General features: G+C 35.9%; 3 protein-coding genes and 1 pseudogene across 7 annotated transcripts; 2 read left to right on the top strand and 2 right to left on the bottom strand.

Moving 5' to 3' along the window:
• Positions 1-26,309: 26,309 nt before the first annotated feature.
• Positions 26,310-145,249, bottom strand: XRCC5 (X-ray repair cross complementing 5). Its single transcript, XM_051983585.1, has 21 exons — positions 145,139-145,249; positions 137,095-137,208; positions 136,338-136,521; positions 133,391-133,439; positions 131,015-131,137; positions 125,394-125,585; positions 122,188-122,302; positions 118,237-118,375; positions 115,968-116,080; positions 110,932-110,994; positions 110,523-110,660; positions 105,538-105,628; positions 102,972-103,105; positions 95,569-95,765; positions 90,057-90,150; positions 87,400-87,469; positions 48,664-48,773; positions 47,809-47,905; positions 46,257-46,324; positions 27,594-27,665; positions 26,310-26,742 (listed from the first exon to the last, which is right to left on the bottom strand). The coding sequence occupies exons 1-21, from the start codon at positions 145,157-145,159 to the stop codon at positions 26,728-26,730; spliced, it is 2,199 nt and encodes a 732-aa protein (XP_051839545.1). The 5' UTR covers positions 145,160-145,249; the 3' UTR covers positions 26,310-26,727.
• Positions 145,250-168,422: 23,173 nt separating this feature from the next.
• PECR (peroxisomal trans-2-enoyl-CoA reductase) lies at positions 168,423-275,938 on the top strand. 5 transcript variants are annotated; one of them, XM_051983589.1, is made up of 9 exons: positions 168,423-168,499; positions 217,874-218,000; positions 219,821-219,954; positions 223,032-223,197; positions 224,321-224,402; positions 230,411-230,507; positions 231,308-231,418; positions 232,855-232,966; positions 235,362-235,955. In XM_051983589.1, exons 2-9 carry the CDS (start codon positions 217,877-217,879, stop codon positions 235,451-235,453), a joined length of 918 nt encoding a protein of 305 aa, XP_051839549.1. In that variant the 5' UTR covers positions 168,423-168,499; positions 217,874-217,876; the 3' UTR covers positions 235,454-235,955. The 5 variants fall into 5 exon arrangements, with proteins under 5 accessions (XP_051839549.1, XP_051839551.1, XP_051839550.1 ...); XM_051983591.1 differs by lacking the exons at positions 168,423-168,499; positions 235,362-235,955 and adding an exon at positions 242,350-242,627 and having other exon boundaries at positions 216,787-218,000; XM_051983590.1 differs by lacking the exons at positions 168,423-168,499; positions 219,821-219,954; positions 223,032-223,197; ... (3 more) ...; positions 232,855-232,966; positions 235,362-235,955 and adding exons at positions 265,543-265,676; positions 267,378-267,543; positions 268,533-268,614; ... (2 more) ...; positions 272,987-273,098; positions 275,486-275,938 and having other exon boundaries at positions 217,751-218,000.
• TMEM169 (transmembrane protein 169) lies at positions 243,248-260,889 on the bottom strand. Its single transcript, XM_051983592.1, has 3 exons — positions 260,794-260,889; positions 248,538-248,934; positions 243,248-245,385 (listed from the first exon to the last, which is right to left on the bottom strand). Exons 2-3 carry the CDS (start codon positions 248,809-248,811, stop codon positions 244,763-244,765), a joined length of 897 nt encoding a protein of 298 aa, XP_051839552.1. The 5' UTR covers positions 248,812-248,934; positions 260,794-260,889; the 3' UTR covers positions 243,248-244,762.
• LOC127558576 (uncharacterized) lies at positions 270,227-270,378 on the top strand (annotated as a pseudogene).
• Positions 275,939-288,358: the final 12,420 nt, after the last annotated feature.

A 288,358-nucleotide genomic window follows, 5' to 3' on the forward strand; every position in this document is an offset into this window, starting at 1 on the left:
CAACTCCTGAGAGCCATTTGGCCCTGGAGGTGGGTGATAGCTCCCAGCTTGGGGACATGACAGTTGGAGAGGTTCACCAAAGATTCCTGGTGACCTCTGCCAAATGCCTAAAGCTACCCCCAGGCACTAATCCTGGCTCTCAAGCCTGCCAGACATCACTTGATAAAGCCAGTCAGAAAGAGAGTAACAATATGGAGCTCCTGACAATAGTCAAGGTCAGAGTCTCTTTCAGGGAAGCTATTCTAGTGTAACAGAAAGAACATCAGTCTTGGAGCAGCAAGACTTGGGTTCAGTCCTGGCTCTGAACTTGTTTAGTGGCATGACTCAAGTTTCAAGTTCTTATTTTTCTGAGTCTCAGGAACCTCCTCTGTAAAATGGGGATAATAACATCTTAGAAGATTATTTGGAGGAAGATATAGTAAAGTACTGTAAAAAAATGAGCTGTTATTATGAATGTAGGCTCTTTTGGGGGCCTCTACTGTGACCCAGTCATACAGGAAACCAGCAAGGGGTGCACAGCTTGTGTCTCCCAGCACAAATTGTTGCTGCCTTCCAGTTTCAGATATATATAACTGGCCATTACATGTTATCTCTTCCATTGGAATATGAGTTCCTTGAAGTCAGGACCAATCATTGTCTTTGTGTGCCCAGTGATGACCACAGTACTCATCCTATACTCAGTCATATTCAATCAGCACAAGGTGATCCCCTTTCTACCAATGAGGACTGTGACCTCCATAAGTAGCTTAATCATCCAGAAGCCTTCTGATTATGCTCTACTCAAATAACACTGGATTTGAAGCATTCTTTTTTAAAATTTAATTAAATGTTTTATTAATGCTCTTTATAAATATTGTCATTTCCCAATGGCTGTCCACCCTTCTCAGTGGCTGAATCCTCTGCAAAAAGGGAATCGAGACCAGTAAAACATAGCCAAACACCGATACTGATTGTATGCCTGATTCTACAGTTTCAGCCCCACAGCCCACCATGAGAGGAAAAAAGTATGTGTCACATTGACTGGAATCCAAAGCTTTGCTAGTTTGATAAAAATCTGCCAAACCCTGCACTCTACTAGGATTATCCCTGTTCAATTGTGTCTGACTCTTTGTGACCCATGTGAGTTTTTTGCTGCTGCTGCTATTTATTGTCTTTGGCAAGGTATAGGAGTAGTTTGCCACTTTCTTCTCTAGGTCATTTTATAGATATGGAAGCTGAGACAAACAGGGTTAAATGATCAGAAACTAGTTTCTGATGCCAGATTTGAACTTGGAAAGGAGTCTTTCTGACTTCAGACCTGGCACTCTATCCAAAGTACCACTTAGCTGCTCTACTGGCATAGCCTTTGAAAACTCAAAGTCACCATGATAAGGAAACCAGAGGAGGACATCAGTAGAGAATTATGTAAGAAAGGATAGAAAGAATGGATGAGAAAAAAAGAAAAATATCCATTGCCTTTAACTGTCTGAACCAATTAACCATCCCCTAAGACCCAAAGTGGTCCATGGTAAATAAAAACACAATGTATTTGTGTCTGTCTGGTCTGGTCTGAGGGTAACTACACAGAGGGAATACAGTCCACTTTTGCCTCATTCGTTTTACAGATCCAGATGGGTCTTGCCTCATTGGCTTTCACTGCTGATTGAGTGAGGCTCATTTGTCTGTTTGTCATAGGTTGCTATGTTTCCTTCATTCCTGTTCATCCTTCACTTGGGTTCTAGCATGTAGTGCCATGATAGTCACAATGGCAGGGTGACAATTTGAACCAGTGGCAGGTGGAAACCAGAGGGGAACCAGCCATATCTGATTCCCTTGGCTCCTCTGTCTGCCTCCTGAATGGCTTTGTGTGGTGGGAGAGGAGAAACAAAGAGTAAACACAGTTTTGTTAATAAACACTGTTGATTGAACAGAACACAACCACACAGTGTGATTTTTGGTCCCAACAACTTCCTTCTTTTTGTGCCCTTGAGACCAATTCTCAGGGGAATGGCTTCAAGATCCACTATTAGTAGTCTCTCCCAATTTGATCATTTATTTTCCCCAATTTTTCCTGTCCTTTATCAATTTGAAATGACTCCCTATCAATTCCATCCCTTCCATTGTTCTACTCTCCATTTTATTTTATTTTATTTTTTAGATTCAGTCTCCCCATCACACAGACTAGAAGTACAATAACCATTCAAGGGCTCCATTCCAATACTAATGAGTACTAAAGCTTTAACCTGCTCTTTCTTTTGGAGCTTGACAGATTTGCCCCTCTTGTATAGCTGAGACCCCTGCTCCAGGGAAGTCACCATATTGATGCCAGTGTTTCTGTTTATACCCAGTTGGTTTTAGCTCCACCATAACTCAGAACTCTTACACTCAAGTGATCCACCAGCCTCAGCCTCCCCAAGTTGCAAGGACTACAGGCATATATCATCACACTCAGGTCTCTTCACCTGCAAAATTCTATTTCATGTTCTTTCTGATGCCTTTCTAGACCAGTGACAGGTGGCTCTGATCATGCTTATGCTTTCAAAAATCACTAGCAATGTACAGTACAATAGTACTGTATGTTGTTGTAAATTATGTATTCCATTGTTGTTATTCTATGTTTAATATATTTGTTGTGGTTGTTGCTATTGTTGTTTGGTTGTTTTCAATCATGTTTGACTCTTTATGATTCCATTTGATATTTTCTTGGTGCAAATACTGGAATGGCTTGCCATTTGCTTCTCTTCATTTTACAGATGAAGTAACTGAGGCAAATAGGCAAATGACTTGTCCAGAGTCACTAGTTAGTAAGTGTCTGAGGCCAGATTTGAACTCAGGAAGATGAATCTTGGGCCACCTAGTTATCTATGTATCAAAATTCTGTAACAGTGAAAGAATTGTAAAATGATTTGAGATATTTGGAATAAAAAGATTCATCATTATCTCTAAAACTGATCAACAATGATCACTACCACTACCACAATTCTTTGCTTCTTTTTCTGGGCTCTGCATTATAACTCCACCTCATAATTAGTTGCCTTTGTGTTGTTTTTACACTCCTCTTTTTTCTTCTCCTCCTCTCTCACACTTTCCATCTGTTTTATTTTTTAATCCATATATACACATATTCATGAGATTATGTAACTATCTCACAATTCTAAATAATCAGCTCCAAATGTATTGTTCCAAGTTCTTTTCTTAGCTAAGCATACCATTCCCTGGCCATTTGTTCTCTCTCTCTCTCTCTCTTGTCTCTCTCTCTCTCTCTTTCTCTCTCTCTCTCTGTCTTGTCTGTCTCTGTCTCTCTCTGTCTCTCTCTGTCTCTCTCTCTCTGTGTCTCTCTGTTTCAGTCTCTCTGTCTCTCTCTCCTTGTATTTTGGTGGAATTGGAATGAGTAAAGTAACTTGAAAAGTAATAACTGGCAGTCTCTTTAGATCAATTATATTAATGAATTTGGAGATTTCCAAAGAGTCATTGCCAATTATCTGGCTTTTTTTTCTAATACCATTATCATGATCATGAAGGCACCCAAAGGCCCTTTTATTTTTAAGATGGGGCAGATATTATTCAAAAGACAGTTGTATTGCTTTTGTGTCTGAATTCAAGGGCCTTTCATACAATGGCCACACATTAAACCTATGATGAGTTTGAGACGGGACAGAGGGGAGGAAGAAGGAGTCTTAATTTAAGGGTCAAGGGTAAAATAAGGCCTTCAGGAAGGAAGGAAGATCTACCACAAGACCACAGATCAAAGGGTTTAGAACTGAATGGGATCTAAGAGATCAAGTTCTAGTTTAATCTTTTCATTTTATTGACAAGAAAATTGAGGTCCAGATAAATGAAACACCTTGTTCATATTCTTATGGGTTGAAAACAGCAGGACAGGATTGGAGTCCGGCTCCTCAGACTCCACATCTCATATCTTGCCATGATCTTATCCAAAATGGAGTTTCTGTGACCTTATGATTCATTCTCAAGTGACTGTCTACTACATTACATTTTCCTACTATAAAATAAACATAAATCCTATTAATTGATTCTTGTGGAACATGATTTCCTTTTATATAATTAATCCAGATAATTATTAGCACTTAAAGAACAGCCTGTGCCCATGGCAAATAGAAATCACTTGGAGTTTAAAGGAAATCAGAGATACCTTAAGCCAGAGATGACTTAAAGGAAATATTATCAATTGGCTTTTCTTTTCCCATTATTCTTTGTCTCAAAGTATTATGGTATGGAACAAGGATTAGGAGGCAGGAGACCTGGGTTAAGCCCTAGAGTTACCACTTACTAGCTGTGTGACCTTGGATGAGTTAAATGGGCTCTCTGGACACTGGGCAGCTAGGTGGCTGGGCCTGAAGTCAGGAAGAATCACCTTCCTGGGTTCAAATCTAATCTCAGACACTTACTATGACCCTGTGCAAGCCACTTACCACTGTTTACCTTCGTTTACTAATCTGTAAAATGAGCTGGAGAAGGAAATGGCAAACCACTCCAGCACCTTTGCCAAGAAAACCCCAAATAGGGTTGCAAAGAATCTGAAATGACTAAATAACAACTCAGGACATCACTTTTCCTTCCTTGCTTTATATTTCACCAGAGAGATCCCTCTTCAACACTGCCCCTCATCTCATGTCACTCACAAGATTTCTGCTATCTCCTCCTTTATTGTTCTCTCACATAAAAAGCAGTTTTTTCTCCTTGCCAAGGGCAAACTCCTCTATGTACACAAGTGACCCCACTGCATCCCATTTTCTTCAGCAAATTGCCCCCTCTGTCATCCTCACTTCACTTATTTTCAATCTTTCCCTGTGAAATAATGGATGCTTCCCTACAGCCCAGTGTTTTCCCCATCCTCACAATCCCCCCCTTGAGCCAAACAATTCTGCGAGCTTATTGTGCTATATCTCTTTTTCATTGAGAGCCAAGAGTCCCTCTACAATAGGTACTTCTACTTCCTTTCCTCTCCTCTTAATGTCTTGTAGTTTGGCTTCTGACCTCCTCTTTAAACTGAAACTGCTTTCTCCAAAGTCACTGTGGATCTCATAATTGCCATATTTAATGGCCTTTACTCAGTCTTCTCCTTCTTGATCTCGTTGCAGTGTTTAACAGTGTTGATCATTGTCTTCTTCTTGATTTTTTCTCCTTAGGTTTTTGTAATTCTTCTGATCTGCTGGAACTTTAGCCAAGATATGCCCACTAATTGTAGGTGTCCTTCAAGGCTTTGTCTTGGTCCTTTTCTCTTTCACACCATGTTATTTGGGAATCTCATCCACTCCCATGATTCCTCTTAACTCTCAGATTTGCTTGTCCAGCCCTACCCTCTCTCTTGATGATCTTTTCCACATCTCTAACAGTCTATTGGATATCTTGAATTGAATGTCTTGTAGCTATCTTAAACGCAATATGTTCAAAACGAAACTTATTATCTTTTCCCCCAAACCCTCCCCACTCCCAAATGTTCCCATTGCTGTCCAAGGTACCACTATCCTCTCAGTTACCTAGACTAACAACCTTAGGGTTTCCTCAATAACTCCCACTTTCTCCCTCCCCATATTCAATCAGTTGCCAATTTTTTTTCTACTTTCATACTATCTCCCATCTATGACTCCTTCTCTTCTCTTACAGAGCAACCTCTCTGGTACAAGACTTTATCATCTCATAAACAAAATATTGCAATACCTTTTAGTCTGCTCTCCTTGCCTCGACTTTCACGTTCAGCTCCATTCTCCACTCAGCTGTCAAAATGATCATCCTAAAGTGAAGGTCTGACCATATCCTCATTCAATCAACTACAGGGCCTCCTGTCAAATTCAAGATTAAATATAGAATTGTCTTTTTGGCTTTTAAAGCCCTTCATGAGCTGGCTTTTTCCTACCTTCGCATTCTCCTTACATCTCACTCCTCTCCACATATTCGGAGATTCAGTGGCCGCTGGTTACTCCATCTCTCAACTTCCCGAATATTCACTAGTTGTCCCCTGTTCCTGGAAATCTCTCCCTCCTTATTTCTTCCTCCTGGATTCTCTGACTTCCTACACTTATCACCTAAAGTCCCATTTTTTGGTAAAATGTCTTTTCAAGTTTTCTTGAATCTTAGTGCCTTCCATTTGAAACTACTGCCAATTTATCTTATATACATCTTATTTGTACAGGTTTTTTTGGGCATGTTTTTTCCCCAGTAGACTGAGTTTCTTGAGAGTGGAGATTTTTTTTGTTGTTGTTGTTTTATTTTTTTAAAACCATCTTTGCATTCCCAGCACTTAGCATAGTGCCTGACACAAGCTAATCACTTAATAGATACTAGTTGATAGACTGGCTAATAGTAAAATGGAGAATTGAATAAGATAATGACTGTGAAAATGCATTGAAACTTTGAACGCAATGCAAGAATTATTCTTTTCAGAAGGAAGATGTCCAAAGCAAAACTGATTTGAAAAGGTCAAAACAACGAGGAGTAGAGGCCTTTTGGGCCTTGAGTAAACCCTTCTGGGATGCTTCTATTTTCATGCTCTATAATAACTATTCTCAATCTACAACTAGTAGGTGAGATTGTTGAGGCAGTTTCAGTGGCCTTTGAAAGATTGTGATGTGCCAGAGAAGGAAGGAAGGAAAGAAGGAAGGAAGGAAGGAAGGAAGGAAGGAAGGAAGGAAGGAAGGAAGGAAGGAAGGAAGGAAGGAAGAGAAGGAAAGAAAGGAAAGGAGGGAGGAAAGAACTTGTCAGGGTTACAAGAGAATACTGCGCTTTACTGCTAGGTCCAGATGAATACAAATAAATTCCCCAAAGTAATCTCATTATTTGAATTTGTGTTGCCTGTTTTAATTGAGCTTGAGTCACTTCCTATAGTTTATCTAATTATAACTTCAACTAGTTTAAATTCCAATTCATGAGATCACTTCAAGGAACCTTCACACTAATTGGGAGTTAGACTTACCTATATTTTAGTCAGTCATTTGATAGTCTTTCATAGAGAAATGCACTTTATTTAGATCAACAATGCAAAAAAATGGAATAGTGGTCACTAAACTCTACATAAGGATCTCTGGAGGCCACATGTTGATTTGAAAACCATATATTAGCATTATCTATATCCTGTTGTATTTCTATATATTTTGTTCACTATTTTCCAATTAACATTTTCATCTGGTTCCAAAGCCCTGGAGAGTATTGTGGCTGCCAGCATGTTGAACACCTCTGCTTCAGATAAAAATACATGTAAGTGATTCAGTGCTGGTTGAATGGCTCAAGTAGTAATTGATGGCAGGTAAGCTTGAAAGGTTAATAGTCCAGTACCCCAGAAATCTGTGCTTGGCCCAATGCCATTTAATTCTTCTCAGTGACCTGGACTGACAATGAGATCTAAGAAGGTCTCAAAAGGAAAGAATGTCTGGGAAAATCTAATAAAATGAAATTTAAGAGTGATGAAAACATCATACAGTTTGGTTACAATTTTTTTTTTTTTTTTAACAAAAGCAGTACATGGGAAAGATAGCCAGATGGCATTTTGTTTGAAAAAGACCTTGGGGTTTTAGTGGACGGAAAGCTCAGTATAAATCAACTGGATGAGACAGCAGCCAAGAAGCTAACGACACGGCAGGCTGTGTTAAGAGGAACATAGTGTCCGTGATTAGGGAGGTGACTGCCCTGCTATACTTTGTGCTGGCCAGAATACACATGCAGGATTGTTTTCAGTTTGGGGCATCACATTTTAGGAAGGACTTCCATAGCATCCTGAAGGGCAACCAGGATGGTGAATGACACTGTAATCATGCCATCTGGGGATCAGCTGAAGGGTCTCTTTGGCTTAAAAAAGAACAGATGTAGGTGGGATGGAGTGTTTGTTTTCAATATCTCAAGGGGAATTATGGGGAAGAGGAAGTAATGGGAAGAAGTTGTGGTAATAATGGATAAAAATTGCTTAGGTTTGAAGGTAAGGGAAAAAACTTCCAGACAAATTGAGGTTAAATGACTTACTAAAGATTCGTATTAAAGGGAAGAGAAGGATTTGAACCCACAAGCTATTTCTCTAAATATTCCACTACCCAACCAGGAAGTGGATTTAAATCCAGGTCTCTTCTGGTTTCAAGGTAAGTAAGTAGTAAAGCTAGCCTTTGAAGCAAGTCTCCTGTCTCCACATTCAGTGTTCTCTCAGTGAGGGCACATTATTGCCTGACCAGGGAGTTTCTCCATTCTGCGTCCCTGGCCTCCAGGAGTCTATGAGCATCCCCGGGTTGCTGTCCTGCTTCCAGAGCACATCCTTCCCATTTTCTGACTCTTTCAACCATTTGTGCAGGCATAAATTCCACATCAAAGACTCTGTGCTAACAGTTCCTTTCCCTGTGCTTCTCAGCAGCAAAGGGACCTCTCAGACTGGATCTATGGCAAGCCTAAAAGCAGCATCCCCAGAGATTTCTCTAAAGCTGAAAGTGTCCTGGGCTTTGGCAGCAGGACCAACAGCCTAGGCAACTTCCCACTGAGGGAGATGGATAATAAATGAGTTCATTACCCTGGCTGCTGGGGCCCAAGACAGCCCATCTGCTGCCGTGATTAATTAAAACTTTGACTGACGATGGAGATGCCATCTCAGAGCCGGAAAGCAATTAATCGGTGGCATCTTCCAGCCAGCCATGTCGGATGGATCCTAGCAAGACAGATGCCAGGAAGGAGAGAGCATCCTTTCCTTCCATGTCGGTCGTGTCTTCCAAATTCACAGCCCTGTCAACTTCCTCTGGGAAGTTTACCCTAATTTAGTGGGCAGGTTGATAAGGCTTATCCCCTCAAATCTATTGAATGAATGAAAAAGCATCGGTAAGCACATTATCATGTGGCTATGGACTTATGTACTGACATCTAATTTATGGGTTTTTAAAAAATCTGTTTCCGGATGAATGACTGAATAAGTCTCAGGAAGATGGTGTTTTGTCAATCAATCAATCAATCAATTGATAATCACTTATTCAGAAGCAAAGACAGCCCCCAATCTCAAGAAGCTTATAATTCTAATAAGGAAGGCAACATACACAAAGGAGTGATTTTAAGGAGTTACTTTGGTCTAAAATGTCTTAAGGCTCATCAATGGGGTCACAGAGGAATAGGCTGACACACCCCTTCCATGAACAATGGCAGAATTGATTTTATGATGGGCCCAGAACTGGAGAGGAGGGGTGTGGATGTGTATGTGTGTTGGAAGGTGGTTATGCATGCAGTGGCAAGGCTGCTACTGAGGAGGAGAGTGAGGAGAAGTAGAAAAATAAAGTGAAATATGACTGAAATTTGTTGCAGCAATAGGTAGTTGCTGGTCTGGGCAACAGAACCTTTAGGACTGAAATTCTGGAAGTCAAAGGATTGAAACTTCCAATTTCTGGTTTTTTATTTATTCAGACAGGCTGCTATTTATAAAGAAGAATCTTGGAAAGTAGAGAGTGAAATAAGATGTTACATGCTTCACCCGTGCTATTCTTCATTGCGGAACTGGTATTTGGAAGGAAAGAAGTCAAGTCTTGAATCCAGAGCTTAGGGTCTTTCCTCCCAACAAAAGACAAAGTGATTAAAAGTTAGCAGGAACCTGATCATATCCTCTGGACTAATAGTATTTAAGGGAGCAGATAGACAAGCTCCTAGCCTGACACACACCCCATTTCTGCCCCAACTTTCTGCTTCTCCCTTTTGGAAGAAAAGAAGGTCTTCCTTGGAGAATAGTAGGAGAGAAGCAGCTAGGGATGTCTATTCTGCCTCCTGTTGAGCCCCACAACAAACAGCCTTCTCCTAGTCACAAGTGGGTCCTTCTCTACATGGGGTTCACTCTTGCTATATACATGATCCTCAATATTCTGACTCCCCCCCCACATCCCTCTCCCCGCAACCCTTCCTAGCCCAGTTCTAAAATATACTACTGAATCTTTGTTCACATTGAAGTGAGGCGAGGTGGAATTAAATAGGAGTGTGGGAAGTGGAAGATGGATAAAGAATATTTGTTAAATAGATCAAAACTGGATTTCTCTTAGGCTTGGGGGTGAGGGAGCCTAAGGGGTTTAATGGACATTTGGATGCTTAATATTTCTGCTCTATGCAACCTCATGGCTTAGGTAAGAGCAAGGGTTTAGGTTTGAGGATTTATAGAAAAATGGTCCTCAGAAGCTGGTACAATGGTGAATTTTATTATGATGATGTGTGCTTTTGCACATGTGTTCACAGACACAAACAAACACACATTGTGGCTATACAGAGACTTGGCTGAGCAAGGCCAGGGTCATTTATATGAGAGAGATGTGTACAATGGCAAAGTCTCGGGGGGGGGAGGGGGCAAAGACTTCAAGAAGAAGGTGGAATTGGAAGACCGTTAGTCTGCGGTGACCTGGGCTCTGTGGCCAACTTAGGGAGGACTCCATTTCTGAAATTCAATGCAGTTTGGGAAACTGCTTGCAGGATAGAGAAAAGTGACTTATAAGAGAGGGGAAGCTGGGGGTTCAGGCAAAGCAAAGGAATGGGGCACAGGAGTTTGGAGCAGATCTTCCATCTACCCCAAATGTTTAAAGAATTGCATTATGGGGTTAACTTGTATTTCCTTTAGGGACTGATTGAGACTGTTGGCAAAACCCTTTTTGGCTACAATTTCCCTCATTTTCCTCCTAACTTCCTCATTGGGTTATTGTGGGAACATGGGGAATATGGACTCTCAGAACTCTTCAGGGAAGAAATGATTTATGTCAGTGCAGGTATCAGTGTAACTGGGTGAAAGATTGAGAGGCTCCCGAGGACCATGAATGTGCCCGTTCAGAGTCGCGGGCAGGGAGGGCCAGAGGCGGCTCTCATGCTTCAGAGAAGTTAAATGATGAATCCCCATAACACACATAATCTGGTTCCATGACAGGCCTGAGTCCAAATACAACCTATAGCATTTATTAGCTGTGAAACTGTGTCCAGGTCCCCAACAATAAACCCTGTAAAACAAGGAGGATAATTTCAGGATTACTTAATTCACTGTGCTGTTGTGAAAATCTAATGAGATAATGGATATAAAATGGTTTGCAAACCTTCAGAAGCTACATTTCCCGGCTTTTGTTTTTACTATTGGTAAATGGCAGAGCTGGGATGAGAATCAGGTGGTTCAACCTTTCAAGCGCTCTCCCTCATTCCACACTACAAAAGGGGTAGCAGGCAGAAGAGGGGACTAGACACAGCAGGACAAAGCCAAGTAAAAAGACTTAAAATACAGGGAGAAGATCATATCAATCAATCAATTAATCAATAGGTTTGCAAAAGCACATATTAAATTGGTGATGATTTGGGGTTTCCAGTCCAATTGATAATGTGGTTCTGTAGATCAGGAGTTTCATTTGAAGATCTAGAAATCATTTGCAGAGAGATGATAATTGAATCTATGGGAACTGATTAAGTCATCAATAGAGAGAACATAGAATTAAGAGGTTCCAGGAATATGCTTTGGGGTATGGTATGTCCGAAGTCATACCAAGCAGCTCAGCACCCCATTGCTTCCCATTTATACTGTATAGAACCTCTTCCAACAGGTGCACAGCAGCCCTAATTTTCTAACACATCACAGACACACACACAAATCCACTTATCTCCCCATCACTCCTGACACCTTGACTGTCCTCTGCATGGGCAGTCTTTCCTCTCAACCAAGGCTGTTTATGAGCAGTGATAAAGCCTTTATCAGAACATTGATCAAGATTACTCATAAAAGGCATCTAACCTTGACACTGCCAGGGGAGCTGGAGACTAGAAGGTTAAAAAAAAGAGGGGGAAATAATGGGAAAGGCTATAATCATCAAAAGGAAGGAGTCAGAGGGAGAAACTCATTTAGGTGTCCTGGATAGGGGGGGAAGATTTCAAAGCATGAATAACCAGGTTTCCTCCCATTTGGGATTAAGTGGCTTTTTAATCTCTTTCATTACCAAGAATTTCCTATTTCCTATTGACCATGCTCCCAACATTCCTAGACAGGATCAGTGAGTTGCCTTTTTACTGATGAGAAAATTTAAGAGAATTTAAGTGATTAGCCTTTGGTCACAGTGCAAATGAGAGAAGGGAATGAATTCAGATATTGTAGAGAAAGAATGGCCAAGATTTTGAAATTGATTCAATATAAGGAGTGAGGGAGAGGAGACTCCAAAACTAAGGATGATTCTGAAAGGATGAAAGGTGGCCAGGACAGCAGTGTCCTTGACAGACATAGGGAAAAACATAGGTTTGAGAGGGAGAGAATGAGTTCTGTTTTGCACATTCTTCTCCATATTGAATTCTGTTTTCTTCCAAACTTTCTCCATAATCCTAACTCTAAATTTTATCAGCTTCTTTTTATGTGTTAATTTCTGTTTTCTTCCAAACTTTCTCCATAATTCTAACTCTAAATCTTATCAGCTTCTTTTTATGGTTAATTTTTGTTTTCTTCCAAACTTACTTCTAATTCTAACTCTAAATCTTATCAGCTTCTTTTTATGTGTTAATTTCTGTTTTCTTCATTCTCCATAATCCTAACTCTAAATCTTATCAGCTTCTTTTTGTGTTAATTTCCGTTTTCTTCCAAACTTTCTCCATAATCCTAACTCTAAATCTTATCAGCTTCTTTTTATGTGCTAATTTGTTTTCTTCCAAACTTTCTCCATAATCCTAACTCTAAATTTTATCAGCTTCTTTTTATGTGTTAATTTCTTTTTTCTTCCAAACTTTCTCCATAATTCTAACTCTAAATCTTATCAGCTTCTTTTTATGGTTAATTTTTGTTTTCTTCCAAACTTACTCCTAATTCTAACTCTAAATCTTATCAGCTTCTTTTTATGTGTTAATTTCTGTTTTCTTCATTCTCCATAATCCTAACTCTAAATCTTATCAGCTTCTTTTTGTGTTAATTTCTGTTTTCTTCCAAACTTTCTCCATAATCCTAACTCTAAATCTTATCAGCTTCTTTTTGTGTTAATTTCTGTTTTCTTCCAAACTTTCTCCATAATCCTAACTCTAAATCTTATCAGCTTCTTTTTATGTGTTAATTTCTGTTTTCTTCCAAACTTTCTCCATAATCCTAACTCTAAATCTTATCAGCTTCTTTTTATGGTTAATTTTTGTTTTCTTCCAAACTTACTCCTAATTCTAACTCTAAATCTTATCAGCTTCTTTTTATGTGCTAATTTGTTTTCTTCCAAACTTTCTCCATAATCCCCATTCTAAATCTTATCAGCTTCTTTTTATGTGTTAATTTCTGTTTTCTTCCAAACTTTCTCCACAATCCTAAATCTAAATCTTATCAGCTTCTTTTTATGTGTTAATTTCTGTTTTCTTCATTCTCCTTAATCCTAACTCTAAATCTTATCAGCTTCTTTTTGTGTTAATTTCTGTTTTCTTCCAAACTTTCTCCATAATCCTAACTCTAAATCTTATCAGCTTCTTTTTATGTGCTAATTTGTTTTCTTCCAAACTTTCTCCATAATCCCCATTCTAAATCTTATCAGCTTCTTTTTATGTGTTAATTTCTGTTTTCTTCCAAACTTTCTCCACAATCCTAAATCTAAATCGTATCAGCTTCTTTTTGTGTTAATTTCTTCCAATAGAATGTAAGCTCTAGAAGGCCAAGGACTGTATTTTTTAATATTTGTATTTACAGTCCCAGCATTTAGCATAGTGACTTGCACATATTAAGTAAATATTTAATAAATCCTTGTTGATATTGATTGGCACATTGAATATAAGATGCCACTGGGGCATCCAGTTCAACATATCCAACAAACAATTAGTGATGGGGGACTAAATTTGAAAAACTAAACTCTGGGATTTGTGCTTCTTTATCACCAGTTTACTCCTTTAAAATTCCATTTCTTAATTAAGGTCTCTAGTCACAGAAAGCCCAGAATGTCAGATTTTAATGTGTATTTGGATAGGAATTGTAATGCCAGAGAAACTGAGCAAAATAGTGATTTAGAGAACAATTTAATAGATTGGATCCATGTTTGGTCCCAGGGCTGAAGGAGACTATTGTCTCAAAGAATTCAGCCCTGAATGTTGGATACAAGATTCTTTTATAGGGTTACAAGACCGATGACATAATGGGGGAGGTACCTGGATGGGGATGACATAATGCCTCCATTATGTACAGGAAGGTACTGGAGAGGCTCCTGATATGCTAATGATGTCTAAAATGGATAGACCTTTATCCCATCAAACATTAAGAGGGACTAAGTATAGTCTAAGGTCTAAGATATAAGACCTTTATCCTATCAAACATTAAGAGGAAAAGGTTATAACCTGAGGCAAAGTAACTAAATAGGACAATTGGGAAACTGGGTCAGGACATTAAAAGAGAACTGTGGCACAACATTCTACACTCTCTCTCTCCTAACTCTTCAAATCTTTGAATTACCTTCCTCTAGAAGGTCTTAGCACCCTAATTTTGACAAACCCTATGTGAAGTAAATAGACCAAATACAAATCAGAATAAAGCTAGAACAATGCAAGGACTTAAGGCAAGGTCAAGTCTCTCCCTGATAACCCCAGAGTTAATCAGCAATACACAAAGCTCCTTATTTCAATCATGTCAGGTCCTCTGCAGTTGGGGAGCATATGGACAGTTTACTGGTAGTTAGATCTGTGGTCATTTGTGCATGACTCAGCCTCTGCTTACAGAGCAACAGGGCTCAAGACAGTTGTGCTGCCCATTCAGAGGGGCAACCTACTCCAGGGGAGAAGGGGGAGGCCTGGAGTAGCTCTGCCTGTCCCTGCCCAGAGGAACAGAGAGGGATGCAGAAAGCATCGGATTTCTAAGCAGATTATGCACAGTTAGACCAAGGCAGTCAAACCCCAAACTTTTAGAGGCCTGATATCAAAACTGCAAGGTCCTTTTAAATATGCTGAAATACTAATCAAGGACCTGGGATAACAGGAGTGGAGAAACAGATCAGAGAGACTGCCAGCCCCAAGACAGGTATCTGATTTCTGGTTGTTTCTAAAAAATAATCCCCAAAACTGAATTGCCAGGGCAATTCCAACAGAATAAGGGGTTCCAAGGTTAAAGCATAACCAGCAAATCATAGTCCAGTAAATTTAAGCAAGAAGTAAAAAATGAAAAGGACTGTTTAAAGGACTTCCAATGAAATCTGAACTAGTAAGATAGGGGATGGGGCAGAAGCACCTAAGAAAACACACCAGTTTCCCAATTTCCTATTTCTTTCTCCCTTTTTTTTTTCTCATGAAAAGGAATTATCAAATAACCATCCCACATATAAATCATATACATATACATATACATAACAGACTAAAAATCCTTCAAACATAACAGCAATAGTTACACACGTTTAACAATTTCCATTCCAAGTCTTAAACACAGTAATACAGTTAAAATTCTAACAATTCAATCACTTTCCCACTCCTCCATATCAGTCCAAATTACATCAGGAGAAGGGGCGATGGTTTTCTCAAAAGCTGCTTCCTGCTGAAGATGGGCGAAGATGCTCAGTCCAGGGAAGGGGATGGTATGGCGGGCTGACAATCAAAGCTTGATCTAAGTCCCAGAAGCAAATCAATACATCTGTAATTTGACCAAATCTAGAAACAAAAACAAATCTAACAAAGAAAAGTTAGAACATTCTGGGATAGAAAGACTGGTCCACAAGGCTACAAGATGTGGCCTCTCATTAGTTATAAAACTTAAAAAAACCCTGAATATCCAGACACAATATCTAGTAACTGATAGATGACCAGACTAAATACTTATCTGCTCAAGTATTTAGGGTATAATGATCAAGAACCAGGTATATTGTATAACTAGATTGGAAATAGCAATAATTGGATTGCATTAACAGTTTCTTATTAACCATTGCTCTGATTATAGAAATCAATTACAGGAGGAAAAAATGCAGTGACATATTAACTACAAACCCAAGAAATTTTACCTCCAATAACAAATCAGATTAACCAAAGTTTTGGACAAATCCTAAACAGATATTTACCGTAACTTTATATTTATACAAATCAGTTTGCTCCTTTTAGCCAAAACCAGGTGGCTACAACCTGATTTAAAAAAATGTCTGGAACGGTTTGGGGGAGTGGAGGTGGAAGAGGATTTCACATGGCTGTCCTTCCCCCCACTCCACCTCCAAAGAGGCAGGAGGGGAGGTGAACTAACCTGCACTCCAGGCTAACTAGATGCTCCAGGCCTGAAGCTCTGGTTTCTTTATCTGTAAAATGAGGGGATGCCTTCCAACTCTCAATCCTATGATCACAACTCACTTAACTCCATTTGTTTCCTCATCTATAACAGAGAGAACAATGCTTTACTCTTTTGAAGCCAATGGTGAGGAGCTAAACTTGGGCTTGTCTAAGAATAGCTTCTCCTCCCCAAAGCCCTTATGTCAGCAAAGGGTGCTAGGACTGGCCAAGAAGCTGAGCGTCTGATATTTGTGGTCATTTGCTGCAATCCAAAACTAAATATATGCAAGTTTTGAATTATCCATTAGCTCCATTTTCCAAAGCTGGCTCTTCTTACACTTTGTTCCTCGGTGCTTATGGGGCAATCCAGCCACACTGGCCCAACTGAAATTGCTTGAACATGACTCTTCGTTTTCTTTGCCATCTTTTTTGCACTGGTTCCTCTCCCAAACCCTCTTACTTCTTTCCTTCTTTCTAGTCTCAGCATCTTCTACAGAAGAGAGTCCTTGAGAGGACTGGGTTTTTGTTTGTTTGCTTGTTTTTTTCTTTGTATTGCCAGTGTTTAGCACAGAGCTTTATTTTGTCCAATAAATGTTTGTTGATTGACAATCCAGCAGTTGGAATATGTCACATGCATACATATGCCAAAATGATACAATAATTTTAACAGAATAATAAAACAAGCAAAGTGCTGTGTGAACTTCAAGGAAGGAAAATTCCCTAAAGAAAATTAGGAGGAGGGAGCATCTGAGTTGACTCTTAAAGGTAAAATTTCTCTTACCAGAGACAGCAAAGGGGATAAGTGGGAGGGGGAATGTGAGTGACCCACCTAGGGTTACACAGCTGTTAAGTGTTTGAGATGAGATCAGAACTTGGGTCCTGAGTCCAGTGTCACCGTTGGCACTATTCTTTACCACACTATTTTCATTTCAAAGGGTAGAGAAACAGAAGAATGCCACACACATTGGATAAAGGACCGCGTGGATTTGGGATTGGAGGAGGCCTGAAACCACCCAGCCCAATGCCTTCATTTTTACAAATGAGAAAACTGGCCCAGAGAATACTCCCTTCCTACCTCTCTCGATGATCAAGTAAATATCAGTTATTACATTTAATTTACATGATAGGGACTTTTCGTTAGTGAAGATAAATCTTACCCCTGAAACCACAGGAATTAGGACATTTTTTGCTATGTTTTTAAATCTCAAAGATATACATAGATGAGGAACCGAGGCACAAATGCCCCATTGGCAAAAGATAATTCACAGACTTTTAATAAAAATAAATAAAAGGAATGCATTTCACAATCTCTCTGTCTCTGTCTTTGTTTCTTTTCTGTCTCTCTTCTCCTCAGCTGACTTAGAAAAAAACCAACAGTCTTTTATAGGAAAAATTACAGGTCAAGAGGCTTCTAAGAATTATAGGCCATCTTTCAGTATCTACCCCATTGCTTCTAGGCAGGATTGCTCCAGAACAAATGAGGGAGATTCACAGAAAGGGTGGGAGACTTGGAAGATTTCTTGTTCTTAAACATGTCTTGGGAATGAGATTCCATAGCAATGACTAGACAGAGAACAGAAATGCAAAGAAATAAAGGGGTTATCATAATATTACTTACAGAACACAGCATCTCATAAAAGAAATTACAAAAGATGGTATAACCCAAAGAAAATAGATGGGAATGCTTGGTTTTACTTTAAAAAATTTCCCTATGGCCTAATTTTTCCTTAATTTAAACTCATATCATTTAGAAGTGAACAATGATAAAAATGTCTCATTCCCACCTCCTTTGTGACTTGCTGGAACTCTCTGCTCTGGATCAGCCCCTCTTGTTTCTGAGAAGGGCATCTACCGATGACTTACGTGGCAGACGGAAGCTGGGAGGTGGGGGGCTCTTTGTGATCTAATGGAACTGAGTTTGTTTTACTTGAGTTTGACTGGTGTTAAGTATTGAACACAGGAAGTCCCAGGCTGCGGGTCAATGTAAACGAGAACAATATTCTCACCACTCAGTGACTTAGAAATTCATCAGTACGCAAGGAGGGGATGCTTACATTGTGCTGAGCTTTCCTTTGATCAAGACTAAATCTGCCTCATTTCCACCTCCTGTTTCCTGAAGGAAAACTCAAGTCCCACCTTTCACAAGGAGCCTTTCCTCTCAGTTATCTCCATTTTATCCTGTGGGTATCTTCTTTGTACACAGCGGTTTGCATGCTATCCCCCCACTAGACCAGCAGCTCCTTGAGAGCCCATTTTTGTTTTTTTGCCCAAGGTTCAGCACCATCCCTGGTACATCTTAGGTGCTTAATAAATGCACAATGATTCACACCAGTCATATTCTGCTCCTAATCCTGCCCTCCTGTGTCAAGCAGAATACAAACCAGCTTTTCAGGTCTTTGAACACAGCTCTCATGTCCTCACCACAGCATCTCTTTTTCAGGATGAACACAAGCAGCTCCCTCAATAAACAGATCCTTGCACGGCAGAATCTCAAGGGCATTCACCGCACTGGTTACCTTCGCATCATGGCCATTCTTCGGCTTGTCGACTAAACCTGGCACCCCAGATGTGGGCGGACCTGTTTAGAACGTCACAGAACTATCCCATCCCGTGTTGTAGCCATCATGCCATTCAAAGAAAGGAGATCATTAGGGATCTGTGTCTGTTGTGTTGTATTGTTTGACACATATTGAGACTGAAGACCTAAAAGTTTCCAAATTTTTAATGAAACAACTATCAAAGAGGAACTGGTTGCCAAAGTATCAATAATGGAAAATGGGGAGGAAAATGACCTGTCAGTCAATCATCAAACATTTATCAAGTGCTTACTATATGCAAGACACTGTAGTTCCTGGTCTACTGGGGCAAGTAATGTGCTCACAACTCTATAGGGTTTAAATATAGGATAAACTGAAGAATTAACAAAAGGAGGCATGAGAATTAAGAGGGACTGGGAAGGGCTTCTTATATAAGGGGAGAATTTATCTAGGATTTTGTGACAAGAGAAGTGAAAAGGAGACTCAGTGGCCTGAAGCCCAGAAATCCTTTTTTACAAATTCTGTCTTAGCTGTGAGACCTTGAACAAGTGACTTAACTTTTGCCTCAGTTTACTCCTCCATAAAATGGAGGTAACAATAGCTAACTTTCCAGGATTGTTGTTAAGAATTAGATGAAATAAATGTATATGAAGCAATTTATAAACTTTTTTTTTTACCCGAGGCATTTGGGATTAAGTGACTTGCCCAGGGTCGCACAGCCAGGAAGTGTTAAGTGTCCAGGGCCAGATTTGAACTCAGGTCCTCCTGACTTCAGGGCTGATGCTCTTATCCACTACCCCAACTAGCTGCCCCCAATTTATATATCTTTAAGAACTACATATAAATATTAGCCATGATGAGGATGTTGACAAGCTAAAGCTACAGGCCAAATTTAATGAGAAACCATGTATTAGATTCAGGTCCTGGGTCTGAGATTTCATTCATAGAGAGAGCTCAGCAGAACAGCACCTTTTATTTTATTTATTATTTTGCAACTTACAGCCTCACAGAGTTGACTCAAACATTGAAAATTTAACTACTTAGAATCACAGAGGTGAGATCTATGTGACAAGAACTGAGAACTCAAACTTAAGTTTTCTAAGGCCAACTGTACCCATTATATCACATGTAGCCTGCAAAATTAAACTGAACAATGACAAAATTTGATTTTTATTTAAATCAACATTAAATGTACAACGTAAGGGAGGTATGATGAGACAACTGTGAAAAAAACATAGATATTTTGGTCATCAGCAAGATCACAGAATCTCAAAGTTAAAAGGACCATCTAGTGAAATGGTACTTGAATAAAATTCTTCTCCATGACATACCCAAGTCACTATCCTCCAGTTTTTGCTTAAAGATCTTCAATAAAAGGACAACATAATCCAATTCTGGATAGTCCTAATGATTACCAAGCTTTTCCTTTTGTCAGCCTAAATTTGCCTGTTTCCATCTTCCACGTATTACTTCCACTTCTGGAGCTTTAAACACTTGAAGGTATTTAATTTGCCATTCACATCTTCTCTTCTCCATTCAAAACATCAGTTCTTTCAGCCAGTTCTCATATATAACATGATCTTAAAACTCTCTTCATCTTCATCTTGGTGGCAACCTCTGGAAGCTTTCAGCATTCTGATGGAAGTGTATTGATTAGAGCACAGACCAGTGGAATATCCCTAATAGTGGACACCAGGCCTTTATTAATGCAGCCAAAAATTATATTATCTTTTCTGATAAACACAGATATTTAATGGTTGTGCTACCCTGTGCAAGTCTTGTCTGTTTGTCCGTCTCAGTTTCTACAACTATAGAATGGCATGTACTTCTCAGGATTGTTGTGAGGATCAGTCCTATAAGGCGCTTAGCAGAGTGCCTGACACACATAAGTGATGGACAAATCCTTCCTTCCCTCCCTTCTTCCTTCCATGTGGTCTGCCCTGGTAAAATATATGGATATTTGAGAGCAAGGACTATTACATTTTTCTTTGTGTCTCCAGTACCTGTCAAATAGCAGGCACTTAACAAAATGGCTAATTGCTTTATCTGAATCAGTGATAAGACTGTTGACCTTCAGAAGGTCAAGCACAAGTTCCTGATAGACTCCACTGACTTCCCTTTGGGTCTGGCCATTCCAAAGACTCAGAATTCACCTATCTGCATTCTTGTCTGGGTTTCAGCTTTTCCAGAACAGAATATAAAAAACTTTGTTATATCTTGGTAAAATGTAGACCACGGGTCCTCAAACTTTTTAAATAGGGGGCCAGTTCACTGTCCCTCAGACTGTTGGAGGGCCGGACTATAGTAAAAACAAAAACTTTGTTTTGTGGGCCTTTAAATAAAGAAACTTCATAGCCCTGGGTGAGGGGGATAAACGTCCTCAGCTGCCGCATCTGGCCCGTGGGTCGTAGTTTGAGGACCCCTGAATTCTAAATGAACCCTGTCAGAAAAGGAAATGAGCAGTATCTGGAGCACCTGTTCATGAAACCACATGAACTCTCAGTTTACACTAAGTGAATTGTATTGTCTGGGATATTCTAATCTAAATCTAATAACTTCCAAATTTTGTCTGTTATTTGCTCAGATAAACAGGCTAACAATTTACAATCTGTAACAATCCTTTGTGTACTTAGTATTTGATGGGAAGTTATTTGGATACAGGTTTGGGCCACCCCTCCCTTTTCAAAGGATGTTTGAATCTTAAAATGCCTTCTTCTCTGGATGTTAACAAAAAACTCGCTGGTCCAAAAAGGGATGAGAAATAAAACAAGTCTGATCACAAATTACAAAAGCATTTATTGCCTGAGAAAAACTTACAAGGGACCAGACAGGAAGAGTTCTCAGCTGCTCAAAGGAATGTGGAAAATGGTGAGATATCAGTAATTTTTAGCTTTCAAGCTTTCAGGTAAAGAAGAAGACATCTGTAGGTACAGTAAGTCAGGAAGTAAGATATTTAAAAGTTCCAAGAAATGTCTTGTTTGCAGCTGCTGCTCAAGGCTAATTCTGAAGTATCTCCAACTTTAGCTAGAGTCCATTTGCAAAGGATCACTGGCATGTCAAGCAGTCTTGGGCTTCTGAAGTCCTTCTGAGTGGCTGGTGTTTGTGTTACTTCCGTATCTCCTCCCCTGTAAACATGGGAAGCTCTGACATACTGACAGTCATTACAAAGCCATGTTTGCAATGTTCATTACTAATGCATTTAATTGTATAATTTTGTTAGGACTCAAAGTCAAGGTCACTGGCCTATAGTTGGTAGATTACATTATATTCTACTTTTTGAGAATGGTGTCATCTGCCTTTTTTCAATTTAATGGAAAATAGACATTGTTCCCATTCTCAAGATTACTGACGGTGGCTCAGTAATTGCATATAAATGGCAGTTACTTCAGTATCAAACAGTATTATTCACAGGATCGTAACACAGCGTTAGAAGGGTTCTCAGAAACCCCCTTTCTAACCCACTCATTTTACAGAGGAGGATACTGAGGCACAAGATTAAATGATTTATCCAAGATCACAAAAGTAGTAAACATAAGATGTGGTATTTGAAACCGGATCCTTGAACCAATTATACTTTTTCTCATTGGTTAGTGGGATATAATATCCCATCTATCCTGAAAAGCAGTCCTAAAACTTTTGATCCTCCTCTTTTTTTTAGATTGATTTAAAAGCAAAATGCAAAAAAACAAAAACAAACAAAAAACTCAATCCTTTTTGCTGAGTTTTTGTTGAAAGCCTATCTGAACCAACAGTGGCTCCTTCCAAACATATCCAAGATAACAGATTATCCATTTTGAGATAACCAACATCTCTTAATGATATTACTATATATCACTCTTAGATTATGACAACTGGACTGTGACATACCTTTATGTTTATTCTCTATTAGCTGTCCTTGCCTTTAGTCAGCACATGTTCGAGTCAGGGTTCAAATTCTACTTTCTTTTAATTAGTCAGTGCCTTGTTTTTATTGTTATGCACCTTGAAGATGGAAATGCTATTGATCTATGAATTCCTACTATAAACGTGGGGTTAAGTGATGGACTGTTTATATTATTATTATGCTTGTAACCAGGGTCAAGCCTAGATTTGCTTCATAAGGTTCTCCTCATTGGTGGAAAGAATGAGAGGGGATATATTCTTCCTTCTAGAGAAGAGACACATGGTTCCAGATCTACTTTGGGGAGACGTCCAGAGAAGGAAAACAGATTTTGGAAGATAAACACTTAGAAGAAAGCTGGTTTGCTCTGATTTCCAGCCTATTTCCCAAGACACTTCAGGGAATTTCCTCTGGTTATTATTGGGGATTCTCTTGTTTGAGTGGAGACATCTCACTCCCAGTGGAAGAGCTCATTGCTTAGTTATTACATTCCATCTATCCTGAAAAGTAGTCCTTTTTGTTGTTTGTTGTATTCTAATCTAATTTTAATAATTTTTTATTGTTATTATGCTATATGCTTGGATAAATAGGTTTGCCAACTATTCACAATTTGTGCTGGTCTTTTGCTAGCATTTTACGGGAAGTTGTGAGGTTTGGGGTATCCATTCCTCTTTCAAGGATGTAGACCAGGAAAGTATTTTAAACTTCAGGAAACTAAATAAATCATTTCTTATAGACTAGCAAAACTGGGGATGGGTAGGGTGTTTATTCATCTAAGGACAGTAGAATTAGCTAGTCTCATAGCCCTTCTAGTCCTATCCAGGAGACAATCAAAATCTCTCTTGAAGAAGGTGAACAAGATTACTGTGATGGCTATCAGAATTTTTCCATGAACCCCATTTAGACAAATCTATGTGGATACACACATAACCTATATGGGTAACACATACTTACTACATAGTTATTATTTTTTTACTGTAAACTGCATGTGACAACAGCTTTGGGGGATACACTTTCCCAAATATAAATTTTTGGATTAAATATTATAATCCTTTTTTTGGCTTGTATTTTGTTATCTTTGAAGCACTGCCTTATAAATTTGCATGTCAAAGTAAAACACTTCTCTCCACCCATTCTTCCAACTTGCTTTGTTCTGTTCTATCCCTCCAAGATAACAGTGGCTCCTTCCAAGCACATTCTTACTATTCTTTTTAGGATCCAAGATACTCTACTAGTACTTACTATATTTCGAGATAACCAACATCTCCTAATACCATTACTATTTATCACCCTTAGGGCCCCTCATAGGCCCTCCTCCAAACAGGTGCCTACCCTTGAAGCCAGTCACAAGGACACACAAGCTGAGGTGCCTGGAAGTGCTGAGCAGTTAAAAGGCACACGTGGCTTCCAGGATCAGGGCTGAAGGCCCCCGGCAGTTTCCACTCTAAGTTGAAAGTTATATCACTCCTGAAGACCTGCTGCACTCTCCCCACAGACACAGGCCCTGTGCTGGCTCAGGACCAGAATATTCACGGCTTCAAGTGTGCCCCTGACCTGGAAGTACCGAAGGACCAGGAGCCTGCTATTCACCCCAAATCCAGGCCGCTATATAGTTCATTCAAAGTGCGCTGCAATATTCGGAGGTTTTGCTGTCACCTGTTAGTATCTCAGGGGCAAGGATTATAGCTCTGTTTGTTCAGAAGGCATCAGTTGTCTTGTTGAGGAATGGGCAGGACTCTTCAGCCTTTGGTATTAGCTTGAGGGTCCCAGGACATACATGTAGATACATCTCTATGGTGCCTGTGTGGCTTGGTCAAGTGATTTCACCTTTCAATGCCCCACAGCTTTCTAAGACTGGAAGATGAGAAGTAGGAGCTGACTTCTATTGAGAGAAAGGGTTTCCTCACTAGGGAACTACAGCAGTGAAACCTTGAGTCTGGTCAAAAAAAGGAAGGGGGAAAAAGTCTCTCTTGGCTGCTGAATTCCCTGTGCATCCTCACTGCTGTCTAGACAAGCTCCTACCCCTTTTTTATCTCATCAGAATTGTTTCTTTGTCTTTGGTATTTATTTGTTGAGCACTTCCTATTCCCTCCTGAGCTGACTTCCTCTGTAGAATTTAGGCTATGGTTTCCTACCTTGTTTTTCTCAGAAACCTTTGAAGTTAACCATTTAAAAGTCTGGTGTGCGTGTCAATCCATAACTGACTTCCCTTATTTTACCCCTCACAAAGCCTAAGATGGAATGGTCAGTTTCTTAAGGTTCTGTTCCAGTTCCTATCTCCCAAATTTAACATTCCACACAAGTCATTCAGTGCCTGTCATTGCGTTCCTCCTCAGCATCTTTTTATTCTTTCAAGAATCATGTCATGTTATCACTCCTATATAGAACCTTTTGTATTCCCTGAGATGTCAGCATGTTTTTTTTCTAATGTATCTTATATTTACTTATCTATTTACATGTTGTAATTCCAAAAGAATATAAGTCCTTTTGCTTCTAGCACATAAATGGAGCTTAATAAATGTTTCATTTAATTTGACGGCTTATTCCATTTGGAAATTTATTGTGTTGCAAAAGAAAGTGAGCATCTGTGTGCTTACAGGAATTATATTTGCTAAGTCTCACCTTTGCTCTTCTGTTTGTAGGAAATTTTTCAGATTTCATAAAAATACAAACATGCAGCAGGAAATATATAAATCTGTAAGACAATGGCATCTTTTTCTTGGTATTTATTTCACAATTGTAAATCATGTGCCAAGAATGGAAGATGCAAGATGACCTAGAGGTCCAAATGACACCACTTCTTCCCTTCAATGTCAAAAGTCCATGACATCCCCTTTTGGTATGTACCTTTGCATTTCTCAGCACTGAAGGATTCTGCTACATAGCTTTAATAATTAGTTGTAACCCAAAGGAGGAGTTCAACTGTGCCATCGTGTGTGATTTGTGCGTTAAGGTCACAGAGCAAATGGCAGTGATAAACATTTGGGAGAAGGTGATGAACAGGATGGCACAGCACTAAAAGTCCAGGGACCTGAGGATGGAGGTGTCAGGACTGATGGAGAGAGTAGGAAAAGTGAGTATGAAGAATGACTACTCTGTCATCCTCTTGGTCTCAGGAAAGGCTGGTTTCCCCAGAGACATAGAAGTAGAATCCCAGCAGGAGGGAAAGGAATGATGAGAACCTGAAAGAACAACAGATTTTCTGTTTGTCTTGTGCAGTCTACTATCACTTTGGTTGACCACATTTAGAAATAAAAAAGGACCTCAGTAATTACAGGAGTGACTACAATGGAATAAATGCTGAACTTGGAGGCCAAAGACTTGAGCTTGGGGGTGCGGGAGAGGGGAGTCAGGTTCGTACACATATGAGTGACCGCAGGAAGCCAGTCATATTCCTGGAAAGCTTTAGATCAAGGACATGAACTCTTCTGACTCCTTAAAAAGCAAGGCTTTTTTGTCTGCTTACTCACTCAAGAAAGGAACTCTTTTGTCTTCATTGAAAAAGCTCATTAGTGATGAGCTGAGATCCATGGGAGGGGCAGGAACCAGTGTTTCATGATTCTAGCACCCGCTGCCAGGAGACGAAGCAAGCACTCATGCTTTTCTAGCCCAGAATCCCACTCAGTAGGAAAAAGAACCTCTTCAGTGACCATTGTACACAGTGACTCATCTTGGACGATAGTTCTTCCTGTAGCTATCTCCCCACCAAAGCTCACCGAAGGTCCCATGTGCCTTAGGTCAGAAACACTAGTAGCAAAGGAAAAAAATGACTTTATTTTGGTTGTTTTCACAACAATGATATATGTACAGCTCTGGTGTTCAAGAATGAAATTTATGCACTTGGAATTAACAGAATATTTGAGAAATGTTCCAATATCAGTAGCAATGATAAAGATGAGAACACTGAAAAGAGAATTGTCATTGTCTCTCTTTGTATCCATATATCAGGTACATTTTTCTGTAGCTTAAGAAAATAACTCACTGACTCAAAGAAAATATCAATATACAAATTGATGTTCAACATCTGGAACTCATGGGTTCCTGTCAGAACTGCAGATTTCCTGGAATGGCTTGCTTGTAACCCACCCTGCAAGAGCCTCTGTGGAATCTTCCTCAGTCCCTGCAGCCACCACAATGTCCTTCTTCTCTCATGTTCTTAAGTTCTTCCACAGCTTACATCATGTCCAGCTAAAAAAATAAATAAAGAGGAAGCATTTGCAAACAAGCCAGGCCACCATTCTACAAACAAGGGAGGTACTGGAAAGGGAAAGGAATGCCAGACAGGAACAGTTTCAAGAAAACAGACACACAAATCTACAAACAATGCATATGCACACACAGTCTACTGAAATCTTAAATAACTGCACATCTGTGGGAGACTTTTGTGGTGGAATCACTTCAGTAGAAAACCCAGAGAGAAAAGTGCTTCTCATGATGAAAACTGAAATCACAATATGCAGACTTCAGCAGGTGGCTATTACTAAAGATTTAAAGGAAGGAACTTTTGGGTGGGAAAGCTAGTGACGCAGTCATGAACATATTAGTGCTTTCACAGCCACCAACAATGGAGTATAAGAAAGTCCGGAAACCTATAAATTCCTATGAGTCTTGTTTGTCTGTACTGGGTTGAGTGAGAACAGTAAAAAATTAAGCTTTTAAAAATGTCTTTTATTTGTAAACCCACACAAATTGCTATGTGTATATTTCATTTTTAGTTAAGTGCAATTTCAGTAAATGATCCCATTTTGTTATCAAAGAAATAGTCTCCCTGGCTCTCTTTTAGCCCTTCAAAAGGGAGGATTAATCTTTGTGAACAACACAATTGAAACCACAGAACCCAGCACTTGCCATTATGAAATTACCTATCTGATTAAATTTATAATGGACCTCAGTAACTCATGTAGGGGGATTCTACTGTGTAGGAATTTGAAATTCTTTCAAATGTAAAGAATAAGTTTCACAAGCTGCTTCCCAGGCTGAATTCACAGCTGAGGCAATTTCAGTCACACAATCAGCCAATCTCTGTTCCCAATACTTACTAAATCATCCACATCTCCTCCTTCTTCAGCCGCATCCATGATTTCAGCTGCTTTCTCCTTTGGGATTAGGAACTGTGGATATAAAGTCAATTAAATTATTGGAGTGTTTCTCTCTCTCTCTGGCTCTACAGGAGAGTTCTACTTCTTTTTATATATTTAAGACTATCTACTCTAATAGCATTTTCCTTTTAAAGGCTCCAGAAGAGGAATGACATGATCTTGACCTCTCTCTTCTCTTGTAATTGAGGATTCTGAAAAAAGGTTATCTGGGATTCAGCAGCGTGCATTAAGGAAAAGGAGTCTTTTGGAGAAAAGATTCAAAAATGATCAAAAGAACTTGTTAAATCAGTCAACAATATTTACTGAGAAGCTATAGGTTCAGAGAACCCCCACTTAGGCTCTGAATAAACTTGTTTCTGAAGGCCTTATAAATTTCTCTCCTCTGACACTGTCAATCTCCTGGTGCAGGTACTCATCACTTCCCAACCAGACTATTGCAACAGCTTGCTGGTGGTTTAGCCTGCCTCAAGTCTCTCCCCATTCCAATCTATATTCCAATGATCTTAAGTACTACTCTGACCATGTTGAATCCAATCAAGTACCTTCCTATTAGCTTAGGGATCAAATATAAAACCCTTTATTTGCTTTTTAAAGCCCTTCATAACATAGCTCTTTCCTATCTTTCCCATGGTCTTAGATCTTATCTCCCTCCACTTTGTGATCCAGAGACATGGACCTCCTTACTGTTCTTTGTATTGACATCCATTTGTTGACTTCTTGCATTTTCACTGGCTTTCTTCATACCTAGGATGCTCTCTTTCCTCATTTCGAACTCCTAGTTTCCATCAAGTGTCAGCTAAGTCCCATCATCTGCAAGAAATCTTTCCCAGTTCTCTTTAATCTTAGTGTCATTCCCCTCTATTGATAATCTCCAATTTAGCTTGTGTATAGTTTTGTTTGTACAGAGTTGAATCCACAGTATTTTCCTCATTAGAGCATGAAATTTTGAGAATAGGGATTTCTTTTTGCCTCTTTTTGAATCCCCAATTCTGATATAGTGCCTGGAAAGTAGAAGTATATAACAAATGCTATGGATTTTTGACTTGTTTATGAAAAACTATATAAAAAAATGGGCAATTAGAGCAAATAAGACTTTTACAGAACAAAATATAGATAAAGGTCCATGAATGCTGGAGGTATGTGATGGTGTAGAGTGTTTGGAGATTCTAAAAGTGAATGAAATGGAGCCAACAGCTTTGACTTTGGGAATGGGATAGTCAATATAATCTGACAGTGTCTCTCCAGCTCCATATATATGATTCTGTGATCCTTCAAAAGGCAGGAAGTCATTGGCAGTTGGATAATGTCCTGGTCTGGAGCTTTCCAATCTACATTGTACTGGCAAAGTGGCCATCATAATAGGATGTTGGAGGACAGACAGGGTAACTTCTTGGGCAAACGTTTTTGACTTAGACATTCTCCTGACTGTATGATTCTGAGAAGGGATCTGAAGACGTTACCAGATTGTCTCTGGGACATCAACCAGGCACACCTGAAGACAGAGGTTCAGGGACAGCCCAGGTCACAGGACTTACAAAGGGGAGTAATTGGCTGGGGCCACAGTAGTGACAAGACCACCTTTGCTCTGTATTCATCCTCTATCTTATGGTACGAAAAGCTATGTTTCATTATCCACACTGCCACAATCCTAGAAGATGATCTAGTAGCAGAATGAATAGTCAATTCTAAATAATTTAACAAGTGGAAAAGTACTGGTATCTTCAGCAGTGGCTTTTTTTCCCCCATCTAAAAGGAAAGGGGCAGAGGAAGAAAGTCCTCATATTCTTGTGACTCATTCTCTCAATGACAGTATATACAGAAAATTAATTTAGTGAGACTGCCTCCCCCATCCAGGCCTTTTCTTACATAGTTGCCTCCACACAAAATGGAGGAAAAAAAAAAAAAGATTTCATGTCAATCCTAGCTTTCTTGTTCTGCCGTAGATGCCTATCTCTCCCTCTTTCAAAAGGTTTCTGTACTTTATACAAATTGAGAGCGGAATAAAAATGTTTCCACTGCTTTCTAGCATCAAAATGATACCAACTGGTCACATGGATCTTTTTGTCTGTTTTTATTAAGACAGTGGCTCCCAAACTTGTTTTGCTTTGACTCTTAAAATTAGATACAACTGAGGTTTTGCAATCCTAAAGTATTTAAAAAAAAAAACAAACAAACCTAAAAGAATAGTAAATATCAGGAGTTTTTGTCAATGGCAAAACCAAAACCAAAATCAAGCCTTTAGGCAGTTCTGTGCTCTAGCATCTTCTAAGCTCCTTGGCTATACAATTCTGCCACCCTTCTTCCATCTCCCATCCTGTTTCTTCTATTCTCTGTGTTTTCTGGAGTCCAGAAAAAAAGTAGAGATGACATTCTGGTACCCAAGGAGCTGGGGTATCTGATGTAATATAGGGATGCTGTTGCTAGGGGAAGGGGGAGTAGAAGGAATTATTAGCTCTGTCAGTATTGCCACTGTGCCCATGGAGATACTGGTCCCAAAGTGAGCCTTTCTTTCTGCCAGCCACCAACTTCTCTCCATTAACAAGTCTGGCTGCTAGGTGAGGGAATGATTGTTTCAGGAAGAAACTGTGACAGTATTGACACCAATATGGGTGCTGACTTGAAATTGGGAATCAGTGGTACTGATGGGATTAAGAATATCATACCTACTTATTATTTCCTCGACTTCTTCTAGTTGAGGAAATAATAAGTAGGTTTGATATTCTTAATCCCATTTAAAACTGTGATTAGGATTTCCCAAAGGTCTCAACCAGGCAAATGAAATGAGAGTGAAATATTCATTTGCATACAGTTTATATACCTGACTGTGTGATCTGCTCTGTAATTTTCAAATTAGCATTTTTATTTACACTCTAATTTCATCACTTTTAAGGCCACATGATTTTCTGTTCTTTCTCTCTCATTCAGTACCATTAACTGACATCAGAAATGTTTAGCTAAAAGGAGAAAACAATCACTGGCAAAAACCCCTGCTGGGCCATAAATGTATGACTTATGTGCCCCACTTCAGTTCAGACATTTGGTTTCAGAATCATTATTTTCCTGACTAAATTATAAATTTCACAAGAGTAGGTTGTGTATCTAATATTTCCCTTATAACTTTCTTATCATTTAGGTGCTAGGCACACAGTAAGGACATTAAAAGTACTTATAGATGATTAATCTGAAAATTTCATAGGTTTTGTGACACTGCTAACTTTTTAAAGCTCCATTTCCCAGTCATTTCCCAACTACCAAAGCAAACCTCAAAATGAAATTAAAGACTGGATTAGAAGATAAGTTTGCTTGTTCAGGATGACCACTATATACAAAATCAAATATTGGAGCCTGAGCTAATTTTCCAGGGAGAAGCACACAGTTGCAAACAGAAAGTTTCATTTCCATCAAGCACCGAACATCTGCAATTGATTTTCCTGACAAGATCCACTTTGCATTTCTGCGTAAGCAAATTATGTCTAAAAGCTAAGTTGCCATCCATTATCCTTCCCAAAGCCTCTGGCAAAGCAGATATCTTCAACTTATCATTCCCCATCCTCCAAGCTCTTAACTGCAAGTAATTTCCAGTCTGCACAGTGATGGGGAGGATACAGCTCTAGCAGAGAATATAGTGATGGGCCTGTTTTCTCAACAAAAGAAACAGATAATCTGCACACAGTACAATGGAGTGAAAGTCAACTCTCATTTCTGGTCATTCTCTTTGTAATATACTTGGAACATAAAAAATTTGCAGAGGACCTACTCCTATTTTTGGAGATCACCTCTCTGGCGCCACTCCCTTTCCCCAAAATACTGTCTTGTTATCAAAAAAAAAGATTTGGTTTCCTCCTCTGAAGATCTTAAAAAAAAAAAAAGTAGACGGCTACCTTTCAAACATGGTTGGAATGAAATCTTATCCAGATTGAAGGCAGAGGAATGAAGCAGAAAATCTAAGTCACCATCCTGTCCTAAGATTCTCTAAAATTGGAAAACATGAACTGACCTTGGTTTGCTCCTCAGACAGCTGCTATTGGAAGCATGGCTCCAGTAGGAAGTTATTATGGGCTAACATGTAGATGTATCAAAGTGTCCTGAAGGACAATGTGTTTACATGCAGGCTGCTTGTGCTCAGCACTGGACAGGGTTTTTATCCATGCCCTCTGTAGGTCATCGTCTTACAAGAGAGGGAGAGTAGTAAGGAGAGAAGCTAACTATTCATCTGTGATTTCCGAGGCTCAGAAAGTTGCCCGTGGCATACAAGCACACACAAACCCTGTGCTGCTGACTCTGCTTACTGGTGCATCTGGGGAAAGAGGGTGGATTACCCCAGAGATCATGGCAGTCACTAGATAGGAGCTGCAGCCTTCTCAGGCTTCCAATGTCCATCTTAATCAACCCTGCTGCTCATTACAGGGTCTTGAATAGATAAAAGAGATGAATAACCCAGAAGTGGCCAAGGCTCCTAGTGCTCAAGAAAACAACACAAGTAGGAGCATCAGTGCTGTTGCTTACTATTTCTTTGGTCTGAGGTGTTTTTTTTTTTTTTTTACCACTGCAATTCTAATAAGTGAGCTGGGAGAAAGTTGCCATCAGTTCCTCTCTGGTCAGGACTATTTTCAAGGTGAGGCCTTAGGGATTAAAATGGGAAGCAAATATTGGGAGTTAGTCTAGAGGTTCAGTTCTGTGTCTGTCCCTTTTCCTCTGCTGCCCTAGATGGGTTTCCACTACCTTTTCCCTTGCCTGAGCTCCATGTCCCCATTCACTTTCTTCAAAGCTCCCTAGTTTTTAATCCTTTTCTGAAATGAATTCTTTTTACTTATTTATTTCTCATTCAAAAGATAATAAGGTTTAGAACAAGAAGGGATCTGAGAAATCCTCTAGTCCAATGTTCACATTTTAGGGGTGATAAAACTGGGGTTCAGAGAGCTCAGACAGCATGAGGGGTACCTCTGACCAACATGAGCTTGAAAGGCTCTCCCACAAGTTGGGCACAAATAGTCCATAAGAATTTTTGAAAGGAGTTTTGAAAGGAGTACAGGATGTTCAGGAAAGGGTGCAGGTATTCAGGGAAGACTGTTCTGTCAGGTGGGAGGGTTCTGAGCCCTCTCGGTGCTGCTTTCCATCTCTGGCATAATCTGATTCACTTGACACTCGCTTAGGGCTCCAAGAAGCCATACCATGTGCAGTGGGCAAGCTCTAATAGGCCATTTTGGTGGAGTGTAACCAGGGTGGAGTCTGTCGGGGAAGGATCTACTTCAAGACAGTAAAGACCCTGCCTCAGCCGAATGAGGCAACAGAGGCAGGCACTGTGGCGCACTTGGGAGTTGGGTCAGAGAGCCAGGAGCCCAAGGTCATCTGCACCAGAACTGTTCTCCTGAATTGTGTCTGGGCTTCGGCATTTAATCTCCAATTGCGTCAGCAAAAAAAAGAAAAAAAAATTAAGGGATAAGAAATTGGGATGTCCAGGGAGAAGAGGAAAGGAAGAGGAGAAATGGGTAAATCATTGCACAAAGAGCTTTTACAATGGAAGGGGAAATGAGGGAAAGGTGGCAAGTAGCACTCAAACTGTAATCTCAATAGGAACAACACACTCAGTTGGATATAGGACAGTGAACCTCACAACTTTGTGCAAGCCTGCCTTACTTCAATCCAACTCAGGCATGAGTCAAAAGATACCTCCTGTGTCACTTTACCACATTTAAAAAAATACCAATTTAAGAATTATTGTACTATTTGAAAGCCATTATTTAAAAAACCCAGCCTAGACATCATCATTCAAGAAACTGTCAAAGAAAATTTCCTTGATATCCTAGAACCGGAAGGCAAAACAGAAATTGAAAGGATCTATCAATTACTTCCTGAAAGAGATCTCAAAATGAAAACTCCAGGTCAAGGAGAAAAATACTGCAAGCAGCCAGAAAAAAAAATTAAAATATTGGGGACCTAGAGTCAGGATAATGAAAGTTTTAACATTATCAATATTAAAGAGGCAGAAGGCTTCAAAGAGGATATTCCAGAAGGCAAAGGAACTAAGATTTACAAAAAACAAACAAACAAACAAACAAAAACTACCAGCAAAACTAAGTATAATACTTCAGGGGAAAAAAATTAACATTTAATGAAACAGAGGACTTTTAAGTATTCCTGATGAAAAGAACAGAACAGAAATAAGAAAGAGCAGAATGTGCAAACACAAAACTCAAGAGAAGCATAAAAAGGTAAGCAAGAAAGCAATCATAATGGACTTAGAAATGATTAAATTGTTTATATTATATTCCTATATGGAGGAATGATCATTCTAAGAACTTTTTTTGTTATTAGGGCAGTTAGACAATGTATACATTGATACAAGGCAATGGTGTGAATTGACTATAATGGGATAATCTCAAAAAAATTAAGGGATGTGGGACAGCTAAGTGGCGCAATGGATAGAGCACCAGCCCTAAAGTCAGGAGAACCTGAGTTCAAATCTAATCTCAGACACTTAACACGTCCCAGCTGTGTGACCCTGGGCAAGTCATTTAATCTCCAATTGCGTCAGCAAAAAAAAGAAAAAAAAAATTAAGGGATAAGAAATTGGGATGTCCATGGAGAAGAGGAAAGGAAGAGGAGAAATGGGTAAATCATTGCACAAAGAGCTTTTACAATGGAAGGGGAAATGAGGGAAAGGTGACAAGTAGCACTCAAACTGTAATCTCAATAGGAACAACACACTCAGTTGGATATAGGAATTTTGCATAAAAGATTGACAAAAAGTCAAAACAGACTTTTAAGGAAGGACACAATACAAAGAAAGATAGGAAAAAAAGTAAGAGTGGAAGAAAATACAGTAATCATAATTGTGAATCTGAGGGCTGAACTCACCTATAAAGTGGAAGTGGATAGAAAGGACTAAAAACCAAAAACCAAAAACAAAAGGCAGAGAAGGATAACAATCAAGATCTCGGACAAAGCAACAGCAAAAATAGATGTAATTAAAAGAAATAAGCAGGGAAACTAAAATCTATTACACATAGTAAATCAATATTAATATCAATTGTCAATATATCAATATTAAACATATATGGAACAAATGATATTGCATCCAAGAAGATAAAACAGACAATAAAATTATACTACTGGAGGACAGCAACGGTCTCTTTTATCCCAGGAATGGAAAAATAAAAGGACTTTTAATGACTTTTAGGTATTTGTGACAAAAGCAGCAGAAGTTAATGAAAAATTAGACATACAAGATGCAGGAGAAAAATAAATCATTAAAAACTGATGATAAGGGATTGAAATAAGTTCAAATTATTTGCTTTTTATTTTTGAAATATTATCAATACTCTTGTGACTGTCATCATTATTTGGGTACTTTGAAAGAAAGGCTTGGGCTGAGCTGTGCATGATCAAGTGACTAAAATATATAACTATGTACAGAGACGTTAAAAGGAGTAATTATATAAAAACAGGATAAAAAGAAAAACGGATACAGAAGAAACCAGTAAAGGGGAGAGGGAGCAATGCTGGAATCTTACTTTTATTGGGAATGAGTTAAAGAGGAAACAATATTTATTTATATTTAGAAGGGTATAAGTCTTCTAAATTCATAAAGAAATAGGAAGGCAAAGGGATAGGGTGACAAAGAGGATAAGGGGAGGACTGTTGGAGAGATTGGTAAGTTAAGTAATAGTAGGACAAAGTAGTAGGTAGAAGTAAAGCAGAGGAGTGAGGAGGACTAGGGCAAACAGGTGAGAAAGACAGTGAGGAAAAACAGGGAGGAAAATACACATGTTAATATAGTTTAGAATGTGAATATGATGAGTTTACCCATAAAATGGAAATATTTAGCAGATTAGAAATGTGAATTCAACAATACGTTGTAACGTATTCAGGAAACACCATAAAATTGGGAGATACACACAAAGATAAAATAAAGGGAAGAAGTAGAATTTATTATGTTAAAAAAAAAAAAGAGAATAGAAGTAATCATGGATCTTAGACAAAGTTAAAGCTAAAATAGATTACTGAAAAGAGAAAAATAGGGAAACTACATTATATGTTAAGCAATTATTACTCAACATTGTTTTTGACTATCTGAAATCACTAGAAGGTATAAAATATTTGAGAGTATACCTGTCAAAAACTAAATGAACATAAACATAAAACAATTTGTATACAAATAAAAGTCAGATCTAAACAACAGAAGTAACATTTATTGTTCATGGGTAGAAAAAGCCAGTACAATTTTTAAAAAAATGACAAATTTATCTAACCAGACTGTTTATTTGATGCCATTCCAATTACATTATTAAAAAGTTCATTTGAAAGAGCAAAAGATCAGGGATTTCAAAGAAACTGGGGGAAAAGATATAAAAGATTAAAGCAGCATCATTCCTTAAACTATATTATAATGTGAAAGTACTGCTGAAGTATAAAAAAGAATAATTATGATTATTTTAAATTAAAAATTTCTTGTATAAATCAACACAACCAAGAATAGAAGGGATGCAAAAACCCGGAAAAAACTATATCTCAGATAGAATGTGACTGAATTTGAATATTGCTGTAAGAAATGATGAGTTGGTTGATTTAAAAAAAACTTAGACGACTTCCGGCCAAGATGGCGGAGAGGAGGCACACAGCTGTGTAAGCTCCGTGTTTTTCTCTCAGAATCCATTTCATTACAAACCTCTGCATTAATGCTTGACTGAAAAAAAGCCCACAAATAGTTACCAAGAGAAGCCATCCTTGAGATTCGCCAGGAAAGGTCTGTTTTTGCTCGAGGGCGGGATGGTTTTAGATCGGGCGCAGGCTTTGGGCAGGCAGGCAGCAGCAGCGAGAGCAAGGAAGGCTGCTCAGAGCTGAGCAGACCAGAGAGGGAGTGGGGCGTGATTGCAGCATTCTTTGCTACAGGATTGGATACTTTGCCCTGGCAGAGAAGCTAAAAACACCGGGGCGAAGAATACAACCCGGAACAGCTGGAGTCTCTCAGGACCTGGCCGCCACCCCCCCACCCCTCCCGCCCCAGTGTCTCAGCAAGCTGTCCTGTTAGGGCCTCACTGCTGCTCCCCGAAGTCTGTAAAGGAAGCTCAGTAATATCACCCAGCCTCTCCCCCAAAGAAAGACTCCAGTTTTTTCTTTTTTTCTTTGCTAGTTTGTCTTTGATTCTTAGACAAAATGAGCAAAAAATTGAAGAGGACTTTAACCCTTGACAGCTTCTATACAGATAGAGAGCAGATTCTAAACCCTGAGGAGATTAAAAACAGACTGTCTCCAGGTGAATCCCCAAAGGAGGAGATCGTCTGTTCCTCAGCACAGATGAACCTCATAGAAGAAATTAAAAAGGATCTCACGAGGGAGCTAGAAGAAAAATGGGAAAAGGAGAGGGAGGCTTGGCAAGAGAGTCTGGAGAAGTCATCCCATTCATTTAAAGACAGGGTAGATAAAGAAATAAAATCCTTGAAAAATAGGATTAGTGAACTGGAAACAGAAAATAGCTCTCTAAAAAACAACATTAGCGAAATGGAAAAAAAATTCCATAGAACAAAAGAACTCAATTGGACAATTAGAAAAAGATATTAAAAAAGTGAGTGAAGAAAATACTTCATTGAAAATTAGGGTCGAACAAATGGAATTGAATGACTCGAGGAGACAAGAAGAATCAGTCAAGCAAATCCAAAAAAATCAAACAATGGAAAAGAATGTGAAATACCTTCTGGGGAAGACAACAGACCTGGAAAACAGATCCAGGAGAGACAACCTGAGAATCATTGGACTTCCAGAAAAGTATGATGAAAAAAAGAGCCTGGACACTATTTTCCAGGAAATTATCAAAGAGAACTGCCCAGAAGTCATAGAAACAGAGTGTAAAATAGACATTGAAAGAATTCATCGATCCCCTACTGAAAGGGATCCTAAAATCAAAACACCAAGAAATATAGTGGCCAAATGCCAGAACCCTCAGATGAAGGAAAAAATACTGCAAGCGGCTAGAAAAACCCAATTCAAGTATCAAGGAGCCACAATAAGGATCACCCAGGATCTAGCAGCACCCACATTAAAAGATCGAAGGGCCTGGAATATGGTATTCTGAAAGGCTAAGGAACTTGGTATGCAACCAAAAATAACTTACCCAGCGAGAATGAGCATCTTTTTCCAGGGAAGAAGATGGACATTCAACAAAGTAAGCGAATTTCACCTATTTTTGATGAAAAAGCCAGAACTTAACAAAAAGTTTGATCTACAAATATAGAACTCAAGAGAAATCTAAAAAGGTAAAGATTAATCTTGGGAACTATATTTCGGCTATAAAGATGTATAAAGAATACATGTATACCTTGTTCTAGAAACTAGATGTGGAAAGGACATTGTACCAGAAAAAGGGTAAAGTGGGGGTAGTACATCTCATGAAGAGACAAAGGAAACCTATTATATCTGAAAGAAATAATGGAGGGGGATGAATATAGTGGGAATCTTACTGCCTTTAGAATTGGCTTTAAGAGAAAAATTTTAGACATATTCAATCTATGGTGAAACTTCTCCCACCTCATTGAAAAGTGAGAAGGGAAAAGTGAAAAGGGAAGGAATAAGCTAAGTGGAAGGGAATACGGAAACTGGGAGGGAAAGGGGTGATAGGGGGAGGAACTCTAAGGCAGGGAGAGGGATACTAAAAAGGGAGGGCTATGAGAAGCAAGTGGTGCTCACAAGCTTAATACTGGGAAGGGGGGTAAGGGGAAAAGAAGGGAGAAAAGCATAAACAGGAGTTAACAAGATGGCAAGTAATACAGAATTGGTCATTGTAACCATAAATGTGAACGGGGTAAATTCCCCCATAAAGAGGAAGCAGTTAGCAGAATGGATTAAAAGCCAGAATCCTACAATATGTTGTTTACAGGAAACACACCCGAAGCGGGGAGATACATGCAGGTTAAAGGTAAAAGGTTGGAGCAAAATCTACTATGCTTCAGGTGAAGTCAAAAAAGCAGGGGTAGCCATCCTGATCTCAGATCAAGCTAAAGCAAAAATTGATCTAATTAAAAGAGATAAGGAAGGGCACTATATCTTGCTAAAGGGTAGCATGGATAATGAAGCAATATCTATATTAAACATATATGCACCAAGTGGTGTAGCATCTAAATTCTTAAAAGAGAAATTAAGAGAGCTGCAAGAAGAAATAGACAGCAAATCTATAATAGTGGGAGATCTCAACCTTGCACTCTCAGAATTAGATAAATCAAACCACAAAATAAATAAGAAAGAAGTCAAAGAGGTAAATAGAATACTAGAAAAGTTAGATATGATAGATCTCTGGAGAAAATGTAATGGAGACAGAAAGGAATACACTTTCTTTTCAGCAGTTCATGGAACTTATACAAAAATTGACCATATATTAGGACATAAAAACCTCAAACTCAAATGCAGTAAGGCAGAAATGGTAAATGCATCCTTTTCAGACCACGATGCAATGAAAATTACATTCAACAATTAAAAAAACTTAGACTTAGAAAGATGCTATTTACTTTCAAAGAAAGAGAAGATGAGCAAAAAAATGCAAAATATGGTTTTACAAATATATGCATGACTGTATATGTTCATGTTTATGTATTAATACGTATATAGATGTGTGTGTGTGTGTGTGTGTGTAGTCTTTTTTAGAGTGAAGAGAGAACAGAGAGGAGGGAAAAAAATAAAGTAAAAAGTATACAGCAGAGACCAAAAGGAAATCTACAACAAAACAAAGTTGGATAATTTTGAAAACAATGTGTAATATTTATTACATAGTCTTTCTGAAATTGAAATTTATTATTTTATATTGTAATTCTCTGATGTTCTGCTGTGTATATGGTAATTTTATTTTTTTCTCATTTTGTAGTGAAGGTTTCTTGTTTTGTTTGTGAGGCAATTAGGGTTAAATGACTTGCCCAAGGTCACACAATGAGTATACAATTTTAAGGCTAGAATTTGAACTTAGATCTCTCTGATTCCAGGGCAAATCCTCTATTCATGCTCTCACCTAGATAATCCTTTGTATTTAAGTTTAATATAACTTTGAAAATTTACCAAAAATAAATAAATAAATAAATAAATAAAAAGGGTGAATGCACCACCAATGAAGATGAAATTAAAGCAACTATAAGGAGCTAATACCAATAAATCAAACAATCTAAGTGAAAAGGATGACTGTTTCTAAAAATATAAATTGCCCAGATTAACTGGAGGAAATAGAATACTTAAAACTGTTTTTGATAAGACTACCAGCAAAACTGAGCTTATCAATAACAAAACCAAGAAAAACATCCTATGATTATCTAAATAGATGCAAAAATAGCTTATGATAAAATACAACATTCATTTCTATTAAAAACACTAGAAATGGAGTTTTTCTTAAAATGGTAAGTAGTAACTATTTATCTAAAACTCTCATCAGCATTATCTATAATGGGGAACAACTTGAAGCCTTTTCAATAAGATCACAGGTAAAACAATGATGTCCATTACTCATTATTGTGTTTAAATACTGTACTAAAAATGCTAATTTTAGCAATAAGAGAAAAATACAAATCATTCTCCATTTGATAAATGGTCAAAGGATACAAAAAGGCAGTTTTCAAACACAGAAATCAAAACTATCGAGTCATATGAAAAAACGCTCTAAATTACTACTGATTAGAGAAATAAAAATTAAAAAAACTCTGAGGTACCAACTTAAACCTATCAGATGAGAAAAAAAGAAAATGATAAATGTTGGAGGGAATATGAGAAAACAGGGATACTAATGCACTGTTGGTAAAATTGTGAAGTGGTCTGAACATTCTTTAGTACAATTTGAAACTATGCCCAATGAACTAGAAAACTGTATATCCTTTGATCCAGAAATCCCACTGCTAGATCTATATTCCAAAAACGTCAAAAAGGTAAAAAAGGCAAGAGATGGGCAAGAAATAGGATATAATATGTAAAAAAATATTTATAGCTGCTCTTACTGTGGTGATCTGGGAATGGCAAACAAGCCATGAAATATGGAATAAAATTGAAATGATGAGCAAGATAGTTTCAAAAAAAAACCTGGGAAGACTTATATGAATTGATGCAAATGAGAAGAACCAGAAAAACATTGCACACAGCAACAGCAATACTGCATAATGACAGCTCTGAATGATTTAGCTAATATCAGAAATGCAATGATCCAAGACAATTCCAAAGGACTTGGATGAAAAATGCTTTCCTCCTTCAGAAGAAGAATGAATAGAACCTGAATGCATAAAGAAGCATAATTTTTTTAACTTTATTTTTCTTGCTTTTTCTTTGGACAACATGACTAATATAGAAATGTTTTATATGATTTCACATGCATAAATGATGTCATATTTCTTGCCTTCTTGATGAGTGGGAAAGAATTGAGAACCCAAAATTAAAAAAAAAAAAAAGCTAAAATTAAATAATACATCTTTAAAAATTATACATATAAGAAATATAAGAAAAAATGTTAGAGTCACTCCAAAAGGGAACATGAATCTTAACAATACATTTTGGGTTGTTGGAGCTGGGATTTTGATATAGGTACAGATGAGACTAGAAAATTATTGAGGTCACTTCCAACTCTGATTATGAGAAGTCTAAACTGCATTCTTTGCAATTTTTATCCACAGCTTCTAGTGTTGACCTCTAGGGTGAGGCAGATTGTGGCAGTCTTTTGTAAACTTGGAGGTAGTTATCATGTAACCTTCAGTTATTCTTTTCTCCAGGCTAAACATCCATAGTTCCTTCAAATGATCTTTATATGACATGAATGCTATGACTGTCACAGTCACTTTCCTACAATTTGCCAATGCCTTTTCAAATATATGGCACCCAGAACTGAAAATGTAATATTTCTGATGTGATACAATCCAAGTTGGATACTCACTCACAGGTGACACCAAGGCTATTATCTGATTCTATTTCTCTTAAGAATTTCCAAGTAAAAATTCAATGAAAATTGGGAGGATTCTGGGAAGATGGTAAAGGAGATGAAGAAAATTCTAAGCTCTCCAATTTCCCCCACAACTGAGATAAAATAGCAGTTTAGGACAAAGGTGGAGCTGTCAGAAACAAGAGTTAAGGCAGAACAGTAGGCCTCCTGGAACAAACAAGATCTGAAGAAAGATAGTAAGACTGAGATTTGGCCCAAGTAAAAAAAAAAGCATAAAAACGTCCAGCCTAAATCCTCTAAACCAGTAAGTGGCAAGCCTTAGGGCTAGCTGGGTTGCAAGGTAGACTCAGCCCCAGCCCCAAGAATTTTCACCTCCCAGACAGTATAGGGAGTCTGAAACAGGAAGACTGAAGGAACCTATGCTGATAAGGGATTTCAGATGCAGCTGTGGTACCTGAGATATAGTCTTGAGCAAGAAGGAGCCAGCACACACCTGGGCAGGAACACAATTGACAGTGAGCACTCATAGGAGGTCAGAGCTCTTGGTTTCAGGTTCCAGGCCAGAGGGAAAAACTGAAGGCGACTCTAAGGTTGAAAGCACCATCCTCTATCCAGTAGCACTAGATTACACCAACAATCGGCTAGAACTTTTTTTTTTTAATGATCAGGCAAAGGAGAAAGAACCCAACTATAGAGAGGTGCTATGGGGATTGGGAAGACCTTGTTTCATGTGCAGAGAACACTGAAGCACAAAAAAGCCTTTCCTAGTGAAAGAATAGCACCCAATGATCACCTGCCCCAAAAAAATTCATGGGAGAATTCAAAAAAGACTTTAAAGGAAATTATCCTTTAGTGTTAGAACAGGAGGGGAAAATACAAATAAAAAAAATCTACTGATCACCACCTAAAAGAGATCAGATCATACGAGGAAAACTTACAAGAACATCATAGTCAAATTCTGAAATCCTTAGGTCAAGAAGAAAATGTTATAAGCAGTAAGAAAAAAAATTTCAAATACAGTGGCACCAATGAGAATCACATAAGACCTAGCAGCAATTACATTAAAAGACAATTATATGTACTGAAGAGAAAAAGAACTAGGGTTGCAGCTAAAAATATCACATCTAGAAAAATTAAGTATAATTCTAAATGGGAGGAGAAAAAAAAAAAAAAAGGATTTTCAATGAATTGTCAGACTTTCAGGATTTTGTTGCAGAAAGACCTGAACTTATTAGAAAGTTTGATATATAAGATTCAAGAGAAATATAAGGTAACCATCAAAGACTAATTTCAAGGGACTCAGTAAGTACAAACTGTTTATACCTTATATAAAGAAATGTAAACTGTATGTCTACTAATGTCATTAGTAATTGAGTAGTCCAAAAGAAGATCGGGGTATAGCTGGTTATGATGTGATTCTAAAAAGCAATACCGTGTAGAAAAAGATAAAAAAAGAATAATTATGTTACAGAAATGAAATGCAAGAGGAAGAAATGACATAGAGGAATTAGATGGGGGAGGAGGGCTGATAGTTCTGGAATCCTACTCTCTGGAAATGGGTTAAAGAGGGACCTTCTCTGTCTGTCTATCTATCTATATCTCTCTATTTATGGTATAAAAGCCTTCTAAATTTAAAAAGAAATAAGAAGGGGAGGGAATAGGATAAGAGGAAGAGTATAGAAGGGTGTTCAGAATAACAAGAATGGGATAAAGAGGGAGGGAAAGAATCGGGGGAGGTAGATTAAAGGGGGGGGGGTAGATGAAGTAATAACAAGGCAAGGAAGCAAATAGAAGTAAAGTAGAGGAGTCAGCAGGGATAGAAACAATAATAATAATGACCAGAAGTACAATTTATAAGAAAAAAGTGGGGAATAATAGCTTATCTCAACAAAGTTAAAACTAAAATAGATTTAATCAAAAAAGAAAGCTAGGAGAAAACTACACTATGTGTCAGCCATATTAATCAATATATTTTAGGCTATTTAAAATAATTAAATAATAAAAGGCTGGAATATTGCTGTGATATAGGAAATGATGAATTGGTGGATTTAGAAAAAATATGGAGATTTGGACTTATAAAGGATGATGTTATACACACTTTGAGAAACAGAGGACCAACAAGCATAGTATGGCTTTAGATGTTTGTGTGTATATATGTACATGATTACAGATATCTACATACATGCATGTGTATATTCTCTTTTTTCTCCTGAAGAGAGATTCACTTGCCCTAGAGCTTCCTGATCTCTCAGGAGCTTGAAGAGGGAGTGAAGAAACAATACCCAAACCATAGCACTCTGAAGACTGACACTTTTTGGGATTACCACAGTACCCAACTGGGAACATTATTTTCTAAAAGTAGATATGTAAACATTAAAAGGAAAAAAGAATAAGGTCAAAAAGTGAACAACAGAGAACAAAAGAAAAACTGTACAGAAGCAAAAAAAAAAAAGGTAGCTCTGAACATAATGTGTAGCATTTATATTTAGATTTTCCCGAAATGGAAATTTATCCATTCGTATTTTGAATCTTCTCTTATGTTCAGCTGTGTACGTGGTATTTTTTTTCTTTTTTTAAGTTTTAAATAAATTTTTAAAAATTCAATGCAAATTAATAAATGAACTTTTCTGAATAGCAAGTGCTGATGAAATCTTAAACAATACAATAGATGACAATAAAAATATGGCTAAAAGACTAAATTTATTAATAAACTGTGACCATAATAAAAAATAAATAAGAAAGTGTATTTTTAAAAATGTAATTTCTTGAGTCTCAGAAAATCAGATGGGAAACGGCAAACTTAAAAGAAATACTAAGAAATGAGTCAACATGTCAGAGCAGTTTATCAGAACATGATCTTATCTCTCTGCCCATGATATAAAATATTTACTTTTCATTAATGAAGGGAGTCAGTTCCCTCTTTGGATGGTGCATACATGCCAAGTTATAATTTAACTTTTTTTTAAATTAAAAAAGAATCTCTTGGGATAAGTATATCCCTTAAATTGCCAATACTTAAAAGTAAGAATTTGATAAACTGTTTTTTCAATTAAAGCAAACAATCAAGAAGAAGTTAAGTTAATTGTGAGGATGATCCTACAATCTGTGTAATCATTTTCCTTTAATTGATTATTTGGGAAATGACCAAACTCAACACTTACTTTAAAGGGAATAAAAATGATTATTTTGGGTGTCTGGCCAAAAATAATTTTATTTTTAAAAATTTGACTTTGAAGATAACCTGAGGAGGGATGCATCTCCTTCAAAAGTCTAGGGAGCTGGCCTTCATAAACCAAAGTCTCACTGACAATTCTATTTATTAGTTCCCTTTCATGGTACCTCACCTAAAACTTCCTAAAATCAACAGATTAAGTTTTCATAACCAGTTAACTGTTAAAAACAAGGATAAAGTTTCTTGGAGAAAAGACATTACGATAGTAATAATAAACATTTCTATTTTCTCTTTCACTAATAAAGAATTCTCAGATACCCTAAAGATAAGACATGCTTGAATGGAGAGAAATCAATTAGAATTATAGATAAATATACGCAATGAGGTATAGTGGAAAGGTTAATGGTCTGGGAGTCAGGACACCTGAATTCTAGTTTTGACTTTCCTTTTAATTGTTTTTGTAACTTTGGGTAATTCATTAAAACTCTCAAATTATTCCTTACTACAATGTAATAAATCCCTGAGAGCAAATATTTTTTTAAACAAGTACAATTCTGAAAGCTATACAACAATGAGAAACCCATGGGAATGCCCATGCTAAAAGGAGATCCAGACTTCTCTTTCTTAAGACATGGTCTATAGCTTGTCTTGCTTCTAAAAGTCCTCAAAGTACCCAGTCAAGGAGTCTTGCCACAGGAGGAGGACTAACTGAATGACTGATCCTCAGGCAGCTCTCAATGCTCTCTCCATAGAGGATTTTAGGAAGTTCTCTCTCCCATTTGTAAGCTCCATTAAAAACAGATGTCACCTCTATTCTTTAAATGTATCCTGATTACACTGTCTTAGTTGTCAAATAGGTTAGTTTTGTTGAAATGGTATTTTTCCCTCTTAATTTCCTGTTATGGGCAAGATATATTTTAAAAAAAGAAAGAGATATAAAACAAAAGATAACAGTAAAAATTTTTAAAAGTACAACAAAGCATAAAAAGCAGAGTACAAACACACTGCTTGGCAAACTGTAGCCCCTCATTATCTTACTGACTCTTTCTTACCCAGGAACATGTTTGCCAAGTGCCAGTATTAATTAGTTATACAATCTTCTACTGAGCGGGGGAGGGGGCATACTGCAAATAGCTCCTGAAGGAGGTTAGTCACAACTGATTGGGAGGGGGAAGAGTACTTAAAAGCAGTCATAGCACTAGGGGAGAGAAAATAGGTTTCACCATGAGACTTTGTGGTTTATTTGCAAGAGATTAAACAGTTTAAGTGACTTTTGGCAGTCATGGCTAAGGTGTCAGTTGGCAGGCCACAGTCTGGTCACACTAGCCTCTTCTCATTCAACAATATTAAAGAGTTTTAAGAAACAATCCTGAGGTATGGGAACCTAAACCACAGGAAGCTTGTGAGCATCTACTGGATGAATGAAGGAAAAAATGCTAATTAGGCATTCTAAGATTTTGTTTAGTTAAGAAAACCCCTTCTTTTGAACACTGCTCCCTACAATCACCCAGCAACCACAGATACAGTGATCTACCAATACCTTTTTGGCTTCCTCAGTTGTCACAGAGCTTCTTGGAGATTCATCTTTTGTGATCAGAGTAATCCCATCTTAAAAAAAAAAAAAGTCACATGGTAAAGTCCCAGGAGTTACAACAAACTAATTCTGTCCCTTATCCAATCCTCTCCCAGACTTGGAACTATAATTTTTAATAATACATATAATAATAACAACAATAATAATACCAAGGGATTGTGCAAAATCCACAATAGGAAAACCCTTTGAGCAGGGGTATGTATTTTGCATAGTGCTTTGCAAACAGCATATGCCTAGAAATCTTGATTATTATTATATTAGCATGTTGTAAAAAAGGCAGAAGGAAAATACCAACGTCACACATAAACTATTCCAGCACAGTAAAAAAATGACTTAGTTTGGTGAGATCAATTCAAATGGAGAAGACCTTTCCTCTCTACCCTTAATCCTTCCAAGATTCTCTTCTTTCTCAAGTGACTAAAGTAGGAGATACTTGTACAATTACATAATGGTTTAACCTATTTGCTCCTAAAAATGGTAATGGTAATGTGTTTTATCTCAAGAGAATGGCTGCTCTCAGAAGATCAAGGGATCAAATAGTTTTTACAAAATTTTGTCCTGAACTCAACATGCTTTCTAAGCATATGACAACTATCTAATGTATCTAGGGTCTGAAAAGACCTAGATGATGTGAATTAAGCAAAATGAGATAATATTCATATTATCAAATGAGATCATATTTTTAAGCTCTTTTCAAACCTTAAAATGCTATATAAAAGCTAGCTACAATTATTATAGGTATCTAGGTAGCACAGATATAGCTGGAAATCCAGACACAGGAAGATTATATTTCAAATCTAGTCTCAATTCATTTACTAGCTGTGGGATCCTAGGTAGTTAAATTTCTCTTCATCTATCTCTCTCATTATGACCATTCACTTATTTATACTTTTGCTTCCCAATGTAGAAGTTAAAAGAATTGAAAAATTAATTGTCAGAGAAATAGCTGCCCGTATGATGAAGTTCTATTTCAAAAGGATATATTCAACTACCTCCACAAATAAGTTGCCCAAAAAGGATAAAGTCAAAAATAATTTCCAATTCTTATTATGAATGAATGACTATTCTAGCCAATATCAGCAACTTTCAAAACATATATTTTCAGTGAATAAACATTGCAACTGGGATCTGAAAAAAATGAGGATAGGTCTAAAGGAAATCAGATAATGGGGCTGAAAGTGAATTTCATGTTAGACCTAAGAGAGAACACCTTTTTCTTACTAACTCAGAAAAGTTTTAGGAGTTTATTTATACAAAGCTTCATAATTTTCTTAATTAGCACAGTCTTTAAAAATATTGGAATGAAGTTATTTTAGCTTGACGTTAATTAAATGGGTGTTTCTTCTGATAATTTGGCAGCTTTGGCTGTACTTAAGTACATTTCTTAAGTCTAAATAAGAAGCCAACAGATCACTACGTAATATGACCCATTCAGTTGATCACTTAAGTTTAAGACAATAACCTATCTAGCTGGAGGAAACAAAAAATGCCACTTTACCTTGAACAACAATATTCCAGAAATCATTTAGAGCTTTATCTTCCACTCTGTCTCGAAGGGCTTGTAAGAAATTGTTAAAATTCTGTTCTTCTGACAACTTTAGTGGGGAAAGACAAAGAAAAAATAAACACAAAATATTCCTGGTTTTTTCAGATCTTTCCCTGTTATTTTCTACTACTGTACTGAGATTTTTGGCTTCTGAATCTGCTTTATTCTATACTGGGCTTAGCCCAGTTTTTTTTTCTCATGTTTTTTGATTGTACAATTTTCTCAGATATCTAAACAAAAGCAAAAAACAAGGCCAATTTAATGGATATTATATTTTTGCCTTGTCTGAAGATCTGATTTCTTGTATTAGATTATTTTCCTTCTTGGGAAGAGAAGAGGAACAAAAGGCAAAAACTTTTTTTATATCAGTTTTTCTCAGTAATAATCCTGGGCCTGCACAACCCCCTCTTGTTTTCAAACTTCATTCTGTGTCTTCTCTTCTATCCAGTCACAAAATATAGTTCCTTTTTTTTTTTTTTTTACAAAATACAGTTCCTTTTTTACAATTGAGACTATCTTCAGAGCTTGAAATGGGCACATCCTTAGGAAGAGCATATGATAATATATATAAATGCTTTAACCATTCCTTCTGTCCTTTCCTTTGAAAGTGACATTGCAATGTCAATGAATTCTCTATTCACTGGTCCTATTCTACAGTCACCAGTGATGAAAAGGGGGATTGATTATTTCCAAAGTCAAGCATATTTCACTGATATTTAGGCTGTTCTAGATTTCTACTCTTTAATGCTGTCCCTGGTTATGGAAAGGTCTGGATCCCAGCCAAGAGGAAGAAAACATTTCTGATACCTGAATGGCTTCCTCTCTAAATGCTTTGATGCAGTCAAGGCTCTTCATATAGTATTGTAGTCCTTTGGTCTCCAAAAATTGGTCAATATGGTGTATCAACTGGCAGCTTACTGAAAGATAAGGGAAAAAAAGTGGTCATTTCCCTATGTTCATGTTACATTTTAGATCTTTCAATTATGTGTGTGTGTGTGTGTGTGTGTGTGTGTGTGTGTGTGTGTGTGTGTGTGTATCCTTTTAGGGATAGGTTATATGTAAAATTAATTCCTAAGAAAACAGTATCTTACATATAGACTCCTCATCACTATACATAATACTGACTAATATTTAATGCTTAGGATGGATCTGATTATAGTTAATTGTTTATTTTTAGTACAGAAATCTCAGCATCATTAATTTTTACTAGGACCATTTTAGAACTTAGTGGTCGGCTGAGCTATTCAAGGTTGCATTTTTATATTAACTCATAAGACAAAATTATGATGTAAGAAGTCTGATTAAATCCAGAACTGAATTTTCTTTGATAACATGTACTAAAACCATTTAGGCAATGCTTCCTTCTTGCATTATTCATTAATTAAATATGATTACTTCGTATATTTATAGATGCTATTGGTTAAATCACACTCAGGCTGGCCTATATAATCTGTATGATGTTGTTCTATACTTCATGAACCCTAGACTTTCAATAATAATAATAATAAAAAAGTGAATATAAGCCAACTGATGACAAGCCGTGACAACCATCCTGGGAAGGCTTCAAAGATGCTCTAATTTGCAAGGAGTCAATGGCTGAAAAACGGACTCTAGAGTGAGGCTGCCAAACAAGTAATAAATTAGACTTTAAATGAATAAATAGGAATGCAGATACAGAAAAACCACCAGGATTCTTGACTGGACGAGTAGACTTTTACTCTGAAATAATCTTTCTTCATTTATCCCTACAGATGCTTTCTTTGCTGTTTGGTAATTAATGCTCAATGACCAATATTCCAAGATGAACAGCTGTCCAAATCACTTACTCAACTTTGAACTTTTGTGATTATGAAGGGACACTGACATTGTCAGATGACACACTTAATAAAACTTAATCAATACACTGCCAACAATGGCTTGTACACTGATCTATGTCTTCTGAAAAACAAAATCCAATTCCAAACACTTTTTTAAGGCCCCTTGAATATACGTGAAAAGGCAAATTTTATTTCTAGCACATCAACAGTATATAGAGAAAAACATTCTAGTAAACCGTTACCTTTTTTACACAAGCCAGGTGATTATGCTTTTCATTATAAACTAGTTGAGGGATCAATGAAAAGCATTTGCCTATGACTTCAAAAACTTAATCAATTCATTCTGCAGTTTTAAATTAATATCTATCTTCAATTCTAAAGAAAGAATGCATGTTCAGATGAATCCCTTTTAGTAAGGTAACCAAGGAGCACATCCTTGATTAGTAAGCAGAACAGAAAACCATCACTGAAACGCTCCAATTGGCTAAGGTTATCTCTCTTCTTCAGCATGAAAAGACCAAGTAATGAAAATATTTGCTATCTCCTCCACCAGCTACACATGAGAGTATTCTCTCATATGCTTTGATATTTAGCTCATTCAAAACTAGAAAATCTGACACAACTAAGAAATAGAAGAGTTCAGAGAATGTTACATTGAGACTTAGGGTCCCTGGCTTCTCTTATAGTGGTATGGAGAGATTTCCTACTTTGAGAAACTGTGATACAAATACAAGTCATATTATAAAATATAAAACTGCTTCTAAGAGATATTTAACCCAACAGCTACCAAGCTACCCTGGGACCTAATAAAGAAAGCTCATTTTCTTAAAGTAAGAAAACCAGATTCACCCCCCACCTCCCCGGCAATATTTTCAGATAAAAATCTTTGCGGTCTCTTTTGGATTCAAATTTTTTCACATGGAGATAGTATGCATTGCTATTTTTCATATCTACTTACTGGATTTATATTAATTTTTCTTCTATAGCTTTCAGAAAAGTAGTGAGATAAACTTGTTTTTAATTTTAGATGTCAGAACAATAAAAAGCACTGGATTCCATTCCATTAGGAATACTCAGTTAGATAGTTTGAAGATTAGGCTCCAATAGTCTCTAGAGACCATGTTTTGATCTGCTGAATATAATGAACCATTATGACACATAAGAAGATCTGTGATGGATGAAATTTTGACACATCAAAATTATCAGAAATAAAGAGAAGAGATTTCTCTTCAACAGTTTGGTGGCATTTCACTATCAGTTCTAATAAAGGTACAAGAAAACAGATGGTGGCCAAAAATAATATTCAGCTTTAGCTGGCTTATGTTTTTTGCTTTTTTTCATATGAAGAGTCATTCATCATTAGTGTATTTCCCTTGGCTTTCATTTATATCACAGGCCTAGGGAACAATCCCTGTCAGTCTGCACACCCAGTGAATCCCAACTACAATTATATCTCACTATAATGGACTTCAAAATTAGCCAGTGATTCAATAATTCCCTTTAGGAGTTAATACAGAAAAATGATCTGTGGAATAGCTATCAATCTCAGGGCACTAAGTTAGCTGAAGTGCCATCATTTATCTTAAGGAGTCTCTTAGAAAATATCTGGTCTGCAATTTTCCATTTTTCTTCTCTGCATTAGGCATTAATTCACTATCCTGAATAAGTATAGATGCTGATATACAAAATTAGCCCTGAGACACAGATGCCATGAGTGTGAAGCTTAAAAATGTTTATGCCGCTCTCAGAGGCAACAAGTAACATGACAAGTGGAAAATCTTTATTGTTTCTCTTTAAACTAGTTTCTCTCAAAGGCAAGCACATTCTGTTTACTTTCCCCTGAGAGATAACCATGATACTAGGAAAAAGTCCTATTAAGATAGGGGCACTCCACCACACACCCCTAGATAGGTGCACACATAATGTACGCTGTGCGCCTATCTGCTTCTGCGCCTTTGCCTGGCTTTTTAAACAAAACTATACCTCTATCCTAAGCAAACAATGTGTTTTTAATGGAATAAGGAAAAGTCATTTATTAGGTGATTCTCCTGTCTGCAGGGTCACTACACTTGCCATACATCATGGCCTATCCAAAGCATCTTGGGCCGCATCCCTGAATCCCAGCACATACAAGATAGCCAAGTTCACTCCTTCAGCCTCAGAGCTGAAAGCTTAATTTTTGTGTTTACAAAGTATGCACAGTGCAGAGAGCTGAACAACGGACAGTCCCATCATTTTTAATTGTTAAGGAAAATAAATTTTTGCTTTAAATAATATTACTTAAATGTCTTTTTTAAGCTACTTCTTTTTTTGTCAGCTACGTCTATTACTACCAATACTGTTGTTATTGTTAGAGAAGAAATGGAAACAAGATGTCTGTAATCAAAACAAGCAAATTATCCACTTGAAAAACAACAGGTAGCTAATTGTCTGATGCCTATTAACAAAGCCTGATCATAGAAGCGTTTTTCCTGTTCTGGTACTATGAACAGAAATGATAAGATTCTAATATATTCATATGTTTCAGAATAATTAATATACTTAGACACTGTATTATGCACAAAGAGGTATTTTACAGAATGGCTTAGGTCTGAATTAACTTCATAAAAAGATTTCTCTTAAAAGTCAGAAATTACTAATGTTTGAGGAGAATTTCTTCTCTTTTAAGTGTATTTAACAAACATTTATTAAATGTTTGCTATGTGCAAGTTATGAAGTCCTTAACTTTTAAGAATGGACAGTCTATTGAAAGAAAAATACCTAAACCAAGAAAGCTAAAACAGAAAAAAAAAAAAAAAAAATCAGAGACCAATTTCCTTAATGAATATTGATGCAAAAATTTTGAACAAAATGTAAGCAAGGCAATTACACAACATTATCACAAGGATTATACACTATGAGTAGGTGAAATTTATAGCAGAAATGCAGATTCAATATTAGAAAAGCCATCAACATAATTGACTGTATCAATAAGAAAACCAAAAGAAATCATGATTATCTGAATAGAAGCCGAGAAAGCTGTTGACAAAATACAGCACCATTCCTATTTAAAAACACTAAGAAAAATTCTTATTAAAAACATGAATAAAGATAGCATTCCTTAAAATGAAAAGCAGTATCTATCTAAAACCATCAGCAAGCATCTGTAATGAGAATAAGCTAGCCTTTCCAATAAGATCAAGGATGAAGCAAGGATGCTCATCATCATCACTATTATTTAATATAATACTAGAAATGTTAGCAGGAATTAGAACGAATTAGAATAGGCAATGAGGAAACAAAACTATCAATCTTTGCATATGATATGTTATAATACTAGACAATCTTAAAGAATCAACTAAAAATTTACTTGAAATAACTACCAACTTTAGCAAAGATGCAGGATAAAAAATAAACTCAATAAATCAGCAGCATTTTTTATATGATCAACAAAGCCCAGCAGCAAGAGAAAGAAAGAGAAATTCCATTTAAAACAAATAAAAATATAAAATACCTGTAAGTCTTTCTGCCAAAATAAATCCAGGAACTTTAAGAACAAAACTACAAAATACTTTACACACAAATAGTCACATCTAAACAATTTGAAAAATATAGATTGCTCATAGGTAGGCAGAGCCAACATAATAAAAATGAAAAAAATTGTCTAAAATAATTTACTTATTCAGTGCCATACTAATCCAACTACCAAAAAACTAACTGCTAGAGCTAGATAAAATAAAATTCATCTTGAAGAACAAAAGATCAAGAACATAGAGGGAATTAATGAAAAAAATACAAAAGAAGAAGGCTTAGCAATATCAGAACTCAAATTATATGAACTTCTCAAACATCTTATACCAAGATAAGGTCGAAATGGGTTCATGATTTAGACATAAAGAGCAATGCTATAAGCACATTAGGAGAAATAGGGAACGTCTATGTATTAGATCTGTGCAAGGACCTTATGGACAAAGAAAAAGAATATTATGAAATGCAAAAATAGATAATTTTGGTTACATTAAATTAAAAACTTCTTGCACAAACAAAACCAATGTATCCAAAAATTAGAAAGGGAAGCAGAAAGCTAGGGGAAATTTTTTACATCTAGTGTTTCTGATAAAGGTCTCATTTCTGAAATCTATAGAAAAATGACTCAAATGTATAAGAATATAAGCCATTCACCAGGTGAAAAATAGTCAAAGGATATGAACAGATAATTTTCAGATGAAGAAATTAAAGTCATTTCTAGCCATATGAAAAAATGCTTCAAATTACAAATGACAAGGAAAATACAAATTAAGCCAACTCTGAGGTATCACTTCACTCGTCTCAGATTAGCTAAGAAGACAGGAAAAAAATCATGATAAATGTTGGAGGGGATGTGAGAAAACTGCGACACTGAAGCATTGTTGGTGGAGTTGTCAAATGATCCAAGTATTCTGAGAGCCATATGGAACTATGTCCAAATAGCTATCAAACTGTGCACATCTTTTGTTTCAGCAGTGTCTTTACTGGGTCTATATCCCAAAAAGATCATAAAAGGGGAAAGGACCCATGTGTGCAAAAATGTTTGCAATGGCTGTTTTTGTAGTGGCAAGAAACTGGAAACTGCCCATTAGTTGGAGAAGGGTTGAATATATTAATGCCATATAAACTTTATGGAATATTATTGTTCTTTAAGAAATGATCAGCAGGATGATTTCAGAAAGTCCTGGAGAGACTTCCATGAACTGATGCTAAATGAAATGAGCAGAACCAGGAGATCATTATATATAGCAACAACAAGATTATGTATCAATTCTGATGGACATGGCTCTTTTCAACAATGAGATGATTGAGACCACTTCCAATGCTCTTGTGATGAAGAGAGCCATCTGCACATAGAAAGAGGACTGTGGGAACTGAATGTGAATGACAACATCGCATTTTTCATTTTTTTTTGTTTTCATTGTTTGCTTTCATTTTGTTTTCTCATTTTTTCCCCCTTTTTGATCTGATTTTTCTTGTGCAGCAAGATAATTGCATAAATATGTATACATATATTGAATTTAACATATATTTTAACATGTTTAACACATATTAGATTACTTGCCATCTAGGGAAGGAGGGAAAAATTTGGAACACAAGGTTTTGCAAGGGTCGATGTGGAAAAATTATCTGTGTATATGTATTGAAAATAAAAACTTTAATAATAATAAAAAAAATTATGTGATGATCAACTCTGATGGAGTTTGTTCTTTTCAACAATGAGATGATTAAGGCAATTCCAGTAGACTTGTGATGGAAAGAGCCATCTGCATAGAGAGCGAATTATGAAAACTGAATATGGATCAATGCATAATATTTTCTCCCTTTTTTTGGTTGTTGTTTGCTTGTTTTTTTCTCCCCTCATTTTTTTCTCTCTTTGATCTGATTTTTTGTGCACAGCACAACGAATATGGAAATATACTTACAAGAATTGTATACATTTAATTTTATATTAGATTGCTTGCTGTCTAGGGGAGGGGGAAAGGGAGAAAAATATGGAACACAAGCTTTTGTAAAAGTAAAAGTTGAAAAATAACTTTGTATGTATTTGGAAAAATAAAAATTATTTTTAAAAAATAGGGGAAAAAGAGAGAGATTGAAGCCAAATCATAAAGGATTTTTAAAAGCCTAACAGAGGAATTGGTAGTTATCCTATAGTAGTTTATCCTACAGGCAAGAAAGAGCCACTGAAGTTTCTTGTGCAAAGGTTTGAAAGGCTCATTTAGAAATATCAGGAGCTATAAGATAAATAAAAGTGGGAGTCAAGATTATCTGTACTTTCTCTGCCCTTATTAACGAGCTCAGATTATTCAGTCAGAAAGTCATATAGAGACCCTATAAACAATTGTGAAATCTTCATCAGCTACTTTTTCCTTAAGGAAGGCATTTTCACTAATATTCTTTTCCTATACAATACTGGATCTTATGGAAGATATAAGTATCACTTACATAGTCACTTCAGCTGCAGTGCTTATTTTGAAAGTGTAAATTTGTTGTAATATGAGTAATATATTAGGGAACAATTGGAACACAAAACATTTCACTATTCAGAATACAGAAAACCATTTAACTTCACAATTACTCACAAGTGGCAGTCACCTTTCTAATGCACATTCCTACTAGCAAACTCTAGGTCTTTTTCATAAATTGCCATATTTATCAGGTATCCTCCAGTGCAATATGAGTTATGGGCAGAGGATGACGGGGGTACACACAAGAACACTTTACACCCATCCCCGCTTCAGTTGATGCTATTGCCCTCTCTATCCCAGAGCTGCTGCCACCTGAGGCCATGATCTTGCCTGTAACCACTGGCTCTCCCAGGCTAGAGTTCTAATGAAGCAGCTGCCAGGTCTTGGAACCCACCACAATTTATTGTAGTATTTATTTATTTATTAGCCATTTAATATGCCTGTTTCAATGGCATTTCCTGAGATTTTTATTAGGTTCTTACAATTTTTGGTGTGTCAGTGATGAAACTTTTGAAAGTCATGCCCCAATTTCATTCTCCACATAAACCTAGTGGTTTTTATCACATGATTTTGCATTAGTGAAGCAATTGTTAGAACTGATTGTATGCATTTTTATCAATACATTTCTCTTTCCTGAAGTTCCAAAAGAGAAAATACAGCGCATTACCTTGATACTCGTTAATTGGTTGCAGAAATTGGTTGAGTGGTAAAAACACCAAGTACCAAACAGATTTTTCCCATAAGAAGTAGATTTCCAGTCTGAAACCTAACCATCCTTCCCCAATCAAAGGGGCAAGTGGGGCTTTCAGCTTCAGAGAAAGAAGCCAGCCCCCAGTTGGGTATCTCCTTTCTTGACCCAATTCATTTTCTGAGAGTAACCACAAACTTTATCCTCTTCCCCCATCCCACACCATCCAAGCTTCCTTTGGAGGGCAGGGGGGACAGGGGCCTAGAGATTAAAGTTGTAGCCCTGCACCCTCCACTACAGGGCTCTGATCACTGTCCAGGGCTCAAGGCTCAAGGCTGCTCCTGTGGCTTTTCCTTCTGCTGAGCACATCAGCCACTCTGTGTACCTTCAGCTCTTTTGTTTTGGGAATCAGGAGACTACACTGCAGCCCCATCATCTCGCAGAGACTGCCCTGGGACCTGCTCTCAATGAGCATAACCTCAGGATCATGGACTCCAATCTACGAGGAGCAGCTCATGGTCAAGGACAATGGTGGGGATACAGTAGCTGGGCAGTGCACCTGGCCAACCTCACACTCTATTGCTCAACCAAGTGCAACAAGTACCAAGTAAGTGTCAAGGGCCGAAGCTTTTTTCCCCTCATAAAAAATGCATCGAACACCAAATCTGACAGGTTTTGAAGCAGATGAGTGCCGAGGTACCACTATATTCACAAACTGACAGTGACAGCACAATTGGGTAGAACATACATGAAAATAAGTTCCAGAGAGGCTTCTGAGAACCAAGCTACATTAAGTAAGCCCTCCAGATGCCGGCTCCCCAAGACAATGGCAGGCACAGAGGCCTATCTTCTAAATCTCCCTTCTACATCCATTCCATTTATTCATCCAACAGGCATACATTAAGCACTATTCAAAAACCAGGCACTGTATGGGAAAAATAGGCAGATAGATCTATCCAAAATATAAAGAAAGTGAAACTTAACAATTTTCTGGAGGACTCTAGTGACTGACTGAAATGATTTACATAATGAAATGATTTACATGTGATTTACATATTAGGTACTGGATCTAAGGCCCAAAGGAAGTTTCAGGGAAGTAGTGAGGAAGAAATACATTCCAAGCATGGGGGAAAGACTCTTCCAAAGTTCTGAAGTGGGAGATGGAGTAATATGACTTTGGAATAGCAAGTAGGCTAGGTAAGCTGGAATGAAGAGTACATGAAGAGTTATACATAATGTGCCTGGAAGTTAGCCAGGGATAAGAAGGTGAAGAGCTTTAAAATGCTAAACAGAGAAGTGGATAACTTATCTTGGAGACAAGTGGGAACTTCTTGAGTGGGGAAGCAACATCATATGGCAATTAAGTGGAGAATAGACTAACAAGGGCAGAGGCTGAAAGCAGGGAGACCAATTCAGAGGCCAATGCAATAGTCCAGAGAAGAGATGATGAAGGCCTGGACCAGGCTGGTAGCTGGGCAAATGGTGAGGAGACAGATAGGAGAAATGTCTCAAAGGAGAATCAACAAAGCTTGATAACTCAATGTGAGGCCAGAGTAGAGAGCAGAGTCAAGGATGACCCTGGGGGTGTGGACAAAAGCTACTAAAAGGATGATGGTACCTCCAACACAAATAAGGAAAGGGAGCACTGGGAGGAAGGGAAAATAACTATTGTTGTCCTTTGTTCTCGAAAAGGAACAAAATGACAACATTGTGTGAGAGATGAGTTAGTTGTCCAACCATGGCTGCTCAGACCAATATGAGCTCAATGTTCTGCTGTAGGTTGGACGCAAATAGTCCCTACAGGTCATCCAGTTTCAAATTACCAAACAGGCAGTCAGTGAAGAGAGACAGGGGCTCAGGAGAGCTAGAGAGAAAGTTATAGAGATCTGGAAGTCTTCTCTGTAGAGATGAACTCATGGGAACTGATGACATCATTGAGCAAGAGTTTGCAGAAAGGAGGACACAGGTCTTCAAAAACAAAACAAAACAAAATGTATTCTCATTATAGAATACTAAGGACAGAGAAAAGAACTAAATGCTAGAAAAAGCCATGAGCTTTATTATACATAAGAATGCTGTTCACACCCCTTGCCTTCCCTTATTAGCTTCAACCTGACAGGCAAATAGATATATAAATACCCAGCCCTCATCTTTATAAACATTCTGCTGAACTGTGGGGCTAAATCTTTCTCATGTACCAGCTTAATGCCACCTCCTCCCCCTTTAGAGAGGGGCAATGTCAGAGGTTATAAGGCAGATGGAGCAGAATAGAACGATAATATGCACAGTTAGTGGCATAGGAAAGGGAACCAAGGCAGGTAGAGTCCTGACCACCTCAGCAGTACAGAAACACTCACAGTTTTGTTTATTATTATTACCATTATCATTATTTCTTCTTACCAATAACTAACAAAGTCAATTAAAACCTTACCATTTAAGCTCCACAAGTTAAGTCACAGTCCATTTTTTTCATGCTTAACGATTTTCTCATTAAATGCTGTAATTTCTTACAAATTGCACTAATAAAAGCAAGTCCTGCTGGGTGTTTTCCCCTCTTTTAAATGCTGCCTTTTCATTGATGTGTTAAATTAAAACCCCAGGCACTAACAGAAGAGTAGAAGCAAAATCTTTATTGTCAGAGCCCATTCCTGCACACTATGAGTTCTCCCCCACTTTATTTTGTAGTCTGATTTTACTGTTTATCCAATTTTGAAGCCATCGGAGAGATGATATTGTGGGTCACTTCTTTAGTTGGTCCAAAGCATAACTTGGAGCTTAATCTAAGAAGAGACACAAGCTTTGTTCAGGTAACCCACTGGTCAGTGAGTTCACCTTTTTAGAAGCAGTTTTTCTCCTGAGATACCACAATTTCTCATTTGAAAGCCTCTGGGCACAACAGCATATCTACCCTCAGAAGAGTTGGCAAACCTTCATATACAACTCAGAGGAAGTGCTATAAAACAATGCTTTCCTAATTTTTTCCCCCACTAATTCATTCTATCAAATGTCAAAGAACAAAACACACAGAATTTGAAGCTCATCTGTTTATTAGTTAATATTTGATGAGTGTACTGGAATTGCATCCCAAAAGGATCATAAAGGAGGGAAAAGGACCCACATGTGCAAAAATGTTTGTAGCAACTTTTTTTTGTAATGGCAAAGAATTGGAAAAGGAGTGGATACTCATTAACTGGAGAATGGCTAAACAAGTTGTGGTATATGACGATAATGGAATATTACTGTTCTATAAGAAATGATGAGCAAGCTGATTTCAGAAATGCCTGGGAAGACTTACATGAACTGATACTGAGTGAAATGAGCAGAATCTGGAGAACAAGATTATGTGATGATCAACTATAACAGACTTAGCTCTTCTCAGTAATGCAATGATCAACAACCCCAACAGATTTGGCATGTAAAAATTGCATCCAGAGAAATTATGGAGATTGAATATGGATCAAAGCATAATATTTTCACCAATTTTTTTTGGTTTTTTCCTTCTCGTGTTTTTTTCCTTTTTTGTTCTGATTTTTCTAGCACAAGATGACGAATATGGAAATATGTTTAGAAAGAATGCACACATTTAACCTATATCAGGTTGCTTGCTGTCTTGGGGAGGGGGAAGAGGGGTGAGGAGAGAGAGGGAGAAAAATTTGGAACTCAAAATTTTACAGAAATGAATGTTGAAAACAATATCATTACATATATCTGGAAAAAAAATAAAAAAAACATGTCGAGGAAAAAAAATTTAATGAATATACGGCAGCCCAGCAAGAACATTAACTCTCTGATTTGACCAATCTTTATCTCCATAGAAGAAGAATTAAATTGCAGACCACTATAGTTGCATTAAACTTCAGTAGCTATGGGAAAACTTAAAAAAAACAAACAAAAACCAACCAAACAAAAACAAAACAATCTTTACTAAGTAAGATACTAATTTCTCTGACTAGTTTGTGTGAAGCTTGCTCGGACATGAGACGAGACAATAACCTTTCAAGATAACTTCTATTCATAGAATTACAAATCACAATCACCGAAAAGAGAAACAGAAATGAAAGATACCTAAACATCTACAAGAAATTTCATATGGAAAATGGTAGGAAAACAAAATGAAAGATGGCATCAAAAAAATAGCACAATAAGTACACTTATTTTACCTCTATCATTGATCATGTTAGAATAGACATTATCAAACCAGGCGAAAAGAAAAAACTAGTACCACCAAGTAGCTTTTAATAACAGTGTGTTTGGAATAAAACATTCTGGAGTATGCTCCTAACTTGACAATAGAATCCAATTAAAAGTTGGTAATTGAATGGAATTAAAATTCATGTATCACTTGAAGAGATACTAGTGAGTGATGAGTCAGATTTCTCACTCAGGAGGGAACCAGGGTACTGGCTGAATGTGCTTTTGCAAATGTTAGAAGGGGAGAGAGAACACATTCAATGTCTCTAATGCAACAAGAGTGTTCTTCAATATTAAAAGGAAATAATAGTTACAGAGATTCTGAAAAAACTTTCATTCACAACTCATTCAACATTAAGTGTCTACTATTTATAGGAAACTGTACTGTGTGCACACTAGAAATACAAAAACCAAAACAAATTCTTTCCTTAAAGAAGCTTATCTTCTATAGGAGGTGAGGCATATAAGCAACTAAATACTATTCCTCCTCCTTCTACCACTACTACTACTACTGCTGTAGCTCTTAGCTGCTAACATTAACATGTACTTTAATAATTAAGAAACAATGATATTTTAAATAATAATATCATATAACATGTGCTTTAAGGATGGCGAAATGCTTTATGTTATGTTACATTTTAAAAAATATGCCCAATTACATGTAAAAACAAATTTTAATTTTTTCTTTTTTTTTAAATTTTGAGTTCCAACTTATATTCTTCCTTCCTTCCCTTAGACAATCTGATATAGGTTATACATGTACAATCATGTAAAACATTTCCATTTTGTACAAGATGACTTGAACAAGAAAAAAAAAGAAAATGAAAAATAGTATGTTTCAATCTATATTCAGACAACATCAGTTCTTCTAGAAGCAGACAGCATTTTTCATTATGAATCATTTGATATTATCTTGGATCATTGCACTACTGAGAATTCACAATTCATACAATGTGTATAATGTTCTCCTGATTCTGTTCGCTTCACTTGGCATCAGTTCATGTAAGTCTTTCCAGATTTTTCTGAAATCAGCCTGCTCATCATTTCTTATAGAACAATAATATTCCATTACATTCATATACCACAAATCATTCAGCCACTTCCCAATTGATGAGTATTCCTTTGAGTTCTAATTTTTAACTACTACAAAAAGAGCTACTATAAATTTTTTTGTACAAATAGATTTTTTCCCCCAGAAACACACCCCTATCCTTTTTTTTTTTTTTAATCTCTTTGGGATACAGATCTAAAAGTAGTATTGCTGTATCAAAAGGTACATATGTTTTATAGCTCTTTGGCATAATTACAAATAGCTGAATCAGTTCACAGTTCCATCAACAATGCCTTATGTGTCCCAGTTTTCCCATATTCCCTTCAACATTTATTATTTTTCCTTCTTGTCATAGTAATCAATCTGATTGGTATGAGGTGGTACTTCAGAGTTGTTCTAATTTACATTTCCCGTGAACATATATTTTTGTATTTGACCAAAAAGCAGATTTTGAGGAAAGAAAAGCACTAACTCTTAGGATAATCTGTCAGGGATTCTCAGAGACAATGTCACTTGGGTTAAGCTTTGATAAAATTTCTGATTTCAAAAAAGTGGAACAAGAAGTGAAAGCATTTCAAGTATGAGGGTGAAGGACAATCTACAAAATCAGGAGGCAGAATAAAGATTAAGTATAGGGAACATCAAAGCTTGACCAGAATGTAGAGTTCATTAAGGAAAATAAGATACAAAACAAGATTGGAGAAAAGATTTATCCTAGAGTTAATGGGCTGCCATTACAGATTTTTGAATGGGGGAATAACATGTTTTAGGAAGATTAGTAGCCATGTAAAAGACACACTGAAGAGAGGAAAAACCAGAAGCAGGGAAACCAAACAGGAAGCTGTGGTAGTTATTCAGATAAGAGATGATGAGGGCCTGAACCAAAATAAAAACGTGGGTTTGGAAGAAAGAATTAATAAAATATGAAATAAATGGATGTGAAAAACAGCTGAAGGAGAAGAGTCAAAGATGGCTCTAATTTTTCCTTAATTCTGGTTTCTTCCATGATGCCTATAAACATACCCAAATCCCCACCATTCTTAAAAAAAACTAAGTAGATCCTACCAATCTATGTCTACCTCCCTTTCACAATGAAACTCCTAGAAAAGACTGTCTATACTCATTGCCTTTACTTCCTCTACTTTTCCTTCACTTACTTCTTAGCCCTTTGAAAACTAACATCTGAGTTACCATTCCAATGGAAACTCTTTCTAACGTTACCAGCGATTTCTCAGTTGTCACATCTGATGGTCTTTTCTCAATCCCTGTCTTTCCTGAGCTTTCTGCAGTATTTGACACTAACCTCCTAATTACACTCTCTCCCTGGGGTTTTGTGATACTTAGTCTTTTTGTCCAAACTTGTGTGACTGCTCCTTCTTATGAGTCAAAAGCCAATAATACATTTGGTATAGACTTATTGAGAATACCCTACCAAGATTCTGTATTAAGCATCTATTATGTGCCAGGAACCACACCAAGCAATGGGGATATAAAGAAAAGCAAAGACAGGACCCTGCTCTCAAGCTGCTCACAATCTAATAACAGAGACAACATGCAAACAATAATGTTCAGATAAATTAGAAATCAAAAGAGGGAAGGCACCAGCATTACAAGGGATCAGAAAGAACTTCCTGTAAAAGGTGGTATTTTAGTTGGGACTTGAAGGAAGCCAGGAGGTGGAGGAGAGGAGAGAGAGCATTCTAAGTGTGAAGACAGCCAGTAAAAATGCCTGGAGTTAGATATGTCCTTTTTGAGGAAGAGCAAAGAAGACTGTGGAGGTAAGGGGGCAGGGAAAGGGAGAGAGGAGGGGAGGAGGGAGGGAAAGGAGGAAGGAGGAAGGGAGAGAAGGAAGAGAGGAGGAAAAAAAGGAGAGAGGGAGGGAGAGGGAGAGGAAGAAGGGAAAGAGAGGAGGAGAGAGAGAGAGTGGGGAGAAGAGGTGAGGAGAAAGGGAGAGGGAAGGAGGGAAGGAAAGAGAGGGAAAGAGAAGGGGAGAGAGGGGAAGGGAAAGAAGGAGAAAAGTAAAAAGGGATGGAGGGAGGAAGGAAAGGAGAAAAGAAGAGGGAAAGATAGGAAGGGAGAGGGGAGGAGGGAGAGAGAGACAGGGGGGAAGAGAGAGAGGGAGGAAGGAAGAGAGGGAGGGAGGGAGAAAAGGACAAAGGGAGGAAGGGAGAGAGGGAGAAAAATGTGTTTGATCCCAGAAATGAGTAGGAACCATCTTAGTTTACCAAATGGGGTGGAAAAGGGGTGGGGATGAGGGAAAAGGGGAGAGAAAGGTGTTATGGTTACTTTTGTGCCTTGACAGCCAAGGTAGAAGATGGAATGGAGTCTGCAAGGATGAGGCAAGCCAACTAATCAGATGGATATTGCAATAATCTAAGTCAAAAGTAATGATGCACCAAGGTAGTAGCAGTGTCAAGAAGGATATGTAATCTTGGCAATAGATTGGATAACAAGAATAAGAGTTAATAGCAATGGATGACACAAGTTATGCACCTGGTTGACTGAAAGAATTAATCAAGAAGTTACAACAAAGGAAGGTTGAAGGAGAAGGAAAATGAGTTTGGCTTTTGACATACTGAGTTTAAGTTGTCTACAGGACATCCAGTTCAAGATGCCCAATAGGCAGCAGAGATCAGCAGAGATGTTAAGGCTGGATAAGTAAGTCTGAGAATCATCAGTAGAGAGATGATAATTGAATTTATGCTGATGAGAGCACCAAGTGAAACAGGATAGAGGAAAAATAGAAAAGAGTCCCAGACAGAAGTATGGCCTCAAATTTTTTTTTTTTTTGGGGGGGGGATATAAAATATGAAGCAAGGTTTTTTAGCAGAGATTAATGGGAAGGAAAGGTTATAGGGAATTTGAGGAGGAATAAAAAGATCTAAAAGAGTTGCTATGGTGAGAGGGATGGTATATTAATTAAAAAGGTATAAAAGCAATGTCTGGAAGCAATGAGGACCCAGGTAAGGTTTTGTAAAATTAATTTGTAATGGGCGTAGACAGCATGGTATCTTGATTTTTTCCACCTTTGTTCAATTTCACATTTGCAGCAGCAAAGGCTGTGGACAGCGGGAATGAGCCAAAGCTGAGGCTTGGCAGGGCAAGGGCAGCATGAGAGTTAAGAGAAGACAGGATAGCTGAACGAACTGTTCGCCAAGGGGTCAAAATGAGGAAGGAAGAAGAATATAGATGGTGCCAAAATAATGGCTTAGTCAAGACTTGAGAAATCAAGAAACTGGAGGTTACGATGTGGACAAAGAACAGGGTTTGGAGGTTGTGAGGCAAGGGGGAGGGGAAAAATGAAAATAGACTATAATTAGATGAGAGGAATTTTAAAGCACAAAAAAAAGGCAGCAGTGGAACATCTGTGGGTAAGGTCAAATTCAAGTTATAACCATCTTTGTGTGTAGCTGAAGTAGGGTAGAAGAGATCATGGGAAATGAGTACGTTGAGCAACTGTGAGGTCAGGATAGTTGAGGGAGTGTTAATATATATGGTGGCAAGTTTCCTACTATGAGGGCTGAAATGAGGAAGGAAAAACTCCAAGCAAAGTACCAAACTTGTTAAGGGAAGTGCCCTGGAGGACGGAAGTCAACAATTACCAGAATTTTGAATGGGAGATAGATATGGAATGAGTGAATCTGAGGAGGAGAGGTTACTGAAGATGGTGGTAGAGGAAAGAACTGGAAGGAATAATGGGAGCTAGGAGAATTCCAACTCTTTACCTCACCCAAATTGGGGGAGGGTGTGTGTGAAAAATACAGCCAGTGCTTGGGAAAACAGAGAAGTTTGATCTTCAGCTGGAAGCAGGTCTCTTTAAGAACCAGAAAAGATGTAGAAAAGGAAAAAGAAATAAGATGAAAGCAAGTTTGGTGCTCTACAACTTTTAGTCATTTCTTGGTTTGTCCTTCATAATCTGTCTTGACTACAGACACCTCTATGTCAGCATCTATGTTACAGGGTTGTTGTGAGGATCAAATGAGATAGCATGTGCAAAGCACTCAGCACAGCAGCTGGCACATAGCCAGTACCACATTAATGCCTCCCATCCCCCCCCCCCTTGAAACATCTCAAATTCAAAATGCCCAAAACAAAACTCTTACCTGCCCAAATCAGACTACTTGAAACTTCTACTTCAGATGAAATCTTCCTTCTGGACACTCACAAGCTTGCAACCTCAATGTCCTGACTGAACACTAACTTCACACACTCAATCAGCTGCTAAACTGTGTAGTAGTTTCTAATTCTACATCTATCTTCACATCTGTGTGCAACTCTCCAACCATAGGCAACCCCACCCAGATTCAGGCCCTCTTCAACTCACTTTTTCTATGATTACCACATCCCAGGAAGACCTCCCAGCAAGGTCTCCCCAGTTTGTGTCATTCCCCTTTCCAATTCTCCTCCTACATATCTACCAAAATGGTCTGATGGTGTCACTGCCTTACTCAGCTACTTGCAGGAATTCTCCATAGTCTACTGGATAAAATATAAGCTTCTAGACTTGGCATTTCTGATGGTGACCAGATGACTTTTCTAGCCTCAGAATGCATCTCTCCCCCCTTTCCTCCCCCATTTTCCATACTCTCTTATTTAGCTACTTTCCTTGATGATCTTCTAATGCAACATTCCATCTTTGATCTCAGCACCGTTGTTCAAGTGGCCTTCCACGCCTCGGATGCCCTTATCTCCTCACTTTCCCTTCAAGAATCCATGTTATCACATTCTACAGGCAACCTTTCCTCATCCCTTAAGCTGCCAGTTTTCTCCAAACTAGTCTCACTTAGTTTTGTATATAGTTTATACTTTTTCACATACGTACGTTTCCCCAATTTCCAAATATAACTATTATGACGGTAAAGACTATTTCATGTCTGTCTGGGTCTCCCCAGTGCCTAGTGAATATATTCACATAGTAAATATCCAAAAGATGCTTGTGTACTACTAATCATTGGTAGTGCCCTGTAACCCATCAACTGGAGAAGTCTAGAGATTTAGGATGAAAGATATTGAATTATGTTTTGGATATGCTGAGTTTGAAATCACCATAGGATAGACATTTGGTAATATGTGATTTGATTCTAAAAAGAGATGAAGACTGGATAAAAAGATTTGGGAGTCATTTTTGAAAGATAATCATTGAACCTATGTAACACTCAAAGGACTCAAATCCCGTTTCTTTCCTATTTTCCTTATTCTTCTCTAGATTTCTTAAATTCTCCATGGAAGTAGACTCAAGGCAAAAGTAAAAAGCACAAAAGGTGAATTTATCCTTTTCTGCTTGAATTAAACACAATGGTTCCTAAGAACTGGGGAAGTAAAAAGTTGAACATAATTTATGAATTTGGGTCTCACTTCATTCCTAGAGCCCTGCACATAAGGATAATACCTTGTAATCATAAAGGTTAGGAAGCAATGAAGATAAGAGAATGAGAAAACTGGAATTTACTGGAACTCAGTGATGATGATGGGTCAATAATATTAATTACACCTGGATACTGGGTCAAGAAGGCCAAATATATTACAGACATATTTACTATAAGTAATTCTCTAGAGAAAGAGGGGGTGAAGCAGACAGTTCATGGATTCTTTTTCTGCTGCCATTACTAAATGAGTGGAAAGAGTTTAAGTAGTAAGGAGTAAGTTTCTTGAGGATAATATTGATATATCTTCTGCACCTCCCAAAGTGCATTACATCGTTAGACACATTATTGTTACTTACTAAATATTTACTGAACTGAAGGCAAATGGAGTCAGGGTGGCACAGGGTGAAAAAAACAAAGGAAAGGTTTTATTCTGTTTTCAGCTTACTCACTGTTCAGTCTTTTTCTCCTATTTATTTATAGAGCCTAGACACTGACAGTCAAATTGCAAGTTTTTGAGCCAGGTAGTATGACTTCATGAAGGAAGGAGCAAAGGGACTCGGGAGATTAAGGGATATTTCAGGAGATAAAGAAATATACTCCAACAAAAATCAAAGATGAAGATTCTTTGGAATGCAGTGAACAACCCATTAAATTATAACAGCTAATCTGCTTATGAAATCCATCTTGAAATGGACTCTGAAATATAAGCTTATATTCAAGCATTCTGTTCTAGTTGAATTCAAGGCAAAAAAAAAAGAAAAAAGATTTAGTTCAGACACTGAAAATCAAAAAAAAAATCAAAAAAAATCAAAAGACTGGGAACTCAGACAAAAGCCTAGTGCTGTCCCAATCAGGCCTGGATCCAGAAGATGGGACCCTCAAGAGATGGCCTTGTGCACTGCGCTCTAGCTTCAGATAGATTAACAGACAAAATGCCACCAGGAGAACAGATCTGTCACTCAGTCACTCCATGATGCTGTTAAAGCTTAAGGCTTCACTAAGACTTTTGGGACACCCTATATCTCCATGTTTACATTTATCTCAACATCTATTGATCTGCTGTTGACTTATTTCCGCTCACATAGCTATCACTTCAGTCACTTCAATTCAAGCTCTTATCACCTCCTTCTTGGAATATTGTAACAGACGGCTAATTGACCTATCTGCATCAAATCACTTCTCTACTCCAGTCTCCATGCAGATGCCAGAGTGATTTTCTTAAAGTGCACTTCAGAACATGTCACTACCCACTCGGAGAACTCCAGTGCAGTTAGACATTTAAGATTCTTCACAATCTGGCCCTCACATCTACAGACTTTTTATATATTACTCCTTTCCATGGATTCAGTGGCCTAGCCTTCCTAGTTTTCTCACTTCCTCTTCACATATGTGTTTTTGTACTGGCTGATAGTCATGCTTGGAAGGCTCCCCTTCTTCATCTCTGCATCTCTGATACAGTTTTCTTCCTGATATACAGCTTAAAAGTCATCTTCAGCAGGAGGTCTTTCTATCCTCCCTACCTTCTTCCCCTACAAGAAATGTACTACACTTCATGATGAGAAGAATGGTTTCAGAAAAACCTAGGAAAACTTCCATGCAAAGTGAAGCAAGCAGAATCCTAAAGTCATACACAATTAATTGTAATAATTCTTTTCTGAGCAACTGTGAAATATATAGCTACTTTAATCAAAGCAATGATACAAGACAATTCCAAAGGATCCATTATGAAAAAATGTGTCAGAGAGAATTCTGACTGCAAACTGATATATACTCTTTTTGGCTTTTTTTTCTGTTTTATTTCTTTTTATCTGTGTTTTCTTTGCAACATGGCTACTTTACAAATGTGTTCTGCATGGTTTCATGAATATAATTAAATGTTAAATTGTTTGCCTCTAAAAGGAGGGGAGAAAGCTGGAAAGGAAGGATTTGGGTACAACATTTTTTTAAAATGACTGTTAAAAATTTTTTTACATGTAACTGGGAAATATTTAACAAAACAAATTTTAAAAGGAAGAAATGGGTCTATTATAAAGGCTAGACTTAGAATATTTGCCCTTAACTATGCTCAAAAAGTTATCAAAGTGTGCATACCCTTTGATCCAGCAGTGCTACTACTGGGCTTATATCCCAAAGAGATCATAAAGAAGGGAAAAGGATCTGTATGTGCACGAATGTTTGTGGCAGCTCTCTTTGTAGTGGCCAGAAAGTGGAAACTGAGTAGAAGCCCATCAATTGGAGAATGGCTGAATAAATTGTGGTATATGAATATTATGGAATATTATTGTTCAGTAAGAAATGACCAACAGGATGATTTCAGAAAGGCCTGGAGAAACTTACACGAACTGATGCTGAGTGAAACGAGCAGGGCCTGGAGATCATTATATACTTCAACAACAACACTATATGATGATCAATTCTGATGGACTTGGCCATCTTCAGCAATGAGATGAACAAACCAGTTCCAATGGAGCAGTGATGAACCGAACCAGCTATGTACGCCCAGTGAAAGAACTCTGGGAGATGATTAAGAACCATTATATTGAATTCTTAATCCCTATATTTTTGCCTGCCTGCATTTTGGATTTCCTTCACAGGCTAATTGTACAATATTTTAGAGTCCGATTCTTCTTGTATAGCAAAATAACGGTTTGGTCATGTATACTTATTGTGTATCTAATTTATACTTTAATATCTTTAACATCTACTGGTCATCCTGCCATCCGGTGGAGTGGGGGGGAGGAGGAGGAGAAGGAGGGGAAAAATTGGAACAAAAGATTTGGCAATTGTCAATGCTGTAAAATTACCCATACATATAACTTGTAAATAAAAAGAAAAAAAAAGATTATTTGCCCTTTCTTCCCTTTCCAGTTTTTTCATACCTTTTTTCCACATTCTGCAATTCAATGCCCACTGGTTTCCTTCTTATTCCTTACACATGACATTTTCTCCTGAGTCCCTATATTTTCACAGGCTGTTCCTCATGCCTAGAATTCTCTTCCTCCTTGTCTCTGTCAGCTTCCTTCACGTCTCAACTAAAATTCTATTTTCTATAATTCTATCTTTCTTAGAGGTTCTTAATTTTTGTGCCTTTTTTTTTTTTAAATCATTTCTAATTTAGCTTGTATATACTGTTTCCTCTCCATTAGACTACGAACTTCTTGAAAGCAGAGACTGGTTTTTGCCTTTATTTGTTTGTGCAGCTAGTTTAGCACAGTGCCTGGCACATAGTGGGAATTTAATAAATTCTTGTTGACTTCTCAAAAGTACACTTAATATCCAATATAATAATAAAGGAGTTTTGTAATGAATAATTTAAAAATATGTAATAAAATCCCATGAAACTAATGCCAAATCATGTAAAAGAAGTGAATAAAACAAAGCAAAGATGTATTACACATTAAGTTTTTTCTATAATGTAAAACTATTTAAGGTTTATTGTATATCAGTAAATTTAATTACTTTCTCTTGTCTTCAATCAGCACACTACTCTAACTACAGAAATCAATGAACATTTAATACTTACAATGTAAATGATTACTGTGCTTTTGTCTGTTTATCTCTAGTGAGTAGCACTAACCAAATTCTTTCTGGTTGTTTGCAGTCTACTCTCCACATGTACCACTTTAGGAAGTAACCACTAAGAGAGTAGAACATGTAAATTCAAAATAGATCCTAACCCAGATATCTTCACTGAGCCCTTCCCTATGATCATAGGACTCCAAAAAGTAGAAGACCCCATAGCTTGTGACCCAGGGTTAGCTTCTGCTTTCCTAAACTTATAAGGTTAAGAACTCCCTTTCTCTGTTAGTTGCTCATCCTACCATTCCCCAGCTCAATTTTTCTCTGCTCTCCCTTTACATGTGGAACTCATAGTGGATCATTTATAACTTCCCTTCATCAAGCTTGCTTTTTTTTTTTTTTTTTTTTTTTTTTGGAATGCTTCTTGGACTCATGAAAACCTAGCATTCTCCAGAAGACAATCTCTAGATACCTTTTTATTATTGTTAGTTGCTTATTCCCACATGTCTCTTGACACAGTGGACCAGAAGGAAAAGTTAGCATACTTATGGCTTCTCACTATTTTATAGGCTCTCTGCCACTACCACTTAAGAACCCCTCCTACTCTGGGATTTAGCACCAGAATTCAAAATAATTTTGAAACAGACCCCTTTGACAGTGTAGTGAAGAAGTCTATGGACTCTCTCAGAATAATACTTTTAAGTTCATAGTATGAATTGCAAAGAAAACCTATGATTCTGACACATTAAAAATAAAGTTCACGGACCCCAGATAAAAAGTCTTTTAGCCATATGACTGATCTACTGGCCCACTCACAATGCTAGAGAAAAACCATAAAAATATGCTGACTAGGTCCATTCCCAATTTGTGCTACATGGCTGCAAGGCAATCCTTTCACACCTTCCTAATTAACACACTTTCTCCAGCCTCAGACCCTAGGCAAGCCACTTAACCCCACTCTAGTGGGCTGTTCCAAATCTTTTAATACCAAAACTCCCATGGTTCCCTTGGCTCCCACTTGGTTCAGCTTCTCAGCTGAGAACTTTGCCTCATATTAAAACAAACAAGAAAAAAAAAAAAAAAAACTAGGGATGTTTGCCAAGAGTTTCCTCTTGTCCCCTTTTCATCTCACAACACCCAGGTTACCTTTTGCCACTATCCATTCCATTGTGTCTCACAAGGAAGAGCCCTAAGGCAAACTCCTCTATATGCATAGGTGATCTGATTTCATTCTATTTTCTCCTGCAGAAAATTCCCTTTTCTATTGTTCTTACTTTTCCACCTATCTTCAATCACTCCTTAATTCTGCTTCCTTATTGCCTACAAACATACCCGTGTCTCTCTCATCCTCAAAAAACTCTCTTTATCCCACCATCCCTGTGAACTATCATCCCCTATCTCTCCTACTTTTTGTAGCTGCACTCATTAAAAAGACCGTCTTCAAAAAGTTTTTTCTTTTCCTCTCACTCTAACTTTTATTCTGGCTCCTGACCTCATCATTCAACAAAAACTATTCTTTCCAAAGCTATTAATGGTCTCTCTTTCAAAAAAATTTTTGTTTGAGAGGCAACTGGGTTTAAGAGGCTTGCCCAGGGTCACACAGCCAGTGAGTGTCTGAGGCAGCATTTGAACTCAGGCCCTCATGACTTCAGGGCCGAACTCTCTGCACTTCATTATCTGGCTGCCCCTTAATGATCTTCTCATTGCCAAATGTAAGAGTTTTTTCTCAGCCTTCCTGGCCCCCTGTGGCCAGGACTACTCTCTTTTTGTCTCTCCTACGAGAGACTCCTTCCCTGGACCTCCTCCCAGGTCCTGCCCTGGAAACACAGCCTCCCAGAGCTCTGCCCTGGGCCCACTTCTCTCCCTCCTCCCATGTTGACCCATCTCCTCCTTCAGCCCTCCCCCTGCTGCTGACATTCAGTTTCACGCTTACAATTGCCTGTTAGACATCCCAGCCTGGATATCCCACAGACTTCCTGAACTCAACTTGACTAAAACTGAACTTAGAATCTTTCTCCCTAAAGCCCTCCTTTAATGCTTTCCTATTGAGGATTGCACTTTTCCCAGTTCAATCCTCAACTCAGGACCATCTCTTCCCTTCACTACCCATTGCCTTGCCAAAGCCCATTAATTTTTATCTTCACCACCGGCCTGCCACTCCAGCCCGGCCTCCACTCCACTGTCCAAAGGACCTTCTTAAAACATAGGTCTGGCTACATTACCTTCTCTCCTCCCCCTTCTCAGCCCATGGGTCCCTAGCATCTCAGGATTAGATGTAAAATCCTGTTTGGTGTTCAAAAGCCCTTCATGCCACATCTGCCCCTCCCCCCAGTCTCTTATCTTACACCCCCACCCCCATCAGTGATACTGGTCTCCAGACTGGAGGCATTTTTATTGGCTACCCCTCAGGCCTGGAAGGCTTTCTCCTTTTCATCTGTGCTTCCTAGTTTCCATGAAACCCAGCTAAAATCTCAACTTTCTACAGAAAGTTTTTTCCAATCTACTCTAACACTATACCTTCCTTCTGCTGTATATCTTGTGTATAGTTTGTCTACACATAATTATTTGCATGCAGTCTAGTATACTGTGAGTTCCTTGAAAACACAGACCATCTTTTATATTTTTGTAACCCCAGTACATACTCAGTGCAGTGCCTGGCATATTTATTGACTTACTGACTCCAGTTTTCCTTCTTTTCTCAGGGAATTCAATATTTGGTTCATAGTTTCTCTCCTCCATCTATATCCTTAAACTTGGAAAATTCAATATATAAGATAATATCTCCTCCCTGGATAGAAATTTCTTGTTCATTGTCCTCTTCAATTCCTGAGACATCCACAGGAATGGCCATACTACTTAAGATCTAGCCATTAACTTGGATGGAGCCACTTCCATTATGCTGACCTTTACAATTCTCATTGTAATCTATCCTTACATCTTTCCCTATGCTGCACTCCAGACCCTAAATCTAGGCCCTACAACCTCCAGTTCCTTTATCATTCCTGTTCTAACTATACTATAGTTATGCAATGCAACTATATGATGACCTCTGCCTTTGACACCTTAGCTACACTACAGTAATATTTTTGCAAATGAAATTTAACAAAAGGATAAGCCAAGGAACATTTTTCTGAGCAAGATTATTATTTGTTAGCAGGGGCACTACCGGCCCATAAAGCAGGTTGATGGCTTGCCTCAGTGTCCAGTCAGAGATTTGTATCTAAAGATAGAACTCATTTTTAAAAAGCATAGAATAAAGGAAACAACAAAAATCTTATCACCGGTTATGGAACTAGCACCATCAAGGATCATATTTAGTTACATTAAGGAAGACAGGAACACACAAGTGGAAAGATTACTTCGTCTCAAAGGAATGCTTTATAAATGTAAGAGGTCCAACTGCATCCTGAGGTCACTGACTATGAACTAGGAGATACAGACTCATAGTTGCCTGAGAACTAGATAAAACTATCTTTAATTGGTGAAGAGGCTAAAGATGGGACAAGGTCAATTTGTGCCCGAGAATAACAGACAAACGCATAAAATTTCCTTAGGAGCTGAAGTCATGAGAGAAGAAAAGGATTCCTTCCTTGGTCAGGAATAATTTGCATGTGGTATTGAGATAACAATTCCCTTCATTTAAGAGTTTTTCTTTCATTAAAAGTCATTGTGGAAAAGCTTAAACTTTTACATCTAATTCTGAGAGAGTGGCTGACTTGCACTCACAAGCTTCTTCACTTAAAGAGATTGTAGTTTGTTATATAGAATGGTTGTAGAACAGAATCAACTACAGAGTGAAATAAAATATAAAACAGGATCAACCATATAGAATAAAATCTCTTACAGAGTAAAACCAAACAGAAAATATATGAGCAATGCCTACTTTTGACAACGTCCTGCCAATTCTCATCTCTGGATCATCTTTCCCACCTGACTTTCTCACAAGCAGCTGAATAACACAGTGCCAAATGGATCCATGTCATCTAATCTTAGTGGAATCTTCACTGCTGCAGGACACTCCTTGTGGTCTTCTCTGAGTGACTATGTCATTCCCAAAACAGCTCTTTCAAACCTCAAGGCCCCTCACTTCCCAAATGGAACATTCAAATCGATAAAGTTGACTCCCTCATCTTCCCTCAAAACCCCTCTTAACTATTCATCCATTCCTTCCTTCCTTACTCTTGTCTCTGAGGAAAAAAGGTAACCCCACTTTTTGGGGAGGAAAAAAGGCCAAACTGAAGAGAAGCCAATATAGCATGGAAAAGGCAGGGATTCAGCTGAGCTCTCCTCCAAACAACTTTAAATAATACTTCAAAACAAATTTTGGAGTGACAGAAACCACAAAAGGACAGATTAAACCATATAGGTCAGGAGGAAAGGTCTGCTGTACCAGGTAAGAATAGTACAGTCTATGCCTACAGCACACCAGCAATAGGTCTTGGGGTAACTGAATCAGTGATAGCAGTGATGGTTCTCTCAGCCCACACATAGAAAAGGGGCCAAAAAGAGACTATAGGGGTCCTTTTCCTATTGCACTGACCCTATTTAGATCTAGATTACAATCCTGGGACCAGCATGAGGAGCAGCACACTAGAACTTGGAACTCTGGTCACAGTTGCAGGATGGAAGAGTGCAGATGGTCAAAGACCAGAGCATAGGCTCTATATTTACTATAGAATAGTAAATACATCTCTTCCTAGATCCCAGCTTCTTAAACTGTGGATCATGACAATTTTATGGGGTCTTATAATTGAGTATGGGGCCCACAAAATTGTGATGATTTATTATTAGTAAATTTTTGTTTTAAATGCCTATTTTATATACATATATACCTGGGGTCAGGTAAAAATTTCTTGGATTAAGAGGTATTGAAAGTGGAAAAAATTTAAGAAGCCCTTCCCTAGAGCATATCACCTTAGAATAAGTGGAAATATACAGGTCCCCAGAATTATTTCTAAAAGGGAAACAGTCCCACTTTAGTATGGTTAAGAATTAAGAATCTTGATGATAGAAAGTTACTATGGTGACTGGGAAGATCAAAACACAAACTCAGAAGACAACAAAGTAAAAATGCTACATTCAAAGTCTCAAAGAAGAATAGTCTCAGGCCATGGAAGAATTTAAAAAGGATTTAAAAAACCAAGTAAGAAGGGTAGAGGAAAAACTGGAAAGAACAAAAAAATCATTGAAAAAACTTCAATAGCTTGGTAGAAAGGAACAATAATGAAGAAAACAGTATCTTTTTAAAAACCAAACACCTACTTATGCTCTACAGTTCAGTCTTTCTCATCTCTTTCAAGAGCTTGATCCACTTATTAACCCTCTCCTATGACTCATTCTTTTATGTCTCATAGTTAGCCTTTTCTTACTGGCTCTTTCCTGAATGTCTATAAAAAAAGTAAAGGCCTTTTCTCATTTCTCAATGTCCTGAATCTCTCTGAAGCTTCTGATTTTGCTAACCAAACCTCCTCCAGATATTCTCATCCTTGGCTTTTATGCCAGCTGGTTCTCCTCCAACTAGTCTCACTCTTCAGTCTCCTTTGTTGGATTATTCTATTCCTGTAGTATGGTGGTCCATAGGGTTCTAACTTGGGCTCTCACTTCTCCACCTACATTCTTTACCAATGAAAGCTCATTAGCTGCAAAGAGTTCCAATCTTATTTCTCTCCATGTTATTCCTACATCTATATTCAACCCTAATGTCTCTCTGAATTCTAGTCCTGCATCAATAACTGCACACTGGACAACTCATTGGCATTTCAAGCTCAAAATGTCCAAAACGGGACTCAATATCTTCCACCAACTCACTACTTCTCGACTTTTGTTGAGGATATTATCATCCTTCTAGTCACCCAAATTAATCATCTCAATCGCTCTAATTCTATTCCTTCCCCTCTATATCTAACCAGTTGCCAAATTATGCTTTTTAAAACTCTTTTCTCTGGCCAATACAGAATTTATTATCTACTCAGAAGGATCTGTGATTATTTCCTCATTTAGGAAGTATTTACTTATCTTCTTGCTCTGGATAATACTGAGTGCAACCAATTTAAATGTGCTCATTCTATGCAATTCTTGCTCATGTTCTCTCCAAAGTTTAACACATTGAGTCCAACCAATGTACTAATGATCTTTCTTATTTTCAACACTGTAAGAGAACCAGTGGAGAATTATGTCCATCCCATAATCTTGCCATGTGACTAGGCCATCTTTTCTTCCCGTTATAAATATAAATGAAGATAGTGTGTGTCCAGGAATAAATCACTGAGTATGTTTCCTCATCTGTAAAATTGGGATATTAAGTACACTATATCCAACTCATAGGGCTGTTATTGTGAAGAAAACCCTCCGTGAATTTAAATTCTATAGAGGAGTAATAATATGAATATATGTCACTCATCCCTTTGCAATAGACTCATCTCCATCTTAAAAGTCTATAGAAACCCAGAAACTGGCTCAACCTCTTGAACCTAATCTCAAAAGAATTTTTAGAAAATACTCAGAACCAAGAAAATAATATTTACAATAATCATAATCTAAATGGAAAGAATAATGGCACACCAAAAAGTCAAAAGTAAATAAAATTATAAAAGATCAAATGGGATCTGAATGAAGAAATATGAAGATACCCTCAACCTACTCCTTCATCAAGGTGGGAGGTCCAAAGGTACCACACAGAGCACATGTTTTCAGACTTTTTCAATTTTTGATTAGTTATGCTTACTCTTTTTTCCTCTTTAAAAAATACTGTCACATTAGATGGCTCACAGGGAGGAAGAGAATGAAGGATATGAGAAATAGTATGGTAATATAAGGAATAGAAAATATTAATAAAAATTTATTTTTTAAAATAGGTAAAAAGATTGAAAGCCCCAAAGAATTTTTACATGTGGGTATTATGTATTGATATTTACCATATTAGATATTAGAATACCTCATTATTATTATGAAAATAATTCTGACATTTTAGAACTCTCCTTCCTTCCTGAAAAGTCTCATAGACCTCTCCAGGAATACTTAGATCACACTTTGAGAAGCAATATTAGAGACAAGACTAGAATTTAGAACTGGTTTGTATAATTTAAGAGGGATTACCAGAGATCACAAATTTATCATGTCCAAAAAGGAACTCATATTTCCCCCCAAACCTCCGTCTCCTCCAATCTCCCAATTTCTGTTGATGGCTCCATCATCCTGCCAGTCATCCAGGTTCACATCTTTGGAGGTTTCCCTCTCCTTTAATCCACATATCTAATTAGTTTAAAAGTTCTGTTTTTTATCCCTTCACAACAAATTTCATCCCTCTCCTCTTTCTCTCCATTTATACTCTATCCTAGTTCTGACCTTCACCAAGTTTAACCCCGAATACTGCAGCAGCTACCTAATTTTCTGCTTGTGACATTCTGTCACTTTTATTTGTCCTGCATATAGTTGCTAAACTAACAATTTTAATAGAGATAAGACTATATTGTCTCCAATTTCATTGTTTCTAGGATAAAATGTAATCTCAAATTTTCCATTTAAAGTCCTTCACAATGTAGATCCCACCTACCTTTCCAATTTTATTTCATATTACCTTACACACACACACACACACACACACACACTCTTTTTTCAAAACAAATTGGCCCAGAGCTATTTGCTATATACAAAATTTCACCTTTCATCTCTATAACTTTGCACAAATGTTTTCTACTACCTGGAATACATTCTCTCCTCGATTTTATTCTGTGGAATCACTCTTTTCACTTACACAGCCCTCGTGCCATATGTTGTAGGAGGGCTTTCCTAACCTCCCAGTTGTTTATCTCTCCCTCTTGAAATTCCTTTGCATATATTTGGTACTTACCTACTTTTACACAGGTTTGGTTTTGTTTTATAAATTTTTGAAGAAATGAAATGAAATTAATTGATGTGGATAATAAAAAGATGGTATTCACAAAAAAGCTACAAAGTGGGTAAAAAAACTAATAAGGAGATACTAGACAGACTTAAAGAACTTTTAAAATTCTATGGATGAAAATTTTAATATATGCCTTTAAAAAAAGTCTACTATATATGAATATTATGGAATATTATTGTTTAGTAAGAAATGACCAGCAGGAGGATTTCAGAAAGGTCTGGAGAGACTTACATGAACTGATGCTGAGTGAAATGAGCAGGACCAGAAAATCATTATATACTTCAACAACAATATTATATGATGATCAATTCTGATGGACATGGTCATCTTCAGTAATGAGATGAACCAAATCAGTTCCAATAGAGCAGTAATGAACTGAACCAGCTACACCTAGCGAAAGAACTCTGGGAGATGACTATGAACCATTACATAGAATTCCCAATCCCTCTATTTTTGTCCACCTGCATTTTTGATTTCCTTCACAGGCTAATAGTACACTATTTCAAAATCCAATTCTTTTTGTACAGCAAAATAACTGTTAGGACATATATGCTTTAACATACTTAACATGTATTGGTCAACCTGCCATTGGGGGGAGGGGGAAAGGAGGGAAGGAGGGGAAAAATTGGAACAAAAGATTCGGCAATTGTCAATGCTGTAAAATTATCTATGCATATAACTTGTAAATAAAAAACTATAATAAAAAAAAAAAACAGATTGAGAACAGGGGAAAAAAAAAGTCTACCATGTAGTAGATGTGAACAAAGAGGAATTTAATATAAAGCACTGTGTATGGAATGTAGACTACCTATAAAGAGTTATTTAACACTAAAGAAATCACCCCAGATATTTATAAAGTCACTATAAGAAATGTAAGAGAACTCTCCAAAGTCTAGGGTTATGTGATTTAATATCTTTATTGGATTATAAAAAGCAGATCATAATGTGCCAAAGGACTTTGACCTGACTACTAATAAAAATTTACAATTTTAATGCTGGTAATAAGTTAAAGTTAATTTAGAGATTAGTGACAGATCATTTGTGGAATAGCATTTATACAAAGCATCATGGTACTATTGCCATATTATGGCTTTTTATTTCTTACTCCCATCATATTTGTAATCCTTTTGTTTTATCTTTGTGCGACATATACTTCCTTTGTTATGTTTACTGTTTGTTTCAAAATCTTGAGAATAGAAATATTATTTCTGGATCTAGGCAGATAGCTCAAATGAAGTTGGGAAGGCTAAAGATTCATCTAACTTGGTTTGGATCACCAACTTATCTAAAAACTTATAAAGTTAAGATGATATAGAATTCTCAATTGACTTAGGTTCCACTATCTGGCTATAGGAGGAAGAATAGTATAACTCTGAGATAATTCAATGTAAGATCTTTGATAGGAATTTCCTTTCTCCAAGCCTGAAATAAATAAACACAGCTCCATCCCATCTCTGCCAAAGAAGGATATGTTGTAGACAATATACAAAAATATATAACAAAAGAACAAAAAAATGGAATGGTTACTATTCCATGTATTTCTAAAAAGCAATAACATCCATTTGATTCTTCAAATGGAAATTCTTCAAAATACTCAAGAATTTTTTAATAACACAAATTGTCACAAGAATTCAAATTAATTCTAATTGCTCACTATAATTATATTTGCAAATTTAGGTATTCTTGAAATTATCCTATATTTTTCCATATGTGATAAACCTGTTATCTGGTAACATAAATAGGCTTTCTTTGAAGCAGAGATTTCTGAAAAGAATGTAATCTTTGCAACACAGGACACCTACAGATTTGTACCTAAGTTTATTAAAAAAAAATATATAAACAAACAAATAAAAAAACCATATCCTAGATGCCTTTATTTTTTGTGTTCGAGTAATAGGCCTATGCTGCTTAATCACGAAAAGTAGAAAATAACTACCAGAGAAAATAAGCACTGAAGACTCTCTTATTGATTTGCCTATGATGGAGAGTAGGGTGAATATGCTGAATTATTATAGTCTAAAGACCTCTATAACCCAAAAAGCTTAGCTTCCAATCTTTCATTTGACACAGAAACAAGTATGGTATGTCCCAGAAACCATTTCTGGAGAAACAAAAATTTTCCATGAAAAGAAAGAAGAAAGAGATTTTCTGTTAAAAGAATAAGAAAGTAAACTTTTTTTTTTTTAAACCATTCCTGCTGTGATCCAAAAGGAAAATACTGCTAGAACAGGAAGATTAGAGAAGAAATTAAAGTCTCTGCATAAAGAACTAGATTGTGACTCCAAATTCCTATAATGTAAGTACGGGAACAATAGGTTCAAATGCTCCAAGTAGAATCTCATGACCCTGTAAGAAATAAGGAAATTGGAATTTTCTAGGCTCATGTAGATTTTGTATACTTTTTTCAGTCGTGACCTATTCTTCATGACCCTAGATTGGAGTATTTTGCCGTTTTCTTCTTCAGCTTATTTTAGGATGAGGATACTGAGACAAACAGGGTTAAGTGACTTACCCATGGTCACACAGTTAGTAAGGATTTGAGGCCAGATTTGAACTGAAGATTCGTCTTCTCAACTCTAGGGCTGGCACTTTATCCCCTACACCATTTAGCTGCCCTATGGACAAATAACTAAAAGGCAGCCTTTAAACTCATATACTTATCAAGCTTATGACCCTCCCAGTGGGGTTCCCAAATTGTCTGAATGGAACTTCAAAAGGCTTTCCTTCTCTCAAAGATGTCTCTACAACATTCTCATCTCCCATTGGAGGAGACTTTAATGCTTGAATTTCATTTTCTGGTGAAGGAAGCAAATATATCCTATTTCCTTTATCTCTTCATGGAGACCTACATGGATTAAAGGAATGGGGTTAACTATCAAATTACTTTTGCTAACTCCCTCTATATCAGCATTTTTTTTTGGGAGGAGAGGGGGGTCTTTGGATTACATTTTGGAGGGGGGGGCGAGACTTATTTATTGCCTGCAAGTGTGACTCCAAAATGTTTTTAGGCTTCTCCTTGCCATTTCAGCTGATTAGCGACAATTTTCAACAAAAGCCCAACATCTTTTCCTAAATGTCTTCATTAGTTGAGAGTTTCAGCTTATTCTATTTGCTATGAACAGTCAGTGGAAGTCATTAATTAAAAGCAGTTTGTCCCATCAGCACAATCTGAAATCAGTTTTCTTTCTTTATCCAGCTGGGTCCATGTCTTGAGGTCATTCTAAATCAGGGACACTAAAGAATTCTGGCCCTTAGTGTGGAAAATGGGGTGGCGACAATACTATGGGACAAGGATCTATAATCAGTCACACTTTGTGGGAGATGGGGGGAACAGAATAGACTTCCATGATGGTACTTGTTCCCCCATTTGACTCGTAAGCCAAGATCATTAGCATTCATTGTAAGCATGAAATCTCTTGGACTGAACTGTGACTGGTTTGTCTGTATTTTTGTTTTTCCCTCTAACACTAAATGATAAAGATAACTTCAGAGCAAAATCATATAGGGATCTATTATTGAAATCAACATAGGTTCTTCAATGCAGGGTTAACAATGAACCTTTTAATGTGAAACAGAACCTTTTACTTTTCTAAATGATTCTGATGTCAATTCCTGAAATTTGACTTTTACATTTTTTAATAGATGTGGAACATGTTGGGAGTATGTTTCTTTTTTCACAAATAATAAGCATGTTTAAAATAAGATTAAACACAGTACAAGAAAATAAAAGTACTGTGATAAACTAAGAATCATTTTATGATTTATCAACCTATCTTTAGTGCTTTGAGGAAAAAATCAGTGCATGGAGTGATTGCTAAGAACATGAGTGCAGAAAACATGCTTTTTTTTTTTTTTAACATATAGTATCAGTAGATGTATATATCAGTATATAGTATCACTTTCTTAATGGTTATCTAGGTTACATTTTGCTACAGCTCTACTCTAATTACAGATTTTCTAATACACACTTTCATATGAACTAGAACGGTTTCTCAGACTCATGTAAGAATTGACTTTTTTTTTTAAAGAGATGACTAAATTTTAATATGCTTTTAAACTATTACTTTTCTTAATGCTCACTGATCCCACAATTACAGAACCTAATATCTTTGTTCACTCTGGTTTGGTTTAAGCCATTTCATCTCAATTGCTTGCATGGAAAATTTTTTTTTTCAAATTATAATTATGATTTCTGTATGGTGCAGTTATCCTTTGTGTCATCTGAAGAAATGAGAGCCAAAGAAATGCAATCCAAAACTTTACAGAATTTTGATCTCATCTCTCTTAGAAACCTTCTACAATAGGAGACAGGTTATCTATTCAAAGGTCTCCTTAACTTTATAGTTATTGCTACCTTGATCAAAGTTAGTTGTGTTTAACTTTATAAGTTAATATAAATTGCACAATCTTCTTTTATTATCTTAGCTGATTCAATATTTTTAAGAATGACAGATTCATGGGAAAGTATTACTTTTAAGTGGACCTATTTCTAAGAGAATTATGAGCAGGAATATGTAATTTACCTGCTTCTCTCTCTGCCTCCTTACTGATAGTTAATATGAATTGCACAATCTTTTATTATCTGAGCTGATATGGCATCAAGCTGTAAAAACTTTCATGGGCCTAAAAAGGCTGTTTGGTAAATGATTTTATTAAATATCCTTATTTCCAAGATCTTAAATACAATTTACATATTTTAATTTAGTAATTTATGAAATAACCAATCTTGTGTAAAGACAGCTAAATGCCATATTCTCTCACCAATTCTAGAGCTTCTAAAAACATCCATCTGTCTGACTCTCTACATAAAATTAGAAGATCCAGAAAACAAGGTTACAAGGGGTAGGACACCCAACATCACAGAACAGAGCCAGTTAGAGATACAGGAGATGTGTATATATCTTGTAGCAGAATCTTCTATGTACTGTGCATACAGTCAAGCTAGTCCACTCTAGATTTATGGCTTTGGAAAGCAAATGCAGGGCCTCTAATCAAGATAATGTGGCCTACTACATCTAGTATTACTACATCTGTGCAAAATGGGAAAAAAATGCCAAACAAAAGGACAAAAGTATTAAGCAAATTACTCAGGTGGCTATAATGAATGATTTTGTTGTTGTTGTTGTTGTTGTTGTTGTTATGATTCACCTGAATCTCTTCTCTTCAGGTCACTTCCCTGCTCCAATCCCAATCCTCAAATGACATCGCCTTTCAAGTTTTAAGATGGACAATTGACTTTTTTCACAAGGTCTTTCACCAGAACTAAAGAAAACTAAGTTGAAATAACACCACAAGGCACAGCACAGGCTCCTCACACCTTCTTCCAATCTCATGGTCAAGCAAACCTCTTGCTATTCTGTGTTTTTTGCAATCTCAATTAGTTTACCAGTGACTTCTGACTACAACTGCAGATACACACTCCATGAAAAACCTTGTGGTCCACTTGCTTTCTGTGTCTATTGCAATCATTCTCTAAATACAGAAGTTGGTTGCTTGGTAATGACGGTGTTTCTAGGTCTGTACCCCCTCCTCTTTGTCCCCACCCTTTACTAGTTCAGTTATTATGGTTCAGGCTAATAAAAAACACAGAAGAGGAATGATTGTTCTGGGTTTCCATGGGAGCTAGATGTAACCATAATTAAAGGCATTTTCAAGAGAAAACACTCCCTTTTTCATCTCTAAAGGAGGAGATGTTAAAAAAAAAAAAAATTGACCTGAGAATGATAAGAGTAATGAACAACCAGCTTTAATTTAAAACAGACAGGTGAAATCTACAGTGGATCAAAGAATTTTCCTATAGCAAAGAACCACAGGTGCTCTTGCATCCCTTGTCCATCCTACCTCCTCAACTGTCTTTTGGCCACCCCTATTTTAATAGCTTATGCCATTTTCCCTAACTCCATCATGGCTCACACTTTATGCTACATAGAAATGCTGGCCACTTTTCCACCACCCAGCCCTGATTGTCATTTTCCTCCTCCAAAACCTTCAAGGACTTACCATTTCTTTAACTTGTAATTCAAAGCTCTTCACGATTTTTTTTCAAAACATAATAGCATGGCCAAGTGGAGAGGGAACCGGCTCTGAGTCAGTGAGCCCCAAGCTGAAGTTCTGCCTCTTACAACGATGTACTGGACATGTGACCATAAAAAAGTCACTTGAATTCTCAGTCCTCCTGAGTAACCCTCTAAGACTCTAGATTGCTGAACAAGTGCTCATCTTTATTGGAATATGTTTCCATTGCCCATACCAATAAAACCACAAATTCAGAATACCATGCTCTTCCCAAAAAAGAAAACAAGCAACAAAATAGTGTGCTTTAAGATTTCTGAAGCGCTTGATACATTTTTTTATTGAGAGGGAGATATCAATATCATCACCCCCCTTTTACATTCTCTATATTCCTTCAAACTGGGTCACTCATTCTTTCCCAAACTTGCCCTACCTGTTCCTAAAGCTAAGCTTTGGGGCTGATGCTGTCCTAAATGCCTAGAAGTAAGGCATTGGTTAGTTGGTCTGATTCATGATTACCCCCGTACCAACCCAATTATGATAAACTCAATTATACCTACTTCCTAAGTATCGGGGTTTGGGGACACTTGGAGTTTTTTTTTGGTTTTGGTATGTTGACTATATTTGTATGGCAGCTTTCCAGATCCTACCAAATTACCTATCTTACTCTAATAGATTTGATCTTGTCTAAGACTTGGTGAGTCAGAGTCGTGTCATGTCCTCTCAAAATCAGGCAATCTTCTCTTAGGCGCATCTTTATAAATTGTCAGCAGCAGCAGCAGTATAAGCATAGTCTCTATGCTTATACTCTGTCTTCTCTATACCAGATAAAACTTCCAAATTGTTTTACACAAATGTCACACACTGAATAAAACCCTAATGAATATGAAAAGGTCTCAATTATTCAAGACTCATTATGAAATATGAGGGTTAGTTTTCAAGAATGCAACTTTTCTCTCCTGCTAATGAGCTTTTGGCCAATAAGTTCATTCATTCACTCAATTTAAAAAATCATTAAGTATCATATTACTCCTAATGAGAAGTTTTGATAAAAGGCTAGGTAAGAGAACAATTATATATATTGGAATTTGAAGTCTTTGGGAGCTGCTGACTCACACACTTCATATTTCCCATGATAAGAAAGAAATGAGACTATGCTTATACTGCTGCTGCTGCTGACAATTTATAAAGATGCGCCTAAGAGAAGATTGCCTGATTTTGAGAGGACGTGACACGACTCTGACTCACCAAGTCTTAGACAAGATCAAATCTATTAGAGTAAGATAGGTAATTTGGTAGGATCTGGAAAGCTGCCATACAAATATAGTCAACCTTCCAAAACCAAAAAAAATACTCCAAGTATCCCCAAACCCCGATACTTAGGAAGTAGGTATAATTGAGTTTATTTATCATAATTGGGTTGGTACGGGGGTAATCATGAATCAGACCAACTAACCAAATATATGCACTGCACAAATTCTAAGTAGTTGGATCTCTAGACTGTGAAACAGACCTTTTAATACAAAACAGGTTAAGGAGATCCTGTAACTTCTCAATCAAAAGAGGTGAACAGTATATTATGATTAAAGGCTGAGGAGATCCTACTTCTCTTTAAACACAGATAATACCTAGCACACTGGGGATACCCCTATAGAAAATAAAAGACATGAAGAAAGTCACATGGAATGAAAAGGTCCATAGTATAATCTGTTCACACAGATAAATAGTAGATCCATTGCAATATTTAACTATAGGCTAAAATTCCAATGTTCTCTTTTAAAGCAACTGTGAATAAAACTCCAAGAAGCTAACACAAATGTGTTATTGTCTATACAACCTGCAAAAAGAATACTAAGTATTTTCCAAAATTCCTGAGGTTAGTAAAATGATGGCATTGACCTTAAAGTTCTCTCTTTTAGGCCAACCTCTGGATCCTCTACCAAAAATCAGGTCTGACTCAAAGGACCACATGTTACCTGTGAAATTCACCTAGTCATAATGGCCCTTAGGCAATTCCATAATAGGCATGTGTGTCCCAGGTCTGAGAAATAGTTAACACTAGAGTGACTCTGATAAGCTCAGTGCTACACAACTACAGTCACTTTTTAGGTGTTAAATAAGTTGAGCGAACAAAGAGAAGATACAGACACAGACAGACACCCCTCGTAATGCAATGTACAGACAAGGTTAATGATACACAATGACACCACCAAGAGCATCCTGCAATGGTGATCTGTGGAGGATGTTCAGCCTGAGAGAGAAAGCAGTGAGGGAAAAGGTTGCACATCTATATCTCACCCAGGTTACTTCTGGGTGACAGAAGAGGAATCCTTGGACTTTACAGGGTCTGAAGAATTTCAAGGATAATATAATTCAGTACTGAGAGGAAGAGGAGATTTCAGATCCACTCTCAGGCAGGACTCAGGCAATAAACTAGGTGTCACTCCCAAGGGGGGCCTGAACCAGATCAAAATGTAATCTGGGAAATATTTTAAATAAATATACAATAAAACACAGACAATACTAAGCTTTAAAATTAAATAAGCAACACACAGGGATCCTTATGAACAGTTTAATGGTTGCTGTTTCTTTTTGAATTTGACTACACTGGGAGAAACTAAACTGGTTCTTCTAAAGTCAAATCCTCAGAATTGAATCTAGTCACAGAAACCTTTTTGGTCCTATTTTGCATCATTCCAAGTTTTTAGAGAGATTGAGGGCTCCAACGGAGTTTGGGGGAAACTAAACTGAATGTTCCCAAGTTCTAGTCCATAATTTGTATTAATATGGTAACTCATCAACAAATTTTAACAAAGTTCACAACAACTCCTAGGAGTTCCTCTCTCCATGCTAGTTATAAAATATCTCTAATGAAGGATAATCTTTGTGATCCTTTCTGAGAAAAAGTACTAAATGAAATCCCATAATTCAATTCTGCTCACAGTCAAGATTTTAAATATGTTAATGCCATTAAATATCTATTCTGTAATGAGAAACTGGTAGGATTGGTCCATTTACCTTCCTTGAAGTTGGCGTTCTTTCGTCTCACTAGAACACGGAAGTTTTCAGCTGGGTTCACACTGCCAACCTAAAAAACATCCAAAAACAATGGCGCCTCAGACCAATTTTCTTCTTTTCCTGGCATCACCTCAGACAACATACATAGTTTAACATGGGTACATTTGCTCTTATGAAATAGAAGATAAAGGTCTTTCTATTTTCTTTTTCATGTCCCTATTCAAAAGCCAGCAGTGTCATGTAGCAGTATTCTATAGTCTAAGCTTTCATTTAACTCCCTTTTTATCAGATAGTCTTTCCAAGGGAGTCAGAAATAACTGCAACTCAAGCAACCAACGAGCTGAGCCTGGTTTCAAAATGAAGCAGCATAGATTGCTTACTCATCCCAGCACCCTAATATAAGGCAAAAATCATGTGATTCTCTAAATCAGATGTCAAACATATGTTCTGCAGGTCACATGCTGCCCATAATACTCCTAAGTATGCCTCAAACCAGATTAAAATATAAATGGTTAACAAAATAAATAAAAACAAGAAAACATAGACAATGTTACATAATTTTCAGTATACAGCCCACAAGGCTCCTGATGACAGCTAAGTGGCTCTCATTTCTCTCTGAGTTTTTAAAGCACTCTTCCTTTAGATGCTCTTGAATGGGACTGATTGGTTGAAGTTTTCTCAGTTTGTAAGACTAGGTCTAAGTCATATGATCCCTATTCCCAGAGCCAGATCAGGTTCTGGACCCTAAATTGCAGGAAGTCACATGTTCTCTAAAGGTTAGACCCTAAGCCGGTGATAGGAAATGATGTGACCCACAGGAAGCAGACGACACTGGTGACCATTGGTCAAGGATGGTTACTTCCTTTTAGTCTATCCAATGAAAAAGCTTATCTTTTTCTATTTAAATCCTGACAAGCATGAAGCTTGGACATTTTCCTAAAGTGTTGAGTCACGTACAAGTGCAATAGGAAGTAAACAGGCTTTGCCTGAGACTCCTGGAAGTGATTTCTGTGAGTAAACAGAGACTGCCTCGTTAATAGGAGGCCTCCTTCTCTGATTGGTTGTGTGGGTGACCTTATAGACCCTATTAAGCAGTAGGGAGGAGGAAGTTGCCCTCTTTGACCTGGTATTCAGTGGGAGTCAGCACGAGGTCAGTTAGGCAGGATGTGACCTCATGAACAAAAGATATTGAGCAAAATATCTATCAGATAAGAGCAAGCAAGTATGGCTTGCACATGGCTGTTCTCGAGCGCTCTATTGTGAATCTAAACCATCATTCCTATGAAATGATGGCCAGAGATCTCTGAAGACTCGGACAGAGGTAAGCTTGGTAAAATTGGTTTAAGCAGTGCAAAAGAGTGACTGGAAATTTCTCTGAGGGCCTGGGCATTGGGAGAGACTGGCAATAGTGAATACAGAGTGTAACAAGGATATTCACAAATGTAGTGAATGCCTAGAGTTAACATGCACAGAGCGAATGTCAAAAAACATAAAGACACTTGGAAGAGCATTGAATCCACAGCATGGCACTTTAAGATCATGCCTATGTTTCTTCATCTTGGCTCCTGGCTATCATGAGAATAAGAACCACTCAGCTCACAGAATGGGATGCAGGATGTGGTTCTCCAGAAGACAAACTTTTGCTACACGATATTAAAGGAATGTTTTCTTGTATAGGTATTCTTAAAAAAAAACAGTAAGGATAGGTTCTTACAGAGGTCCAGCAGTTTTTCCCTTGAAAATATGAGTAAAAGTGAATCTATATTTATAAATTGCACATAAATTTTCATTTCTATAATCAGCACTTAACAATATATCTTTTTTTTTTCTACTATTAGTGACTGGCCTTGAAATCAAGAAGTGACAATCTTATTTCCTATCAAACTTTTCCCAAAATAAAGAATCAATAGTACAGAGATTATAGTAGAAATGGCTCACAAGACACTATAAATACTCAAAAGCTGTTTCATTTTTACTTCCAGCCTCAAGATCATTATTAAACCTGCAAGTACTATAGAAATGTCTACTACTCTCACTGTTTTTATGTGTCTATTCTTTTCTCGTTTCTCAAAAGAATACTAAGTACCAGCTCCAACTTCTTTCTTTTTAAGAAGCTTCCTTTCATCATTATTCCTAATGTTCACTAACCCAAAAGCAGTATCTTTACATTCCAAGTATTCTCTCATTAATATGGAAAACGTCCACTTTCAGGAATCCTGAATTAATGGTGTTGTAGAGAAAAGAGCAGCATAACAAAGGCCATTTTGCTTAAGAATTCTTCATATGCAAAAAAGGAGACCAATGTCATTTCCCCTTGGCCAGAGTTCATCATTCTAACTAAAAGGAGAACTCAAAGATGAATGCAAACTCTAATTCACTCTCCCAGCAAGAATAGTCTCTGATACTAAAAGCTACTCTTCCAAGTAAGTCAATGAAACAACGGGCTGTACAGAGAATTTTCTGACTATATTTATCAAAAAGAAGAAAAGAGAAGAAGGACGTAAAGAAGTAGTCATTATTATTATTTTATACTTTAAGAGGTGAGGAATAAAAAGAAAGCAGGTGATTTGTCAGTGATATGGCTACTAGAATTGAGGGCCCTGCAATGAAATCCTTAACCTCTGACAAAATGAGGAAACAGTTAAAGACTTCCTTACACTGGTGATGCTGCCCTCAGCCAGGCTGGAGATACTAAAGTTGACTTCCCCTTCCTCAGTTTTGGCTTTTTTAAACACAGGTCCATCTTCATGGCTGGGGGGAAAAAAAACCAAATTACTTTTGCACCATACTACTTTTGTCTTAAAAAGAAAAAGAATCATAACTACTGGCAGGAAATGTACAAAGTCATTCTGCCAACCATTCAAAAGAGGCAGCTGCACAAGGGCCTTCTTCCCACCCAGCCTGCCTCCCTGACTGCCAGGCTGCAGCAGCCCTGGCTTTGTGAACCAGGAGTATAATCATTGCAATTAGCATTCACATCAAAACTCTCTTATGAAGATGAAAATATATTCACAGGTAATAGAAACTTAATTTTTAAGTAAGAACTCCAATACCTTTCAGATATTATTTGCAAGTGCCTGTTTCACAATTGATAGATATTAAGATCTTTCCATAAAGAGGATCTTTATGTATTATTACTATCTTCCCTCTATTAGCAGATAAGAGAGTTTTATAAACTTTATAAACTTAAAGCTATTAAAACTTGCTGGACAAACCTCAATTAAATATGCAAGAATGCCTTAAATTGTATCTTAAAAATGATTTTCAAAAAGCAACTTTCAATTTTTCTCTTCTAAATACAATTGTAGGCTATATTCTAACATGATCTTTAAAGTATCTTTACTTTAAGACAAAAAGTCCTACAAATAATATGTATGCTTTTAATAGTACATCTTAAAAAGAAAAAGCTTGTTAATAAGTAAAAATAAAAGTCCAAAGACATTGCCCATAATTTCTTTTCTGCTGCTTAAAAGGTGAGATTTTTTTTTAATCACAATGAACAAAATCAATTTGGTATAAATCTTACTGTCAAAAATGGTTAAATAAAAGCTGTAATCAGTAAACTATGGTGCAAGTACTATACTGGTAAACAACATGCTGCCATGAAACCTAAGCTTAAGTAAAAAAACTAAACTAATAAAGAGATACAGAAAAGTGGTAATCCTAAAAATAACACAATGGCCACTGGGAAGTAAGTCAGTGACATTTAAATAATGAATCACCTCTTATGGCCAAGTAGGGGGATTAAAATCAGAACAGCTTTATTCTTTCCAGAATCTGGAATAATAAATAGAAATGAGAAAAAATGAGGGCACAGGGTGAGGGAAGACTGGAGGACCTAACAGGGCTGCAATAGAACATACCAATCATCTTTCTTCATTGTTCATGAAAACCAAGAACAAATATATTGTAGTGGAGAAATCATGAATTTGGAGTTGGCAAAGCCTGAATTCATATACTGTCATGGCCTTGGGGAATTTTTTTTTTTTTTTTACAACTTCTCATCTGAAAAATGATAATATTGTACATAACCTATATCAGACTGCTTGCCATTAGGACATCTTGCCAGGGGAGAGAAGAGGGAAGGAAGGAGGGGAAAAAAAAAAAAAAAAAAAAGGAAACCAAAATATTATAAAAGTAAATGTTGAAAACTATTTTTATATTAAATTGGACAAAGTAAAATATTAAGTGGGGGAAAAAGATTAGTATTATTATACCTTGTACTATTTATCTTAAAAGATTGTTGAGGAAAACAACCTGTCAATATTAAATCACCATTAAGTGTGAATTAATACTAATATCAATATAACCAATAAATATAAAATATCTATTTGATAATTATAAAATGGTTTGACCTTGGGGGGGGGAGGTGAAAATACAAATGATATTGTCACTTGACCATCTCACAAGTAGGTTGATATCATTTAATAAGCACTCAAAAAGTACTCTATAAACCCTAAGTCAAATAATCTTAATAGTCATTTAATAAAAAATTATTAAGGAGCTATAATGTACAATATACTGTACTATGTGTTGTGAAGCATAAGAACATAAATTAAATATGGTTGTTCTACCCTCAAGAAACTTATAATAACACAGCAAGAGTTGATGAGATAGGCACACAAATTAAGAGGAGGCATAAGGGGAAAAGAGAAGTCCCAAACAAGAGTTTTTAAAGCTGTTTCACGTCTTGGGTTCCTCTGGCATCAGGTAGAATCCTAGAGACCCCTTCCCAGAATTAGTTTTGCTGCCCACAGTCAAAATTAAAGGAAACACTAAAGTTCAGTTGGAGTATAATGAAAATAAAGAGATCAGTTTTTTTACCCATCTAAGTTGATGGATCCCCCAAAGATCCACATACTCCAGGTTAAGAAAGCTTCTTCTAGAAGTGAGGAGAGATCACTTATCCTTAGAGATTAAGAAAAAAGCTTTACAGAGGAAACAGAATTTAACAATTCTATCCAGCATCTCTGTGAGGTAAGGAAAGGTAAAGGTTAATTAGCATGTCCATTTTACATTTGAAAATGTTGAGTGGTGATAAAGGGGGAATATGAATAACTCAATATCATAATGTGGTGAAACCATTACCAGAACTTAGATGTCCTAAAAGTCAAGTTCAAGAAAAGGACAGTCAATCATATTATAAGGAGAATTTTACTTTTTCAGATTATTAAGATAACTTTTAATGATTATCTAGTCTTGAACAGTGTTCTAATTGTCTTTTAACTTTTTTGATATAAACAAAAGAATCCTGGGATACATGATGACCTGTATAGATACCCCAAATTCCAAAGCACATTATTATTAGTATTGATGTTTAAAATGCTTTACATTTTGTGCAGAGTTTTGCTAACAGAAAGGATTTTGAATAGGTGAACATCTAATCCTCACAACCATCTGTGAGTCAAGTAGTCTAAGCCTCTATTGTTGCAATAATGAGAAACTGAGTCTCAGGAACAGAACATGATTTAACCAAGATCACAGAGGAAAAGAACTGGGAGGAAGAGATGGAGGAAGCCCTATGAATTCTAGCCCGGTGTTTGTAGCCATATTCTTAGTATTATGCTCTTTACTCAAGAGATATTTAGGCTTGATTTTATAATGAGAAAATGACTTAAGGCAGGAAGAAAAAGAAAGGTATCCTCAAAAACACTAATCCTATCTAACAAAGTGAAAAATAACAATATAAAAAGTACAATGGCAAATAGAGGGAAAACTTTCCAAGAAATTTTGGCATTTCTATAAAACACTGAGTTAAAAAAAACATTTCACACATACTTATTAAATGCTGACCCCTCCATCCTAGGTGTCAATTAATTGAACTATGTATAGCAAACCTGATGTCTATAGATGGATAGACTATTGTTGGCCAGTTTTTCCTTTCATAGTGAGATGACTGAGTGGTTAATTATAATGCAATTATATGAGCTGCTAATTATAAATTCCTTGAGGGGACATCAAGGTGTAGAAGAAAGAGCTCAGGGCTTTGGATTAGCCACTTACTATCTTCTGTGAACTTGGGCAAGTTACTTTTTTCCTGTGGATCTCAATTTTCCCATCCAAATAATGAACGGAATGGAATAGTCTGTTAAAGGTCATTTCCAGCTCTTAACATTCTCTAGTTCCACGCCTGTGACTTCCACAGAACCTGGCACTGGTCCTTGTTCATAGCACAGACTCAATAAATAAATGCTTGTTGAAGTGCTCCCAAGCCAGAGGGTGGGAGAAGAAAGGGCACATGGGCATGTGAAACTTCTCTGACATTCATTCAGGAAATGTAGCCGAACAACAGCTCCGTGAATGAACAGAGGACAAGAAACACAAGCAGGAGAGTTTTCTCAGGAGGAAATGGTACAGAAAGATCTGAAGTTGTAATCAAAGCATAGCATTAATAGTGTTTTGGGTAGGTAGGTTTTTTTTTTTTTTTAAGTAACTAATTTACATTTTAATCAAAGGAGGAAGAGAGAAAGGCCCATTTCTTTCCAATGATACCAGAAGGTAATAAAAACCACAGACTGAAGCTTTAAAATTTACAAGACTAACTCTCTCTTTCTCTCCCCAGGCCCCAAATCTCTGTCTCCCAGTTTCTGATTAATAAAATGACTGAAGTACAGCCAAGTGAGGTTATCTTGAGAAGAGAAGGAGTCAGCATTTCATTCAACTAGCCCCAAATGTTAATTCCAAAGGACAGCACAAAGAAAATATAATCCTATTAAGGGATCATACATAGAGAAAAGATCATGATGAAAATAAATGGTGAGAAATACTGGCATCTTGTGGGAGGAAAATGCATTTCTGGTGTAATTTGTGGCATATACAGCACAGACATTAACACCCTACAATTATTTCTATTCTGGCTAACCCAGTGTTATTAACTATAAAAACTCCCAAGAAAATAGAAATTTCTATATTAACATGAGAAATAATTTACAAAAATACTATTAAATCCCCAGGGTTTTTATAAATTGCCAAGGGAAAAAGAATCAACTATATCCTATGCTGGGATAGGGGGTGATTGATAAGTTTCACTTGATCAGTGGAAAGCATAGAAAATATCTGGAAGGAAAGGATAAAAGTAATATAGGGGTCCTAAATAGATCTTAGTGTGATGCCTAAAGAAATGTAGCATGCCAAGCAGAAAACCTAACTCTGGAAGAGATTCCCAATAATCCATCCATCTAGGCCCTAGAGAAACAAATGAATTCATTAGACAATCTTACCTTGCTGATTTACTTGAATCAAATGAAAACTAGTAAAAGTCTAAACACAAATTTGATAAAAGAGGGGAGAAGGTGGGGATTCTTAATGGCTACTGAAAAGCTCAAAGAAATATATTACTATATCTGACTTTTTTGGCTATCTAAAAACTATGAACTTATTAATGACATGATTAAATATATTCTTGTGACACTTGTAAAAATTGCTAGGGACAGAACATATATTTTTTATCATTTTTTTCTACTTTTTCCCCCCTGTCCTTTTCCTGACATTTTATTCCCCAACCAAAAGGGGCCATATAACACAAAACATCTCTCAAAGTTAACAGAAAAACTACAACTTAGGATGCCTTCTGCTTCTCTATTACATACCAGAAATGTCACATGTGACTCAGAAACAGAGAAAGCCTCCAATGTCACAGGCTAAGGCAAAGACTCAGAATCTGACTAGAATCTGAGACTCGGGCTACAAGTTCTTCCAGCAGCCAAGTAACACGGATGCGAGGCAGACAAACTCAAGAGCCCAGACACACACTATGGATGTGTCTACGGATGACCTAAGCATGGGGATGGAAGTTAACTGAACTTTAAAAATCTTTGATGGTAAGATGTCAACATTTTAATAGGGAGAATCTAAGTCCTGAAAGGACTTTTACGTGGAACATCCCAATTTTTCAGGCCTATTTTCTTTTTTTTTTCCTCTGAGGCAATTGGGGTTAAGTGACTTGCCCAGGGTCACACAGCTAGGAAGTGTTAAGTGTCTGAGGCCAAACTTGAACTCAGCTCCTCCTGACTTCAAGGCTGATGCTTTATTCACTGCACCACCTAGCTGACCCTCAGGTCTATTTTCATCAATTTTTCAGTGTTCATCTGTTACCATCCCTCCTTATCAACTGTCTGAATAATCTGAAATAAATGATTAAAACAGGACAGCACCAATCAGATGACTTACTTATCTTGAAAGACATCCTGAGCTGTTACTTGATCCCTTTTCTTCATGGCTTCAGTCAGAGGGAAAAGAGTCTTTATTTTGGAGAGAGGGGCTTGGCACTTAGCTGTCACCTCCTCAGGGGGATCCAGCATGTCCCAGATATGCTGTTGGATTGGGGGCAGAGGATCACTGGGGTGCAAAGCTCTATGCAGCAGGCACTATTGGACAAAGTTAGAGAGCATTCAGTTCACAAGGCAATAACCACCAGATAATTCATATCTTTTCTTGAGCATGGAGTTTCAATCTAAAACTCCAGAAAACCACATATGCAAATGACCTACAAAACACTGAGCAACTTTCATAAAACAATTAAAAGTGAATGTTGCAAAATTACAAAGAAAAAGCATGGTGCTCCCCCCCCCGCCCCAAAATGAGAGGTCACCACCTCATTCCTTTGCAGAACTGGGATACTTGAACACTATATTTTCAAACATTTTTTATTTCGATGACTGGTTGGCTAGCTATTTTCTTCTCTTGTTCCTCCCATTCCTTTAAAAATATTATTTGTCACATAGGATACTTCTCTGTGAGATGAGTACTAGGGGAAATTTTAATGATGCAAAACCAAAATTTATCAAAATTATTTTTTAATTGAATTGTTACTAGTACTATTGCCATTTCTTAGGTCACTGCATATTGATGCAAGTATCAGCATAATGCAGGTTCAGTCCAAATCAGTTCTCCAGTGCTCATGCAACTAACATCCTTAAGACCCACATTAGTGATTACTAATCACTAATACGTATGTTCTGGTGAGTAGCATTAGTCCTTAGCTGTGTATTGTCACTTGCCTATGAAAGTTACCACTCTATTTAACAAATAAGCTACCACCCCCTCCAAAAAAATATTGAAGAGAAAAATCCGAGCCCTCTTGGCCATTGTTTATACCTGTGATGGTTAGTAGTTTGAAAATGAGGCTGGAATACAAGATTACCTACTAATCATTCCTACCTTAAAGCAGTGAAAATTTTAGAAGTTATTTCAAAACAGCACAAACTAGATACAAGAAACTCTTGCAATTACAATGAGGTGTTTAAATAATAAAATGAAGAATACTCATTTAAGCATTATTTTCCCTGTAGTACAAGTAGTTTGTTATGTGCTCCTCTGTTTCCCTCCTCCCCTGGGTCAATAAAGCTAAAATAATCAAGATTATCTATAATTAAACATCTCATTGCCTAAGATACTCTTGAAATAGAAGCAAGGTGCTAATTTCTTCCAGAAATTTTACATGTTATTTATTAGACAACTAATCGACACTTCTATCTTCTTCCAGTCTTAGAATTCAACTTCTCCCTTATTTCCTCTTTAACTGCTTCATACACTTTTTAATGACCACAGGGCATAATCTTAACTAGAAAACAAAAATGATTTGGAATCTCAGGGCTTAAAAACATCATCCTAACTGAAGAGCTTCACTTCAATCCTGATGTTATAATATCCTCTTCCAAAATACCATTTCAAAAAGTTCTGAAGAGATTCTAATAATTCAAATCCTAACAAAGTATATTTGCCATATATTTTGAGTCTTCTTAAGAAGCTCAATTAGCAGCATTATGGAAGGTAGCAGCAAAAGTTCAGCAGAGAAAAAGCAAATGTTTTACTTCACCTCTTTTAAGAAAATTGTTCGTTATAACACAAAGTTAATTCTTTCCAACCGTTGTTATTTTTTCTGCCTTCCATAACAAAATATTTCTAAAAGAGGAACTGGTTTATTGAAAAACAATTCAAAAGTAATTTTTTAAAAGAAGAAGCAGGTGAGTTAAAACTAGGAAATCACTCATACAAAGGAATCCAAATAGCGGAAAGATCATTAGCTAAAAGAAATGAGGGCAAGAATAAAATTTAATTAACTTTGGAATCTACCCCACAATCCAAAATCCCATCTTTTATGCAGGTACAGTCTCAGCTATCTAGTAAAGCAATGGGCTGAAGGACATTTATCAGATCGGTCAGAAGATTAGAGGATAAAAAAATCCAAGAACCTGCCTTGCAGGCACTTAAATGATGCTCATGATAAATTTCAGTAGCTCTAGCTGAAACAAGATTATTCAATGATAAATTCTGATGAAAGGCCTTTTTTCAACAGTGAGGTGATTCAAACCATTCCAATGTGATGTGAGAACAAAGTTCTTGTGATGGAGAGAGCCATCTGCATCAGAAAAGACTGTGGGACTGAGTCTGGATCACAACATAGTATTTTCACTTTTTTTTGTTGTTCTGCTTGCACTTTGTTTTTCCTTCATTTTTTTTCTTTTTGATCTGATTTTTCTTGTGCAGCATGATAAGTGTGGAAATATGTATAGAAGAATTACACATGTTTAACACATACTGGATTATTTGCCATCTAGGGGAGGGGCTGTAGGGAGGTAGGGAGAAAAAAATTTTGAACACAAGGTTTTGCAAACTAATGTTGAATAATTGTCCATGCATATGTTTTCAAAAAGAAAAAGCTTTAATAAAGGGGGAAAAAAAAAGCTTTAAAAAAGGGGGGGGGGGAGTTAGCTGAGACCATTTGCCACTACCAAAGTAACCTAAAATAATTATCTCCCCTCTCCTCTGCACCCTATCCCAGCCAAGTGGAATTTCCAAAAACAATGAGACCTCAAATAACATAACCCCTGGACATTAAACTCCTTTACAATAATAATAAAATAGCTTTGCAGGATGTTTTAGATGGACTACCTCATTTGATAACATTTATTGAATTATATTTTTAAAATCATGAAAAGTTATTATGCATTAAAAATAATTAACTGTATAACCTCTATTCCTACCAAGATACAGTATTCTTTATTGTCAAAATTGCAGGGTTTTTTCCATTTCCCTCTGCTTCTTCTTTCTGAAACTTTCCCTCATCTTAATGACCTATCTTTTCCATTCATTATTGATGAAACTCCTATGTCCTTTTCTGTCACTCTTCATTAGCCAAAAAAAAAAAAAAAAAATCCCATTCATTTATTTGTACTTGATTGAATACAGGAATAAAGCAGTATGGCAAGTGCTGTTTTGTTTAAGAATTCTTTATATGTCAGAGAATGCAACCCATTTCATTTTCCCCTACATATAATTCATCATTTTAATTAAAAGCACTACTCCAAAATGAATCCAGACTTCAATTCCTTCTTCCAGTAAGAATGTCAGATAATGAAAACTACCCTTTGAAGCAGGTCAATATGTAGTATAGATAATTCATCAAAATGAAGAAAAGTGAAAGAAGAAAAAATAATAGTAGCATTTTTCTTCCTATTTGAGTTAATAAAGAATGAGTTCAAGTCAAATCAACAAACATTGACTAAGCACTTACACTATGTAGGTGCTGTGCTTTTGAGTCTTGCCTGGGCTGACTGACAAGTCACCTAACTTACCAGCGTCCTAGGCCACTCACTTAGACTCTTGTCTTTTTTTGTATTCCCAGTTTGAGTCTTAAATCAATACTTGTTAAATTACTAACCATAACTTGCAAGGAAGGTGTCAATTAGCTTTACCAGAGGGAATTTTTTTCATAAAAATGATATCACAGCTCTTCTCTATCTAGAAGGAAATTCCTTAATTTCTGCAAAGATAGGGGTTCTCCTATCATGGATTCTCCTGACAGTGTGGACTCTAGAGATGTCTTTTCAAATATGGCGTGTGTGTGTGTACATACACATATAGATGTAATTCCCCCTCCTCCAATTATTATGTAAAGATTATTTTTAAATTTTTTTAAATTTTGAATTGCAAATTTTCTCCCTTGCTTCCTCACCTCCCCCTATTCCGAGATGGTAAACGATTTGATATAGGCTATTCATGTTCAATCATGGAAAAGATATTGCCATCATCAATCATGTTGTGAAAGAAGATACAGAACCAAAGAAAATGGAATGCTTGAAAATTCTCTTCATTGAATATCTTTTTTTTCCCCTGAAAGATTATGCTCAGTTTTGCTGAGTGAATGTTAGTTGTAATCTAAGCTCTTTTGTCTTCTGGAATATTATATTGTAAGCCCTCTACTCCCTTAATGCTACATCCTGTGGAATATTCACTCTGGCTCCTTAATATCTGAATTGTTTCTTTCTGGCTGCTTTCAGTATTTCATCTTGGTTTCAGAGTTCTGGAATTGGTTATAATATTCTTGGGAATTTTCATTTTGGGATCTTTTCCAAGAGATCAGTGGATTCTTTCAATTTCTATCTCACCCTCTGGTAATAGGTCATCAACATAGTTTTCCTTAAGGATTTCTTGAAAGATGTCATCCAGGTTCTCTTTTTGAACATGGTTTTCAAGTAATCCAATAATTCTTCAATTATCTAGTTTCCATGCCGGTTGTTTTTCCAATGAGATATTTCACATTATATTCCACTATTTTCATTCTTTTGATTTTGTTTTATCATTTCTTAATGTCTTATGAAGCCATTAACTTTCAATTGCCCAATTCTAATTTTTAAGGAATTATTTTCTTCTGTTAGCTTTTGTAACTCCTTTTCTATTTGGCCAATTCTACTAGTCAAGGAGTTCTTTTCTTCAATGAATTTTTGTACATCTTTTTTCCAATTTTTCTTCTGCTTCTCTTGTATGATTTTAATCTTTCTCAGCTCCTCCAGTTCTTTTTGGACCTGATAAAAATTCACATTTATTTTTGAGGCTTTGCAACTGGGCATTTTTTTTTTTTTTTAATGCTCAGGCAATTTGGATTATGTGACTTGCCCAGGGTCACATAACTAGGAAGTGTTAAGTGTCTGAGGCCATATTTGAACTCAGGTCCTCCTGATTTCAGGGTGGTGCTCTATCCACTGTGCCACCTAGCTGCCCCACAACTAGGCATTTTGATATTATTTTCCTATTCTAAGTTTTTGTTTTAATCTTCCCTGTTTGCACAGTGGCTTTCTATGTCAGGGTTTTTAGTTGTTGTTTTTTTGTATACTTTCCAGTATATTTCTCGACTTCTAAGATGAATTCTGCTCCTAGCCTGAGGGCACTGTTTCCAAGTTTCTTTTGCCAGAGGCCTGGCAACTGGTCTGCTTCAACAAGGTTGTGGAAGGTCTTGGTGCTGATCTGCATTGGGGCTGGCTGGTTGTTAGTTCTCCTTTTACTCAAGCAAGACAGACTTTCCTGTAGTACTTCTAAGTTGCATTGGGCTAAAAAATTTGTTTCACTTTATTTTTTGTAGATTCTGCTACTCCAGAATTTGTGCTGAGGTGCGATTTTAAGTTATCAGGAGTCGAATTTTAGGCAAATGCCTGCCTTTTCTTTACCATCTTGGGTCTGCCTCTTATCAAGCTTAATATCTTAACTGTTAAAACAAAATATATATGATTACAAAGGAAACAAATTATATTAAATTAGTTTAAAAAAATTTTTTTTTTAAATTTGTGGGTTGGAGACTAAAAATTCTTGTGTTAAAGTGTTACTTTAGCCAGGCCTAATTATCTTAAACTTTTTAATCTATAATTATAGAATGGCTTTCCATTCTTAAGCAAAATTTTATATTATCAATAAATAATCATTGAGATTTGGGGAGACAAGAAGGATGGGCACCCTAAAATATAATGTGGCTCTCAAAGTATATCCAACATGGTCATTTTATGGGGATTTAAAGGAACTCTTTAAAAAAAAATCATTACTTATTTTTAGTGTTCCTTTTTTGTGTTAAGGTCCAAATTCTCTCCCTTTTTCCCTTCTTCTCTCACCTACAAAGGCAAGCAATATAATCAATTACACATGTGAAATCATACAAAACATTTTTATACTAGTTACACTGCCAAAAAAGAGCAAGAGAGAGAGACAGAGACAGAGCCTTGCTTATAACAGGTACTGTTAAATTAAATTGAAATAGTTATTGAATTTCCACTTTCAATTAAGAAATTTCTAACAAAAAAGTGTTACTGGAAAACATCTTTGTTAAGAAATATTACTGTACTACATTTCACTAAATTTTTTTCTTTTCTTTGAATGTAGAAAGGAACCGCATCATTCACATAAAAATGCCAAGAAAAAAGCCAAGAGACTGCAGGTATAAAAGGAATAAACTTTTTTCTTAAACATATTTAGGAGAAAAAGCTTGCCCACTTTTTTTTCTTGCTTTGGCTCTTCTGTAAGTTTTCTTTCTTCCTAATTGCTGTCAGAGGTAAAATTCTTCCAGTCACTGTTAAAGACCTTAGCTCAAAAAGTCCAAGGACTCCCATTACATCCAGGGCAATCTCCAGCCATCCTGATCTCTGTTGGGCACTGAACCCAATGGCTCTGAAGGGGAAAATGAGGCAAGTGCTACTGCCCAGTTTTCCTCACTTCAATCCAATTCACTTGCGGGTCATGGCGTCACCTCCCTGATATCCTGGTCCTCTTGGAAAACGAAAGACCAACAATCACTACAACCACACACAACATTCAGATGACCAATCTTGAGGTCATCAGCGTCTCGCTTTCCCTCACCCCACATCTGCTCAGCTGCCCATTTGTTTTGCTCCATCTCTTCATTTCCATGGCTGTCACTCTGCCCTTGGACTATAATACAAACCTTCTATTCAGTCCCTGCCCTAGTACAACCTCCACATGGTTACCAAGGTGATTTTCCTGAGAGCGTCTGATCATATTACTGTTAACTTATTACAATAAATTCCAGTGGCTTCCTGACAGCTTCCTGACACCCTTAGGATCAAATAGAGCCTCTTATAACTGTCACTCTAATTCCTTCCCAACACGGCTCAAGCCTGTCTTCTCAGCCTTGCTCTTCACCCTCCTACAATCCATGGCAGATGTTTCTGAGGTCCGGCCAGACAGCATGCTACTTCTCACCATGAAACACTCTCTCCATTATCTCTGGGCTTTTCCCCAGCTGATGCAACGTCCCAAATCTTCCTGCAGGGGTGCCCGCGTCTCCAAATCCTTTGTCTACTTCAAACCCAGCTCCAGCACTGGCTCCTCCACAAACTTTTCCTGATCTCCAGCTACTAGTTCATCCCTCACAATCTCTGCCTTGTATTTTATTCTGTATATACTTACATAAAAAAGTCACTTAATCTCTCAGTGCTCTAGGCAACTCACTAAAACTAGAAATTGTAGAGAAGGTGGTAAAGTACATTAATCAGGAGAATTTCCTCATCTGGGAATTCCTTACTGCCAAAGAAATCACAGGTCTAGTCTCTACCCACACACATACATACTCTCAGGTTATCTCCTATGGAATATGAGCTCTTTGGGACAAGGACCATTTTCTGTTTGTCTCCGTATCTCCAGTGCTTAGTGTAGTACCTGGCACAGATTGGCATTTCCTCAGCTCTAGATAATTGATTTTAAAAAGCCCTGCAAAATAAGCAGAGCAGGTGGTACAGTCTCCATTACAGAAATAAAAAAATCAAGGCTGTGGGTTATCTATCTCTCACCTGAAACAATCTCTGAAACTGGGGATTTGGAATTTTAGAGGTTTGAAATAAGTCTTCAAGGGTATCCTCATCATCATCTCTGTTAACCAAGCTCATGGAGTCAATCAAAGCATCGACTGCAGAAAGCTGAGCCTCTAAAATGAAGCACAAAAAAGATAGAGTAAAAAACAATTGTTCCCTGTTTTGGTTCACTAATTCTTTTTTTGTTCTCTTCTTATAATAGTAATGTCATAGCACATCATAAGATAAAGTTTTTATTTTAGTAGTAGTACACATTCAGATAGAATTCAACTCTGGAAAAAACCCATTCATAAGTCAGAGTCTTCAATGAGTTAGAGAAGGAAAAGTTTATTTACAAATGTCCTAGTGATGTGATAAGTCTTTTATAAACTTCATCAAAACCCAGCACTTACCACACCATCTTACCTAGAGAAGGTATTTATTAATAAATACCTGTTGATTAATTACTATTAATCTTTTGGGCTTTTCCCTTCAAAAAGGATTATTCAAAAGCAAAATGTACAAAAGATTTCTAAATAAAAATATTTCTGGTTAAACTGTTATGTTATTTATAACATATGTAAGTTATTTTCAGCTTAGTTTGGTCTGGGGCCGAAACAGTGGTTCTGAGTTACCAGTCACTAAAAAGAAAGTATAAAAGAATAAAGAGATACTGAAAATTATTTTATGCTTCTTTTTCTCAACTTTTCTTGTATACCTAGTGTAAAATGGAGTTAAATATCTACTTATTTAACAAGAAGCATTTTTGCAGTCTTTTTTTCCTTCTCCTTTCCTCCTTTATCTATCTGAGACTGAGTTTCCCCTAATTCCCCAGGCTAGACAACTCATTGACCTGATCCCATCAGGACAAGCATGTAAGCTTTGACCTGCTTCATTACCTGAGCTTGGCCAGTTTCTTCCCTTATCAGATAACCCAGGAGTGAAAAAGCTCATCATATTGATGACAAACTTAATAGGAAATCCTGACTGATTTAACCCACTTCATTTTGAACTGCTGAACTCAAGGTATCCTGCAGGCTCAATCAAGGGATGACAAACTTGTCCCACCATATCCAGGCCCCTTTTATAATATAATGTCTGGGCTGCTCTTCTGGCCTGTAATGACTTTTTAGAGAAGGCTAATGCTTAATGTTTTAAGTGACAGCACTACCACCATGCCAGGGGCTCAGGGATAGAGAATACTTGGCTGTAAGCAAATCTCTTTCTATAAAAAACCATTCCTTTCACTTTCTCTCACTTCTTTTACAATAAAGTCCTGTCCCCCTGCTAGGTACTTTATTCATACTTAGTCATTCTTAGTAAATACTAAGTGGCTTTAATAACCAGTTCTCATAGAGGGGAGAGACAAAAAAGAAGTCAAATCACAGGACAAATGACCTTGGATGCTTTATATCCTGGGATACCAAAAGGGATCTGGCACTCTACAAAGTTCTTTTTTTAGGGAAAGGAGGGGAATAAGCATTTATACAGCACCTATTATGTGTTAGGCACTATGCTAAGCACTTCATACATGCAGTTCCATTTGATCTTCACAACTTTGTAAATTGGATGCTACTGTTATCCTCATTCACAGTTGAAGAAACTGAGGTAAACAGGATTGTGTAACTTGCCCAGAGTCACAGCCAGTGATGGTCTGAGATTACTCAGGTCTTTTTGACTCCAGCTTGGGTGCTCTTCTCATTGGGCCATCAGCTGCTTTTTCCTTTTAAAAAGGAAGGAGTTCAAAGCCTATAAAAGTCTGTCATTACGAAGAGCCAAAGAAGGAATGCAGTAATACGGAGGCCTGTTATTCCACAGTGGCAGTTTCATGCACAGACACCTGCATCATCACCACAGCTGACTGTTGTCTATCTGCAGGGCTGCAGACACACGTGTTGTAAGCACTTGACAATTATAACCCCAGGAGATCCTCACAACAACCCTGGGAGGTAGGCAACATTATTATCCCCATTTTTATAGATGCAAACAGAAGTTAGGGAGCTTGCTCAGGCTCACCTAACTAGTAGTAAGTGGCTGAGACCAAATGTGGACTAAGTTCTTCCTGACTCGAGGTCCGGCCTTCCACCCACTCCTCCACTTAGCTGCCTGCTACCATGCTTCCACCAGGACTTGAGAAATCCCCCTCTAGAGGTCTAGAGACCTGTGTGATTCTTGATCTCTCAGTTTAAAGCAATAAGCCCAAAAACCAGATCAAAGGCATCAGCTTGAAACTATCAGTCAATCAGTTATTCCTAAAAGAAATGAACCAACACTATTCCATAGTCAAAGATCCTAACTCTAAATTTTGCTAGCTGCTTCCTAAATATATGCAATTGACAAAAAGAATTAGGTGAAAAAGAAACAACTCAATGCAAAGTCAAAAGACTGTAATTGTCTTGTAATACTGGAAAAAAATTAACACCATCATCTTAGTATATGAAGACAAAACATTCTGTCAAATTTCTAGTCCATCTGGTTCCAAACAGAAACTTATCAGAAACATAAGATTTCCTTGAGAACATCTGGAATTTAGTTATTTTGTGAAAGAAAAGAGAAACTCACTCACCTGTGGGAATACACTTCTTATTGATTCTCAAGGAGGAAAACAGGTATTGTCTTAAGTCTTCCATGTAGGGCAACTGTATATATACTAAGCACTATAACAGAAAGAAAAGGGATGAGAAAAGAAGCAACTGAATTGTAGGAAAAAGCTGACTGATCCTTTCCCTATAAAAGCATTACAACACACAGACATAGAACAAATCAGGCTGCTACACATATGGGACATGCCAAGCAAAGTGTTTTATTCCTGCTAATAACCTTGTGCAAATACAATTTGGGGACCACTGGATTTTGAATAAATTAATGTCTAAAAAAAATGATGCCAGAAAATACCAGAAAAAAACTTCAAAAACATGACATAGGGACTCTCTCAACATATTTGAATCGGGAAAGTTCTCAAGGCTAGAATTCTGGGCACCATGACCTTCCAATAGTCAAGAGAGACTCTCTTGAGGACAGCAAAGTGTCACTTCCATGAAATGTAAGGCAGCCTGGGTAACATTTCAACATGAAGGTGTTTTAGCAAATAGAATTTGAAAATAATAATATAATATATATTTCATTCCTGCCAATTGGTCATCATTAATAATTTAAAGTGAAATATTACCCTTTAAGACCTTAATATTAAACTCAATAAACATGAATGAACTTCTATTACGGAGAAAGCACTGTGCTAGGTGTTGAGGACACACAACTAAACCTGACACGGGCTCTGCTTGGGGAAGATAACTGATGGCTTGTGTTGGTGGGAGAGGTAACAACTGAATGTCAAAAAATGAGAGACTTGTGGGAAGGAAAGGAAGAGAGAGATGACTATGACAAAAGGCATCAAGAAAACACTTCTTAAAATCCTGACCCAAAAGACCAAAGAAAGGTGGAGTTTTGGAGGAAGAAAAGAAGGGGAATCTGTGCCAGACAGAGCACGATACCAAAAAGGGGGCAGGAAGTGGATGGCAGATGGGGATGGGGAGGAGGCAAAGGGCAGGCACAGGTTATCAAGGGAAAGGTGGGAGGCTACAATAAGAGTATATGTACTCTAAATGCCAAGACATTTCTTTGACTGGTAACAAAAAGCCATTAGGAGACTAGGAGAATGATGATCAGAGTGGTATCAGGAAGACTACTGAGGCACCCTGCTCATTGATTTTTGGCCTTGAATCTGGCTTAGGCACTTACCAGCTGTGAGATGTTGTATTTGACCAGTTTCTTCAACTGTAAATTGGGTAACAACAGAATTTCCCTCACATAATAATTGTGAGAATCAAAGGAGATAATATCTGAAAAGCTCTTAGTCTGGTACAAAGTAGGCAATTAATAAATGCTTATTTTTTGCTTGCTCCCTTCCCTACTTTGCTCCATGTTTTTATTTTTTATTTTTTTAATAATTATAACTTTTTATTGACAGAACCCATACCTGGGTAATTTTTTACAACATTATCCCTTGCACTCACTTCTGTTCCAACTTTTCCCCTCCCTCCCTCCACCCCCTCCCCCAGATGGCAAGCAGTCCTATACATGTTAAATATGTCACAGTATATCCTAGATACAATATATGTGTGCAGAACCGAACAGTTTTCTTATTGTACAGGAAGAGTTGGATTCAGAAGGTAAAAATAACCCGGGAAAAAAAACAAAAATCTTTGCTCCATCTTTAACTTAGCTGTGAAACCGATCTTCCTTCAGTACAAGTCTGACCAGGCCACCCTCCTATTCATTCAGTAGTTACTTTTTACCTCCAGCATCAAATATAAAATCCTCTAATTGCTTTTTAAAGCCTTTAATAACCTGGTCCCTCCCCTCCTAAGTTTCTGGTTCACCTGTACTCTATTCCTCTCCATGTGCTCTGGAACCAGTAACCTTGGGCTCTTTGCCATTAGGCCCACCTCCCCATTTCCTGTATTTTCACTGGGGTCTGCCATGACTTTCCCTCTACTCATCTTAACCTCCTGGCTTCCCAAACTTCCACTAAAGTCTTATCTTGTGCAAAAAGCCTTTCCAGACCTTCTAATCTGAGTACCTTTCCCCTGAGCCTACCCTCAATTCATCCTGTCTGTAAAGTGTATAAGAACCAGGAAAGGAAGGCACTTTTTTTTCTTTAAAGAACTGAAGAAATTTAAGTTTGTCAGAAGGCAGGAAAAAGCCAAGAGAAGAACAAAATGAAGATGACTGAAAGTAAATGACAAAAGGGCCCTGGAAAGGATGGTAAAAGTTGGGATCAAGGGATTAGGTGATGAACAGATAGAGGAATTACCTTTATTGAGAAGTAAGGATATTTATCAGAGGGGAAGATCAGGAAAAAATGGATGATACTGATAAATTCTGAGAAGAAGGAACTCCTGCTAGACCTCCATTCTGAGACTGAACAGAGAGGCTAACCTATTTATTGCAAATGCAAGGAAGGCAAGTCCACTTGGGAACTCAAAGATTCAGAACATAAAGCAATTCAAGTTCTGCCGATAAAAAGTGCTCTATAAATACACAAAAATCTGAAACCACTATCTACTAATTAACAGCTCACTTTGGGGAAATTCATCAGTGTTTTCAAACTCCTAGGTTAGCTTATTAGAAGCAATCAGGGAACTAAAAGAATGGCAGTAAGTATTCTGTTAGATGTAAATCATGAGGAAGGAGGAAAAGGAAAAAGTGGAATAAGAATAAACAGGTTCTTCCTCATATAGAGGTGCCTGTGATTGTGCAGTTTCCTTTTTCTTGCTTCTGATTTTGCTGTTGAATTCTTTTAGAGCCACACAGCAAGATGCATGCCAATGTACAGTGCACCAGGCCTGAAGTCACAAAGCCTGGAGTTCAAAACAATTCAATTAACCTCCGTTTGTTTCAGTTTTCTCTTCTCTAAAATGGTCCCATCTTCCCAAGGTTATTGTGAGGATCAAATGAGATCATAATTGTAAAGCACTCAGTACAGTGCCTGGCTGTACACAGTAAGTGCTACATAAATACTAGCTCCATCATAATTGTTATTATTCACACTTCAAACAGCCCATTTTTGGGCAGGTCTAACACACTGATTATATATATATATATATATATATTTTTCTTATTGGCATGTTATTGTTTCTCCTAACCAGATGGAAGCTTCATGGGGACAGGATCTGTGGCTTGACTAACTTTGTACTTCCCCCAGAACCCAGCAGATGGTTCAAGAGACAAGGGGCCAGACTGGACATGTTGGGTAGATGAGAATAAATTCAACATGTCAACCAAGTTGTGATCATGGCTGACTAGAAGGATGATGGCACTGTGAAAAAAGGCACCGAGTTTAATTTTGGACGCATGGAATTTGAGATGTCTATGGGATATTCGGATGTCCAAAAGGCAGCGAAGGATGTGAGCTTGAAGACCAGAAGAGAGAGGTCAGGGATCTGAGAATCAGCTGTACAGAGATGATCACTGAATTCATGGGAGTTCATTCTTAAGACTTTCTCTTTAGGGAAACAGTATAAAAAGAGAAGAGAAAAAAGTCCGAGACAGTTAGTAGGTGTGACCCAGAGGAAGATGTAGCCCAAAAAAACCCAGAAAAAATGGTCAGACATGGAGGAGGAAGGGAGTAGAATAAAAAAATAAAAAAATAAACCTAGAAAGAATATAAAAGGGAAAAAGGTGATTGACAGTAGCAAAGGCATACAAGTGCAAGGATGAAACCTAAGAGACTACAAAACTTGGCAATGAAGAGCTCATTGCTACTGATTACATAAAACTAAAATTTCTGCACAAACAAATCCAATACAGCAAAGCAGTGAAATAGTTGACAAGGAAAAAAAAAATCTTTGCAACAAATTTGTCTAATAAAAGTCTAATTTTCAACATATATAGGAACTGATTCAAAATTTATAAGAATAAGAGCCAGGCTCCAATGGCTAAATTCTCTAAAGATAAGAATAGGCAGTTCTCACCAACTGCCAAGCTATCTATAGCTACAAAACAAAAAAATGCTCCAAATTGCTAATAATAAAAGAAATGCAAATTAAACCAATTCAGAGGTTCTACCTCATGCCTGTTAAAAATTAGATAAAATGGTCCTCCCCTTGTTCCCCACAAAAAAGACAAATATTGGAGGGGCAGTAGAAAAACAGATACTTTGATGCATTGGTGGTTGAACTGTAAATAGATCCAACCATTCTGGAAAATAATTTGGAATCATGTCCCCCAAACTTTAAATAGTACATGCCCTTTGACTTAGCAATACCATTGCTAGGCTATTTCCCAAAGCAACCAAAGGAAATGGCAAAAGTCCTAAATGTACAAATATATATATAATACTTTTTATGATAGCAAAAAAAGAGTAAAGGTTCCCCTCTATTGGGAACTAGCTTAACAAATTCTGGTATATGAATGTAATCTACGCTTTAAGAAATGAGAGAGAAAAATTTCAACAAGAGACAAAAAAAACTTTTATGAACAGATACAAAGAGAAATAAACAGAATCAGAAAAAACACTTGTAAAAAGGATCAACCCTAATTCCCAAAGACTTATGAGAACACTACATATCTTATGATACGTTAATAATAATGATAAACCAATGTGGAAAAAAATTATATTTTTCACACAGACCTAATGTGGAAAGTAGTTTTGCTGAACTGTGTTGAATAAAGGGTTTTGTATTTCTATTTTTTTTCCCTAGTGGATGGGGGGATGAGAGGGAGAAAAAAAAAGGAACTCTTTATAATGGTTAAAAAAAAAAATGAAGATGCTTATTAGGAATACTTTCTATAAAAATACAATTCATTTATTATATCTTAAACTTTTGAAAACTTTCAGACACATCTTTGTAAAATTCTTACAATATACCATCAGGCATATAATGTGTTCCCCCATTCACAGAAAAATCATAGGAAACATAATGAAGTGTCACTAAATTCCTTGATTCAATTAAATTTTTTAAAATATACTTTATACTTAAAAGTATGTTATACAAATCTTTTCTCTTTAGGAGATCAAGAATATAGTATCAATCAAGTATTAACTATTACCTCATAAGCTTGCTTGATAAAAGGAAAAGCTACGCCAACCTGTGGATTAGATCTTCTGTCATAAGCATACCGGACGATGGCTACCATGTCTAATTGATCCAATGCATGAATCAAGGAGGAGAGCGCAACTGCTGCTGCCTGGGAAGAGAGAGCCATAGGTTTGAAGTTTGTCACATTGCATCCTGTTTTCATGTCAGAGTCAAAGAAGTAAGAAATGGCAAATGGAAACAGTCTAAGAATTAACCTATGTTGCCTTCTATGGGCCTGTGTCAGTGCCATAGCAGTTGGTGCTGGACGGAGCCTCATAGGTCATCTGAGAGAGGTTTTTTTTTTTTAAATTAGCATGTTACTTTCACAGAATGGCACCTAAATTTGTTTTTTATGGTCCAAAGATCTAAAGTTATCTCACCTCATCGTCTTTTGCAGCAAACACTTTTAGAACCTGGTTTCCCATAAAGAATTTTCTGTGCACCTGTAAGGACACAAAGTTGGGGGAAAATAGTTTTATCTAAAGCTAATGAAAGAGACCATGTACATTAACTACACTGAGTATCTCACTAAGAAATTCTATTCACATTGCTTTCACAAAATAGAATACTAAAAAAAAAAAAAAATCTAAGACATACAGAAAGTACTTAATTATGATACAGGCTAGAGTTTAGAACAGAAAGAACTATAAATCTGAAGATCACCTAAGAGAGATAATGCAAAGGAGATCAGAAAAGGAAAGAGAGGCAATGACACAATGTCAGATGGATGATAATCCAGCAAGGAATAGAGAGATTATGGGACAAGCAGAAGAATCGAGAGGAAGCAATGTTAACAATGTTAAAAACTACAAAGAGGTTAAGAAGCTGTTGATAACCTTAGATCATTTTCATGTGGCTAGCAGGGTTAGAAGTCAAATGGTTAGAAGCCAGCAGTTTTCTTAATCCTTGAAAGGGTGGAGAAATAGGGAGTAAGGCAGAAAACTAATAACTATCAAAGTGAAAGAGTTGTTATTTTTGGGTTTTTTTTTAATGATGGATAGAAATCTTTAATTTTTCAAGTATGGGCTAAGGTATGGGGATTAAGTTTTACTAGGTAGTAAAAATTCTAACAATGATTTGAAAATCAGTTAACTAATGAATGGATTGAAAGCAGTTTACTAAAAGGAAAATATTTAAAGAAAATAAATATACACAATTATAAAATGTTTATAGGAGTTACTGCTTTAAAAAAAGAAGTTAAAAGTTGATTTTTTTGTCGTGTGGACAATTAAAAGCTTTAAAATTTGTTAAATGGAAAGTAAAGTATGCAAAAATATATAAACATTATAAAAAAGACCTTCATTTTGTTCCTGAGTACACTAAAGCTATGTAACACAAGAAATCACAGGGAGTGCTATAGTTTTTTTAGAACTGGCTTCAAGGGCCATTTCCTTTCTATACATTATTTTCCTTCTCTTTCATACTTCTTTGGAATTCCATATCTGTTGAAAGGTAGGTTGCAGAGAGGTTAGAATTAAGCCACTAATCCAAGAAGTAAATTGCCATTGCACAGTTGTGTTATTGGCAATCAGCTTCAATCATATACTTGGAAACATCTTCTGAGACAATTCCTGACCTCTAATCACTATTTAACTGAAACTGCCCTTTCCAAAGTTATTAAAGCTCTTTTAATTATCAAATGCAATGGGCTTCACAATCCTCATTCTTATTGATCTCTCTGCAGCTTGTGACACTGTTGATCCCTCTCTCCAACCTGAGACTCTCTTCTCTCTATGTTTTCCTGACAACACTCTCTCCTGTTTCTCTTCTTACCTATCTGATCACTGCCTTACCTTCATCCAGGTCACATCCACCATCTTTGGATTCTCTCTCCTGGGGCCCCTTCTTTTCTCCTTGGATAGTACTTCACTTGGTGATTCTCATAAGCTAGACATTGCAACCATCTCACACCTGGATAATTACAGTAGTTTGCTGGTTGGTCTGACTGCCATAATTCCTCACTCTAGTCTATCTTCTCTTCAGGTGCCAGTGACTTTCCTGAAGTCCAAGTTAAGCCACCTCTCTAACTCCTCCATACCTCAATAAATTCCAGTAGCTCCCTATCACTTCCAGCATCATATAAAAAATTCACTGTGATTCAAAGCCCTTTATAATCTAGCCTCCCTACTTCCTCCCACCCCTTTCCAATCTTCTTACACTTAACTCCCCACATATTTGTTTCCTTGGTGTTCCTCAAACAAGCCATTCTGTGTATCTTCACTCATGGTATTTACTTTTGGTGTCCTCCATGCCTGAAAAGCTTTCCCCCCCTCATCTCTGCTCCCTGACTTCTCTGGCATCCTTAAAGTCCCAGCTAAAATCTTTCCCTCTTATAGTGTCTTTTCTCTATTAATTATTTCATATTTGTCCTGTATATAGTTGTTTGCATAGTGAGTGTTTAATAAATGCTTATTAAGTGACAGAGATAAAGGAATTTCAAATAGTCCTTAGTCCTCAGTGAAACATACTTGCAGGCTGGTTCAATATTAGGAAAACTATTAGCATAACTGATTATATCAATAACCAAATTAAGAAAAACCATATGATTACCTCAATAGACAGAAAAAGCATTTGATAAACTCCAACACCCATTAGTACTAAAAACACTAGAATATAGGAATAAATAGACTTTTCCTTAAAACAGTCAGTAGCATCTATTTAAAACCATCAGCAGGCATCATATGTAATGGGGATAAACTAGAACCATTCCCAATAAAATGAGGGGTGAAACAAGGTTGCCCACACCATTACTATTCATTAATATATAATACTATTGTAGTAGAAATGCTAGCTTTGGCAATAAGAGAAGAAAAAGAGATTAAAGGAATTAGAGTAGGTAATGAGGAAATCAAATCATCACTCTTTGCAGATGATATGATGGTATACTTAGAGAACCCCAGAGAATCAACTAAAAAGCTATTAGAAATAATCCCCAACTTTAGCAAAGTTGCAGGATACAAAATAAATCCACATAAATCATCAGCATTCTTATACATTACTAACAAAATCCAACAGCAAGAGATACAAAAAGAAATTCCATTTAAAATAACTGTTGATAAAGTCAGATCTAAGCAATTGAAAAAATATCAAGTGTTCTTGGAGAGGTTGAGCGAATATAATAAAGATGCAACACTCCCTAAACTAACCTATTTATTTATTGCTATACCAATCAGACTCCCAAAAAACTACTTTAATGACCTAGGAAAAATAACAACAAAATTCATCTGGAAGAACAAAAGGGCAAGAATTTCAAAGGAATTAATGAAAAAAAAAAAAAAAAAAGGCAAATGAAGGTGGCTTAGCTCTACCAGATCTAAAACTATATTATAAAGCAGCAGTCATTAAAATCATTTGCTATTGGCTAAGAAATAGAGAAAGTGATCAGTGAAATAGGTTAGGTTCAAAGAACAAAATAGTCAATGACTATAACAATCTAGTATATGACAAACCCAAAGGCCCCAGCTTTTGGGATAAGAATTCACTACTTGACAAAAACTGCTGGGAAAATTGGAAACTAATATGGCAGAAAGTAGGCATAGATCCACACCTAACACTGTATACCAAGAAAAGATGGAAATGGGTTCATGATCTAGACATAAAGAATGATATTATAAACAAATCAGAACATAGGATAGTTTACTTCTCAGATTTGTGGAGGAGGAAGGAATTTGTTACCAAAGAACTAGAGATCAGTATTGATAACAAAATAGATAATTTTGATTATATTAAGTTAAAGTTTTTGTACAAACAAAACTAATGCAGACAAGATTAGAAGGGAAGCAATAAACTGGGAAAACATTTTTACATCCAAAGGTTCTGATAAAGACCTATTTCTAAAATATATAGAGAACTGACTCAAATTTGTGATAGTTCAAGCTATTCTCCAATTGATTAATGGTCAAAGGATATGAATAGACAATTTTCAGATGAAGAAATTGAAACTATTTGTAGCCACATGAAAAGGTGCTCCAAATCACTACTGACCAGAGAAATGTAAATTAAGACAATTCTGAGATACTACTACACACCTTTCAGATTGGCTAAGATGACAGGAAAAGATAATGATGTGTGTGCAGGGGTATGTGTGTGTGTGTGTTGGATCTAACACATATTTCAACATATTTAACATATGTTGGATTACCTGCCAGCTAGGGGAGGGAGTAGGGGAAGGAGGGGAAAATCTGAAACAAAAGGTTTTGTTTGCAAGGGTCAATGTGGGAAAAATTACCCATGCATATACTTTGTAAATAAAAAGTTTTAATTAAAAAAAAAAAAAAAAGAAAGAAACATACCTGCAATGATGTATACAATGGCTACTTGCCTAAGTAACCAAAGGTAAACAATACTAAGGCCATCAGGGGATGTAATGTCCGGGCTAGCTTTCTAGTCTGAGATCAAGCTCGAGCACACACTCACTAAAGTCTGCTTATTTCAAGTCCTCTCAGCCCTTATATACCTTAGTACAATTACATCACTATAGCATATGGAGTATGTGCCAACTGTAGAACCATTACATCACCATACTAAATATTAAATATATGTGGACTAGAGAACCATCATCTCATCAATCACACCGAGTTAACACCCTGCTGTAAGTATCTTTGTTTCAAGTATACTTTTCTCAGAGTTCCCAGTATCTGTGATCCTTTACAAGGGGATATACAGAATTTCCAAGTTTTCCTAAAATGCTCACTTAGCTAACTTTTGGATATTTTTTAAATAAATTAATTTTTTTCATGTATATTATAGGAATATACAAAAAAGGGATACTTACATCTATAAACAAATTTGTTAATCACGCATCTCTTTGGTGTCTGACTTTTAATTCTACAGGTAAATCTGCCAGGTCCCTCTGAGGGTAGTAGATAGAGAACTCCTATTGAAGCATAATTAGTACTTTTTCTCATCCACGTCTTCCCATAAGTTCACCATATAGGGGACCCACCAAATATATGAGGGGCCTTCCTCATATCTCGACAATACCAATATCTGTACCAACACAGGCTGCCTAAAAACATATTACTCTCAGACCAACTTCACATCTTAGTAACTCTATGTTATGGGGGAAGTGTAGCTGGTTTAATTCCACAATTCATGACCCAGTCAGCTCTCCAGCCTTTGAATTGAGTATATGCGATCAGTAAGGGAGAAATTGGAGATTAGTGAGAGTGGGAATGGCAGAAGAGAAAATTTGCTGGAGAAGACAAGATGGAATCACTTGGGCATATAAAAGAGTTTGCACTATGATGCAGTCTGGCAGGGCTAAAGAATCCAGAATCATTCTATACCCCAATGAGGCATTACAGGAATACTGAAGTGCCCATGTATCAATGATAGGTGAGTATGATTTCTCATTGAGTAGTTAGGAAAACAGCTTATACTTGTTTTACACACAAATGTGGGGAAAATACTGCACCTGAGAAGATCTACAGAATCCCAAAACAGAGAAACATTTTCCTTCTGTTTTGTATTTCATTTGCTCCTCATCCACTTTAGAGAAAGGAACGATATCACTCCCATAGCGGAACCCTGGAAAACAAGAGAAGAGCATCTGGTAGGCATATGGGGCTACATTTTTCACAAACCAAAATTAGCTTTACGCATACATTAACAAAGCATGTACACCCTGAAGCAAGCCTCTAAATTCTGCTTTCTGGAATTTTAATCAAATTACTTTCCCCTATGACCAAGAAAAAAAAAACAAACATACACACCAAAAACAGCATACACATTTTGTAAATTGCTTAAAAAAAAAAAGTAATTCTTTTTTCTTGAGTAGCACCTTCTATAATGTAATTAGTTATCTTAATGACTATCAGACTGAAAGAAATGCAAAGCAGCAAATGCAGTATAGGAAGTTATATTTTAAAGACAACCCTTAGTTGACTACAAGACAAGCATGACTTGCAAACCTAATAACAGAAATACATTTTTATACAAACCAGAAAATACATATCATAGAAGACACTTGTAAAAAATTTATATGAAAGACTACCAGATACCTGAAAGAAAAATCTAAAATCTTCATTCTTGAACATTTCAAATGATAACTTACATCTCTCTTTCTGTCAGTCTGTCTCTCTTTCCTGGAGTAAGACTACTTTTCCCCCTTTTTACTGATGTGAGTTTCATTAAAAACAAGACTCTTGGTTTCTTATTAAACATGCATCTCTATTTTCATTACCTCTCCCTCAGGAAAAGCTAATGCCCTTCTCCTATCTGTGATATTACTATTGGTAGAAAAGAGCATAAATCACCAGAATAAGAGGTTTATGACTTTGGATGCAGAAATGAAGAGCAGACATAGCTCAGCTATAAGAAACAAAGATAAACAAAGCTCACTCTCTTGTTGCTGTCATTATTATTTTTTAATCAGAAAAGAAACAAGGTGCTGGTTCCAGGAAACGTCTTTACTAACTTAAAATTAAAACTAAGGACTAAAATATAACATCCCATCTGCCCCCAAGTCTAGTTAGGAAATATAGCTCATGATACTAATGTCTAAGAAAAATGTTTTTCTAATTTTTCGATGTGTCATCAGTTAATCTCTAATTTTAAAAGGAACCCAAACATTCAAATTAAGATCTTACAATTTTTGGTTAGCCTGCTTACAGATCAAATAAGAGCTTTGTAAACTTTTTTTTTAAGGGGGGATGCAGTATTCAACATGTTGAAGAGTATAAAACATCCTCAAAAATATATACCTATTTGTTTTCTATATGGAATTACCCACCCTTTTCGTTTGAAATTAGGAGGGTTGGGGTATAAAGACAGGGATATGACAGCAGAGAGCAATAAAAAGGTAAGAAAAAGAGCTGTAATGGGACTTTCTGTTTCTGGACCCCACCTCAGGAAAAATTTGTCAGCAATGGATAGGTGCAGAATGGCAAAAAATTGAGTCTATGGCCAGGCAAGAGGAAGGAAAAAAAAAAAAATGCTACAGGTCCCCAGGAATACAGATAAAATAATTTTGTTTATATGAAATTTTGTACAATGTAGTGTGACAACTAATATACTTAAGAATCACATCTCTATCTTAACCTTTGTTTGGGATCTAGCCATTCTAGAACGTACATGTCATCTAGACTCTTAGTCATGGCTGCTCTCCATTCAGATAGATATATAACATCAAACGGGGACTAATAAATATGATCCTAAGGACCGTATCAAACATAAAACACTAAATCAAAGTAAACGATTTTCATTGTCCCTCAAATTTATTTAGGAAACATTTCAACAGAAAGTGAAACCATAAGAAATATTCACATAAACCAAAAGACTTATGAATCCAAGGATTCCCTTGGCTAGTAGGTCTCAAAATTTAAAAACAAACAAACAAAAAACAACCAGATATGAAATCTATTCCTTGAATATATTAAGTCAAGATGACAGAACATCAAAATATACTCCAAGCCATGCAGTTCAAGACTCAAGGGACGAGCTGAATGGCTTATTTCAAGTTTTTACCCCCTCATAACACAGAGGAGCAGATTGCCCCAAACTCACTAAAGGATGCAAAGTTACATTTCAAGTCATTTACTTCTTATAATATAAATTCTACTGTCAATAAAAAGTTATAATTATTAAATATATATATAAAAATTCTAACTTGACTCATTCCCTATTGAATAAAACCTCCTTTAGACAGATCCCTACTTGGCATGACTGAGGAAAGGCAGACGTACCTTGAATAGTGTCTTCTTTCTGGACTTCAGTTTCATCATCATCATTTAAGCAATAAACAGTTTCCTTTTGTAAATCTTCCTTCCTTAGAGTTCGAGCATCTACAACCGTCCAAGTTTTTTTCACTTTCTCCTGAGTAACCTTATTTCCAAAAGAAAAGTAGAAATGGAGGACTAGCAATTTTGACCCTCATAAGCATGTCTAGAGCCTTCTCTTTGATTCCCAAACACAATACAAACTACTTTAGCATCTGTTATTTTTGTCTGTTTTCACTTAGTATTTTATCTTTTTAACTGATGAATTTTACTTTCATTCCATAGTTCCAAATATAACCTACCCAAAGGGCTGTCCTTTATAACAAAGGATTAAAAAAAGTAGTTTAACAAATTCATGTAACAAATAACAAATGCAAATAAGCATGTCTTATAGAATATACAATGTTCTATCCCCATAGGCTTCACCACTACTGACATGAAAAGAGGGAGGTACATTTTCTCAACTCTTTTCTGAGGTCGAGGCTAGTCTTATAGTTTTACCATACTTAATTTCTGCAGTTTTTTGTGACTGTTATTCTTCCTCTCTACACTGCTGTAGTTACAGTGTATAATGGTTTCCTGATTGTACTCCCTTTCCTTTCCACCAGTTCATATAAATCTTCCTTTGCTTGTTTGAATTCATCTTGTTCCATTACATTCATGTACTACAATGTGTTTAACTCCTCCCCCATCGATGGGCATCAGCTTTGTTTCAGTTCTTTGCAATTACAAAATTGCTATAAATATTTTGTTGTATATATGGCATCTTTTTCCTTTTTATGTTTTTGGGACACACATCTAGCACTGGAATTTAAGCAAAGATAATGGGCTAAAATTTTAACAGCTCTTCCAAAAATGATCAGACCAAGTCTGCTATTTCACTTAGTGACTCTTGAGAGAGAGCAAATACAATTAAAATTCATTTTATCAACAACTGACAGGTATTTATGAAGGATCTCTGTTGAGTCAAAGTTTTGAACTAGGGATTATATAGTCAAAAAAAAAAAAAAAACAAATCAAACAGTTCCTGTCCTTAAGGAACTTACAGTCTATCAGGGCAGACAACTTTTATATAAAAATAAAGCTATACAAAACATATAGAAAGTAACTTAACAAACATATATAAGGTAACTTAATAAGAGGAAGGAGATCATCAGGAGTCTGGGCAAACAGTTAAGGTTTCAGGTAGAAGATTAATCATCTTTGAGCAGAGTACTGCAGAAAATGAGTGATTTTAAAAAGTAGAGGAAGTAAGATACATGGGCAATCTAAGCAGGAGAGAAAGCCAGTGTAAAGGCCCTGACAATTTCAATCTATGTGGGTACAGCATACCTCTTCTGCCTTTTCAATGTTCTCCAAGGGTGCTGAAAATATAACTACCATCGTAAAGCTATACTCCCAGGTCTAGGGTCCTTAAAGGAAAACAGCCACTTTCCAAACAATAAGGAAAACCTGGAACAGAAGCCTGTATCACTGTTTCTCAGAAATACTCAATTTATTAAAAATAAACTGACATAAAAACTATTTCTAAAACTTACTTTGAAAATCACTCTTTGGATATTTAAAAAGCAAACAAAACATTTTAAAGAAAAAAGAACAGAGAGAGGAGGGCTCAGAACAAATACGAAAAACATTCTAAGTTTGTAAGGAAATTAATATGGATCAGACTTTACCCCCAAACAGAAATGACTTCATTTATGAGCCAAATTACAACAAAAAGACTTTATAAACTCAAGTATCACTTCTATAAGGACAGTATAGAATGTAGAAAGACTAGGAGACTAGCCTCTGTTGAGTCACTTATGTGAAAGGAGAGGAACAATTTAACCATCAAGACTGCAAACAAAGACATGTTAACCTAGATGATTGACGTGAGACATTTTTCAACAAAGAATATGCTTTATTTTTCTGCACAGAAAAACAAATTTCTTCCAATCAGAAAACACATTTAAATGTTATCACAGTTCTTTCAAAGAATCCAAATAATCACAGACAGAAATTTACATTGGGACAATATTACAGCTGAGATTTTCTTCTGAAAAGGTGAAGTCAGAAAGACTATTTCACAGTATCAACAACTTGCTGATTTTATGATGTGCCGTACATCAATATCTCTTTTAAATGTGACTTATTTTCTTGCTTCCTCAAAATCTGAAATGACTAAACCTGATGAATCTACAGACTTACTATTCTTTTCCCCAAACTTGCTACTTTTTCTAACTTTATTTGTAAACACTGGTAAACCATTCTACATTCAAGTAATCTCAATTCTATCCCATTTTCTCCCATATATTCTATCATTACCATTCTTATTATTCTTTTTCTCTGCTGCCAAAAACATTTCCATGTCTCCCCCACCTTCAAAAAAATTCCCTTTGATCCAACTATCTCCATTATCACCCTTTAATTTTCTTCTCTCACTTTCTAGATCCATCATGCCTTTCTTTAAAACAGCACAAAGTCTGACTTTCTTTTCTTTTTTCACATTAAATTGTCAGTTATTTTAAGAAAATAACCTTGAGGGGATAGATGGCAATAGCTTCCTTGCTCTCTTAAGACAGAAGTGTTTTACCAATGTATTCTCCTCCTTTCCAAAAATAAATATGAAGAAGAAATAGCGGATAAGATCATATTCACCAGTAAGAATTTAGAGAGGAATATGAATTAAAATATATACTTTAAATCAACTAAAACATATACATATCCATATTTATGTACATATACATATGTGCATAGGTTTATATACACTGGTTTCTACTTTTTGTTAAGAGGTCCTTTTTCTTTTACTAAGCAATGCAAGAGGGAGATATCTACTTTCTTCCTCTCATGTGCAGCAAGAAAAAATAAAAATCCCTGGACCTGCCCAATTGGTCTTTTTAGGTGTCACAATAGATAAAGCTTAGACTTAAAAGTCATGAAGACTTGGGTTGGAATCCTATCTTAAAATACAGAATACCACTTTTGTGACCCTGGGCAAATCACTCAACCCTCTCAGTCTCAGTTTCTTCATCTGTAAAATAGCAATAACAGTGACACCTGCCTCACTGGGTTATTGTGGGATCAAATGAGATAACTGATACAAAGTACAAAGTGATATAAAGTACTTTGAAAACCTTGAGGCATTTTAGTGCTAGCAATTATTATTATTATTTTCTTTATTTTTTGTTAAACTTGTCCAAGTCCAAAGCACAAGGGATCAAACTCTTCTGAGAACCCAAACTAAAAATTGGTAAGACTTTCTGAAAGTATCATACAAATAAACTTTATTATTTGCATGATTGTAATTACTGCTGCTGCCCCACTCCCCAAACCCCACTCCCAAACAAAAGAAAAAGCTCTCCCCTGGAGTTAGAAATATGTCAATTACTCTCCAACATTATTTCCCATTTCTCTCCTTTACAAACTTTACTCACCAGCCTGCTGACCTCCCTGATGTTTCCCAAATGAACCTGGGTTTTAATCAACCTTAATTTTCTTATTTACTTCCCATGTAACAACTATGGGCAAAGTCAATACACTACCTGGAACCTCAATTTTTTCATCTGAAAAATAAGGGGTGTGATGAACTATATGGTCTCTGAATGCTCTCAATCCTGTGACCTTACCAGGTCTAAATTCTCTGTACAGATACAGAAAGAATGTAAACTAACTAAAAAAGGACTGAGCATGACACACATTTCACTAGAACTAACCTGAGCTCTCCTTCACTGAACCTTCTTTATCCAGTGGCTACAGACAGAATACCCACCCTCAGGAGATATTTTTAATGACTAGCTGGATGTCCAAAATGAGGCAGCAAAAGCAGAGTCAGCAAAGGAAGAAATGATTCAATGTGAATAACCAACTAAGTATCCAAGAATCCTATTGGCAGGGTCGGCGCAATATCATTTCTTGGAACATTCTATTTCTGTTACTTACTGACTTGTAGGCCACAATCCTGATAGACAGATTAGAGCCAATGGTCAGCTGGCAGGGCCAGGGCATGGGTCTCTTTTCAATTTTCTTAAAGACACTCAGCTGCCTCAGACTCTCACTAAGTAATGGGGGAAAAAAGAGGAAAGACAATGCTGTAATACTGGAAAGCAAGCAAACAAAGTCATTTAACATAGGCCAGAAAATGTACTTGGATTTCTAGAATGAGCAGCTCTTCTATTGGTAACACACAGAAGCACAGTAGGAGGGGCAGGAAAACAGCCACCCCTCGTTGGGAGAGTCTGGTGGGGAGAGACTCCACTGAATGTCGTGGCTAACCTCCCTCCCTCTTCCCCATAAAGCCCTTTCTTATAATTTTCCTTCATGTAAATGACAATAGTGACATGATGTGGTAGCCTGAAGAAAGGCCCCAGAAGACAAATAGGATATGTTGTGGGAACATTGTGCTACGTCTCCTCCAATCAATCTTTAGGTAATTAAAGGGATGGACATTGCTTTCTCTCCTATCCTTCCAAGAAAGATGTATAACTCTGTGATTCAATTAACTCTTTAAGTCTCTTAAATAAAAGATTTGATCTTTACTATCTGTGTTTAGTTAAATAAAGGCAGATGGGAGGTGGAGAAGAGCCAACTACATATGTAGCCTTGTAGAATAAAACAAGAATATTTATAATCCTGTTAGGCAAGAGTTAACAAATTCTTTACTAAACCATGGAAAAACAAAAGCTAGAGGCTATTTGATTTCCCCACCACCACCAAAAGGAAGGAGTTGCCTGTAAGTTCATGAGACACAGGAGAACCAGTAACAGAGTCTCTATCCAGGATGCTCTCTCATTAAGAAATGAGACTAGGAAATAGGGAATAAGTGGCTAAATACACATAGTGTTAAAAACTGAAAACTGATCTCCAAAGAGGTGAAATGATTTAAGATATTTATCTGGAAAGGGAATGAACAACAAATAAGCAAATGGCTGGCACCAGGATAGCAGCTTCTTAGTTCTATAAATCAAAGCTTCTTAAACTGTGATTCAGGAATATGTAATATGAATATGGGGATGGTGAAATTATGATTTTACTGGTAAATGTTTGATTTGTATACCTATTTTATATATCCACACACCCGGGATCATGTAAAAATTTCATTTGTGAAAAGGGATTGCAAGTGCAAAAAGTTTAAGACTTTTTGAGAGAATGAGATTCTAGTAGAGGCACAACAGGGCTATTTCTTGGCGCTGTCTCTAAGATCAAGAACCTTGAGGATCCTCATGTCTATGCCATAGCAAATCTGAAACTCCAAGGTGACACTACAATTAAAACTCTTGCAAATATTTTTTAAATTGACATTAGCCCAAACTCCTGACTGGTGGGGCCAAAAGAGGGAGGGAAGAGAGTATGGATTAACAGTCAGTGGATTAGCACAGAAGGGTTTAAGTCCAGAATCTCCCCTGTAGCATAAACTACTCATCCTGAGTTTCTGAAGACTAGAGAGAAGTCCCATCCCTCATCAAAAGCCTCTCTTTACCCTCTCTGCATCCCCTTAGGGGGACTTGCATAAGACTGTCCCAAGAAATGTCATAAGGGCACTGCCAATATTTTCTCAACCTGACTTTCATCTGAGATATAAAGTCACCTTCTTCTCCCTGAAGGTTAGCACCATATGACTTAATATAAACTTATAATTGGGGCAATGTCGTTCCTTACTGCCACCATACATCTTATATCACTAAGGAGTCAAAACACACCTCAAAGAATAGGAAGCTAAAGCTCAAGGCTGACTGCACTAAGGGGCCCCAATACAGGTCAGTGAAAATGGCCCCGGGCTGTGGCTTTCTACCCAATTCTGTGTATCCTTAAGTATTTCTCGAAGTCACTTCCAGTACCTTCTGATCAATTTCAACCCAAGCACTGATTAATCAATCAAGCTAACATAATCCACTCAGAACCAAAACATTCTCTCTAATTGTTAGAATACAGAAAAAAATAGGTAACTTCTCTCTGTGAGTGGTGTAAAAGAAACTTGTTTACGTGAAAGGTTTTAAGGGATTTTTTTTTTTTTTTTGCTAATTTATAGTCATTAGGGTAACTACAGACATATGAGCTGAGTCATAAAAATCCAAACTTATAAAATCACTAATCAAAAAGTGATAATTTGTCTTTTGAAAAGATTTAGAGCAAACAGATTGTATATGGAAAGAAGATCTTGAGAATATCCCTCAATGAATCTTTCTACAACCTTCATTGTTAAACCAAGAGCTTTAGGGTAGTGTTTTGAGGCATCATAGATATAACATTCTAGTCAAAATCTGTAATCTCATCATCAGAATCAAAATATCAAGTTTCTTGAAAAAGCAATATTGTTTTGTTTTGTTTTTTAAAGAATGTGGGCATGCATTGTTATCTGTCCACACTAACTATATCAAAATTTTCCAATCTGTTATTAATTTATTAACTTGAAGTAAAATGATCAGTTAGAATTTTATCACTTAGGAACTATTTAATTGATTCTAGTTCATCGAAAGATACTATTTAGAAATTTTCTTATGCTATTTCACTAGGCAATGAAATGTTTTTTCAGCAAAAACAGGATTACACTTACTATTAGTTATGTTTCTTTGCAATTATGGGAGGAAAAAAAGAATTACAGGTGGATGTACCAAATTTTTTACCTGCCCAAAGAAGTTTACAAACTATAAAAATTTTTAAAAACACTATTATGCAGTCAACAAATATTCAAATCACTAACCAATGGACAGAATGGGACTTACCATTTAATACATGAGGATTATATCAGAAAAGCATATAGGTTCTAATATTTGGTACTACTTTCCATATTCATGATCATTTTAGGTGAGCACATCAAAGAGAAGGGACTAAGACAAGCACTAAAGGTAAATAAGGAGAGGGAGACAATACCTTTGTGTCTCATGATCTGATTAATTAAAATTATAATATCCACATATCTCCAAACTCCACTAAAACAGAGAGTCATCTGGAAACAGAGGATCTATTTTAGTCATTAAAAATATTCCCATGAATTTAAAAGCATATAGTATCTCAAAAAAAAATTGGGAATAACACTTCTGGCTCAAATAAAGGCAAAAGAAAAGATCCAATAAGTCCAACAACAAGCGTCAAGTCATGGAGACAAATCCAGATCTTAGGTACTTGCCATCAAGGTCCTGTTCCCTTACCTGAAGGAGTAAATTTCATTTAGACCATCTTCTCCTTCCAGTAACATCATTATATTCTTCACCACACAAACACCTTCTTTCTGTTGCTCAGTGAGTCCTTTTGGTGGAAGAGATGGTTTGTGTCTCTCAGAATGAAAGCTGCTGTCATCTGTATCCCCAGACCCATCTTCTCCATCAACTGGAAAAGGAAGACTTAAGACAAAGAACATTATTAACAATTGTTAAGTCATACAAAGAGAAATTCCATTCAGAATAACTGTTGATACCATAAAGTATTTGGGAATCTATCTACCAAAGGAAAGTCAGGAATTATATGAGCAAAATTATAAAAAAGTCTTCACACAAATAAAGTCAGACTTAAATAATTGGAAAAATATTAAGTGCTCTTGGATCGGCCGAGCGAACATAATAAAGATGACAATACTCCCTAATCTATTTATTTAGTGCTATACCAATCAGACTTCCAAGAAAATATTTTAATGATCTAGAAAAAATAACAATAAAATTCATATGGAACAATAAAAAGTAGAGACTCTCAAGGGAATTAATGAAAAAAAAATCAAATGAAAGTGGCCTAGCTGTACCTGATCTAAAATTATATTATAAAGCAGCAGTCACCAAAACCATTTGGTATTGGCTAAGAAATAGATTAGTGGATCAGTGGAAAAGGTTAGGTTCACAAGACAGAATAGTCAACTATAGCAATCTAGTGTTTGACAAACCCAAAGAATCTAACTTCTGGGATAAGAATTCATTATTTGATAAAAACTGCTGGGATAATTGGAAATTAGTATGGCAGAAATTAGGCATGGACCCACACTTAACACCATATACCAAGATAAGATCAAAATGGGTCCATGACCTAGGCATAAAGAATGAGATTATAAATTAGAGGAACACAGGATAGTTTATCTCTCAGTCTTGTGGAGGAGAAAGAAATTTGTGACCAAAGATGAACTAGAGACCATTACTGATCACAAAATAGAAAATTTTGATTACTTCAAATTAAAAAGCCTTTGTACAAACAAAACTAATGCAAACAAGATTAGAAGGGAAGCAACAAACTGGGAAAACATCTTCACAGTTAAAGGTTCTGATAAAGGCCTCATTTCCAAAATATATAGAGAACTGACTCAAATTTATAAGAAATCAAGCCATTCTCTAATTGATAAATGGTCAAAGGATATGAACAGACAATTTTCAGAGGATGAAATTGAAACTATTACCACTCATATGAAAGAGTGTTCCAAATCACTATTGATCAGAGAAATGCAAATTAAGACAACTCTGAGATACCATTACACACCTGTCAGATTGGCTAAGATGACAGGAAAAAATAATGATGAATGTTGGAGGGGATGCGGGAAAACTGGGACACTGATGCATTGTTGGTGGAGTTGTGAACGAATCCAACCATTCTGGAGAGCAATCTGGAATTATGCCCAAAAAGTTATCAAATTGTGCATACCCTTTGATCCAGCAGTGTTTCTATTGGACTTATATCCCAAAGAAATACTAAAGAAGGGAAAGGGACCTGTATGTGCCAAAATGTTTGTAGCAGCCCTGTTTGTAGTGGCTAGAAACTGGAAAATGAATGGATGCCCATCAATTGGAGAATGGCTGGGTAAATTGTGGTATATGAATGTTATGGAATATTATTGCTCTGTAAGAAATGACCAGCAGGATGAATACAGAGAGGACTGGCGAGACTTACATGAACTGATGCTAAGTGAAATGAGCAGAACTAGGAGATCATTATACACTTCAACAACGATATTGTATGAGGACATATTTTGATGGAAGTGGATTTCTTTGACAAAGAGACCTGAGTTTCAGTTGATAAATGACGGACAGAAGCAGCTATACCCAAAGAAAGAACACTGGGAAACGAATGTGAACTATCTGCATTTTTGCTTTTCTTCCCGGGTTATTTATACCTTCTGAATCCAATTCTCCCTGTGCAACAAGAGAACTGTTCGGTTCTGCAAACATATATTGTATCTAGGATATACTGCAACATATCTAACATATATAGGACTGCTTGCCATCTAGGGGAAGGGATTGAGGGAGGGAGGGGAAAAATCAGAACAGAAATGAGTGCAAGGGATAATGTTGTAAAAAAATTACCCTGGCATGGATTCTGTCAATATAAAGTAATTATTAAATAAAAATTAAAAAAAAAAACAATTGTTTAAATAAAAACAGAAGTCGTGCATAATAAAAGGCTCATTTCTTTCAACAGGATGCATAACTCTATTTTTGAATAGCAATTTTAGTATTCATGTATGAGTCAAATGAAATTTTCATACACTGTACCATCAACCTTTCTATTCAGCTCCAGGGAACTCAATATCCAGCAGAGTATTTTTAAGGATGCATCACTATTCTTATTACTCATGAATGAGAAGCCATTTTAACTAGAAGATAAGCTCTTAAAGAGTGGATGGAAACTAATGCAAGAAAAAAACAGAATTATGACCACAACAATGTAAACAAAAATAGAAGTCAACAGAACTCTAGTCAAATATCACGGTTAATATTACTTTAAAAAAAAAAAAAAAAAAAAAGGCCAAAAGCTACAGGGCACAGACCTCTTTTCTGTTACTAATCAATTACTTTTCTTTTTCAGGAAATTTACTTTGTATAGAGTTTGTAGGGGGATTTTTGGAGAAGTTCTGTTGTTTCAAAATTAAATTAAATATCCCCCAAAAGGTTACACTGTGCTTAGACTTGAAATATCAAAAGGAGAGAACAGAGTGAATGAGAAGCTGGTCTGTCATAAACTCTCCTCCCCCCAATACCAAACAAGGAAGAATCTCTCCTGAAGCAGCTGAAACGGATCAAAAAGTCATCTCAGAGTTAGTCTATCCAAAATCTAGTATATGTTCTCCTTAGTTTTAGTCAAACTGAAGAAACCAATAAATGGGATGTCTCAGATCAGAAATCTCCAAATTCTATTCTCTTACATTAGATGCATTTTAGTAAAAGAAGAAAGATAATGAATTATGAAAACGAACATCTCAAATAACTAGGATCAGAAAAATAGTCCAACAAGTATGTTTCCTCTCCAGCAATTTTCATTTTTGCATTTCACAAAAATCATAATCAAGTTTGAGAAGAAAGAGAAATAATTATCAATAAAACATGTGAAAATATCTAGAAGAGAAAGAAGTTTGGAGACATAAACCAGAAGGGCAATGCTGATACTGCCATTTTCAAGGTGATGTGTTCTTTAAAAAAATAAGTTGTACTTGATACATACATAATTTTACATAAAATCCTCTTCTGTCCTTTGCATATGGAAATATCCATTAATGATTGTACTCATCTTAATAAAAATAATTTAAATAAAATTTTAAAACAAAATAAAATAAACTTCTAAATATAACCATTTGCTAGAGATGATGTAGAGATTTTTAATCAGTAACAGGTTGGATAAGATGGCCTTTGATGTGCCTTCCAACTCTCAGATTCTGTGATACTAAACAAAATTATTGTGAGGAAAGTGCTTCGTAAACTGTGAAGTTCTAAATAAGTATAAACTCTTACTGTCACTCTAACAAAACTAAAACCTACAATAATCTTTTCTGTCACTTAAGATATATTATGCAAGTGACAAGCACTTGATAAATGCTTGAATTATATTTTTTCAAACTAAAGACACCTTTGATAGAAGGTTCAGACTCCTTAAACCATACAAAAGCACATTCAAATCATCAACAGGAAAGAGAAGCCAAGTGGAAACTTTGAAATGCTAAGATTTGTATTCAATGAAAAGAAAAATGTCATTTCAGTAGCACTTTACTTCTCTGAAGTACATTCCTGAAGTTTTTTCCAACCATTATCTGACAAATCTATAGGAAGCAACTATCCTCACTAGTCTTAAGAAATCTGTAGAGGAGAAGCCCTCAGCTACATGGGGCAGCCCATTGAAAAAGCTACTATACTACAAAAGGGTCCCATTGAGGAGGTTACCAAATCATTAGAGATAGAGAGTACTTCTCCTCTAATACTGCATTACTGAAGTATTCTCCTAATCCTAATGCAGGATTCTCCAATAAATTCCCCAAACCCAACCTCCTAGACTTCTTTTCACCAGATAGTTCAAGCACAAATAAGTTATTTAACAGAAGGATTAGGTATTATAAAAGTTCTTTGCCAAAGCACTATACTATATAAGTTTTAGTCATTATAATTATTGTGAGCCAAGATTTTATTGATGTCTGGGAGAGAAAACTTCTGCTTTTCTAAGGTGGCAATTCTCAAAATTTTGTTTCAAGACCCCTTTACACTCTTAAAAATTATTGAGGACTTTTTTTTTTTAATACTCTCAGAAATTATAGCAGACCCCAAAGAGGTTTTCTTTATGTGGGTGCTAGCTATTGATATTTAGCAAGTTATATTTATATTGATAAAACTTTTAAATATTAATAGTTTAGAATAAAAATGCATTACATGTAAATATAAACAACACATTTTTATAAAAAAAAAAAACAACTGATTTTCTAAAAACAAAAAAATTTAATGAGAATAGAATTATTTTTCACAAATTTGCAAAGTTCTTTAATGTCTGACTTAGCAGAAAAGATATGGATTCTTGTAGCTACTTGTGCATTCAATTTGTTGCAATATATTGTTTGGATTGAAGCATATGAAGAAAATCCAACCTCATATAACTATGTAGTTGGAAAAGGGAAAAATATTTTAATAGGCAAGTACATTTTGCTAATATCATGAAAACAGTTTTTGCCACCTGGGCTCCATGAAAGGTCTCAGGGATCTCCAGGGGTCTAAAGATCACACTTTGAGGACTGCTGCTTTGAGGCATTCATTATTTGTCTGCCTCTTCAAAATGAGGGGTAAGGAGCAGTTCAATAGCACACTGATAGAGCACTGGTTCTATAAGTCAGGAATACCTGAATTCAAATCCAGCATCAGAAACTTGACACTTACTAGCTGTATGACCCTGTCATACAGCAATAACCCCAATTGCCTAGTTTAAGGTAAATAAAGTGTAACAAAATTGAGATAAAAGAAAAACATTTTTCCCCTTAATTTTTTTGCATTTTTTTCCCCTTCCTAGGTCTTCATTTATTTTTCTAAAACGACAGACAATATAACTATATTCATAAAAGCAAATCATACAACACATTTTTTATTTTCCTAAACTAATAAATTAATTTTAGAACTGGAAACAAAGTTTTAAAAATATTACATTTCCCTTCCAGAACTATCCTATGTTCTCCTTTCTTGTTTGTTATTGAAAAAAAATCCTCTAAAACTTGTTTTGCCATGGCTCCAACATTTCTTGAAATTCTCTCTCCACAAGAAGATTCTTAAGAAATGTTTCTAAAAGGTAGATAATCTTTCTGCATGACATGCTTACATGAAATAAGGAATATGGACAGAAGGTGGTCTCTTGCAAGATCTCTTCTGTTCTTGGCTTATTCTCAAAAAATTGGTAACTAAGCTATATGCTGCTCCTAACACAGAAGCAGCCAAGGATATACTGGAATGAAAGACTATGGGAAGGCTTCATATTCCTTGGATTTACCATCATATTCCTAAATCAGGGGACTTCTAGAAGGACAGGTTTTAACTTGTTAGACCCATGCTCTTACAAGAACTGAAGGGAGATATCAGACCGCTTCAAGTTATTGACGATAATGTCCAGTTGGTCTTTGCTGAAAGGACTACTCAGATCAGTGAACACTTCAATGTGTTTCCTCTCAAACTTCTTTCCACTAGAAGAGAGAAAATTATTGTATTAGGAAATTATCTATGTTATCAGGAATATCATATCACTAAGACACCAAAATGAAATTAATATGGCTTTAATAGTTCTAATGGTTTTTAAAGGCATCTAACAATAGTTTTTAAGTGAATCCTCAGGATATTATCATTTTTGACAACCTAGAGAAAGTTCCTGAATGTCTAAGAAGAGATTATATACCTTAAACATCATTCTGATTTCCACTTAATGAGAAATATGGTCACTGTGACTAACTGAGGTCTCTTGGGTTTCCTCCTCCTTCATCAGCTTCTTTCCAATTTCCATTCATCCCCAAGAATGTGTGTCAGAGGGGTAGCTAGGTGGCATAGTGGATTCAGCACCAGCACTGAAGTCAGGAGGATCTGAGTTCAAATCTGGCTTCAGACACTTTTAACACTTCCTAGCTGTGTAACCCTGGGCAAGTCACTTAGCCCCAGTTGCCTCAGGGAGAAAAAAAAAATTAAAAAGAAAAAAAGAATATGTCATAGATGAATCTGCCACCCTGTTTCTGGTATACCAGCTAAAATTACACAGTATCTAGGTAGGAAAGAGAATCTTTCATTTAATCTTTTTGTGGAAACAAGAGATCATGTGGACAAGTGAGGAATGAAAATTTTAAAATTGTTAAAATATTACAGATATTACATTTTCTCCCCAAAATGTCTCTCTCTCCTTAACCACCCCATATTCTTTTTTCCCATTTAGTTAATTCTACTTTGAAGTCGTTTTCTTCAGTGGATTTTTTTTTTTTTTTTTTTTTGCATTTGGCCAACTATTTTTTAAGGAGTTTATTTTCTTCAAATTTTTTTCCCCTTCCTTCCAAGTTAACTGTCATTCATATCTTTCATTTCTTTTATCATCTTTTGTTCTACCTCTCTTATTTGTCTTTTAAATCCTTTTAGCACTTCCAAGAAGCCTCTTTGGGTTTCAGACTAATTCATATCACTCTTTGAGATTTCTTCTTTTTGTCCTCATTTGAATTGGTATAGTACCAATAGTAGCTTTCTATGGTCAAGGTTCTTTTTCTGTTTCTTGCTCATTTTCTTTGCTGTTCTTTTGATATTTCCTCTCTTTTGTTTTTACTTTTTTAATTTTATGGTTAAGCTCTTCTGGGGTAAAGGAGTGCTGTCCCAAGCTTCCTGTGCAGCTCTGAGCCTTGGCTATGAGCACAACACCCCCTTGTGTTTGCAGGGTAGTTTTCTCTACTCTTTCCAAGAAACAGCCTGTTTTCCCAGAGTTTGCTTTCTGAGCTGCCCCACTGCTATGCTCTTCTACTGAGCCAGAACTGAGGGTCTGAGTCACTGACTTGCTGTGATTAAGACCCTCTCACCTACTTTCCTAGAGTCTGTCTGACCTGGGCTAAACGCCCTTCTCACTCCAGGGAGACTGACCATTCTTGAAGTTTTTCCAGTTTATCTTGAGCTGGAGAGAAGCTTTATTCTGTTAAGACTCTGTTCCAAGGCTTGGTTTTATACGGTTTTCAAGGGAAACAGCTTCTTGGCTTTACTCTACTATTTCCCCATATTGTCTTTACTTGCTTCTCATTAAAAAAAAAAATCCCCTAAAATCTGTTTTTCCACGGCTTCAACATTTTTGGAAATTTTCTTTGAGAAGATTCCTGAGAAAGATTTCTAAAGACAGATAATGTTTCTGCATGATGTGCTTACATGAAATAAGGAAGAAGGCCTAGATGGTCTCTTGTAAGACCTCTTCTGGCACTTGGCTTATTCCAAATTAGAATTGCAAAAATTAATTCATTTGTCCACAGTGAACATGTGCCATAAAGCTTGAAATCATCAAGAGATTCCAACCTCTTCATTAAGGCTGATGAAAAAAACAAGGCCCAGAGTGATTAAGTTGTACAGCCCAGGTCTCCTGGTCTCAAACATCGTGTCTTTCCTCCACAACATTAATAGCATCATCTCAAGTGTGCCTGAATGTTATCATTTACAACAGCTTAGTAACAATCATGTGTTAAGCTAGAAGGCAGCAGTTAAGACAAAAGCTACATGTTCTAAGGACACTCTCCTTAACTCTTCTTTAGTTAACAAACTAAACATTGAATACATCTAGAAATGAAAGCATCAATGCAGTTTTGGTGAACATAATTAGGAGCTAACCAATCAGGCTACTTGGTTAACAAAGAACTAACTGCCACACTGCTATAAGAGACTTTAAATATTTGCAGATGGTTTTCCCAACTCTCCCTGGCTATAATACTTACATGGTTTCTTTTTGTATCACATCCATGCACACAACAAGAGCATCGAGGACTAATTTAGTTAAGGAAAGAGACATTACCAAGCAATTGCTTCAATATGAAAATATACAACTATTTCCCAATCATTTCCCAGTCTGAGTCATATAATTATAGCTTACATTTATAATGTTCTAAGGTTTTAAAAGTTTTTTTTTAGATTTATCAATTGATCCCACCCCACAACACTGCTGTGAGGTAGTATTTTTATTATCCCCATTTTAGATATGCACAAAATGAGGAGAAAGGCTGAACAGCTTTCTCAGTATCACAAAGCTATTAAGGAACTGTCCACTGCAACATCTTACTATTCATGACCCACTTTGGAAGTGCGACCATTTACAGATCCTCTGGCTCTGAAGTGAATCTTGTTATTATAATTAGGGCTGGCAGCTTCATTCATATAACACTTCTGACTCAATTCAATAAGAGAAAAGTCTTTATCCAAAATTGCAGTGTACCTAAAGTGGAATGACTACACACAATCTGGTTTACCATACTTCTATAGAGAAACAACTAGAAAAGGTTTCAGAAGTGGTTGTTAAAAAATAGAGAGGCAGCCATATGAAGATTAATCTTCTCAAAACAAAAAATACAAAATTTAAAAAGCATGCCCTCCAAAAGGCTACACATGGCAGGTACACATGGACTTCTAAGCCACACCCCAAGACATTAAAAAAAAGATCCCCTTAAAACTTAGGAGTATATAGAGGCTAAAAGGTTTCCCCAAAAAAACATTTATAGATGATTCATTTACAATCTGTTGTTAACAAAACTAGCATTTTGATGATGATGATAGACTATTAACAGCTAACATTTATATACCACTTACTATGGGTCAGGCATTGTGCTAAGCACTTCACAAAATATTAGCTCATTTGAACCTCATAATCCTGGGAAGTACATGCTATTTTTATTCCTGTTTTATAGAGGAGGAGACTAAGGGCAATAGGATTAAGTGATTTGCCCAGGGTAATACTGCTACTAAGTGTCTAAAGCAGGATTTGAACTCAGGCTTTTCTGACCAAGGTCCAGCATTCTATCTAACACACTACCTAGCTGCCAATCTTTTTTAGGAAGTAAAGATTATCCTTTTGAAGATGATTATCAACCAATGAACAACTATTTACTAAGTGCCTATGAGCCTGGCAAGTGCAGGAGATGCACAATCAGGAAGGAAACAATCCCTATTATGCCTCAAGGAGCTCCCCTTCTATTGGGGGAATGTACAAAATGTCTATTAAAAAAGGGCTGGATATGGAGGGGCCAACAAATCCTCAATACTGGGGCTGCTTAAACCTGATAAGAGTACTGTTTTGAAAGGGATTGGATGATCATTCCTTGTATCAGTTGTGTATCAGCTGTGCTTTGTACTAGACCCACTTGCTATTTAATAGGCTTTCTGCTGAGGTCCAATAATAAAATTTCTTTTTCAAAAATCACAGGAAAACTTCTCAGTGTTATGTTATTCTGATGCTAATCCGAGATACTTGAGTCTCCAAGTGGATAACTATGGGCACTGACCAAATGAAAGAACTTCTCTTAGCTGAGTCCTGTAGATAACACTGTATCAGAAGCCCATGAGCAGGCAACATGAGGCCCCACATCTCCCCCTAGTGGCCAGTACTGCCTTCTGGAGTGCTCTGCTCTGGACCTGGGCTTCCACTGCCAGTCAGATATTCCCAGGAAGGAAATTTCCACAATCCTTCTGATTTCGAGTTTAGAAATTTCCTGGGGGACACTGAAAAGTTCCATGGCTTTCCCAGGGTCAAAAGCAAAGGGAGGTGGGGTCGGGGGGGTGATGTCCACAGGTGGAACTTGGACTCAGGCCTGCATGATTATGAGAGCACAGAGAAGCAGCTCTTTATCCATTATATGACAATTCCTCTCGCTGAGAGTTTAGAAAATACAAATATAATTGTGGTTTTGGTAGTGCTAGAACATGTTTTTATAACATGACTAGTCAATGATCCAGAAAAACTATAAAATATGGACATTAAAGTTACTCTTTACTAGAATAAGGGCTTGAGAGAGATCTAACAGAAGATCCTTTTCTCTTCCTTAGGTCTTCTACTGCCTTGGTTCTTCCTTCTCTCTCCCTCCCCCCCCCCCCCCCCAGCCCCTTCCCATCTCCTAACCTCACAACCTATCTCCATTAGTATGTATTATTACTACAATGTAGAATTGTATACACAGAACCAGAGGAGAACTTCAGTTTCCAATTCAAAAGTCATCGTTTTGAGGGAACTAAGACCTAGAAAGACTAGAGTTCGTCACAGCATCAGGGAAAGATATTTGAAGTTGGGGAACCTGAGTTCAAACCCCCTTCTGCAAGACACTTGACAATTCTGGCATTTAAAGTTCCTCCACTATAAAAAGAGAGGGTGGCCTGGAGGACCAGTAGGGTTCCTTCCCTTTTTGCTCCTAAGTGCCAGGAGTTGCATGCAGTGATCCAATACTGGAATGTGTCTGGTCCTTCTATGACTCCCAAATGAACTCTTTCCTTTGGGTTCTCGTCATCTCTAGCACTATTCATTCATTCATTCATTCATTCTCTCTCTCTCTCTCTCTCTCTCTCTCTCTCTCTCTCTCTCTCTCTCTCACACATAGCTTTTTATTTACAAGTTATATGCATGGGTAATTTTACAACATTGACATTGCCAAACCTCTTGTTGCAATTTCCTCCTCCCCTAGATGGCAGGTTGACCAATACATGTTAAATATGTCAAAGTATAAATTAAATACAAAATAAGTATACATGTCCAAACAGTTATTTTGTTGTACAAAAAGAATCTAACTCCCCTAGCACTATTCTCAAACCCAAAGCCCTTTCACACTGAGCCACTACCTCACTGCCCAGCTTTCCACGCCTGCAGATTAAAGCAAAGTCCTGCTGTGGGTTAAAAAAGGATACAGTCAGCTTGTCTGGTGCCTGGCTGAACTGAGTTCTGAATGTCTTCCAGCAATTCAAAATCAGGTAGCATTAGGTGTCTGTGTACAGTGATATTCTGATACTGATCCCCAGTGGCAAGGTCATTCTTAGTGGTGTCCGTACCAAAAAGAACTAAAGCAACTTCATCTTTGGCCTCAGCAAACACCTGAAAAAAAAAATTAAGGCACTAAGCTATGCACAAGGTTTTAAAAATACAGTTTTTATTCATATTAAACCTAATCTTTAAAGGATTGAAGTCAGAGGGATCAGTAACCTGTCCCTTCAAACCTCTAAGGCATCTGCTGGCTGCAGAGCATTAGGCTAAATGGTATCTTTATTCCACTGAGAGTTTAAATTATTGTCAGCTCCAACCTAAACATTAGTACAAATCTAAGAAAAAGCACTGAATGGTTTTCATTTTACCCTAATCTTCTATTTCTCACTATAAGCTAATACTGAAAGGTGATATGAAAATAAAACAAACAAAAACATTACCAGAACCAAAAAACTTCCCCCATCCACTTAATTACTAAAGTTATTCTATTTGAATTTCAAAAGATTACTACCTCATAGAACTATTATGAGGCTCATGCAAGATAACTCATTTAGAAATCACTTTAAGAAAGTTAAAATGGACTTAGCCTTCTCCATAACTAATACCTTAACAAAGTTTCCTAGTTTTATCTGTTTACTTGGTATTCTAAACAGATGCCCCAGTGTATAAAACAATGCTAGTTACCTGCCGCTGCAAAAACATGGTCATCACCTTCTTAGCTTGTTCAAATGAAGATTCCTCACCAGGAAATGAGTGCATCATGTTAAAGCTCACATCTAGGCACAGCACTACAGCTGCCTAAGGGAAAATTTCAAAATGCATTAGAAAATGCCCAGCTAGGGGCAGCTGGGTGGTGCAGTGAATAGAGGACCAGCCCTGAAGTTAGGAAGACCTGTGTTCAAATTTGGTCTCAGACACTTAACATTTCCTAACTGTGGGACTCTGGGCAAGTCACTTAACCCTCAGCCAAAAAAAAAAAAAAAGAAAAGAAAAAAAAGAAAATGGCCAGCTGCATGCACTTAAGCCTATTAGAAGAAATCTGATTACTTATTTCACTTGGAAAAGCTGTAATGACATTTGTAAACACAAAGAACATAAAGACACAAACTCTTAGTATCTTTATCATAGAGGAGCCAAAATAATCCTGACCCGTTCAGAAATCTATCTAAAAAGTCATCTTTTTTAAACTTCTAACTTTAGAATTTGAAGACCTAAGATCTCAATGGTAATTCCTCCACTAATAAAAATCACAAACCCTGTACACCTTAGTAGTTACAAGAGTTGCTGAGTTGCTGTGCTCCCCCTCCCCCAAATCATCATCCACTGGTCAGCATTATGAAAATAAACTTCTACAAATTTAGCAAAATTTGGAAATTGAAAATTTCAACAATGGAAATACCATTGTTGCAAAGGAAAGGGTAGAGAACATGATATCTAATTCTATACCAATGTATGCATTTAATTCTCTTTTGTTCATTCTCATTGAGACAAGTATATTCCTTCCTGCATGTCTATAACTGTTCTCACACACTCCAATTTAGAGAAACAGCAAATTTCACCCTTTTTTCCTCTTCTACATTACCACAATTTCTTCTTTCCACTCTTCAGACTCTTAGAACAGAAGTAATCTATCACCTAAGAACCATGTTTTCTTATTTGAATCTCTCACTAGATATCAAGATTCTGAAGAGATATAGGTTTCCTCTCCCCTTATTGTTACTACATCATCATATACTATCCTCCAAATGCTAAAATAAATTTGTCTTTTTAGAGTTCTCAATTCTCATTTATATTAAAAGTTCTTATTCAGCTCTGATCTTTTAATCACAAATGCTTTTAAAAGTCCTCTATTCTATTAAAGGTCTTATTTTTTTTTTCTCCCTGTAGGATTGCATTCAACATTCAGGATAACTTATTTTTGGTTGTAATCTCTATCTTTTGCCATTTGAAATATTGTATTTGAAGATAATGTTTATAATAGAAGCTGCCAAATTTTGTATGTGGTTCCTTGGTATTTGAACTGCTTCTTTGCGGATGCAGGAAGTATTTTTTCTTTGATGTGGCAACTCTGGATTTTGACCATGACATTTCTGAAATTTTTCCTTTTGAAATATTTTTCATGAGAGATCTGGGCAGTCTTCACTTGTTTCCTGAAATATAATTATCCAGACTTTTTTAAAAAGTTAAAGTTTTCAGGGAAAATAATAATTCTTAACTTTTGTCTCCTTAGTATGTTTTCTAAGTCACTTACTGGTACCAGATATTTTCTTGATCTTTTCCTTTCAACCGTTGATTTTATTCTGATATTTCTTACTGCCTCAGAGTCGTTGATTTCTGTCTGATTTAGTTTTAGGTTCTCTCTTAATAAGTTTGGTGCTTGTTTTTCTAACCTATTTATTTTTATATGATTTTTTGCTTCGAGATTGTGTATGTGTGTCATTTCTTGCTTCTAAGTATTTATGTAAACCTTTTGGAAATCCCATTTCTGCTTCTAGTTGTTACAGTTACTTTGTCCTTTTTTTTTGAGGGTATCTCTAGTTTTCCTTGATTACGCATTACTCTCATTTTGGTTCAATTAGGGATTTGTGCCAGGTCTAAGTCCTGAAGAGATTTTTCCCCCTTTTGTGGAGTTGAACCTACTTGATCTCAAGCTGACTCACTTGTGTGCCTGTGCTGACCTCCACTCCTAGGGCGAGGACACCCCCACAAATTGCTAAGGTTCAGAGTACACAACTTTGGGGCTTGCTTTGACACCTCAGAATATTAGAGACCTATGAACTGTTAGACCTAGGTTGGGCTGGTCTTAGCACTGTGCCACTGTATTAGTTACTATGTTTTGCTAACTCCCTGAGGATTCCAAGAATCTCATGCTGAGGCTTTCTCAGGGTTCTCTGTCCTTAATGTCAACTATACAGAGTCCTACAAGTTTACATGTGCTGGACTCATCTGGAGTTGCAATAGCATTGGTCTTTCTATTACTGTCAGGCTTCTAGATGACCTTTTGTACAGTTTTAGAATAGAAGAAATCACTTCTTGTAACTTTTCATGGGATTTCTTTGTAATTTTTTAACCTAGAACAAACAGCAGGGTTTCACACCGGAGAAGAGTAGTCTGCCTCATGTTAAGGTAGCTATCTTGGATAGAGGTCTATTAGATATTTGTAAAATAAACAAACAAAACACACTGTAAATAATGAAGATTTGTGGTATTGGGTTTTTTTTTTTTTTGTATGTGTGGATATGTTCATGTCTGTCAGTATTCATCAAATGCAGAATAGCAAAAAATTAAGATTTTCTTAAAAGAAATACTTTTAAAGGCACAGTGCATCAACTTAAGATTTTTTTTTAAAACACATGCACAGAAAGTAACAGAGGACATGGCCACTTCCTGTAAAAAAAAAAAAAAAAAAGAAGAAGAAAGAAAGAAAGAAAACAAAAGATCAAAATGAGATGTCTTATTAGTAATGTTAATAACAAGGTTTTTTAAGGAAAAGAAAAGAACCAAAAGTATAGGAATTTTAGACAGAATAGATGGTACAATAATAATGGTTGACAATCAAAACTGCCTCTTATGCTTCTATGTTTTCTGTGAGGTAACCCATTCTATAGCTTTGAAAGGAATAATAATGGGAACTGTACCTATGATTTATGAGCTCCCATAGAGAGCTCCCAGAGAGCTCCCATTTAAGAAAACAACTTCTAATTCTTGTCAGCAGCTTCTACTCAACTTAGTCTCAGAAAGTTGCCTAGTACATTGGAAGGTAACTTACTCAGGATCACAAAAGAAGTATGTATAAAAGACAGAACTTGAACCCAGTTGGCCTTAAGGCTTCTATACCACGCTGCCTCTCTGTAAGGCTACAGAAGAGCAAAAAGTACCCTTTGGGGCACCTTAGGAAGTGGGGGAAGAGGGAGGAAAAAAAAGTTTCATCTAGAAATTACAAGCCAGTGAGTTTGACTTTGATCCTATCAAAATTCTAGAAATTGCTGTTCAATTAATAGAATGAATATCTAGAAGTTACTTCAAAAACATAGCATGCCAGACTAATCTATTTTTTTTTTTCTTTCAGAGTTGTTAGCCCAGGAGATCAAGAAAAAAGTATATGATAAGTATTTTTCAAAAAAAGTTTTACTAATGTATTTTATTTTCCTACTAGTTTTTTTTTTTTTTCTAGATAGCCTCTTGGAATCTCCTTGATAGCATAAGGGACTTCTTCTGCCAGCAAACTCAGACTCTACAATCTCCCTGGCTCAAGAACATAGAAAGTTAAGGAAACATACAGGCAACAAAAGTGCTCTAACCTTTTCAAGGAGAGCATCATCACAGTCCCCCCATGAAATAATATGCCTGTTAGAATAGACTATGGCAAGACCAGAACCTTGGTCATTGAGGGAGACAGCAAGCACCTCTCAGACTCAGTTTCAAAATACCTACCACTCAAAAAATTAGTGCCCAAAAGTGCACTTCTCATCCAGGAAGATACATCTGACATCTTATTTTGCAATCTCTCTTCAAGAGAGAAACAGGGATCAAACATTAAATGGATGAGAAAGAGCTAATAATGGCAAAATCAGAACTCAAATATGCTGTGGGAAGCAAAAAATATATTAAAAAAAAAAACTTATCTTTATTTCCATTTCTCCCTACCATCTGAAAAGGACTATCAAGTTTATGGAATCTACAAACTTACAAAATTTTTGCAAATAAAACACATTTTCAGTGCTTTCTTTCTTCTTTTATTTTACAAGTAACAAGTATTTTTTAAAAATATATTTATCCTCCCTCTTTCCACTACTTATTTCCATTAAGCAAATGTAAAACAAAAATACAACACCCAAGTATCTCATAATACATATCTATATATTCAGGCAACTCCTACATTAGATATGTGAAAAAATTTGTCTTACTTTGCATTTTAAATTCATCATCTCTCAGTCAGGAAACAGGAAATGTTTCACTATTTTCCATTTCCCCAGTTTAGCTGTCTGGAATTACTATACTTTATTGCCAGTGCTTTGTCACTGGGGCCTACCTTTAATTCTTTCCAATAAATTTGTTTTAGATTAATAGATACATACATACACATACATATAAGCATATGGATAAACATCATATCTGCAGGTGACACAAAGCTGGGGAGGATCACATAGTATCAAGGTAAGTAGTAATCTCTATACTCTGCCTTCTTCAGATTACATCACATCTAAAGAATTTAATCAATTCTTGGTGCTAAATTTTTAAAAAAAACACTGACCAACTAAATGGCAGAGAAATCTAGTCACATAAGGAAATGGAAAATAAAACAATTGTCATCAAATATATGAACTATTTAGTTAGAAAGGGGATTATTTTAGGTTATATAGTATAGTTCCTGAGGACAACACAGTAATAACAAAATGTTAAAGCACAGAATCTAAATCAGCTGAGAAGCATTGGATTTGGAGTCAAGGCTTTAGTTTCATGGACTCATCTTCATCGAAAAATGAGGGTATTATATATTAGGTAACTTCTACAGAACCTAACAGTTCTAAACTATGATTCTAGGAACTGTCTCATTTTAAAGATATGAAATGGATATTTCTAAGGGCTGAAATGATCTGCCTCTTTTTCTACACTATAATGGTACACAGATATTGGAAGTTTCTTTGCTAATTCATCATTCATGTTTCAACCCCTCTGTATGATTACTCTATACTGTTTTGTTTTTTCTCTTTATTCTCTTTCTTTTAGACTTCATTTGCTCCCAAGACTTCAATTTACATAAATATCTTCCAAACACAATCAAGTCTGTAATGTAAATGAAATATAAGTTCTAAAAGGTAGTCTGTTTCAGAAGTTTCATCAATATTAAAAAAAAAAAACCTGCTAATCAATAGATCTACTTTCTTCAAAACAGCAGGATTTTTGCTTGTGTCCATCTGCCTGCCATCTTTCTAGCAATTTTAACATTTTGAAATTAAACTCAATTTTTAAAGTGATCAAAATTACCCAGGCCTGACATTTCATAAATGTCAACTTTATTTTCTCTCCTTAAATAAACTTGAAACTCTAAATCCATGGCTACCCTGCTCAGAGAAAGGTGGTTTTTAATCGTAATCTTACATCCATATAGCTAAAAGATGCTCCATTTCCATACCTATGACATTTTTATTATTTGAAGCCATCTATAAACAACAAGCTGTTAGTACATACACTTCATCTATCTATAGAGATATATCTATCTATAAAATCTCTCTGAATTTCCATGGGTTTAATTACTGTGTCTGTACAAAGATGATTTTCAAATCAACACTTCCAGGCCTTTAATAAAAGCACTTGAGTACCAATTCTTCATAATTTACTGGACATCTGCACATCATTTTCTTAAAGCAAACATTTTTTTCCCCTTGCCTACTATTTCTCCAAACCTCCCAGTTCTAAACCTCATCCTCAACTCTTCTCCCTCTCTCACTACTCATTTCCAATTAGTTGATAAATCTTGTTGACTCACATCCCTATCTCTAGCATCTATCCCCCATTCTCCAATTCCATTGCTACAATGGATCCTTATTACCTGACAGATCTATTTTGAGAAACAGCCACAAATTTTAAGAGCCAGAAGAGATATTTAATAACATTCCTATCAACAAAAAAAATTTTGAGCATGCACTTTTATACGTATACAAAGACTACTGTGCTAATAATTATGTACATTATAAAACTTACATAAAAACAGACATCAAAAAGGATAAAGATGAAATATATGATCCTACAGTTAAGAGGAAACCACTAGAGTTTATTAAGTAAAGGAGTGACATGGTCAGAAATACACTTTAGGAAAATGCTGCATTTAGTGGACACAGTCTTATATTCCTTATTTAAAAAAAATAAAATTAAAAAGTAGATTTTGAGGTAATTTTTTTCCCATTCCAACTTTTTCTATGGAGTAATAGGCTTTCTGACACTAATACCCAATACCATTAATCAACCAGCATTTTATTAAAAGTGCTTGCTCTGTACCAAAGCAAAAGTAAAAAGATTTTGCTCTCAAGAAGCTCACATTCTAATGTAGAAAACATGTAAATAACTAGGTACATTTAAGATATACTTAAAGCACATGAAATGATAGACAGCTAATTGGGAATCAAAAAAGTTAAAGAAAAAAATATTGGGCAAAATCAGTGAAACTCAGAGTTGCAAGGAATGTCAGAAACTAAACCAAATCATAGGCAAAACACCTCCACAATATTCTCTTCATTTGAAGGCTTTACTTCAATGACAGCAACTCATTATCACTTAAGGGATCCCATTTCATTTTTGTTAGCAAGCTTTTCCTTATCTCAAGTCAAAATCTATTTCTGTGCAGCTTACTCATAGCCTTACTTCTACTCTCCCGATGTCAAGAACAATTTTGCGATTTCCTGTCCTGGAGACCTATAGGAATCACAAGATTTCAAACTAGAAGCTTGTGACCTAGGGTAACCTCCTCATTTTTACAGATGAGGAAACTATGGTGAAATAATTTGACAAAAATCACAGTCAATGAATGAGCGAGAAGGGGTCCTAGATTCAAAAAACGATAGGAGACCCGCTCTGGTGCGACCCCATTAGAAAGGTAGGGATTCCCTTACCACCCCCCTACCCCCCGCCCCTCACACCCAGTCCAGATCTCTCAACTCCAAGTCCTGGGAGGTTTTTGGTTGTACTTTAATTTAGTTGGGTTGTGTTGCTCTTCCAGCTTCCATCTCCTATAATGTAAGCTAAGCATCCCAGGACCTTCCTCTATCAGAAAACCTGGCCACATTCCACTTGCAGGCTGAAGAATCACTAGGTTTTCCCACAAGACCGTCAGACAGTGAACTCCGTGAATTAAGAGCAGGAAGGGATCATCTTCTGGGGATTCTAAGGCAGAGGTCTGCGATCTTTTTATTTTAATAATTTACATTTCAATATAATCGTAGATTTCAATTATATGTCAATATAACCATATTCCAATAGAATTTCAAGTTATATTAAAAATAATTCAAGTCATATGTCAATATAGTATTTCAATTGAATAAATTTCAATAGCTATATTTCAATATAATACTACTACAGGAGAATACACTTCAACATATTTCAGTTATATTTCAATATCAATACATTTTAGTATTATCACATTTCAACTCTATTTCAATAGGATGCATTTCAATATATTTCCATATAATACACTTCAACATAATGGGTTTCGTTTTCATTTTATGCATTTAAACACATTCGATGGATTGTCTGCACTTTGGCCTTTATAACTCATACTAGCACAGTGGGTTTGGTCTACCGGTCAGAGAGTAAGCTCCCTGAGGGCAGGGACCCTCTTTTGTCTTTCTTTGCCTACAGAGCCTGGTACAGCATTTAGCGGGTTCTTTATAAACGCTTGCTGAGTCAATGAATGAGCGAGAAGGGATCCTAGATTCAAAAAAGGACAGGAGACTCGCTCTGGTGCGACCCCATTAGAAAGGTAGGGATTCCCCTACGAGCCTCTCTTCCCACCCCCCCACCCACTCCAGCGCCTAGGACAGTGCTCGGGGGGAGGTGGGGGTGGGGGGGACGGAGATGTCGCTGAACAGACGCATCCGGAGCCAGGTCACTGAAGGGAAGTTCCAGCACCAGAAACGTCCTGACCCTCCCGGCCTCCCCCTGTTAGCGTCGGCGGCAGCCCAAAGGAAGCGTCGGGGCCAGGGGGTCTCTCCCTTCCCTGAACTCGCTCTACCTTATTCCCTGACCACGCCATCTTGCCGCCCCGCGCGAGGCTCTCCTGTCTGACTTCCGAGCGGGAACCGAAACTACAGCAACTTCAGTTCCGGAGGAGTACCCGGATCTAGAAATGGGGGCGAGAAAGGAAGGGAGACTTAGGGCGCAGGCGCAGCGTTCCAGTGAGAACCGGAAACCGATCCAGAAGCCGGCGCCGAAGAAAAGGAAAAAAAAAAAAAGAGGCGCGCGAGACCGTTTGCGCATGCGCATTGGGCTTTGAGCATCCTCCCAATTTCCCTTTCCCCACCACACTAGACCGTGGAACTAGTTGTAACTCCGTTCTTCTAGTTCTTTTTTTAAACAAAAAGCACCAGGAAAACACAGTCAATAAAATAAAGATTCATTGCTACTGCTTCTCTGGTAGATTCCTTTTAAATTCTAATTCTTTCTTTCCCCGACACAACAGTTATTTTCAGAAGATTACAGAAAGCACTAGGAGCAGCCTTAGAAAATAACAAGGGACCTTGGGACGCGGACTTTTATGTAGAGTGTAGAATGGAAGCCGACTTGGAAGCAGATTTAGAGGAGCTCGTCTACATTGTGAGAATGTGCAAGATGGAGGCAGCTTTAAAAAAAAAAAAAAAGTCGGAGCCAAAGGGACGTTGAAACATTATTTTATTATAGAATGTAAGAGCCGCATGAAGACTTGGAAAACAGTATTCATTTATAGCAGTTAGAAGATACTTTAGTATACATTATGGGGATATACAAGATAGAAACAGCTTTTAAACAATAGCAGACTTGGAAAATAAGATTCATTTATAGGAGCTAGAAGAGACATTGTGAGAATATACAAGATGGAGGCAGCTTTAAAAATAGAATAACGGACTATTAGACCTAAAAGGGACCTTGGAACAAAGATTATAATATAGAATGTAAGAGCTGGAAGCAGACTGAGAAAATAGGCCATAGAACTTGAGACTATAGATAGAATATAGAGTGTAAAAACCAAAAGCATCCTTCAAAGAAAATATTAAACTATCAGAACTAAAAACAACCTTAAGACACAAATTGTGAGCATTTAGAATGTAGGAGCTGGAAGCAATCTTAGAAAATGGAATATAGAATGGGAAAGGTGCTCTTAGAATTGGAAGCACCTTTAGAACACAATTGGTTTAATTTTAGAATGTAAAAACAGGAAGCAGCTTTAGAAAATAGGATGTTTGAATAGAAAATGTTCCAGCTTGGAGGACCTTAGTAAACAGAATATTAGAATGTTAGAATTAGAAAGACCTTAAAATTCAGATTGTTAGACTACAGAATGTCAACTTATAAGGAATTCTAGAATATAGAATTTTAAAACATAAGATTTAAGGGCAGAATGAGCTGGATTCAGTACTATTAGAACATAGAATATTAGGCGGCAAAGCATTCTTAGAAGATAGAATATTAGAATGTGAAAAATAAAAGCTCAAAACAGGCTTGGAACATAAGATATTCAAATAGAATGCAAGAGTAGATTCTAATGAACTGGAAGCACTATTTAAATGTAGAAGGGTGTAGTTCAAAAAGACCTCTTAATATCAGTATGAACTGGGACAGATAATACAAATGGGCAAGTTGTTCCCAGAGTTGAATAAGAGGAGAGTGGACTGTATGGAATTTAAGAAAATGGAAAGTTCTTTTATTTACTAATACCAGTCTATGATTTTATGGACTGCTATCTTGTATTTGGACCCAAAAAAAGAACACATCTTAGTTTCAAGGACCTTGTGGTTAAGAGACTTTCCCTGGTCCTGAAGCAGACAGACTAGAAATACCTTTGTCCAATACAAACATTTGTGATAAAAAGCACTCCAATTACCATGAAATAGCATATCCTTGTTTCTGAATTCTAATCATGCACTCGCTGATATAGATATAATGTTCAGGGGAGTTATTCTCCTCTAGAATCCTCCCTAACTCTTTCCGTACTTGATAAAGCCTTCTCCCTCCCTGCTTCTGACTTTTAAATAGTATCTCTTCACTCTCAACCCCTGCTAGACTCTCTTTGGTTAGCTCATGTGCCTTTCACTTTATTTCCTTTTGACTATGGGTTTTTCACATTCTGAACTGCTTTCCTAAACTAGTATTTTTATCAATCCAGAGCAATTAAAGTTCATTGAGAATGTGAACTGGCTGCAACATGGAAGCAATGAGTAACTCTGAAGAACAAGAGTAGAAATCATTGAATGAAATCATTGTATGGTACAAAGAGAATATAGGAGTCTTAACTATTATTTCCTTCAGTTTTCCCATTATTAAAATGGGAATAGTAATCATACTTAAATTCCATGCTTGTTATGAGAATCAAATGAGATAATATTGATAAAGTGCTTTGCTAATTGAAAAGCACTATACAATTATTATCATAATTATAACAAGTTTATCCATGGCAGGGAAGTTTCATGGTATCTTCTCAGTGGCAGCTGGTCTGACTTTTGGCATTTCCACAGATTATGCATGCCACATACCTCTTTTTTTCCCCAATTGATTAACTGCATTTTCATAATTTTCTGGGATTTTTTCCTAATTTTTTTCTCAATCTCTCTCATTTGATTTTTAAAATTTCTTTTTCAGTTTTTCCAAGAGCCCTTTTTAGGCTCAGAGCCATTTGGAATTACTCATTTTAATTTTAATTTTGTTTTATTATTGTTATGTTCTGAATTCTGTCCAAGGGTCCAATCTCAGGGACTTCTTTCCTCTCCTTTTCTAAGCCACAGTTGAGCACCCTAGCCACACAGTTCTGAAAATGTTCTTGCTCTCTGAAGTACTGCATTCATCCAGTATATGCTTGCTCCTCCCCAGCCATAGCCACAAACTTTCCTCCTCTCAGTAATAGAAGTCATCCATCACCTGTGCAATGTTAATATTTAAGAAACTGTGGTATCTTAGATAGGTCTCTATAGTGCTTTAGCCTAACTCTCACGGTCTTAAAGAGCATAGTGGCTGGCTACCCAGGACATGGAGAAGGTCCCATGGTTGGTTCTAGCAAATTTGGCCTAGAAGACTTTTCACCCTACAGATTGTTGAACTGCTTGAGTCTGATAACATCTCTGGCAGTTCACTATCAAGGATCTCTCCCACTGGCCTATTTCTTTCCCCATAATGGCAAAAATAGAAGAAGAAAGGGGTGGATGAGTAGGTGATGAAACATTGTACTAAAACAGTCTTTCTTCCCCACCCTAAGTAATAATATTTAGAGTAGAGAAAAAGATAATAACTTTCTGACAGCAGCCTGAATCATGCCTCAATTCCTAATTTGGTTATGTTCTTCAAACCCAGGACACTATGTGACTCAGGACTCTGTAGGGAAAGGGAACGAAAAGAACACCAGATTCATTATCAGAATTGGGGTGAGAGGTAAGAGAGAGGAGCAAACCATTAGGAAAAGAATGACCCTTATACTTCACAGAAACAACAACAAATAACTTGAAATGTAGTTACTATCTTAGAGCTTTGAAAGTTTATTTCTAAAGGGTAATAGTGTCGATTTTTCTTTAAGCTGCATATTACAAACTGGAGAAACAGAGCAAGCACTTTTTAAATAGTGATATTGAATATAATTTGTGCAAAGTATATAAGCCTTGTGTAATTAGTAGCATAGTTCTCTTAAGGAGAAACATGTTCCCATATATATTATTTACTTCAAAATGGACATACCCTGAAGATTGTAATTGTGCCTATTAGATTACTGAACACAGTGCCATGCAAAACATGGAGCACAAATAGCCATTTATCTGAAAAAAAAATCAAAAGCCTCTGGGAAATTTAAGTCAAACTACCCTTGGAGAATTCTTTCTGGCATAGAACAGTAAGTACAGTCTTGCATCTGATAGAGAACTTTAATTTGTCTTTCTGACATTAAGGGCTTAATTATCCAAATTAAATATAGTATAGGTTATTCACTTCCACTATAAATGATTTACCTTTTCTCTCTCTCTTATCTAAAGATTTTTGTTTTAAAAATATGCCCTTGGGGCAGGTAGGTTGCCTAGTGGATAGAGCACCAGCCCTGAAGTCAGGAGGACCTGAGTTCAAATGTGACCTCAGATATTTAACACTTCCTAGTTGTGTGATCCTGGGAAAGTGACTTAACCTCAATTGCTTCAGGAAAAAAAAAATAAATTATATTTTAAATGATCAAAAATGCCGTTAAAAAAAAGTTACTTAGCTTTCTTTTCTATAGGTCTACTTGGGATAGCAAAACAATAAAGCTAGCTCCTCAGTGCATATCAGCCCTAGTTCTGGTAGTGAATCCCATATGCAGGAAGTAGTACTAGATTATAATGGAAATTTGGGGGGTTTATAAATTTTAATTTTAGAAAGAATTTCTGAAAAGTAATGATGACCACACTGGTGCTTTTCCTTGTTTTTGTTTGTTTTTTCAGAATTTGGTACCCTTGTAAGAATAAAAATGCACACAATTTTCACATTCAGACTTTTCATCAATACTAGATTCAGTTTTAAATGTTGAAGTTCAAAAATGAAAGGTAGCATCAATACCACATGTTTACTATGGCACAATACCCTGAGAGTCTACCAGGGCCCTTTTCTGCTGCCAGAGATTTGCTGGATTCTGTTCAGAATGGATTTTGTCTCAGTTCAGATAGTTCCCTCCACCATACTTCTGTCATAGAGTTTTAAATTAAAAATTTGGACTTGAGGCAATTCCAATAGACTTGGGATGGAAAATACCAGTGATATCTAGAGAATGAATTATGGAACATGAATTGGAACATAATATCTGTAACTTTTGGTTTTTTCTTTTTTTCTCATGTTTTTCCTTCCATTTTGGTCTGCTTTTTCTTGCATAACATCATAAATATGGAAATATATTTAAAAGGATCACACATATTTAACCTATATCAGATTGCTTACTCTTTTGGGGAAAGGGGAAGTAAGGAAAAAGGGAAAACATTTTTGGAACACAAAGTTTCACAAAAAATAAATGTTAAAACTATCTTTACATGTATTTGGAAATATAAACTACTATTGGATTTTTTTAAAATTAAAAGTATAATGACTACCTCCCTCCCAAAACCCAAAAGAAACAAATAAACTTGTCACACTGAATATGGGGAACAGGAAAGACTGATTATTCTTTAAAAATTAACTTGGGAAGATCAGCCTTTTGTAAAAGAACATAGTTAATTATGGTGGGTGGAAGGGAATGAAGAAAAAAGACTGAATGACAAAAAAGGGAAAAAAAGGAATTCATATCAAATACAATGACCAGACTGAGTTCCAAAGAAAGGAAGATAAAACTTACTCTCCTTTTCTCAGGAGAAAGATGAAAGACTACAGTTGTGGAATGTTTGTATCAGGTGTCGTTGATACTGGTTTATTTTACTAACTTTTCCCCTCCTTTTTTGAGACAAGAAAAAGTTTTTTTTTTTTTTTTTGAATGGGCAAATGACTAGCATCATTGCTATACATTGTACATCGGGCACTGAACTGATATAACACTATACCAGCTCAGTGCCTGATATACAATCAGCACAGATACTGTGCTTCTATTATTATGGTTAATGAGAATTGATTGTCATATGGCCCTAAAAAGACCTTCCTAGTTGTATAATGGATCAAATCAGGCTTTCTTTAAAACTCTAATTTTGAACTACCTCACATTTATAGTCTCTCTTTTAAAAAATAACTAGTTTATTGATGCCAGTCATGCCATGTTTTCTCACAACAAAGTGGTTGTCCTTTAACTGGGGGGCATTGCATATATTTCACCAAAAAAGGACAGAGTACCCACACAAATTCTGCATATTTATGTTATATCCCTTGCTGAAACTATTCCAATTCTGGGCAGATAATTGATATATTCATGTGTTTTCATTGGTTGATTTAAGTGAAATTAAATTTTACTTTTGGAAATAAAAGTTTAATTAGAAACATATTTTGCTGGGAGGAGGAAAGAGGATAGTCAGGAGGTATAGTAAGTATGGAGTTTCCAAAAGTACACCACAATATGAAGTGGAAGGACACTGCTTCCTGATAGAGAGCATGCTCAGCCTTCTCTGACTAGTTCTAGCCTGCTAAGCATGTCAGCCACATGGTTAAGAGACAGATTATGAATGACTTCTGAAGTGGAACTGGGGCAAATTGGACAAAACAAGTTCCTTGGTTGGAAAATAGACAGTAGGATAACTGCATTTAATTGTATAATAGGCAATTACAGATACAATGAAATTCTGTTCGAGCTTTTTTTTGCCCGATTTCCATGTCAATAATCATTGCCCCTGAGAAAGAGGCAGAGACACAAATTAAACTGTTGTGTCTGAATAGAGTTGGGTTAAAGATCATCTTCAGATAGAACTGTCCCTTAAGGTGCTTGTTTTTCCTTAGATCCAGATCTCTGGATAAAAAATTAGCTGTTACTCAGAATGAATGATGTATCTCATGGGTGAAAGATGACTAATGACTGTCCCCATGAAATGGAAAAATGCTTGCTCCTTGGAAGGAAAGCTATGGCAAATCTGAACATGCTAAAAAAACAAAAACAAACCAGAGAAATCACCTTGCCAACAAAGGTCCATGTAGTCAAAGCTAGGGCAATGTATGGTTGTGAGAGTGGGACCATAAGGAAAAGCTGATGATTTTGAATTGTGGTAATGGAGAAGACTTTTGAGAGTCCCTTGCACAGGGGCATTAAATCAGTCCATATTTGAAGAAATTAATTCAGACTATTCATTGGAAGGATAAATACTGAAGTGGAAGTTTAAATACATTGGCCACCCAATAAGAAGAAGGTTCATTAGAAAAGACCATGATACAAGGAAAGATTGAAAGCAAAATGGACAGATAATGTCATGGAAGCAACAAACATGAGCTTGGAGAGATCTTGGATAACGGAGGATAAAAAGGCCTGGCATGCTATGGTCAATGAGGTTATGAAGAATCAAATGTGACTCAGTGACTGAACAAAAAAAAACTATATGTATTTAAGGGACCATATACATATAAGTTTAGCCTGATACCCCTTTAGGAAATAGATGAGAATGAAACAGATGCTCAGTCATAGCCCTTCTACTTCCCCCAAGGCAGAAATTACAATCTTTGCTGGAGATGAGTGAGCCATATTCTAGAGATACCTATGTGACACATGAGTCTAGTCTATACACAAGGGAACCATGTGATTCAAAGGAGATGAGATAATGGATGTAAAGGACTCTGTGAAGCTTAAAGTACATGTAAAAGGTAGTTATTATCAGTTTGGTACAATCGCTGGGCCTCCAGTCTTTGACAGCATTCTGGAGGTCCAGCAATATTTATAAAACAACACAGGAGTATACTGATGGTTTAACAACTGGGCTCTCCACTTAAAAATAAAAGTATACATATATACTTTTAAGTATAATCTAATTATTGATATTCTTATAAATCTAGACAATCAGCAAAACAATAAATGAAGTCCCAGTTCATAAGCAACTGTGATTTCTGAGGTATAAATGCTGACACTGAAAATTTAACAATAGACTCTAGCTATAATGTGGGAGCCAGAGTCTGAGAACATAATTTATGACTCCACAGTTGATTTAAACCACCTTGAATAATGTAAACGGTAAACTGGGAAGTCAGTTCTGAGGAGTTAAAGGGAGTTAGGTTCACAGTTTAACTCAGTTTCTATATAGAATTTAGGCCTACCACATTCCTGCTCCAGAATTCTCCCCTCCACCCTCACCCCCCCTAGCCAGGGCTTCATTCCAGACACTCTGGTTTCTAAGGACTTCCCTCAGTTTGACAGCAACATCTAACCTGTAACTCTGCTTCTAAGGTCACATTGGCTTCAGTCCCACAATCTGGAGACTCCACTCCCTGCAACTCAAATTGAAGTGGACAAATAAGTCCATTCCTTGGAGCCATGGGACTTAAGGGATATGGGAAAGCTGATGATGAACAAGCATCCTAGCCTTGGATGCCACTAGAAAGAAATAATATGATTATGACTTCCTCAGTTAGATTTAACTTTGAGTTCTGGCTACATAGTCAATGGGAAGAATAGGGGTGGGGGCAAGAACGAAATACTGAACAAAAAGTAGTCTTTAGAGATACCGATGAATCTAAGGAAGTAGCACGAGAAACAATAATTGGAGCATAGATGGAATGCTCATCAAATATGTAGATGCCACAAAGCTAGGAAGGATTGATATTGTTCTGGATAACCAAAAGGATATTGGCAGGCTTAGAACATTGGGCTGAAATGATTATGATATGATTCAATAGCAATAAGTGTAAATAAATTCTTGCATTTGATTACAAAGAAGCCATCTTCATAAATATAGGATAGGAGAGATATAGAGAAATAGCAATTGCTCTGAAAAGAATCTAGGATTTTAGTGGATTGCAATCTCAATAGTCCACTGGACAGCAGTGGAATGTAGCAGCCAGAAAAGCTAATGAAATCTTGGGCTGCATTAAAAAAACAAAAACAAAACAAAACAAAACAAAACAAAAAACCCAAAACAGTTACCAATAATGAGACAATGATGACAGGCTTGCTTTAAGAGACAGTGGGTACCCCCTTCTTGGAACACTTCACACATAGTACAGTTGACTGCTTGTCAGGTATATTACTTCTTTTGCATGATTTTTACTATATGGTCACTGAAGACCTTTTCAAATCTCAAATGTTATGCTTCTATGATTCTGTGAATTCAAATTTACACAGACTGAGAAGGAAGCATGCTTGTTCCGTTTTACCAGGGAGATGGTATACAATAGCTAAAAAATGTGGCCTATTCTGTCATATATGCAAAAATATTGGTTTATTTCCCTAAAACTGAAAGTTTTTAAAAGGAGAGTACAAGGTAAAGGGTTAGGAAGAGTCTTACAGAAGTGATAGGATGTATGAAAGAAAAAGCATCAATAAACTATTTGCGTTTTTTGAGTGAAAAAATGACAAAACATAATGAAATGCTGTGAAATGAGCAAATGGTATCCTCATTTTCAGGGGGAAAAGTGATTTTTAGAAACTGGCAGATCAATGAATTCAACAACAAAGTTGTACAATGGATTATTAGAAATGATTTGTAAGTACTTAGAAAAGGAAGCAATGGTTTCTAACTACTAGCTAACATAGATATTAATGAAGAATGATCTATGATGTGGAAGAAGCAAGTATGGAGTTTCTTCAGGACATATCTACTGTGATCCTTATTCCTCAAAGTCATAGTGCAGCTTTTATGCATTAACACTATCTTCTAGTATTTGTTCCAGTTAAATATTTCAGGAAGTTTGCCAGAATGAGCCAAATCGTAAAATAATGTAACCAGTCCTGATAACCACCCTATAGGAAGTAGTCCATCTTGATTTGTGCATAAATTATTTATTTATATGACTTTTAGAAATTATTTATTTTTAGCAATTAATTTCTTTAAATTTGATTGCAAATTCTCCCTCACCTTTTCAAAAATTAAGCAACATGATACCCATTATACATGTCAAGTCACAGTATACATGTGATATACATTACATATGTGCTGTATACATGTAAACATCTTTCTATATTGCTAAGAAAAGGGGGGAAGTGAAAATGTATATTTCAGTCATCATGAATCATTTGGAATTGCCTTGTATTTTCATCATGCATCATTTGGAATTATCTTCGATTATTGAATTGCAGTTACCATATATTATGTTCTACTTTTGCATTTAAAGTTCAGTGAGGCCTTATAAAATCCTTTATTAGCAAGAACAAGGAGGACTGAAAGCTTTCACAAGATAAAGACTTCCAAACTTTTAATTTGAACATAAATTCAGTGGAAAAGCTGCCTCTAAAAATAATCTCTTCATGGTACAGAGACAAAAAAGTGGGCAGTAAGGGAGGGTAATATCTCTGAAAAAAAAAAAAGTGTTCTGAAACAAAAACTTCACAAGAATTAGATGGTGGAATTGAAGCTCAGAAATTAGGTGAAACTTGGTCAGAATCTAAGAAAAGAGGACCTGAGGAAGAAATTGAAAGCAAAATAGAGATAAGCAAAATAGTGGATTTGAAGAAAGAGAGTTCCTTGGAAGAATAAAGTTCCACACCTGGCATTGTCACTAAGTTCTTCAGATGTAAGAACTGACTCATTTGGTATAGCATCACTGTCACCTACAAAGACCACTTATCTTTATGGCATAAGAAAAGTGATTCTTCTGGTTAGGATTACAGCTTATGAGAAAACACTAGCCAGTATGGACAATTGTGTCAGTGATTACTGATAGAAGTTAATTTAACTGGATTTCAATATTGCTAATTTTTACACTAAAACTTTACAAATCACAATGGGGTTCATTTAATACATTTTTAAGAGAAGAGGTTAACTGGAGCAATGTAGTTAAACACATTTTTCATATTGCTTAGAAGTTCTTTGATTTACTAACACAATAAACAAGCACATTTTAGAAGTTGAGTCCAATTTTGTGTTTGTATGTTATAGTGTGCAAACAAAATTCAATATTTGAGAGAACAGTGGTATGCTAAGATAGTATGAGTGCTCCCATAAGAATCATTTCACCCCTCACTTGTATTGAGATTTGGGGTGTGGCACAGCATTTTGGTGATTCTTGTTTCCTAATCTGTGCAATGTTAGAATAGTATTTTGAGATTCTTACTTGAAAGGTTATGTGCATGAGAAAAACATTACAGTAAGGTTTCAATTAATAAAGACTTGGGATAGCAAAAAAAAAAAAAAAGACTGTATACAGTCTTCTTTTGGTTCTGTTCATTTTGTTCTTTGTTATTTCATGCAAGTCTTTTTTTTTTTTAATAGCTTTTTACTTACAAGTTAAATGTATGGGTAATTTTACAGCATTGACAATTGCCAAACCTTTTGTTCCAATTTTTCTCCTCCTTCCCCCCACCTCCTCCCCTAGATGGCAGATTGACCAATACATTTAAATAAGTTAAAGTATAAATTAAATACAATATAAGTATACATGTCCAAACCATTATTTTGCTGTACAAAAAGAATCAGACTCTGAAGTAGTGTACAATTAGCCTGTGAAGGAAATAACAAATGTAGGCAGACAAAAATAGAGGGATTGGGAATTCTATGTAATGGTTCTTAGTCATCTCCCAGAGTTCTTTCGCTGGGTATAGCTGGTTCAGTTCATTACTGCTCCATTGGAAATGATTTGGTTCATCTCATTGCCACATCCATCAGAATTGATCATCATATAATCCTGTTGCTGAAGTATATAATGATCTCCTGGCCCTGCTCATTTCACTCAGCATCAGTTCATGTAAGTCCCTCCAGGCCTTTCTGTATTCCTCCTGCTGGTCATTTCTTACAGAACAATAACATTCCATAACATTCATATACCACAATTTTCCCAGCCATTCTCCCATTGATGGGCATCCACTCAGTTTCCAGTTTCTGGCCACTACAAACAGGGCTGCCACAAACATTCTCATGCAAGTCTTTTCATGTTCTTCTAAGGTCATTAAGTTCATTGTTTTTCATAACACAGTAATATTCCAACACAATAATATACCATAATTTGTTCAGTCATTTCCCAATTGAAAGGCATTCCAGAAATTTCCAGTTCTTTGTCAACACAAAGAAAGATGTTATAAACATTTTAAAGACATAGAGGATTGTTTCCCTTTTCCCTAATCATCTTTGAAAATAGGCATATATGGGGCAGCTAGTGGCAATGTAGATAGAACACCAATTCTGAAGTCAGGAGGACCTGAGTTCAAATCTAGCCTAGCTGTGTGACCCTGGGCAAGTCACTTAATCCCAGTTACCTCTGCCAAAAAAAATAATAATAATAATTTAAAAAAAGAAAATAGGCACCGTGGTGGCTTAATAACTCTGGACATAATTTCAGATTGCTCTCCAAAATTACTGGATAAATTTATCATTCTACCAATGTTCCAGTTTTTCAATAATCCTTCCAAGATTTGCTTTTTTCCTCCTTCAATCATTTTAGCCAATCTGGTAAGTGTAAAATCTATCCAAGGTTATTTTAATTTGCATCTCTCTAATCAATAATGATTTAGAGGGTTTTTTTACATTGCTATAAATTGTTTTGATTTCTTTTTCAGAAAATTGTTTATACCGTTTGATCATTTATCAATTGGGGAATGACTCATATTCTTGACAAAGTTTTGACAAAGTTGTTTATATAGTTGAGATATGAGAGCTTTACCTGAGAAACTATGAAAAAAATTCTTTCAATTTTCTGCTTTCCTTCTGATCTTCACTACATTTATTTTATTTTACAAAACTTTTTAATTTAATATAATTCAAAGTATCCATTTTACTGCCAACTTTGCTCTCTCTATTGTTTATTCACAAATTATTTGCCTATCCATAAGTCTTATAAGAAATATTTCATGCTCTTCTAATATTTCTCTTTATATCTAGATCATATATCTATTTTGACATTATCTTCATGAATGGTATAAGATATTGATCATGCCCAGTTTCTACTATATTGCTTTCCAGTTTTTCCAACAATTTTTACCAAATAGTGAATTTTTATCCCTAAATCTAAAGTCTTTGCACTTCTGAAATACAAGGTTATTACATTTATTTGTTGCTATAAATTATATATCTACTCTGTTTCATCGATCTACTTTTCTATTTCTACTTTGGTACCAGATAGTTTTGATAATTACTGCTTTATAATTGTGGTATTATTAAACCTTCTTCCTTTACATATTTTTTTTCATTAGTTCCTTTGATATTCTTGCCTTTTTATTTTTCCAAATGAAATGTGTTATTATCTTTCTAATTCAGTAAAATTATTTTTGGCAATTTAATTGGGTTAGAGTTGAATATATAAACTAGTTTAGATAGTCATTTTTATTATATTGACCCTGCCTACCCATGAAAATTAATGTTTCTCTAATTATTTCAATCTGTTTTAATTTTTTAAGTGTTTTTCACCCTATAATTTTGTTTATATTGTTTTTGGGTTTCTTTTTGACAGATGTACTCTCAGGTGTTTAATAATGTCTATGGCAATTTTAAGTAGAGTATCTACTTTATTCTTCCAAAGAACTTTCTTCCTTCAAATCCATAGTTTTGCTTATCTCTACTTTGTTTTCAATTTCTTCCTCAGGTCCTTTTTTTTTTTTAAATTCTGAACAAGATTCACCTAATTTTTGAGCTACAGTTCCACTATCTAATTCTCTTGAAGTTTTTGTTTGAGAACACCTTTTTTTCAGAGATATTACCCTCCCTCACTGCCCACATTATTTGTTTCTGTACCATGAAGAGAATATTTTTAGGGACAACTTTTCCATTGAATTTATGTTTAAATTAAAAGTTTGGAAGTCTTTATCTTGTGAAAGCTTTCAGTCCACCTTGCTCTTGCTAACAAAGGACTTTCTCTATAAGGCCTCACTGAGCCTTAAGTAGTTGTTTCATGGATAGTTTCATGGTATTGATGTTGAAGGCTAGAATTTGATTCACATATAGAACTACAAAAGTTGCTAGACTGATATTAGGAATAGCACATTGAAATGTGCTCAGGTCACAGTGATTCAATGATTTAAGTGGTACCTCTTCAGTTATACCTTCCTCCATCCTTTTCTTCACTTTTTAAAATCATATTAACAGAAATGGTTAAATTCCACATTTGAATGCTGTAATTCGCTTACGACATTGAGAAGTCACAAAATTACCCTTCTTTCTTTTTCTTTCTTTCTTTCTTTCTTTCTTTCTTTCTTTCTTTCTTTCTTTCTTTCTTTCTTTCTTTCTTTCTTTCTTCTTTCTTTCTTTTTTTCTTTCTCCCTTCCTCCCCTCTCTTTCTCTCTCCCTCCTTTTGTCTGTCCTCTCTTTTTCTCTCTTCCTCTTTTTCTCCCTCCTTCCTTTTCTCCCTCCTTTCTCTGTCCCCCCCCCCTCTCTCTCTTTATTCTTTCTCTCTTCCTCTCCCTCTTCCTCAGTGGTTCTATGAGAAGCTTTTAATCACGTAAGCTATGAAATGAAACTATTTTTAGGAGCATTATCATCTGTTTTCAACATAAAAAACTCCATGCCCATGGAAAGTTCACAACATACACTCCATTACTCAAAATTATTGTAGTTAATTTCATCACACAATTGGGCTGCATCAAATGCTGGGAAAAAAATTTCTTTGGAAATATTGAACATTATGAAGAAAATTAGGGTTTAAAATTTATTAAATTGTGGTTTGTGTATCTGAACTAAATCTATGAAATTCATTATGAAATATAAAACCAATCACATATTAATAAAGTTTAAAGACTTAAAACACACACATGTGTATATATACATATATATATCTCAATGGATAAACCTAGAAATAGTTCCAAGGAAACTTAGAAAGAATATAAATTCCTTAATACTTCTAAAAGAAACAAACCATCTGGGGCAGCTAGGTGGTGTAGTGGATAGTACCAGCTCTGAAGTCAGGAAGACCTAAGTTCAAATCTGGCCTCAGACACTTAACACTTCCTAGTTGTGTGACCCTGGGAAAGTCACTTAACCACAATTGCTTCAGGAAAAAAAAAAAGAAGAAGAAGAAGAAAATAAATAAACCATCAGGTAAAAATGGTTGATATATTAAATGGTCATCTTGTGGCACCAGAAAAATCAGGATAGCCAAGAAATATATTCTCCTTCTTTTCTATGGAATGTTGTTCTTCACATACCCCCTGCTTCTTACCTACTTTCTCATTTTCTGACCAATAGACAATAACAGATTCTGGCCAGAATAATAGATTTCCTTCTTTTCCTTCATCCTTGGGTCCTTTTGGCTTTTTCATTAAGGGCCAGGGCAGAAGCTATTACCTTCTTGAGTGAGCTATGATGAAGTCCCTAGCTCTTTTCCTCCATAGGAATGGGCTCCTCCGTCACACTCTTGATCCAATATAACTCTTGAGACTTATTTGTGCTAAAGGAGTTCTCAATTCACACATTGCAGCTTCTCTCTGGGTGGTGCTTAACAACAGACATTTCCTGAAAGAAAACATACACACACACCATATATATCGCTCAGGGGAATAATGGGATTGACAACCTGAAAGGGAAAAAAAAAATAGATGGCTTAGTTTTGTCAAGCCCTAATGCAAGATATGATACTTAGCACTATGATCCTGGGAAAGTTACAATCGATTTCTGGATCTTAGTATACAGGGGATTGATATGTCACATGTAGTATTTGATAATAGAATGAGATGGTATCCCAGGTCATATCTATTCTACCTGCTACCCAGATTATATTACTTTATAATTTACTTGTCAAGTAACCATCCATTTACCATTTTTAATCTACCAGTGATGGTGAACTCTTTACTCTAAGCCAACTTTTTTGGGTTTTGGATAGCTCAAATTGAAAATTTTCTTTTATATTAAGCTGAAACTCTCTGGGAAAAAATCCTTTTACCTATACAGATCTCCCCTACTCTGCATCTACTCTGTATTCCCAACTACCTTCCCCATTAAAAAAAAAAAAAAAAGGAAAACTCTTGCAACAATATGAACACTTCAAAAGAAAGCACTTTTTAATCCATTAACTCTCTCAGGAGGTGGGGTACATCCTTCATCAATGATCAGTCCTTTGGAGTCATAGCTGGTTATTACATTGATTAGAATTCTTGCCTGTCAAAATTGTTTGCTTTTATGATTTTTTATCATATAAATTGTGAAATCACTTTCCTCTGTATCAGTTCATGAAATTTTCCTGGATATAAACCAGTCTTTAACACATATATTAACCTTGTGGTATTATTTCATAAATTTCAGCCTGAAGCTATTTGCCTGACTTCCCATTTGAACAATATGACCTAATATGTGAATAAACCAGAGTCACTATCTAGTTCTTGTAGCAATTGTCTATCCTGGCAATGTAATCTGCTAGAGTAGGTGGACAGTCTCAACTTCAGATTCCAATGTGTGTATCCTTTTCTGGAACTCCCTGAGAAAATCATCCTTGAGTCCTTGCTGAATTATAAAAAAACCAAAGGGACAAAGTATTTCTTCAAAGTCAACAACGCCTGAAACATATGGGATACATATGGAGATGGCAACTCCTAACCAGTAGTATAGAGGTCACATTGGCTTCTGCTCTTTTTAAGCCACAGGCAATTCTTTAACTTCAAATTTTGTCCCTCCTTCTTTCCCTGTAACTTTTTTTTAACCTCCCAGAGTGGCCTGCCTGTCCAAAGCAATCTGCTGGTGGTGGGGTTCCCACATCAAATCCTGAAAATTGTCACAGTTTCTTAGGTCAGATTTTTAACATTTCCCAAATATAAGAGAGAGAAATTTTCAGGTAGGTCAGAGTGGGTTCTCTGGAGATAACAGAAACCAAGACATTTATTGATGATGATAGGAAACCAAGGGATTTGAGCAATAAGAACATTATTTACTTTTTCTGGAGGGCTGGAGATAGAATCTGGAGCACGGATGTCTCAGAAAAGCAGGAACAGAATATCATAGGATGATGATTTAAGCAATGTCTGGAGCAATGAAGAAGTAAAGGAGACAGTAAGGGAATAGAGGCCTGAGGGTGAATGATCTAACTCTTAGAGAACTGAAACAGGGTCCAAATTACCCTTTGAATCAGTGTCCAACTGGGTTACTTTATGAACTTCCACTTGTTTTGCTAGACTGGGTTTTGCTAGATGGTTAATACTCCCCTTAGGAATCCAGGGATAATCCTGAGGGGTTGGGAATTTTTTTAGTTGTTGCTCATGACCATTACTCATTTGCTTACCATTTCAATCAACTAGCAGATTTAATTAATTTTTAGCAAAGAATGTTTATTAAAGTGGCCTGATAAGAATAATTGATATAATATGTTGTCCAGCAAATCCTGAGGCACATTCTCCCCTATGTACCCATCGGTCAGTGGGGAAAAGTCATCTTAAATATAGAGTACTATGTTTGTATATAATGGTAAAGCACACATATAGGATACATGGGTAATCAAAAAGGTAACTCGTAGCTTATGGTCCTGGAAGTTCTTCCTTGTGTCCATAACACATTCCTTTTTGACACAAAGAGTCACACTTCTTGAAGTTACACCATTCCTGGGTTGGCAATCTTGCTATAAATCCATGTCCATCTTTGTCCTCAATCTGTCTCTCACTGCTTCTGAATGAATGTATTCCTCATTCTTTAAACACTTCCTTATTTTCCTCAGTGACTTTTCTTCTTAGTTTTAGACTTAGCTGGTGTTCTCTACAGCTCCCTTTTCAACACTTTTCTCTGCACTCTGGAGATAATTTTCCTATTTAAAGATGGGAAAGATTCATAGGATCATAGATATGAGGCTGAAAGGGACCTTAAAGAGCACGTAGCTCAACTCTTTCATTTAATGAAGAAAATACTCAGTTAAAGGTTGATCTCAAGTAATTCCTATGTCAAAATTGTTTAAGTGGAAGCCCCCTGGCCAAATGTTGTGAATGGAACCTGAGGAAAACAGTAGGCTACATTATATATATTTTTTATTCAGGTTAGGATTCATAAATGATAGTTCTTCTCCTTGTGTTAACACTTCAAGTTCTCAAAAGTGTCTAAGAGTTTGTTCTTCTGCAAAAATTAAAATCTCTCTAAAAACCAATGGTAATAATTATGGTTCATACTCAAGAAGAAGAAAACAGATCTAACCTTCCAGGCTTAAAAGGGCTCCCATCAAAAAGGATAACCAACCAGTTTTCTTTATATCTAAGGAGGGAAGAACAAGAAGACCTTTGGCTGCATATAAAAGAAAGTTTTCTTGATTGTGAGGGTACTTAGACTTAAAGGGAGATAACTGAGGGAAGCTGCAGCACTATCTTCTGTGGAGGAGATCTAAGAGGAGGAACAAGAGTCTCTTCTGGCTTGGGTAGTGATTTTGCTTGACTACAGGGAGATAGCCTGGAAGCCTCCTCTGCATTACTGTCAGCATTCAAGAGTCTGTGATTCTAAATGTGGAATTCTCCACAATCAATTGGCAGGGCAAGCATCTGTTCTATTGTGGGGGGAAACCATGGATTTGTGAGACAGATGGGAAAAAGCAAGCAGCAGCAATGTCATGGAAAATGAAGAACAAGTTTTCCAGTTTCATAAGGAATTTCTGATCACTGGGTGCCTGAAGGGGAACCACTAAAATTATAGGAATTGTTTTGCCCTTTCCCCTGAACAAGGAGGACAGTTTCCAAACTGTCTCAAGTAATTCCCATGTCAAAATTGTTTAAGTGGAAGCCCCCTGGCTAAATGTTGTGAATGGAACCTGAGGAAAACAGTAGGCTACATTATATATATTTTTTATTCAGTTTAGGATTCATAACCTGGAAGTCAAGTCAAGCATTTCATAAGCATCTTTTTATGTGCTGACACTGTGCTAACCATTACAAATCATAAAGCATAAAGAACTCCCTGTCCTCAAGATAGCTATAGATTAATGAAGGAGACAATGGGTAAATAATGATGTACAAACATGTGTGTGTGTATGTGTTTTGTGTGTGTATATATATGTATACTTCTACATACATATGTATATGCATATACATATAGAACACTTAGGTTGCACAGTGAATAGAATATTGGCCCTAGAATTAAAAAGACCCATCTTCCTAAGTTCAAATTTGACCTTAGACACTTACTACCTGTGTCACTAAGTGGCAAATCACTTAACCCTGTTTGCCTCAGTTCCTCATATGTAAAATGTGCAGGAAAAGAAATTGGCTAAGTATCTTTGTCAAGAACACCCCAAATGGGACCACAAAGAGTCAGACTTAGTTGAAAAAATGACCTAATAAAACATATACATATGAATGTTTATATGTGTGTATATATATATGTTCAAGAACTAAGCTTTTCCATTCTTCACATACTAATTTTTCAATGGCTGCATTTAGACTTTGGGACTCTAAGGCCCACAATCCAACATGTTGGCAAAGTCTGAGAAGTATCCAGGGATTTCGGGAATCATATGGCACAAGCTAGGGATTTAGAGATCTGCAACAGGCTAAGACACATTCCACATAATTCTCTGTGATTTTATGGAAAGGATTTTAAGATTATCTTTAGAATTAACTTAGGAGCCAAAGAAATACAAGTTTGAGATTTTCTAGTAATAAAAAGTATGCCATGAGTGAAGTGAGCAGAACCAAGAGAACATTATACACAGTAACAGCAAGACTGTGTGATAATCAACTATGATAGGCTTAGCTCTTCTCAGCAATACAATGATACAAGACAATTCCAATAGATTTGGGGTAGAAAATGACAAAATCTTCTCAGCAATGCAAAGACCTACAAAAATTCCAAGGGACTCATAATCAAAAATGCTGATGACATCCAGAGAGAACTATGGAGTCTAAATTCAGATCAAAAGACACTATTCTTCCTACTCCCCTTTTTCCCTTTCTTATGGTTTTTCCCTTTGGTTCTGAGTATTCTTACACATGACTAATGTAGAACTCAAAATATCACAAAGATGAATGTTAAAAACTATCTTTACAGTAATTGTGAAAAAAATAAAATACTATTAAGATGAAAAAGTTTTGGTGGTTTACTTTTATGATTTTTATAATATATTTGTTATCATCTGAAAAGACACTTCTTTTTAAAAATGACTTTAAAATATTATTTTAAAATTTTTTATTTTAAAAATATTTTTATTTTATTTTTTTCTCAATAGTATTTTCTTTTTCCAAATACATGTAAAGAAAATTTTCAACATTTATTTTTGCAAAACTTTGTGTTCTAAATTTTTCTTGTTTCCTCCCTTACCCCTTCCTCAAGGCAGCAAACAATCTGATATAAGTTAAATATGTGCAATCCTTTTAAACATATTTTCTTATTTGTCATCTTGTACAAGAAAAATCAGAATGGGAAAAAATCACAAGAAAGAAAAACAAACAAAAAGGTGAAATTTGTTTTGATCTACTGTTGGAATCTTTACAAACTGCTAACTCATTAGAGTTGATAGATTATTGATCTGATCTTACAAGAAGATATTTTGGGCCAGAACCTGAAACAAGGCACTAAGTAGAACTAATTAGTACAATGCTTATGTTTACACTTTACTCATCGGAGTTCCCAAGTATGGGAGACTCACAAAGCAAACTTTGTAACTTTGTGAATTCACACCTCCCTTAAAGCTCTTAGGGCCAGAGATCACTATGGGAGAAAATCCATAATCCCTCTCTCTCGCATCCCACAATTCCTCCCTCTTGTATAAAAGAAACAGACAGAGGCTCTCGGGGAGATTTCAGCGGAATTACACCAGAAGCCCTCTCTCCGAGGCAAGAGAGAATATATATTTTCCACTTGGCTGGCTGGTGGCAGAAGAGAGTTCAGCTGGATTGGAGAGGAGCACCCTGGTGCAGACACAGAGCACTTCGGGAGATTGAGAGCCAGAAGGCCTCTCTCGGAGGCAAGGCAGATTCAACTTGGAGCTGGATTGAAGGCTGAAGAAAGCAGAGGCTGAAGGACAAAACCTTTGGATTTGGAGACATTCGGAGGGCTCTAAGCTAACCGGGCTATATTGGAGATAATAAAAGATCTGAACTTTTATCACCTGGCTGTGTTTTGAGGTGATTATTACTTTCAACTGATACTAAAGCTGCCTCCAAGAAAACCTCCCCAGAAAGAACCATTCATCTTATATTATACATTTTAAAGAAGAACAAGAACACCACAATCTACATTCAGTCCCCATACTTAATCTTGGATGCATTGGCTTTGTTTGTGTAAAACCGTTTTAACTTAATGCAATCAAAATTATCCATTTTGCATTTCATAATGTTCTCTAGCTCTTCTTTGGCTATAAATCCCTTGCTTCTTCACAGATCCAATAAATAATCTCTTGCATTACTAATTTGCTTGTTGTACCACCCTTTGTTTAAATCATAATCCATTTCAACTTTATCTTAGTATAATGTATTAGATGTTGGTCAATGGCTGGTTTCTGCCAAACTATTTTCCAAATTCCCCAGCAATTGATGTCAAATAGTAAGCTCTTATTCCAGAAGCCCGAGTACTTGGATTTATCCAACATTAGATTACTATTGCCAGTGACTTGTGTACTTTGTGTCTTGTGTACCTAACCTATTCGTCTGATCTACTACTCTCTTTCTTAGTCAGTACAAAATGATTTTGGTAACCACTACTTTATAATATAGTTTAAGGTCTGGCATGACTAGGGAAGCTTCCTTTGAATTTTTTTTTCATTAATTCCTTTGATAATCTTGATCTTTTGTTCTTCCAGATAAATTTTGTCATTATTTTTTGTAGTTCTATAAAGGTTTTTTTTTTTGTTTTTAGCAGTTTGATTGGCATGGCACTGAATAGGTAGATTAATTTGGATAAAATTGTCATTTATTTTTTAAATAATAGCTTTTATTTTCAAAATATGTGCAAAGATAATTTTCAACATTCACTCTTGCAAAATTTTATGTTGCAGATTTTTTCTTCCTCTTCCCTGCCTTACCTAAATAGCAAGTAATCCAATATATGTTAAACTTGTGCAATTCTTCTATACATATTTCCACATTTATTATGCTACATAAGAAAAATCAGATCAAAAAGAAGAAAAAAATGAGAAAGAAAACAAAAAGTAAGCAATCAACAACTGAAAAAGGTGAAAATACTATGTTGTGACCCACATTCAGACCTCACAGTCCTCTTTCTGAATACAGATGGTTCTGCATCACAAGTGTATTGGAATCAGTCTGAAATATCTCACTGTTGAAGAGCCATGTCTATCAGAATTGAACATCGCACAATCTTGTTGGAGCTGTGTACAATATTCTCTTGATTCTAATCACTTCACTTAGCATTACATCCTGCTGATCATTTCTTTAGAACAATAATATTCCATAACATTCATATCCCATAACTTATTTAGTCATTCTCCAACTGATGGGCATCCACTCAGTTTCCAGTTCTTTGCCACTACAAAAAGGACTACTACAAATATTTTTGCATTGTGGGCCCTTTTCCCTTTTTTATGATTTCTTTGGGACACAGGCCCAGCAGAGACACTGCTCTATCAAAGACCATTATGCACAGTTTGATAGTCATTTGGGCATAGTTCCAAATTGCTCTTCAGAATAGTTGGATCATTTCACAACTCTACCCACAATGTATTAATGTCCCAGTTTTCGAGCATCCCCTCCAGCATTTAATATCATCTAAAATTTTTATTATAATAGCTCAGCCTATCCATGAACAATTGAATTTTTAAAAATTTCAACATAACAATTTTTCTCCCTCTTTCCTTTATCTCTCCTATTGCCAAGACAGCAAGCAATCTGATGAAGGTTGAATATGTGCAATTCTTTTTTTTTTTTTAATAACTTTTTATTGACAGAGCCCATGCCAGGGTAAATTTTACAGCATTATCCTTTGCACTCAAAGGATTCCGATTTTTCCCCTCCCTCCCTCCACCCCCTCCCCCAGATGGCAAGCAGTCCTATACATGTTAAATATGTCACAGTATATCCTAGATACAATATATATGTGCAGAACCGAACAGTTCTCTTGTTTGTGCAATTCTTTTAACCATATTTTCATATTTGTCGTGTTGTATAGGAAAAATCAGAACAAAACAGAAAAAACATGAGAAAGAAAAAATAAACAAAAAGATAAAAATACTATGCTTTGACACACATTCAGTCTCCATAGTTCTCCCTCCCTCCCTTCTTCCCCTCTCTCCCCTCCCTTTTCTCCCTTTCCCTTTGTTCTCTCCCTCTCTCCCTTCCCTTCCTCTGTTCCCTCTCTCTTTTCCTTTTCTTCCTTCCCTCCTTCCTTCCTTCCCTCCTTTCTTTCCTCCCTCCTTTCTTCCTTCCTTCCTTCCCCTTTCCTTCCTTTCTTTTCCTTCCTTCCTTCCTTCCCCTTTCCTTCCTTCCTTCCTTCCTTCCTTCCTTCCTTCCTTCCTTCCTTCCTTCCTTCCTTCCTTCCTTCCTTCCTTCCTTCCTTCCTTCCTTCTTTCCTTTTCTTCTCCTCCATCCCTTCTTTCCTCTTTGCTTCCTTCTTTTCTCTTTTTATAAGAGTTTAAAAAAAAAAAAAAAAAAGCAGCTGCACCTTAACGGCGGGACGGGATTCGGTGACTGAGAAAACGACCTCACCTTTTGCCCAGTAGTTAATAGACAACTGTAATGAAGCCTGGGCAAGCAAAGCACGAGTGTGGGGAGAACAAGCAGGCTGGGTTTGGGGGCGAGGACAGTAAGTGGGGTTTCAGGGGATGGCCGCGCGGAGGCGAGGAATTGGCCCCATCCAAGTTTTCCGCCCACCTCTAAGCTATCAGTGTCTCCAACCAATTAAGGATAAAAAGCCCGCCCGGGAGGGCGAGCAGGCTGCCTGCTTGCCGTGGGTCGGTTGCTCTGCCTGTCTCTCCGTGGGTCTGGGAGCCATCGCTCCGTGGGTCAGAGACAAAGCAGGTCATGGGGACCGTGGCTGCGGGGCTGTGGCCGAGCCAAGTGGCTATCGTCACCGGCGGCCGCACGGGCACGGGCAAGGCTATAGCCAGCGAGCCGCTGCCCCTGGGTGTGTCTGTGTGCCCGGCCCGGGGTGCGGGGGAGGGGCGGAGGACCCTGGCAGACGCTGGGGGCAGTTTGCGGAGCCGTAGGGAGAAAGCGCGGGTGTTTGAGGGTAAACGGGGCTGAGCCAGAGACTCGAGGAGAGAGGAGTAAAAGCCGGGTAACTTCGGGGGAGGAGGGCACAGGAGAGAAAGGATGGGAGCCGAAGCGTAGGAGCTGTAGCGACACTAGGAGGCGAGGATGGAGGGAACTTGCAGCAGAGTGTGGGGAAGCCATTCGAAGAGGGAAAATGGCTGCTGGGGCACGGACCTGGGAGCCAATGGGAAGGTCTGGAATAGTTTCCTTAAGAGGAGCAGAAACTCTAGAATCCGAAAGTAGGGGCAGGTCGGGGGGCAGCTGTGTACACGGTCAGGCCCCGGGGGGTCGCTCGGGAGAAGGCGGTGGCTGGCCAGTGTGGGAGAATTTGCGGTGCTGGGACCTCTGGGAGAGGCCTACTGGTGAGGGACCCAGTGACTGGGGATCCCAGATAGGAGGCCGGAGTGAAAGCAGGGAAAACTGCTGAGGGCAGATCCACTTCCCAGATCACAAGTTTTACTTTTTTTTTTTTTTTTTTTTTTTTTAAACATTTCAAGCCTTTAATCCATGACCAAAAGGCAGCATTCCGCCCACAATTCAGGATAAATTCATAACAACTTCCTCAGAAGAAACGAGTGGTAGAGAAAGGGAGCCTTATTCAAGGGAGGAAAGGGAAGGCGTCTGGGGAATAGTTGCCAAGTAGCTGGCTAGTTTGTTCCTGGAATGAGAACATTTTCTGTGGAAAATCGGAAATAAAGGAAGTTGACCAAATTAAAAAAGTGTGAAAGTCATCCCTTTAGATAAAACGCAGGGTGGAGGCAATCTTTTAGATAAAACTTCAGCTGTTTCTCAACCAAGGACAGTATTTACAACAGTGATTCAGACCCTCAGCTTTTACTGTGTTGTTGCAGTGTTCATCATATCTTGTTACTTTAACACTTCAGAAAGGTGAGTATAATTATTTATGTTTTGGTCAAAAACCCTGAGGGTGTTAACCTCCCACACTGACTTTTTGATACCTTTTTATTTTCCCCATACACACAAAGATCGTTTTCAACTTTCACCTTTGCAAAACCTTGTGTTCCAAATTTTTCTCCCTCCTTCCATCCCTCCCCTCTCCCCTAGAGGGGAAACAATTTCATATTGGTTAAATATGTGAAATTCTTCTAAACATTTCCATTATTTATGATGCTGTGGAAGAAAAATCAGATCAAAAGGGGAAAAAAATGAGAAAAAAGTGCCAAACAACAAAAGGTCAAAATTCTATGCTTTGATCTAAATTCAGTCTCCATAGTTCTCTGGATGAGGATGGCTTTTTCCAATACGTCTATTGGAATTGCCTTGAATCACCTCATTTGTTGAAAAAGAGCCAAATTCATCAGATTGATATATATTTTTTAACTAGGTAAAAGAGGTCATTTCCCCCTCGATTCTTACTTAGTTTTAATCACCGAATGGGTGTTGCCTCAATCAAACTGAGACCTACCTTAAAAAGGCCAAGCCCCCTGCATCTGGGGAACCTCTCCAGTCATATTTTACCACCAGACCTAGATGGCTCTGGAGGAGAGTGTAAGGCTGATGACTGCAAAACCCTGCCTCACTTAAATTCAATTCCTGAATGTCATAGTCTTCTTTCTTATTTATTTATTTATTTGTTCACTCATTTATTCATTTATTTATTCATTCATTCATTCATCCATCCATCCATCCATCTATCTATTCATTTATTCATTCATTTATTTAATAACTTTTTATTGACAGAATCTATTTAATAACTTTTTATTGACAGAATCTATTTATTTATTTATTTAATAGCTTTTTATTGATAGAACACATGCCAGGGTAATTTTTATAGCATTATCCCTTGCACTCACTTCTGTTCCGATTTTTCCCTCCCTCCCTCCACCCCCTCCCCCAGATGGCAAGCAGTCCTTTACATGTTGAATAGGTTACAGTATATCCTAGATACAATATATGTGTGCAGAATCGAACAGTTTTCTTGTTGCACAGGGAGAATTGAATTCAGAAGGTATAAATAACCCGGGAAGAAAAACAAAAATGCAAGCAGTTTATATTCATCTCCCAGTGTTCTTTCTTTGGGTGTAGCTGCTTCTGTCCATCCTTGATCAATTGAAACTGATTTAGCTCTCTTTATTGAAGAGATCCACTTCCATTAGAATACATCCTCAAACAGTATCGTTGTTGAGGTATATAATGATCTCCTGGTTCTGCTCATTTCAATTAGCATCAGTTCATGTAAGTCTCGCCAGTCCTCTCTGTATTCATCCTGCTGGTCATTCCTTACAGAACAATAATATTCCATAACATTCATATATATGGTCTTCTTTCAGATAGAAATACACCACAATACATTGACTTATGATTAAGTCACCAGTTGGTTGGGAATGGGGGAGGACCTTATATTAATTGTTCATAAAAATGTTACTAGATGATTGTAGTTCCTATTGACTTGCACACATTTTACTGTAACTGTGGACAAGTTCCTCCTTCACCTTTAGATTTCTTCTCTGGAACATGCAAAGAATTCTTTTAGTTTCTAACTGTCAAATCTGTTGTAAAAATCAAGGGACAGAGTATTTTTAAAAATGCTTTGCAAACTTTATCCTATATTATTATTTTCTTATCACTTTAGAAGAGACAGAGAAGACTGAGAGGAAAATGGGGAGAGGGTCAGGACATAAAGAATAAAAGTGAGAGAACCATTTCCTAAATATATCGAAGTGGATGGCATGAGGCTGTCACCCTTTCTTGGTACTATATCTTCCCTCAGGATGCCAGATATTGTATTCATTCTTTTATTTCCATTTTTTAAAATTCCCAGCTCCAGAGAAATCAGGGCAGCTAGGTCGTACAGTGGATAGAGCTCCTAGAGTCAGGAAGACAAAATTAAAAGTAACATTTGTCTCTCCCAAGTTATATGATCCTTGGCAAATTACTTAATCCTGTTTGCCTCAGTTTCCTCATCTATAAAATGAACTGGAAAAGGAATATCTTTGCCAAGAAACCCCAAAATGGGAACATGAAAAATCCAATACAACTTATAGAACAGCAACATATTTAAATATTTTCTAACCTTAAGGAATCAGAGGCTCATACAATTGGAGCTGGAAGGTATCTCGGAGACCATCTAGTATAATCCTTTCACTTAACAAATGAAGAAACAGGATTCCCAGTCACCTGAACTTAGAATGTGATCATGAAAGATGAGAATGTTATTTCAATTAGGAAAAATATGCTGTGAACCCTTAGAAAAAGAGATCTCAAAACACTTTAGTTATTAATTGGGGATAACAATACCAATAATAGTTACCTCAATGTTATGAGCTTCTAGTGAGTTAAAATAGGTTAAGTGTGAACTTCAGGACATTTATATGTTAATTATTACCTTTTAATTATTTCCATTCAGTCAGTCAAATAAGTGAATCTGGACTGTGAAAATTGTAGTATATTCAAAGATAAATAAGCTATCCAAACACTCCTATATTTTACTGATTCATTTCCTTTCTCCTAGTCCCACAGTATGGGTCTCCTCTAAGGTTCTCTTCTATTTCTTCTTTTCACCTTTATGATTTGATCCACAGCCCTCTGCTATGTTCAATTATCCCTTCTTTATGGATGATTCCAAACTCTTTATGCTTCTCTCTTCCTTGAATCCCTGGTCTACATTTCCACTTACCTAGTGGGTCTTTTTGCAGGTAGGTCCCACTAGTACCTCAGACTCGGCACATCCTCATCTCCCAACTGCCCCCCTTCCAGTATTTCTAGTTCTGTTGGTGGTACCATCATCCACCTGGTTACTCAGGTTGGAAATCTCAGGTAATAATTTTCTCCCTCTTCTTTAACCTAAATATCTGTTTCATTGCTAAGTACTACTTATCCCTGCCTCCCTCGTCTTGTGAAATATTTCTCATGCCTATTCCCTCAATTCTATTAACTATCCTGCTACCTTTATTCAAGGTTTTATAATTTTTTTCTGGATTCTTAACTGTTCTCTGCCTCCATTCTTTCCTTTGGTCACTTCATTCTTTTAAATTGCTGCCAAAATCATCTGTTTTGTCTCTATGTCTATCACTTCCCTGCTAAAAAAAATTTAATGGTTTTTCATGGCATTTAGAATAAAATAGAATTTTTAACCCTCTTCAAGGTCCTCTGTATTCTGTCTTCAAATGACCTTCCAGGCTCATTTATCTCTATTCTCTTTTAGGTACTCTATGTGCCAGCCAACTTAGAAAACTGTTCTTGACTTTGTCCTGACCTCTCTCTTTACTCATTCATGCAGATCATCCCCCAGACAGAACATGCATTTTCTCTACAACTCCATCTGCTGAAATCCCTCTCTTTAAAGTCCAGTCTAAGTCCCATCTTCTCCATGAAGCCTTTTCTTTTTTACTCAAGCACCTGAAAAGGATCCCACCCTCATATTTCTTATAACTCATTATCTTGATTTTTTTTCTTTGCACTTGTCACAGACACACAAGATTGTATTCTTTCTTTTTAGGATACAAGTTCCTTGAAATTAGATTTTCATTTTTCTTTGTGTAGTGGTGTGTGTGTTTGCTCTGACCGTGATTTCTTCAGTTTGGGAAATTCTGGTGTGAAAATTTTCTCTGTCCATGAAGGCTTAAAATTCCTCTGTAACTAAGAGCCATAGAAAGTTGCTTGTAGACTGCTTGCCATCTGGGGGAGGTGGTGGAGGGAGAGAGGGGAAAAATTGGAACAGAAGTGAGTGCAAGGGATAATGCTGTAAATAATTACCCTGGCATGGGTTGTCAATAAAAAGTTATTTAAATTTAAAAAAAAAGAAAGTTTCTTGTAGCAGTGAGAAGTTGAATGGTGCCCATGGTCACATAGCTAGCAGGTGTCAGAGAAGGGACCTCAATTCTAATCTTCCTCATTCCAAAAATTGATCCTTTATCCACTGTATCATATTGCCTCTTTTGCCTTATAAATAGCAATGGTTTAACAAATATTGCATAAAGGATAAAGAGTGTATTTTTGGATTGAAAACTACAAGGTGAAATCAAGGACTGTTTTCTTATTTTAAATCAATCAATCAATAAACATTTATTAAGCATCTAGTACATGACAGACACTATCACAAAACCACACTGAATACATTCACAAAGATTTTCTTTATGCCTGTAGTTCTTATCCTGGGCCTAACAGTTCCCAAAGGGTTTATGAATTTTTAGAATGTTCATGAACTTGTCTTTTAAATAACTGTATTTGTAACTACATAATAATATAATTAGTTTCCTTTGTGGTACTATAAATTTATTTTGGGTTTTAAAAAAATGTTATTCTGAGAAGGATTTGATAATCTTCAATAGACTGCCAAAGGAGAATCTGTAAGAAAAAGGTTAAGGACTCCTGTGTTATAATAAAAATATACAAATACATGTACAAGCTTTATTGTGAATATAGCAATATGGTAATGAAACACATGACAATACGTTTCAATTACCTGAAGAAATGTGTATTTCATGGCCAGCCATGTAAGAGATGTTATTTACAACTTGCATTATCTATTCTGCATAAACATATTAGATTTGAGAGGTGAGGAGGATCATTATCATTGCTAAATTAGAGATGCTCAGATCCTTCCTGCCTTTATGAATTTACATAGGCCATCCAACAGACACTGGGTAGATTCTTTATGAAAGGTTATGGAAAGACCAAAAAGTATTGCTTAGAATGAGAATGCAAACTTTAGAAGGTCGGTCTCTCTCTCTCTCTCTCTCTCTCTCTCTCTCTCTCTCTCTCTCTCTCTCTCTCTCTCTTTCTTTCTCTCCCCCCCCTCCCCATCTCTCTTCCCTCTCTCTCTCTTCATTCCCCCCCCCTCTTTATCTTGTTCTCTTGATGGAGTGCCAAACACGTTAGGATATAGATTTACTGAAATATATGTATATTATTACTGGTAAAATTAGGAACAGTTGAAAAGATTTTTAAAATCAATTTTTTTTAATTTTCCAATAACATTGTTTTATTTATTTCTTTGGTTTTCTTGCCAGAGTGTAATGTAGTTATCACCTCCCATAATTTTGATAGATTAAAATCTCCAGCAGAAGAGTTGAATGCTGAATGTCTGCCCTCCAACCCAGCCATTGTTACCCCCATTCAGTGCAATATTCAAAAAGAAGTAGAGGTAAAATTAATACTTTTAATTTTTCTTTCTCTAAAAGTTATGAAAATAATTTTGAGAAAGCAGTAAAGATTTAAGTACTTTTTTGATATATTTTTCCTTGACATAATGTACTCCTGATTAGTAAAACTGGTTGGGAAATTGTTAATCTTTTTCTGGTTAATAGCAGATTAATCATAAATACTTTTCTTTAAATCCTTTTTTGAAAATATTTTCTTGTCTTTGTAAGCATAGCATTGTCGATATAATTATGTGCAAAGTATTATGCTAGATGCTTGGATAGGCAAATAAAAAATAAAAATTCACACTTACATATCCAATCCATTATCAAGTCTTGGCTTTTCAACGTCCAACATTCACAACATCACTCCTATATGTCTCCTTTACACTCGTAGAACCACCACCACAGGACTGGTTCATCTTACCTCTCATGAGACTAACTCAATAGCCTTCTAATTGTTTTTTTTTTCACTTCTTCCTTTCACCCCATATTTCACTCAATACATCACTATTCATATGTCACTCAGGAGTGAATGATTTTCTTTTAAAAAATTTATCAGAATATTTTTTTCTAAGAGCTTTAGTTGTACAGAGTTGGTCTTATTGAAAACTGAAAATAAGCATACAAGACAGTAAATTCCTAATTAAGTATTGAAGTCAGTGTGTTTCCAAATCAACAAAACAACAACAACAATAAACAAACCAGCTGAGTTTTTCTTCTAACCTCAACAGCTTCATCTTAGTGCTTATCAAAACACAAAAGGAAAGAAATATGTATAAAGGTCTTTTTTCAGGTGAGAAATCGGAATCCTGTAATGTGAGGTAGTAAAGGGTATAAAATAGGGGACAAAAGAGCACTAATACTTCAAAAATTAAAAGACTTTCCACTCTGCATTGACTTTCAAATCTTAGATATTGTAGGACAGGGGTATCAAATACAAATGGATCCCTGTAACCTGCATATTAGTTTAGAAAACCACAAATTAACATTATCTATATTGTATTCTTTTAAAATTGATTTTGTTAAATATTTCCCAATTACACTTTAATCTGGCTCCAGCCAGATTTAGGAGTCTGGGTTTGACTATAGAGAAATGTCTGTTTCTTTTGACTGTGTCTTTGAAATGGTAGCAGCCAACCCGGTTTGGGGTTAATGTGGATTGAGTTTTCTGTGATGAGGGTTCTAGCATTGTTTCAAATTAGAAGCATTACCCACCTCACCAATTTTAAACATTTCTGTTTTCCTCCAAAATTTATGTGAAAAACTCCTCTATGTTAATCAGTCATCTGTGATCTTCCTAAGTTATTCAGTTGTTGAGACTCATCAATTCTCAATTGATCTCAATTGACCCAATCAATTCTCACCTGAAGTTCTGGGAGAAAAAAGACTAGCAATAAATGGTTTTATGATTGAGCTGGTTCAGCTGTCTATATGCAACCAGTTCTAAACTATAAAGTCAAAAGTTATTCTCTTGCCCCCCTCCTCAAAAAAAATAAGTATTTCTGTGAGGACAAATACAAGTATAATTCTATTAAATACTGAAATATGCACAGACATGCAGCTCTCAGTTTTAAATATGAAAATTGATTAATAATTTTTTTGCCACTTATCGAGTTTCAAAAGAGAAACTTCAGTCACATAAATTGGACTTACAGTCAAATTATTACTGCAAAGACTGTACCAGACATTCCTCCTTTCTGGGGGTTTGAGTTATCTTGTTTTTTTTTTTTTTTTTAAATCATTAATTTAAGAAATACACTGAATTCATGTTAAAAAACTAACCAACCAAGTGAATCTCAGTGTAGATCTCACAAACCAGCAGAAGTCAGAACCCACTGCAGAGAGATACCTCTCAAGTTTGGTATCATTGACAAACTTAGTTTCTTACGGTTGTTTTAGGTCAACAGCTTAATTGAATCTACATTAGACGTCCATGGAAAGATCGATTTCCTGGTGAACAATGGAGGAAGCCAATTCTTATCTCCTATGGAGCTTCAAAGGGATGGAATGCTGTGGTTGAAACCAACTTGACTGTACCTTCCACCTTTGCAAAGCAGGCAGGGATGGTAAACATTCAGAGATGCTGGCCTTTCTTCATTTGGAGCTCATAACCCCCTAAGAAGTATTACTTGCAATGGGGAGCTGTGACTTTGCAAATGTGAATGTTCCCTACATACAGTGAAGCCTCTCTACAATTTAGTAGCTGATTTTGCTGAGTAGCTAAAATATTCATCATCTTGCAGCCTTCTTGATAGTGAATATCTCCAGTCAGGCTTAGGCTGGTCCTCAGTAATTTATGGTGATTATTTCAACTGTGACCTGTCGGACATCAGAATAAAGCCACACAAATGCGGAAAAGAGGCGTTTTATCTAAGGGATGTTTTTTTTTAAAATTATTAATAAATAAAAAATAAATTTCTAAATAAAGTTTATTTAGCCTGGAGGTGCTAAATTAAAGGATTAATTGAATAGCAGTCTTTATGCCCAGCAACAGTTTGCTGAGGATTACAGGGAACAGCCATTTATTATCTCCATTGAGCTCAAAACTGTCACTTAACCAAGGTCACTTAGGTAGCAAGTGGCAGAATAGGGACTTGACCTGAGATGCTCTGATTTCAGAGTCGTTCCTTACTATTATATCACTACATGCTTCCTGAAAATGATTTAATTGGATTCTTGTTATTCAGTTTTTAAGTCTTGGATGAAGAATCATGGAGAGTCTATTGTGAACATCATTACCATGTTTAAAAAAAATGGATTTCCTAATGCTGTGTAAGGAATTTTTACTTTCTTCTTTTGTCTTGGGACTCACCTAAAAATGGAGTTTTAATGCTTCTTGTGATTTCAGACTGCTTTCTTTCCTTCTGGACTTTTAGAAGATATTTTCAAAGTATTCCTCCACACTCAGCACAATGCTTAGGTTGATCTTTGTGTGAGATTGCTTCTTTGGTAAAATGTAAGGTGATGCAATTAAAGGATATACCAAGCATTGATATACTTCTCATTGTCAGGCCCGTTAAATGCTCCTTACTCATAGATGTTCCTGATGATTTAATTTATACTCTTTATGCATGTCATACGACATCCATTGTGTCGTATTTTCCATCATAACCCTGCCTTTCCTCACCATGATTTACTTTGTTAATTACCTACAGCAAACTCTAGAATAAAACCACTCTTTTTATACTTTCTCAGATGTTTAGACCTTAGTTAATGTATTGAAATACAGCAGGTCAGATCATCTGTGATATTACTTGGAATGTGTGTGTCATTTTTCTCAAGATGTTTTTCTGTATTTATGCCTTTTCATGTTTCAGTTGGAAATTCCTTTTTTGGCAGGGAATGGGGAAAGCTCTTCTAAGAACTGTTTCTTATTTTTTTTAAAATCAACATTTTATTTTTTTCCAATTACATGTAAAATAATTTTTATAATCATTAAAAAAATGAGTTCCAAATTTGATCCTTCCCACCTTGATACCCTCCCACAATGACAAGATAAATAAATTTGCATGGTTTATATATGTACATACATGCAAAATATATTTTTACTTAGTCATGTTATATAAGAAAAAAAATTGATTGAAAAAACAACCAAGAAAAGTAAAGACAGTACAGTAAAAGTGTGCAGCAATCTGTATTCAGATTCCATTAGTTCTTTATCTGGAGATGGATAGCATTTTTCATTAAAGTCCTTCAAAAGTTTCTTGGGTCATTGTGTTGTTGAGAATAGCTGAGTCATTCATAGTTGATCATTATACAATATTGTTGTTACTGTGTACAGTATTCTTCTGTTTCTGCTCATTTAATGTTGTATCAGATCATATAAAATTTTCCAGGTTTTCCTGAGAGCATCCTGCTTGTCATTTCTTATATCACAATAATATTACATCACAATCATATATAACCACTTGTTCAGCCATTCAAAATGGATGGACATCCTCTCAATTTCCAATCTTTTGGAACTACTTTTCCTTTTTTAATTAAAAAAAAAATCTTGGGATATAGACTTAGTAATGGTATTGCTTGGCCAAAGGGTATCCATGATTTATAATTTTGGGGGCTTAGTTCCAGACTGTTCTATATAGTGGTTGAATCAGTATATAACGCCACCAACAGTGAATGTGTTTTAATTTTCCTATATCCCCTCCAACATTTCTTATTTTCCTTTTCTATCATATTGGCCAATCTGATAGTTATAGAAAACTAGCTCAGACTTGTTTTAATGTTCATTTTTCTGATCAATAGTGATTTTAAAACAAAAATTTTATATGACTCCAGCCAGATTTAGGAGTCTGGGTTTGACTATAGAGAAATGTCTGTTTCTTTTGACTGTGTCTTTGAAATGGCAGCAGCCTACCCGGTTTGGGGTTAATGTGGATTGAGTTTTCTGTGATGAGGGTTCTAGCATTGTTTCAAATTAGAAGCATTACCCACCTCACCAATTTTAAACATTTCTGTTTTCCTCCAAAATTTATGTGCAAAACTCCTCTATGTTAATCAGTCATCTGTGATCTTCCTAAGTTATTCAGTTGTTGAGACTCATCAATTCTCAATTGATCTCAATTGACCCAATCAATTCTCACCTGAAGTTCTGGGAGAAAAAAGACTAGCAATAAATGGTTTTATGATTGAGCTGGTTCAGCTGTCTATATGCAACCAGTTCTAAACTATAAAGTCAAAAGTTATTCTCTTGCCCTCCCTCAAAAAAAATAAGTATTTCTGTGAGGACAAATACAAGTATAATTCTATTAAATACTGAAATATGCATAGACATGCAGCTCTCAGTTTTAAATATGAAAAATTGATTAATAATTTTTTGCCACTTCTCGAGTTTCTAAAGAGAAACTTCAGTCACATAAATTGGACTTACAGTCAAATTATTACTGCAAAGACTGTACCAGACATATTCCTCCTTTCTGGGGGTTTGAGTTATCTTGTTTTTTTTTTTTTTAAATCATTAATTTAAGAAATACACTGAATTCATGTTAAAAAACTAACCAACCAAGTGAATCTCAGTGTAGATCTCACAAACCAGCAGAAGTCAGAACCCACTGGAGAGAGATACCTCTCAAGTTTGGTATCATTGACAAACTTAGTTTCTTACGGTTGTTTTAGGTCAACAGCTTAATTGAATCTACATTAGACGTCCATGGAAAGATCGATTTCCTGGTGAACAGAGGAGGAAGCCAATTCTTATCTCCTATGGAGCTTCAAAGAGATGGAATGCTGTGGTTGAAACCAGCCTAACTGGTACCTTCCACCTTTGCAAAGCAAAGCATCTCTGAATGTTTACCATCCCTGCCTTAAAGCAGGCAGGGATGGTAAACATTCAGAGATGCTGGCCTTTCTTCATTTGGAGCTCATAACCCCCTAAGAAGTATTACTTGCATTGGGGAGCTGTGACTTTGCAAATGTGAATGTTCCCTACATACAGTGAAGCCTCTCTACAATTTAGTAGCTGATTTTGCTGAGTAACTAAAATATTCATCATCTTGCAGCTTTCTTGATGGTGAATATCTCCAGTCAGGTTTAGGCTGGTCCTCACTAATTTATGGTGATTATTTGAACTGTGACCTGTCAGACATCAGAATAAAGCCACACAAATGCGGAAAAGAGGCGTTTTATCTAAGGGATGTTTTTTAAAAAAATTAATAATAAATAAAAAATAAATTTCTAAATAAAGTTTATTTAGCCTGGAGGTGCTAAATTAAAGGATTAATTGAATAGCAGTCTTTATGCCCAGCAACAGTTTGCTGAGGATTACAGGGAACAGCCATTTATTATCTCCATTGAGCTCAAAACTGTCACTTAACCAAGGTCACTTAGGTAGCAAGTGGCAGAATAGGGACTTGACCTGAGATGCTCTGATTTCAGAGTCGCTCCTTACTATTATATCACTACATGCTTCCTGAAAATGATTTAATTGGATTCTTGTTATTCAGTTTTTAAGTCTTGGATGAAGAATCATGGAGAGTCTATTGTGAACATCATTACCATGTTAAAAAAAATGGATTTCCTAATGCTGTGTAAGGAATTTTTACTTTCTTCTTTTGTCTTGGGACCTCACCTAAAAATGGAGTTTTAATGCTTCTTGTGATTTCAGACTGCTTTCTTTCCTTCTGGACTTTTAGAAGATATTTTCAAAGTATTCCTCCACACTCAGCACAATGCTTAGGTTGATCTTTGGTGTGAGATTGCTTCTTTGGTAAAATGTAAGGTGATGCAATTAAAGGATATACCAAGCATTGATATACTTCTCATTGTCAGGCCTGTTAAATGCTCCTTACTCATAGATGTTCCTGATGATTTAATTTATACTCTTTATGCATGTCATACGACATCCATTGTGTCGTATTTTCCATCATAACCCTGCCTTTCCTCACCATGATTTACTTTGTTAATTACCTACAGCAAACTCTAGAATAAAACCACTCTTTTTATACTTTCTCAGATGTTTAGACCTTAGTTAATGTATTGAAATACAGCAGGTCAGATCATCTGTGATATTACTTGGAATGTGTGTGTCATTTCTCTCAAGATGTTTTTCTGTATTTATGCCTTTTCATGTTTCAGTTGGAAATTCCTTTTTTGGTAGGGGATGGGGAAAGCTCTTCTAAGAACTGTTTCTTATTTTTTTTAAATCAACATTTTATTTTTTTCCAATTACATGTAAAATAATTTTTATAATCATTAAAAAAAATGAGTTCCAAATTTGATCCTTCCCACCTTGATACCCTCCCACAATGACAAGATAAATAAATTTGCATAGTTTATATATGTACATACATGCAAAATATATTTTTACTTAGTCATGTTATATAAGAAAAAAAATTGATTGAAAAAACAACCAAGAAAAGTAAAGACAGTACAGTAAAAGTGTGGCAGCAATCTGTATTCAGATTCCATTAGTTCTTTATCTGGAGATGGATAGCATTTTTCATTAAAGTCCTTCAAAAGTTTCTTGGATCATTGTGTTGTTGAGAATAGCTGAGTCATTCATAGTTGATCATTATACAATATTGTTGTTACTGTGTACAGTATTCTTCTGTTTCTGCTCATTTAATGTTGTATCAGATCATATAAAATTTTCCAGGTTTTCCTGAGAGCATCCTGCTTGCCATTTCTTATATCACAATAATATTACATCACAATCATATATAACCACTTGTTCAGCCATTCAAAATGGATGGACATCCTCTCAATTTCCAATCTTTTGGAACTACTTTTCCTTTTTTAATTAAAAAAAAAATCTTGGGATATAGACTTAGTAATGGTATTGCTTGGCCAAAGGGTATCCATGATTTATAATTTTGGGGGCTTAGTTCCAGACTGTTCTATATAGTGGTTGAATCAGTATATAACGCCACCAACAGTGAATTTGTGTTTTAATTTTCCTATATCCTCTCCAACATTTCTTATTTTCCTTTTCTATCATATTGGCCAATCTGATAGTTATAGAAAACTAGCTCAGACTTGTTTTAATGTTCATTTTTCTGATCAATAGTGATTTTAAACAAAAATTTTATATGACAATAAATAGCTTTGATTCTTTGTTTGAAAACTGCTTGTTCATATCCTTTGACCATACATCAAGTAAGAAATCACCCTTATTTCTATTGATTCTGTTTCCTATGTATTTGAGAAATGATTACGTACATTTTCCTCCATTCTATTTCCCCCCTGTTTCTCTCTCTCCTTTCACTCTGTCCATTCTCGAAGGTATTTTACTTCTGACTTTACCTTTCAAATCTTTATTCTGTTTATCAGTCCCATCCCAATCTCCTCTCTGCTTTATTCCTTGTTCCTCCTACTTTTCTGTATAGAAAGATAGATTTCTACAGGCAACTTAGAATGTAGGTTATTCTTTCTCTGAATCAATTCTGAAGAGAGTAAGGCTGATGTACTCTATTCCCTCCCACTTTCACCATCTTCTCCACTGTAAAAGCTTTATTGTGCATTTTTATGTCAGATAATTTACTCCATTCTACCTCTTCCTTTCCCCATTTCCCAGTGCATTTCTTTTTCTCACCCCTTTATTTCATTTTAAAAGATATTATCCTATAATATTCAACTTACACTTGTGCCCTCTATACTTCTCTAAAACTGCTCCAATAATGAGAAAAGTTTTAGGAATTACTAGTATTATTTTTCCATGTTTAACCTTTTTGAATCCCTTATGTTTTCTCTTTCCTGTTTACCTTTTTGTGCTTCTTTTGAGTTTTGTATTTGAATGTCAATTTTTCTATTCAGTTTTGGCCTTTTCACCAGGAATCCTTCAAAATCCTTTATTTCATTTACTATGTTTTTTCCCCTGAAGGAGTTTATTCAGTCTTGCTGGTAGATGATTCTTAGTTGTAATCCTAACTCCTTTGCCCTCTGGAATATCATACCCCAATATTCCAAGCTATTTGATACTATAATGAAAAACCTGCTGAAGCTTGTGTTATTCTGACTGTGGTCCCACAGTATTCAATTCTTTCTTTTTGGCTTTTTGTAATATTTTTTCCTTGACCTGGAAAGTCTGAAATTTGGCTATAATATTCTTGAGATTTTTCATTTGGGAATCTCTTTTGAGAAATGATCCTTTGAATCTTTATTCTCTGATACTAGGATATCAGGAAAGTTTTCTTTGATGATTTCTTGAAAGACAATATCTAGGTTCTTTTATCATGCCTTTCAGGTAAACCAATAATTCTTTAATTATATCTTCTGTATCTGTTTTCCATGTCAGGTATTTTTACAATGAGATATTTCACATCTTCTTTCTTTTTCATTCTTTGTATATTGTGTTGTTTATTGATGTCTCATATGGTCATTTGTTTCCACTTGCTCAAATCTAATTTTTAAGTAATTATTTTCTTTTGTGAGATTTTTTTTAGCCTTTTCTATTTAGTCAATTATGCTTCTAAAAGAGTTCTTCCCATCTACTGATCATCCTGCCATGATGGGGGAAGGGGGAAGGAGGGGAAAAATTGGAACAAGAGGTTTGGCAATTGTCAATGCTGTAAAGTTACCCATACATATAACATGTAAATAAAAGGCTATTAAAAAAAAAAAAAAGAGTTCTTCCCTTCAGCGAATTTTTAAAAATCTTTTTTATTTGGTCAATTCTGCTTTTCAAGGCATTCTTGCCTTTAAATTATGGTAATAGGGAATAGGCAAATTCATATTCTCCTTTAGGACTTTGGGTGTAGGAGTTTTGACTGTCATCTTCTTTGAGTTTGTGTTTTGTGCTTCCCTATTACCATTACCATAATTCCTTATTCCCTATTACCATTAACAGGGTCTTTTCCTGTTGTATGCTGATTTTCCCAATCTATTCCTTGATTTATAATTCTATGTAAAATTAAAATTGTGGTTCTAGAGTGAAGGGGCCCTGTAAGTTTTCTTTCCAAAATCTACTCTCTGTGTCTCTGAGTGACCACAATCACTCTTTTCTGTCTGCAACTGTGAACAGAGTCCCAGCTCCCCTGAGGTCACAAGGTCTGATATACTAGTGTTCCTCTTTATTCTGGCTGAAATGTAGGACTGTGATTCAGATTCAAACGTGGACAATGCAACAGAATCTTGTTCCTGGAGCCAGCGTAAGGAACCTCTTGTAATCTCCTTTTGAACAGTTGTCTGATTCCCTCACCATTTGTGGGCTGAGAGGTTCAGAAACTGTCACCAATGACACTGCTTAAATACCCACAAAGTCTTACTGGATGACTCTGGCCCAGTGTGTGCTCGATTGTGTTCTAGTCTACATACAGATGTCTTTAATTATGTGATCTGAAAAATTGTCTGTTTATATATCTTATGCATACCCTTTGATCCATCAGTGTCATTCCTGGGTCTGGATCCCAAGGAAATCTTAAAGGAGGGAAAAGAACCCACATGTATAAGAATGAGTTGTATTTTTATAAATTTGACACAGTTCTTTATATATTTTAAAAATGAAACCTTTATCAGAAAGACTGACTGTAAATATTTTTCCCGAGCGTTGTACTTCCTTTTTAATCTTTTTTTTTTGTTGGTTTTGTTTGTGCAAATTCTTTTTAATTTAGTATAATCAAAACTGTCCATTTTGCCTTTCATAATGTTCTCTAGTTCTTCTTTGGTCATAAATTCCTCCCCTTTATAAAGATCTGATAAATAAATTATCCCTTGCTCTCCTAATTTGGTTATGGTATCATCCTTTGGGCCCAAATTATGTACCCATTTTGACCTTATTTTGGTATGGGGTGTGAGATGTAGGTCTGTGTGACTTTCTGACATATTATTTTTCAGTTTTCCCAGCAATTTTTGTCAAATGATGAGTTCTTATTCCAGAAGCTGGAATTTGGGATTTTATCAAATACTAGATTATTATAGGCCTTGATTATTATGTCATGTGTTTCTAATCTATTCAACTGATCCACCTTTCTGTTTCTTAGCCAGTACCAAATGGTTTTGATAACTACTGCTTTATAATATAATTTTAGGTTTGGTACTTCTAAGCCACCATTTTTTGTATTTTTTTTTCCATTAATTTCTTTGATATTCTTGAATTTTTGTTCTTTTCAGATGAATTTTGTTATTATTTTTCCTAGTTCTATAAAATAAATTTTTTTGGCAGTTTGATTGGTATGGCACAGAACAAGTAAACCAGTTTAGGTAGAATTATCATTTTTATTTGCTTGGTCTACCTATGAGCAATTGATAGTTTCCAAATGTTTAGATCTAACTTTATTTATGTGAGAAGTATTTTGCAATTGTTTTCATATAGTTCTTGGGTTTGTCTTGGCAAGTAGAAACTCAAGTATTTTATTTTGTTTACAGTAATTTTAAATAGAATTTCTCTTTCTATCTCTTACTAATGGTTTTTGTCAGTAATATATAGAAATTCTGATGATCTATATGGGTTTATTTTATATCCTTCAACTCTGGATGATTTTCTAGGATTCTCTAAGTATACAATCATATCATCTACAAAGAATGATAACTTTATTTCCTCGTGGCCTATTCTAATTCCTTTCATTTCTTTTTCTTTTCTTATTGCTAAAGCCAACACTTCTAGTATAATGTTGAATAATGGTGGTGATAATTGGCATCCTTTTTTTTACTCCTGATCTTATTGGGAGTGTGGTCAACTTCTCGTCATTACAAATAATGCTTGCTATTGATTTTAGATAGATACTGCTTATTATTTAAAGGAAAGCTCCTTTTATCCCGATGTTCTCTAGTGTTTTTAATAGGAATGGGTGTTGTATTTTGTCAAAAGTTTTTCCCTCATCTATTTAGATTATCATATGATTTCTGTTGGTTTTGTTATTGATATGGTCAATTATGGTAATAGTTTTCCTAATATTGAACCAGTTCTAGCATAAATCTCACTTGGTCATAGTGTATTATCCTGCTGATAAGTTGCTGTAATTTCTTTGCTAATATTTTATTTAAATTTTTTGCATCAATATTCATTAGGGAGATTGTTCTGTAATTTTCTTTCTCTATTTTGGCTCTTCCTGGTTTAGGTATCATGTGTGATAGAAGGAATTTGGCAGTACTCCTTCTTTATCTATTTTTCCAAATAGTTTACATAGTATTAGAATTAATTATTCTTTAAATGTTTATAGAATTCACTTGTGAATACATCTGGCCCTGGAGATTTTTTCTTAGGGAGTTCATTAATGGCTTTTTCAACTTCTTTTTTCTAAAATGGGACTATTTAAGTAATTTATTTCCTCTTCTGTTAATTTGAACAATCTATATTTTTGTAAATATTTATCAAGTTTGGTTAAATTGTTAGATTGCTGCCATACATTGTGCAAAATAGCTCCTAATTATTGCTTTAATTTCTGTGTCATTGGTAGTAGTTCATTTGTTTTATTTTTGATGTTGGTGGTTTTTATTTCCTTTCCTTTTCCTAATCAAATTAACCAAAGATTTATCTATTTTTGTTGTTGTTGTTGTTGTTGTTGTTTTTTTCAGAAAACCAACTCTTAGTTTTATTAATTCATTCAATAGTTTTCTTGGTTTCAATTTTCTTAATCTTTCCTTTGAGTTTCAGAATTTCTAATCTGATATTTAATTGGGGGGGAATTAATTTGTTCTTTTTCTTGCTTTTTTAGTTGCATGCCCAATTTATTGATCTCTTCTTTCTCTATTTTATTCATGCAGCTATTTAGAGATATAAAAATTTCCCTAAGAATTACTTTGGCTGCATCTCATAGATTTTGGTATATTATCTTATTGTTGTCATTCTCTTGGATGAAATTATGGGTTGTTTTTGTGATTTGTTATTTGAATCACTCATTATTTAGAATTAGATTATTTAATTTCCAATTGATTTTTAGTCTATCTTTTCTCTGCCCCTTTATTGAATATATATTTTTTAATTGCATTATGGTCTGAAAAAGAAGCAATTACTATTTCTGCCTCTCTGAATTTGATTGTGAAGTTTTTAATGCCCTAATAAATGGTCAGTTTTTGTGTGGGTGCCATGTACTGCCAAGAAAAAGATGTATTCCTTTCTTTCACTATTCAGTTTTCTCTACAATCTATCATATCTTAGTTTTTCAGGATTCTATTAACCTCCCTAGTTTTTTTCTTCTTTATTTTGTGGTTAGATTTTTCTGATTCTGAGAGAGGAAGATGGAGATGCCTCATTAGTATAGTTTTACTGTCTATTTCTTCCTATTATATCGACTTAAAATCTTCTCAAGGAATTTGCTTGCTCTAGCATTTGGTGCATATACATTTAATATTGTTACTACTTCATTGTTTATTGTATCTTTTATCAAGATGTACTTTCCTGCCTTATCTCTTTTATAAGATCTATTTTTACTTTTGCTTTTTCTGAGAACAGAATTGTTACCTCTAGTTTTTTTTTTTTTTTAACTTCAGTTGAAGCATAATAAATTCTGTTCCAGCCTTTCACCTTTACTCTGTATGTGTCTCTCTGTGTCAAATGTGTTTCTTGTAAACAACATATTGTAGGATTCTGTTTTTTAATCCACTCTGCTATTTGCTTCCATTTTTTGGGAGAGTTCATTCCATTCACATTCATAGTTATGATTATGAGTTCTGTATTTCCCTCCATTCTATTTTCTCTGCTATATATACTTTTGTTCTATCTTTCCAGTCTGTCCTTAGTCAATTTTTACCCACCCCATCCACTATCTTATCTTGTATCACCCCTCCCCTCTTCTCTTAGTAGTACTTTTTTAACCACTTACTACCTTATTTTTTATTATCCCTTCTTTCCCTTTTCTTACCCTTTCCCCTAGTGTTTCAGCCTTCCCTTCTATCCTGAGCCTTTCTTTTCTTTCCTCTTTTTCCTCTAACTTTATAATATTAGCTATTAATGTCTGATTCTTGCCCCATTCTAGTTCTTAATTTATGATTTTCTTTAGTTACGTTTTGTATTTTTTTTCCTTTTTGTTAATCCTACTTTTAAAGAAGTTGTTTTCTTCAGACAGTTTTTTCCCTTCCTTTTCCAAGTTGTTGACTCTCTCATGCACACCTCTCATTTCCTTTTTCATTTTTTCTTTTACCTTTCATATTTGCCTTTTAAAGTCTTTTATGAGCACTTCCAAGAAGCCTCTGTGGGTTGATACCAGTTCATATTATTCTTTGAGATTTCCTCTGTGGACATTTATCCTCATCTGAGTTGGTGTTTGGGTCTGCCCCATAGTAGTTTTCTGTAGTCAAAGTTCTTTTCTGTTTCTTGCTCATTTTCTTTCCTTTTCTTTTGGTATTTACTCTTTTTTTTTAAACTTTTGGCTGAGCTCTACTCCTGGGATAAGGTGGGCTCTGTTCCAAGCTTCCTGTGCAGCTCTGAGCCTTGGTTTTGAGCACAATGTCCCCTTGTGTTTGCAAGGTTAGCTGTATCTGCTCTTTCCAGGAAACAGCCTGGTTTCCCAGAGTTTGCCTTCTGAGCTGGGACTGGAAGCTGTCCCCCTTCTGTGCTCCCCTGCTGAGCCAGGACTGAGAGTCTTAGTTGCTGATTTGTTGTGATTAAGACCCTTTCACCAGCTTTCCCAGAGTCTGTCTGACCTGGGTTTTCACCTTAATGAGACTGGCTTTTCTTGAAGTTTTTCCGGTCTATCTTGAGCTGGAGACAGGTTTCATTTCCTCAGACTCTATTCAGAGGTTTAGTTTCATGTAGTTTTCCAGTGAAACTGGGAGAACTTGAGCAGCATCCTGGCTTTATTCTACATTTTGGATCCACCCCTGGAAGTGTTCCTATTCAATTTTATCTTTTTTTTATTTTTTAAATATATATTTTAAATAACTTATTTTTACTAAAATAAAAAAATATTTTAAATAACTTTTTGCTGACAGAACCCCTGCCTGGGTAATTTTTTACAACATTATCCCCTGCACTCACTTCTGTTCTGATTTTCCCCTCCCTCCCTCCACCCCCTCCCCCAGATGGCAAGCAGTTCTACACATGTTAAATATATTACAGTATATTCATTCAATTTTAAAAAGAACTTTAAATAGTTAATGCACCCACTAACGTTTTGGGTTGATAAGCTCTTCTGGGATGCCACGTGCTCTGCTGATAATAACTTGCAAGAATATCTTCACACAAGGCTGTGTAAATAGACAGAAAGGAGGATCTTGGTGTTCAGTGCCTTTAAATATATTTAGGGAAAACTGTCAAAACCATATTAATTTCCCAACCCAATCATTTTGAGGAGAATGCATGTTTGCTGTTTCTTAATTAATGTAGTCTTTCAGATTAGTGAGCTCTAGGCAGGGTCCAAGTCATTTAATTATGTATACCAACTAGCATCCAGCTTCCCTAAGTTAATTATTTTGAGATAATGAATTTAGCAGTTTGGAATTGATTAATGGAAGACTTTTCACATGTAGTGGAAGGGACAGTAACTAAGGTTAATTTAAATACAGAAAATTTTTTTATCTCAAAGATAATACCTGCTTTACATTGAGAAAAATAGAGTTGTATGTATGCATGTGTGTATGTGTGTGTGTGTATATATATATATATATATATATATATATATATATATATATATATACACACACACACACACACACACACGTATATATACATATATGATATATGTGTGTATATATGTGTATATATTCCATTATAATAAGGGTATGTAATAATATAGATGTGGTAGATTAATCATGACAAATGTAAATTCATTTTATTGATTTCAGCTTGTATATACATTGAATATATATACATATCTGGTTTTATTCAGAGCCCCCTCTGTACTATGTCATATTTCACCATGAATTCATTTCATACAGATTTTTAAAAAGAATTGGACCTTAACATTTTTACTTTTACCCTCTGGTAATTTCTTGAATTATTCAGACAAAAGCAAAAAAGGAATGCATACTTAGAATATATAAAGCACATAAGTACGTTGAATTTTGCTTTAAGATATGGTATTCAGGAGTATCTAAAATAAGAACAATATACATGTTTAGGGCCATGGGCCTATATGCTACATCATACCCATTTTCTTTTTCTTTTTTTTTTTTTTAATAGCTTTTTATTTACAAGTTACATGCATGGGTAATTTTACAGCATTGACAATTGCCAAACCTTTTGTTCCAATTTTTCCCCTCCTTCCCCCCACCTCCTCCCCTAGATGGCAGGATGACCAGTAGATGTTAAATATATTAAAGTATAAATTAGATACACAATAAGTATACATGACCGAACCTTTATTTTGCTGTACAAAAAGAATCAAACTTTGAAATAGTGTACAATTAGCCTGTGAAGGAAATAAAAAATGCAGGTGGACAAAAATATAGGGATTAGGAATTCTATATAGTGGTTCTTAGTCATTTCCCAGAGTTCTTTCGCTGAGCGTAGCTGGTTCAGTTCATTCCTGCTCCCTTGGAACTGATTTGGTTCATCTCATTGTTGAAGAGGGTCATGTCCATCAGAATTGATCATCATATCGTATTGTTGTTGAAGTATATAATGATCTCCTGGTCCTGCTTATTTCACTCAGCATCAGTTCATGTAAGTCTCGCCAGTCCTCTCTGTATTTATCCTGCTGGTCATTTCTTACAGAACAATGATATTCCATAACGTTCATATACCACAATTTACCCAGCCATTCTCCAATTGATGGGCATCCATTCATTTTTCAGCTTCTAGCCACTACAAACAGGGCTGCCACAAACATTCTTGCACATACGGGTCCCTTTCCCTTCTTTAGTGTCTCTTTGGGATATAAGACCATTTGAAACACTGCTGGATCAAAGGGCATCATACCCATTTTCAACAGAAGAAAAATTTCTCAACAATGAAAGTAGCAAAAAATAAAATGGCATTCAGACAACTATTGGTTATAACAGTGTTCATATAGCCGCTTGATCATGGATGTTAGAGGGTGTTTTATTTTACATAAACTGTAAACTGTAAATAAACTGTAAAAATTTACAGAGGTGGTATATTAAGTGATATCTACAAATTGGTCTGCAATACTGATTCTGTGAGATAGCTACATATAGGTTCATATATACAAATATACATGTAGTTAGAAAATATGTGTATACACATTCATATCTCTATGTCATGTTACACACATGATTATAAAATAGCTATGTTTTATTTCTTAGTTCTCTTCCATCACACGTTTCTTGTTATCGCCTGCTGCAGGACACACAGTGAATGCAGATTGTGGGAATACTTCATATTCCCAAATTTGAAATATACTAGGTGAGCCATAAAGAAAAATGAGTGATCAACAACTTTGTATCTTGCTGTTTGGACTTTTAAATTTTGTTCAATGAATCCTCTGTCTCTGTTTCTGTTTCTCTCTGTGTGTCTTTCCTGCCCCCACTCTCCCCAACAAGGGCAACAAAGGGGAGAAAATTATTAAATTTTTGCTACATAATTTGATAAGGAATTTATCTTTTAACATTAACTCTTTTTGTAGAATTTGCCTATATAGAAAATGAGGTTTTATTTTTTTCTCTGCAAGTGCACTGAATTAGGATTGCAGTTACGCATTGTTCTTTTCATTGTTCTTAATAATCCTACAACAACCATCTCTCTTTTTTTTTTTTTTTTTTTAACTGAAGCAATTAGAGTTAAGTGACTTGCCCAGGATCACACAGCTAGGAAGTGGTAAGTGCCTGAGGTCAAATTTGAACTCAGATCCTCCTGATTTCAGGGCTGGTGCTCTATCCACTGCACCACCTAGCTGCCCTAACGGATCACATTTCATGGTTCTTCATTTATTTATTTATTTTTATTTTTTGCTGAGGCATTTGGAGTTAAGTGACTTGACCAGGTTCACACAGCTAGAAAGTGTTAAGTATCTGTGAAGTGAGCTCAGATCTTCTTGATTTCAGGGCTGGTGCTCTATCCACTTTGCCACCTAGCTGCCCCAACAGCCATCTTTTTAACACCAATATTGTTCAATGATTTTCAATCATTTTTAGCTATATCTGACACTCTGGGTTTTTGGCAGAGATACTGGGGAGGTTTACCATTTCCTTCTCTAGTTCATTTTATAGTTGGGAGAACTGAAGCAAAAAAGGTTAAATTCTGACATATCACAATATCTAAAGTCAAAAATTCTTAAATTACTTAATGGGTATTGAAAAGATGTAGTTGGTCATAAATAGTCTGAAATTTTTTCTATATCAATTGTGACTTGATCACATAAAAATATTATTAAATAAATATATAATCAGAGAATTGGGTCATTCGTGTAGTGAAAATAGATAGCAATACTATTGTACTACTGAAGCACAGAATGCTAAAAGAGGGGTTCTTAATCTTCTTGTATATCCTAGACTTCTTCAGTATGGTGGAGCCAGATTCTAATTCTCAGAATTATATTTTTAAATGCACAAAATAAAATATATGGGATTACCAAGGAAACTAACTTTAAGGCAGCAATAATTATCAATTTTTTTCTTAGGTTCAAATTATAGCAAAGATAATGGATTCCAATATGTTGAACAGATCTCTCTATTTTTTTAAATAGCTTTTTATTTACAAGTTATATGCATGGGTAATTTTACAGCACTGACAATTGCCAAACCTTTTGTTCCAATTTTTCCCCTCCTTCCCCCCATCCCCTCCCCCAGAGGGCAGGATGACCAGTAGATGTTAAATATATTAAAGTATAAATTAGATACACAATAAGTATACATGTCCAAACCGTTATTTTGCTGTAAAAAAAGAATCGGACTTTGCTGTACAATTAGCCTGTGAAGGAAATCCAAAATGCCGGCGGGCAAAAATATAGGGATTGGGAATTCAATGTAAAGGTTCTTAGTCATCTCCCAGAGTTCTTTCCCTGGATGTAGCTGGTTCAGTTCATTCCTGCTCCATTGGAACTGATTTGGTTCATCTCATTGCTGAGGATGGCCACGTCCATCAGAATTGGTCATTATATAGTATTGTTGTTTGTTGGAATCTTTACAAACTGCTAACTCATTAGAGTTGATGTTTTGGACCAGAACCTGAAACAAGGTACTAAGTAGAACTAATTGATACAAGGCTTGTGTTTACACCTTTACTCTTTGGAGTTCACAAGTATGGGAGATTCAAAAAATAAACTGTGTAACTTTGTGAATTTACACCTCCCTTGAAGCTCTTAGGGCCAGAGAGCACTATGGAAGAAAACCCATAATCCCTCTCTTTTGCATCCCACAATTCCTCTGTCTCGCATAAATAGAGCTTCAAAGGGGCCAGTTGAAAGAGTTTTCAGAGGAAGAAGCTACGAGTGGAGAGTTCAGCGGAAGACTGAGAAGGCTCTCTCAGAGGCACAACCAGATTCATCTTCCTCTCACACCACTGTGGTGGCTGGGCTCCTGCACTTCCCCCACTGAGACCAGGCTGGTCTGAAAGACTCACCAGAAAGCTAGCCGAGCCCCAAGTGAAGGAGACAAGAGATTCATTCCATCTCTGTGCTGGCTGGAGGCTGAAGAAAGCAGAGGCAGAGGCTGAAGGACAAAAACCTTGGGATTTGGAGCCAATTCGGAGGGGGCTCTTGGAACCGAGCAGAGAGACGGGCCTCTAAGAATCTAGCTATCCGGGCCCAAGGAAAGAGACAAGACTTGGAAGGAGAAATAAACATTTGTATTTTTACCACCTCGCTGCATTTGGGGTAATTATTGATCTGAACTGATACTAAGGCTGCCTCCAGAAAACCTCCCTGAGAAACCAACCTTCTCCCCCAGAGAGAACCTTCATCTTATATATTTTAAAGGAGAAATAGAACATCGCAGTTGTTGAAGTATATAATGATTTCCTGGCCCTGCTCATTTCACTTAGCATCAGTTCATGTAAGTCTCTCCAGGCCTCTCTGTATTCCTCCTGCTGGTCATTCCTTACAGAATAATAATATTCCATAACATTCATATACCACAATTTATTCAGCCATTCTCCAATTGATGGGCATCCATTCATTTTCCACCTTCTAGCCACTACAAACAGGGCTGCTACAAACATTTTGGCACATACAAGTCCCTTTCCCTTCTTTAGTATCTCTTTGGGGTATAAGCCCAGTAGAAACACTGCTGGATCAAAGGGTATGCACAGTTTGATAACTTTTTGGGCATAATTCCCAATTGTTCTCCAGAATGGTTGGATGTGTTCACAATTCCACCAACAATGTATCAGTGTCCCTGTTTTCCCACATCCCCCTCCAACATTCCGCATTATCTTTCCCTGTCACTCTAGCCAGTCTGACAGGTGTGTAGTGGTGTCTCAGAGTTGTCTTAATTTGCATTTCTCTGATTAATAATGACTTGGAGCATCTTTTCATATGGCTAGAAATAGTTTCAATTTCTTTGAGAATTGTCAAACAGAACTCTTATAAAGGATTTATGGCGTAATATGGACAAGAATCCTGCTAGATAAAATGTACAAGCATTTTAATCTTCAGAGAGGGGAGAAACAAAGGAAAACTCCCAAAATAGAATTTGGGTATTCATTAAATGCCTGTTACATGCCAGATATGGTACTGAAAGCTTTACAGATATCACATTTGATCCTTACAAGAGCTCTGGAAAATAGGTATTATTATACCCATTTAACAAATAAAGAAACTGAGACTTTCCCAGGATCACAGTATTAGTAAATGTCTGAGGCCATTTTTGAATTTATCTTCCTTACCCCAGACCCAGTGCTCTACATACTGTACCATCTGGCGAGGAAGCAGAACCAGTGTCATCAAAAGGCTAGATGTGTTTAAACAATAAAGTATATTGGTCTGAATATAGATCTCCTTTGCATTGAAGCTACATTCCCAAAATGAGATCTTTTGGGGCTTTGGCAGAGATACTGGGATGGTTTGCCATTTTCTTCTCAGGGTTAAATGCTAACATAATCTCTATCGAGTCAAAATTTTTTGAGTTACAAATGGACTTTGAATAGATATAATTGGCCATAAATAGGCTATGGAATTTTTCCTACATCAATTGTGACAAAAGTCATATTTAAACTTATTTTCCTTACCCTAGGCCTAGTGCTCTACATACCGTAGCATCTAGCTAGGAAGCAGTACTAGGGTTATCAAAATGCTAGTGTGTTGGTCTGAATACATGAATAAAAGTGGTATTCCTAAATGAGATTTTTTTTTATAAAAAATTTTTAAAATGCTGTCGCAGACATAAAAATCAAACCCACCAATTATTTTCCATAATCATTTTGTTTAAGTCAGATTTTGATTACATGATATAACCTATTGAGATTAGTGTCACATAGTGCCTTAATAAAATGAGCTAATTACATCATAATTAGTGAATATGCTCTGTGTTCTGATAATGGTAGATTGCTCCAACTATTTTTAGGACATTTGTTGAAAAGACTGTTCTAGGCATGGGATGGGTTTAGGAATATGCATATTGAATCAAAGGAAAAAAAACTATATACAATTGCCAGTAACAACTCAGCACTATTTCACTTATTCAATCTTAACAGACCATGACAACTGGCCTGATGGACTATGGGACCTTTGCACAGTCAAAAGAATGACAGCTTCCTTTAAAGAAAAATCTAAAACTTGAAAGTGAGGAAAGTAAGAAAATTGAGTCTTTTCTACTTTCAGCTAAAGAATTAATTTTATTACCTTCTGGGACTTTGTCCTTTTTATGGAAAATTATTTAATGCTTTTTAAAAATTATAAATTATATCTGATACAAATTATTTCTTGAAATAATTTAAAAACAGTGATTTGGCCTGTATGTTTTTAAAATGTTGGTGCAGATAACTAAGAAATTAGACAAACAAAAACTTTAAGTGATCACTTTTTCTTGCCCTGATCCTTAGACTTGTTAAAATTAAGAATATATACAAAGATTAAATGTACTTGTTTATCCTTTTAAGGATTGAATGAAGAAAAAAAAATAATGGTGGTGTTTTCTCTTCCATTTTAGCGCTATTGTTTGGTCCCAAAATGGGAGAGCAAATCTGAATAGTGATGAGATTGTGGCTTTTGCAAACATGTTACATACCTCAGTTAATTGGAGGTGAATATGTCTGCATTTTTGGATCAATAAACTTATGTTTAACAATGTCTGTTTTTCACTGGGAAACGAATGTAAACTATTTGCATTTTTGTTTTTCTTTCCGAGTTGTTTTTACCTTCTGAATCCAATTCTCCCTGTGCAACAAGAGAACTGCTCCGTTCTGCACACATATATTGTATCTAGGATATACTGCAACATATTTAACATATATAGGACTGCTTGCCATCTAAGGAGGGGATTGAGGGAGGGAGGGGAAAAATCGGAACAGAAGCGAGTGCAAGGGATAATATTGTAAAAAAAATTACCCTGGCAAGGATTATGTCAATATAAAGTTATTATAAAATAAAATAAAATATTAAAAAAATAAAAAAACAATGTCTGTTTTTATTTTTTTTTGAAAACCAAACTAAGTAAAACCTCCATTAAGCACACATACACACTCACACATAAGTAAAATCTTGCCCTTATAATAATTTTTATTGCTTGAGAGAAGGTACTTCCAGTATCCTGCAGGGTATCCAGGAATGCAGAGGAGAACCAGGTTTCTGTGACTGCAGAGAGATGGGAAGAATGTAAGAAGAACAGACTGGAATGAAGGGCCATTTGTTGAAAACAGGAGACAGTGAAGCCATGTTTGCACCTTAAGATTAGGATTTTAGACTAGATTCTAAATGTTCACTATTTCTTCAAGAATTCATTATTAACTTTAAAAAGAAGTTGAATTTAAACTCACTAGCTTATAAACTTTATTTTACTTATTTTTTTTCAAATTTTTAAAGGAAAGAATCTTGTATTCTCCAGGTCTGTTGGACTATTCCTTTTCTCTATAGTATTTATTCCCTTTCTTTTCTTTCTCTCTGAATTTTAAAAATTCAATTCCCAATAAAACAGAAGTTACATACATGTTGCCGAATAGAAAAAGATTCACATAAAACTGTAGATTTCTCTTTTATACATCTTACTTTTCTTTTGAAGTACTGTATTTAATAAGTTCAACCTGTAGCTTTCAAAGCTGTCCTGTCTCTTTGTGATTCTGGCCTTTGCTCTCAGAGCTTAAAAAAAAAAAAAAGCCTTAATGATCTTTCTTCCTTCTTTACCTGTTTTTCCTTCCTTCCTTCTTCCTTCCTTTTTTCAATTCTCTCCTCCTCAGATCCGCCCCTTCCCCTCCTTGGCTATGTTGAAAATCAATTTTCTCTCTCATTTTAGTCTGGATCAATCAATCAACATGTATTATTGACTCTCTTGACTAACTATGTGGATGAAAATAGAACCCCCAAATAATTCTATATGCAGGCAATTATTTGATTAGGTAGAACAAAGCTTTAAATCAGTCCTAAATTAGAATAGAAGATGAGGATGAGAAGAATACCACTTGCAATGATAACACCAATGTGGGATACTTAAAAAAAATTGTTGATGCTAATAATTGGAATAAGTATAAAGAAAAAGACATTAACATTTGTCATATTGAATAAATAAATTTAACCAGCATGAAGTAGAAATCACAGCAAGAAAGCCAAAGCAGCTCAAAATCTCTTTAACAACAGAGAGATCTTTGTCAAACAGAGATATCCAGCATCAAAATATACAATTTTAGGATGTAAGTTCATACAGAGGAGGATGGTGGGAAATTATGAATGCTATTACCTTATAAATCAGTGCAGAAAGAGGAAAGGAAAACAATTGTGAAAAAAAAACTTTATTTGAACTCTAAGTTAAATTATCTTGAGAGAATTTAAAAATGAGACTAGGAAAACAACAGAAATCTTGCTGGATAAAATGTAAACCTATTCGGAGAAAGGATGAGATTTTGGTATTAATAAGTGCCAGACAGAGTTTTACAAATATCTCATTTGATCCTCACAATTCTGGAAAGTAGATGCTATTATTCCCATTTCACAAATGAAGAAACTGAGGCAAACAGAGGTTCACTAACTTATCCAGGATCCCATAATTAAGTGTCTAAGGCCATATTTGAACTCATCTTTCTTACTCCATGCCCAATGCTCTACATACTAACCTCTAGCTAGGGAGCAAAATCTTCAAGTTGCTGATTCTATTCCAGCACTAAAGTATTTTTATCTGAATATAGGTCAATCTTTGTATAAAAGCTGTATCCCTAAAATGGGATATTTTTAAAATAAAAAAATGCTTTCACAAACATAAAAACCAAGATTTTGTTTGCATGATATAATCTTTGTTCAGTCTAATGTTATATAATGATTTAATATCAGTTAATTAAATCATAACTAGTGAATCTGCTCAGTGTTCTGATAATGATGGGATTGCCCCCACTACTTTTAGAAAATTTGTAGAGAAAAGACAGTTCTAGGCATGGGATGGGTTTAGGAATATACATATATCCTAAAAGAAAAAAAAGTCTACACATTTGTCAACAATGCAACTGGCCTGATGGATTTTTCCACTGTTAAAAGAACAAAAGCTTCCTTTAAAGAGAAATCCAAAATATTAAACTGAAAATCGAGTCTTTTCTATTTTCAGCTAAAGAATGAATTTTAATACCTTCTGAGAATTTGTCCTTTTTATGGAAATATTTTTACTGCTTTTTAAAAGTTATAAATAATATCTTAGTACAAATTATACCTTGAAAGAATTTTAAAACTGTGGTTTGACTTGTATGTTTTTAAATGTTGATGCAGATAACTAAGAAATGAGACAAAATCAACTTTAATTGATCACTTCTCCTGCTTCAATTCTTACTTGTTAAAATAAGGAATATATACAAAGAGTTTAATATACTTGTTTATCTTTTAAAGGAATTGAATGAAAAAAAAAAATAATGGTCCTTTCTCTTCCTTCCTAGTTTTATTGTTTAGCCCCACAGTAGGAGAGCAAATCTGAATAGTGATGGGATTGTGTCTTTTGCAAGCACATTACATTCCTCAGTTAATTGAAGGTGAAGGTCTATTTTTTGGATCAATAAACTTATGTTAAACAATGTCAGCGTTTGTTTTATTTCTAGCATTAAGCACACATACAAACACACATATCAAAATCTTGACCTTTACGATAATTTTCAGTGTAAGATAGAAGGCACTTTCAGTATCATACAGGGTATCCATAAATGCAGATTTTTCAGAAGAGTACCAAGTTTTTGTGACTTCAAAGAAATGGGAAGAATTTGAGAGGATGGGCCATTGTTAAAAAGAGGGGATAATGAGGCCATGTTTGCACTTTAACATTAGAGTTTTAGACCAGATTCTAAATGTTCACTATTTCTCTAAGAATATATTGTTAACATTATAAAGAAGTTGAATTTAAACTTACTGGCTTATAAAATTTATTTTACTTTCTTCCCTTTTTAGAAAATTGAAAAAAATAATTTGTAATCTCCAGGTCTGTTGGACCATTCCCTTTCTCCATAGTGTTTCTCCTATTTCTCTTTTTTTCCCTCTGGTTTTTTAAACACCATCTCAAAAAAAAAAAAAAAAAAAAAAAAAAAAGGAAGAAATATGTATTGTAGAATAGAAAAAGAAGATTTACATAAAACTATAGATTTATCTTTCATACATTTTATTTTTCTTTTGAAATACAGTAATTAATAAATTCAACCTGTAGCTTTCAGAGCTGTCTTTTTTTTTACTCTGGCTTTTGCTCTCAATAAGAATGAATGCATAATCAAGCAGAACCGGCAGAACAAATTTTCACACTGGCAATTTCTGAAAATACAAGTCTTGTCTTACATCTTGAATCTATCACCTCATCTCCCTGGTAAAAAGTGAGTGGCAGTATTTCATTGGGCAACACTCAGGGAACAAGCATTTATTTATTAAGTATTTACTTAAGGAACTGTGCAAAGTGCTGAGGATATCAGTAAAAGCAAAAAAAAAAAAAAAAAAAAAAGTTCCTGTCCTCAAGGAGCTTACATTCTAATGGGAGGAGACAACTCATAGAAAGGAAATGGAAAGGGGATTGAAAGGGGAAAATTACCTGTGATGGGACATAGGCAAAGTTCAGAAAGAATGGCTGGCCTGGATCTTTCAATGAATTGGAAGCTCATGAGAGGATTCAACAACAGGAAAAGGGGATTGATATGGAGTAGAACTTTTCCATGATTTGAGCTGCAGATGCTGAGAGAAGATCCCAATGGAGAAGACAATTGAGGCATGTTGATAAAACCCAGAGTCAAAGCATGACCAGGAAAAAGATCATCATAAGAGCTAGTATTTATATAACATTGTTTCACAGAGCAGGATTTTGCATCTCCTTTTATATTTGGTTGACTTTCTTTTCATAAGTTTCTTGTTTTACTCAACTGTTCTTATTTTTCTTCAATTTTTTCCTGAATATCTCTCATTTAATTTGAGGTTACTCTTTGGGGTAGGAGAAGCTTTTTTTTTTTCTTCACTAATCTCTGCAAACAAATCCTGGTTTTCTTGATTTCCATAGTAACTTTCTACAGGTGAGTTGAGTTCTTTCTCCTTTGCCTGTTCATTAAAAATATATTTAATGTGGAATGATATGGGTGATAAGGACATTAGATTATAGATTTTAATATAGAATGAAATATAGACAATATGATAAAAATTACAATAGCATCTCAATTAAGTTACTTATTCAATGTCTTACCAAACTACCAAAGAATTATTTTGTAGAGCTAGGAAAAAAAATAATAAAATTCATCTGAATTATCGAGGAAATCAATGAAAAAAAAGTGAAAGAAGGAGGCCTAGCTATATCAGATCTCAAACCATACTGCAAAATGGTAATCATTGAAACAATTTGGTACTTTATAAGAAATAAAGTGTCAGTTTTAGGAATAAATTAGGTACATAATATATAGAAGTAAATGGCCACAATAACCTAGTTTTCAATAAGCTGAAGATACCCAAGTTACTGGGAAAAAAACCTCACTATTTGGTTAAAAAAATGCTGGGAAAACTGTAAAACAATCTGGCATATACAGGGCATAGACCAACATCTCATACAACATAATAAGATGTGATTTAGTTACAAAGGGCATTATAAGAAACAAATTAGGGGAGCATATAAAAAAATTACTTGTCATATCTATGGATAAGGAGAGAATGCCTGACCAAAAGATAGCGATCACAGGAGGCAAAATGGATAATTTTGATTATATTAAATTAAAAAGGTTTTACACCAACAAAAACAATGCACCCTAAATTAGAAGGAAAACAGAAAACTGGGAAAAATATTTATAGCAGGTTTCTCTGTTAAAAGTCCAATTTCTCAAGTATATAGGAAACTTAGAAGCACACACACACACATACACACACACACATGCCATTCCTCAATAGATAAAAAGTCAAAGGATATAAATACATAGTTTTTCAGAAAAAGACAAAGCTATTAATTGTCATTTAAAATGCCTCAATTCCCTAATAATTATAGAAATGAAAATTAAGACACCTCTGAAATACCACTCCCACTCATCAAATTGACTAACATGATAGAATATGAAAATTACATCTGCTGGAAGGGATAAGGAAAAATAGGTCCACTAAGGCACTGTGGGTGGAGCTTTGAACTAGTCTAACCATTCTGAAGAATGATTTGAAACTATGCCCAAAGGGTTATAAGACTGCATTACTTTGGATCCAGAAATTCCACTCCTAGATCTGTGCCCCAAAGAATTCAATAAAAAGGAAAAGAACAGCATATAAAAATAATTTTGCAGTAATTCTTTTTGTGGTGGCAAAGAATTGGCAACTGATGAAACATAAAGCAAGGATACTTGTGGCATGAAGGATTTCTGGATAGCTTCTCAGTGACAGTTGTCTTGATCTGTCCCTGAGTCACACAAAGATAAATATTGCTAGTACAGTGGCAATATTTACAGTGTACATCAGTACACAGATGACTTGCTCACGATACAGGGTCCAATTAAGTCTAGAAAGTCAATGAAGCTTCCTACAGGGACCATTTTATACATTTTACTCATCCCCAAGCTAATAGGCCTGACTATCTCCTGGCAGCTGTAGTTACCAGGGCTAACGATGTTGCTTTTAAGATTAGACCCATTTTGGTAAAATAACAAGGAGGACAAATGCCAAGAGACACCCTTAACACTTCCAAGTGGCCTGATGACTTTGGGGATGCCTTTTTTAAAAAATCAGAGTCTTTTAGTGACTATATCCTCAAGTAATTTCATACCTGCTTCTTCCATAAGTTGTTTTTCATGATATCTATGCTAACTAGAAACCAGAGATTACCGTTTTATTTTTCAAGTAATCATAAACCATTCATCTAACAATCCTTTGTACAACTTTGTTGTTGAACTCATGGATCTACTATTTCTGAAAATATTTTTTTCTGAAAGTGAGAATACCATTTGTTGATCTCATAATGCTTACCTCCCATTCCTCATGATTTTTCTTTTCCTAAAAAATAAATGTTTTATTGATGCTTTTTAATATAATTTTGTAACTTCTCCAAGATTTCTCCTATCCTTTGCCTTGTGATATCCCTTAAAATAAATTGCAGTTGAAAAGACAAACCAACATTTTTTCATATATTTTGCAGTCATCTGAAACTCTCTGTTAAGATGGAAAAAGTAGATTTCCTTATTAGTCTTTTGAATTTACAAAATCATAGAAGCATAGAATCTGAGATTTGAAAGGAATTTCAATGACCACACATGAAGAGTATCTGCTATAACATACTTGACAAACAATTGTACATATATGACAAGGACATGGAAGAATTCCAAGGAGAGGGAGCCACTTCTCTTGAGGGAAGCCTTCCATTGCCCCTTCCCATTACTGACAGCTCTCTTCTAACTAGGACCAAGATATCCTTAGCTTTTTTGGCTTTCACATTCCTCTGCTGAACACTATTGAGGCTGTAATCCAATAAAGCCCCCAGACCTTTTCTGTTTCTATTTCTTTTCCTACATACTTTCCTCATTTTATATTTATGGAGATAGGATTTTTGTATCCAAGTATAAGACTTTACATTTATCCTTATTGAATTATATCCTATTAGATCCAACCTAATGCTCTAGTGTGTCAAAATTCTTAACTATCTTTGCTACCTTTGTGTCATCTACATATTTGATAAGCATGCAATTTATGCCCCAAATGTTCTCTCATGCTTTTTTTCATTGATTCATCAGTGTCTGTAAAGAAGGAATATCTTCTTGGTATTCAGTGCTGCTCCCCAACTCAGATAGAACCAACTTTCATTGGCTCTATAGCTGGAACTTAAAGCTTCATTAAGTCTTCCTGAGGGAAGCATGGCCACCATTTCTATTGAGGGACTTGTTTACCTGCAATATGAGCACCATTAAATAAGCTGGTCCCAAGAATCAAAGAAATGGGGTTCATGCTGTTTGATCTCTTCAGTTCTAGGTGCATAGAATGAAGTTCTTAGATCTAGGGGCCTGAGCCATGGTGACCCCTGGAGATAGAATTCTAGACTGGATGTTGCTGTCATCCCAGCAGGGAAGTATTGAGGGGGAAAAAAACTGTCTGGAACCAAAACAAGGAAGGCCTTAAAGTTGGAATTTGGTGAGACTATGCTACATATGAATATCTTGGAAAAAAAAAATCTATATGGACTTGTATCCCCCCCAGGTGTTAGGAGAAATATTTGTATAGTTGTTCTGGTGGGACTTAGAAAATCATTATTTTATTCTCAAATATATGTAAAAACAATTTTTAACATTTATTTTAAAAAATTGAGTTCCAAATTCCCTCCCTTCATTCCACCTCTTCCCCTTTCTTGGGGAGTATAGTTTTTAGGGATTCAGAAGGAAAGCTGCTTCTCTAGTTGCTCTTATGGGTAAGGGTGTCCCTTATCTCAAAACCTATTTAACATCTTCCTACCAATGTTGTTTACATTAAAAACTCATTACAAGTAGTGAATAGTCAAGAAATACTTTTAGCCAAGTACAATAGCCAAGAGAAATTGGAGTTTTAGTGATTAGAACATATCTAAAATGACCCGAGAATGAATTAATTCTTTTGGGAGAGAAATTAGATTTTGTAGTTTTTAGGGAGGCAAACTAAAAATCAGAAAGATTTTGAGGAGCCGGCTTTCCCTACTTATCTGCAGCTTTCCCCTCCTTGTGTCTAGAAGTTCTCTGAAGTTTTTTCTCAAAACTTGCAAAAGTTTTTGCAATTAGTTCTGACCCTTATACAAATACACAGCAGTAAATCTAACTCCTTTTAATCATTTAGGAGTCATAAACCTCCTTCATGCCTCCTGAGGCAAAATGCCTCAGATTTGATTGGAAGCCAGTTTATATTCAACTGATATTTCGTATTCATTAATAATAATTGTCAGGTACTGGTCAGAGTATTTCCTAATGTTTACATATAAACAATGGCTGTAAATATACACACACACACACACTTTAAAATTTAGCTGTTAAAATTGGAGTAGAGCATTTGGATTGATTTTGGGGGGATAATTTTTTCCTGTTTTTTTCCCCCAGGGGACAGGGAGGTTGTTTTTATTTTGTATGTTCTTCCTCCTGATCAGAATTGCTCTATTTTGCTATGATTGTGTACTTCAATTGTGACATCTATTGCATTATTATATAAGCAAAGAATGGATATTCTCACTGGGCTACTGATACAAAATTTTAGAATTGAATGCCTTTAAAGGACTCTTGTTAATTAGAATGATCCTGATCCTGAGGACAATGATATTGAGTAGAGCCTTGGCCAGAGTATCAAGGGGATGCTGTGATTAGTACCTGATCTTTTTAGAAGAGACAAATAGAGTTTGTCAATTGATTGTTCATCTCCACTTATTAGACAAACCACCCATACAGTACTATAACAGAAACAAACAATGACAAAAGAACAAAAACAGGCTGGAAGACCACTGTCCACAAGACCATGTGGGAACCTTGGTCTGCTCCTGTTTGGCAGGCCTTCTTTCCCTCTGGTGCAGCATCATTTGCTAATTCTTTAGAATCAGTCAATTTCTGTAGCTCCTTTTTTAAAGTAACATAAATGTCAACCATCTGACCCTTTTTCTTCCTCCGAGTGATATAGTACACATTAATGTGACATAGCAGTTGACTTGGAGCACATTCTACAAATCTGCAGAAGAGACAGAAAGGTCAAGATTGTTGTGTCTCAAATGATAAAATTTCCAAGATATTGTCAAGCAGATTTATTCATTTGGACCTTTGTATAAGTGGAGGAAGAACATTTCATAAGATTTAAATCCAGTTAGCTTTGGTAAGAAATTAGATTAATGAGATAGGTCATTCAGGTCTGTGTTGAAATAATCAGTAAATTCATCATCATAAAATATAGTAGGATATACTCTCTACTTTTTAAATTTTTAAAGTGTTATAGAAACAAGTTATTATTGGGAGGCTGTGTGTGTGGAAAACATACTGTTAGAAAAAGTAGACATTAATCACAGCTCTGACACTGACTAATTGTGTGGTGTGAGTAGACAATTAGCTTCCTTGCACCCCAGTTTATCCTTCCATAGGGATAAAGACTGAACTTGTAATTTCACTGGTATATGAAAGTCCTAGATGTATAAACATTATCTATCAATGTAGGTCAGTATTGGTCTTATAGAGCTGGGTCTTAGGAAGTTGCCCACAGCATTGAGACGTTCAGTAACATTGTTAGTATGTGTCCTAGTGGGGTCACTTATCCCACTGCTGTATAGAGTAGGGATAAAGACTCTTTTATGGTGGTTTTGGGAAAGTGGAACATACATTATTGAGCTCTACATAAATGTATTTTCACAGAATTTTCCCCCCCAAAAACCCCTCTATTTCTAAAAAAACAAAAAAACAAAAAAACAACTATGGGAGGGTAATGGGGAGATGGTGGAGTAGGTTGGTAAATTTCAAGCTCTTCAGATTTCCCCCACAAATAGAACAAATTTACATCTCAGGGCAAACATAGACTAATGAAAAATCAAGAAGACTTAGGGTTGAACAGGATATTCCAGGTGTAAACTGACAAGATCCGAACAAAGACTCCCAGACTGGGCATTAGCCTTTGTGAAGCGCAAACGCCTCCAGCTAGCTGGGTTTGGAACCAAAAGAGCTTTCACTTCTTGGACAGAGTGTGGGTCTGAGTCCGGAGAGATTGAGGGAATCTTGGTTGATTGAGAATACCAACCCCAGCTGCACTGCCGAGATGTGGCCCTGGATGAGAAAGAACCTGCGCACTTGTGGGTGAAGGGCAGTGCGGCAGGGACACTGTTGGCTACGGGCCCTTGCTGGAGGGAGGAGCACTTGGTTTGGGATTCCTAGTCAGAAGGAAGAGCTGAAGGGAAACTAAAATTTTCCCACTTGATAATTACAGATGCTTACACCAATACCATATATATTACCATATATATAAAACCATATGTGTGTGTGTGTGTGTGTGTGTGTGTGTGTGTGTGTATGAACTAGCAAAGAAGAAAGAAGCCCACAATAGAAACTTATTATGGGAAGAGGGAAGACAAGTTTCGGAGGAGGAAACTGAAGCTTCTACCTCAAAGAATAATATGGAATGGCTCCCTGCCCAGAGACAATTAATAGAAGAACTCAAAAAAGAATTTATAAATCAAATGAAAGACATTGAGGAAAAATCTAAAAAAAAGAAAAAAAAAACCAAAAAAAGCAAGATTATGGGAAAAAAAAGTTAATCCAAGAAAATTGTCCTGGAGTGATAGAATATGAGGGGAAAGTAGAAGCAGAAAAAAAATCTATTGATCACCTCCTCAATGAGATCCTTTGTGGAAAACACATAGGAATATTATTGTCAAATTTCAAAACCCCCAGATATGAGGAAATTTTGCAAGAAACAAGAAAAAAAAATTGAAATATGCTGGAGTTACAATTAGAATTGTACAGGACCTATAAGAAGCAACAACAACAACAAAAAAACGCAGGTCCTGTAATCATATCTACTGATAATCAAAAGAACTAGGCCCACAGCCAGAAAATATCATTTCCTGCAAAATAATCTGTAATATCGAATGAAAAAAACATATATTTAATGAACTTAAAAGATTTCAGCACTTTTTAGCAACCAAACTTGAACTTAATAGAAAATTTAATATGTAAAAACTATTATCAAAGATCAATTTCAAAGAACTCAGCATGGACAAATTTTTTTTTTTTTTTAACTTGGGAAATGTATACCATATGTTTAAGATTCACATCAACAATATTGTAAATCAAAAGAAAGATTGGGGCAGCATTAAGGTAAAAATAGTAATTATGTTATGCAAATGAGGAGCAGAGAAAGAAAAAACACAGAAGCATTAGAGAGGGGAGGAAGGCTCTTAGTTCTGAAAATTTATTCACATCAGGAATGGATTAAATAGGCAACACCTTGAAAGGTATAGCATTCTCCAAAATCTATAAAGAAATAAGGGAAATAAGGGAAGGGATGGGCAGATGGGGAAGCAAAGGGTGGGGGAAGAAGACAAAGGAGATATCCATGGGTGGGTGGAGGTTAAGTAATAATAAGGAAAGTTAGGAGCAGAATTGAAGAAAAGAGTGAACAGGGATAAAAAAGATATGTATGTGTGTAGGGGTGGGGGAAAAGTGAGTATGTATATATATATATCTACATGTGTATACATAAATATATCCTTTCTCAACTATAGCCTGCTTGGGAGTTGGGGGGAAGGGAGGATGAAAGGAGGAAAAAAAGAATAAAGTAAAAAAGATATGCAGCAGAGAACAAAAGAAAATGTACAAAGAACACTCATGAAGTTAATTTCTTCTACTAATATATACTTTCTTTAACTGATAATTGGTTGTTAGATAGTTGAATCCTTCTTGATGTTTTGCTGGGTACATGAGAATGTTCTCTTTTTTGTTTTGTTTTATTTTGTTTTGTGTTCCTCTTCTGTTTTTCTGATTCTGTTTTTTTTTTTAATAAAATAAATTTAAAATAAACAAATATGGATAATCAAGAAAAATAAACATTATATTGCTTGCTTACCAAAAATGTATCTTGTTCTTCTTGAGCCTATTACTTCTCTCTCTCCATAGGTGGGCTGCATTCTTCATCATCTGTCCCTTGGAGTCATGTCTGGTCATTGTATTGCTCAGAGTTTTGAAGTTTGTTTTTATGATGTATTTATTGTATAAATTGTGGAATCACTTTACTATGTATCAGTTCATGAAATCTCCCAGACACAAACTAACTTTTAACACATAAAACCATGTGGTACCATTTTATATAATTCTAGCTTGAAGCTATTTGCCTTATCTAAATTTGCATTTGGACAGTATGTTCTAAAGTGAAAAGGCCTGAGCTCATCCCTCTAAATTAGAAACTATCTGGTATATGTAGCAACTGTCCATTCCAGCAATGTAATCTGCTAGAGCTCCTGGACATTCTCGACTTCAGATTCCATTGTGGGAAGCCTGTTCTGGCATTTGGAGTTATTTCTGAGATAATTATCCTTGAGTCCTTACTAAGTTATAAAGAAAACAAAGGAACAATGTATTTCTTCAAAGTCAACAACTCTAGAATATATGGAGACAGTAACTCTTAATCAGTAGTGTAGTCTTACTGGCTTTTCTCTATACTACTGGCAATTTTTTTACTTCAAATTTTACTCCATCCCTATTTCTTATTACTTTTCAGCATCCAAGCATAGCCTGCCTGTCCAAAGCAACATGCTGGTGATAGATAGGGCTCCCACACCAAATTCTGGAAAGTAGCACAGTTTCTTAGATCAAATTTTCAACATTATTCAAATATAAAGGATGGGGCCATTTCCAGTCTTCTTATAAGTCAGAATGCATTCTGAGGAGCTATCAGATAAGTCAGAATGCATTCTGAGGAGCTATCAGAAACCAAGGCATTTGGTGATGATGATAAGATTTGAGAAAGAATATTATTTTCTTTTTCAGGAGGGCTATGGATAGTGTCTGGAGCATCTGGAAATCATAGAGCTCTCAGAGAAATGGAGAAAATTTCATAGGATGATAATTTAAGAAATGACAAGGTACAGAGGAGGAAAGAGAGCCAGAAAAGGAAGAGAGAAGCCTGAATATGAATGATCTAACAGAATACAGGGTCCTCACCAACTTTGAAATATAGTGTATAACCCTTTCTTGGGTTACTTTAAGAACTTCCATTTGTTTCAATAGACTGGGTTCCCATAGGATAGCTGGTTTATTCTCCCCTTAGGAATCCAGGGATAATGCTGAGAGGTTGGGAATTTTGTATTTATTGCTCATGAGCCTCCATTGGTTAGTTCCCATTTCAATCAGCTAGTAGATATCAATGAACTTTTAGCGAAGAACATTTATTAAGGTGGCAAAATGAAGAGTACATATAAATGTCCTCCCTTCCCAAGTCTAAGATGTGTTTTCCCACAAATACACATAAGTCAACCGGAAAAAAGTGGGTTCAAACATAGAATACTATGGGTACCATTTTATATGCCTGAGATAGGAAATGATTTGTTAGGAAGGGATTTAATTATATGATTTGAACTAATAGTGCAGGACCAACAAGTTATGGTCATAAGTTGTGGTCACTTATGGAGAAAGAAGAGAAGAAAGTAAATCCAGGAGTCTGGGAAAGGGAAGGGAATAGAGATAGATTAGGAATTCTCCCCCAGAAGGTTAATTACTTTGGAAAGAAGTAGTGTGTGTAAAACAATATCCCATTCCCCTTAAGAGACAGAGGGGACTCCTTATAGGTACTTAATGAAATTGTACTCGTAAGGCACCCAATTGTGGTCTCCCTCATGGTTCAACTAAATTCCCTGTTTAGCCATCTGAACTTGGATAGCTCTGGAAGTTGACCTGAAAGAGCCTTCTGGACTTACCTCTTAGCAAAGCATAGATCTATTTGTTTTTGAATGGGAAAAATCCCTTTAATAGAAATAAACATCAATTAAGGTGGATTGTTTTTCCCCAGGGTTTTACAAAATCCCCTAATTAATTTGGTTAGGAATTAGATCAAGCATTGGAAAAGCTTCCCCTTCCCTAGTGATTATTCTGTTATAATATGTTGATGACCATACTGGTTTCTGGAAAGAAAAGAAAAAAGGAAATGAAAGTCAATAACATTCTATGGGCAGGAAGGGATTTAAGAGTTTGGAAACTTTTTGGAAAACAAAAAAGCAATATGCAGCTACTTCAAAAACTTAAGCAATCATTTTTAGGAGTCAGATTTGTGGGGCTGTGCTGATGAAAATTTCAAGGTGAAAAGTTCTGCATCTTGAAGTAAAATTGGGCACTTAACCCTTTCCTGACTCACAAAAAGTGAAAAGATTTGTGTGAATTGGGAAACAACCAAAAGATAATCTATTAGATTTTGGGAATCTCACAAATTAAATTACTTGTTAATTTTAAAATAGCTTTTCAGATTGATGTGTGTTAAATTTGGAAACTCAAGAGTAAATTACATTAAATTCCCATGCATTTTTTTTAATAAATTATGTTCTATCTGAATTTTAAGAATTTTTTTTTCTCCCTAATACAACTAGGGAACAGAGGGAACAGAGGGAAAGCCCAACCCTTCCCAGAGAAATTCTAAAGCTGCAATAGTTTAGGGAAGAAAGCCTACCACATGGATTGATAAATAATGGGTTCTTTCTGAGATTGTAGAACCTAGATTAAAGTTTAAATGTAATTTAAGGATTTAGATATTTCTACCTTTGCAAGTGAGTTAAGAGAACATTACTGCAAAGAGTATTTGGCTGTCACTTATGAAAATTGTGAGATTGTTAAATTATTTGGGGTTATTGTCATAATATTATAATCTAAAATTGGTGATTATTATATATAGGGAAAGAGGGACGAGATGAAAACCTTATCTGGATTGGTTTTGTTTATTTAGACCAGTCTGACTTGGGATGTGCAGATTCTGCCTCCCCTTTATAAGATAAGGGGTTCTCTCGAAGAGAACCAAATAGGTGACCCCATGTCATGCAAGTTAATTGTTTTTAAGTGAGGTAGGGCTGTTCAAGGTCACCTGCCTCAGTTTCCCCTCCAGAACCATCTGGGTCCAGCAGCCAGATAGAGATCAAGAAGACTGGAAATGGCCCTGGCCTTTTTAAGCTAAGCTAACAGATCAGTTTGACTGAGGCCACAAGTTTAGTAATTAAGACTAGGTAATAATCGAGGCAAAGAATCTCCTCTTTCACCTGGTTCAAATAAATTCAAATAAATAAATGAAAGATGGAGCTAAGATGGTAGAGAGTAAACAGGTCTTTGAGCTTTTCCTGACTTCCTTCAGATGAACACCAGATCAAGCCTCTAAACTAGTTCTGGAGTGACAATTCACAAATATTTGGAGTGTAATAAATTTCTAGGAAAAGGTCTGTATTAATGAGGGAAAGGAGGAGGGAGACCACCCAGCACAGGAGCAGCACAGGGAGACCCAAAGCAGTCCAGGGCAGAGAGGCCCTACTGGGAGTCTCTTAGCCAAAATATAGCATCATTGATTACTCTGATCTGGCTCAGAATAAATAGAGTGAACGAATGAATCTGGGAGGGAAAGACTTTTGACTAAAGCAGAAATGGCCACTATTTACTTTCAATCTGAATCAATCAAGACCCAAACAATGACCAAATGGGACTTGTCCTAGGACCTATTGATGACTAATTAAAATCAGATTGGGTTTGGTTTAAGACCAGGTTTTTCAGAAAGAAATTTAGCCAGTAAATCCCAAGATATCTTGGGAGGGTTCAGAGGTGCAAAAAAAAAAAAAGAAAAGAAAAAAAGAATAGGGCCCACAGCAGGGCATTTGCAGTAGAGGGGTTGGACAGGACAGGTTACCCCTGCTCTGGGGTCCAATAGGGACCCATTTATTGATTTCCTTTAATTTGTAAACTTGCTAGATATCATTAGACCATTTTAAAACCAATTCTATCAGCCTTGGGAAAAGTGCTTATTTTGGGTTATATAATTCTCAAATAGAGAATGGGCTTATGGGCAATCTATAAGTCTGTTATATAGAAGTGGTTTCTAATTATTTTTTTAACACCTCAAACTCAAAAAGGGGAATAAAAGGAAGCAAATGAAAATTGTTAAGTGAAAAGGCTAATTTAATTGATTGTATTCCAAGTCTCTGGTTGCTGATTATTCATTATTTTAAGGCTAGATTCTTTGTATAAGGTAATACTTAAAATCATCTTTTTAGATACCAAGATAAGTTGTGAATTTTTGGTAATGAATTTCTTATTATTATATGTAATCCTTGAGGCTGAACCTACTTAAAGTTCTGTTTATTTGTTATTTGTGAAGATTGCTTTTTGTGACAAAATCTCTTGAGATTAAAACTGAGTTTAAGTCCAAGTGTGATGGATGGTTTCGATTATATTTGAAATCAATTAGAATCATTTCTCTGCTGTTTCCTCTCTTACAACAAATTTCTATATTCAGAATAAGTGACAAGTATGTAAAATGTTGCTGTTTTTCATTTGAAAATGTATAATCATTCAGTAAATGAATATTTAGCCTAATCACCAGCATGCTATTACATATGTGTGTATATATACATATATGTTATATGTAATATATGAAAAAAGAAGTAAAAAGTATTAGCCAAATTTGAGAGGTTAGCAAAGGATATAAAAACCAAATTATGAATAAAAAGTGGGGAGAATCTTATTAGAAAGATATACTTGTATACAAGAGCTCTCAGAACCAAGGAGAGAGATAGGTCTCTAAGAAAACTAACCAAGCTATTTTGAAGGAGCCAATAAAGGATTTGGACTTTAACTCCTGGCTGCATTTGGGGTAATTACTCTGAACTGAAACTAAGGCTGCCTCCAGAAGCCCTCCAAGAAACCTGCTCCCAGAGAACATTATAATTTAGAGAAGAGAACACTACATTTTGGCACCCGAATGTGGGACAGACACAATACTGGTTTCAGTGGAAAAGCCTCCAATCTTGATTTCAGTGGAAAAGTCTCCTCAACCCAGAAATTAGGGTTTGTACAAACATAAACAAGGAAAATTTGTTAAAAGGCTAAAATCGTATTTCAACTAAAATGCGACAGATGTTTAGAAAACAGCCTGCTTTTCCTCTTCAAGGAAAATGTTTAGAGAGCATTGTCAGACTTATGAAAAGCCAAGATTTGATTACAATTTGGGAGCAGATCACTGAACTTTTAGAAATTGCACAGTATGCATCTTCTTGGTTCTCTATGGAAAAAAAATTGGATCCAGGAAATTAGTAGGAGAGCAACTAGGTGAATGCTACAATTCCAATCCAAACTCAGTTTCCAAAATTAAACTTAATATATAAATTTGATACAACTGGCTTTGGGAAATTATATAAGTTATAGAATAAGGAAAAAGAAGAAAGAGCAGGAGGGAGAGGTGCCAACTAAACTAGGTGAAAAGGATGAAGAATCAGATAAGAATGGAGTTAAGTACAATTCTGAGTGTGGCACTTCACAACAGGAGCATTTCCCAGACCCTAACCTACATCCCTCAATTAACCCTTCATAGGTGGAGGGAGAAGGAGGAGGGGGAGAGGCAGAAACACATCAGCATCTCCCATGAAGCAGCCTAAGAAGCAGCCTATGATGAGGTTACAAAAAGGCATTGGTTAAGGCAAAAAATGAAGGACAGGATATATCTGATTTAAAAATAAATGCATACCTTGTGATTAAAGAGCTTGACCTTTCAGGTAAACAAAGGAGAAAATACACTCCTTTTGATCTGGAAAAAATGAAGGATTTGAAAAAGGGTTGCACTCTTTATGGGGCTACATCATCTTATGTTAAGATGTTACTAGATAATTTGTCTTATGAAATCCTAACCCCTAATGATTGGAAATCCATAGCAAGGACATGTTTAGAACCTGGACAAAACTTGTGGCTTTCAGAGTATCATGAATTATGTAGGATTCAAGCCCAATGAAATAGGCAAACTGGAGTTAACATACAAATCACTTTTGACCAACTAGCAGGTGAAGGTCAGTATGGAGAGAATTCAGCACAGATTAATTATCCCATAACAGTGTATAAGCAAATTTCTAAGGCTGCTATAAAAGCCTGGGGTTCTCTCCCCGGACAGAAAGATTGAGGTAAGCAAAAATAGAGCAAGGTCCCAATGAACCCTTTGCAGATTTTGTGGGATGTTTGCAAACAGCTATCACAAGAATCATTGGAGAAAATACAACTACAAAAATTATGATAAGACAACTGGCTAAGGAAAATGCTAATGAGGTTTGCAGAAGAATTATATGGGGACTACACAAAGATGCTCCTTTAGAGGGGATCATAAGATGCTGTGCCACATGGGCACAAATGCTTGTTATACCCAGACTATGATGAATATGGGAAAACAGGGTCCCTCTTGGCAAGGGACTTCTAGAGAAACTTGTTGATGTTTTCAGTTTGGAAAGATTGGACATCTGAGAGCCCAATGTAGATATGGAGATAGAGTGAGAAGACAGAGAAAGAGAAGGTCTAAAATCCAATATCCAAAATGCCACAAGGGCTTCCACTGGGCTTCAGAATGTAGATTGACCCAGGGAAATGAGAGGCAGGGCCCAGCCCCAAGATATCATACAAAAGATGGGTGGACCATGACAGCCGAGGTTATACCCAGAGAAGTTCAGGACTCTAAAGTGATCTATCATCTGAAAAGCAATCATATGGGAGAAAGAGATTACATGATCTATCAGCAGAAAAGCAATCAGATAGCAGAAAGGGATTACAATTGGGGAGAATACAGGCTTTTTTTTAAACCAACAGGGCAATATCCAGTGCAAACAGCTTTAATGTAATTGCCAGATGATGAGGAGAAACCCCGAAAGTGGTAAATAGAAGGGCCTAGATAGATTAACTGCTTGGGAGAAAGGGGTTTGCTTGTATTTCTACAGATGGAGAAGGAATCAGATGAGTGCCAATGAGTCGTATTTGCCTTGTCCATCAGAGAGAGACAGAAAAAGGGAAAAACCTCAAAACAAAGAAGAAGACCCAAGAACAAAATCTGCAGAATCATTGGATTCCCTAACACAAGATGAGACTATTGTAGGACTTCAAAACTTGCAGGAATTATTGGATTCCTGGCACATGAATTAATGGACAATTGATTTCTTTTGGACTATTTCTAGGACTTATGGACATGTATAATTTCTCATTTTGATTCATGTTATTTGTTACATCACTACTAATCTGTGTTATATTGCTATGTGCTTATGTAATTTATGTAATTATGTGTAATACTTCCCATATTGATGGATTTATGTATATCTGTTTCAAGTAAGCTCCTTCAGAAACCTGCTAATTTGATTTGATTTCCCATTTCCTTTGATGTTTTCATCTCCCTTCATGAGATGTCAGGGAAGACATGATCACCTCCTTTTTGGGGGTTCTCACTTCCTTGAGAAGTCAGGGAGGTCATGACCACTATGTTCTAAATCAAAAGAAAGTGGGAGATGTTATTCTTATAAGGTACTAAGACAGTGAAATTGATAAAGACAAAAATTATCTAATTTAGCATGGTTCAGTATGATTGATCTGATTCAACATGGAGATGTTAGGGGCCAAAACTTGAAACAAGATACTAAGTGGAATTGAGGAGACAATGGTTAAATCTAATTTAGTATTAATTAATCCTACAACAAATAATGGTTTCCTAGTGATGTAATGATTGGAGTATACTCAGGGCACATTATATAAGCAAGAAGCTCTCAAGGCCAGACCCAGAAGCCCACAAGGCCACTCTTGGAGGCAGAGTCAGATTCATTCCATATTTCACCTTTGTGCTGGCTGGAGACTTTGGATTCAGAGAGAGCTAGAGGCAGAAGCTGGAAGAGACAGGGGACTAGTGGCAAGAGCTCTCGGAACCAAAGAAAGAGATAGGCCTCTAAAAAAACTAACCAAGCTATTTTGAAGGAGACAATAAAGGATTTGGACTTTAACTCCTGACTGCATTTGGGGTGATTACTCTCAACTGAAACAAAGGCTGCCTCCAGAAGCCCCCCAAGAAACCTGCTCCCAAAGAACATTATATTTTAGAGAAGAACATTACACTTATGGATTTTTCATTTTGCTCTGAGTCTGATTTCACAACACAACCAATGTAGAAATGTTTAACATGTTTGTACGTGCATAACCTAAAAAAAAGATTTGTAGTGATATATTTTGTTTTTATGTAATCTGTATTTGTCCTTGTATTCCAGTTCAGACCCTCACCCCCTTTACAGAAATATTTCTTATAACAATTATATTTCCTTTTCTGGCTACATACAGGAAAGAGATCACTTAGACACATCTCAAAGCCCTGCCAAATTTTCAAGCAAAAAATACATCAGATCCATTTACAAACCAGCCATGTTGCATGAATAAAGCCAGATGAACAATATAAAGAGAAGAATCATATAATGCAACATTCAACTCAACACAAAATACCCAGGAAAAAATCGAGCTACAGCCTTGTCCAGCCCTCTTGCATTGATTGCCAAAGCATAAAGAAAGATATTCCTCCCACCTCCATCTCCCATACTTGCAGAGATGGAAATTCTCTCTAGCATGGTTTCCTCCCCACCCCCCCTGCTTTTTAAAAGAAGAATTTGTTATCAAGAAGCCAGGGGTGAATCTGTTTCATCTCTGACGCTGCTGAATCTTTCACCTCTCACTCCCCCCACTTCTTTTCTTCCCTGTGTGTGTACGCAGAAAGGTGCTGGCTTAAGGAAACCTTAAGATACTTTCATCATTTTTACCGGAACTTTTCCATTATGATCCAATGTTTAAGCAGATACAAACAACAGGACACCTATCCAAACTCTCGACTATTACATATGGAAACTGAAGGAAGGTCCTGCAATTAAACCGCAGCTCCAGTCACATCTCTCCTTAGCTGACTTTTGTTCCCCTGCCCGGCTAGTGTGCTGCTTACAGGACCAGCCCAGTCTCTGGAGGGATGGGAAGGAGTCCAAACTCAATAAATTCTGGTTGCAGTTGGTGCACCCAGGGAGGCATGGATTGTCTTTCTGCAAGAATATAAATGGAAATGGCTTTTTAAAAAAAATTGATGGTGCATCCTATTTCTCTCAAACTGCTCCTTTCTTGCCCCGGATTTTTTTCCTTTTTCTTTTTTCTCTCTTCCCTCTTCTCTTCTCTTCTCTTCTCTTCTCTTCTCTTCTCTTCTCTTCTCTTCTCTTCTCTTCTCTTCTCTTCTCTTCTCTTCTCTTCTCTTCTCTTCTCTTTTCTCTTTTCTTTACATTTGGCATTAAAATTAAAAACATAAACAAATCTTAGCTGAAATCTGTCATCAGTGGCTGTCTGTGACTGAGGAATGTATTCAGGGATTGCATAAATCACCTCACTTTTTCCAACAAGATTAATAGACCTTTCAGATGGCGTCTGGGCAAACAAAACACGAGGGTGGAGCGAAAAGTGTGGTGGAGATGGGGTGCGGGGCGGGGACGTGTGTGTGTGTGTGTGTGTGACGAGTATTTCTCTTCCCCACGGCGATCACAAGGTGCACAAGTGGGTGGTCCTTCTCCATCGGCGGACATTTGATGCCATCCCAAGATTTTCAGCCAACCCCTGAACATCTGGGGATTGAGCAAGAGAGAATAAAAAGTTCTCTTGGGAAGGCTGGCAGACTGACTGCTTGCTGTAGGTCGGTTGCTCTGTCTGTCTCTCCGTGGGCCGGGGCTCTGTGGGTCAGAGACAAAGCAGGTCATGGGGACAGTGGCGGGGATCAAGAGCTGCCTGGCTGCGGGGTTGTTGCGGAACCAAGTGGCTATCGTCACCGGAGGCGGCACTGGCATTGGCAAGGCTATAGCCAGCGAGCTGCTGCACCTAGGTGTGTCCTTGTGCCGGCTCGGAGTGCAGGGGAGGGGGCAGAACTGGGGACACTGAGCAGGAGAGGCAGAGGACCCTGGGAGATACGGGGCAGATTGAAGGATGCTGACGGCGAAAGGGACAGAGCGGAAGACCCTCGAGGAGAGACGGGGGAGAGGGACGGCCTTGAGGCAAAAGGATACAGGCAGAAGGCTAGCAGGTGGTGGGATACTAGGAATGAGAGTGCGGAGAATGTGGAGAAGGGCTCAAGGTGATGTGGGAGAGGAACCGAGGGTATAGTGTGAGGAGAGAGAAAGGGGCTCGTGCGGTCATCGTGGAAAAAAGTCTGGAGAAGATATTCGGAGAAGAAAAGTGGATGAGGATTGAGGGGACCAATGAGAGGACTAAGATAAGCTTATCCGCAGGAACTCAGCTATCAAAAAATAGGACCAGGGAGGGGTCGGAGGGCAGTTATTTGTGTCAGAGAAGAGACTTCAATTCTAATTTTCTTGATTCCAAAAGTTGGCCTTTTATCTACTGTACCATATTACCTCTTTTGCCTTGCAAATAGCAACTCCTTAATAAAAATGCTTGTTGATTAAAAGGAGAAGAGAATATTATTGAGTTAAAAACTACAGTGTGAGATTAAGGGGTATGTTCTTATTTTAATCAATCTATTTTTTAAGTATCAACTCTAGGACAGGCACTATCCCAAAATCTGTATGCATTCACAAAGATTTTCTTTACAGCAGGGGTTCTCATTCTTTGGCCAACAGATCCCAAAGGGTTCATGGATATATTTCAGGGGTTCTCTGAACATGTCTTTTAAACATTTTGATAAATGTATGCTCATATAATTAGTTTCCTTTGTAATCCTATGAATTTATTTTATGCGGTTAAAAGTTATTCTAAGAAGGGGTCATTGATCTTCACCAGACTGCCAAAAGAGGAACCATGAGAAAAAGGTTAAGTACTCCTATCTTATATAGCAAAGGTATACAAACACATCAACAAGCTATATTGTGACTATAGCGATATGGTAATGAAACACATGACATAGGTAAGTTTCAATTATCTGAAGAAATTTGGCTATAGGATCAGCCAAACACAGGTTGAACAGTTGAGCAGAAGAAATTATTTACAACTTGTATTATACATTCTGCAGGAACACATTTGATTTGAGGGGTAGGGAAGATCATTATTACTGTTGTATTAGAGATGTCCAGGTCTTAACTGAGTTTCAATTGATAAATGATGGACAGAAACAGATACACCCAAAGAAAGAACACTGGGAAATGAATGTGAACTATTTGCATTTTTGTTTTTCTTCCCGGGTTATTTTTACCTTCTGAATCCAATTCTCCCTGTGCAACAAGAGAACTGTTCGGTTCTGCAAACATATATTGTATCTAGGATATACTGCAACATATCTAATATATATAGGACTGCTTGCCATCTAGGGGAGGGGGTGGAGGGAGGGAGGGGGAAAATCGGAACAGAAGCGAGTGCAAGGGATAATGTTGTAAAAAAAATTACCCTGGCATGGATTCTGTTAATATAAAGTTATTATAAAATATTTTAAAAAAAGAGATGTCCAGGTCTTTCCTGTCTTTGTGAATTCTTATAGGACATCCAAAAATACAATGGGTTTATGGAAAGACAAAAAAGAACTATGTAGAATGAGGATAAAAACTTTTAAGAGTCCAAATGAATTCACTGAAACAAATTTTATTGTTACTGGCAAAAAAAAATAGAAATAGCTGAAAATATTGTTTTTAAACATCTATTTTATTTTATTTTCTAATAAGATTGTTTTGTTTTTTTGTTTGGTTTTCTTGCCAGAATGTAATGTAGTTATCGCCTCCCGTAATTTTGATAGATTAAAATCTACAGCAGAAGAGTTGAATGCTGAGCGCCTGCCCTCCAATAAAGCCATTGTTACTCCTATCCAGTGCAATATTCGAAAAGAAGAAGAGGTAAAACCAATACCTTTAATTTTTCTTTCTCTAAAAGTTATGAAAATTGTGTTGAGAGAGTGGTATGATTTTAAATACTTCTTTGATATATTTTTCCTTGACATAATGTACTCCTGATTAGTTTTTTTTTTTTTAAATGGACTTGGGAAATTGATGATTAATGGCTGATTAATCATAAATACTTTTGTTTGAAACTTCTTTAAAAAGTCTTTCTGTAATGCACTTTCTTGTCTTTATAAGCACAGCATTGTCAACACAAATCCAAAAAACATTAAATGTTTACTATGTGCAAAATATTATGCTAAATTCTTGGGATAGAAAAATAAAAATGCAACAGTTCTTTTACTCATCATTATAGTCATTCTTTACTCATCCCTATAACCATCATTCACACTTGACTTAACCAATCCATTATCATATCTTGGCTTTTCAACATTCACAATATTTCTCCTATATGTCTCCTTTCTACCCAAGATTGCTTCATCTCACTTCTCAGCAGACTAATTTAATAGCCTTCTATTTGATCTTTCCACTTCTACCTTCTTCCATTCCTCCCTAAAGACTCACCTAACACCACCCTCATTCATACTTCTTTTTCTTTTTTTTTTTTAATAGACGAGAATTTTTTCCCTAATAACTTTAGTTACAGTGTTGGTCTTGCTGAAAACTAAAAATAAAGTTAAGACAATTAACTCTTAATTACATCTTGAAATCAGTGTGTTTCCATATTACCAAAAAAAAAAAAAAATTGAGTTTTTCTCCAAAGTTCAAAAGCTCCCCCTTCTTTAGTATTTTATCAAAACACAAAAAGAAAGAAATATGTATAGAGGTCTTTTTCCAGATGTTTGCTAAGTAACTACTGCTCATTAAATCTATCACAACATGGAACTTGTAAAAGCAAAAACCTAGATTTTATTATGCATATATATAGGATTCATTAAAATAATCCTGAACAAAGACTAGTTTCCTTATGTCCAAAGGGCAATTATATTGTGCATAGCCTCTGATGAAGCAATACCACTATTAAGTTTATATCCCAAAGAAATCCTAAAAAAATGAAAAAGATCTACATGTACAAAAATGTTTGTAACAGTTCATTTTGTGATAGAAAAGAATTAGCAATTGAGGGGATGTTCATCATTTGGGGAATGCCTGAATGAGTTGTAATGTATATGAATTACAATGTAATGAACAAGAATGTAATGAAATACTATTGTGCTATGAGAAAGGATGAGGAAGCAGATTTCAGGAAAACCTGGAAAGGCTTCCTTGAATTAATGCAAGGTGAAATGAGCTGAATCAGGGGAAAATTGCACACAGTATCAGCATAATTGTGCAATTAATAAGTTATGAACAACTTAGCTCTTCTCAGAAATACCGTTATCCAAGACATTTACAAAGGATTCATGGAAAATGCTATCCACAGAGAAAGATCTGATTTAGTGTGAATATAGATCAAAGCATACTATTTTTACTTTTTTTTCATAGTTCTTTTAATATGGAAATGTTTTATATAATGTATATCAAATTACCTACCAAGTTAGAGAGGAATTGGTGAGGAGGGAAGGAGAAAATTTGGAACTTCAAAATAGCTTTAAAAATGGAATGTCTAAAATTGTCTTCACATGTAATTGAAAAAAATACAATTAAAAAAAAGATTGGAATATCTAACTAAGCCATTATAGAGGAAATTATATTAGAGAAATAGAGATATTAAAAAAAACATACAACTTTTGTGGCTTTTTAAAATCATATAAGCCTAGGCAAATAGGCAAATAGATTCAATATCCCATGCTTCCTTCAATTAAGATTGCTAAAACTAAGAATAAATTAGTAAACAGATTAAGAAATAGATTTAACCACTGAATTTGTAAAAATCCAACAATTATACAACTATAATGTTACCTTTTAAAGAAATCAAGTGGGATAACTGAGGGGAAAGGATTTATATGAAGGTTTAGGTGTAAGGGAAATTCTTGTAGGCTCTTTTTCTCTTTTGGTTTTTTATCACTGCAATGTAAAAAGTCTTTCCTTAAAACTACCATTTAAGATATCCTATTTAAGCCAGTGGAGTTTAATATTAACAGGAAACAGACTTCATTTAGTCAAATGTTCTAAGAGGAATGGCATAAGAAAATTGAAGGAAAAGAAAATGAAAAATTATCAACACAAAGAGATTAGTGAATTTATTTCCATATTCCAAATGTGGATTGTCAAAAGAAATCTCTTCATTCACAAGACTTGGCTCTAATGAATCCTTACCTGAATGGGTGCACCTACTTTTGTCTGCTCTCTACACACTTGTTTTGCTTGCCAAAATAATTTACTTATAGTGCAATGTCACTCCCCTATTCAGTAAATTTCCTTTACCTTCAAAAACAAAGTAAAGTTCTATTTGGCATTAAAAGCTCTTTATAATTACCTACCCCTTTCTACTTTTCCAGACTTTTTACCTTTAATTCCCTTTCACTAACTCCATGATACACCTACACTGGACCACTAAGTGTTTCTCCCAAGAGAACCCCCCATCTTCCTTTTTTAGTATGTTTCTTATTTTTAATACATATTGCTTTATGAATCATGTTGGAAGAGAAAAATCAGACCAAAGGGAGAAATCATGGGAGAGATTAAAAACAACAACAACAACAAAAAGAAGTGAACATAGCGTGCATTGATTTATATTCAGTCTTCTTAGTTCTTTTTCTGGATACAGATGGCATTTTCTGTCCACAACAAATCCCCATCTTCTATCAGAATATTTCTCATACTTGGAATACTCTTCTCCTCCTCCCTTCAAATTTTTATCTTCTTTGTCTTTCTTCAAGTATCAACTCAAAATCTGCTTTACTTTCTGGATGTTTAGACTTGGCTAATCATTAGTATGAAGCTGAATAATTGCTCTTCATGGACACATCTGTCTGGACAGGTTGTTGAACTGTTGGTACTTTGCTCCATCTGATGTTTGAATGAGTTAGAACACCATTGTGGAGGAACACCAGTCATGCTTTACTTTATTAGTGGGTTACTGGTAACAATCTGGGCTCATCGATCAATTCACTTTCTTGCGGTTGTTTTAGGTCAACAATTTGGTTAAATCGACATTAGATGTGCATAGTAAGATCAATTTTCTGGTGAATAATGGAGGAGGCCAATTCTTATCTCCTACTGAACACATCACTTCAAAGGGATGGAATGCTGTGGTTGAAACCAACCTGACTGGTACCTTCTATCTTTGCAAAGCAGGTAGGGATGGTAAATACTCAAAGAAGCTAAGTTTTGTTTTTTTTCTTTTGGAAATCATAAATCTCTCTATTTCTTGCATTGCAAGGGTCAGTTCTTAAAGAAGCTATGACTTTCTAAATGTGAATATTTCCTACATTGATGTACATTGAAATCTCTCTACACTTTAATGCTGGCCTTCCTGAGTAGCTAGAATATTCATCATCTTGCAGCCTTCCTGAATATTTTCACACAGACTGATCCTCAGCCAATGAACTTGGAAGACTTCCCCCAAAACATGCTTGGTGTGATGATTTGAACTGTAACCTGTCAGACATCAGAAAAAAGACACAGGAATGTGAAAAAGAGGCTTTTATCTAAGGAAAGATTTAAGAGTAAACTTTATATGGCATTATTTACTCTGGAGATGATAAATCAAAGGGTTAATGGAACTTTATGCCCAGCAACAGTTTCCTAAGGACTACAGGGAAGAACCATTTGACATCCCCACTGAGGGCTATAATAGAGCAAATGAAGAAGTAGGAATGAATGGGTGTAGCAAAATTCTGGGGGTAGCAGTCTGGGCTAGATGGGTCTATAAGTGAGAGCTTGCCATCCCTGAACTAGGCTCAGAAAGTTCTTATTCTGATCTTGACATTCTGGGAGCTTATATTTAAACAGATGAAATTTATAATTTAGTTTCTTCATCTGAAAATGGGAATATAATGCCACAGGCTCAGGGAGTTGTAAAGATCAAATGAGAAGAGACATATAGAATACTTTGCAAACTTAAAGCACAATCTAAATGCTACCTAGCTGAGTTTTATGAAAGAATCGGATAATGTTTTGTTAATTTGTATTGATTTGGTGATTGAATATCCTAAAAAAAAGCATGCTTGGTGGGATAGCAGCATACTTGGGATCAAAGATCTACCCCTGGAAGGATTGTTAAGAGATCATTTCATCTAATTCCTTCATTTTATAAATGATAAATGGAAAACTCAGAGCTGTCATTTGTCCATTCCTTAAATAGCAAATGGTAGAGCAGAGACTGATTGAGATACTTGATTTCAGGATCACTCCCTATTCTATTGTCCTGTGCTGTCTGGAAATGATTTAATTGGACTGTCTTTTGTCTGTTATACAGTTTTTAAGTCCTGGATGAAGGATAATGGAGGGTCTATTGTGAACATCATTGCCGTATTAAATAATGGATTTCCTCATGCTGCGTAAGGAATTTTTACTTCCTTCTTTTGTGTAGAGATACTGTTTAAACTATTTTAAATGGAGTTTTATTGCCTCTTGTGACTACAGATTGCCTTCTTTTTCCTTCTGGGCTTTAGGAAGATACTTAAAAAGTATTCCTACATACTTGGCACAAGGTTTAGGTTGATCTTTGGTATGGGATTGCTTCTTTGTTAAGGTTTACAATGATGCAAAGGATTTGCCAAGCATTGCTCCTAATTTATGGATGCTAGAGATGTTTCTGATACTTTGATTTATACACTTTTTCTATGTCATACCACAGACACAGTGTGCATATCCTCCATATCACCCTGCCTTTCCTTACCATGATTTACTTTGTTATTCTAGAGATCTAGAATTTTACTCTAGGATAAAGCCAGTTTTTCAGACTTTCTCAAATTTTAGACCCTTCTTAATGTGTTTTGCAATACTGCAGGTTAAACTATCTGTGAAATCCTTAAGTAGGCTTGGAGTGTGTGTCATTTCCCTTGAGATTTTTTTCCCATAACAAATAAAATCACAGATAAAAAACCAAACAAATCAAGAAAAGTAAAGAAAGTAAAGCACAAGTATGTTATAATCTGCATTCAGTCTCTATCAGTTATTTCTCTGGAAGTGGATAGAATTTTTCATCATAAAGTCCTTCAGAATTGTCATGGATCATTGTATTCCTGGGAATAGCTATGTCATTCATAGTTAATCATTATACAATGTTCCTGTTATTCATCTAGTCAGCTTATTTAATGTTGCATCAGATCATGTAAATCTTTCCAGGTTTTACTGAGAGTATCCTTTTTGTCATTTCATATATCACAATGATATACAACCACTTATTTAACCCCTCAATGGATCCAAGCCATTGCCACTTCTAAAAAAGCTATTACAAATATTTTTGTACATATAGAAAGGATATAGATCCTTTTCCTTTTTTTTTTTTATCTCTTTGGGGCATAGACTTAGTAATGGTATTGCTTGGTCAAAGAGAGTATGTGATTTTATAACCAGTGAGGGATAGTTCCAAATTGCTCCATATAATGGTTGAATCAATATACAACTTCACGAACAGTGCATTACTGTTTTAATTTTTCCCTATCCCCTCCAACATTTTTAAAAATTTTCCTCTTTTGTTCTATTACTCAATCTAGTAGGTATGACGTGGGAGCTCAGAATTGTTTTAATTTGCAGTTCTTTAATCAATAGTGTTTTAGATAAATTTTTCATATGACAATAGATAGCTTTGTTTTGTTTGTCTGAAAACTGCTTGTTCATATTCTTTGACTATTTATCAATTAAGAAATAGCTCTTATTTCTATGCATTTGACTCCATTTTTTATATATTTGACAAATAAGGTCTTTATCAGAAAATTTGCTATGAATTTTTCCCAGTTATGATTACTATATACTTCCCTCCATCCTACTCCCCCCCGCCATTTCTCCTACTTTCTCTCTCTTTTTACCTTGTCCATTCTCAAAAGTCCATTGTTTCTGACTTTTACCTCTCTCAATCTGCTCTCCCTTTTATCACTTCCTCCCTCCATGCCATTCTCTGTGATTAATATATGATTAATTGTGGTTTGGAATTCTCATTCAACATACATAGTCTTTTTTTTTTTAATGTTCCCATCTCTAATCCCATCTAGTAATTATTTCTTTATTTTTTATTTTTTGTATTATAGCTTTTTATTTGCAAAACATTTGCATGGGTAATTTTTCAACATTGATCCTTGCAAAACCTTCTGTTCCAACTTTTCCCTTCTTTTCCCCCATCCCCTCCTCTAGATGGCAGTTAGTCCAATACTTGTTAAATATGTTAAAGTATATGTTAAATCCAATGTATGTATACATATTTATACAGTTATCTTGCTGCACAAGAAAAATTGGATCTAGAAAGGAAAAAAAACTCGAGAAGGAAAACAAAAATGCAAGCAAATAATAACAGAAAGAATGGAAATGCTACAACATATATAGTCTTTTTTTTTTTAAACTTTATTTTTTTTTAAATTTTTATTTAATAATTACTTTATATTGACATTCGTTTCTGTTCCAATTTTTTTTCCCTTCCTCCCTCCACCCCCTCCCCTAGATGGCAAGCAGTCCTTTATATGTTGGATATGTTGCAGTATATCCTAGATACAATATAACATATATAGTCTTAAAGAGGGTGGATACAAGTTTATTACTGCTCAATCCTTGATTTAAACAAAATATAAGAAAGGAGGAAACAGTACAAAAGAATGTGCAATTAACAAACATGGTGATCAACAAGACAATATTAAAAACATATAACATACAATATCCATCATCACCACTATGAGAAAACACCAACATCTGAATTCCTTGTTTGGGAGGATCCAGGTCACAGCTATTCAGTCTTGAGTGGGAGGTTGTTAGACAACTGTCACCAGACTTGCTAACTGAATTCTCAAAGTCCCTTTCTACTAAGTGGTTTTGATAGGCTGAGAACAACGAAGGTACTGCACTAAATATTCTCATTTAACCTATGACTCTTGAGACAGAGAAATCCCCTAAGGTACAAGATTTCCCCATTGCAAGAGGCCAATCAAAGAGAATATTTGTTTATTCATTTAGGAAAATTATGTTCACTCCAGGAACTGGCCAGTTTCTGGAGTTGACACAGGCAGCCATACAGGATATGCATTAATTAAGGTGACAAGAAAATGGCCAAATGTCCTAATGCTTCCTGATACTATCAGATAACAAGGAGCACATTTCAAAGTTTTCAGAAAAAAAAAGTTACACAAAAGACATGACTTAGATTACTTAAGATTTCTTACTCACTAGGATTCTTATATTATTTTCCCTGTCCTTTCTACTTTCCAGTATGGCAAAATAGATTTCTATAAGCTCTATTTGAGTATGGATATTATTTTCTCTTTGAGCCAATTCTGATGAGAGTAAAGCTGATGCATTCCACCCTGACTCCTATCTTTTCCATCTTTTACTCCACTGTAAAAGTGCTTCTTTTATGTCAGATAATTTACCTTATTCTACTTCTCCCTTTCCCTTTCTCCCAGTGCATTTCTCTTTCTCACCCCTTTATTGAAGAAATTGCTAAATCTTGTGTTACCCTGATTATGGACCTACAATATTTCAATTGTTTCCTTTTGATTTTTGGAAATATTTTCTCCTTGACCTTGAAGCTCTGGAATTTGGCTATAATATTCCTGGGAGTTTTCATTTTGGGAACTCTTTCAGGAAGTAAACCATGGAATTTTTCAATCACTATTTTGCCCTCTGGTTCTAGGCTATCAGGACACTTCTCCTTGATAATTTCTTTTTCTTTTTTTTGCTGAGGCAGTTGGGGTTAAATGACTTGTCCAGGGTCACATAACTAGGAACTGTTAAGTGTCTGAGATCAGATTTGAACTCAGGTCCTCCTGACTTCAGGGCTTGTGCTCTATCCACTGTGCCACCTAGCTGCCTGTTCTTGATAATTTCTTGAAAGATAATATCTAGACTTAAAAAAAAATTTTTATCATGGCTTTCAGGTAGTTCGATAATTCAGTTACCTCACCTGGATCTACTTTCCATGTCAGTTGTTTTTCCAATGAGATTTTTTACATTTAATTCTAATTTTTCATTCTTTTGATTTTATTTGATTTTTTTCTTGATGTCTCATTAGCTTCCACTTGAATAAATTTAATTTGTATGGAATTATTTCCTTCTGTGAGATTTTTTAAAATTTCCTTTTCTATTCAGGCAATTCTACTTACTGAGAAGTTGTTTTTTTCAATTAATTTTTGTTTTTTTTTATTTGGATAATTCTGATTCTTAAAGAGTTCTCTTCAATGAATGTTTGTATGTCTTTTTTCATTTGGTCACTTCTGCTTTTCAAAGAATTTTTCTTTTCATTGGATTTTGTTCCTTTTTACTTTCTGATCTATTCTATTTTCTTAAAGTGATGTTTTTCTTCAGTATTTTTGTATCTTCTTTCCCAAGCTGTCTACTCTTTTTTCCAATGGTTTCTTGCATCATTTTCATTTCTCTTCCCAATTTTTTACTCACTCCTTTACTTGATTTAGAAATCCTTTTGTTAGCTCTTCAATGGCCTGAGATTAATTCACCTTTTTCTATGAGGCTTTTAATATAGGAGTCTTGACTTTGTGGTTTTTTTGTGTTTTGATCTTCCCTGTTACCATAGCAATTTTCTGTGGTCAGGATCTTTTTTCAGTTATTTCTCATTTTCCCAGCCTATTTCTTGACTTTTAATTCCATGCTAAACTAGAATTCTGCTTGTACAATGGAGGGCAAATTGTCCCAAGCTTCAGGGTTTTTGTGTAGCTGTTTTCAGAGATAATTCTGAGGACCTGTAAATTTTTGTCCTGACACCAGATGCAGAACTCTTGTATTTTCTAAACTTGTATCCAGTCACACACCTGTGTTTCCATCTGTGAGAGATGTAGAAGACTCTTACCCAAAAAGACTACTCAGATCACTCAGTAGAAAGCAGAAAAGTTGTTTATTAAAACCTCCAGAGGGTGAGCCATCCCATCACGAGATAAGAAATAGAAAGCTTGTGGTAGGAGGGCTAAAGAAGTAGTAAAGATACACAGCTTTTATACAAGAGATTACATCACAAGTAAGAGAACATTGAGAAGGAGAGGGGGAGGCAACTAATTGGTTGTTGCTATTTGGAAAGATTGGAATGGAAGGTTTCTGTTTCCCCCAAATCACCTGATTTCTGGGAAACAGAAAATCAGGCCTTCAGGCTTAATCAAGCAGATAGTGGTCAAGTTAATAGACTAAATATTGATAAATGTCAAATACTGATACATGTCATCAGCTCAGGTTAAGTAAATTTGTTTATAGCTGGCCAAGGCTCAAGTAAACATGGGCCTGTACATATTATATAGAAATAATGAAAATAAAATACAGAAAAAGAATTCATACATTCCTGTAAGTTCTTCACCTTATCTCTCTATTCCACACACACTCCAGGGACTAGCACACTAGAGGTTGTGAACAGAAGGGAGCTTGCACCATTTTCACAGTTCTAGTTATAAAAGAGTGATTGTGATCACTCAAATCCCAGAGCACAAGGGATACTTGTAATCTCCTTCTGAACAGTTATCTGACTCCTCACCTTCAGTGGGGCTGAGAGGTGCAGAAACCATCCCTGTTGCCACTGATTCACTAACCAAGGCTTACTGCTGGTTTGCTCTGGCACAGCCGAGGCTGAAATGTTCTCTGCCCCATTTTGACAGATCATTTCTACTGATCTTTTAAATTAATTTGGGCTGAAAAAATTTTCTATCCCATTCTTTTGTGTGTTCTGGCACTCCAGAATTTTTGAGACATTACTTGGGTGAATTCAGGTGAGTCTCTGCTGTTTCTGTGCCATCTTTGCTCCCAATCCTTCCTTAATTGTTCATTACTTTTTAAGGTAATATCTTTTCATACTATATTTCCTCAAGTAGAGTTTTTACTTCTATTCTCAAACTGTTTCCTTTTATCAAAATAAAATAGTGAAACAGGCTAAACTTGAAAGACTTTTTAGTAATGAAATTAATTATGATTAATTATTAGAAATGAAAGGTAAAGCAAAAACAGTACAATGATAGGTCTTGCATAATCAAATTTCCAAGCTCCAACCATGGGTTGCACACTACCTCTAATTGTAATATCCAAGTTGTTTTTGTTTTCCTTTTGATTTTGAGTATATATCACAGTGCCTAACAAAATATCTTTTAAAGAGTTGTTTCCTTGCTTTTTTCATAAGTTTGGGTGGATACATAGGAAGTTTTTTAAAAATCATTTAGTTTCTAGGATAACTTCTTAGAACATGTTGAAATGCTAAACTGTTTCATCTCTTCCAAAAAACATTCAGTAGTTATGTAATCCAAGCGTTTCTAGACAGTGTATCTTAATTGAACTGTTCTTCTGTGACTTAATGTACCAGTTAGTTTTCATGTAAATATGAATGATTAGTGGAAGTTGAATGAAGTCTTAAAGAATTTTTTTTCTTTAAAAGGCACAGTGGAGCAGCAAGAGCTGGTGTCGAAAATATGAGCAAAACTTTGGCAATGGAATGGGCCTGCTATGGAATAAGAATCAATTGCATTAGTCCTGTATGTAACCAGTTATGTATATACAATTTGTTTACTTACTGTGATATTTTCCTTAGTAGTCATAGGTCCATTTTATTTTAATAGATCTATAAAATGGGACATTAGGCAGTAGACAAATTAGAGATTCTATTTATTGTCAAAATCTTTGATATGCACTAAAATCCATGAAGAATTCTTTTAGTTCATTCATGCGTTTTATTTGTTTGGCTATAACTCTTTAAGAGAGGTTAGAGATAGTCAAGAGCAAGTCAAGATGGTAAGGTGAGTGGAAGCTGTCTAGGGGAAGGGAAAAAGGAGGGGGAAAAATTTGGAACACAAAGTTTTGCAAAGGTGAATGTTGAAAACTATCTTTGTGTATATTTTGAAAATAAAAGGCTATTATCAAAATAAAAAATATTAAAATAAAGAGTTATAAATATATATATATATATACACTAGCAGGAGAATATTCAGTCTAAGTCAAAGGTAAAGAGTATCTGGAAATTTGATTTTTTTTTTAAGTTAGGAACTCATTCTAAGAAGTATTGAGAAATAAAGTCTTTTCTTGTTTTCTCTTACTATGAACAGACTGGGCAACTAGATCAGAGACTCTAGTTGATATTTACTTCTGTGCTAATCGATGGTAATCCACTTGGGGAAGACAAATTGTATATAATATTGTTGAGGAGCATAAATAGTTGTTCTGGGGACTTTTATGTCTAATCTCTTCTACTGTTCAAATCTCTTTATAGTTAGGTCTGGTTGAAACTCAATTCTGGTTTAATTATTTAAAAATTTTCCCTTTTTGTCTTCCAACCAAGGGAGTAATTTATTCTGCCTCAGCCTTCAGCAACTATGAAGACTTTGAAAATGGCTTAATTAAAGGATTCTTTCAGCATTGTGCTGCTAAGAGATTTGGTGTTCCTGAGGAGGTAATCTTTTTTTTTTTCTCTCTTTCTCTGTATCCATCTGTCTCTTTTCTTCTTCCTCCTCTCTTTCCATATCTATTTCTCATCCTCTTTCCTCCCCTTCTCTTATCCTTTTTCCCTCTCTCTAGCCCTCTTCTTTTTATACAGGCATAGAAAGTTAGAACTTCAAGGAACATTGGGGAAGGAAGGAGAATCAGAGTCACTGAGGGAGCAGCTTCCCATTGAGTTCTTAAATACTTTAATTAGCTAATAGATCCACAAAACTTCTGAGTTCATAAGCTCTGGGATGCAAAGTGTTCAAGTGATAGAAATCAGTTGTAAGAAGAACTTCACATAAGGTTGTGTGAATAGACAGAAGAGAAGATCTCTGTTTTCAGAGCCTTCAGATACAATTAGGAAAAAACTATCAAAACTATATGCATTTTGCAATCCAGTCATTTTGGGGGAATGCGTATTTGCCATTTCTCAATTAATTTTCAGATTAGTAAGTTCTAATGAAGGTCAAAGTCATTTACTTATGTATACTAACTAAAATCCAGATTCCCTAAATTAATTATCTCAAAATAATGAATTTGGGGATTTGGAGCATGTGTCTCAAAATGAATGGATGGAAGACTTTTCAAATGTAGTTGGAAGGATAATATCAATTTAAAAACAACAAAAAGTTTTTATCCAAAAACATAAACATGCTGGCTTTACTTTGAGAAAATTAAAGCACTGCACACATACACATATTCAGATATAATAGTGATGATATGTAATAATACAGACATTATAGGTTAATCATATATAAGACAAATTGAAATTAATTTTACTGCTGCCACATAATGTATTGAATATATATATGATTTTATTCAGGCAATCCCCACTGTGTACTACTTCATATTTCATCATTAATTCATCCCATATAGACTAAAAGTGGTCTTTGACTTTTCTACTTTTACCCTTTTGTTTGATAATTTCCATAGTTATTGAGACAACAGTAATAAAGCAATGCGTAGTTAGGCTACATAAATCACATTTGTAGTCTGAATTTTGCTTTAAGATATAATATTCAAGAGTATCTAAAGTAAGAACCCTATACATGTGTGAGGCCATGGGCCTATGTCATATTTATTTTCAGCAGAAGGAAAAATTTCCCAACAATGAAAACTAACAAAAAATAAAATTGAATAAAATTGAACCAGGTAACTATTGGTTAAAACAGTGTTCAGATAACCATGTGATCGTGGATGTTACAGAGGGTTTCATTTTATGGAGGTGGTATATTAAATGACAAATAAAAATTGGTTTGGTCTACAATCCTGATTCTGTGAGATAGCTTCATATGTGTTCATAGGTACACATATATGTGAAGTAAGAAAATGTGTGTATGCACATCAGTATCTCTACATCATGTTACATACACGAGTGTAAAATAGTTATATTTTATTTCTTAGATCTCTTCCATGACGTGTTTCTTGTTATCTCCTGGTGCCACATATATTACAGGACAAACAGTGAATGTAGATGGTGGCAGTACTCTTTATTCCCAAAGTTGGGATATACCAGGTGAGTCATAAAGAAAAATGAGTAATCAGCAACTTTGTGTCTTGTCTTTGGATTTTTAAATTTTGTCCAATGATTTCTCTGTCCCTTTCTCTTTGTCTTTGTCTCTGTCTCTTTTCCTCCAAGGGCATAGAAAATGAATAAATTTTTGCTATATAATTTGATGAGGAAGCTTTCTTTTAGAATCCTTGCAGAATCTGACTATATAGAAAATCATTTGTTTTCTCTGTGAGTACACTGGATTAGGATTACAGTTAAGAAATCACACATTGTTCTTTTTTTATTTTTTTTATTTTTACTTTTTTAACTTTTTTATTGATAGAACGCATGCCAGGGTAATTTTTTACAGCATTATCCCTTGCATTCACTTCTGTTCCGATTTTTCCCCTCCCTTCCTCCACCCCTTCCCCCCAGATGGCAAGAATCCTTTACATGTTGAATGGATTGCAGTATATCCTAGATACAATATATGTTTGCAGAACCGAACAATTTTCTTGTTGCACAGGGAGAATTGAATTCAGAAGGTATAAATAACCCGGGAGGAAAAACATAAATGCAAGCAGTTTATATTCATTTCCCAGTGTTCTTTCTCTGGGTGTAGCTGCTTCTGTCCATCTTTGATCAATTAAGGCTCTCTTTATCAAAGAGGTCCACTTCCATCAGAATACATCCTCAAACAGTATCATTGTTGAGGTATATAATGATCTCCTGGTTCTGCTCATTTCACTCAGCATTAGTTCATGTAAGTCTGGCCAGTCCTCTCTGTATTCATCCTGCTGGTCATTTCTTACAGAACAATAATATTCCATAACATTCATATACCACAATTTACTCAACCATTCTCCAATTGATGGACATCCTTTCATTTTCCAGCTTCTAGCCACTACAAACAGGGCTGCCACAAACATTTTGGCACATACAGGTCCCTTTCCCTTCTTTAGTATTTCTTTGGGATATAAGCCCAATAGAAACACTGCTGGATCAAAGGGTATGCACATTTTGATAACTTTTTGAGCATAGTTCCAAATTGCTCTCCAGAATGGCACACATTGTTCTTAATGATACCTTTCAGTGATTTTCAGTTTCAGTGCTATTGTTTTTTAGTTATGTTTGACTCTGTGTCCTTTTGGGGGCTTTAGCAGAGATACTAGCATGGTTTGCCATTTTCTTCTCAGGGCATATCACAATCTCTATTGAGTCAAATTTTTTGAGTTAATGGACATTGGAAAGATATAGTTGGCCATAAATAAGCTATGGATTTTTTTCTACATCAATTATGACTTGAATACAGAAAATGACATTAAAAAATGTTATTCAATAAATATATAATCAGAGAATTGGGTCATTCATGTAGTGAAGGCAAATAGACTACAGTACTGCTGTACTGCTGAAGCACAGAATGCTAAATGTGTGTCCTAGAGCCTTTCATCAATGTGGTGGAGTCAGATTCTAATTCTCAGAATTATATTTTTTTAAATGCACAAAATAAATTGTGGAGGTCTACCAAGCTAACTAGAAGGCAGCGATAATTATCAATTTTTTTCTTAAGTTCAAATTTATAGTCAAGAGAAAGGATTTCAATATGTTGAGCAGAAGTCTTATAAAGAATGTATGGGATAACATGGGCAAAAATCCTGCTAGATAAAATAAAGAAGCATTTTAATTTTCAGAGAGGGGAGGAACAAAAAAGAAAACCTAAAGGATAGGGTTGTGGTAGTTATTAAATGCCTATTATGTGCCAGGCCCTGTACGAAGAGCTTTACAAATATCTCATTTGATCCTCACAAGAACTCTGGGAAATAGGTGCTATCATCCCCACTTAACAAATGAGGAAACTAAGGCAAACAGATTCATTGGCTTGTCCAGGGTCACAGTACTAGTAAGTGTCTGAAGTCATATTTAAACTTATCTTCCTTAAAACTTATCTTCCTTATCCTGGCCCAGTGCTCTAAATACTCTACCATCTAGCTAGGAAGCAGTACCAATGTCATCAAAATGCTAAGTGTGTTGGTCTGAATATAAGCCTCCTTTGCATAAAAGCTATAGCCCTAAAATGAGATCTTTCTTTTAAAAATAAAAAAAAATGCTGTCATAAACATAAAAATCAAACCCACCAATAATTTCCCATACTCAGGTTTTGAATTTTGATTATGATATAACCTCTATTATAACTAACCACATGGTGCCTTAATGATATGAGCTAATTAAATCATAATTAGTGAATATTCTCAGTGTTCTGATAATGGTAGATTGCTCCAACTATTTTTAGGGCATTTGTTGGAAGGACTGTTCTAGGCATGGAATGGGTTTAGGAATATGCATATTGCATCAAAGGAAAAATTTTCACACATTTGCCAGTAATAACTCGAGCACTATTTCACTCATTCAATCTTAACAGATCATGACAACTGGCCTGATGGACTATGGGACCTTTCCACAGTCAAAAGAATGAAAGCTGACTTTAAGGAGAAATCTAAAACTTTAAAGTGAGGAAAATAAGAAAATTGGATCTTTTCTGCTTTCAGCTAAAGAATGAATTTTGGGGCCTTCTGGGAATTTGTCTTTTTTTATGAAAAATTGTTTACTGCTTTTTAAAAATTATAAATTGTATCTTGGTACAAATTATGCCTTAAAAGAATTTAAAAACAGTGATTTGGCCTGTATGTTTTTAAAATGTTGGTGCAGATAACTTAGAAATTAGACAAACAAAAACTTTTAAGTGATCACTTTTTCCTGCCCTGATCCTGGGACCAGTAAAAATTAAGAATATATACAAAGATTAAATGTACTTGTTTATCCTTTTAAGGTTGAATGAAGAAAAAAAATAATGGTGGTGTTTTCTCTTCCATCTTAACTCTGTTGTTTGGTTCCAAAGTGGGAGAGCAAATCTGAATAGTGATGAGATTGTGGCTTTTGCAAGCATGTTACATACCTCAATTAATTGGAGGTGAATATGTCTGCATTTTTGGATCAATAAACTTATGTTTAACAATGTCTGTTTTTTTTTTTCTAAAACCAAACTAAGTAAAACCTCCATTAAGCACACATACACACTCACACATAAGTAAAATCTTGACCTTTATAGTAATTTTTATTGCTTGAGAGCAGATACTTCCAGTATCCTTCAGGGTATCCAGGAATGCAGTCTTCAAAGGAGAACCAGTTTTCTGTGACTGCAGAGAGATGGGAAGAGTGTGAGAGGAACAGAACTGAAATGAAGGGCCATTTACTGAAAACGGGACAGTGAGGTCATGTTTGTATTTTAGGATGAGAACTTTAGACCAGATTCTAAATGTTCACTATTTCTTTAAGAATTCATTATTAACATTATAAAGAAGTTGAAGTTAAACTCACTGGCTTATAAAGTAAATTTTACTTTCTTCCCTTTTAAAAAAAATTGAAAAAGTATCTTGTCTTCTCCAGGTCTTTTGGACAACTCCTTTTCTCCATAGTATTTCTTCCATTTCTTTTCCTTATCTCTTCTCTCTTCTTCTTTTTAAAATTCAATTCCAAACAAAATAGAAGTTACATACATATTGCAGAATAGAAAAAAAGATTTACATAAAACTGTAGTTTTTTTTTCATACATCTTATTTTTCTTTTGAAGTACTATATTTACGAAGTTTAAACTGTAGCTTTCAAAGTTGTTTTGCTTCTTCTGATTGTGATTCTTTCTGGATTTTGCTATCCACATTAAAAAAAAATCTCAATGATCTTTTTTCCTTATTTTTTTAAATTAAAAAATTAATAATAGCTTTTTTCTTTTTTTTTTGATTAAAGCTTTTTATTTCCAAACATTCACCCTTACAAAATCCTGTGTTCTCAATTTTTCTCTTCTTTCCCCCTAACCCCTCCTCTATATGACAAGCAATCCAATATATGTTAAACACATGCAGTTCTTCTACAGATATTTTGACATTTATCATGTTGCACACAAAAAAAACAGACCAAAAAGGGAAAAATGAGAAAGAAAAAAAAGTAAGCAAATGACAATTAAAAAATTGCAAATACTACATTGTGATTCACATTCAGTCCCCACAGTTCTCTCTCTGGGTGCAGATGGCTTTCTCCATCACAAGACCATTGGAATTGATCTGAATCGCCTCATTGTTGAAAAGGGCCAAATCCATCACAGTTTTTCCTTACATAATCTTGGTTTTGCAGTATACAATATTCTCCTTCTACTCATTTCACTTAGCATCAGTTCATGTAAGTCTCTCCAGGCCTTTCTGAAATCATCCTTCTGGTTATTTCTTACAGAACAATAATATTCTATAACATGTATATACCATAACTTATTCATTCATTCCCCAATTCATGGGCATCCACTCAGTTTCCAATTTCTTGCCAGTATAAAAAGGACTGCTACAAACATTTTTGGACATGTGGATCCTTTTCCCTTTTCATGATCTCTATGGAATACAGACTTAGTAGAGACACTGCTGGATCAAATATATGCACAGTTTGATAACTTTTTTCAAATTGTTTCCCAGAATGATTGGATCAGTTCACAACTCCACCAATAATGTGTTAGTGTCCCAGTTTTCCCACAGCCCCTCCAATATTTATCATTATCTTTTCCTGTCATCTTAATCAATCTGAGAGGTATGTAGTGGTACCTCTGAGTTGTGTTAATTTGCATTTGTCTAATGAGTCTAATCAATAGTGATTTAGAGCATTTTTTTCATATTTCTAGAAATAGTTTTAATTTCTTCATCTGAAAATTGTCTGTTCATATCCTTTGACCATTTATCAATTGGAGAATGGCTTGTATTATAAATTTGAGTCAATTCTCTATATAATTTAGAAATGAGGCCTTTATCAGAATCCTTGGTTGTAATCCCCCCCCCCCCAATTTTCTGCTTCCCTTCTAATTTTGGCTGCTTTGGTTTTATTTGCACAAAACCTTTTTAAATTTAATATAATAAAAATTATTCTCTTGCAGTTCATAATATCAGCTAATGCTTCTTTGACCATAAATTCCTTCCTTCTCCACAACTCTGAGAAGTAGACTATCTCTTGTTCTTCTAATTTGCTTATAATAACACCTTTTATGTCTAAATCATGAATCCCCTTGTCTTTGTATAAGGTGTTAGGTATTCTGCCATATTATTTTTCAATTTTCCCAGCAATTTTTGCCAGATAGTGAGTTCTTATCCCAGAAGCTGGAGTCTTTGGGTTTATCAAATACTAGATTACTGCAGTAATTGACTACTGTGTTTTGTGAGCCTAACCTATTCCACTGATCAACTACTCTATTTCTTAGCCAGTACCAAATGGTTGTGATGACTGCTGCCTTATAATATAGTTTTAGGACTGGTATAGCCAGACTTTGCTTTTTTTTTAATCATCAATTCCCTTAAAATTCTTGACCTTTTGTTCTTCCAGATGAACTTTGTTATTATTTTTTCTATCTCTATAAAGTAATTTCTTGGCAGTTTGATTGATAAAAAGTTCTAAAACTTTTTTATAATCTTCTTAAAGTAATTGTTATCAAGAAAGGAATTGAAGTAAGAGCAAAGCTAGGAAAAAGAAGTAGACAAAGTTTGAGCATTATTTACTTTATTCTCCTTTCTTTGATTATGTTGTTGTTGCTCAGTCATAGTCATGTCTGACTCTTTTTTCCCTTATTTGGGTTTTTTGAGATACTAGATTGGTTTGCCATTTCCTTTTCCAGCTTCTTTTACAGATGAGGAAAACTGAGAAAATAAGATTAAGTGATTGGCTCAGGGTCACACAGGAGAAGAAAACAAAGACTACACAGTTAGACAGGATTGGTAGTGGGATTGGAAGGGGAACAGAAGACAGAGGAGGATGACATATTCACAGAGCTAATATGTCAAATTAAAACCCATTCTTGGAGAAGTCTCCTGATGTAGGAATTAGATAATAAACCAAAGAATAAAAAGCTTTCCCATAGTCCTCTACTAAAACACATCTACTCTTGCTGCTTCTGTATTAGGAGATAGCATGTGGCTTATTTACCATCCTTTTGAAATGGAAAAGTACTGTATTTGGCATCAGAAGACTTTCATTTGAAACCTGTTTCTGCTTCTTATATTCTGTATGACTAACAGCAAGTCAGATGACTTCCATGGGTCTCAGTTTCATGCTCTGTTAAATGAAATATTGAAGTGGGTGATATCTAAAGTCCTTTCCAGCTCAAAATCTATGATCCTATGATTCTGTGATCCACTCTCTATTAACTCTGGGATAAAATACAAACTATTCAGCCTAGTATGTAGAACCTTCTATAATCTGACTTCAATTTATTTTCTAGACATTTCATAGTGCCCCTTTCCATCTCCTATCTCTGTGTCATCAGAAAGCTATTCCTAGTGGCTAGAATGCACTCCATTTCCCTCAAGGAGACCTGAATTCAACTTCTCTTATAGACTTACTAGCTATGTGATCCTGGACAATGCACTTAACATCTTAGTCTGTTTTCTAATCTGTAAAAAAGTGGTATAAAAAGGAGAAAGACTATTCAAGTATTGTGGTTAAAAGTGACTGTAAGGGATGGATTGTGAGAATATAGAATGTAAGACCAAGTGGATTTAGAAAACAATATTAAACTTGAAGCTAAAAACAACCATGGGTCACAGATTGTGAGAAATTAGAAGAGCTGTAAGAAGCTTTATAAAGTAGAATATTCAATTATTGTTGAATAATAATTAAAAGGGTGAGAATTTATCATTAAGAGCTGGAAATATCCTTAGAAAACAGAATACCTGAGCTAGATGGGACCAAAAGACAGAGATCATTATAGGCTATTGGAACAAAAAATGTTACGCTTGGACAAACCCTTGGAAAATAGGCTATAGGGTATTCTAAAAAATCTTTGTGTAATTCTAAGACATCATGGTTTAAAACTGCATAAAAACTTTTTGGGACATCCTACAAAATGTTAGCGTTGGGAGCATCCATAGAAAGCAGAACTGAGAATGGGAAAAGTGCTGTAAGCACTAGGAGCTCCATTAAAATTCAGATCTTAGAACTTAGAATTTAATAGCTGAAAGAAGCAGAATTAGAAAAATGAGATATAAGAACAAAGAGTGTTATAGTTGAGAGCATTATTAACTGGGAGTACCCTTGGAAAATAGGATATTACTGTGTTAGAATTGGAAGGGACCTTAAAACACAGATTGTTAGAATACAGAATATTAAAGCTGGAACTAGTTCTAGAATGTAGAATATTAGGACATAATATGATGGTTAGAATATTTGACTGGAAGTGGTCTTGTTACAACATATAATATTAGATCTCAAAGCATCCTTAAAAGATAGAATATTCAATAAAAGAGTTGAAAACAGTCTTGGGACAAAGCATATTAGTACATAAACTATTAGGACAAAGACTACAGAATGCAAGGGTGAATTCTATTTTATTTATTTATTTTAAACAAATACAAAATAGACAAAGAAAATAATTGCCACATGCACAACAAAACATGAGAGGATTCAAGATATAAAGGAATACATTTCCCTTTCAAGAAAGACTTTGTAAAAATTCTTGTCTTCAGAGCTGTCCATCTTTTTTTTTTTTCTTGTAGGTTTTCTTTTGTTATCTGCTGTGCCCTTTTTATATTATTCTTTTCCCCCTTCCTGCTCCTACTCCAAAACATGCTATATATGTATACACACACACATACATATGTGTGTATACATATATACATATATACACGCACACACGTATATATACATATGCACATACATACAGACATAATAGATATCTATAATCATACATATAACACATACATTCATATACATCCATGTAAGACTGTACTATGCTTATTTGTCTTCTGTTTCTCTGAAAGTAGAAAATATCTTCCTTCATAAGTCCAACTCTTTCCCTATTTTTGTAATTCTACCAACTCATCATCTCCTCTATCACAGCAATATTCCACCCTTATATTGTCTAATATTTAAAACAATATTGATTAATATGGCTAACAGTGTAGTTTCCTATTTTTCTCTTTTGATTAAGCCTATTTTAGCTTGAGATTTCTGAGATTATGATGATAACCCTTGCTTTTTTTTTTACATAACAAATTCCACTCCTGATCTTTATTTTATGTTTCTGTGTATCTTTTATTTTTTAATCCCTCCTGACTCTACCACTTTGCTTTTACCTGCTACTTTATTCTCCTATTGCTTGATCTACATTCCCTCCAAGGATCTCTCCCTTATTTCCTCCCCTTTCCCCTTGCCCTCTTGTTTCTTTCTGAATTTAGAAGACTTTTTAGAGTTCAATATTATATGTAAATATTGTTCCCTCTTTATCCCATTCCCATTAGTCTATAGAAGGGTGTCCCTTTTAAATGTATTTGTTGTTCTTTCTTTAACCCAGATATGATGTATTATTCCCTCTAAAAATTCTTCCCTTATCCTCTCCCCCATCTTTTTTTTATTTTTTAGAAGACTTATGCATAGATACATGTGTACACACACACACACACACACACACACACACACACACACACACACACCCCTTTGCCCTCTTTAATCCATTTCCAATGACAGTAATTTCTGTGTCATCTAATTCTTGTTTCAGTTCTTCCTCTTGTACCTCATTTATATAAAATAATTACTATTTTAATCTTTTGCTTTTTTAGAATCATATCATACTCAGTGCTACCCTAATCTTTCACTCAAACTACCCTATTGCTAATGACAATTTTAGACATGTGGTTTACATTTCCATATATAAAAATAATCAACTTGTCCTTATTAGTAATTAGTCTTGAATATTTGTATTTCTTTTGTATTTTGTGTCAAATTTTTTATTAAATTCAGATATTTTTGCAACAAAATCCAGAAAAACCTGACAATTAGATTGAATGCTGTTATTTTGTTGTTGTTGTTATTCAGAATTACTCTTAACTTAGGTATGGTATTTTTGGCCATAGCACCTGCTCTTTCACTCTTTGATATAGGTTGTACCAAGACCTTTGTTCTCTCAATATCCTGCTGCCAGGTCATGTGTGACGCTAAATGTGACATTGTCATATTTGAATTGAAGGATAATTCTTTATCCTTGTTGTTTGTAATATGTTCTGCTTGACCTGTGAGTTCTGGAATCTGGCTCTGATATTTCAGTAGGTTTTCCTCATAAAGTTTCTTTCAGATGATGATGAATAGATTTTTTCCATTTGTACTTTCTCCTCTTGTTTTAATGCTTCAGGATAATTTTCTTCAAATAGTTCTTGTATTATTGTATAAAGATTCTTTTTATCGCAACTTACAAATAATCTGATTATTTTTATGTTCATTCTTGATTTTTCTCTAGATCAGTTATTTTTCTTAGAGAAGTTTCATATTCTTTTCTATTTTTTCATTTTCTAAATTTTGTTTTATTATGTCTTGTTCTCTCATAACTTCTCTAGCTTCTAATTGGAGTTTTAGTGATTGGAACATATCAGAAACTACCCAAGGATAAATGGATTTTTTTTTCCAGAATAGAGGTGAAATTTTGTAGTTTATTGGAAGGCAAGCTGGAAATCAGCAAGATTTTGAGGAGCCAGCTTCCCCTACATACTTACAGCTTTCCTCTCCTCGTGTCTCTGTCACAATTTGTATTTCACTCTAACTGCTTTGAAATCTCTTCTCAGAAATCTTTACAAACAGCTCTGACTCTTATACAAATAAAAAGCACTAAGTCTAACTTTTTTTATTTAATTGATAGTCATATCATCCTTCCACATGCAAACTGAGATTTGATTGAAAGCAAGATTCCATTCAACTGACATTTCTGATTCTTTATTAATGATTATCAGAGTACTTCATAATGTCTATGTGTGGAAATCTAAGATATATAAACACACACACACACACACACACACACACAATTTAAAGTATGGCTGTTAAAATTGGCTTGGAACATCCTCTGGATTGATTTTTTGGGAATATTTTTTTTTCTGTTTTATTTTGTTTTTTGGAGGGGGGAGTTGTTTTTGCTTTTGGTGTTCCTCTTCCTGATCAGAACTGCTCCATTTTGCTATGGTTGTTTACTTCAACTGTGATATCTATTGTGTTTATTATGTAAGCAAAAATGTACAGAATAGCTATAAACTCATTGGGCCACTGAAAAAAAGTTTTAGAATTGAAAGCCTTTGAAGGATTCTTGCTAACTGAAATCCAGCATTATCAGTGGGAGCAGAAAAGGGCTCTGACAGACTCTAAGACTTAATAAAGTAAACATATGGCATGGATAGCACCTTTAGTTTTTGGACCTCAGCATTTAAGACCTAGTCTCTTAGCACTGAAAACACAAAAGTCTGAATGTTTAAATTATTAACATTTTTTATTGTTTTGTTTCTATTACACCAACATACCAAATTCTGCAAAAAACACAAAGCACCAGTGTTATCATTTTTGCTCTTCAGAAATGTACAGCTAAAATTAAAACTTAAAAAAAAATCCTAAATCCCCATCACATTTCACTCCTCCTTGGGTGTGGGGTACAGCACCAGAAGTTGGGCTGATATGCCCTAAGTTAGGCTCTAGCTTTGTTATATTGCTATCCCAAGTAGACTGGGAGCAGGGATATCAAAGAAGGTTGAGCCACAGCAAACACAGATTGGCAATTCTAACCTTTACCTCCTTTTTAGGGGTAAGATTTAAAAATAAAAATAAGTCTCTAAATAAGAGACAGGGAAAGGTGGACCATTTTATAGGGGCAGTGAATGACCTAAAACTATTAATTTGGGGAATTAATCCTTTAGTGCCAGGAAGACAAATTAAAGTTTTCTACCACATGCTCCCCTGTATCTTCTGTTGAATGCTAGAAATGATCTGCCTTTTTCCAAAATGGGCTGACTCTACTCCATCAGAAGGCTTTTGATTTTTTCACATGAATGGCTACATATGCTTTCTACTTTGGTACTATATTTAGTTCCAACCTTTATTCTAAGAGAGCTATGCTGCTAATTACACAAGTGCTTTCCCACCCTCCCCTCTCCCCTGAAAAATTATATTCTATACCTCTATTTACAAAGTGCACATTGCTATTTCTCTAGTCCCCTTTCTGTAATATGCAGCTTAAAGAAAAATCAAAATTATCACCCTTTGAGGCTAAACTCTCAAAGTCTTAGGATAGTAACTTTATATTTCAAGCTTTTTGCTGTTGTATTGTCTGTGAAGTATGATTGTTTTTGCTCTCCTAAATGATACTTAATTTCACTTCCTGCTCCAAATTTTTTTTATTTTTTTGCTGAGGCAATTGGGGTTAAGTGACTTGCCCAGGGTCACACAGCTAAGGAATATTAAGTGTCTGAGACCAGATTTGAACTCAGGTCCTCCTGACTTCAGAGCTGGTGTGCTATCCACTGTGTCATTTCACTGCCCCCCCCCCACTCCAATTTTCTTAATGAATTTGGTCTCCTTTTGGTCCCTTTTCCCTACAGAGTCTCCTGAGTTACATAGTATATTGAGTTGAGAAACCTAACCAAATGAGGATCTGGGCTGCTATCAGAGTCCTTGTAATCATCCTCCTCTCCACCATCCTCTCTATCCTTTGGATGGGGAAGAGAGAAACACTGTTTCTCCACCCAGTCATTCACTCCATCTCTATCTATCCTTGTCACCATGGGATTCCAGACTGAACCACCAAAACAGGCAGGTTGACAGATATTAGAAATAATGTCTAGGGAAAGCTAAGTTTACTGAGAATAAGGAAGGTATCATTGGTCCAGTATTGTTCCCATGTACTCTTTACAACTTTGAAATGGCACATAAAGAGTCATACTGTTGGTCCACTCTGGAAAGCTGGGGTTTGGTGTAGGGGAAGAAATGGGGCAGTTAGACAGCAGAGGTTTCTTCCCCCTGAGTAGCATCCTTGGTGGAGAGGCTGCCAGAGATGTTATCAGACTCCAGCAGTTCAACAATACTGTAGGGTGAGCAGTCTTCCAAGCCAAGCTTGCTACAGAGCCAGCCGCAGAAGCCCTTCTCCATGTCCCGGGCAGCCAGCCACCATGCTCCCCAAGACCACGAGAGCTGGACCACAGCAGCATAGAGACCCAGAGAAGAAGCCACAGCCATGATGAGGACTGGATAAAAAAGGATGAGGCAGGGGCAGCAGGAAATCTTGTGCCAAAAGGTCCTCTCCTCATTGTATACCAGGAAAATGTTGTACCAAGTGATGGTTCCATAGTAGAAAGAAACAATGAAAGAAAGGACAAAAATCACCGGCAGGCAGACCACTGTCCACAGGACCACATGAGGACCGCGGTCTGCTCCAATTTGGCAGGTTTTCTTTCCCTCTGGGGCAGCATCGTTTGCTAATTCTTTTGACTTGGTCAATTCCTGTAGCTCCTTCTCTGTTAAAGTAACATGGATGTCTACCATCTGACCCTTTTTCTTACCCCGAGTGATGGTGCCTGTTAATGTGACATAGCGGCTGTCTTGGGGTATGTTCCACAAACCTGAAGGAATAAAAGAGGAAATTCTCATTACCTCATTTGCCATATTTCAGATGGAAATTTCCCAAGACCTATCATTGCATTGCCACTCATTAAACAGTTGGCTTGCTCAAGCAGATCTTTGGACCTTTGTATACTGTATGATAAGAACATTTGTCAAAATTGAAATTCAGTTAATTTTGGTAAGAGTTTAGATTTGTGAAAAAATTTAGTTATTCAGCAAATTCATCATGATAAAATATAAGGGTATGTTCATTACTTTGTAAACTTTTAAAGCATTACAGAACAGTGAGTCATTATTGTTATTGAGAGACAGCATATTGGAAAATCATACCATTAGGAGAAAGAGATGTTAATCAGTCTCTGACCTTGATTAGTTGTGGGCCATGAGCAGCCAGGTAGCCTCTTTGAGCCTCAGTTTATTCATCCATAAGGATTAGGACTAGATTTATAATTTTACTTGTATGTGAAAGTCCTAGATGAGCAAACACTATCAATTAATGGAGGTCAGCATTTTCTCTGCAACTTGGTCCTAGAGAGTGGGTTTTAAGAAGTTGATCACAACACTAAGGTAATATTATCAGTATGTGTTCCAGTGGAGTCACTTTCCCACTGCTTTATAGAGTAGCAATAATGACTCTTTGAAGATGATTTTGATAAAAGTGATATGTACATCTTTAAGCAATGTATGTATATGAACTCCGGAAGTACCACAGACTTTGCTTTTTCTTCCAGAGTAGAACCAATATATTTATTGTTTCTTCTTTCACTTACTTCAGTGTGATTACTTGACACTTCTAATAATGTTAGAAAATCATACTATTTTCATTCATCTATTCAGTCAATGACATTTTTATCATAATTTTATAACTCTAACAAAAATCTTTCAAAAACATATATGCAATAATATAAAAAACAAATAAATAAATGTAGCACACAGAAACTCTTTCCTTCATACTTGTACAAGGTTCCATCTCAACAAGCTCCCCTGAAGTCCAACATACTTTGTTCATCAAATCATCAGTAATGACACTTTTCTCCCATATGTGTTTACTTTTACTAATAATTCACAAGATAAGACTGAATCAAAATAAATCAATCTTTATAAACCTGGCACTAGCACCAGACTCTGTGCTAAGCAGGGAAAATGAAATCTTATAGCTAAAAAAGTAACTATAAACCATCTCCTCCATAGAATTTTGGAACACCATTGCCCATAAACAAACACATCAGGTGAAAGAATCAGCACACCTAAAGCACACATATTGATAAACATATATATAAGAAACATGTGGCCAAGGTATAGATGTGAAAAAGCAACTGAAGTTTACTACTGGTTGTGTTGTTGATTTTATCTCCCTGGGTCTCCTCTCCTAAGGCATGCAGCCTCTGTGGGTAATTTGAATGTGAGATGTTATCACTCTTGGGCATGGTATCAGATCTGTGCTCAGTTTCAAAAATGCATGATTTACTTGTGCTCCTTTAATCCCACGCTCACTGCCAGTCACTCTCTGGCCTTTGTGCACAATGAAAACTTTTAGTTTGCCTTCAGCTAAAGTCCTTAATTAGCTAAGGTGCTCCCTTTTCACCATTCATACTTTAGTTTAACAAGCAGAGGTTTAAGTTCCAGATCATCTTACATAAATAAGGAAACTGAGGCAAGCAGGATTAAGTGATTTGCCCACAGTCACACAACTAATAATTGACTGAGACCAAATTTCAATTCAGGAAGATGAGTCTTTTTAACTTCAAGCCCAGAATTTTATCCACTATGATACTTAGATGCCCTGGTTCCCTATTGTAGAATTGAAACCCCATCTCACTTGTGATAGCACTATACTAAAGAGGATTACTTATTTCCACCATACAGTTTTGATTGATTATTTTATGTTTTACAAATATTTTCTAGAGAAATACTGGGGAAATGGTTGTGATAATTCTATCAGGTAAAATCTTATATTCAGAATCTAAAAACAAAATGAAATGAAATAAAACTAATGCATATCTCAAAGTTCATAATTCCCAGTGGGGTAATTGTCAGAGGACATGATCAGATTTTTTTTTTTCCTCCCTAAGGAAGAAATAAATTTACTAACATAAAAAGAAGCTCAGATAAATAAAAATCAACAACTCCATACTCATAAAGGAAAGATAGGGGAGTGATATTTTATGTTTTATAAATTGCCTAAGATTTGTAGATAATATCCACAAAACATGATATTTTAATATCTTCATTGCTAATACTTATATCTGGGTATTACTATCTGATCAGCTATTGCACCCTTAGGAGTTCCAGTCTTTTCCATTAGCTGAACTCTTCCATATGTGTTGTCTCTCCCCAATAAATGTGTGAGTTCCGTAAAAATAATGAGTGAATATTTCTTTTTATCTTCAGTATTTAGCCCAGTTCATGGTAAGTGCTCAAAAAATGCTCATTAATTCACTTTCTTTTTCATGCCTTGTTGCTATTAGAATATTTTCTTAAAATGATGTTAACCAAGAGTAGCAAGAATGGACATCCTTGCTTAACAATAGTTTTTAATGGAAATGCTTTTAGTTTTCTGTGCTAATCTTTGAAAACTATGAAGTCAACTCTGAGAAACCTTTGACCATATGGTCAAAGTGAAGGACACATCCTTTCTTGTATTATTATATACATGAACAAAAACTATCAATGTGCACAATGACATGCTATCAGATACAAAAATCCTATTAGGTGGTTTTAGGATCATGGATCATATAATCAGAAGCTAAAACTAGAAGGAACCTCAAAGACCATTTTTTCCAATCCTCTCATTTTTCAAATGAAAACATAGATGAACTTCAGAGTTAGGATTTAAACCCCAGTTCTCTGATTTCAGAGTCTGATTTCAGGGCCATGCTTCTCTCAACTGTGTCTTGGAAATATACTTTGTAGAAGAGATTGATTTGGGTGTTTGTTTGCAAAAATTTACAATGTCAAAAGCAAAACATACCAATTTTAATTGAATAATCAGCCTAAAAGCAGTCACCACTACTTTTCTTAGAACAGATAAGAAAAAAGACAAATCTTTAAACACTTCTAAAGGAAATGAACCAAATGGTAGAAACTGATTGATTTCCTAAATGGTCATTTTTCTCTAGGATGGGAGAACACTGACCCCAGAGAAACTTACCTTCAGCCATAGGGTGACCAAGGAACCTGTCCCCCTCCTCCTCCACGGACCGTTCTCCTTCTTCATATTCTTCCTGTTCCTCCTCTGCTTTTTCATTTTCTAACCGATAGACAATAATAGATTCTGGCCGAGATTCCTTCTTTTTCTTTTTCCTTCGGCTCATTGTGGCTTCTCCATCTAGGGCCAAGGCAGCAGCCATTACCTTCCTGAGGGAGCCATGATGAGGACTTGGTGGCTGACTCTTTTCCTCCACAGGCATGGGCTCCTCCATCATAGCACTGATCCAAACTAATTCTTAAGAAGTGTTTTTCCTAGAGGTAAGTTCACAATTCACACATCACAGAGTCTCTGCCTGGGTGGCGATGAGCAACAGATACCCCATGTCTATGGAGAAAGCCTGGAGGAGAAAAAAATCATATCTATCAATTAGGAAACAAATAGGGTTTAATAAATGAAAGGAAAAAAAACTCAGAAAAATTAGTTTCTTCAAGTCCTAATTCAAGATTTTACATTCCTTAGAACTATGATCCTGGGAAAGGTACAGTCATATGAAATGCTTGATTGTTACATATTAGAATTAATATCTCAGAATATTATCTCAGGACTCATCTAGCCTAATTGCTATTTAGATAAAACTCTTTAACAATTTCCCTGTCAGATAACATAGCCTGAGCAATGGGGAAATCTTTATCCTGAAGCAGCCTATTCTGATCTTTTTGATAACTCAAATTGTTAGGAAGTTTTCTATAATGTTGAGTTGAAATTTCTCTGTAACTTCTATTCATTGTAACTAATTCTACCTTGAGGTGGAAGCAAAAAGAAGTAATTTGCTTTATAAGAATCCTTCAAATATTTGAATGAATGAATGAATAAAAAGCAAATATTACAGATTAATTCTAGTTTATGGATTAAGCACTGGTGATACAAAAGACAGATACTGCTTTGTCTTAGAAAGCTTATATTCTAAGAGAAAAAAAACCCATATTTAGGAGTGATATGCAGGAAAAGGTGTTTTGGTTTGGGAGGATAAAGGAATAGTTAAATAGAAGAGTTAACTGAAATGGACTTTCTAGATAGAAATAATAGGATTGGTTTGATTACTGTCCCCAGAGCAAAAGATGAAAAAATTGAAGGTGGAGGAGGTGGGAGAGGTTGGAAGTAGCATCATGGCAGGAGAATAGCCAGGGTTAAATGTCTTCCTTAAAATTTCCCTGTAAACAATCGTATTCTTATTTTGTGTGTTAATCATATTTCAGTATCTAATTGCTATATGCTATAATATCCTCATTTAATAATTTTTTTAGTTGTTGTAATGTGAATATATGGACAATTGCTTTGGTGGCAGGGAGGAATGAAATGTTACTGACATATTAGTACAAGTCAATAGCAAACTGCTCCATGAGGAAACTGAGGCAGACAGGGTTAAATGACTTGCCCAGAATCACATAGCTATTAAGTATCTGAAGCTAGATTTGAACTCAGAAAGTCTTCCTGACTCCAGGCTCAGTCTATCCTCTTCACTACATAGATGCTTTATTATGGTTCCTTCAACTTTTAGGAACATTTTTAATTCGGTTGGGAAGAAAACAACACAACTGGCAGAATCAGCAAGTTGGTCATACTTCTAAGATGAATATTAGTAGTAAAAGTTCAAGAATTGATTACATGAATTCCCACTGCTATGCTTTCCATTTTAATTAGCTAGTAGATAATTACTTTTTAGTGCAGGATATTGATTAAGGTGTCATAGTATAAAATATCACCTCCCTATAAAAGTCTAGGACACATTTTCCCCAAAGTATGTATAGCTCAATAGGAAAAATGGGCTCAAATATGATGGTGAGGCACACATATAATATACATTTGTAACAAAAAGATAACTCATAGCTCCTAGTTACTGAAGTCCTGTCTTGAGCCAATAGCTGACTTTCCTTTTTGATGCAAGATATCACACTTCTTAAAGCTGTACTATTCCTTTCTTGGCAATTTTGCCCTATGTCCATGCCCATCTTTGTCTTCAATATGTCTCTCTGTTTCTGAATGAATAGATACTCTCTTCTTCTTCGGTGACCCTTCCTCCTTCTTACTCTAAGCCAGTGTTCTCCAAAGTTCCATCCTCAACCCTTTTCTCTGCACTCTAAAGAAATTTTCCCCATTTTAACAATGGAAAAGACACATAGGATCATAGATCTGGGACTGGAAGAGACCTTAAAGAGCACCAATCTCAACTCTTTTACTTGATAAAAATCATATATATATATATATATATATATATATATATATATATATATATATATATATATATATATATTCGGGGAAAGAGTGTCAAAATTGTGCTAGAATGGAAGCTTCCATGCCAGATGTTGTGAGTGGAATATGGGGAACACTAGAGGCTATCGTACAATTTTTCTCATAGCACACAATAGTCACATGATAGTTCTGTTCCTTATGTTAGCACTTCAGGTTCTCAAAAGTGCCTAAGACTTAGTTCTTCTGTGAAAATTGAAGCCTTTCTAAAAATCAGTGGTAATAATTATGGTGGCTGTTACTTGAGTAGAAGAAGAAATCAGATCTAACTTTCCAGATTCAGAGGGACTCTCATGCCAAAAAGGATAACGAGCTATTTTTCTTCTTTGTCTAAAGAGGAAGAACAAGAGGGTCTTTGATTACATATAAAGGAAAGTCTTCCTGATAGTGAGGGTACTTAGACTTAAAAAAGAAATAATTGAGGGAAGCTGTAGTACTGCCTTCCATTGAGAGGGTCTAAAAACAGAAGAAGAATCTCTGGCTTGGGTGTTGATTTTGCTTGAATACAGGGAGATGAACTGGCTGTCTCTTCTGCATTGCTGTCACCATTCAGACTTTTTGATTCTAAATGTGGAATCCTCCATAATCAGTTGGCAGGAGGAGCATCTGTTAAATGGTAGAGGAAATGCATGAATTTGTGAGACAGATGGAAAAGCAAGCAGCAACAATGTCTTGGAAAATGAAGAGCAAGTTTTCCAGTTTAAAAAAAATTCCTGGTAACTGGGTGTCTGAAGGGGAGATAATGAAAGTGTAGCAGCAACATTACCCTTTCCCCTGAATAGGAAGGGCATCTTGGAAACCTTGTCAAGTAAGCAAGCATTTCATAAATACTTTTTATATGCAGACACTGTGCCACTCACTGTAGACACAAACAAAGTCATAAAGTAGTCTCTGTTTTTAATAAATTAATGGAGGAGACAATATGCAAACAATGATGTACAAACAACATATAAGGATGTGTGTATGCATACATATTATTCTGGTAAAAGTTGATACTTTAGCTGTCTTGAAAGAAGATAGGACATAAAGATAAGGATCTTTATCCTTAATTCAAAGAGAATTGAAAACATGGGAAATAGCCTGGAAATAGCAAAAGCAAGTGGCTTTTTTGATTAAAGTACTTAAATTCCATTGTGAAGTGGTTCCTCTAAAGATGAGGACACTACATAAGAAGTGGGTTATGATTAGAAGCAAATATCTCTCTACCTTCTAGCTTAAGTAGAAGCAGAGCCAGATTGAGGGAAATAATGACCAAAAAACCAATTGTGTTGGGTTTTTTTTCTTAAGAACAAAATAGCCCCTCAACTACAGAATCTAATGTTATTTCACTCTCATTAGGAGGAAGAACTCACTAATATCTTATCTTTTATTCTTCCTGTTCAACTTTCAGTACAGTTTTTCTATCTTAGAATCTTTTCTATTAAAAAATATATATTTTCATGTCAGTAAACCGTTCACTGGGAGGAGTTAAAATTTTCTATTCTCTATAAATTGATTTAGGCTTTTAGGCTTTGAGACTCCCAGGTCCACATCCCAACATACTATTTTTTTAAATTTTATAATAACTTTTTAATGACAGAACCCATGCCAGAGTAATTTTTTTTACAACATTATCCCTTGCATTCGCTTCTGTTCCGATTTTTCCCCTCCCTCCCTCCATCCCCTAGATGGCAAGCAGTCCCTTATATGTTAAATATGTTGCAGTATATCCTAGATACAATATACCAACATACTATTTTGCTGTTTGCATTTATCATGTCATTTTATTTGTCAATATTTATTTATTGATACATGTCTGTATCTGTGTAAGATGCAGAATGTCCATGTCATTTTGTATTGTGAACTAGATCCTGTTATCTTGAAAGATTTAAAATACAGCCAGCCAGAAAAACTTTTAAGAGCTCTAGTTGAAGACAAGGATAGAACACTGGGAAAGATTAATGAACTTTCATATCTGAAGCAGTTGTTCTAATGAGCAGAACTAGCTCCACTTTACACTTTCTATGGAAGATTAGGTTATAAGAAAAAGTAAAACAAAACCAAAAACAAACCCCAACCTATAGGACACTTTTTCATCCTATCATTTTGATTTGGCCAATTTGAAATTACAGAAATCAAGTCAGATAATCAAAGTTTGTAGCTAGAAACAGCTAAAAAGTCTTAGCAGATACTGGAGGTTTGGAGATAAATCATTAAGGAGTTTGGAAATTTATCATTTTAAAATTGCAAGAGTGATTTTTGGAGTAATTTTAGGAACTCACTTGCTTCTGAAACATCTTAGTAAGTTTTAATCTACCACTCTGGAGAATTTGTTTTAAGGGAAAATAAGGATTAAGTTTTTAAGCATTTTTTAAAAGTTTTTTTTTTTTTTAAGTAACTGACAAGTTTAATAGTTTCATTGTTCTAGGGCAATGAAGACAGCTAGTTTTGTAGTAATCCTAGAAGAAAAGAGAGTGAAGGGAAAAAAAAGTTAAATGGTTTGCATCTTATAGCAACCTCTTAATCTGATTTTTCAGTTTTTATCCTATTTTGTTAATAATCTTCACCCCATATCTAAACAAATTAAGTTGCCTATTTCCAATTGGCAACATTCTGACGATGAATTTCCCCCCTTGAGACCACAGGTAGGGGAAAAGGATGAAAGCAGTCCCTGAGTTCCTTCTGCACTATTAGGAAAGGAAAGTATAGTCCTTTTAATCAAAAGGAGGAAAATCTAGGAGTTTGTTTTTACTATAAGAAGCATGGTCACTGGAAAACAGAATGCAGAATAAAGACAGAGGGAGATGCTGAAAAAAGGGAAAATATGTTGAGGTACACTCTCCATACACACACACATATAGACACACACACACACACACACACACACACACACACACACACACACACACCTCATCACTCAGCATGCTGTGACTCTAAGGAAGGATGGCAAGAGGAGGGGAATATTCAGTGAACTCCTTTGCTTTCTTTGTAATCTTAGGCAAGTTACCTTATCTCGCTGTTTGTCCTAGTTTCCTGATCTGGAAATAGAAAAATAATAATGGTACCCACTTCCCAGGGTTGTTGTTATAAGATCAAAGTGATATAATGATTGTAAAGTACTTAACAATGACTGACATATGATAAGTGCTACATTATTTCTTTAATTGAATTTAATTGTTCCATACTTGATAACTCTAAAGCAGTTTTTTAAATGTTCAAAGTAATAAGGTCAATGATTTCTATATGTTAGAATTTAGAAATTCAATTGATGTTATCTGAAATTTATTGTTTGTGTTATTGTGTTTCTAAATTGCATTATATTTCTAAATCTATATTGTAGAATTTAGAGGCCTTTGAAAACCAGAAATGCTTTTAGACAAAACTTGTCTTTTAATTTGGATACTGTTATGCTTGAATTGGAATTTTAAAAAGGTGTGATAAAAAATAGATAATTGAAAACTGTTTTTTTTTCCATTTTGTCAATATTTTATTTTTCCAACTAGACATTCATTTTTGTAAGACTTTGTTTTCCAAATCTTTCTCCTTCCATCCCCATTGCAGTGCCGGAAAAACCAAGGCAAGATAGAGATTAGAGAGTTTTTAATATTTTATTTGAAAGGGAGAGATTTACTGGAGGCAGAACGGAGTCCATTCTGCCTCCAGAGCTGAATGAGACTATTTCTCCAAGAATCTAGTAGCAATGTGAGTTCTCAATAACATATATATGCATGCAGTTCCAAGCTACTGGAGGGTAGATGGAGGCAGGGGTGGAGTCAGAGGATTGAGAACTGGAACGAACTATCACTCTGGTTCTGACTGGGGTGGGGGGCACCAAACAATGACAAAATGGGGGAAGGCATTGAACATTCTGATAAGTAGGGAAGGTCTGGGGTCATGATGTCTAAGATAGAAGGTCTTTCTCCTAATCTATATGGATTAATCCTAATCCTATGATGATTAGGAGGGAGGGTGGATTTGAGCAGAACAATTAAGGGAAACTGAGGTAGGACAATTAGGGAAACTGAGGCAGGACAATTAAAGAAAACTGTGGCACAACACCTCCTTCTTCCCATCCCCATGGCAGCAAGTAATCTGATATAGGTTAAATATGTGGAAAATTGTTAATTATTTAATGAGGTATATTTAGTTATAAAATAGGTAATACTCACTACTACTATTACTATTTATTATAATAGCAATTTTTCATTTGAAAATGTTGGCAATTATGAAAGTGTGTAAGTAGTAAGATTCAATGTATTAATGAAGAGTCAACAATCAAATATTTGCTGTATGTCTGAAACCCCAGCATAGGAATAGTTTTAATTTATAAAGAATTAATGAAGTTATGGAAATATTAGAAAAGATATTCAAGCTTTAAGTTGTGATTACTGAAATTTTGCTACTTAAGATAAAATTCCTAGGGCTATAATTGAGTTATTTTGAGCTTTTGATTATAAGGATTGTTGTGTGAATTGTCATAAAGCCAATAATGGAAGATGGCATGTGCTACAGTCTGAAAACTGCTAAAAGTGGATGCCTGTTCTGAGAGAGATTTGGGGCAACCACCTCAGACACAGTCTAAGTAATATCCTCGTGACTCTATTTCCCCATTGATTCATTTCCTTGTTGAAAAGAAAATTCCTATTCGGTTAATCCTGAGATTTGCCTGTGCCCGGAAACAAAAACGGCAAGGGTATTACAATAAGACAACATGGTTATAACTATGTCCATTTTTTTCTTTTATAGCAAATTTCTATAATCAAGAAGTTTGTAAATTCAACACTCTATCTATTAAATAATAGATTGATACTGGAACATCTCTGAGTTACTATGATAGGATTAAAATATTACCATCTTAAAAATTTCATCTGAATTTATAGTCAAATTATGATACAAGAATTATATCCTCGAAAGGGGAAAATGATTAGACATAGTAATAAAACAAAATTATAATGTAAAAGTATTCTAATTAAATGGAATAGAAAAATTTAAGAAAAGCAACAAGATTAGACTGTTTTCTGTAAGAATTATAAATACATGGGTTCTATCAATAAAAACTTATTTAAAAAAAAAGAATTATAAATAGATGTATATTTTTGGCTTCCAAATTTGTTCATATAGGTTTTGAGTATGTTTTGATAATAAGTTCTCAAAACTGGATTAAGGATTTATTAATTAAGGATTAACTGGATTTTTACACATAATATAATGATAATGGTACAGAAAGTAAAATTATTTTCTCATTTTTAAAGTATCTCTCAGATAATTTTAAAAGACAAGAGTTCATTTTATCATTGGACTCTCATATATTTTTTAAAGATTCTTATGTCAGGTATAGGATTTAGCTAAGGACAGAAACAGAAATGGTATATAAACTGAAATTCTCTGAAGTTTTAAAAAGGGAGAACCAAATATAAGTGATTGTATTAAATTATATTAATAGATACTTGGGATCAGATAACTACATGAACACCTGGGACTCAAAATATACTGGTCAAATGGATATTAAGAATGAGTTACTAGTCTTCTTGGTGTTAATTAATATTGGTAATAACAACTGAATTGCTTTGTTCCAAGATGCTTATGTTTAAGTTTTATTGGTCACCTTAGTGACATGTAGATCTCTCTTCTCAGAACTAGTCCATTGTGAATTCTCTAAGTAGTTTTATCTGTACCTGATTTAATGTAATTAAATTACATTAAATTACATTAAATTTTGGGAATTATGTGAATAACTTTTATTGAATTGTTTGAATTTAGCCTTATGTAGCTGAGAAACTGCTTTATGTCTATGTGCTGTTTAAAAACTTATGTTATAATAATCAGAAATTCAGATCCAAAGATTAATGCAAAGAGTTTCTCACAATTATCCATCTCAAGCAACCCAAATATCTTGTCTGAAAACTGGCAACTTATCAATCAATAATGTTTTTAAATGCCCCGATCAGATTTTTCCAACTACTCCCATAGTTGCCAAACTTGATTCAAGAATGAGTTGGAATTTTCTCCCCCTATATTCTAGTCCTCCATCCTTTTCTGCTTGCAAGCAAACAATGGCTAGCAATGAAACTCTGGGACAGAGTTGATGGGTCCCCTCAAGGAATTAAACCTCTAAGCAACAGAAGGAGGGCTTACCATGCTGGGGCACAGGCAGTGCTTTACATACATAAAAGTGGGCTGCACCATGACATAATCATTCTTAGGTCTGTAGTAGCAGTTCTCAAGGCAGCCTCACGTGTGGCCAATAAAGGCATTCCTGGGTCCTATGGGCACAGTCTTCCAGTTGATTGTCTCACAGCAGGGTACAAAACTAGAGTTAGCATGACAGTGTATAATTTGGTTCATTTAGCATTTATAAGAAACAGAGATTGTGAGCAGGTTAAGAGATGTAACAGATCACCTGCCTCTTGCTCTCAGGTTCCTAGAAAATAAGGGGAGTTTCCTCAGTGAGTACCTGATTCTGGTCAAAGCAATATGCTTTTTTAAAAAGTGAGATCATTCAGAACCAAAATATTTTGCTATGTCAAGCTCAGAGGACAGTTTGCTTTCTGGGTCTTAGCTCTGGGAAATAGTCTCTTTATATTATTTTAACACTTCCCTTCTTTGATAAGGGTGTAAAAGAACCAATATGGCCAATAAAGGAGAAGTAGGTATAAGCAAAGATGCCAAAGGGGCCATTTGGGCCAGGATGAGAATCATTATTGATTATAGAAATGCAAATTAAAACAACTCTGAGCTACTGCCTTATACATATCAGATTGGTTAATATGGAAAGGAAAATGATAAAGGTTGAAGAGGAAATAGGAAAAGTAAGACACTAGTGCACTTTACTAGGGGTAAAGTTGTTTACTGATCCAACCATTCTGGGGAGGAATTTGGAACTAAACCCAAAGAGCTATAAAAGCATGCATTTCCTTTGACAAAGCAATACTACTAGTAATATTGTACTGGTTTGTTCTACTAGGTCTGTTTCCAAAGAAATAAAAAACAAAAATGAAAAGGATTTATATGTACAACAATATTTATAGCAGCTCTTTAAGTAGTGGCAAAGAATTGAAAATTAATAGGATGCTCATCAATAAGGAAATGGCAGAAAAATCCTGATGTATGATTGTGATTAGATAAGAAATGGCAAGTAGCATGTTCTCAGGAAAACCTAAAAAGACTTACACGAACAAATGAAAAGTAAAGTGAGCAAAACCAAGGGAATATTATACATAGTAAAATCAACTGTGCATGACTTAGCTATTCTCAATAATATAATGATCCAGGGTAATTCCAAATAACCTAGGCAGAAAAATACTGTCCATCTTCAGAGAAAGAACTGATGGCATTTGATTGCAAATCAAAGCATATTTTTTCTTTGCTTTCTTTACTTTTCTTGGGGTATATTTTTTGGTCGATTTTCTTTCACAGCTTGATTAAGTTTGAAATATGTTTTTCATGACTGCATATGCATGTCAAATTGCTGCCTTCTCAATGAGGGTGGAGGGAGTGGAGCTAGGGAGAGAATTTTAAATTCAAAAATTTTTAAACTGAAAGTTAAAAATTATTTTTATATGTAATGGGGAAAATAAAATATTAAATAAATGACAAAAAAAACCCCAATAACAAGTATAATAGTCATCAGGAATAGAGCAGGTAGGTGGTGCAGTGGATAGAGTGCCAGGTCTCGAATCAAAAAGATTCAACTTCCTGAGTTTAAATCTGGCCTCAAACATTTACTAACTCTGGCAAGTCACTAAACCTGTTTACCTCAGTTTCCTTTCTGTAAAACAAGTGGAGAAAAACTGGCAAATCTCTCCAGTATCTTTGCCAAGAAAACCTTAAATGGAGTCATAAGAAGTCAGATACTGAAAGAACTGAACAACAAGAGGGGTTTTGAGGGACAAAAGCTCTGGAATAAAATTTCTGTTACAAAATTGTTTTGGATTACTCTGCTGGGGCAGAGCTCCTAGTGGAAAAATATACTCCACTGAAATGCAGATGAACAGCTGGGATATAAGGACAATCTTTGAGAATTGCCTGGCAACACTGTGAAGTGACTTGTCCGGTGTATCCCAGAAAGGCAAGATTTGATACGAGTCTTCACTTGTTCCCTCTGTTTTTCTTGATAAGTCTTCATAAGTTGGAACAGCTTTGAGAAGAACTCTAGAGACCAGTCTGCTATCTGAAATTTATCACAAAGTTCATTATAAGATGATGAAATTTTTAGCCACTTTCAAAGACCCTCTATTAATATAGAGAGGAAGATGAGGCAACCATCCATCAGGCCATCACTGGAACAGCATGATTAGGTGAAAAGACTGGCAGACTTGAAGTTAAGGAGATCTGTATTCAAAAGTCTTCTCCAAAAATCTCTAGCTGTGAGAAAAGAGGGCAACTCAATCCCTCGAAGTCTTGGTTTTTTCATTTGTAAAATAGCAATGCTCTCATAGGGTTATTGTGAGGATTAAATGAGATAATAAATGAAAAATACTTTTAATAAATTTTGAAGGGAACAGCAGGTGTCAGCTAGCAATACAATATAACTACCATTTCAGAATGAAAATCTTTTGAGTGCTCTCCTTTCAGATTTTCTTTTTGAAAGAGAAGCCCATTATCTTTTTCAAAGGGCATGAACTACCAGCTGTGCTCTACAAAGAAAGGGGGAAAACTCTACTACTACTAAATTAGAATGGATGATATAGAAAATGGTACAAGATGATAGGGAAGGGATAGGGACTGCTGTCTTCTAGGAACTGAAGTCCCAGAGGCTGGGTAGCCTTATAGTGGAGGGAGCTATGAAATACTATCTACTAGACCAGTCAAATTTTCAACATATTTTATGAAACCACGTTAAAAATCTGGATGGCATACTTTTATGATTTTTATATTTAATTTGTGTAGAGATATGTCTTACCAGAGAAAAAGATTACCTTCTCGAAAACCACCGGCTCTTTAAAAAGATTTATGTTGCTGTCTTTTTGTTAACAAGTTGCTTATCTTTTCTCTTGATTTTCAACCCCTCCACCCTCAACCCCCTTACAGAACTAGAGCTTACAACAATTGACCTTTAAAAGAAGCATCCTTTCTATTCTGTTCAGGACATCCCTTAGACATATCACACAGCCTGCCAAATTTCCAAATAAAGATCATCAGATCAGATCCCTTTGCATACTATTACTGTGTTGCAGACATGAAATAAGATTAACAACAATAATAATCAATATAATCCAACACTCAATTTGACACAAAATGCCCAGGAAAAATCGAATTGTAGTCCTGTCTAGCTCTCTTGCATCATCCAGGAATAGGTAAGAAAGCTCCTCCCGCCTCTATCTCGCATACTTGCAGAGATGGAAACTGTCCAGCATGGTCCCTTTTTAAGAAGAATCCGTTATCAAGCAGCCAGAGGTGAAACTGCCTCATTTCAGATGCTGCTGAATCCATCATCCCTCACCTCCTTTCTTCCCTGTGGGTGCAGAAGATAAGACACTGGCCTAAGAGAACAGGGACTCTTCCCTGTTCTCATCATTTTTACAGGGACTTTTCCATTATGGTTCAATGTGTAAGCAGATGCAAACGCCAAGACACCTTTCCAAGCCCTCAAGCCTGAAATTGGGAGAAGACCGGGATGCATTCGACCCGCTGTCCCTACCACCGCCTTCTTTGACAAAGCCTGTTTTTTTTTTTTTTTGTTTTTTTTTTTTTGCCTCCTGTCCCCTAGGCTGCTGCCCACAAGACCAGTAAGGACATCCCTAGAGGAGAAGGGAAGGGAACAAAAGCCAATTAATTCTAGTCCTAGCTGCTGAGCCCAGACATGCATGGATTGTCTTTATCCAAGAGCAACAATGGAAATGGATTTTTCTTTTAACTGAGGAAAATGCATTCCATTCCCCACTAGGCGCCCAGTCCTATATATATATATATATCAATGTTAAAACAAACAAACATGAAGACAGAACAAAAGGGAGCCAGACTCTCTCACCTGAGGCTGCACCTGGATCGGGGGCGGGGAGAGGATGCAGTGATTGCGGGAACCGCCTCACCTCTCTCCCCAGTGTTTGAGATCCCTCTGCTGGTGTCTGGGCAAAGCATAGCGCGAGGGTGGGGCGAACATCCAGATCGGGTTTGCTGGGCTAGGATCTCTCTCCTCTCCAGACGATCACATGGTGCGAAAGTGGGTGGCCCTGCGGGGGCGGGGAATCGATCCCGTTTTAGGATTTTCTGCCCACCGTGAAGCTGTTGTGGACTGTGACCAGAAGCTCATAAAAAGTCTGCCTGCGAGGGCGAGCAGGCTTCCAGCTTGCCGTGGGTCGGTTGCTCTGCCTGTCTCTCCGTGGGCCTGGGAGCCATCGCTCTGTGGGTCAGAGACAAAGCAGGACATGGGGACAGTGGCGGGGATCAAGAGCTGCTTTGCTGCGGGGTTGTTGCGGAACCAAGTGGCTATCGTCACCGGAGGCGGCACTGGCATTGGCAAGGCTATAGCCAGCGAGCTGCTGCACCTAGGTGTGTCCGTGTGCCCGGCCCGGCCCGGGGTGCAGGGGAGGGGCAGAACTGGGGACACTGAGCAGGAGGAACAGAGGACCCTGGGAGATGCGGGGCAGATTGAGGGAGCGAAAGGGACAAAGCGGACCCGAGAGGAGAGACGGGGGAGAGACGGCCTTGAGGCAAAAGGATACGGGCAGAAGGCTAGCAGGTGGTGGGATACTAGGAATGAGAGTGCGGGGAATGTGGAAAAGGGCTTAGGGTGATGTGGGAGAGGAACCGAGCGTATAGTGAGAGAAGAGAGAAAGGGGCAAAGAGTAGGGGTCGTAGGGTAGGAGTTGGTGGGACACTAGGAGGCGAGGGAGGAGGAAACTTGAAAAAAGGCCTGCAGAGAGAGGTGGGAGAAGGAACTGCGGGGACTTTGGGAGGAGGGGGACAAGGGCTGGATCTGAGAGGGGGGTGGAGCTACTGTGACTGGAAGTGGGGAACCAATGACGGGAGAGGAACGGGGTTTCTTGAGAAGGCCAGAAATTCTGTAACTTGGAAGTGAGAAGAGGGACTAGTTGGAGGCGGGCTGTGGGGACAAGGTCAGGCCCTGGAGGGTCACTAGGGAGAAGGCAGTGGTTGGCAAGTGTGGGAGAATTTGCTGTACTGAGAATGGGACTTCTGGGAGAGGCCTACTGGTAAGGGACCCAATGACTGGGGATCTCAGATAGGAGGCCAGAGTGAAAGCAGGGGAAAAACTGCTGATGGTAGCATCAACTTCCGAGATTATAAGGTTTACTTTTTGTAACATTTCAATTCTTTAATCCAGGATCAAAAGGGAGCATTCTGCTCACGATTTAAGAGAAATTAGCTTAAACTTTCACAGCAGAGCAGTAGAGAAAGGAAGCGTTATTCAAGGGAGGAAAAGGAAAGCTTCTGGGGAATATTTGCCAAATAGCTGGCTAGTTTGTTACTGGAATGAGATGACATTCCCTGTGGAGGGTCAATAGATGAAAGGAGATGAACAAATACTTTTTTTTTTTCTGCTGAGGCAATTGGGGTTACACATCTAGGAAGTGTTAAGTGCCTGAGATCAGATTTGAACTCAGGTTCTCTTGACCTTAGGACTGATGCTCTATCCACTGTGCCATCTAGCTGCCCGGCAAATACGGTTTAATAATCATGAAAGTGGTCCCTTTTAGACAAAAGTACAAGGTTGAGATAACCTTTTAGACCAAACTTCAGTTTATCTCTTATCTAAGGACAGTAAGTATTCACTACAACAGTGGAGCAGACTCTCAGCTTTTACAATGTTTTTGCAATGTTTGTCATATTTTATTTCTTCTTTAAAGTCAGTGGGGACTTTAGTATTATTAGATCACCAGATGGTTGGGAATGGGGGAGGTCTTGATAGTATTGGTTCATGAAAGTGTTGCTAGATGATTGTGGTTCCTATCTGGGACCAGTTTGGCTTAGAGTTAATTGTGATTTGGATTTCAGTCATGCTTTGTGTTCATTTGCTTCTGTAACTGTGGACAAGTCTTTAACTTCATCTTCAGATTTCTCTTCCAGAACATGCAGAAAATTCTAGTTTCTACCTGTCAAGTTGTTGAGTAGATCAAATCACAGAATACGACATCCCTTCTCCTAAATGCTTCCCAAACTTTAAGATTATATCTTTCTTTTTTTATTCTTTTTTAATAAGGAAAATGTTTTTAATACTAATATTTAAATTTTTCTCAATATAATTTTATTTTTCAAAGTACTTGTAAAAATAGTATGCTTTGATCCACATTCAATCTCCATAGTTTTCTCCCTGGATGCAGATGGTATTTTCCATCCCAAGTCTATTGGAATTGCTTTGAATCACCACATTGTTGAGAAAAGCCAAGTCCATCACAATTGATCATCACATAATCTTGTTATTGCATACACTCTTCTCCTGGTTCTGCTTACTTTACTCAGCATCATGTTCTTTCTAAGGCTTTTTTGAAGTCAGCCTGCTCATCATTTCTTATAGGACAATAATATTTGATTACATTTGTGTACCATATGAATGTACGTAACTTATTCAGCCATTCCCCATCTGATGAGCATCCTCTCAATTTCTAATTCCTTGTACTACAAAAAGAGCGGCTACAAACATTTTTGCATATGTGGGTCCTCTAAGTTTTTGCCCTGGGTTTCTCTTATTCTCTTCTTTACTCCCTTGTGATTTGATTCATAGCCCTCCCCTGTTTTCAATTATCATCTCTTGGTAGATGACTCCAAACTCTATATGCTTCTCGCTCTCCTGATTCTTGATCTACATGTCCACTTACTTAGTGGGCATTTTTGCAGATAGGTCCACTAGGATCTGTGATTCAGCACATCCAAATCTGAGCCCATCCTCCTCATCTTATCTCAACCTGCTCTCCTTCCAGTATCCCTAGTTCTGTTTGGTCACAATCAACCACCTGTTTATTCAGATTTGAAGTCTCAAACAATAATTCTTTCTTCTCTTTTCTTTAGTCCTAATATCTATTTAGTTGTCTAAATCCTACCTATTCTCCCTGTGAAAAATTTCTCTTGGCCATCTCCTCAACTCTATTAACTCTCATGTTCCCCTTTATAATTTTTTTCCCCTGGACTTTTAATTGCTCTCTATTTCCATTCTTTCCTTTAGTCACTCCATCCATTTAAGTAGCTGCCAAAATCATTTTTTCAATCCCTAGATCTGACCTTATAATTTTTCTGCTCAAAAATTTTAATGGCTTATCATTGCATTTATGATAAAATATAATTTTTTTAGTCTTGTACTCAAAGCCCTCTACAATCTTTCCCCACGTGACCTTTCTAATCCAATTTGTCTTTGTTCTCTTTTATGTATTCTGTATACCAGCCAAGCTAAGCAGTTGTTCCTTGACTTTGTCCTGGCTTTACTCATTCATGACGATCATCCCCCAAACTGGATGCCCATTTTCTCTATAGCTTCAGCTGTTGAAATCCCTCTCTGTGAGGTCCAGTCTAAGTGCTACCTCTTCCATTTAGCCAAGTCAACTGAAAGGGATCCAAGTCTCAAATTTCTTACAACTCATTGGATTTTTTTTCTTTGCCCTTGTTCCAGATAACATTAATAATCAAATGTGTAAAGCTCTTATTCCTTCTTTTTAGCATATAAATGTTTTGCTAGCTCTGAGCTGTGATTTGTTCAATTTGGGAAATTCTGGTGTGGAAATTCTCTTTTCCCATGAAGACTGACAATTAGAGCCACGGAGAGAGTGGCAGCGAGAGGAAGTTAAGTGATACGCATGGTCACATAGACAGCAGGTGTGAGAGAAGAGATCTCAGTTCCAGTTTTCCTGATTCTAAGAGCCTGACTCTCTATCCTCTATATCACACTGCTGTTTTGCCTTGCAAATAGAAATTGTTTAATAAATGTTTGTCAAATAAAAGGAGAAGAAAACATTCTTGCGATGAAAACTGTAATGTGAGATCAAGAGCTATTTTCTTACTTTAAATCAATCAATAAACAATAAATAAACACTTATTAAGCACCTGCTTTGTAATGGACAGTCTTCTAAGTGCTAAAAACAAAAACCTTGGATGCATTCACAAGGAATTTCTTTGTGGCAAGGGTCCTTATTCTGAAGCCAATAGATTTCAAAGAGTCCTTGGATGGATTTCAAGTCTATGAACTTGTCTTTTAAATATTTTGATAAATGAATATTAATATAATTAGTTTTCTTTGTAATCCTATGTGTTTATTTTATATGTTTAAAAAATGATATTCTGAGAAGAGGTCACTAATCGTCACTGGACTGCCAAAGGAGAATCCATGAGAAAAAGATTGTTATTATAAAGGTATAAAAATATCAGCAAACTGTATCATGAATATAGCAATGTGGTAAAGAAACACACGATATAGGTAAGTTTACATTACCTGAAGAGATCTGTATTTCATAGCCAGACATATCACAGCTTTAGCAATTGAGCAGAAAAAGTTATTTACATAATATATTATATATTTTGCAGAAACATATTAGACTTTTGAGAGGTCAATATCATTGCTGTTTTAGAGATATCCAGGCCATTCTTGTCTCTGTGAATATGCATAAACTTTAGTTGGGCTTTGATCTATTAATGGAGCAACCAAATGCATCAGGTTATGACTTCACTGAAATATGTGTGATTAGTTCTAGATTTTGCAACAGTTAATAAGATTTTTTAAAATTCAACTTTTTAATCTCTACTGATAGTTTTGTTTGCTTGTTTGTTTTACCAGAGTGTAATGTAATTATCGCTTCGCGTAAATTTGATAGATTAAAATCTGCAGCAGAAGAATTGAATGCTGCCCGCCAGCCCTCCAACCCAGCCATCATTACTCCTATTCAGTGTAATATTCGAAATGAAGAAGAGGTAAAGCCAATAGATGGAATTTTTGTTTCTTTAAAAGTTATGAAAACAGGGTGCTGTATGATCCTGAGTACTTCTTTGACATATTTTTCTCATCCGAATGTATTATTGATTAGTAAAATGCTTGGAAAATCATTTATTTCTCTTCATCAATTAGATTAATCATAAATACTTTTTGAAAATCCTTGGTGAAAAATTTCTTTCCTTTTTAAATATAGTGTTTTCAAAACAAGTAAATCAACAAACATTAAATGCTTCCTATGTACAAAATACTATGCTAGGTATGGGGAATAAAATAAAAAAACACAACAACCAAATAACTGCAAAATCATCCTCTTTCACACTTCACATATCTAATGCATTTGTTAATTTTTTTTGCTTGTTTGTCTACATTCATAATATTTTTCCTACATAACTCCTCTTTACTCTTCTCCATCCCATCATCATACAGATCTTCCACCATTTATACTGTGTTCAATAATTTTGTTATTTTAGTCTTCTTGCCTCAACTCTTCTCCTCTCTTGTCTATGCTTGATTCATCTGTTAGTGATTTTCTTTGTTCTTTTTTACAATAGTTCAGAAATTTTTTTTGAGCTTTAGTTATAATGTTAGTCTAAATGAAATGTGAAGACATGCCTATAAAATAGTCGATTACTAACTTTGTGTTGAAAGAAGTGAATTTTCCCCATCACCAAACAAACTAATTCTGAGTTTTTCCTCAGATAAAAGCTAATAACACAACCTTCTCTGTCTTATTAAAAGCAATAATAGCTAACATTATAGCATTCACTACATGCCAGGCACTGTGCTAAGTGATTTACAAATGTTACTTCATTTGATTCTCACAACTCTTCAAGGTAGGTATCATTATTATCACCATTTTACAAATGAAGAAATTGAGGGGGAAAGAGGTTGTGATCTGTCACACAACTAGGAGGTCAGATTCAAATTCAAGTTTTCCTGATTTCAGGCCAAGCACTCTATCTACCATCTGCCTAGGATAAGGGCTGAGAAATTTTCCTTCTTAATTTTTATTTTGTTTCTAACAAGGCTTTTAAGGGGCAGGGAGGTGGTTCAGTAGATAAAACACTGAGCTTGGAGTTAGAAAGAATCATTTTTGTGAGTTCAAATTTGGTCTCAGATACTTACTGGCTATATGACCCAGGGCAAGTCATTTAACCCTTTTGCTCCAGTTTCCCTATTTGTAAAATGGTTGGAGAAGAAAATGGCAAACTACTCCAGTATTTTTGCCAAAAAAAAAAAAAAAAAATCCCATGGACTAGGGGATCATGAAGAGTTAGACATGACCAACAAAAACATCTACTACTCCTTTCTGCATTGCCTGTGGGGCAGGTATCATTGGCTGCAATGTAAAAATCATGAAACTGAGACTCAGCACTTTCCCCCCGGTTCCTATCATTACCATCAGTAAACATTGGCTGAGTCCTGGACGGACAGTAAGTGAGAAAGGAGAGTTAAGTTTTGGCATTATGATCTCTGGATATTTGGAACTGGTTAGCGATTAGTAAGATGCAGAACAATTGATCTTCATAAATATTTCATAAATGTGAAGTGCTGTCTCTTAGTTCTTTTAATTTGTGTCACTTGAGTTAGAGCCTGTTGTGGAGAGATTTCAGTTATGCTAATTTTCATCACTTTAGTTTAGGCACTTTAACCAGTTTATTTTCTTGTGCTTGTTTTAGGTTAACAATTTGGTTAAATCCACATTAGATATCCACGGTAAAATCAATTTCTTGGTGAATAATGGAGGAGGACAATTCCTCTCTCTTACTGAATTGATCACTTCAAAGGGATGGAATGCTGTGATTGAAACCAACCTGACTGGCACCTTCTACCTTTGCAAAGCAGGTAACAATGGAAAATACTCAGAGAAGTTAGGTTTCTCTTCATTCTGACCACTAAGAAGTATCACTTGCATTGAGGTGCTCAATTCTTACAAAAATTTGCGGTTTTGCAAATGTGAATGTTCCCTGCACTCAGGTACATTGCAGCCTCTCTACAATTTAGCAGGTAGCCTTTATAAGTAAATATTCACCATCTTGCAGCCTTTCTTGTGGTAAATATCTCCAAACAGACTGAAGATGGTCCTTAGCAACAATCCTGGAGGCCTTCCCCAAATCATACCGAGCATAATGCTGGTTACCTCCATTCCACAGATATAACTTATGGATGAACTTTAATAGTGCCTGATATACACATATTTCCCCTATATCCCATATATATTCCTAAGAACCTTTTGGTCCTTACTTTGAAAATCATATATTTGATAAAGAATTTTTAGAAGCCTCCAAAGACATTTATTCATATCTAATAATAGTCAAGGAGGTGCCTAGGTGGTATACGCTGGATTTAGAATCAGGAAGACTCATCTCCTGGAGGTCAAATCTGGATTCAGGCATTTACTAGCTGTGTGACCTTGGGTCCTTTCCCCTCTTTTATGATTTCTTTAGGATACAAGTCCAATAGAAACAGTGCTCGATCAAACGGTATGCCCTTTGGGCATAGTTCCAAATTTGACCAGCATTCTTTCTACCCAGCAAGAGTTTGCTAAGGAACACACAGAACAGTCCAAACTCACATAGGTAGCAGAGATTTAAACTGAGTTGCTCAGCCACCCCTTTATTACTCCATGTTGTCTGAAAATGACTTAATTTTATTATCTTTTGGGGCAGCTAGGTGGCATAATGGATAGAACACCAGCCCTGAAGTCAGAAGGACCTGAGTTCAAATCTGGTCTCAGATACTTAACACTTCCTAGCTGTGTGACCCTGGGCAAGTCACTTAACCCCAATTGCCTCAGGAAAAAAAAAAATTATTGTCTTTTGTCTTTTATACAGTTTACAATTCCTGGATGAAGGAACATGGAGGTTCTATTGTGAACATCATTATCACGTTAACTAAAGGATTTCCTTATGCTTCGTAAGGAATTTTTACATCCTTCTTTTGTTTTGGAATCCTGTTTAAACTCTTTTAAATGGAGCTTTGATGCTTCTCATGATTTCAAATTGCTTTCTTCTTCTTTTGGGGCTTTAAGAAGACACTTTTAAAGTATCCTTTAAAATGTACTTGGAGCCGTGCTAGGTCCATCTTTGTTTTAGGATTGCTTCTATAAGTTGATGCAACCAAAAGAAATGCCATGCATTGACACACTTACTGCTCATATTCAGGACTGCTCAATACTCATGGGTACCTAAAATATTTCTGATTATTTCATTTATACTGTTTCTGGATGTCATACCACAAACACAGTATACATATCCTCCATCATCACCTTGCCTTTCCTCATTATACTTTACTTTAACTATCTACTAAAACACTTTTTTAAATTCTTTCATGTTTTAGACCTTTCTTGATGCTTTTTTGCATTATCTGTAGACCTAATTATCTGTGAAATCCTTAGGTACTATTTGGAATATGTTATTCATCTTGAGTTTTTCTGCCTCTTTCTTTTCATGTTTTAGATGTAAGTTGAAAAATCCTTTTTTTTTTGGAAGGGAGGGAGAAATCTCTTCTAAGAACTGTCTTTTAAAATTTCATTCTCTATTTAAGGAAAACCTTTCCATCTTTATTTTCCCAACTAGAATTTTGTTATCTTTCCCTATAGAAACAGCAATTTAGTGAAATAGTCTAACTTGAGAGACTGTTTAGGCATGAGAGCTTTCAGATAAAACAAACGCAGTACAATGAGATACCTCTTTGGTGCCAAGTCACAGACTGAATTGGAATATTTGGGTAGAATGAGATGGAACAAATCACGAAAAATTTAAGTATGTAATAATTGTGTTTAGATCATTAACTAAATTCTTAGTTGTTGTTTTTAAAGTTATGTTTCTTTTAAGCACACAGTTGGGATTGATTTCTTAGCAGCATTCTTTTTCTGGAGGGAAGATATGGAAGGGAATATCTTTATATCAACAATTTCATATAATCAAATTTCCAAGCTCTAGTCTGGGGGTGTGTACTACCTTGAAACATAATATCAGTTTTTTTTTCCTTCAAAATTTTGACTGTCTCCCCAGTGCCTACCATAATACTTTTTGAAAATATTATTTTATTTTCTACATTACATGTAAAAACAAATTTTAACATTAAAAAAAAAACTTTTTTGAGTTCCAAATTCCTTTTCTCCATACCTCACTAAGAAAATAAGTAGTCTGATATAGGTTATATCTATGCAATAATATAAAACATTTCTGTGTCATTTATTTTATGCAAGAAGACAGAAAGAAAGAAAGCAAGAAAGAAAGAAAAAAAGAAGGAAGGAAGGAAAGAAAGAAAGGAGAGAGGGAAGGAGGGAGGGAGGAAAGAAGGAAGAAAAAGAGAGAAAGAAGGAAAAGAGAGAGAACAAAAGAGTGAGCATGCTTCCACCTATATTGAGAAAATATCAGTTCTTTTTCTAGATACCAGTTTTTATTATGAGTCCTTTAGAATTTTCTTAAATCATTATATTGTTGAGAATAGTTGTCATTCACAGTTCTTTATTGTACAATGTTGCTGTCCCTATGTTATCCTGGTTCTACTCACTTCAATTATCGCTTCTCGGCCTTTTGGCTAAGATCAAGTGTAGTATCTACTCACTTCAATTTGCATCAATTCATGTAACTCTTTCCAGCTTTCACAATATCTTTTTAAAGAGTGCTTACCCTACTTATTTCCAATATGTGGATACATAGGTAGTTTTAACTTCATTTGGTTTCCAGGATAACTTCCTAGAAATTGCTTTCAATGCTAAGCTGTTTTCTCTCATCTTCCAAAAGGTAGTCAGGGTGGTGCAACCCCAAATATTTCTAAACAACAGTGTCTTTTTTGAATTGTTCTGTGACTTAATATACCAATTAATATAATAACATAATTAATATAATCTGTGACTTAATATAGTTTTCATGGAAATTTAAATAATTAATAGAAGTTGAATGAAGTCTTAAATTTTTTTTTCTTTAAAAGGCACAGTGGAGCAGCAAGAGCTGGTGTTGAAAATTTGACCAAGTCTTTGGCAGTAGAATGGGCCTCCCATGGAGTAAGAATCAATTGTATCAGTCCTGTAGGTAACCCATTATGTGTACATAATTTGTATTCTTGGTGTTACATTTTCCTTCTTAGCCTTGGGTACATTCTGTGTTCATGTTAACTGCAAAATAGGATATTAGGCAGTAGACAAGTTAGAGAGATTTTATTTGTCATTAAATTATTCTTTGATATGCAACAAAATTCATAAAGAAATTTTCTAGTCTATTAATGTGTTTTATTTGTTTGTTTCATTTTAACTTCTTAAGAGAGGCTGGAAGCAGTGAACTTCAAATCAAAATGATAAGTAATAAATATATAAAACATAATGTAAAAAAGAGGGGGAAGTTATTCAGTGTATAATAAAAAACATAAAAAAAACCCCATAAAACTTTCATGATGGGAAGTGTCTCTGGACAAAGGATCTTTATTCTAAAAGATATTGAGAAATAAAATCTTTCCTTGTTTATTCCTACTATTGGTAGCTTAGATTCTGACCCATAATTAAGTCAGAGTCCCCAGGTGTTGTGTATTTCCATGCAAGTAGATAATCTGCTTAGGGAGCATAATTGTACTTCTATTACATTACCAAGAAATACAAATAGTAGCTCTAAAAACCTTTATATCTAATCTCTTCTGCTAATTATATATATACATACATACATATGAACGGGGGGGGGGAGGGAGGGAAGGAGAGAGGAAGAAAGGGAAGGAGAGAAGGAGGAGGAGAAAGAAGGAAAAGAAGGGAGAGGGGGCTGATAATTCTAGTTGGAACTCAATTATTTTTTGGCTTATTTTTTTAAGTTTTCCCTTTTGTCCCCAATCCTAGGGAATAATTTATTCCCCAACAGCCTTTAAAAACTATGAAAATACTACAGAGACCAACATTGAAAAATATTATCAATACTGCCTAGCTAAGAGATTTGGTGTTCCTGAAGAGGTAATAAATCTCTGCCTGTCTAAATAAATCACTGCCAGTCTGTCTCTCATTCTGTCTTTCTGTCTCTCTCTCCCTCCTCCCACTTTTCTCTTGTCTTTATCTTTCTCTCTTCTTCTTCATATATATCTCATTTTGTTTTCTCCTTTTCTCTCCTTTTCTCTCACTCTCTCTACCTATATCTTCTCTCTTCTTCTATAGCTATTGACTGTTAGATCTTTAAAGAACATTGGGGAGGGAGGAGAGTCAGAGAGAATATTTGAGGGAACTATTTAAAAGAACTTTAAATAGTGAATCCACTAAAATTTTTAATTGATAAACTCTTTTGGGAGGCAAAGTATTCAACTGATAGAAATCAATTGCTGGGCAAGAAACTGGAAACTGGGTCGATGCCATCAGTTACAGAATGGCTGAGTAAGTTATGATATATGAATGATATGGAATACTATTGTTCTATAAGAAATGATCAGGAGGATGATTTCAGAGAGGCCTGGAGAGACTTACAGGGACTGATGCTAAGTGAAATGAGCAGAACCAGGAGATCATTGTACATGACAACAACAATATTGTACGATGATCAATTCTGATGGATGTAGCTCTCTTCAACAATGAGATCATTCAGACCAGTGATAAAGAGAGTCATCTACATCCAGAGAGGACTGTGGGAACAGAGTATGGTTCACAACATAGCATTTTCATTTCTTTTGTTGTTGTTTGTTTGAATTTTATTTTTTTTCTCATTTTTCTTCCTTTTTGATCTGATATTTCTTGTGCAGCAAAGTAATTGTATAAATATTTATACTTGATTTACATATATTTTTACCATTTTTTAAAAAAAAGAAATCACTTGCTGGAAGATCTTCATAAGCAATTGGTTTGCAGTTAGCAGAAAAACTATAAATATGCATTTCACAACTCATTCATTTTAGAGATGTATATGTGCTACTTCTCAGTTAATATAGTCTTTCAGATTAGTAAATTCTTAGACAGAATTCATGTTATTTATGTATACCAACTGTCATCCAGATTCCCAGAGTTAACTATGTTGAGATAATGGATTCAGCAATTTGGAGCATCTTTAAACGAATAGAAGGAAGACCTTTCATATATACACAATACCTTAGGTAAATTTAAAAAAATTTTTATCCTGAAATATGAGCAAAAAATACAAAAAAAAATTATGCCAGCTCTACATTGAGAAAACATGAGCCTTGTGTGTTCAGATCTTATAGTGATGGTATGTATTCATGTAGAAATTATAGCTTATTAGATGTATAGATTGAAAAATATAGGTAAATACCTACACAATTGCACAACATGAAGGTAACATAAACATATTTTATTTCTTAGATCTCTTCCGTCGCATGTTTCTTGTTATCTCCTGCAGCCTCATATATTACAGGACACACAGTAGTTGTGGATGGTGGTTATACTTTGTATCCTGGATCAATGGACTTACCAGGTGAGTCATAAAGAAAAATGACTAATCAAAAATTTGTGACTTGCCGAATGGGATTTTAAATCATCTTAAATTATTCTCTGAATGGTAAAATGATTCTCTGTCCCTTTTATTTATTTATTTTATTTTAATAGCCTTTTATTTACAGGTTATATGTATGGTAACTTTACAGCATTGACAATTGCCAAACCTCTTGTTCCAATTTTTCCTCTCCTTCCTCCCACCCTCTCCCCCTGATGGCAGGATGACCAATAGATGTTAAATATATTAAAATATAAATTTCTCTGTCCCTTTTAAAAGACACTACTGGAAAGAAAACTTTTAAATCTGTGCTAAAAAAATTTGAAAAGGAAATTACCTTTTTAATATACTCTAAAGAGTTTCACAATATAGAAAATCATCTTTCTCTCTCTCTCTCTCTCTCTCTCTCTCTCTCTCTCTCTCTCTCTCTCCTCCCCACCCCCCCTTCTTTCTTCCCTCTCTTTTTTGGTGAGTCTAGGTTACTCAGTCAGTAAACATGTAATAAATGTTTATTGACTAAGTAGAAATATAGCTCCTCCAAATAATTTTTTATGCAGTTAAATGTTTGTCTTGTTGGAATAATGCTCAAGTCAGCATTAAGTAAAAAATGGAGGATCAGATTGAGAAGATTTTGTCTGAAATGTTAATGCGATCTTGACCTAATAAAAGAAGATGTTGATGCTGTTAATTGGGATATGTGTAAAGGAAAAGACATTGACACTGATTATCAGCATGTTTCACAAAATAGTCACAAAAATGTTAAGCGAGTGTAAAACAAATCACAGAAAGCCCAAACAGCCTGTTTTAACCTTGTTTAACCTTGTTAACAATCCTTGCCAAACAGAGAAATAGAGGATCGAAGGATAATACAATTTTAGGATAGAAATTGCTTTGCAGAATGTTATAGAAGGCAGTAGTCAGAAATTATGAATACTATTATCTTGTGAAACAATACAGAGAAGTAGAGGGAAAAACAAGACTGAAAAAAAAAGTTACATGAGAACTAAGTCAGGACAACAAAACAACAAAAATGAAACAATTATAAAAATAATTTGCATTCCTATAATAAATTATTTTCATCATGAACTCTTTCATTTCTTCATCTTATAAACTCTTGACATCATCTCTATGCAAATGCCTTCCAGATATATATCCAATCCCAATCTCACCCCCCATATTTCAATTCCACCCATATCATCATTTGCTTATTGGATATGTCCTGAAGACAACTCAAATTTGATTTAACTTAAGCTGAACTCATTATCTTTTCCCCCCAAACCTCATTTTTTCTTAATTTTTTGTTTCCATTGAAGCCATCAATCTCCTGCATTCTTAACCTTGACATTATCCTCACTCTTCTTCCCCCTTCATATTAATTTGATTGTCAAATCTAGCCATTGATATCTTTACAACATCTTTCACATTGTACCCTTTCTCTTCTCACCTTAGTGCAGTCCTTCTTCACTCCTAGTTCAGGTTGCAGCAACCTCCTTTTCAGTCTCTATTTCAAGTCTCTCATCATCCCATTCTATCTTATATATTGCTGCCAAAGTAATTTTTCCTAAAGCACAGATCTGATTGTAAAACAATTACTCAGTCAAGTCCCAAATATACTGTTTCTTCTAGAACAAAATATAAACAAACCCCTCTATTTATCTTTTACAGTTCTTCGCAACTTCGCCTCAATCTATTTTTCAAGTCATACTATTCATTATTACTCTCCCACTATTCTAATCCAGCAATTTCACTTAATGTTCACACACACACACACACACACACACACACACACACACACACACACACGTATATTTTACCAATGATAACTAGGTTCACACAAGATGAAATATACTATTCAGTATGTATGTAACCAGAAATAAATGTGGTGAAGGCAGATAAGCTATACTACTGTGACACTAAGTATAGAAAGACAGACAGGATGTAGTACCCACATTGTCAAACTCTGGGTCTATTGAAACATGGAAAGATATTGGTCTTTGTATACAAATCAATTCCCTAAAACTAAATCTTAAAAAAAAAAAAAACTGTCACAAACAAATCCTCACACACCAATTACTTATAGTCTATATTCCAGTCCATATTATTCACATCTGTATTTTAATTAAACAGTATGACCTCTCTTTAGACCAATGTCATATAATGTCTTAATATAGATTAATTGAATCATAATTAATGAATGTGTTCAGTGTTCTAATAATGGTGGGGTTTCCTCCAGAAGTTGTAAAAAATTGTTGGAAAGACAGTTCTAGGCATGGGATTGGTTTGGGAATATGCTTATTTCCTAAAAGAAAAAAAATTCACATATTTTCTAAGAATAATTTAAGGGTTTTTCATTTATTTAATCTTAACAGACCATGACAACTGGCCTGAAGGACTGGGGGACCTTTCTACAGTCAAAAGAATAAAAGCTTCCTTTAAGAAGAAACCCAAACTTTAAGCTAAGGAAAATTTTAAAAAATTAAATTTCTTCTACTTTAGAATGAAGAATGAATTTTAACATTTCTGGGAACTTATGCTTTTAATAGAAAATTGCTTTCTGCTTTTAACAATCATAAATTTCATCTTGGCACAAACTATACCTCCAAAGACTTTAAAAACTTGTCTTGAGCTATATTTTTTAATATATTTTTAAAATGTTGATGCAGACAACTAGGAAACTTGAAAAATATAAACCTCAAGTAGTCACCTCTTATGCCTTGATCCTTACCTGTTAAAATCAGGAATATAGGGAAAGATAAATGCACTTGTTTATGGTGTATTACTCCTTTGAGCAATTGAATAAAGCAAAACAAAATTAAGAATGATTAATGATGGTCTTTTTTCCTTCTTGGATTTATTGTATAACTCAAAAATGAGAATTTGGGATTATGGATTTTACAATCATTTTTACACAACTCAGTTATTCTGGGATGGCAGTTTCTGCTTTCTTTGTATCAATAAACATATTTTTTATTTTTATTTTTTTATTTTTTTTTAAATTTTATTTTATTTAATAATAACTTTGTATTGACAGAATCCATGCCAGAGTAATTTTTCACAACATTATCCCTTGCACTCGCTTATGTTTCGTTTTTTCTCCTCCCTCCCTTTCCCCCCCCCCCCCAAGATGGCAAGCAGTCCTATAAATGTTAAATATGTTGCATTATATCCTAGATATAATACATATTTGCAGAACCAAACAGTTCTCCTGTTGCACAGGGAGAATTGGATTCAGAAGGTAAAAATAACTCGGGAAGAAAATCAAAAATGCAAATAGTTCACATTCGTTTCCCAGTGTTCCTTCTTTGGGTGTAGCTGTCTCTGTCCATCATTTATCCATTGAAACTCAGTTAGGTCTCTTTGTCATAGAAATCCACTTCCATCAGAATACATCCTCATACAATATCGTTGTCGAAGTGTATAATGATCTCCTGGTTCTGCTCATCTCACTTAGCATCAGTCCATGTAGGTCTCTCCAAGCCTCTCTGTATTCATCCTGCTGGTCATTCCTTACAGAGCAATAATATTCCATAACATTCATATACCACAATTTACCCAGCCATTCTCCAATTGATGGGCATCCATTCATTTTCCAGTCTCTAGCCACTACAAACAGGGCTGCTACAAACATTTTGGCACATACAGGTCCCTTTCCCTTTTTTAGTATCTCTTTGGGGTATAAGCCCAATAGAAACACTGCTGGATCAAAGGGTATGCACAGTTTGATAACTTTTTGGGCATAATTCCAGATTGCTCTCCAGAATGGTTGGATTCGTTCACAACTCCACCAACAATGCATCAGTGTCCCCGTTTTCCCGCATCCCCTCCAACATTCATCATTATTTTTTCCTGTCATCTTAGCCAATCTGACAGGTGTGTAGTGATATCTCAGAGTTGTCTTAATTTGCATTTCTCTGATCAATAGTGATTTGAACACTCTTTCATGTGAGTGGTAATAGTTTCAATTTCATCATCTGAAAATTGTCTGTTCATATCCTTTAACCATTTATCAATTGGAGAATGGCTTGATTTTTTATAAATTTGATTCAGTTCTCTATATATTTTGGAAATGAGGCCTTTATCAGAACCTTTAATTGTAAAGATGTTTTCCCAGTTTGTTGCTTCCCTACTAATCTTGTTTGCATTCGTTCTGTTTGTACAAATGCTTTTTAATTTGATATAATCAAAATTTTTTATTTTGTGATCAGTAATGGTCTCTAGTTCATCTTTGGTCACAAATTTCTTTCTCCTCCACAAGTCTGAGAGATAAACTATCCTATGTTCCTCTAATTTATTTATAATCTTGTTCTTTATGCCTAGATCATGGACCCATTTTGATCTTATCTTGGTATATGGTGGTAAGTGTGGGTCCTTGCCTAATTTCTGCCATACTAATTTCCAGTTATCCCAGCAGTTTTTATCAAATAATGAAATCTTATCCCAAAAGTTAGATTCTTTGGGTTTGTCAAACACTAGATTGCTATAGTTGAATATTCTGTCTTGTGAACCTAACCTTTTCCACTGATCCACTAATCTATTTCTTAGCCAATACCAAATGGTTTTGGTGACTGCTGCTTTATAATATAATTTTAGATCAGGTACAGCTAGGCCACCTTCATTTGATTTTTTTTTTCATTAATTCCCTTGAGATTCTCGACTTTTTATTGTTCCATATGAATTTTGTTGTTATTTTTTCTAAATCATTAAAATATTTTCTTGGAAGTCTGATTGGTATAGCACTAAATAAATAGATTAGTTTAGGGAGTATTGTCATCTTTATTATATTTGCTCGGCCTATCCAAGAGGATTTAATATTTTTCCAATTATTTAAGTCTGACTTTATTTGTGTGGAAACTTTTTTGTAATTTTGCTCAAATAATTCCTGACTTTCCTTTGGTAGATAGATTCCCAAATATTTTATGCTATCAACAGTTATTTTGAATGGAATTTCTCTTTGTATCTCTTGCTCTTGGATTTTGTTGGTGGTGTATAAAAATGCTGAGGATTTATGGGGATTTATTTTGTATCCTGCTACTTTGCTAAAATTATGAATTATTTCTAATTGCTTTTTAGTAGAATCTCTGGGATTCTCTAGGTATACCATCATATCATCTGCAAAGAGTGATAGTTTGGTTTCCTCATTGCCTACTCTAATTCCTTTAATCTCTTTTTTGACTCTTATTGCAGAGGCTAGTGTTTCTTTTTTTTTTTTAATTTTATTTTATTTAATAATAACTTTGTATTGACAGAATCCATGCCAGGATAATTTTTACACGACATTATCCCTTGCAATCACTTATGTTTCGTTTTTTCCCCTCCCTCCCTCCTCCCCCCCCCCCCCCAGGATGGCAAGCAGTCCTATATATGTTAAATATGTTGCAGTATATCCTAGATACAATACATATTTGCAGAACCGAACAGTTCTCTTGTTGCACAGGGAGAATTGGATTCAGAAGGTAAAAATAACTCGGGAAGAAAATCAAAAATGCAAATAGTTCACATTCATTTCCCAGTATTCCTTCTTTGGGTGTAGCTGTTTCTGTCCATCATTTCTCCAATGAAACTCAGTTAAGTCTCTTTGTCAGAGAAATCCACTTCCATCAGAATACATCCTCATACAATATCGTTGTCGAAGTGTATAATGATCTCCTGGTTCTGCTCATCTCACTTAGCATCAGTCCATGTAGGTCTCTCCAAGCCTCTCTGTATTCATCCTGCTGGTCATTCCTTACAGAGCAATAATATTCCATAACATTCATATACCACAATTTACCCAGCCATTCTCCAATTGATGGGCATCCATTCATTTTCCAGTTTCTAGCCACTACAAACAGGGCTGCTACAAACATTTTGGCACATACAGGTCCCCTTACCTTTTTTAGTATCTCTTTGGGGTATAAGCCCAATAGAAACACTGCTGGATCAAAGGGTATGCACAGTTTGATAACTTTTTGGGCATAATTCCAGATCGCTCTCCAGAATGGCTGGATTCGTTCACAACTCCACCAACAATGCATCAGTGTCCCCGTTTTCTCGCATCCCCTCCAACATTCATCATTATTTTTTCCTGTCATCTTAGCCAATCTGACAGGTGTGTAGTGATATCTCAGAGTTGTCTTAATTTGCATTTCTCTGATCAATAGTGATTTGGAACACTCTTTCATATGAGTAGTAATAGTTTCAATTTCATCCTCTGAAAATTGTCTGTTCATATCCTTTGACCATTTATCAATTGGAGAATAGCTTGATTTTTTATAAATTTGAGTCAGTTCTCTATATATTTTGGAAATGAGGCCTTTATCAGAACCTTTAATTGTAAAGATGTTTTCCCAGTTTGTTACTTCCCTACTAATCTTGTTTGCATTCGTTCTGTTTGTACAAAGGCTTTTTAATTTGATATAATCAAAATTTTCTATTTTGTGATTGGTAATGGTCTCTAGTTCATCTTTGGTCACAAATTTCTTTCTCCTCCACAAGTCTGAGAGATAAACTATCCTATGTTCCTCTAATTTATTTATAATCTCGTTCTTTATGCCTAGGTCATGGACCCATTTTGATCTTATCTTGGTATGTGGTGTTAAGTGTGGGTCCTTGAGAGGCTAGTGTTTCTAATACAATATTGAATAATAATGGTGATAGTGGGCAACCTTGCTTCACTCCAGATCTTACTGGGAAAGGTTCCAGTTTTTCCCCATTGCATATGATGCTTACTGAAGGTTTTAAATATATGCTCCTGACTATTTTAAGGAAAAGTCCTTTTATTCCTATGCTCTCAAGTGTTTTTATTAGGAATGGCTGTTGGATTTTATCAAATGCTTTTTCTGCATCTATTGAGATGATCATATGGTTTTTGTTTGGTTGGTTATTAATATAGTCAATTATGTTAATAGTTTTCCTAATATTGAACCAGCCCTGCATTCCTGGTATAAATCCTACTTGGTCATAGTATATTATCCTGGGGATGATTTTCTGTAATCTTTTTGCTAATATTTTATTTAAGATTTTAGCATCAATATTCATTAGGGAGATTGGTCTATAATTTTCTTTCTCTGTTTTCAGCCTACCTGATTTAGGTATCAGTACCATGTCTGTGTCATAAAAGGAGTTTGGTAGGACTCCTTCAATCCCTACTTTTTCAAATAGTTTATTTAGCATTGGAGTTAATTGATCTTTAAATATTTGATAGAATTCAGATGTAAATCCATCTGGTCCTGGGGATTTTTTCTTAGGGAGTTGATTGATAGTTTGTTCTATTTCTTTTTCTGAGATGGGAGTGTTTAGGATATTTACTTCTTCCTCTGTTAGTTTAGGCAAACTATATTTTTGGAGGTATTCTTCTATTTCAATTAAGTTGTCGAATTTATTGGCGTAAAGTTGGGCAAAGTAACTCCTAATTATTGCTCTAATTTCCTCTTCGTTAGTGGCAAGTTCTCCCTTTTCATTTTTAAGACTAACAATTTGATTTTCCTCTTTCCTTTTTTTAATCAGATTTACTAAGGGTTTGTCTATTTTGTTGGTTTTTTCATAGAACCAACTCTTAGTTTTATTAATCAATAAACATTTTTTAAAACACTGTCTGCTTTTGTTTTGTTTCTAAAACCAAGTATAAGTCCTTTCTTTCACACATATGAAAATTTTCAAGATGGGCATGAGAAAACTTACTTTCAGTATCATATAGGGTATCCAGAAATGTAGTCTCAGAAGAGAACTAGGTTTGTGTAACTACAGAGAAATAGAAAGAGTATGAGAGGAACAGAACTGGAATGAAAAAAGATCTGTTAAAAACAGGAAGATGAGCTTGTGCTTGTTCTGTGTGATTAGGACTTTAGAAAATAGTTTAAATATTTGTCAACTTTTCCTTTAAGAATACATTCCCAAAGTTTGTAAGGAATTGGATTTAAACTCTTTGCCTTGGAATTTGTGTTCTCCTTTTCCCCTCTCTACCTTTTGAAAATTGAGGAGTCTTTTCCCCCCCTCCTGGCCCCTGGTGCTTCTCCCATTATCCACAGTCTTGTTTTTTTGTGAATTTGTTTAGTTTTGTTTTAAATCCTGAACTTAACACCAAACAAAATGGAAATTATATGGTTGCAGTGAAATAGAAAGAATTTACATGAAACTGAAGATTTCTACTTTATACACCTTGCTTTTTTCTTAAGGGACAATATCTAATAAACCAATCTGTAATTTTCAAAACTGTACTGATTGTGCTTCAGAATGACCCTTCCTTCCTTCCTTTCCTTCTTTCCTTCCATGTTTCCTTTCTTCCATCCTTCCACCTTTCCTTCCTTCTTTTCCTCCTTCCTTCCCTTTCTCTATCTCCTCTTTATTTCTGTGAGAAATGGAAGGGCATTTATTTGATTTTTACAGTTATGGAAATTGTTGCAAGCAGCACAACAAATGGACTAATGGCAGTTGAAAATAAAGAGATGGGGTTGCTGATTATTCAACAGAGCCATTTAGTGAGAGAAATCATGTTGTTTAAATTACTTAAAACAATAGATTACTATGAAAAACATTGTTCTGTAACTATCCCTGGTTTTTGTTTTCTATGATCTAACTCTCTGAAGCATACTGTTAGTTTCTAGGGACTCAATCTTATTTAAATTTCACAATGCCCCAGTAATTATGACAGGACCTTATGTTTTCTCATGATTTCAAACTTAAATGCAATCTTGATTAATCTTAGGAGGAGGGAGGGGTGAGCTATGTGGCACAGTGGGTAGAATACCAGTGGGTAGAATTTAGGAGGCCCTGAGTTTAAATCTGATCTCAGGCACTTAACACTTCCTATCTGTGTGACCTTGGGCAAGTCACTTAACCCCAATTGCTCAGCCAAAAAAAAAAAGACTTAGGAGGTGGGAACATCCCAGTTACTGAATTGTATAGCTTCCTGGAAGTTCTCTACAGAAATTAAATTGGAGTAATGAAACTTAAATTAGAAAATTGAAACCCACAGGGACATCAAAGAATAGTCAGGAGTGGAGGTTTAGATTTGAATGAGAGCCCCTGTTGTCATTCTCCTTCTCCAGTAATCTTCCTCCAAAAGAATGAAGAATGTGAGCTCCTTGGAGTCAGGGACTTGCTATATGATAAGGAGAGGAATTTCCCACTTGGATCAAAAAGGATTGAAAGAATGGAGACATGACCAACAACATGAGCTCAAAGAACCAAAGGAAGAACTGCTCTGGTCACATTTTGCTCAAAATTGGGTATTTTATATAATTTATAAAGGAGAATGGTAACCTGGAAAGAATCCTGATAAATCAGGATCCTGAAGGAGGAAATAGGTCTAATTAAACCCCATAAAAAGACTTGACCTGGCCTCTGTAGGTGTGTATTCTCATTCTACAGAATTACAATACACCCATTCTTGTAAGAATATGAAATAAATCTTTCCTGTATTCATCAGTGAGTCCTTGGAGTTCTTGTGAGATACTTGGTTTCCTACAAATGGGGGTTCATCTGGGATCAGGGTTACCCTGTAAAACACAAGAATATAGGTCTTATTGATTGTTGATTTCAATGGTCTCATGGAGCAGCTCCAGTATCCCCCACATAGACTGTCCAGGATTCTAGGACCACATTGGTAATAAGATCAGGATAAATCCAGGAAATCAGGAAGGGGGAAAAAAGTATGTTCTTTTTTATTTTATTTTTTTAAATTTTTTTTTATTTTTTATTTTAATATCTTTTATTGATATGCCAGGGTAATTTTTTACAGCATTATCCCTTGCATTCATTTCTGTTCTGATTTTTCCCCTCCTTCCCTCCACCCCTTCCCCAAGATGGCACGCAGTCCTTTACATGTTGAATAGGTTACGAAAAAAGTATGTTCTGCAGCAGCCAGGCAACTATTCACAAACCAAGGGTAAAAATGCTGACTTTCTAGTGTTGTCTTTAATAGTTGGAGGCATCTCACAGGATCTGAAATTTCAGATGAGTAAAATGGGGAATTTAATGGCACTATGGAATACATGAAAAAATCACTGGGACATATCTCTAAAGTAGTTCTAGAAAAGAAGAGATGTCAAGAAATCGAGGGTTGGGCAAATATTAGTGATTTGGGATCACTGGAGATCTCCATGCTGGAGTGCAGAAAGGATCTGCATAGAGATATTTACTAGGAACTCTTAGGAGAGAAGGAATAAAGAAGTGGGCCCCTGGAAGAGAAGAGATTCTTCTCTAGGAAATAGGGAAGGAACAATTCTGTGTTAGACAGAAAGAAAAGAAATTTAAAATTTGTGTGTGTGTGTGTGTGTGTGTGTGTGTGTGTGTGTGTGTGTTATAATAAGGGTAAGTAGTTACATTTCTTTCCATTTCTTGATTCATGCTTTTGATTTTATTAAATTGAACAATTCAAAATTCATAAAATTAATTAGGGAAAGCATTTTACATTCAAAATAAAAAGTTTAAACAACTGGTTTTTCCTTTCTCTGGGGCTACATGGGCTTTTGATATGCTATTCTAAATTACTATCAAGATAGAGGTATTTTTAAAAGTTATTCTTATCTTAGTAAGGAATTCTTATTAATTAGGGAAGTATGAACTTTAAAAAAAGATGAAATACTTAGACAACTTTTGAATATGATGATGAAAGAGGTGGTAATAATATAGTGATAACTCTTAAGAAGCAGAAAGATTTGGATTCAAATGAAGCTTCTGACATATATTAGCTCTGTCACCCTGGGAAAAATAAAGGAAACATTCCTCTAAGATTAGATGATGTCACTTGCATTGACAGAGGGAATATTTTCCTGAGAGTTTTGTATACTGATGCATTCCAAGTCTATCTTCTCTTTCCTCCATGCCTTCTAAAATTTTTATTTTGATTCCTATCAAACCCAAAGCATGAAGGAATCTTATTTTGAAAATTTTATGCGGATTCTCCAAAGTCTGTTGAGGATCCTAGAGTGGTCCCTACCAAAGTCATGTTATGATAGTGAATATTAACATGGAGCCAACCCTGCCTTCATGGCAACATTCCAGTGAAGTGTAGACTCTGGCAAGTCCCACCAAATTCAAAATTTCCAACACTTGACTAATGGCAGACTTTGTACCTCTTTAAAGCAGGGGTTCTTCATTGTTTTTGTGTCATGGATCCTTTTGGCATTTTGATAAATTCCTAGTAGAATAAAACTTTTAAATGCATAAAGCAAAATATGTAGGATTACAATAAAAACCAAAGTTTAGTGAAAATAAAGATATAATTTTGTTTTTCTCCCCCATTCATATTCACTAGACTCATGAATCCTATTCATGGGTTCATTGGTGAAGTGCTCTTCCCCAGCCTAAAGCTTCTTTAACTGTGAGTTGTAAGTAACTTTTTAAACTGTTGGTTGGGAGTAACTGAATGAAGGGGTCATGAAATTATTATTCCTTCATGCTTTGAGTTTGATAGGAATCAAAATAAAAATCTATTCCCAATATCTTGTCAACATGGAGAGCAAATATTCTTGTGCCTTGTCCAGATCCACAACCCAAATCCACAGCAAGTTGGTAGGGCTTTTTTGCCTAAGGAAAGATAGAGAAGATTTGAACCAGTGAATCACTCATGTTCAGGTTTGTTGAGTCCATGGAGGAATGTGAATTTGGGAAGTACATCCTTTCTCAACTACTAATGTGGTTTTTATCAGATGAAGCTTTGTAATCTATGGCCAAAAACAGCATTTAAATCTATTTTTCTGTTTGTAAGTAAGATCTGTCTTATATAGGGCTAAGCAAGCCATCTTTTCTTTGGTTCCTCTTCCCCCACAAGAATCCTTTTTCATCTGATTAGGAATTCTTGATATTCATTTACCTAGAAAGACATTACCTTTTATTCCACAATTGGAGCTATGGATTACAGTGAATGTATCCTACAAAAGGTAATAGAACCATTATATGTTGGACCTAATGTGAGAAGGTATGTCCATGATCATTTAGTCCACTCACAACCAAAAGAAATCATCACTGTAGCATACCCAAGAAATGGTCTTCCAGCCTTTGCTTAAAGAACTACAAAAACCAAAGGAAAGTCAGGAATTATATGAGCAAAATTATAAAAAAGTCTCCACACAAATAAAGTCAGACTTAAATAATTGGAAAAATATTAAGTGCTCTTGGATCGGCCGAGCGAACATAATAAAGATGGCAATACTCCCTAAACTAATCTATTTATTTAGTGCTATACCAATCAGACTTCCAAGAAAATATTTTATTGATCTAGAAAAAATAACAACAAAATTCATATGGAACAATAAAAAGTCGAGAATCTCAAGGGAATTAATGAAAAAAAAATCAAATGAAGGTGGCCTAGCTGTACCTGATCTAAAATTATATTATAAAGCAGCAGTCACCAAAACCATTTGGTATTGGCTAAGAAATAGATTAGTGGATCAGTGGAAAAGGCTAGGCTCACAAGACAGAATAGTCAATTATAGCAATCTAGTGTTTGACAAACCCAAAGCCCCTAACTTCTGGGAAAAGAATTCATTATTTGATAAAAACTGCTGGGATAATTGGAAATTAGTATGGCAGAAATTAGGCATGGACCCACACTTAACACCATATACCAAGATAAGATCAAAATGGGTCTATGACCTAGGCATAAAGAACGAGATTATAAATAAATTAGAGGAACATAGAATAGTTTATCTCTCAGACTTGTGGAGGAGAAAGAAATTTGTGACCAAAGATGAACTAGAGACCATTACTGATCACAGAATAGAAAATTTCGATTACATCAAATTAAAAAGCCTTTGTACAAATAAAACTAATGCAAACAAGATTAGAAGGGAAGCAACAAACTGGGAAAACATTTTCACAGTTAAAGGTTCTGATAAAGGCCTCATTTCCAAAATATATAGAGAACTGACTCAAATTTATAAGAAATCAAGCCATTCTCCAATTGATAAATGGTCAAAGGATATGAACAGACAATTTTCAGAGGATGAGATTGAAACTATTACCACTCATATGAAAGAGTGTTCCAAATCATTATTGATCAGAGAAATGCAAATTAAGACAACTCTGAGATACCACTACACACCTGTCAGATTGGCTAAGATGACAGGAAAAAATAATGATGAATGTTGGAGGGGATGCGGGAAAACTGGGACACTAATGCATTGTTGGTGGAGTTGTGAACGAATCCAACCATTCTGGAGAGCAATCTGGAACTATGCCCAAAAAATTGTCAAAATGTGCATATCCTTTGATCCAGCAGTGTTTCTATTGGGCTTATATCCCAAAGAAATACTAAAGAAGGGAAAGGGACCTGTATGTGCCAAAATGTTTGTAGCAGCCCTGTTTGTAGTGGCTAGAAACTGGAAAATGAATGGATGCCCATCAATTGGAGAATGGCTGGGTAAATTGTGGTATATGAATGTTATGGAATATTATTGTTCTGTAAGAAATGACCAGCAGGATGAATACAGAGAGGCTTGGAGAGACCTACATGAACTGATGCTAAGTGAAATGAGCAGAACCAGGAGATCATTATACACTTCGACAACGATATTGTATGAGGACATATTTTGATGGAAGTGGATTTCTTTGACAAAGAGACCTGAGTTTCAATTGATAAATGACGGACAAAAGCAGCTACACCCAAAGAAAGAACACTGGGAAACGAATGTGAACTATCTGCATTTTTGTTTTTCTTCCCGGATTATTTATACCTTCTGAATCTAATTCTCCCTACGCAACAAGAGAACTGTTCGGTTCTGCAAACATATATTGTATCTAGGATATACTGCAACATATCCAACATATAAAGGACTGCTTGCCATCTAGGGGAGGGGGTGGAGGGAGGGAGGGGAAAAAAAATCGGAACAGAAATGAGTGTCAATATAATGTAATTATTAAATAAAAAATTTAAAAAAAAAATAAAAAAAAATAATAAAAAAAAAATAAAGAACTACAAAAAGGGAAACCTTTTTGAGGTAGCCACATCCTTTTAGGCAACTCTAATTGTTATGAAGTTTTTCCTGGTGCTAATTGGTCTTTTCACAACTTCAACATAGTTCTCTTGAAACTCTGTTTTGCTCTGTGGGACAAAATGGAACAAATCTGTTCCCTATTCCACATGACATCCCTTCAAATAGTTAAAAACAGTTATCAAATTCTGTCTTCCTCTCCCCTGAGTCTTCTTCACGCTATTCATCCTCATATGTAAAAAACTTAAGGTCTTTCATCATCCAGGTTGCATCTTTCTGAATATTCTCCAGTTTATCAATGTCTTCCTTAAATTGTGCTCCTCACATTGATGCATTGTTGATGGAGTTGTGAATGAATCCAACCATCCTGGAGATTCCATCTGGAATTATGCCCCAAAAGTTATCAAACTGTGCATACCCTTTGATCCAGCAGTGTTACTACTGGGCTTATACCCCAAAGAGATACTAAAGAAGGGAAAGGGACCTGTATGTGCCAAAATGTTTGTGGCAGCCCTGTTTATAGCAGCTAGAAACTGGAAAATGAATGGATGCCCATCAATTGGAGAATGGTTGGGTAAATTGCGGTATATGAATGTTATGGAATATTATTGTTCTGTAAGAAATGACCAGCAGGGGATGTGGGAAAACAGGGACACTGATACATTGTTGGTGGAATTGTGAACTCATCCAGCCATTCTGGAGAGCAATTTGGAACTATAATTGTTCCAATATTATCCAGAATATTATTGTTCTGTAAGGAATGACCAGCAGGATGAATACAGAGAAGACTGGCGAGACTTACATGAACTGATGCTAAGTGAAACGAGCAGAACCAGGAGATCATTATATACCTCAACAACGATACTTTTTGAGGATGTATTCTGATGGAAGTGGATTTCTTTGACAAAGAGAAGATGTAACTCCCAGTTTCAATTGATCAATGATGGACAAGAACACTGGGAAATGAATATAAACAGTTTGCATTTTCGTTTTTCTTCCTGGGTTATTTTTACCTTCTGAATTCAATTCTTCCTATGCAACAAGAGAGCTATTCAGTTCTGCACACATATATTGTATCTAGGATATACTGTGACATATTTAACATGTATAGGACTGCTTGCCATCTGGGGGAGGGGGTGGAGAGAGGGACGGAAAAAGTCAAAACAGAAATGAGTGCAAAGTGTAAAAAATTACCCAGGTATGGGTTCTGTCAATAAAAAGTTATAATTATTAATAAATAAATAAATTTACAATCAAGTACTTAAAAAATAAATAAATAAATTGTGTTCCTCAGAACTGAACCAGATATTCAATTGATGTAATATTATA

The sequence above is a fragment of the Antechinus flavipes genome, chromosome 3 (assembly GCF_016432865.1).
Source record: "Antechinus flavipes isolate AdamAnt ecotype Samford, QLD, Australia chromosome 3, AdamAnt_v2, whole genome shotgun sequence".
In the NCBI taxonomy this organism is placed as follows: domain Eukaryota; kingdom Metazoa; phylum Chordata; class Mammalia; order Dasyuromorphia; family Dasyuridae; genus Antechinus; species Antechinus flavipes.

Bases quoted from the DNA above. Each gene is read 5' to 3' on its own strand.
- XRCC5 (XM_051983585.1), bottom strand. From the start codon at position 145,159: ATGGCGTGGTCAGGGAATAAG. The intron at 90,151-95,568 runs GTAAGTCATCTG...TTTTCCCCCCAG, and splicing joins CAGGATGTCTTTCAAGATAA to CCATGAAGATGGACCTGTGT. The intron at 27,666-46,256 runs GTATTGGTAGAT...TTATATCCACAG, and splicing joins CAACTGAGGAAGCCAAAAAG to TTCCTAATCCCAAAGGAGAA.
- TMEM169 (XM_051983592.1), bottom strand. From the start codon at position 248,811: ATGATGGAGGAGCCCATGCCTGTGGAGGAAAAGAGTCAGCCACCAAGT. The intron at 245,386-248,537 runs GTAAGTTTCTCT...TTATTCCTTCAG, and splicing joins TGGTCACCCTATGGCTGAAG to GTTTGTGGAACATACCCCAA.
- PECR (XM_051983586.1), top strand. From the start codon at position 260,975: ATGGTGCGAAAGTGGGTGGCCCTGCGGGGGCGGGGAATCGATCCCGTT. The intron at 267,544-268,532 runs GTAACAATGGAA...TCTTTTATACAG, and splicing joins CTTCTACCTTTGCAAAGCAG to TTTACAATTCCTGGATGAAG. The intron at 270,737-271,528 runs GTAGGTAACCCA...CCCCAATCCTAG, and splicing joins GAATCAATTGTATCAGTCCT to GGAATAATTTATTCCCCAAC.